Source organism: Amblyraja radiata, chromosome 29 (assembly GCF_010909765.2).
Source record: "Amblyraja radiata isolate CabotCenter1 chromosome 29, sAmbRad1.1.pri, whole genome shotgun sequence".
In the NCBI taxonomy this organism is placed as follows: Eukaryota; Metazoa; Chordata; class Chondrichthyes; order Rajiformes; family Rajidae; genus Amblyraja; species Amblyraja radiata.
This window is the reverse complement of record NC_045984.1, coordinates 26,584,985-26,841,986: the sequence shown is the minus strand read 5'-3', so window position 1 is coordinate 26,841,986 and position 257,002 is coordinate 26,584,985. Positions and strand designations below refer to the sequence as shown.

The 257,002-nt window shown below is 47.7% G+C and overlaps 3 protein-coding genes and 1 long non-coding RNA gene across 6 annotated transcripts; 3 read left to right on the top strand and 1 right to left on the bottom strand.

Annotated features, from left to right (window-relative positions):
- The first annotated feature begins 8,113 nt into the window (after positions 1 to 8,113).
- pex11g (peroxisomal biogenesis factor 11 gamma) lies at positions 8,114 to 18,414 on the top strand. Of its 2 annotated transcripts, none has more exons than XM_033046986.1 (5): positions 8,114 to 8,431; positions 12,000 to 12,178; positions 13,940 to 14,008; positions 16,310 to 16,558; positions 18,059 to 18,414. In XM_033046986.1, exons 1-4 carry the CDS (start codon positions 8,177 to 8,179, stop codon positions 16,530 to 16,532), a joined length of 726 nt encoding a protein of 241 aa, XP_032902877.1. In that variant the 5' UTR covers positions 8,114 to 8,176; the 3' UTR covers positions 16,533 to 16,558; positions 18,059 to 18,414. The 2 variants fall into 2 exon arrangements, with proteins under 2 accessions (XP_032902877.1, XP_032902878.1); XM_033046987.1 differs by lacking the exon at positions 18,059 to 18,414 and adding an exon at positions 17,154 to 17,288.
- An 11,605-nt stretch (positions 18,415 to 30,019) lies between these two features.
- LOC116989518 (ectoderm-neural cortex protein 1-like) lies at positions 30,020 to 47,284 on the top strand. Its single transcript, XM_033046985.1, has 3 exons — positions 30,020 to 30,398; positions 38,606 to 40,405; positions 46,580 to 47,284. Exon 2 carries the CDS (start codon positions 38,607 to 38,609, stop codon positions 40,374 to 40,376), a length of 1,770 nt encoding a protein of 589 aa, XP_032902876.1. The 5' UTR covers positions 30,020 to 30,398; position 38,606; the 3' UTR covers positions 40,377 to 40,405; positions 46,580 to 47,284.
- Positions 47,285 to 57,420: 10,136 nt separating this feature from the next.
- On the top strand, positions 57,421 to 76,264 carry LOC116989517. The gene is made up of 4 exons (XR_004416259.1): positions 57,421 to 57,430; positions 60,706 to 60,710; positions 63,065 to 63,068; positions 76,129 to 76,264. It is a non-coding gene; the product is annotated as an uncharacterized LOC116989517 (long non-coding RNA).
- A 10,631-nt stretch (positions 76,265 to 86,895) lies between these two features.
- Positions 86,896 to 237,673, bottom strand: arhgef18 (Rho/Rac guanine nucleotide exchange factor 18). 2 transcript variants are annotated; one of them, XM_033046983.1, is made up of 31 exons: positions 237,482 to 237,673; positions 195,217 to 195,350; positions 191,245 to 191,714; positions 174,886 to 175,078; positions 164,970 to 165,084; positions 164,307 to 164,364; positions 163,153 to 163,194; positions 159,423 to 159,503; positions 158,464 to 158,566; positions 155,491 to 155,641; positions 125,059 to 125,126; positions 120,386 to 120,440; positions 115,369 to 115,516; positions 114,228 to 114,343; positions 113,066 to 113,206; positions 111,018 to 111,271; positions 110,269 to 110,394; positions 110,043 to 110,160; positions 108,828 to 109,082; positions 107,629 to 107,705; positions 106,775 to 106,953; positions 104,620 to 104,711; positions 103,002 to 103,181; positions 101,480 to 101,620; positions 101,204 to 101,319; positions 99,374 to 99,430; positions 98,274 to 98,321; positions 96,926 to 97,396; positions 92,081 to 92,486; positions 90,872 to 90,994; positions 86,896 to 88,998 (listed from the first exon to the last, which is right to left on the bottom strand). In XM_033046983.1, exons 1-31 carry the CDS (start codon positions 237,555 to 237,557, stop codon positions 88,847 to 88,849), a joined length of 4,746 nt encoding a protein of 1,581 aa, XP_032902874.1. In that variant the 5' UTR covers positions 237,558 to 237,673; the 3' UTR covers positions 86,896 to 88,846. The 2 variants fall into 2 exon arrangements, with proteins under 2 accessions (XP_032902874.1, XP_032902875.1); XM_033046984.1 differs by lacking the exon at positions 163,153 to 163,194.
- Positions 237,674 to 257,002: the final 19,329 nt, after the last annotated feature.

Here is a 257,002-nt window from a genome sequence, read left to right as displayed (position 1 = left end):
CAAGGATAGACACAAAAAAGCTGGAGTAACTCAGCGGGACAAGCAGCATCTCTGCAGGAAAGGAATGGGTGACGTTTTGGGTCGAGACCCTTCTTCAGACAGATAGTCAATAGACAATAGGTGCAGGAGTAGGCCATTTGGCCCGAGCCAGCACCGCCATTCAATGTGATCATGGCTGATCATCCCCAATCAGTACCCCGTTCCTGTCTTCTCCCCTGACTCCGCTATTTTTAAGAGCCCTATCTAGCTCTCTTGAAAGCATCCAAAGAACCTGCCTCCACTGCCCTCTGAGGCGGAGAAATCCACAGACTCACCACTCTCTGTGAGAAAAAATGTTTCCTCGTCTCCGTTCTAAATGGCTTACCCCTTATTCTTGAACTGTGCCCACTGGTTCGGGACTCCCCCCAACATCGGGAACATGTTTCCTGCCTCTAGTGTGTCCAAGCCCTTAACAATCTTGGGTCAGGGGAAAGGGAAACGAAAGATACCAACGGTGATTATAGAGAGATGTAGTTAAATGAATGAAAGATACGCATAAAATAAGTAAATCCTTGAGGTTTTGTTTCCGTTCGTGTTCCTGGCAAAGTGTTGACCAAACTTGCTTTCACAGCCACGTACGTATCTTCACTCAGCCAATGTCTCCAATGAATTCCGGTTGAATGTCCACACTTCATGTTCTCAGATCCGCCAGGATTTACAGGTGTGTTCATGGTATTATTTTTCTCAGCCACCTCGTACTCCCCTGACCGCCCCTCTCCAACATCACTGACGCACTCGGTCTCAAGCGTGCCGTCGTTGACTTCATCCTCTGCCACATTTGATGGTTCAGGCAAAGACTTTTCCTCTGCTCTGGGATCAACGATTGCAAATTTCAACGATTCTTGAATTCTAATACTCCTCTGAATTTACCTCTCTTCACTTTCCTCTGACCCCATCTCATCTCTTCAGTCTTACTCCTAGCTCTGTTTGTGTTATCTCTTCTAATCTTGAACGATCTGTCCTCAGCATAGGTCTCGGCTTAATCCCTCTCACTCTTCATCTCAGTGATTTCCCAGCCCACTGTCTTTAACGCTACGTTCATTTATTTCCCCGAGAATCTTCGTCCCAGACTGCGTGGATTCTACCTCTTCGCTTCAGAATTCCCAATTGCACCTCAACGCCTTCCCTCTGGTCGCTTACCTTTTCTGGATCTATTCATTGCAAGCCATTGGCGCGACGTGGACTTTCATGATTTTCCCCGCTGTCTTTTTTACTTCTGAACGGACAACCCGCCACCTGCTATGGAATAACGCCAACGTTGTCATCAAAGTTGCTGACAATAGTACCATTGAGCCCTGCCTCTCAGAGGCTGAATGGCAGCTCCATGACCTCTCCATATCATCCTCTGGACCAAGACCCACCACTGCGTCTGAAGAAGGGTCTCGGCCCGTAACGGCACCCGTTCCTTCTCTCCAGAGATGCTGCCTGTCCCACTGAGTTACTCCAGCATTTTGTGTCTTCCTTCGAGCTTCAGACCATTGTCTCTTCGGGCGGTCACTTACTTAATTTCCTCTGGAGAACAGCCCTTAGCTTTCTACTTCCCTAATCCTGCAGCGACCTCTTCTACCTCCTTGCAAGATCCACCATTGGGATCATTCTGGTAGACCATTTCCGTCTGTCCTTGTTTGCTTTGTGAATTAACCAGGGAACGAGGAAAAAATACATCTTGCTAGTGAGAGAGTGTAATTCGGTGGAATCAAGGTGATTTCTGACCTTTCATTCACCTGCTCCTGTCTAATCTCCCAAGCAGGGCTGTGGAGGCCAAGTCAATGGATATTTTTATGGCAGAGATAGATAGATTCTTGATTGGTATGGGTGTCGGGGGTTAGGGGAGAAGGCAGGAGAATGGGGTTGAGAGGGGAAGATAGTTGAATGGCGGAGTAGTCTTGACGGGCCGAATGGCCTAATTCTGCTCCTATCACTTATGAAGTGCTGCAGTAACTCAGCGGGTCAGGCAGCATTTTTTGGAGAACATGGACAGGTGACGTTTCGGGTCGGGGCCCTTCTTAAAGAAGACCCGACCTGAAACGTCACCTGTCCATGTTCTCCAGAGATGCTGCCTGACCCACTAAGTTAGTCCATCCGCAGCTCGTTGTTTCTACAAAGTAAAATGAGAGCTAGTAAGTATAAGGTTGGGATTCCCTTGCAGACCGAACAGTGTTCTGCAGTCTGCGTTTGGTCTCCCAAATGAGGTCAGGCTGCGAGTACTAATTTCAGCACACTAAATTGGAAATAGCACAAGGAAATTGCTGCCTTTCCTGGAGGCAGAATTTAATTCCCAGAGGGACAGGAATGAAATGAAAGAGCAGATGTTGCATCATCTTTGTCTTTATATAAAAGAGCTGCAATGTTTGGGGGACTGTTCAAGGGGCAAAGTTAAGCCACACTGTGATATTCAAATCAATATTTTCTTTTGGAATTGAACTTGAAATGTATAATAAAAAACAAAGTGCTGGAAACACTTGGGTTAGTGTTGAAATGTGTAACTTTGTGCAAAACAAAAGTTATTTAGTTTAGATGTACAGCGTGGAAAGAGGCCCTTTGGCCCACTGAATCCGTGCCCACCAGCGACCACCCGTACACTAGTTCTACCCTAAACACCGGAGGAAAGTTACAGAGGCCAATGTGGGAGGAAACCGCAGCACCCGGTGGAACCCCACGGGGAGAACGTGCAAACTCCGTACAGACAGAACCCGTGGTCAGGATCGATGCTGGCAGCAACTTTACCGCTGCGCCACCCTGTTGTTGACATCGCAATTGGTTTGGTACTGAGAGAGAACCCCCTGTCCTCGAGTATGGGACCCGACTATCTTGGGATCTACACGTACTTACAGTATGTATGTCCCAAGTATCTGTCTGTGCTCAGAAGAACGAGGGGAGATCAAAGTTCCCATCATAATGGATGTGAATCACATGTTTTGATGAATAATGCAAATAGTCTCTTTTTTTCCTCTCGCGAATGAAAGGAAAGTGTTATCCTTTGCTGAGGAAACATTTTCAAAGGGAATTTGATTAAAATTTGATGAGTTGCGAATTCTCTGTATAAAACGGGCAATTAAGTGGAAAGATGTGGATGAACTTATTGAACACTGTGTGTGAGGTGGGGAAAAGGGCATTTTGTGAGGGGGTTGACTGGTGTTTGCAACACCTGCCAACCCAATGAAAACTAAAGACTTGAAAACTTGCCAGACAGAAATTAGAAATCACCGCCCACACTGGCAAAAATGTTCCAAGAAAATGATGCTTGCTCATGCAAACGTCACGCTGCACTGGAGAAAATGCAAAATATTAGAAAATGTACAGATGAACTGAAGAAAGCCATAGCGAAACACAAAGAGCTGCAGTAACTCAGCAGGGTTTAGTTGATTATCACGTGTACCGAGGTACAGTGAAAAGCTTTTGTTGCGTGCTAACCAGTCAATGGAAAGACGATGCATTATTACAATCGAGCCATTTACAGATAAGAGAATAATGTTTAGATAGTGCAAGGTAAAGCCAGTAAAGTCCAATCAAAGAGTCTCCAACCAGATAGATGGTAGATCAGGACTGCTCTCTAGTTATGCTAGGATGGTTCAGTTGCCTTGTATCTGCTGGGAAGAAACTGCGCCTGAATCTGGAAGTGTGCATTTTCATACCTCTACCTTTTGCCCGATGGGAGAGGGGAGAAGAGAATGGCCAGGGTGCGACTCATCCTTGACTGTGCTGAGGCAGCACGAGGTGTAATTGGAGTCAGGCAGCATCTGCGGAGAGAATGGACAAGCGATGTATTGGGTCAGCGCCCTTCATCAGTCTGACTTGAACATCACCTGTCCATTCCCTTCACAGATGCTGCCTGACCTGCTGAGTTACTCCAGTGATTCCGGTCTCTGCAGTTCCTTGCGTCTGAAAGAAAGCCACATTTGAGTTGTGTGGGTGCATCCTGGCTCGGTAATGGTGGAAGGCTAAGTCAGACTTTACAATAACAATGATTCAATTATATTTTATTGTCACATGTACCTAGTGAAATTATTTGTTTTTGCATACATTACACAAGTCAAGTCAAGTCACATTTATTTATATAGCACATTTAAAAAACAACTCTCGTTGGCCAAAGTACGCAAAGAACCGTCACGTATCTGGCGGCGGTAACGTTACAGTGGCACAGCGGTGGAGTTGCTGCCTTACAGTGAATGCAGCGCTGGAGTTCCGGGTTCAAGGTCGACTATGGGTGCTGTCTGTACGGAGTTTGTACGTTCTCCCCGTGACCGCATGGGTTTTCTCCGAGTTCTTCGGTTTCCTCCAACATGCCAAAGACGTACTGGAGTTTACATCCCCCCCCCCCCCCCCCCCCCCCCCAAGCCTGTGTACGTGAGGCACAAACGCAACTCACTGACCAGGTAATGAGAGTAGAGAGTGACTTCCCGGATTCCATGGTCATTGTTTAGGGGGATTTTAACAAGCCGAGAGCTTCCAAAATACAGACATCATATTACCTGCCCCACCAGAGGGGAGAGAACACTCGATCATTGTTATAATACAATCAGGAGCGTATATCGCCCTGTTTCCCGTGTGGCTCTGGGACTCTCTGACCATTGTTTGGTTCACCTTATTCTGACCTACAGGCAGAAACTAAAATCTGCTAAGCCTGTGGTCAGAACAATGAAAAAGTGGACAAGCGAGGGCATTGAAAACCTACAGTCCTGCTTTGACTGATTGGAATGTGTTCAGGGAAGCAACCACAAGCCTCGATGAATATACAGGCACTGTGACATATGTCAGCTTTTGTGAGGACAGTTGCAATCCCACTAGGACTCGGATCAGGTTCAACAACGACAAGCCTTGGTCTACAGCAGAACTCAGACAGCTCCGCCAGTCTAAAGATGAGGCCTACAGGAGCGGGGATGCTGACCTCTACAGGCAGGCCAAGTACAAGCTGAGAAGAGGAATCAAAGCTGCCATGGAAAGGTACTCTGAGAAGTTGAGGAGCAGGTACTCAGCTAATGACTCTTCTTCAGTTTGGAAGGGCTTGCAAGAAATCACCAGCTACAAGAGGAAAATCCCCCGCTCCTTGGACACTCGTCAGCTGACCAACGGCGTGAACGAGTTCTACTGCAGGTTCGATGGACAGAAACATAACCCTGGTACCCCATCCCTCCCTCCCCCACCTACTTCTCCCCAATCACCACTTCACACCCACTTACAGCCTGACTCCAGTCTGCAAAGACTGATCCCTCGTCTACTACCCACCCCCTCCTTGCTGCCCAACATCAGTCTGGCCACGTCTGCATCACTAACAATAGCAATTGAGGAGGAGGAAAAGCTATTCAGGAGACAGAAAAGCCGGAAATCTCCAGGACCGGACAATGTTTCCCCCTCTACCCTCAAGCTCTGTGCCGAACAACAGGTACCTGGTCTATAGATATTGTCATTCGGTCCCTGCAAACCTGCACTGTTTCTGTCTGCTTTAAAATCTCTGCTATTGTTCCCGTACCCCAAAACCCAAGGATTACTGGTCTAAATCCCCCGCTCCTTGGACACTGGTCTAATGTGGTAAAGGACATTATTGCCATAGAGGGAGTGCAGAGAAGGTTCACCAGACTGATTCCTGGGATGTCAGGACTGTCTTATGAAGAAAGACTGGATAGACTTGGTTTATACTCTCTAGAATTTAGGAGATTGAGAGGGGATCTTATAGAAACTTACAAAATTCTTAAGGGGTTGGACAGGCTAGATGCAGGAAGATTGCTCCCGATGTTGGGGAAGTCCAGGACAAGGGGTCACAGCTTAAGGATAAGGGGGAAATCCTTTAAAACCGAGATGAGAAGAACTTTTTTCACACAGAGAGTGGTGAATCTCTGGAACTCCCTGCCACAGAGGGTAGTCGAGGCCAGTTCATTGGCTATATTTAAGAGGGAGTTAGATGTGGCCCTTGTGGCTAAGGGGATCAGAGGGTATGGAGAGAAGGCAGGTACGGGATACTGAGTTGGATGATCAGCCATGATCATATTGAATGGCGGTGCAGGCTCGAAGGGCCGAATGGCCTACTCCTGCACCTAATTTCTATGTTTCTATGTTTCTAAATGACTACAGGCCTGTCGCACTGACCTCTGTAGTCATGAAGACCCTTGAAAGACTTGTGCTGGCCCAGCTGAAAAATATCACAAACCCCCTGCAGGACCTCTGCAGTTTGCATACCGGGCAAATAGATCAGTGGATGACGCAGTCAACCCAGGCCTGCACTTCATCCTCCAGTACCTAGACCACCAGGGGACGTATGCAAGGATTTTGTATGTGGATTTTAGCTCTGCATTCATAACACCATTTTGCCAGAGCTACTACACTCTAAACTCTCCCAGTTGACAGTGCCTGAACAGAGGATGTACTTCCTGCGGCAGCTGACGAAATACAATCTGCCTCAGGCAATGATGGTCCAATTCTACACGGCCATCATAGAGTCTGTCCTCATCTTCTCCATCATGGTCTGGTTTAGCTCAGCCACCAAGCACGACATCCGGAGGCTGCAGCGCATCGTTCGATCAACAGAGAAGGTTATTGGCTGCAACCTTCCCCCCATCGACTAACTGTACACTGTAAGGGCCAGGAAGCGAGCGGGCAAGATCATCTCTGACCCCTCTCACCCTGGCCACAAACTCTTTGAATCACTTCCTTCTAGAAGGCGACTCCGGACTGTCAAAGCCGCCACAGCCAGACATAAAAACAGTTGTTTTTTTTCACGAGCAGTAGATTTGAGTATAGGAGCTGGGAGGTTCTACTGCAGTTGTACAGGGTCTTGGTGAGACCACACCTGGAGTATTGCGTACAGTTTTGGTCTCCTAATCTGAGGAAAGACATTCTTGCCATAGAGGGAGTACAGAGAAAGTTCACCAGACTAATTCCTGGGATGTCAGGACTTTCATATGAAGAAAGACTGGATAGACTCGGCTTGTACTCGCTAGAATTTAGAAGATTGAGGGGGGATCTTATAGAAACTTACAACATTCTTAAGGGGTTGGACAGGCTAGATGCAGGAAGATTGTTCCCGATGTTGGGGAAGTCCAGAACAAGGGGTCACAGTTTAAGGATAAGGGGGAAATCTTTTAGGACTGAGATGAGGAAAACATTTTTCACACAGAGAGTGGTGAATCTGTGGAATTCTCTGCCACAGAAGGTAGTTGAGGCCACAGTTCATTGGCTATATTTAAGAGGGAGTTAGATGTGGCCCTTGTGGCTAAAGGGATCAGGGGGTATGGAGAGAAGGCAGGGATGGGATACTGAGTTGGATGATCAGCCATGATCATATTGAATGGCGGTGCAGGCTCGAAGGGCCGAATGGCCTACTCCTGCACCTATTGTCTATGTTTCTACTCAACAACGAAAAGTCTGTGGCCTCCTTTTGTTCTGGTATTTCATTTCATCACATGTTTAAATTATAATGTTTTATTTTTAATTGTCTACTATATAACGTTTTGTTACTTGCGAGCAATGTACCAATGCAAATTCCTTGTATGTTTACATACTTGGCTAATAAAATGTATTCAATTAAATTAAATTAAATTAAATTCAATTGTGACCCCACCTGTTGTTGCTGGGCGGCAGCAGAGAGTTCACGCATGCGTGCGTAGCCTGGGCGGCCGACGGTCCGACGTGTCATGACGTCATTGCCGCTCGCCATTGGCCGGTCGGTGCCGAGGGGGGGCGCCACCGCTCACGTTGGTCGGCGCGGCCATTGATTGGATGCCAGGCTGGTCCCGCCCCCGGACCATCCCTCACCATTGGCTGGCGCACCCGTCACACAGACCCTCCTGTGGCCGTTGATTGGGTACCGGGGCTGGTCCCGCCCCTGAACCTCCGCTTGCCATTGGTCGACGCGACCGTCACACAGACCATTGATTGGGTGCAAGATTCCAGACCCGCCCTCCGGCCGCGTCATTGGTCAGATCAGCACAAGGGGGGGCGGTACTCCCGCACTAGGTCGCTTGCCATTGGTCAGATGTTCAGTCACTCAGAGACCCCCGCGGCTGGTGATTGGGTGCAGTGTTTGGTCCCGCCCTCGGATCCCCCTCGCCATTGGTCGACGCTCCTGTCACATAGGCCGGCTCGGCCGCGGATTGGGTGCCAGCTCCAGTCACCGCCCCGCCCCCCTAGGCCCGGCCCCAACATGGAGGTGGCGGCCGCTGCACTCGAGTCCCACCGCGGCCGCGACCGCTTCCTGCGGGCCCTGGGCTACAGCTCGCGGCTGCTGGGTGGCCTCCTGCAGGCGGCGGGGACAGGCAGTGATGGCGGCGGCGGGCCCGGGCTGCACCACCCGCTGCTGCGGCTCTCGCAGGAACTCGGCAACTGCAGGGCGACGCTGCGCCTCTTGGACGATCTCGCCATGTTCCTGCACTCGCGGGGATACGGCCTGGGCGCCGCGGTGAGAGGGAGCGGGTTATGATGGTGGTGGTGGCGTGTGTGTGTGTGTGGTGGGGGTGTGTGTGTGTGGTGGTGGTGGGGTGTGTGTGTGTGTGGTGGGGTGTGTGTGTGTGTGTGGTGGTGGGGTGTGTGTGTGTGTGTGTGTGGTGTGTGTGTGTGTGTGGTGGTGGGGTGTGTGTGTGTGTGTGGTGGTGGGGTGTGTGTGTGTGTGGTGGTTGGGTGGGAGAGTGTGGGGTTGTGGGTTGTGTGTGTGTGTGGTGGGGGTGTGTGTGTGTGGTGGGGTGTGTGTGTGTGTGTGGTGGTGGGGTGTGTGTGTGTGTGTGGTGGTGGGGTGTGTGTGTGTGGTGGTGGGGTGTGTGTGTGTGTGTGGTGGGGTGTGTGTGTGTGTGGTGGTGGGGTGTGTGTGTGTGTGGTGGGGGTGTGTGTCTGTGTGGTGGGGTGTGTGTGGTGTGTGGTGGTGGGGTGTGTGTGTGTGTGGTGGTGGGAGTGTGTGTGTGTGTGTGTGGTGGGGTGTGTGTGTGTGGTTGGGGTGTGTGTGTGTGGTTGGGGGGTGTGTGTGTGTGTGGGTGGGGTGTGTGTGTGTGGGTGGGGTGTGTGTGTGTGTGTGGTTGGGGGGTGTGTGTGTGTGGTGGTGGGGTGTGTGTGTATGTGTGGTGGGGTGTGTGTGTGTGTGTGGTGGTGGGGTGTGTGTGTGTGGTGGTGGTGGGGTGTGTGTGTTTGTGGGGTGGGGTGTGTGTGTGTGTGTGGGGGGGGGGGGTGTGTGTGTGGGGTGGGGGTGTGGGTGTGTGGTGGTGGTGGGGTGTGTGTGTGGTGGTGGGGTGTGTGTGTGTGTGGTGGTGGGGTGTGTGTGTATGTGTGGTGGGGTGTGTGTGTGTGTGGTGGTGGTGTGTGAGTGGGGTGGTGGTGTGTGTGTGTGTGGTGGGGGTGTGTGTGTGTGGTGGTGGTGGGGGTGTGTGGTGTGGGGGTGTGTGTGTGTGTGGTGGTGGGGTGTGTGTGTGTGTGGTGGGGGTGTGTGTGTGTGTGTGTGGTGTGTGTGTGTGTGTGGTGGGGGTGTGTTGTGTGGCGGGGGGTCTGTGTGTGTGTGTGGGGGGTGTGTGTGTGTGTGGTGGGTGGGTGTGTGTGTGTGTGGTGGTGGTGGGGTGTGTGTGTGTGGTGGTGGTGGGGTGTGTGTGTATGTGTGGTGTATGTGGTGGTGGGTGTGTGTGTGTGTGTGGTGGGGTGTGGGTGTGTGTGTATGTGTGGTGTATGTGGTGGTGGGGGTGTGTGTGTGTGGGTGGTGGTGGGGGGGTGTGTGTGTGTGTGTGGTGGGGGTGTGTGTGTGTGGTGGTGGTGGGGGTGTGGGTGTGGTGGGGGTGTGTGTGTGTGGTGGTGGTGGGGTGTGGTGTGGTGGGGGTGTGTGTGTGTGTGGTGGTGGGGTGTGTGTGTGGGGGTGGGGTGTGTGTGTGTGTGTGTGGTGGTGGGGTGTGTGTGGTGGGGTGTGTGTGTGTGGTGGTGGTGGGGTGTTTGTGGTGGTGTGGGTGTGTGTTTTTGTGTGGTGGTGGGTGTGTGTGTGTGTGTGGTGGTGGGGTGTGTGTGTGTGGTGGTGGTGGGGTGTGTGTGTATGTGTGGTGTTTGTGGTGGTGGGGGTGTGTGTGTGGTGGTGGTGGGGGTGTGTGTGTGTGTGTGTGGTGGGGGGTGGTGTGGTGTGGTGGGGGGGATGTGTGTGGGTGTGTGGTGGTGGGGGTGTGTGTGTGTGGTGGTGGGGGGGGTGTGTGTGTGTGAGTGTGGTGGGGGTGGTGTGTGGTGGTTGGTGGGGGGTGTGTGTGTAGTGTGTGGTGGGGTGTGTGGGTGTGGGGTGGTGGTGGTGGGGTGTGTGCTGTGGGTGGTGGTGGGGCTGTGTGTGTCTGTGTGGTGTCTGATGGATGGCTGGGGGTGTTGTGTAGTGGGTCGGGGGTGTGTGTGGTGTGTGTGGTGGTGGGGGGTGTGTGGTGGTGGAGGTGTTGTGTGTGTGGTGGTGGGGTTGTGTGTGTGTGTGTGTGGTGGGGGTTTGTGTGTGTGGTGGTGGGGTGTGTGTTGTGTGTGTGGTGGTTGGGTGTGTGTTGATGTGGTGGTCAGGGGGTGTGTGGTGGGTGGTGGTGTGGGTGGGGGTGTGTGGTGGTGGTGTGTGGGGGGGGTGGTGTGTGTGGTGGTGTGTGTGGGGTGGGGTGTGTGTGTGGTGTGTGGTGGTGTGTGTGTGTGGGGGGGTGTGTGTGGTGGGGGTGTTGATGTGTGGTGTGGGGGTGTGTGTGTTGGGTGGGGGTGTGCTGTGTGGTGTGTGTAGGGGTGGTGCTCTGTGTGCTGTGGTGGTGGTGGGGGTGTGTGTGTGGTGGTGGCGTGTGTGTGGTGGGGTGTGTGTGTTTGGTGGTGGGGTGTGTGTGTGGTGGTGGGGTGTGTGTGTGTGTGGTGTTGGTTAGGTGGGGTTGTTGTGTGGTGGGTATGTGTTGTGTGTGTTGGGGGTGTGGTGTGTTGTGGGGGTGTGATGTGTGTGGGTGGGGGTGTGTGTGGTGGTGGTGGGGTGTGTGTGTGTGTGTGGTGGTGGGGGGTGTGGGTGGGGTGGTGTGTGTGTGTGTGTGGTGGGGGGTGTGTGTGTGGGTGTGGTGGTGGTGGTGGATGGGGGTGTGTGTGTGGGGTGGGAATGGGGGTGTGTGTGGTGGTGGGGTGAGAGTGAATGGGAGCTGAGAGAGGGGCGAGATAATGCGAATGGGGGAGGAAGGAGTGGGGATGAGAGGGTCTGTGAGGGTGAGGGAGGGTAGAGAGGGTGGGGGAGAGGGTAGGGAAGGGGGCTGTTGGGGAGTGGAGGAGGGGTGGGGGCTGTGGGCTAGGAGGGGAGTGGGGGAGAGCTAAGTGGTGACATTGGGGGAAGGGGCAAAGCAGGAGGGGAGGGGGTGTGCAAAAGAGGGGGGGGGGGCTGATCCCCAAAGTAGAAGGCTGTGTGGGAACGATTGACTTGTTGTGGCGGGACACAGGGAGGTCGGACGGGGTCAGGGAGAAGGAATGAACTGGTGTGGGACAAGTCTTTAATAATAATAATAATAATAATAAATTTTTATTTTTGGGCGCCTTTCAGACATCTCAAGGACACCTGACAAAGATTAACAGGAATAAAAAACATATAATCAGAATTAAAATAAATAATAAAGACATCACAGAAACACAAATTAAAAACAGAATTCAGTCCAAAAACAAAAAATCAAAAACACAATGTGAAGAGAGAGCAGCGGCAGCTAAAGCGCGCCAGCGTCCACTCTCTCTTCACGGCAGCCATCTTGATCATGTTGGCTGCTTTTCCGAGGCAGCGTGAAATGTAGATGGAGTCAGTGGTGGGCAGTCCAGTCTGTATGACGGACTGGGCTATGTCTACAACTCACAAGTCAGGCTGTCCCCAGGATGTGAAAGACCGTTTACGTATCATGTGCTATATTAATTGCAGCATTTTCCTCCTTGCACCTTGTGGGGTGGCGACAGTAGTCGTTTGATTGGACCCGCAGTGCACAGTAAGTAAATGTGACCACTGTAATAATTCTAGCCTTTCTCTTCTTGCCCTGTACTAGGAGGAAGATGCTGTGGTGCGGTGGCTGTCCGTGGTTGCCAACATGGCGGATCAGCTGTACTACCCCTGTGAGCACGTGGCCTGGGCCGCGGATTACAAAATCCTCAACATCCACTCCAGCAAGTGGTGGACTCTTAGTAATGTGCTCTGGAGTGTGTCACTGGCGCTGGGAGTACTACGGTGACTGACGCTACAAAACCCCCTCCCCTCTACTGTCACTTAGAGCATTGCTGTTCTGGAATGAGAATGTGCAGGTGGGGTGGGTGGGGGAAGCAGTCAGTTTGCAGCCACTGTACAATGCCAGTGGGGAGAAGGCAGGAGAATGGGGTTAGGAGGGACAGATAGATCAGCCATGATTGAATGGCGTAGAGGATATTATGGGCCGAATGGCCTAATTCTGCTCCCATCACTTATGAATGTCGATCAACTGCAGCCATTGAGTCATACAGCATGGAGACAGGTCCTGCAGACCAACTTGCCCACGCTGATCAAGATGCCCCATTGATACTAGTCCCACCTGCCTGCGTTTCACCCATACCCTTCAAAATGTTTCCTATCCATGCTCCTGCCCAAATTTATTTTAAATGTTGTTACAGTACCTGCCTCTACTACTTCCTCTAGCAGCTTGTTCCATATACCCACCCCCTTCTGTGTGGAAAACATTGCCCCTCAGTTTACAATTAAACCGTTCACCACTGTCCTTAAAGTTTAAATATATAATTAAACTGGAGATTTGGACCATTCATCCAGAACATGAGTTCAGTTACCAACATGGCAGCTGGAGATGATTAAATTAAACTTAAATTCAATTGACTTAAAATTCTGGCGTGAAAAGGTAGTTCCCGTAATGGTGGCCTTGAAGCTGCCAGATTATCATGAAATCCACTTTATTCACTGATATTCTTTGGGAAGAGAGAATATCAAGGCTGGCCTCTGTGCAATGCAGATCACGAGAGCAGCACAGTGGCTCAGCTTGACGAGCTACTGCCTCACAGCGCCAGAGACCCAAGTTCGATCCTGACCTCGGCTGCTGTCTGTGGAATTTGTACGTTCTCTCTGTGACTGATGGGGAAATTGGGCCGGTGGGCCTGTTTCCGTGCTGTAGAACTCGTAAGGTAATAAGGGATAGGAGTAGATTTAGGCCATTTGGCCCTTCTATTCCACCATTCAATCATGGCTGATCTATCTATCCCTCCCAACCTCATGCTCCTGCCTTCTTCCCATAACCTCTGACACCCGTACTAATCAAGAATCTATCTATCACTGCCTTAAAAATATCCACTGACTTGGCCTCCACAGCCTTCTGTGGCAGAAAATTCCACAGATTCACCACCCTCTGACTAAATAAATTTCTCCTCATCTCCTTCCTTACTCAAGATTTCCCAATCGGTCACAAAGAGAACGTCCTTTAATTCTGAGGCTGTGACCTCTAGTCCTAGACTCTCCCACTATTGGAAACATCTACTCCACATCCACTCTGTCCAAGCCTTTCACTATTCTGTGTTTCAATAAGGCCCCCCCTCATTCTTCTAAACTCCAGTGAGTACAAGCCCAGTGCCGACAAATGCTCGTCATAGGTTAACCTACTCATTCCTGGGATCATTCTTGTAAACCTCCTCTGAACCCTCTCCAGAGCCAGCACATCCTCAGATATGGTGCCCAAAGTAGCTCACAATATTCCAAATGCGGCCTGACCAGCGCCTTATAGAGCCTCATCACTATGACTCTATTCATCTGAGATGGCACTTGAGACCTCTCTAAGCAATTAATTAACTTGCTTCACTTGTCTTTGCAGTTGCATAGTTCTCACCACTCTAAATATTTAGTGGTAAAGAAGAGGGAGCTGTGGGTTCTGGTATTTAAAACTTTTTGTTTGGTAATAGTAAATCACCAGTAAACAGAGACTGAAAGAACTAATTTTCCTCCCTCTTTGACTAACAGGTCCTTAAGAGTTCTGCAACAGCTAAAGAGAAAATTGAAACAAGGTCGAAGGGATCACCTTGGAACAGAGTACGTACGGTGGAAAACGTGGCTCTTTATGTATGATGCTGTTCCCTCCACGGATGCTGCCTGACCTGCCGAGTTGTGATGCTACAAATGAGACCAAAGGGGAAAGTAACGAGCACAAACAGAAAGTGCTGGAAATACTCAGCGGGTCGGGCGGGGAAACGGGGCTAATATTTCACGTTGATGGGCTTCTCTGGCTTCCAATGAAAAGCCAAGACGTGAAACATTAGTTCTGTTTTCCCACTCCATCGATGCCCTGCTGAGTATTTCCATTATTTACTGCTTTTTGTTTCAGATTTTGGAGATGAATCTATATGAGTTTTCAAACGACTGTACCTCTAACCTGAAGGGAGACTGATCCTTGATTATGCTGGTGGCCTTGCGTGAAGTATAGATGGGTTCAGTGGAAAGGAATGGCAATGCAACATAGCAATAGAAGAAGTAGGTGGAGGGACTCGGCAGGTCAGACAACATCTGTGGAGGGAGCAGATAGGTGACATTGGGTTGGGATGCTTCACCATGTGTTTTATGCATGATTCCAGCATCTACAGGTCCTTCTGTCCCCAAGTAGCATCCTGCTTTCCCCCTTCAGTAAAATCATGGTTGAACTTCTACCATTTTCCTGCACTCTCCCCACATCCCTTCATTCACTTTATCCAAAAGACGTATTAGTCTCTCTTCTGTATGAACTTAATGACAGATCCTCTAAGTCTCTCCAGGGTAGACAGTTAAGTAAAGAAATGTCTTCTCATTCCAATCCTAAATGACCTCGCCCTTATCCTTTGCTGGTTACTCTTGGTAAAGGCCTCTTCATGCAGAGGAACCATCCTCCTTCATGACAAGCCCTGTAGGAATTTCATTAGTTTCAGTGAGATCATGTATTTCTCTTGTAAATTCTGACTGGTCTACTCAATCTCTCCTCGTCCATAAATCCCACCATCCCAGACACCAGTCTGATGAACTTCATTGCACTCCTTCTGTGGCGAGCACAATTGTTGCCTCATCCGCATGCTAGCTTTCAGTGACTTATGTGGAAGGACATGTAGGATCCTTCGAACATCGACATTTTGTATTCTGTTTCATACGCTGAAGTGCCTCCCTTCATATTTTTCCATGATATATTCCATCTGTATGTTCTGAATGTTTTTTTGAAGAGATGCAGCGTGGAAACATGTCCTTCAGCCCTCCGACTCTGCACCGATCAGCAGTCACCCCGTACACTAACACTATCCTACACACCAGGGACAATTTCAGAGTCAAGCCTAATTATGGGTGCTGCTTGTACATTTGGTGTTTGTACATTTTCCCCGTACGTGTGGGTTAGGGTTTCTCCCGCACTCCAATGACATGCAGGTTTGTAGGCTATTTGGCTTTGGTAAAAATTATAAATTGTCCCTAGAGTGTTGGATAGCGCTAGTGTACGGGGCGATCGCAGGTCGGCGCGGACTCGGTGAGCTGAAGGGCCTGTTTCCGAGCTGTATCTCTAAAGTCTGAATCTATAGGACTTTTAGCAGTGCATCGACGATCCTCTGAGCCGCACTATCATTGTCTCCCTGGCAGCTTGCCTCGCCTTCCACTGCCCCAAGAACTCCATAAATGCTGGACATGTCTGCATTTGTGACCATTGCCACAAAACTCCGACCAAGTGCAATTTCAGGGCCCCAGGCACTGGAGAGTAGACAATATAAAAATACAAGTGGCGGCAATGAGGCGAGTTTCATTGGTAACCGTCTGACTAGATTATATCATGCTTTGTGGTTTTGGCATCCAGTCTAAACCAAGTGGCCGCGTTGCTGGGAGACTTGGATGGTGTATGAGCTCTATCTCCTCGAGTGTTGCCTGTGCAAGGCTGATAAGTGTCTGAAACCCTCTCTTCCGCTTCCTCTGGGATTATTCAGCATTTCCTGACGTATGAAAGGTGTTGTCAAGTTGGAAAGGTGCAGAGAAGATTTAAGAGAATGTCGTCAGGACTCAAGGGCCTTGGCGAGAGGTTGAGCAGGCAGGGACTCTGCTCCTTGGAGTGCAGGTATATGAGGGGTGATCGTATAGAGATGTACAAAATCATCAGAGGAATAGATTGGGTAGATGCACAGAGTCTCTTGCCCAGAGTATTGGCCTCCACGGCCTTCTGTGGCAATGAGTTCCACAGATTAACTGCCCTCTGACTAAATAAGGTTCTCCTCACTTCCTTTCTAAAAGAGCAGCCTTTAATTCTGCGTACAACAAAAGTTTTTCACTGTACCTCGGCACACCTGACAATAAACCGGACTGAACTATTTATAACTAATGTCTTCCCTGTCCTAGAGAACTGAAGCAGCTGCACTTGGACCAGGTTCGGAAGCGAGCAGAGACCCTCAACCTCATCAGCAACCTGAGCGACCTGGCCAACGCAGTGCATTGGATGCCACGGGGCATACTGTGGGCAGGGCGCTTCCCCGAGTGGCTGGTCGGGTTAATGGGCACCATCTCTTCCCTGATCGGTCTCTATCAGATGTGGTACGTGAGCAGTGCCAACAAGGACCCATGAGAAGATGGCTGCTCAACGTTGACCTGGTAATGTAGCATTTGGGGCAACGAGTTCACTCAATGCCAGCTTGTTTTCATACGTTATAGTGGGATTAAATGCCACAATTCATTTTTAGCCAATGCAGATAGATGCCTTGGGCCGAATGAGTGCAGTAAATGTCTATAAATCTCGTAAGTTCTCGGAGTGGAATTAGACCATTCGGCCCATCAAGTCTACTCTGCCATTCAATCATGGCTGATCCATATTTCTCTCTCAATCCCTTCTCATGCCCTCTCCCCGTAATCAAGAATCTGTCAATCTCCACCTTAAAATATCCATTGACTTGACATCCTCAGCTGTCTGTGGCAATGAATTCCACGGATTCACCACCCTTTGACCAAATAAATTCCTCCTCATCTTCTTCCCAAAGGTACGTCCTTTTATTCTGATGCTGTGGCCTCTGGTCCTAGACTCACCCACTAGTGGAAACATTCTCTCTGCACCCACTCTATCCAGGACAGCATTCACTCTATGATTGTCTTGTTTGGGGGAGGGGGCCTTTGGGCAGGAGGTTGGGTGGGGGAAGAGCGGTAGGTGGAGGCGGGAGCGAGGAGAAGTGCCTTTTGGTCTCCTCGTACTTAGGACGTCCACCTACGACCACACAGGCGACAACCGAAGTCAACCTACGTCCACCTCAAGCTACGACAAGCAATGACCTTGTTGGCGATGACTGAAGACAGTTCAGTCGCCGGTTGGCTTAGGTGGTCCTCAATGGAATTCACCGAAGTCAGCACTGGCAACAACCAATGTCACCTGGCGACTACCTGCGCCATCCTGGCGACAACTTACGACAGGAGAAGACAAGCTACGTCAAGCCCACAGTCGCCGAAAAGTTTTGAAAATGTCAAGATCGAGCCGTGACCAGAAAAACATTACGACTCTTTAGGTGACTTGAGGAGACTACTCACGACCATACAGGCATCACCCTGCGACCGTGTGAAAACAGCCTAGTCACCCGAAAAAATTGCCTCAGTGGAACGGGGGCTTTACTAATCAAGAATCTGTCATCAATCTTTAAAAATACCCAAAATGGTAAAAAGGCTGGTCTGTTGCGGCCATTTTAATTTTGGGTGCTATATTGTATTGTATTGTATTGTATTCAAATTTATTGTCATTGTCTCAATTAGAGACAACGAAATGAATTTCCCTTTACAAGTCAGTATCATAAAAATAAATAAATAATAAATAATATTAAAAATAAAATAGAATTTAAAAAAAAGCACAAACACAGAAAGTCCACGACACAACATAACACAATGGCACCAAGGTGAGGAAGGCACCATAGTCCAGCCAGCCTCCCCTCCGATCTTCCCAGATGTTCACCCGTGGTCGGGGCCTTCCGACCACAGGCAGGCGAATGTACCCCATTCGCCTGCCTTCTCCCCATAAACTATGACACCCTTACTAATCAAATCGTGGCAGTATTTCTCTTCCCTATGTTTTACTGAGCACAAAACAGTCTTCCCCTTCCTTCCTCCAACCTATAGCATTGAGTCTCTCGCCAGGGAAAGGACCATTCCAGGAATCTCTCTCCATGAAGCAATGGGGTTTTATAAACTTTCCTCAGCATCTATTGGGCAAGAGTTTGCATCAAGAAGGCGGCAAATGCCTTGGATCCGACTTCCGGCCGCAATGTAGATCAGTGATCTGCCAGCGACAGGCTTGGATGTACAGGATTTGATTGCATTAGGATTTGGACACAACCATGATGACACAAATCTCAACAGACTCTCGGCGGGTCCGCTTTCCAGGGGAAGAAGAGCAGCCCAGGAATAAAACTCGGCAGCCTGTGATTATAATAGCTGATTCAGTTTTATTTGTCAGTTGGGTGAAGTGCTTTGTTAAAATAAAAAAAAACAGGCACTGAAATAAAATAAAAGATGGCAGAAATGTTTGGAAGGTCAGACAGCATCTGTGGGTAGAGAAACAGTTAACATTTTAGGAGGCTTAAGGAACTGCAGATGCAGTCTTGAGCGAAACACAAGAGTGCTGGAGCAACTCAGCGGGTTAGGCATGGTGACACAGTAGTAGAGCTACTGCCTTACTACGCCAGACCCGGGTTCGATCCTGACTATTGGCGCTGTCTGTACGTAATCCCTGTGACCGCGTGGGTTTTCTCTGGATGCTCCGGTTTCTTTCCACGCTCCAAAGACGTACACTTTTGTAAGTTAATTGGCTTCTGTAAAATTGTACGTCATCCCTGGTGTATGAAGGATATTGCTAGTGTATGGGGCGATCGCTGGTCGTCACTGACTCGGAGGGCCTGTATCTCCAAAGTCCAAAGGGAGTATCTGGAGATAAATGGGACCGGTTGGGACCCGAAACGCCACCTATCCATTCCTTCCACAGATGCTGCCTGACCTGCTGAGTTGCTCCAGCACTCTGTGTTTTGCTCAGTATCTGGTCTTGCATCAGAAAGGCTTGCACTTAAAACAATACATGTGTAGTTTTGATTGTCACCAGAGTCCAGTTTTGTGGTGAAGCTCATTGTTATTGTCTAGAAGACATCCTTCCAGGAACCACATCCTCTGTCGCAATGTACTGAAGTAACACTGAGAAAAACTGGACTATATTACAGCACAGAGTTTGCATTTCAGAGGAACTCAAAAAACAGGAAACTGACAACGGATATAACAGAATGATAAAGCCGAATTCACGAATTAAAGATGTCGGAAGATTTCAAATTCTAAATGCTTTTCTTCTAATTTTCAATAAAAAACCTTATTTTAGATGTAACCATTTTGCCAGAGATAGTTTTTTTCAATTCCCATGCATTTCTAGCATTTGGGTAAAATTTAATGTTGCTCTTTTTTGCACCAGAGAAATATTACTTCACAGGACACGGTTGTTGCTCAACAAAACACAGGCCGGAGCAGAAATAAAACCGAGCCGAAATGGTGACAAGCGGAAGTGGTCAGTTCTGACATCAAAGGTCTCTCGAATACAACTCGAATTACCATACAGCCATGCTTTAAAAAAAAAGCACAAGACACACAACTACATCAACAATACAATAAAAGGAACACACAAAATACATTTTAACATAAAGGAGGAATGTGTGACTCCTCCACATTCCTCACGGTGATGGAAGGCAAAAAAAATAATTCAATCTCTTCCTTTCAAGGTCAGTTTCTTGTTACGTGTACCAATTAAGAAGGTCTAGTGAAATTTGAGTTGCCATAGAGCCATACTAAGTGAAAAGCAACAAGACACACAGCCACATAAAATAAAAGTTAACATAAACATCCACCACAGTGGATTCCCCACATTCCTCACCGTGATGGAAGGCAATAAAGACCAATCTTCTTCCCCTTTAGAGACTGAAGGTAGCCTGAGTTCCCTAAATGTAACCGCAGATGCTGGTCTATAAAAAATGATTTGAGTGCTGGAGTAACTCAGCCACTGTGGCGAACCTGAGTAGGTGACGTTTCAGGTCCCTCCAATTTAATTCTCAAATTTTTTGATTACATTGAATTTAACAATTTTTGGTAACTAAACAAACCCCAACGCTTTTATCACATCTCTTTTCCTTATGCATCACCTGGATGCACACTAATTTCTCCCATTATCCCACCCTCTGTTACCTTCCATCTATATCCCTTCCTTTGACATTTCGTGCCTCTTCTTTCCTTGCCTCACAAGTCTTCTCATCTCTGGCCTTTGTCCATCTACCTGCTATCAACCCCCCCACTACCCCCCCCCCCCCTCACCTGTATCCACCCATCACTCGCTTGGCTTTGCCCCGTCTCCACCTCCCCTCAGGTTTTCTAACCCCTGCTACAATCAGTTTGAGGAATGGTTCTGACCCAAGCATGGCCTGTCCATCCCATCCAGAGATGTTGTCTGAGCCACTGTGTTACTCCAGCACTTTGTTCCGAAGAAAGTTGCAAAATGCTGGAGTAACTCAGTGGGACAGGCAGCATCTGTAGAGGGAATTGATGGGCAATATTTCAGGTCGGGACCCTCCTTGAAAGGCTGAGAAAGGTCCCAACCTGAAACACCGCCTTTCCATGTCCTCCATAGATGCTGCCTGGCCCGCTGAGTTACTCCAGCATTTTGTGTCTCTTTTGAAAACGGTTTCATTAACTGAATTTTGGCACTGTTTGAGACAAGCTAATATCATGAAAGATGCGTGGAATACAAGGGTTTAAGAAAGAACTGCAGATGCTGGGGAAATCGAAGGTAGACAAAATTGCTGGAGAAACTCAGCATCTATGGAGCGAAGGAATAGGCGACGTTTCGGGTCGAGACCCTGAAGGGTCTCGACCCGAAACGTCGCCTATTCCTTCGCTCCATAGATGCTGCCTCACCCGCTGAGTTTCTCCGGCATTTTGGTCTACCTTGATCTACAAGGGGGGTATTTTCCCCTCTCCTTTGACTTATTGAACGTGGGAAATCACCACTGGCATTTGTGCAGGCGGCACAAATCGTTTCTGGAAAATAAAGGGGTTCATGGGTTGCCAGCTGGGTGTTGTGTGTCCAAACACAACCGGCGAAATCCGCCCCATTGCTGAAGTAAGCAGAAAGCCCTGTCGACAAGCCGCCCTGCAAAGCCCCCTCTGATTATGTATTCTTTGCTGTTGCTAAGAGGCCCCTGGAGGTTTTAGTGAGGGTCGGACATAGGCACTTTATTCACGGGACTTTTTGTGTGGCCTTCATCAACTGTACAGGCCTTCCGTGCTGTAATTGTTGTCACGGCAATGGACTAAACCTGACTGAAGTAAAGCCTTGTTCGTCTTCAGTCAAAAGGTCTTGAGAAATAATAAATACCAGTGCTGAGCTTATTGAGATTCTGCGGGCATGGACTGAAGCATGCAAGGCTCTAGTTGTTCAATGGTTATATTACTGGATGGGCAAGGCCAAACTCACCAAAGCAGCCTAGAGGAGGGGAGTGAAAAATAAGAAGCCACTCATCGTAGAGGTAAAGGTACACAAAAGCTTAAAAGCACGCACCACCAGACTCAGGAACAGCTTCCCCCCCCCCCCCCCCCCATCATTATCAGGCTCCTGTACAGTCCTTCCATAAGCTAGGGTGCAGTCCGATTCACCTCCACCCCACTGAGGACATTGGACTTTGTCTGAGGAAGCCAAACGCAGGCTAGTGGGACTAGTGTCGATGGGGCATGCTGGTCGGGGTGGGCAAGCCGGGACGAAGGGCCTATTTCCATACTCTATGAGTAACTGATGCCCTATAATGCTGAGAACCATATTCTGCACTCCATATCTTCCCCTTTGCACTACCTACATTTTGGGAAGGAGATGAGGAGAAATGTATTTAGTCAGAGGGTGGTGAATCTGTGGGATTCTTTGCCGCAGAAGGCAGATATAGATAGATTCTTGTTTAGTACAGGTATCAGAGGTTATGGGGAGAAGGCAGGAGAATGGGGTTAGGAGGGGGAGCTATGATTGAATGGCGGAGTAGACGATGGACCGAATGGCCTAATTCTACTCCTATCACTTTTGACCTATGACCGTAATAATGAACCATTGAGCCAAACATGTGATTGAACAGCTTCTGATTTGGTTTGGTTTACAGATGTGGTCCAATTACGCTCCTCCCCCCCAGTGTACCCCTATGCCCGACATGGTCTCGAGATTCTCAATGCCACCACGCAAGCTTCATTTTGAGAGATCAGGGGCCATGTGTTCTCTGGACTCACAGGGGAAGTTGCAATTCACAAAGAGACCTTTGAAACATCCTTGAATAATTTCCTTTGTCTATTTTCCTTCACAGTTCTTGCTTCACAGAGTCTGCTTGGGAGTCTTGCGTTCCACAGCCAAGCAACAGATCCAAAGCCGATTGAGTGTAATTAGTTATTTAATATTGGGAATAGAGTCATACAGCGCTGAAACAGGCCGTTCAGCCCAACTCATCCATGTTGACCATCTAATCTAGTCCCATTTTCATTTGTTTCATAAATTCTAGAGTTTGTGGCGTTTGTACGTTCCCTCTGTGACCGATGGGAAATTGGGCCAGTGGGCCAGTGGGCCTGTTTCTGTGCTGTACAACTCATAAGGTCATAAGGAATAGGAGCAAAATTAGGCCATTCGGCCCATCAAGTGTACTCCGTCATTCAATCGTGGCTGATCTATCTTCCCCTCTCAACCCCTTAACTCCTGCCTTGGCCCCCATAACCCTTGACACCTGTACTAACCTGTGTTTGACCCCCATATCCCTTGAAATCTTTCCTATCTATGTATCTCTCTAAGTGTCTTATGAATATTAAAGATAGACACAAGATGCAGGTGTAACACAACTATCCTGGTCATTCTCATCACTCCATTCCCAGTATTTTCCTAAGTTCACGAGTTATAGGAGCAGAATTAGGCCATTCGGCCCATCAAGTCTATTCTGCCATTCAATCATGGGTGATCTATCTTTCCCTCTCAACCCCATTCTCTTCCCTTCTCCCCATAACCCCTGACACCCGTACTAATCAAGAATCTATCAATCTTCAACTTAAAAATATCCACTGCCGTCTGTGACAATAATTTCCTCAGATTCACCAACCTCCGACTAACGAAATTCCTCCTCATCTCTTTTCTAAAGGTACGTCCTTTTATGCTACGGTCTCTGGCCCTAGACTCTCCTACTAGTGGAGGCAACCTCTCCACATCCACTCTATCCAGCCCCTTCACTGTCCGGTAAGTTTCAATGAGGTCCCCCCTCCCTCATCCTTCTAAACTCCAGCGAGTGCAGGCCCAGTGCATCAGACGCTCATCATATGTTAACGTGGTCATCCCCGGGATCATTCTCCATAATATTCTCTTGGAAAAGCCAGAAATCTCTTTGCAGATGCTAATTGTGGCAGGGCCTTGTGCACTCCTGCAGTAAATGTAAGGTGTCAGCAGGTGGCAACATCGTCACAGGTTGTATTTAGTTGGTCTGAGCAGCAGAGAGAATCATACTTGTAGGACATTGACAGCTCCCTCCCTCTCTCCCTGCCACACCTGTCCATGTGAGCAACATACTGCCGGGTTTGTCATGATGTGAAGTGCTAGTGCTGTGATTTCCGCTCCTCTCACCTCCTCTGGTCAATTAACCAGTAGATGGTTAACTTTCGAAATGGAACGAGCATAATGGGTGTGGAACCTTAAAGAGAAAGATCAGAGGTGAGCTACTGGGACCCAGTCTCTGTCGAGCTGCGGAAGCCGTTTCATCAACACATGCCTGAACTACGAAGAAAGAAGTGACAATAAATCCAAACAGAAAACAGGTCCTTTCTCTCTCTCTCTGTTCCTCTCTCTCTGTTTCTCTCTCTCTCTCCCACACGCACTCCGGATTAGGCATTGCTAGGTTTAGACAATAGACAATAGGTGCAGGAGTAGGCCATTCGGCCCTTCGAGCCAGCACCGCCATTCAATGTGATCATGGCTGATCATCCCCAATCAGTACCCTGTTCCTACCTTCTCCCCATATCCCCTATTTTTAAGAGCCCTATCTAGCTCTATCTTGAAAGTATCCAGAGAACCTGCCTCCACCGCCCTCTGAGGCAGAGAATTCCACAGACTCACCACTCTCTGTGAGAAAAAAGTGTTTAGTGTAGTCTATTATTGTCACGTGTACCGAGGTACAGCAAAATGCTTTTTGTTGTTGCGTGCCATCCGGTCAGCAAAAAGACGATGCATGATTAACAATGAAGCCGTCCACAGTGTATGAATGAATACGTTTATTGGCCAAGTATGTTCACATACAAGGAATTTGCCTTGGTGCTCCGCAAGTAACAACACGACATACAGTAAACAATTAAGAATAAAACATTATAGTTTAAACATGTGAATGAAAGAAAACACCAGAGCAAAAGGAGGCTACAGACTTTTGGTTATTGAGTAGAGCAGTACTACAGATCCAGGATACAAGGTACAACATTTAGTGCAGGATAAAGTCCGATTATAGATAGTTTGAGTGTCTCCAATGAGGTAGATGTGAACTCAGGGCCGCCCTCTTGTGGGGGTGAAGGGAATGGTTCAATTGCCTGATAACAGCTGGGAAGAAACTGTCCCTGAATCAGTGGGTGTGCGTTTCCAAACTTCTCTTGCCTGATGGGAGCGGAAGTGACTGGGAAGAGACTCATCCTGGGACGATACTGCTGGTGGCCTTGCCGAGGCCAGATTGTCTCGCAGGCAGCCCACTGTGGCAAGATTGTTGGCACAGTTTCAGTTACAGTGCCTCCATGCCCCAGTTGAATAGACCCGTCTGCCCAGTAGCCTGAGCAGCACTTCAGCATCTGGAAGGTGATGCACATACAGCAAACAGTACAGCACAGGGACAGGCCCTTCGGCCCACAATGTCCATGCTGAGCATGACGCCAAGTTAAAGTATCTCCTCTGCCTGCACGTGATTCATTTAGTTTGATTTAGAGATACAGCGTAGAAACAGGCTCATTGTCCCACCGAGACCACGCTGATCAGCGATCACCCATACACTAGTTCCATGTTATCCCAGTTTCTCATCCTACACAGTAAGAGGCAATTTTCCAGAACCAATCAACCTACAAACTTGCACGTCTTTGGGATATGGGGGGAAACCAGAGCACCCGGAGCAAACCCACGCTATCCCAGGGAGAATGTACAAGCACTGTGCAGACTACGACTTGAAGATAGACACATAGAAACATAGAAACAAAGAAATTAGGTGCAGGAGTAGGCCATTCGGCCCTTCGAGCCTGCACCGCCATTCAATATGATCATGGCTGATCATCCAACTCAGTATCCCGTACCTGCCTTCTCTCCATACCCTCTGATCCCCTTAGCCACAAGGGCCACATCTAACTCCCTCTTAAATATAGCCAATGAACTGGCCTCGACTACCCTCTGTGGCAGGGAGTTCCAGAGATTCACCACTCTCTGTGTGAAAAAAGTTCTTCTCATCTCGGTTTTAAAAGATTTTCCCCTTATCCTTAAGCTGTGACCCCTTGTCCTGGACTTCCCCAACATCGGGAGCAATCTTCCTGCATCTAGCCTGTCCAACCCCTTAAGAATTTTGTAAGTTTCTATAAGATCCCCTCTCAATCTCCTAAATTCTAGAGAGTATAAACCAAGTCTATCCAGTCTTTCTTCATAAGACAGTCCTGACATCCCAGGAATCACAAAATGCTGGAGTAGCTCAGCAGGACAGGCAGCATCACTGGAGTGAAGGAATGGGTCGAGGCCCTTTTTCAGACTGGGACAGAGGAGAGGAGAGGAGATGGAGTCTAGAGATATAGACGGGGGGAAAAGTGTGAGAACGAAGCAGAAGATGATGAAGGAAATGTAGAATAGTTCATTGTTAGCTGAGAGGAAGGCGACAAGGAGGCATAGGTTCAATGAAATTCATCAGGGCAGTGAAACTAGTTGGAGAACTAGGGTGGGGGAGGGATGGAGAGAGAGGGAAAGTAAGGGTTACTTGAAGTTAGAGATATCAATAGTCACACCACTGGGTTGTAAGCGGCCTAAGCGAAGTATGAGGTGCAGTTCCTCCAATTTGCGCTGGGCCTCACTCTGTGTGACTATGAGAGCCAGGCTGTATAGGAGGGCAAATATAGAAACATAACAAATAGGTGCAGGAGGAGGCCATTCAGCCCTTCGAGCCTGCACCGCCATTCATTGTGATCATGGCTGATCATTCACAATCAGCAACCCGTGCCTGCCTTCTCCCCATATCCCGTGGTTCCACTCACCCTTAGAGCTCTATCTAACTCAAGTGGCAGTAGCAGAACAGCAAGTGGCAGACTGTTCTCTCCCAGGGTTGGTCATAGAGTGATCCAGCGTGCAAACAGGCCCTTCGGCCCAACCTGCCCACACCGTCCAACATGTCCCAGCTACACTAGTCCCACCTGCCAGCATTTGGCCCATATCCCTCCAAACCTGTCCTATCCGTGTACCTGTCTAACTGCTTCTTAAATGTTGGGATAGTCCCTGCTTCAACTACCTCCTCTGGCAGCTTGTTCCATACACCCACATGCAGGCAGAGGAGATTACTTTAAGTTAGCATCATGTTCGGCATGGACATTGTGGGCCGAAGGGCCTGTTCCTGCGCTGTTGCACGGAGCGATATTCTCCAGATGGAGACGGAAGGCGTTTGGGCGAGTGGGCCCATTGAGCGGGCTGGGTAGCGGAGGCTCAGATACCGATCGACCTTCATCTAACTGAATGGAGCAACAGTCTCGAGGGACTGAAAGGCTTGCTCATGTTGCAATGGGCTGGGTAAGACAAGCATTGCAGAGCGCTGTAAGTGTAGGGGGGTGAACACAATGTGCGGTTTGTGCCCTGGCCATCAGCAGTCTGCCAGCATCGAGGTGAAAGAAGCAAGCAATTGTTCCCTTCATTTTCAAACCACACACTGCCCGTCTCAGTCTGGGTATTGTGTGGAAAAGCTAGTGTGTGTTACTGCTGCTGCCCCATGTAGATCGCCAGCTCCCGGCTAATACACTGCTCCACTCACCGCCCGCAGCCCAATACAGAGACATAGACCCTGTCCTTTAATGGGCAGGTTAGGACGGAACTGCAGATGCTGGTTTATACCGAAGATAGACACAAAATACGGGAGTGGGTCAGGCAGCATCTCTGGAGAGGAGGAATAGGTGTCAATTCCGGCCTGACTCCTTTTTTCCAGATTGGAGTCTGAAGAAGGATTCCGACGCAAAACGTCACCTATTCCTTTTCTCCAGAGATGCTGCCTGACCCACTGAGTTACTCCAGCACTTTGTGTCTACCTTTAATGGTTTAGTTTTCGAGATGCAGCACGGAAACCGGCCCACTGAGTCCACGCCGACCACAATCACCAGTTCCATCCTGCCCCAATTTACAGAAGTCAATTCCCCCACAAACCCGCACCTCTTTAGAATGCGAGAGGAAACCAGAGCACCCGGAGAAAACCCCCCGCGGTCACAGGGAGAACGTGCAAACTCCACATAGAAAAGCACCTGCAGTTAGGATCGAACTAAGGTCTCTGGCGCAGCAAGGCAGCAACTCATCTGCTGTGCCACTGTGCCGCCCATGTTGAGTCAGTTAGTTTGGAATGATAACTTTTAATAGAGAATTAAATGTCACCAATATGAGATGGGGGGGGGGGGGGTGCAAAGAAAAAAATAATTTAAAAAATGTCACCAATAGTACAAAAACACAGTGGTGGAGTTGCTGCCTTACAGCACTTGCAGCGCCAGAGACCTGTGTTCAATCCCGACCACGGGTGCTGTCTGTGCGGAGTCTGTACGTTGTCCCAGTGACCTGCGTGGGTTTTCTCCGAGATCTTCGGTTTCCTCCCACGCTCCAAAGGCGTGCAGGTTAATTGGCTTGGTAAAAAATGTAAGACAATTGTCCATAGTATAGGATAGTGTTAATGTGCGGGGATCGCTGGTCGGCAGGGGACTCGGTGGGCCGAAGGGCTTGTTTTCGCGCTGTATCTCAAAACGAAACTAAAACTAGAACACCAGACTGATTCTTGGGATACAAAAGAAAAAGACAAAGTGCTGGAGTGACTCAGCGGTTCAAACAGCATCTCAATGGAGAAAACGGATAGGTGACGTTTCACACCAGCAACCAGCATTCGCAGTTAGTTCTTGCTTTCTCATTCTTGGGATGGCAGGTCTGTCATCCGAAGAGCAACTAAGCAGACCAGACTTTTACCCTGTAAGGTTTAGAGGAATGAGAGATGACCTTATTCAATTCCATAAAATTCTTATCGGGCTTGACAAGGTTCAGGTTCATTAGCCATGATCACATTGAATGGCTCGAAGGGCCGAATGGCCTAATCCTGCACCTATTGTCTATTGCTGGGTGCTACGGTCAAATGTGATAGTAACAATTGATGGGCCGATGGGCTTCAATTATTTCGCTTGGGCAGCTTAAAAACCCAGCGGTATGAATAGTGATTTCTCTATAACTTCAAGTAACCCTTGCAATCTCTGTCCTTCCCTCACCCTAGTCATCCTATTAGCTTCACTGCAGGCCTGCTGACTTTCACTGCTTATATCCACTCGTTATCACCTTCTCCACAGCCAACAATGGACCATTGTGGGCTCCACCTTTCCGTGATCAACGTTGCTGGCTTTGATTTGTTCTTTTCATACCTTTCATTCATTTGCATTTTGTACCTTTTCATACCTCTAGTTTCCCTCTCTCCCCGACTCTCAGTCTGAGGAAGGGTCTCGACCCGAAACGTCACCTGTTCCTTTTCTCCAGAGATGCTGCCAGACCCTCTGGGTTAATCCAGAATTTTGTGCCCATTGTGTTTTAGGGAAAAGATATCTCCTCGACAGAAGCTGAAACCAAAAAAAGATTGAAGAACAATTATGAGGGACGGCACAGAATTAGGCCATTCGGCCCATCAAGTTTACCACGCCTTTCAATCGTGGCTGATCTATCTCTCCCTCCTAACCCCATAACTCCGGCCTTCTCTCCATAACCTCTGACACTCGTACTAATCAAGAATCTATCTATCTCTGCCTTAAAAATATCCATTGATTTGGCCGGGATTCCCGGGATGGCGGGACTGTCGTATGCTGAGAGAATGGAGCGGCTGGGCTTGTATACTCTGGAGTTTAGAAGGATGAGAGGGTATCTTATTGAAACATATAAGATTGTTAAGGGTTTGGACACACTAGAGGCAGGAAACATGTTCCCGATGTTGGGGGAGTCCAGAACCAGGGGCCACAGTTTAAGAATAAGGGGTAAGCCATTTAGAACGGAGATGAGGGAACACTTTTTCACCCAGAGAGTTGTGAGTCTGTGGAATTCTCTGCCTCAGAGGGCGGTGGAGGCCGGGTCTATGGATACTTTCAAGAGAGAGCTAGATAGGGCTCTTAAAGATAGCGGAGTCAGGGGATATGGGGAGAAGGCAGGAACGGGGTACTGATTGGGGATGGTACACAACATTTTTTGTGTACCTTCGATTTTCCAGCATCTGCAGTTCCTTCTTAAATACTGATTGTGGATGATCAGCCATGATCACAGTGAATGGCGGTGCTGGCTCGAAGGGCCGAATTGTCTACTCCTGCACCTATTGTCTATTGTCCTCCACAGCCTTCTGTGGCAAATAATTCCACAGATTCACCGCCTTTATCTCGCCGGGAGATTAAACAAAAATTATATTGCAGCTCTTCCCTTCCACTGAAAGCGCAGAGACTCACAAAGTCGGGAGGAAATATTTGACCAGCTGGGGCAAGTATCATTTTACAAGAGTCACTCTTGCCAAAAAAAGCTCTTCCCCTCTCGCTACTGATTTGACGACAGCCTTGTCAATATTCTGATGTGTCTACAAAGAAACCTACATCCTGCCTTCTCCATTCGCCAGGACCAGCGTCAGTCAAACAGAGCGCTCCTTTGTGTGTGTGTGTGTGTTTTGTAAAATAAAGTTGTGACTACACATAAATTTTGAAAGAGAAGTTTGTGCGTTTGTTTTCATTGATGTTTTGGAGAGAGATGAAGAGAGAGGGGGGAGGGATGGGGGGAGGAGGAGGTGAGGGGAGGTTTAGCTGAAGGGCTGAGTTTCTGGGGTAAAGATCCTTGATGGGAATTGATCGAGGGTTTGTTTCATTGTGGGTTGTTACCAAGGCGGAGTGGGCACCTCCCACAAGGTGGGTGGGGAGTACCGCTCCATAAATGTACCGAGAGCCAAAGATCTTTGCCGAGAGCTGCAGGGGGATGAGAAGTGAGAGGGAGGACGGTGCGTGGAGCACAGAGACCATGCGTCAGGAGTAGTCCAGTGCTAAGTTTCTTTTTTGCAAAGCGCTGCCACTGAGTGCACCGCCTCTCATCCGCCTGTAGAATCACTGCTCTCTCTCCTTTACACCGCCACCTGGGACGGATCTGTAAAGCCGCGACTCATTCCTTCTTCAAGGCCTCGAGGTAGGTTGTGCAGAGTTTTATTAAAGGGGGGTGGAGGTAGAACAGAAAGTTCTGCAGCCTTTCTGCGGAGAGAACGTTCTGCAACGACTGGTCTGTGTGTGTGTCCTGCTCTGCGTTGCATCTGCAAGCGTTGCAGGAGGAAACAGGTCCGGGCAAGGTCCCACGGGCAAATGGAGGGAGGGAGGAAGGAAGCTGGAAGAAGATGTTCCCATTTTGCACTGTCGTTGAGTTTTCGCTTCTGTGATCAATGTGTTACAGACCAGAGTAGAAGCGAGCAGCGTTCAATTCTCCAAAGCTGGAGCTTTAAAAAAATTTTTTAACACAAAATGCTGGAGTAACTCGGCGGGTCGGGCAGCATCACTGGAGAGAAGGAATAGAAACATAGAAAATAGGTGCAGGGATAGGCGATGCAAAATTAGGTGCAAAATAGGCGATGTTTCGTGCTGAGACCCCTCTTCGGACGCTGCCTGACCCGCTGAGTAACTCCAGCTTTGTGTGTCTTATCTTGGGTGTAAACCAACATCTTGCAGTTCCTTTATAAATTGTGTTTTTTTTTAAATTGTTGGCAGTGGTGGTTTTCCCACCGGTCCAATCTCTCTCTGGTCGTTTCACAATGAACGGGTCGCACCTAGAGAGGATAGAGAATCCTGGCGATTCTCTACCCAAGGCGGCTGAGGGCTCGTTTGCTGATTGTAGCCAAAATCAGGAATAGATTTGGGGAGAAAGACACAGAATGCTGGAGAAATTCAGCGGGTCAGGCAGCATGGCAGATTAGAGTTCCTGCTATCTGACCCGCTGAGTTACTCCAGCTTTTTGGGGCTATCTTCGGTGTAAATCTGCAGTTCCTTCCTACACAATAGATTTGGGGATTTTGTTTAATGAATGAGGTTCTGTGTTTTCTGAATCGCCACCTATCCGTGCTCTCCAGAGATGCTACCTGACCTGCTGAGTTACTCCATCCAGCACTTTGTGTCCTTTTGTCTAAACCAGCATCTGCAGTTCCTTCGTTTCTACTGAAAAAAAATATACCTAGTTTTATTTTAGTTTAGGGTACACAAAATTGCTGGAGGAACTCAGCGGGTGCAGCAGCATCTATGGAGCGAAGGAAATAGGCGACGTTTCGGGCCGAAACCCTTCTTCAGACTCGTGTACTGAGGTACAGCGAAAAGCTTTTTGTTGTTGTGTGCTATCCAGTCAGTGGAAAGACAATACATGATGACAATCGAGCCGTCCACAGTGTATGGATACAGGAGAAAGGAAATAACATTTAGTGCAAGATGAAGTCCAATTAAACATAGAGAGTGGTCCTGAGCTACCATCTACATTATTGGAGACTCTTGGACTAAGTCCAATTAAACATAATCCAAGAGCCTTCAATGAGGTAGATGGTAGCTCAGGACTGCTCTCTAGTTGGTGATAGGATGGTTCAGTTGCCTGATCACCAGTTGGGAAGAAACTATCCTTGAATCTAGAGGTAGATAAAAATGCTGTAGAAACTTAGCTGGTGAGGCAGCATCTATGGAGAGAAGGCATAGACGATGTTTCGGGTCAAGACCCTTCTTGGAGGATGTTGGGGGAGTCCAGAACCAGGGACCACAGTTTAAGAATACAGGGCAAGCCATTTAGAACGGAGACGAGGAAACACTTTTTCTCACAGAGAGTGGTGAGTCTGTGGAATTCTCTGCCTCAGAGGGCGGTGGAGGCAGGTTCTCTTGATGCTTTCAAGAGAGAGCTAGATAGGGCTCTTAAAGATAGTGGAGTCAGGGAATATGGGGAGAAGGCAGGAATGGGGTACTGATTGGGGATGATCAGCCATGATCACATTAAATGGCGGTGCTGGCTCGAAGGGCCAAATGGCCTACTCCTGCGCCTATTGTCTATTCAGACTGATGTTGGGAGGGGGGTGGGGTGGGGAAAGAAAGGAAGAGAACGGAGAGAGCAGTGTGCGTTTTCACACTTCTATACTTCTTGTCAGAGGGGTGAGTGACTGGGTTGAGACTGGTCCTTGATGATGCTGCTGGCCTTGCCGAGGCAGCGTGAAGTGTAGATGGAGTCAATGGGAGGGAAGTTGGTTTGTGTGATGGTCCCCAATTCTCTGCAATTTCTTGTGGTCTTGGATGGAGCTGTTCCCGAACCATGCAATAACGCACCTCGATTAAAATGCTTCCTACGGCGCATCTGTAGAAGTTGGTGAGAGTTGTTGGGGACTTGCCGATCTTTCAGATCAACCATTTTGTGTGAAAACGGTGGGAGTTCAGGGGTTAAATTAGGATCCAGTTCTTGCACTGAGCTGGTATCCATCCACTGGAGTGTGAAAGGTGAAGACTGGATTCATTTGAGGTCTTGTAAGATGTGATTTGAGAAATTGAATGTTCATTTTCTCTGGTGGAGCTCAGAACAAAACACGGAGGGGGGGAGGGGTGTGGGGGCTTAACGTTAGACCCAGGGGTGAAGTCTGCAGGATTTGCCTCGCACTGGTACAAGTTGGGGCCTCTGCCCAGAAGCCTGGGGTGCTGGGCTTGGTTCGAGACTCAGCGGTGAAGCTGATGGGAGATACGAGGGCTGTTTAACTAGAGGGAGTCAAGCGCGGCACGGTGGCACAGCGGTGGAATTGCTGCCTCACAGCGCCAGAGACCCGGGTTCGATCCTGACTACGGGTGCTGGTCTGTATGGAGTTTGTAAGTTCTCGTGTGCAGGGAGGAACTGCAGATGCTGGCTAAAAACCGATGATAGACACAAAACGCTGGAGTAACTCAGCGGGTTAGGCAGCATCTCTGGAGAAAAGGAATAGGTGATGTTTTGGGTAAAGATTCTCTTTTTTCCTTGGTTTACATTCTCCCCGTGACCAGCGTGGGTTTTCTCCGGTTTCCTCCCACACTCTAAAAACGTACAGGTTTGTAGGTTAATTGGCTTGGTTTAATTGTAAATTGTCCCTAGTGTGTAGGGTAGTGTTAGTGTGCCGGGATCGCTGGTCGGCACGGACTCGATGAGCCGAAGGGGCCCGTTTCTGCGCTGTATCTCTAAACTAAATGGACAAAGTAATCGGTGCACCTGCAAAATTGCTTTTGTGGGAGGTTAGCGTGTACAAATTTAGCATTTGTTACAGGGAACCACCTTCCCATTAAGTTTTTGTGTTGTCAATGATAAAATGATTTAAATGCCAAATTTGTACATGTCAACCTCCCACCAAAGCACCACGCTAATGCACAGAGTATCGGTTGCAGTCATTTTTAATTTAGTTGCGGAGATACAGTGTGGAAAAAGGCCATTCGGCCCACAAAGTCCGTGCTGACCATCGATCAGCCGCACACTCGTTTCATGTTGTCCCACTTTCACAGTCCCAGGTTCGATTCTGCTGCCTTTGTGGAGTTTGCACGTTCTCCCTGTGACCATGTAGGTTTCTTCCCGCTTCCCAAACACGTGCGAGGTTGTAGGTTGATCCGTCTCTGTAAACGGACCCTGGGTGTGTAAGGAGTGGGTGAGAATGGAGAGTGGAACCAGTGTGAATGTAACTCAGCGGGTCAGGCAGCCTCTCTGGAGAAAAGGAATTGGTGACGTTTCTGCTCAGAATAGGTGACGTTTCTGGTCGGAAGCCTTCTTCAGACGCGAGCGTGAAAGGGCGATAAGTGCACAGCATGGACTCGTGGGCTGAAGGGCCCATTCCCACGCCGTGTCTCACAACTAAATTAAACTTGTCGCCTGATTCCACCTTTTTCATTGTCATCGATGAGGATAGAACTTGCCACTCGCAGCCCCTGGTGTCCCAATGGCTTTGCGGTTGAGTGTATCTATGTACTGCGCTCTCTTACATACAACAGGGGCCCGGACAGCTGAGTAACCTGCCCAGCCTCTGTTGACAATGCCCGCACCTCTGACCCTCGGCGACCATGGTGTTTCCATTTCCCAATAACCCTGTACGTCTCTGGAGTGTGGGAGGAAACCCGGATAGGCAGCAATTCTACCAAGTTCCACCCGAAGATTTAAGATGCTCCGTCTTAGCCCAAACTCCCCCCCCCCCCCCCCCCCCCCCCCCCCCCCAATGATGCAAGTCTCTGGGCAATGAACGGCGGAAGCTCTTCATGGGCAGAAACCAGCCGCGGATAATTTGCTGAAACTCTTTGAAGCGCACGCCATGTTCCATCTGTGTTTCTATTTATCAGACCCACCAGTATAACGTGTCACGGCGAGGAAGCCAACCAGCCCAAATGGATTAGGACTTCTTTCGCATTTCCTGCACTGATACTGGATGTAAATCTCCTTCTCCCCCCCCACCTCAGTTCCCTCCCTTCCCGTACCATCAGCTCACACTCCCCATGCCCAACCTAAATCGATAGGACAATGGCAGGATTTTTTTTTCGTTTTGGAGTGGCCCTTCGGCCCACTGAGCCCGTGCCGGCCAGCAATCCCCGCGCACTAACACTATCCTACACACTAGGGACCACTTTACCAAGGCCAATTAACCTACAAACCTTCACGTCTTTGGAATGTGGGAGGAAACCGGAGCGCCTGGAGAAACCCCACGTGGTCAGGATGGGACCCGGGTGTCTGGCGCTGTGAGGCAGGGACTCTACCTCTGCGCCACCGTGCTGCCCATATTATATGGATGATCGGAATACGATTATTATTTTTTTGTAAACTTCCATCACCAAGTGTTTGGCCACCTGTTGTCTCACAATGCGACTGCTATCTGTCTCGGGGCACGTGAATGAATGAATGAATGAATAGGTTTATTGGCCAAGTATTCACATACAAGGGATTTGCTTTGGTGCTCCGCCCGCAAGCGACAACATGACATACACAGTGACATCCCCATTGCAGGACCATGTCACTGGGTCCACAAGATTGTGTGTAGGAAGGAACGGCAGATGCTGGTTTAAAGCAAAGATGGGCACCAAATGCTGGAGTAACTCAGCGGGGGCAGGCAGCATCTCTGGAGAGAAGGAACGGGTGACGAATCCCATTGAAATGAAACATCGCCCATTCCTTCTCTCCAGAGAACCTGCCTGTCCCGCTGAGTTACTCCAGCATTCTGTGTCTATCCACAACATTGTGCGCTGAATTTGTACCCCTCTGGTGATTGATGCTGGGGGTGAACAAGAGCCACTGGGAATCTGCTGTGAGTCTTAAACTCTAGCTGTGTGCTGAGGGCCCATTCTCCTGTGCATTACGCTAGCTGTCTTGTCCCTGGTCTGTGAGAGGCAGTCTTTTCCCCCACCCCCACCCTTTGTGTAATTATATATAATTTCAGCCAAGTGCAGGAAGTGACTGTGAACCACCGGCATTCCTCTTCACTTCAGGGCTGCACACATGAAAAGACGTCTTTAAATCTTCAAACGGCCTTGGCTTCTCCCCGCAAAGCCAGGGATAAAAGGATTCTACTGCTCTGAGGAAGCATGCGTGGAATTCTTTTTATTTGGTCAAAGATTAGCTCTCCCCTCCCCCCCCCCCCCCCCCCCCCCCACATACACTCATCTGCCTTCCTGTTACTGTCTACCCTGCGAGGAGGATCTTTATGTTATGGCTGAATCCTTTCATGTCGAGCCCTGCAGTCTTGGTTCAGGGCAAGCATCCAGATTTAGGCGGCCGTGGTTTCAAGTCCCAGTTCCGACCGTGCCAACAATGCCGTCCTGACCTCCCCTCGTCCACCTCACTGGAGACCTTTGAGCTTCCTTTAATTCATTAAACTACCCTTTATCCTGTATCTGTGCACTTTTTTTAAAATTCAAAAAATGTATTCAATTATTAAAAAAATAAAATTACACTACAATAAAACAAACCGGATCCCACCACCATTATAAAATACAAACAAATACCCTTAATGAAATACTGTACAATTATCTTACACTCCTTGTCAATGATACATTCAACACCCTGCGGAGCCCAACGGTCCCCGAACTCCCCCAGGGTGCCCGTGGACAGGGCGTATTCCCTTTCTAACCCCACCCCACCCGGGCACGGACGTAACCCCGGAAAAGGGGCAGGCAGCCGGCTCGGGTACGGCCCTCCACCGCTTGGCGCCGTGACTCGCGGATGGCCAGCTTGGCCAGGCCCAGGAGCAACCCAACCAGTACGCCTTCAGCCCTACCCTCTCTGTCTTTGCACTCTTTGACAGGATAGCACGCAAGCACTAGAGAGCTTTCCACTGTACCTCATGACACGAACCGTAAACTAAACAAACAAAACTTCCACATGATAGACAAAAAGTGTTGGAGTAGGGTTAGGTGGGGGGGAGGGAGAGGGGGGGTGGGAAGGAGAGAGGATGGTGGGAGGGGAATAGGGTGGGAGGAGGGGGGGTGGTGGTGGAAATGAGGAGTGGTAGCGGGAGGAGGGAGAGGGGTGAGTAGATGGAGGGAGAGGGGAGGAGGAAGGGGGGTGGGTGGATGGAGGGAGAGGGGAGGAGGAAGGGGAGAGGGTGAACAAATCTGAGCTGGGTCTTTCATGGATAGAATCTGGAAATGTGTGTGCACTTGGAGGAAGATTTAATATATAGTCGTCTTCTGTTGAGCCCAAGTTGTTGCGTTAGTCATTGATGTTAACTCTACATTAGTCAGTGATCTAGAGGAAGGCGCCATGTTTGATGAGCTGTAGGGCTCTGTCCTAGTAATTGGTGGCCTCCACCCATTCTGGTGAACTAATATCCAGTGTGCAGGCACAGTGGTGCACATTTTTCCACCTTTGTGTTTGAACACAATATTGGGTTGGGCCCAGACTGTGTCCTTCCCAGAGCGATTGCTGGCGGCAATTTGTGTAATGAACCGTAGGCCGGGCGAACGGGAGCTGGTCTCTGCCACATTCCCATGGTCAGGCGCCCTGTTCTGATTCCGAGGTAAGGCTCCGAAGGACAAGAGACTGTGCCATTCCGTTTGCGGGAGGTGTGCAGTTTACCTTAGAGATACAGAGAGGAAACAGGCCCTTCGGCCCACCGTGTCCGTGCCGTCCAGCGATCACCCTCCCTGTGCACTAGCACGATCCTACACACACTAGGGGACAATTTACAATTTTTACTGAAGCCAATTGACAAACAAACCCGTACCTCTTTGGAATTCTGAGTGCAAGTATCTTGGACAACGAAGAGTGTTCAAGGAATTCAAGATACATGTCCAAGATACTTAATCACCAAGTTATCTCTTAGGACCCGCAATGCAAGCCTGTGCTAAACATGATCTAAACTTAGATCATGATCCATCAGTCTGAAGAATGGTCCAAACCCGAAACGTCACCTCTAGACTTTACAGATAGAGCACGGAAACAGGTTGTGATGGGGGATGGGCTGGGTTTGGATCGGGCTGGGTTTGATGGGATTGGGCCGGGGTCTGGAATGGGCTGGGTTCTTGGTTCTTGGTTTCTTGGTCCTCCAAAATATTCCAAATGGAATTTAAACTGGAGGTGGTGAAGGGAGGGCTTAAGCCAGAAAGGGTTATTGGGAAGAAAGACTAACTTTAAATTTAGTTGCATCTGGTTGGGTAACTATAGTAGGGTGGAGATTATTCCATGCTTTAATTGTGCGGGGGAAGAACGAATTGCTGTATATGGGTTTGATGGGGATCGGGCTGGGGTCTGGAATGGGCTGGGTTTGATGGGAATGGGCTGGGTTTGATGGGGAACGGGCTGGGTTTGATGGGAATGGGCTGGGTTTGATGGGGAACGTGCCGGGGTCTGGATCGGGCTGGGTTTGATGGGGATCAGGCTGGGGTCTGGATCGGGCTGGGTTTGATGTGGATCAGGCTGGGGTCTGGATCGTGCTGGGTTTGATGGGAATGGGCTGGGCTTGATGGGGAACGTGCCGGGGTCTGGGTCGTGCTGGGTTTGATGGGGATCGGGCTGGGGTCTGGATCGGGCTGGGTTTGATGGGGATCGGGCTGGGGTCTGGATCGGGCTGGGGTCTGGATCAGGCTGGGTTTGATGGGGATCAGGCTGGGGTCTGGATCGGGCTGGGTTTGATGGGGATCGGGCTGGGTTTGATGGGAATGGGCTGGGGTCTGGGTCGTGCTGGGTTTGATGGGGATCAGGCTGGGGTCTGGATCCGGCTGGGTTTGATGGGGATCGGGCTGGGCTTGATGGGGATCGGGCTGGGCTTGATGGGGATCGGGCTGGGTTTGATGGGGATCGGGCTGGGGTTTGGATCGGGCTGGGTTTGATGGGGATCGGGCTGGGGTTTGGATCGTGCCGGGTGTTGACGTCCTGTTCTCCTTCTCCTCTCTCGGCAGCATGTCGGTGACGGTCCACGAGAATCGCAAGTCTCGCTCCAGCTCGGGCTCGATGAACATCCAGCTGTTCCACAAGCCGTCGCACGCCGACAGCCTGCTGACCCACCTCAACCTGCTGCGCAAGCGCCACCTGTTCACGGACGTGACGCTGTGCGCGGGCGCCCGCACCTTCCAGTGCCACCGGGCGGTGCTGGCCTCCTGCAGCCGCTACTTTGAGGCCATGTTCGCCGGCGGCATGAAGGAGAGCCGGGACGGCACGGTCAACTTCCACGACTCGCTGCACCCCGAGGTGCTGGAGCTGCTGCTGGACTACGCCTACACCGCGCGCGTCCTCATCAACGAGGAGAATGCCGAGTCGCTGCTGGAGGCCAGCGATATGCTGCAGTTCCACGAGATCCGCGACGCATCGGCTGAGTTCTTGCAGAAGAACCTGCACCCCATGAACTGCCTGGGCATGATGCTCCTGTCCGACGCCCACCAGTGCGAGCAGCTCTTCCAGCTCTCCTGGCAGACGTGCCTGGCCTACTTCACCGTCCTGTACCGCACCGACGACTTCCTGGGCCTGCCCGTGGACAAGCTGCTGGAGCTGGTCCTCAGCGAAGACCTGGAGGTGGAGGACGAGAGTTTGGTGTACGAGGCGGTGATGGGTTGGGTGAAGCACGACCTGCAGCGGAGGCTGGAGCACCTGCCCGAACTCCTGCGCTGCGTGCGCCTGGCCCTGCTGCCCCAGTCCTACCTGTACCACAGCGTGCTGGGCGAGGACCTGGTGGCGGGTCACAAACTGGGCCGGGGGGTGGTGGAGGAGGCCATCTCCTGCAAGCTGAGGATCCTGCAGAACGACGGGGTGGTCACCCTGCTGTGCGCCCGACCCCGCAAGGTCAACCACGACATCCTGCTGCTGGGCGGGCAGACCTTCGCCTGCGACAAGATCTACGCCATCGACCAGAAGACCAAGGCGGTCACGCCCAAGGCGGACATCCCCAGCCCGCGCAAGGAGTGCAGCGCTTGCGCCATTGGCTGCAAGGTCTACGTGACGGGGGGCAGGAGCTCGGAGAACGGGGTGTCCCGGGACGTCTGGGTGTACGACACCCTGCACGACGAGTGGGCTAAGGCGGCCCCCATGCTGCTGGCGCGGTACGGACATGGCACGGCGGAGCTGGACCAGTGCCTGTACGCGGTGGGCGGGCACACGGCGGTCAGCGCCATCCTGCCCGCCTCGCCCTCCGTCTCGGTCAAGCAGGTGGAGCAGTTCGACCCGCAGGCCAACAAGTGGACGCTGGTGGCCCCGCTGCGCGAGGGGGTGAGCAACGCCGCCGTGGTGGGCGCCAAGCTCAAGCTCTTCGTCTTCGGCGGCACCAGCGTCAACCGGGAGAAACTGCCGCGGGTGCAGTGCTACTCGCCGGGCGAGAACCGCTGGACGGTGCCCGCCAAGTGCCCGCAGCCCTGGCGCTACACCTCCGCCGCCGTGGTGGGCGATCACATCGTGGTCATCGGCGGCGACACCGAGATCTCGGCAAACTCCGCCTACCGCTTCAACACCGACACCTACCAGTGGTCCAAGTTCGGCGACATGGCGGCCCGGAGAGTCAGCTGCCACTCAGTCGCCTCCGGCAACCGTCTCTACGTGGTTGGCGGCTACTTTGGCGACCAGCGCTGCAAGACCCTGGACTGTTACGATGCCTCCACCGACTCCTGGAGCAACGTTACCACCGTTCCCTACGCCCTCATTCCCACCGCCTTCGTCAGCACCTGGAAGTATCTCTCCGTGTAGGACCATCACCATAACACCAGCGCCCTCAGGTAACCACCACCCCGGCACCACGTACATGCCGCAGTTACTCAGCGGGACAGGCAGAGAGAGGGGATGGGTGACGTTTAGGGTCTTCTTCTTTCGTGTGGCGTGCACAGCCTGAAGTTGTCGGACAACTTGTTCGATTTGATCTTCTGTTTGTGCACGTCGAGTTAATTGCATTAGTCGAAACAGGGCTGACCATGTGAAGGTTGCAATCTCCCACCCCACGTTTCGGGTCGAGACCCTTCTTCAGACTGAGTCGGGGGAGAGCGAGGGAGAGGGACCAGAGATATGGAAGAGGACAAAGAGCATGTAAGGTGTGGAAAGGACAGATCAAAGTGGTCGATGATTAAGGAAATGTACGATGGTTCAATGCTGGCTGAGGGGAAGGTGACCACGAGGCAAACAAACAGTAAAATTATTCAGGAGGGCAGTGAAACTAGTCGGAGGACTAAGGTGGGGAAGTAAATGTCACTTTAGCTCCAGAGTTGCTGCCTGTCCCACTGAGTTGCTCCAGCATTTTTGTCTCCATCTCGCCTCAGTGTTTGGTTTAGTTTAGTTAAGAGATACTGCACAGAAACGGGCCCTTCGGCACATAGTCCGCACCAACCAGCGATCCCCGCACACTAGCACTGTCCCACACACACTGTCCCACACACATTTTACCAAGCCACTTAACGTACAAACCTCTAGCTCCGTCTTTGGAGTGTGGGAGGAAACCGAAGATCTCGGAGAAAACCTACACAGGTCACGGGGGGTAAAACTCTGTACTGACAGCACGTAGATCGAAGTCGGGTCTCTGGCGCTGTGAGGCAGCAACTCTACCGCTGCGCCACCAGTTAGCCAGCAGAAGCCTCGTCCCCTGTAGCTGGAGGTCATGTAAATGACCCAGTAAACCAGTGGGATAGGGCTGAACACATTCAGGTTATTGTCACGTGTACAGAGGTACAGTGCAAAATCTTTTTTTTGCGTGGTAAACAGTCAGCGGAAAGACAAATACATGATTACATTCGAGCCATCCACAGTGTGCAGATACAGGATAAAAGGGAATAACGTTTAGTGCAAGGCAAAGTCTGATTAACGACAGTCCGAAGGTCTCCAATGAGGTAGATGGTAGCTCAGGACCGCTCTCTGGTTGTTGATGAGTGAGGGTAGGGACTTTGTAGGTAATGGTCATAGAGTGATACAGTGTGGAAACAGGCCCTTCGGCCCAACTTGCCCACACTGGCCAACATGTCCCAGCCACACTAGTCCCACCTGCCTGCGCTTGGTCCATATCCGTCCAAACCTGTCCTATCCATGTACCTGTCTAACTGTTTCTTAAACGTTGGGATAGTCCCAGACTCAAACTACCTCCTCTGGCAGCTTGTTCCATATCCCCACCAACCCTTTGTGTGGAAAAAGTTACTCCTCAGATTCCTATTAAACCTTTCCCCCTTCACCTTGAACCTATGTCATCTGGTCCTCGATTCCCCTACTCTGGGCAAGAGACTCAGTGCATTTACCCGATCTATTCCTCTCATGATTTTACACAACTCTAGAATATCACCCCTCATCCTCCTGCGCCCCAAGGAATAGAGACCCAGCCTACTCAACCTCTCCCTATAGCTCATATAATGGTAAGTAATCTTGGCTGAAGTGAGGAGCATAAGGAGTTAACGACAAAACTCAGCCGGGCCAGGTTTTGGGCGTGCCTCGCCTTTGAAGGTGTGCTAGTGTTTTCCAACCCTCTTGAAGGCTGCTATTTCAATCAAATTCTCCGGATGCCGTACTGATTGGAGTGATTCACGCAGGGGCACTGCGACCCTTGGGTTGCCAGAGTCCGCGAGTCTCGCCAGAGTCCTCGCACCTCAGAAAAGGCTTGTGTGTGGGGTCGAGTTCCATGTGGGGTCGAGTTCAATAGACAATTGGTGCAGGAGTAGGCCATTTGGCCCCCTAGAGCCAGCACCGCCATTCAATGTGATCCCGTTCCTGCCTTCTCCCCACCGACATTCAGTACAGACGTGGACAAAGACTTGTCGACACAAGGAAAATGTTGGGGTAACTCAGTGGGTCAGGCATGGATGGGTGACGTTTCGGGTCGGGACCCTTCTTCAGACTCAGTGGGGCGGCACAGCAGCTGTAGAGTTGCTGCCTCACAGCGCCGGAGACCCAGGTTCGATCCTGACTATGGGTGCTGTCTGCACACAGGTTGTACAGTCTCCCAGTAACCGTGTGGGTTTTCTCCGGTTTCCTCCCACACTCCAAAGACGTGGCAGGTTTTTAGGTTAAATAGACACAAAGTGTTGGAGTAAATCAGCTCGACGGCCAACGTCTCTGGAGAAAAGGAAATGGTGATGCTTCTGGTTGGAACCCTTCTTCAGACCCAAAACGTCGCCAATTCCTTCTCTCCAGAGATGCTGCCTGTCCCGCTGAGTTACTCCTGCACTTTGTGTGTGTGTATCTTGGCCACAAACCAGCATCTGCATTTACTTCCTACACAGGTTTTTGTAATTGGTTTCTGTAAAAGTAAAATTGTAAATTGTCCCTCGTGTGCAGGGATGTGTCAGTGCCGGGGTGATCGCTGGTCGGCACCGTCTCGGTGGGCTGATGGGCCCGTTTCCACGCGGCATCTCTAAAGTCTGTAATCTCTTGAGCTGACCTGTATATCGTTCCGCCAACATTCCTTGGAGAGCGGACTTCCCCGGTTCCTGATCGTGCCCTGCTGCTGGTGGTCCATGTGATTCCAGGTCCGATCAGCAAGTACAGGTTCCTGTTTGTCCCTGGGAGGAGAAATTGGGCACTAAGGAACAATTTACATTTACACCAAGCCAAATAACCTACAAACCTCGAAACCGTCTTTGGAGTGTGGGAGGAAGCCGGAGCTCCCGGAGAAAACCCACGCAGGTCACGGGGAGAACGTACATTCTCGGCATCCGTAGTCGGGGTCGAACCTGTGTCTCTGGCGCTGTGAGGCAACAGCTCTACCAGCTGTGCCACCCTCTGTCGCCTTTAAAGCGATCAAGTGACCCAGTTGGAGATCGGGCGACCCAGTGTGGCCCATCCTGCTTGGCCGTTCCCCTCTAGCCAGCTCTGACTGCTTCCCGCAGGCTGCGGATATTCCAAGCAACTCAAGTGGATGTGACAGCGAGCTGCCTTGCTGGGTTATGTAATTATAGCCGGATAATCCTGTTTTAATGCTGGTGAGTGAGTGATTTTTAAATATCAGTCGGGGGATGGCTTTGGCAGGGTTCCCCCTCTTGCCGTTGTGTGGGCTGGGATTGTGTACGAGTAAAACGACTGTTTAAACTAACCTGGGCAAGTCCAGGAATACATTCTGGCAGAAACGGGGTGGAGTTTACTGCCATGCCCCAACGCAGAGAAGCCAGAGAATTCTGTCAGCTGAGCCCTGCAGGTCAAAGGTCGGGGGCAGGGAGGTGTCCGATTACATTGACTTGCTGTTCATAGTAATGGCAGCTAGCAGCGAGGGAGCAGAGCAGAGCAGAGCAGGCACTGTGTGGAGGGTGCTGGTGTTCTGAGTGCGTTTAAACTGTGCCTAGTATTCAGCTGCTGTGCTTGGAGGTGTAGGAACGGCTTCTTCCCTACAACTATCAGGCTATTAAATGCCACAACCTCCAAATTGGTTTCCAACTGCATAGACTTGCGGGGTATTTTTTATACCCCGCAAGTTATATATTTTTTATATCGAAGACAGACACAAATTGCTGGAGTAACTCGGCGGGACTGGCAACATCTCTGGAGAAAAGGAATAGGTGACGTTTCGGGTCGAGACCCTTCTTAGAGATCTTGGGTCCCTTCGGCCCACTGGGACCGTGCCAATTGGCGATCCCCCGCACATTACCACCACCCTACACACGCTAGGGACAATTTTTACATTTACCAAGCCAATTTACCCACATACCTGTACATCCTGTGGAGTGTGGGAGGAAACCTGGAGCTCCCGGAGAAAACCAGCGCAGGTCACGGGGAGAACGTGCAAACTCCGCACAGACAGCACCCGTGGTCTCCAGTGCTGCAAGCGCTGTAAGGCAGCAACTCTACCGCTGTGCCACCGTGGCCGTGACTTTGGCAAGAGCCCTCTATGGTCACTTTCCCCAAACAACAATGACAATCTCAGACAGACACAAAAAGCTGGAGTAACTCAGCGGGTCAGGCAGCATCTCTGGAGAAGTGGAACGGGTGACGTTTCGGGTCGAGACCCTTCTTCAGACTGAGGGTCAGGGGAAAGCAAAACAAGAGATATAGACTGTGCTAGATAAAGGGATATAGATCAAATGAATGAAATAAATTCTTACATGCAGCAGCATAACAGAATATGTAAACATACTAGTATTCTGTAAACAATATCATAAACGGAAAGAAAGTTCTGTCTGCGTGTATATACTTGGGAGCATTAGTTTTGTCTTTTTGCACTATTGCTTGTGTGTGTGTGTGTATACATGTGTGTGTGTACGTGTGTGTGTGTATATATAAATATACGTGTGTATGTACACACAAAGACAAAACCAAATCCCCCAAGTCTATGCAGTTCAGAGCTTATTTGAGATTGTAGTGTTTAATAGCCTAATGGCTGTAGGGAAGAGGCTGTTCCTGAACCTGGACGTTATAGTTTTCAGGCTTCTAAACCTTCTTACTGATGGCAGGAGTGAAACGAGTGCGTGGCCAGGATGGTGTGGGTCTCTGATGATGCTGGCTGCCTTTTTGAGGCAGCGACTCTTGTAAATCCGTTCGATGATGGGGAGGGCAGAACCCGTGATGGACTGTGCAGTGTTTGCCACTTTTTGCAGTCTTCTTCGCTCCTGGGCTATTGTAGTCGATTTATTTGTCTGCTTTTTAGATGTACTGAACTTTGTTTACATATGATATATTTGATATGTTTACATATCTGCTGTGCTGCTGCTAGTAAGAATTCTATTATTCCGTTTCGGGGCGTATGACATTAAAACACTCTTGACTCTTGGTTCGAGAGGCTGTAGAGATGCAAGTTCAGCAGAGAGGGGAATTGCTGGTAATCTTTCTAAAGGGGCCACTCTACTGTGGGCCAGCCAAGCAGAGAGTTTCCATGGCGACAGAGGCTTCACATTGTGCCTTTAGGGGACAATCTGTGGCGAGAACTGCTGACGACTGCATTTCCAAAATGGCCGTGCAACACCAGGTGACCTGCACAAAATGGAGGGCTCCCCTTTCCGGGGGGGTGGGGGGTGGGGGGGGGGAACATGCCGGCTGAAGTGAGCCTTAGACTCCTAGGTAGGACTAAAGATTTAGGTTTATTGTCACGTGTACAGATGTACAGTACAAAGCTTCACTATCCGATCAGGATGCTACCCTGTGTGGAATTCATTGCCACAGATGGCAGGGAAGGCCAAGTCATTGGGTATTTTTACAGTCTGAAATGGGGGGTCTCGAACCGAAACATCACCCATTCCATCTCTCCAGAGATGCTGCCTGTCCCGTTGAGCTACTTCAGTATTTTGTGTCTTCAGGTATTTTTAAGGTGCAGATTGTCGGTTTTGTTCAGTTTGAGATACAGCGCGGAAACGGGCTCTTTGTCCCACCGAGTCCGCACCGACCAGCGATCCCCGCACACTAACACTATCCTACACACACACACACACACTAGGGACAATTTACAATTTTACCAAGCCAATTAACCTACAAACCTGTATGTTTTGATAGTGTGGGGGGGAACTGGAGCTCCTGGAGAAAACTCATGCATGCCACAGGGAGATCATACAAACTCCATATAGACAGCACCAGTAGTCAGGATCTAACCCGGGTCTCTGGCGCTGTAAGGCAGCAACTCTACCGCTGCGCCGCCTTCTTGATTAGTAATGGTGTCGGGGATTATGTGGAGAAGGCGGGAGAGTGGGGTTGCGAGGGGAGGATAGATCAGCCGTGATTGAATGGCGGAATAGACTCCGTGGGCCGAATGGCCTAATTCTGCTGCTGTAACATATGAACTTATCAGGTACAATCAAGTGAAAGGAATTACATTTAAAAAGAGTACAGCAATTGTATTGGAGGATAGGTGATCCTACACAGGGAAGAACAAGCGAAGAGTCGGCAGGATGGGAGTGTAGGTGAGATGTTGACAAGCAAACTCTTCGGTTTTGTCATCACTTGTAGAGGTTCCAGAACCCTCTTGGTGGGATGCTGAATATCTGTTGTTGTTTTTAATCCAGGCCTCGAGGAGCGTGCGATGCTGTTGACCAGTGGAGATGTTTTGGACGAGTCGCGTTGGCGTTGCCGCCTTTGCCGTCATTCCCTCTGCTTGGACCCACGGAGCCTGAGGAAGGATTGAAGCGGGAGGTCCAGCTGAGGACTGGGGCCAGACGCACGGCGGGTTTGAGCAGCACTGCTCCAGAGAGTTACTGGACTCCCACCTCTCTCGCCTACGCCAACCTTTAACACAAGAGACGCTAAAATGACTGCCGTTGTGGTAGGCGGCTGCGACTGACTGATTCAATGGATGGCTGAGCCAGGTTATGGTGCTATTTCCTACCCCGTTTGCTAAGGGTTGGCACCTTGTAATTCTGTGGCCTTCTGCTGCTGTGTGGGACAGAGACAGTGTGTGCATCTGACGTACAGGTATGGAGTGAACATCCTGGGTCAAATACTGTGGTCTCCACCACCTTGACCATATCGGAGCAGGTTTACATGGTTTAGAGACACAGCATGGAAACTGGCCCTTCGGCCCACCAAGGCCATGCTATCCAGCGATGACCCTTGCACACTAGTCCTATGTTATCCCACCTTCCCATCCACTCCCCACACACCGAGGACAGTTTTTCAGAGGCTGATTAACCTCCCAACCCGCACGTCTTTGGATTGTGGAAGGAAAAGGGCGCACCCAGAGTAAAGCCACGCAGGAGAACGTGCAGACTCCACACAGGCTGCTACTGAGGTCAGGGTTGAACATGGGTCTCTGGTGCTGCGAGGGAAGGAACTGCAGATGCTGGTGGACACAAAATGCTGGAGTAACTCAGCGGGACGGGCAGCATCACTGGAGAATCTGATGCTGTGAGGCAATGGAATTGTTCAAGGAAGGGACTTTCCACTGTTGCCTGAAGACCAGTGCTACAGAACTGGCAAAACCTGCCTCCAGGAAGTAACCTTGTTAAAGCTGGAACCTGTTCTTGATCAGAATCTGTGAACTGTGGTCCTGTTTTTTTTTTTGTTTTTTTTACTCCATTCACAAAGGCTACCCACAGAAGGTGGAATTCTTTGCCACAGAAGGCTGTGGGGGCCACAAGTCAGTGGATAGTTTTAAGGCAGAGATAGATAGATTCTTGAATAGTATGGGTGTCAGAGGTTATGGGGAGAATGGGGTTAGGAGGCAGAGATAGATCCGCCATTATTGAATGGTGGAATGGGCTTGATGGGCCGAATGGCCTAATTCTACTATTCTTTATCACCTTTTGTTATTTGGATGTTAATTTTTGCCATGGCTCTTTCATGTTCTCTCACACTGCATTTGGTACAAGCTTCGATGAACCCAAGAGAAAACACGCCTTACTAAAAATCTACCAAGATCGCCCTTCCTTCATCGAGGAGGCATCTGACCCCAGTGTCATAAGCAAGTGTATTTTTTTCACCTTTTTTTAAAATATTTTTTTTTTTTTTTTTTTTTTTTTTTTTTTTTGAAAGCTCTATTTTCGTGTTGGTAGTATGTGTGAAGTCTTTTAAGTTGTACACCACGAGGGAGTAACCCGGTGGGTTTGTGTATCACCTTGCCCCGCTGCCGAGTGCAAACTTGCCGTGTGTTGGGTGATGTTGGGCACTCTTTCCATCCTGGTCCTCCAGGCAAGTAACACCATAAGCCCAACAAAACCACCGCTGGTTTACAGCCAAAACATCAGAGGTGAACCTCCACGTCAGAAACGCTGCTGCGTTCAAAGAGTTTTGCACTTCACCTGCACCATCTTGAGTCTGCTGAGATTTGCCTCTGTATGCCTTAAGCTAACCCGACTAACTCCCCGCCCCTGTCTCTGTGCTTTGGTACATATATCCCACACCATCCATACATGGGGATAATAGGTTGCATTCCTGGTACCATGCGGTTTTCGTGTGTGGGAAAGAACTGCTGATGCTGGTTTAAGTAGAAGATGGACACAAAATGCTGGAGTAATTCTGCGGGACAGGCAGCATCTCTGGGGAGAAGGAATGGGTGACATTTCGGGTCAAGACCCTTCTTCAGTCCCATTCCTTCTCTCCGGAGATGCTGCCTGTCCCGCTGAGTTACTCCCGCTTTTTGAGTCGACCGTCTGGACTTCAGAAGGGGCGGGCTCTCATTTGCAACAATTGGCCTCTGCATCAGGAGGGAAGTGTGAAGGGCAGCTTGTGTGGGGAGGGAAAGAAAGAGAGAATATCAGGGTTGATTGGCTATGGCGGCCATTGTAGTGCGTTCTTCCCCCCAGCTTTACCTTTACGTTTAGAAAGGAGATGAGGAGGAATTTCTTTAGACAGAGGGTGTTGAATCTGTGGAATTAATTGCCGTAGACGGGGGTGGAGGCCAAGTCAATGGATATTTTTAAGGCGGAGAGTGATAGATTCTTGATTAGTAAGGGTGTCGGGGGGGTTACAGGGAGAAGGCAGGAGAATGGGGTTGAGAGGGAAAGATAGTTTGGCCATGATTGAATGGCGGAGTAGACATGAAGGGCCAAATGGCTTAATTCTGCTCCTACGAGCTGCACTCCTGTGTAAAGTCCTTTTTGAGTAATTTCCCTTATCTGTGCTGAATGCTAACCTGGTTCTGGAAGGGCAGATAATGCAATAGATGAAGTAGTTTGCATCAATAGGCCATTGGGATAACCTCAGTGGAAGCTTGCACGTTGGTTGGTGTTTAAATGGGGTCTTTTCACCACATGTTGCTGGACAGTGGAAGCTCTGAGGCCACAATGAAGAACCCTGCCCCTATAGTTTGGGTACAAAGAAGTCTCGGTTGCCATGTTAGCAGCCGCTGATTCCTCTCACGTTCAACCCTGTGAGTTATAAAAGCCGTCTCCAGCACTGAGGAACATTTGAACGCTTCGCCCTCTAAGATGGAGCGGTATTCTCTTTCAAATTTAAATGAAGGAAACGATTTGCATTCTTGTTTATACTGTAGATGTTTTGTGCGTTCCGGGAGAGAGTCTATTTTCTAACAATGTAGGGAATTTGCATTGAGAGCTCTTCTGTAACTTGTCTGACCTGCACAGCTGTCTGTCTGTGTCTGTCTGCTTCCGAGTCTTGTGCTTGAAGCTGTGTGTCACACCTGTCACTTTAATTTTGAAGATTTAAATAAATGGTCTTTGAACAAGGATCGTGGTCTTATTAATTTTTTTTAAAGATTCCGTTTATTTTAGAGATACAGCGCGGGAAAAAGGCCCTTCTGCCCACCGTATCTGCACCGACCAGCGATCCCTGCACATTAACACTATTGTACCCATACTAGGGACTATTTACACTTATACCAAGCCAATTAACCTACAAACCTGTACGCCTTTGGAGTGTGGGATGCAACCGAAGATCTCGTAGAAAACCCACGCAGGTCACGGGGAGAACGTAACAACCTCCGTAGAGCACCCGTAGTCGGGATCTGGTGATGTCAGGCAGCAACAACCGCTGCGCCTCCGTGCCACCCCTTTTTGCTCATTTTTTATTTTCTCTTTCTCCTGCTCCATGTTCTTTTCAGCTGGAGTTTGGTCTTGATTGCAAAATATTTGTTTCCAGAAAAGAGTTTGGTTTAGTTCGGAGACACAGCGCGGAAACCGGAGGCAAAAGTCGGCCATCTTGAAACAGGCCCCAAACTCTCGCCCTCCTCTCCCTGCTTCAACTATTTCCTTTTTACTTGAGAGATAACAGCGCGGAAACGGGCCCTTTGGCCTACCGAATCCGCGCCGACCAGCGATTGCCCATTCACACACTAGTTTAGTTTAGAAATACAACCAAACGCAACCGTGCCAGCCCTTTTTGCTCATTTTTTATTTTCTTCCTCTCCTGCTCCATGTTCTTTTCAGCTGGAGTTTGGCCTTGATTGCAAAATATTTGTTTCCAGAAAAGGCAGGAGTGGGTGCGAGAGAGGAGCTGGCAATTTCAACAGCATTTCTCCCTCAAAATTATGATTTTAAATGTCAGGAGTTTTAAAATCATAATTGGGTTTTAAATGGTTTCCCCCGGGGCCTCCAGTTCCCACCCACACTCCGAAGACGTGCCGGTTGGTCTTTGTGTGTTTAGGATAGTGTAAGTGTACGGGGTGATCGCTGGTTGGCACAGACTTAGTGGGCCGATGGACCTGTTTCCACATTGCATCCCTAAGCTAAATGTTAGCTGGAACATTAGATTGTTATGTCTCTCTTTAAAGAGCCAGCTATTACTCAGGATGTTTTCCAGAAGGCGAAAGGTGGTCTGACATTGCCCGCCTGAATGGGCAACTCTTTGACACAGAGGGTATATGGAACATGACATCAAGTTTCCATAGTCGCAGAGTCGGAGAGCACGGAAACAGGTCATTCGGCTCAGCGTGGCCAGGTGTAGAGAAGGCCGAGATCAGCCATGGATGAATGGCATAGTAGACTCGATGGGCCGAATGGACTAATTCTACTCCTATAACTTGTAAACTTAAGACTGTATTTGCAGCCAATACTAAAACAACACTTAAAAGACATTTGGACAGGTGCCATGTGTATGAAAGGTTTAGAAGAATGGCAGTCTAGAACCAGAGACCACAGCCTCAGAATAAAACGAGGCATGAAAGGAGATGAGGAGGAATTTCTTTAGTCAGAGGGTGGTGAATCTGTGGAATTCATTGCCACAGATGGCTGTGGAGGCCAAGTCAATGGATATTTTTCAGGCAGAGATTGACAAGTTCTTGATTAGTACAGGCATCAGAGGTTATGGGGAGAAGGCAGGAAATTGGGGTTGAGAGGGAAAGATAGATGAGCCGTGATCGAATGGCGGAGTAGACTTGATGGGCCGAATGGCCTCATTCCGCTTCTAGAAGTTATGAGCGTGAATTTGAGCCACATGCTGGCAAATGGGACTAGCGTAGATGAGGCATCTTGGCAGACATGGGCAAGTTGGGTCGAATGGCTTGTCTCCCTATGAAAACTTGATGTCATGTTAGTATTGTAAATATTGGAAACAAATGTAATGATGTGTGTTATGCAGTAAATATCAACATTGCAATGCTATAAAACTATAGATCTATGAATAATGTTTATTTATGGCAACCAAATCTTGTATTGACAGTTGCACCAGTCCACGACACTAACCTAACCGTGGGTTACATACACAGTGTGCAGTGACCACTCACAGACTGGTACCATGTGGAAAGAGGCCATTCGGCCAGTGGTGCCTGTGCTGACCCATTGAACATATCCAGTTGACTGCACCCCCCTCAGAGCTTTCCCAAAGACCTGCCGATTATTTATCCGATTCCATTCAAAAGATTGCTCCTGTAATTTGTGTGTTTGGTCTCAAATCTGTGAGTTAAAGGCCTCATCCAGGAACTCCATACAAAAGTAGCATCAGTTTAGCAGCTTGCTCAAACCCAGCGATGAGATGCCTCGCTGCCAGTTACAGGTAGGTTGTGTTTGAAGAGCAGTCAAAGAGTGGTAGAATGATACAGCGTGGAAACAGGCCCTTCGGCCCAACTCGCCCACACTGACCAACATGTGCCATCTACTCTAGCCCCACCTGCCTGCATTTGGCCCATATCCCTCTGAACCCGTCCTATCCATGTACCATGTTTCTTAAAAGTTGCGATAGTCCCAGCCTCAACTACCTCCTCGTTCCATACACCCAGCACCCATTGTGTGAAAAATCTACCCCTCAAATTCAATAGACAATAGGTGCAGGAGGAGGCCATTCGGCCCTTCGAGCCAGCACCTCCATTCAATGTGATCATGGCTGATCATCCCCAATCAGTACCCCGTTCCTGCCTTCTCCCCATATCCCCTGACTCCGCTATCTTTAAGAACCCTATCTAGCTCTCTTGAAAGCATCCAGAGAACCTGCCTCCACCGCCCTCTGAGGCAGAAAATTCCACACACTCACCAATCTCTGTGAGAAAAAGTGTTTCCTCGTCTCCGTTCTAAATGGCTTACCCCTTATTCTTAAACTGTGGCCCCTGGTTCTGGACTCCCCCAACATCGGGAACATGTTTCCTGCCTCTAGCGTGTCCAAACCCTTAACAATGTTATATGTTTCAATGAGATCCTCTCAGCCTTCCAAACTCCAGAGTGTACAAGCCCAGCTGCTCCATTCTCTCAGCCTGACATCCTGACAGATATTGACACCTGAAGAATATTCCCTCGCCCTCTTTGAAAAGACGTTGTGGGATTTTCACTTGCAGTTAGTTTAGAGACACAGCATAGAAACAGACCCTTCGGCCCACCGGGTCCATGCCGACCAACGATCACCCCGCACACTAGTTCTATCCTACACACTAAGGAAGATTTACAGAAGCCAATTAACCTACAAACCTGCATGTCTTTGGAATGAGGGAGAAAACTGGAACACCAGGAGGAAACACACGCGGTCACAGGGAGAACGTGCAAACTCCACACAGACAGGACCCATAGTCAGGATTGAACCCAGGTCTCTGACGCAGTGAGGAAACAGCTCTACCGCTGCGCCACCGTGCCACCCTAATAATCATCTGTGTAGGAAGGAACTGCAGATGTTGGTTTAAACCGAAGATAGGCACAAAAAGCTGGAGTGACTCAGCGGGATAGGCGGCATCTCTGGAGAGAAGGAAATGGGTGAGGTTTCTAAAGAATAGTCTTGACCCGAAACGTCACCCATTCCTTCTCTCCAGAGATGCTGCCTGTCCCGCTGGGGTTTACTCCAGCTTCTTGTGCCTATATAAGGATGTCATCTGTCAGGTAGGACCTCTGATATTGCAGCTCTAACTCGGAGCTGTATTAGGAGAGCCCGCCTGGATTTTTTCAAGTCCTCAGCAGTGGAATTCTTGCCATAGACGGAGTACAGAGAAGGTTCACCAGGCTGATTCTTGGAATGGCAGGACTTTCATATGAAGAAAGACTGGATAGACTCGGCTTGTACACGCTAGAATTTAGAAGATTGAGGGGGGATCTTATAGAAACTTACAAAATTCTTCAGGGGTTGGACAGGCTAGGTGCAGGAAGATTGTTCCCGATGTTGGGGAAGTCCAGGACAAGGGGTCACAGTTTAAGGATAAGGGGGAAATCTTTTAGGACCGAGATGAGATTTTTTTTTCCACACAGTGAGTGGTGAATCTGTGGAATTCTCTGCCACAGAAAGTAGTTGAGGCCAGTTCATTGGCTATATTTAAGAGGGAGTTAGATGTGGCCCTTGTGGCTATAGGGATCAGGGGGTATGGAGAGAAGGCAGGTACGGCATACTGAGTTGGATGATCAGCCATGATCATATTGAATGGCGGTGCAGGCTCGAAGGGCCGAATGGCCTACTCCTGCACCTATTTCCTATGTTTCTATGAATTCCTTCACGCCGTGCCCTGCGTCAGAGACGAGCAACTTGCCCACTGAGTCACAGTGACACCCGCTCCCACAGCAAGGCGCTGGTACAGCAGCAGCCGGCGTTAATGTCACGTCACGGAGCAATGGCAACAGGAAATAGCTGACAAAAAAGTCAGTCACACCAAGCAGGTTTCAGTGAGAAGCCATCGTGAAGACGTGATACGCTGTGATTATTTCATGAAGAAATCCTATCCCTTCAGAATATGAGCTGGAAATTCAACGTGCCTGTGTCACGAAACTGCCCATCCTTCAATAGGTGCCTAATGGTGTGTCAATGCCCCTGAGGGAGATGAGACAAGACACAGTGCGAGATAATGCGAGCATTGATCTTAATCTGAAATAAAAGGAACTTCCCCAGATTCTACCCGATCTCCCAGTTGCCAAACACTTGAACTCCCCCTCCCATTCCCACACTGGGCCTCCTTCACTGCCAGCGTTAATTGGAGCAACATTACCCCATATTTCCCTTGGGCAGTTTACAACCCAGCTTCAACTTGGGTAGTTTACAAGCCAGATTTCTCTAACTTCAAGTAACCCTTACATTCCCTCTCTCTCTCTCTGTCCCTCTCCCAGCCCTGGCCTAGTGGTTCATTGTACCAGTTTTACAGTCGCCCTGTTGAGTTCCACTGTCCGTATAACTCGTTGTCACCTAACCCTACAGCCAACAATGGACCATTGTGGGCTCCACATTTCCTCGATTATTGTTGATTTCTGGATATCTTCCATTCATTTGTCCTAAGTACCGTCCGTACTCGGTCCCCTCCCCCCTGACTCTCAGTCTGAAGAAGGTTATCCACCCGAAACGTCACCCATCCATTTCCTCCAGAGATGCTGCCTGTCCCGCTGAGTCACTCCAGCATTTTGTGTCTGTTCCCGAGATACACGACAGGCCGGGCAGTGTCCGTGAAGAAAGGAAGTTAATGTTACATTTTATTAATTGTTTTTGCTCCGAAGGAATATTTCACAACAGCTTCTTGCTTTTGACGCCTTTGCCCGGAGGTAATAATCAAAGTGAGCACAGTACGTTCCCTCAACATGGCTTTGATAATGATTAACACAATGCCTGTAGGTTCCTTACAGTGGTGGTGAATAGGAGGGACTGAGTTATCAACGAGACATCAGGTTATGAAGGCTATAAACTCTCAACTGACGCCAGAGGCTCATTGCTGGTAGACAAAAATGCTGGAAAAACTCAGCGGGTGATGCAGCATCTATGGAGCAAAGGAGTAGGTAACGTTTTGGGTCGAGCCACTTCTTCAGACTGGTCGTTGCTGCTCAGTTCTGTCCGCCATGGCCTTGGTTGCTAACCAGTTTAACTCCAATCCCCACACTATATTTTCCTAGATCTTCATCCCCTTCGTCTAGTTTTCACACCTTACATTTCCTTATCTCTGTATCTCCCTATCCCCTGTCAGTCTGAAGAAAAGTCTCAACCCCAAACATCACCCATTCCTTCTCTCCAGAGACACTGCCTGTCCCGCTGAATTACTCCAGCATTTTGTGTCTATCTTCGGTTTAAACCAGCATCTGCAGTTCCTTCCTGCAATACTACCCACACTAACCTTATTGTCCTGGGCCTCCTCCATTGCCAGAGTGAAGCCACACGCAAACTGGAGGAACAGCACCTCCAATTCGACTTAAGACAGACACAATTAGCTTCTCTCTCTCTATCCCTCCCCCACCCAAGTCGCACCAGCTGCTCGTTTTCACCCAACAAACAGCTAACAATGGCCTGTTTCCTTTATCATCATTTTTTGCATATCTTTCATTCATTGTTCTTTATCTCTCTACATCATCACTATATGTTTCCCTTATCCCTAACTAGTTTGAAGGGTCTCGACCAGAAACGTCACCTATTCCTTCTCTCCAGAGATGCTGCCTGTCCCGCTGAGTTACTCCAGCATATTGTGTCATCTTCAGTTTAAACCAGCATCTGCAGTTCCTTCCTACTCATATTCGACTTGATTAGCTCACTTGATTAGATGGTATGAAAATTGCATTCTCCAATTTTAGGTAGCCACTAACACCCCCTTCTACCCTTTCCCTTTCTCCCCCTGCCCCCCTCCCCCCTCCCTCTCCCCCTTGCCCCACCCTTCCTTCCCCCTCCCCCTTCTCCTACATTCCTTCCTCTGGCTTCACAATTCGCAATTCCTCAAACCTGACTCATACCTTCTGCTTTTATCTCTTTTGGCCTTTGTTCCAATCATCTGCCTATCTAAACCCTCCTTGCCTGTGTCCACCTGCCATGCTGTGTCCTGTTTCTCCTCTCTTCCTGCTTTCTTCCCTCCCCCTACCATCAGTCTGAAGACCCATAAATGGCCCTGACCCAAAACGTCACCTATCCATGTTCTCCAGAGATGCTGCCTGACCCGCTGAGTTCCTCAACAGTCCCACTGAATGAACTCTCAATTGCGTTCAATTTGTCTCTGGTGCTGTGAGGCAACAAACTCGACCGCTGCGCCACTGTGCGGTGAATTGTTTATATGTTCACTGGCAGCAGGCATATCTAGGGCAACATACAGTCCCCTCTGTACGAGCTTATCGTGGTCTACTCTCTGAAGCACCAAAATGAGACCATTCAGCCCCTTGAATGTGTGGTCTGTAATTGAAGAAAGTCAGGCCCATCCATATCTCAGCCCAAACCTCAGCTCACACCTCAAGTGGCACGGTGGCGCAGCGCTAGAGTTGCTGTCGTAAGGGCCTGCCCCACTTTCACGACCTAATTCACGACCTCTGCCAAGTTTGCCCTTGACTCATACTCGCTAGTCGTAGGTACTCGTGGCATCAAGTAGGTCGGGCCGTTTTTCTAGCCTGATGAAAAATGTCCACAAGTAAAAAAGATCGTGAATTAGGTCGTGAAAGTGGCGCAGGCCCTTAACAGCGCCAGAGACCCGGGTTCGATCCCGACTACGGGATCCGCGTGGGTTTTCTCCGAGATCTTCGGTTTCCTCCCACTCCAAAGACGTACAGGTTTGTAGGCTAATTGGCTGTGTTTAATTGTAAATTGTCCCTCGTGTGTGTATGTGTGTGTGTGTGTGTGTGTGTGTGTGTGTGTGTGTATGTGTGTGTGTGTGTGTAGGGTAGTGTTAGTGTGCGGGGATCACTGGTCGGTGCGGACTCGGTGGGCCGAAGGGCCTGTTTCAGCGCTGTATCTCTAAACTAAACTAAACTAAACTAAACTAAACTAAATGACTCACCTTTGTTCGGTAATCTTTATCCTGCTACCCAGTAACAATCACCATTCAGCTTTATTTTCCTTTCAAAGGTCTTGCTTACAACTGCTTGAGTCATGTTTCCGGTTAATTCAATTGGCTCTGTTATATTGATATATTATAGTTGGTCTAATTACTTAAGAGATTATTCAACTCTATTTATAGTCTATATCAATGATAAAGTTGAAAGGAATATTCCTTTTGTTGCCGGGTTTACGGATGTAACTGAGTCCGTACCGGGTTTGGGGATGTAACAAAGTGGAGTGCCCGAGTCAGCAGTTCTTGCCCCTCAATAGTTTCCTTCTTACATAAGCTCACAGTTTCTCGGAGGAGAATTAGGCCATTCGGCCCATCAAGTCTACTCCGCCATTCACTCATGGCTGATCTATCTCTCCATCCTAACCCCATTCTCCTGCCTTCTCCCCATAACCCCTGACACCCGTACTAATCAAGAATCTGTCTATCCCTGCCCAATTGTCTTGGCCTCCACAGCCGTCTGTGGCAAAGAATTCCACAGATTCACCACCAGATTCACTGCACATTCTAGAGGATGGCACGGTCGTGAGTTGCTGCATTACAGAGTTTGCAACACCAGAGACCCGGGTTTGATCCTGACTACAGGTGCTGTCCGTAGGGAGTTTGTACGTTCTCCCCGTGACCACGTGCGTTTGCTCTGAGATCTTCAGTTTCACACACACTTCCACACACACACTTTTGTAAGTTAATTGGCTCGGTATAAGCGTAAATTGCCCCGAGCTTGTGTGTACGATAGTGTTAATGTGCAGGGATCGCTGGTCAGCGCAGACTCGGTGGGCCGAAGGGCCTGTTTCTGCGCTGTTTTTCTAAACTAAACTAAACGTTGAGATGAGGACCTTGTGATTCTGCACTGGGATGTTTTCACTGAGTGGAACAGCCAAAGCGTGGCCAATGTGTTTGATACAGGAAAGTGTGGGCTTGTGCGGAAGTCTGCAATACGTTACCGAGCTGTGTGCAAAGAAAATAATTTCACTGTATATAAGGTTATATGGAATAGGAGTAGAATTGATTTGATTTGACTTGACTTGAATTAGGCCATTTGGCCCATTAGGTGTCCTCCGCCATCCAATCATAGCTGATCTATCTCTCCCTCCCCTATTCTCCTGCCTTCTCCCCATAATCTCAAGAACCAAGAATACTAATGAAGAATCTATCCATCTCTGCATTAAAAATATCTACTGACTTGGCCTCCACAGCCATCTGTGGCAAAGAATTCCACAGATTCACCACCCTCCGACTAAGGAAACTAAAGAAATGTCTCCTTCCTAAAAGAATGTCCTTTAAATCCTGAGGCTATGACCTCTAGTCCTAGTCTCCCCCACTAGTGGAAACATCCTCTCCACATCCAATATCCATATATATGTACATGTGACAAAAAAGCACCATTGACTACTGACCATTGAAGAGTCAGGATGATGGATTTACCTCGGAGACTCTGGAGATGGAGTCATTGAATGTATTCAAGGCTGAGATGGATTTTCTGGCTGTACTGGAGGCAGGGTAATGTGGATACAGGGTGCGGGTGCCAGGGGTTATGGGGCGAAAGCAGGAGAATGGGGTTGAGAGGGAAGGATAGATCAGCCGTGATTGAATGGAGGAGGAGACTTGATGGGCTGAGCGGCCTTATTCTGCTCCTGGACCCTATGAACCTATGACACCAGACCCACATCAAACTAAAGTCTTCAGTCAAAGTGAAATCTGTGGAATTCATTGCCACAGACTCATGTGGAGGCCAAGTTATTGGGTATTTTTAAAGCAGAGATTGATAGGTTTTTGATTCGTAAGAGGGTTAGAGGTTACGTGAAGAAGGCAGGAGAATGGGGTTAGACAATAGACAATAGACAATAGGTGCAGGAGTAGACCATTCGGCCCTTCGAGCCAGCACCGCCATTCAATGTGATCATGGCTGATCATCCCCAATCAGTACCCCGTTCCTGCCTTCTCCCCATATCCCCTGACTCTGCTATTTTTAAGAACCCTATCGAGCTCTCTCTTGAAAGCATCCAGAGAACCCGCCTCCACCGCCCTCTGAGGCAGAGAATTCCACGTTGAGAGGGATAGATAGATCAGTCGTAATCGAATGGTGGACCAGACTCGATGGACCGAATGGCCTTATTCTGACTTTTGGTCTCATGTCTCTGGACACTGAAGTTCAACCTTGACTGTAATACCCACATCCCGTGAAAGAACAGCTGGAACCACCAGTATTAGAGGCGGGAGGTAATCACTAGACTTAGTAAACCCATATGATCGAATGTTTCACCGACTGCGAGTTGGTAGTGACTCACTATTTGGCACCTCCTGCTTAAGGGCCTGTCCCACTTAGGTGACTACAGGCGACTAGGCTGTCGCCACATGGTTGCCGGGGTGTCGCCTGTACGGTCGTGAGTCGTCTCCTCAGTCGCCCAAAGGGTCGTAGCGTCTTTCTGGTCATCGCTGGATTTTCAACGTTGAAACATTTTCAGAGACAGTCGGTGACAGTGGGTTTGTCGCCAGGTTAACGTAGGTTGTTGCTGGTGCTGACTTCGGATTTATTTTTGTTAAAGTAATGATTCTATTTCAGATTTTATGTTGAAGGGGGGGGGGGGGGGTCCAGTCACCGGTTTTTCAGCGACCTGCTATGACTATGACAGTCGCCTAAAAATAGCGTAAGTGGGACAGGCCCATTACTCAGCTCTGACTATTCGGTGAACTCAGTTCTGTGTACATGTATCTTGAACATCGAACAACGTTCAAGGAAGTCAAGATACAATGTTCAAGATTCTTATTAGTCACCAAGTTGTCTCATTATAAATAGGGCCAGCAATGCAAGCCTGTGCTGCCATAAACATAGATCATGATCCATCAGCCTGAAGAATGGTCCAAACCCGAAACGTCACCTCTGGTCTTTACAGATACAGCACGGAAACAGGCCCTTTGGCCCACGGTCCAACGCTGACCAGAGACCACTAGCACACTAGCACTATCCTACACATGAGGGACAATTTACAATTAACCCACAAACTTGTACGTCTTCGGATTGTGGGAGAACGTACGAACTCCGTGCAGACAGCGCCTGTAGTCAGGATCAAACCCAGGTCTCTGGTGCTGCAAGGTAGAAAATATACCGCTGGGCCACCCCACTGTGTCACCTCCTCCATGTTCTCCAGCTGCCCGACCTGCTGAGTTACTCCGGCGTTTGTTTAAGAAGGAACTGCAGATGCTAGAAAATCGAAGGTACACAAAAATGCTGGAGAAACTCAGTGGGTGCAGCAGCATCTATGGAGCGAAGGAAATAGGCAACGTTTCGGGACAAAACCCTTCTTCAGACTGATGGGGGTGGGGGGGGGGGGGGGGGAGAAGAAAGGAAAAAGGAGGAGGAGGAGCCCGAGGGCTGAGGGAGAGATAGGAAGGGGAGGAGACAGCAAGGGCTAACAAAATTGGGAGAATTCAATGTTCATGCTCCCAGGATGCAGACTCCCCAAGCGGAATATGAGGTGCTGTTCCTCCAATTTCCGGTGTTGCTCGCTCTGGCCATGGAGGAGACCCAGGACAGAGAGGTCGGATGGGGAATGGGAGGGGGAGTTGAAGTGCTGAGCCACCGGGAGGTCAGGTTGGCTAATGCGGACCGAGCGGATGTGTTCGGCGAAACGATCGCCAAGCCTCCGCTTGGTCTCACCGATGTAGATCAACTGACATCTAGAGCAGCGGATACAATAGATGAGTTTGGAGGAGATGCAGGTGAACCTCTGTCGCACCTGGAACGACTGCTTGGGTCCTTGAATGGAGTCGAGGGGGGAGGTAAAGCGACAAGTGTAGCATCTCTTGCCGGTACTTGTGTGTGTATTTTTAAATAGTGAGAGACTGACAGGTTCGGTGGTCAGAGGGAAAGGTTCGGTGTGGGGGAGGATTGGTTTTGCAGCTGTGAGCAATCTCTTCAGACAATAGCGAAGAAAGGAAGGTCAGACATAAGCTTGTTCCCTGAGTCAACCCTGTGTAACAGCTGAAACTGAATGGCCTTGTTGCCCCAGGGAACAATTATGTGAGTATTATTCAAACAGAACCCTCTCTTGGTGTAATACTTATAAATCTCTGGCATAAGTGAACACAGGTATGCTTCTAATCAAATGGAAAGCAAAGCAATCAGAGTGGGGGAATCGAGGACCAGAGGACATAGGTTCAAGGTGAAGGGGGAAAGATTTAATAGGAATCTGAGGGGGATCTTTTTCACACACAAAAAGGGTGGTGGGTGTATGGAACGAGCTGCCAGAGGAGGTAGTTGAGGCCGGGACTATCCCAATGTTTAACAGGTACATGGATAGGACAAGTTTGGAGCGATATGGACCAAGCGCAGGCAAGTGGGACCAGTGTAGCTGGGACATCTTCTTGCGTTTGAGGCAGCAGAGGTTATGTGACCTCTGCGGCCAGTTCAATGTCCTATTGTCGAGGGCCATGAGGTCCACCCCTCCACCAAGGGGGGCGGAGGGCAGCTCAGTCGGAAATGACGTGCTGCTGCCGCGCTGTTTGCTTGTCCGCTCCACACACACGCAGGCTGCTGATGAACGCAGCCCCCAGCGACCCCTGCACAGAGCCGGTTCAGGGCGACCCATTCTTTGCGGGGCAGGTTTCGAGCCGGGTGGGGCTGAGGTGTTCGGTGCTACAGTGAATTGTGGAGGTCGCAGTATCTATTATCTGAATGGTGGCCGATTAGGAAAAGGAGAGATGCAACGAGACCTGGGTGTCATGGTACACCAGTCATTGAAAGTGGGCATGCAGGTGCAGCAGGCAGTGAAGAAATCGAATGGTATGTTTGCATTCATAGCAAGAGGATTTGAGTATAGGAGCAGGGAGGTTCTACTGCAGTTGTACGGGGTCTTGGTGAGACCACACCTGGAGTATTGCGTACAGTTTTGGTCTCCTAATCTGAGGAAAGACATTCTTGCCATAGAGGGAGTACAGAGAAGATTCACCAGACTGATTCCTGGGATATCAGGACTTTCATATGAAGAAAGACTGGATAGACTCGGCTTGTACTCGCTAGAATTTAGAAGATTGAGGGGGGATCTTATAGAAACGTATAAAATTCTTAAGGGGTTGGACAGGTTAGATGCAGGAAGATTGTTCCCAATGTTGGGTAAGTCCAGAACAAGGGGTCACAGTTTAAGGATAAGGGGGAAGTCTTTTAGGACCGAGATGAGAAAACTTTTTTCACACAGAGAGTAGTGAATCTGTGGAATTCTCTGCCACAGAAAGTAGTTGAGGCCAGTTCATTGGCTATATTTAAGAGGGAGTTAGATGTGGCCCTTGTGGCGAAAGGGATCAGGGGGTATGGAGAGAAGGTAGGTACAGGATACTGAGTTGGATGATCAGCCATGATCATATTGAATGGCGGTGCAGGCTCGAAGGGCCGAATGGCCTACTCCTGCACCTATGTTCTATGTTTCTATATCACTCTATGACTCTAAACAGCCAAATTAATCTTTATTTAGCTTAGTTTATTGCCACATGTACCGAGCGAAGAGATTTTTTGTTGCGTGCTAACCAGTCAGCGGAAAAACTATTTGTTTAGGAAGGAACTGCAGATGCTGGAAAATCGAAGGTAGACAAAAGTACTGGAGAAACTCAGCGGGTGCGGCAGCATCATCTATGGAGCGAAGGAAATAGGCAACGTTTCGGGACGAAACGTTGCCTATTTCCTTCGCTCAATAGATAATAATGTTCAGTGCAAGGTAAAGCCCGATTAAAGATAGTCTGAGGGTCTCCAATGAGATAGATGGGAGGTCGGGACCCCTCTCTGGTTGGTGGTAGGATGGTTCAGTCGCCTGATAACAAACAGCTGGGAAGAAACTGTCCCTGAATCTGGAATCTTTTAAACTGGGCCCAGTGTTATTTGGAGGCGTTTAATTGCCCTGTACATGAAAGACTGGTCACAAACTAGATGTGTGACTGAGCTGTGATTCAACAGGGTGCAAGTTCTTTATCTATACCTCCTGCTATTGTCTCCGACGTGAACAGTCAACTCCAGACTAAACGCTGAAGTGAACTTGTTGCAGTCTCGCTGAAACATCCGTTTGTTCCCCGCTGAGTCATAGGATCAAAGCGATGACACAGCACGTGGGCAACACTCCCTGACCGAGGTCAACTTCACCTGGGTGCCTGCTCAATGTCTGAATGGATTCCTGGCCTCCGCTCTGCATTCCTGCTTGCTCCCCCACTGACTCCCCACAGATCCCTTGGGAGAGAGCGGAGAAGAAGGAGCTATTTCCTTCGCTCCATAGATGATGCTGCCGCACCCGCTGAGTTTCTCCAGCACTTTTGTCTACCTTCGATTTTCCAGCATCTGCAGTTCCTTCTTAAACAAATAGTTTTTCCGCTGACTGGTTAGCACGCAACAAAGAATCTCTTCGCTCAGTACATGTGGCAATAAACTAAGCGAAATAAAGATTAATTTGGCTTTTTAGAGTCATAGAGTGATATAGAAGAGAAGCGGGAGAGTTGCTGCCTTACAACACCAGAGACCTGGGTTCGATCCCGACCATGGGTTCTCTCTGTACGGAGTTTGTACGTCCTCCCCCGTGACCTGCATGGGTTTTCTCCGAGATCTTTGGTTTCCTCCCACACTCCAGAGACGTACAGGTTAATTGGCTCTGTATAATTGTAAATTGTCCCTAGTGTTACTGTGCGGGGATCGCTGGTCAGCATGGACTCGGTGGGCCGAAGGGCCTGTTTCCATGCTGTACCTCTAAACTAAAGTATATAAATTCAAGTTCAAGTTCAAGTTTAGTTTATTCGTCACATACACATACGAGATGTGCAGTGAAATGAAATTATGAGAGGCATAGATTGGGTAGACAGTCAGAACCTTGTTCCCAGGATGAAAATATCAAAGACTAGAAGGCATAGCTTTAAGGTGAGAGGGGCAAGTTTAAAGGAGATGTACGGGACAAGTTTTTTACACAGAGGGTGGTGAGTGCCTGGAATGTTCTACTAGGGGTGGCGGTGGAGACAGATGCAATAGTGAGGCTTCTGGATATGCAGGGTATGGATCTTGTGCCGAAAAGAGTTGGTCTTGGCATCATGTTTAGCACAGACATTGTGGGCTGAAGGGCCTGTTCCTGTGCTGTACCATTCTATGTTCTAGGTACTGGAGCTGCAGAAGTACTGGGGGAGGGTCAAATCAAATCAAGTCGAGAGAGTTTATTGTCATGTGTCCCAGATAGGACAATGAAATTCCTGCTTGCTGCAGCACAACAGAATATTATAAGCATAAATACAGAACAGTTCAGTTCAATATACACATAAATAAACAGATAAAGTGCAATATTCTGTTACAGTTCAGAGTCTGTTTGTTGGCAGGTTTAATAGCCTGATGGCTGTGGGGAAGCAGCTGTTCCTGAACCTGGTTGTAACAGATTTCAGGCACCTGTACCTTCTGCCCGATGGTAGCGGAGGGATGAGTGTGTGGCCAGGATGGTGTGGGTCCTTGATGATGCCGGCTGCCTTTTTGAGGCAGCGACTGCGATAGATCCCCTCGATGGTGGGGAGGTCAGAGCCGATGATGGACTGGGCAGAGGTCACAACTTTCTGCATCCTTTTCCGCTCCTGGGTGAGGGTGGAGATTGTGGAGCCAAATGTTTTTCGCTATTTTTGAACATGGCACGGTGACACAGCAGTAGAGTTGCTGCCTTACAGCGCCAGAGACCCGGGTTCAACCCTGACTACGGGTGCTGTCTGTACGGAGTTTGCACGTTCTCCCCGTGACCTGCGTGGGTTTTCTCCGGGATCTCCGGTTTCCTCCCACACTCCAAAGCCCTACGGGCGTGTGGGCTAATTGGCTTGGTAAAATTGTAAATTGCCCCTAGTGTGTGTGTGTGTGTGTGTAGGATAGTGTGAGTGTGCGGGGATCGCTGGTCGGCACTGACTCGGTGGGCCGAAGGGCCTTTTTCTGCTCAGTATCTCTAAACTAAACCAGTCTGAAGAAGGGTCTCGACCTGAAACGTCACCCATTCCTTCTCTCCTTCTCTCGCCTGTCTCGCTGAATGAGTTTACTCCAACATTTTGTGTCTAGAAGCTAAAGACCGGTCCGGTCACGAGGTGAACCTACAGATACAACACTGTTGGACTGAAGGTGTTTGTGCTTCATTAGAATGACTGGAGGACTGGAGATTAATGGAGGTATCGATGCCGTGTCAACGTTCAGGCATCAGACACAGTGAGTTTCAGTGAGGAGCGAGGTCACTGGGCAATTTACCATCTGTCCTGCACAGGCAACCTGCCAATCGCCACCCCGAATCTCTAATTAACAGCTGCGAAATGCAGTGTGGCCTTCTGGAGATTAATGAGACAGCTTCAAGAGCAACTGTCAGCCACCTGGGGCCTGGGCTGCCTGCCTGCCTGCCTGTGTCCTTCCCAGCTCAACAGCGAGCCACAGAGTTAAAGCCTTGTCCCACTGTACGAGTTCATTCAAGAGTTCTCCCGAGTTTGCCCTGATTCGAACTCGGAGATTTACACTAATGGCCGCTCGACTTTACTCGGGGCTCGAGAGCGGCCATTACCGTAATTCAACACGTTGAAAAATCTTCACGGGTCTTCCCGAGCTTTCCCGAGCACCTGCCGTTAGCGTTACGAGCCGCTAAGAGACGTCCCCGAGCTCCGACGTACCCGCTACGTGCGTTCTAGGCGCTTACCACGAGTCTGATTTTTTATTTTAAACTCGGGAGAGCTCTTGAATGAACTCGTACAGTGGGACAGGGCTGTTACACAGCTCGGGAACAGGCCCTTCGGCCCAACTCATCCATTCCGACCCAATGGCCTAACCAAGCTCGTCCCACTTGTGTCCTCCTGGGACCTTATCTCTCCAAAGGTTTCTTATCTATGTACCACGGAGTCTTTTAAATGTCGTCATTCATTGCACCTGCCTCCAGGGGCAGCTCAGCGGGTAAAACTACTGCCTCGCTACGCCAGAGGCACAGGTTCGATCCCGACCACGGGTGCTGTCTGTACGGAGTTTGCCCTGTGACCGTGTGGGTTTTCTCCGGGTGCTCCGGTTTCCTCCCACACTCCAAACACATGCAGGTTATGAAGGTTATTTGGTTTTGGTTACAAATTGTAAATTGTCCCCAGGGCGTAGGATAGCATTACTGGGTGGGTCAAAGGGCCTGTTTCCGCGCTGTATCTCTAAACTAAACTGAATGAAACTCCACCACTTCCTCTGGTACATTATTCCATGTATGGAGCAGTCTCCATCTGAAAAAGTTGCCCCTCGGGTCACTTTTAAATCTTTCCTCTCTTACCTTAAACCTCTAGTTTGAGGCTCCCTGACTCTGGGAACAGAAATAGGTCAGGTGACTATTCGGCTTCCCTGTGTTCATCCTGGTTTTATAAGGTTACCCCTCAGGCTCCGACACACCAGAGGAATATTCCACAGCCCACCCAGCCTCTGCTTGTGACACAAACCCTCCAGACCTGGTCACTTGAATGGACACAAAGTGCTGGAGTAACTCGGCGGGTCAGACAGCATCCCTGGAGAACATGGATCGGTGGCATTTCGGGTCGGGACCCTTCTTCAAACTTCCTGTCAGAGAGTGAGAGGATTTGCCCCATGAAGGTCAGGCCATTGCTCGAAAGTGAAGGCACTGAAGTCAAACGTCTCATCTTGGGTTGAGTCAGAGTTCAGTGACGGGGGCATGGAGAATTAGGGCCGCACTCCAGCCCTGTGCGGAGGTGAACGCTGCACCCTCTGGCTGTACTCAGTGACGGAGCATGAAGATACATCCTGGAATCCAGCCCTTTGGCCCAAACATGTCCACACCGATCATCGATCACCAGTTCACACTCGTTCTAATGTTACTTCCTCATCCGCTCCCTACACACTAGGGGCAATTTGGAGAGGCAGATTGACCTACAAGCCCGCACGTCTTTGCGATGTGGGATGAAACCGGAGCACCCGGAGAAAACCCACGCAGTCACAGTGAGAATGTACAAACTCCTCACAGACAGCACCAGAGGTCAGGATCGAACTTGGGTCTTAGGTGCTGTGAGGCAGCGAGCTCTACCACTGCGTTACTGAGCCACTGAGTGTATGTCAGTGGAGATATTAATCCTATTCTCTGTCTCTCTCTCCCTCTCTCTCTCCCTCCCTCCCTCCCTCTCTCTCATTCAGATGGACATAAAAGATTGGCCGTAAGTGTTGTAAAGGGTTAAGTGCCTGTCCATGTTCAATGTGATGAATACTCAATCCCTGGGACAGACACACAGTGCTGGAGTAACTCAGTGGGTCAGGCAGCATCTCTGGAGAGAAGGAATAGGTGACGTTTCGGGTCGAGACCCCTCTCCATTCTGAAACGTCACCTGTTCCTTCTCTCCAGAGATGCCGTCTGACCCGCTGAGTTACTCCAGCGTTTTGCCTCTTATCCTCGGTTTCGAACCAGCACCTGCAGTTCCTTCCTACTCTATCCCTGGGAATGTCTCTGTGTCTGTGGCTCTGGGTAAACGCAGCCCATTGCAACGAAGGTAGGAACACAGCGGAAGAGCGGCGTTAATCATTGAGAGGAGCGGTGGTTCACAAAGGTGGCTCACCGCGGTTTCACTCAAGGACTCGGAAAGGGCGATAAACGCTGGCCTTGACAACAAAGCCCACATTCCACAGAGGGAATAAAAAAGCTAGCCGACGTGGATCAAGAGGAATGTTAATGTGCTACTAACTGTACCTGCCCAGTTCCAGGTATTATTTACACAACGCGCTTGAAGTCGGGCCACTTGCATCGTTTGACCTCTTGCGTTGCCCGCACTCTGTATCCCGTGACCCGAGCTTCAAAGGCAGGTCGCTGGCATCCACATCAGGGTGAATGACCCTTAGACCAAATGTCATCAAAACCCCCACCCAGTCAGGTTTTAATCAGGGACAGGCCGATACCATCGAATCCTAAGAATGTACTTGTTCAGTTTTCAGTACATGCGACAGACACCACAACATGGAGCATTGAATGATCGGACCACGACCAGACAGCGGTGCTGAACTACTATCTACCTCATTGGTGACGCTCAGACTATCCTTGATCGAACTTTGCTGGCTTTACTTTACATTGAACGTTATTCCCTTATCATGTATCTAAAGGCAACGTTTCGGGTCGAGACCCTTCTTCTTCATAGAAACATAGACAATAGGTGCAGGAGTAGGCCATTCGGCCCTTCGAGCCTGCACCGCCATTCAATATGATCATGGCTGATCATCCAACTCAGTATCCCGTCCCTGCCTTCTCTCCATACCCCCTGATCCCTTTAGCCACAATGGCCACATCTAACTCCCTCTTAAATATAGCCAATGAACTGGCCTCAACTACCTTCTGTAGCAGAGAATTCCAGAGATTCACCACTCTCTGTGTGAAAAATGTTTTTCTCATCTCAGCCCTAAAAGATTTCCCCTTATCCTTAAACTGTGACCCCTTGTTCTGGACTTCCCCAACATCGGGAACAATCTTCCTGCATCTAGCCTGTCCAAACCTTCATGTATATGTGTATATGAGTATGTGTATATACACACACACACACACACGGTGAGCTTTTTTTCTCGTTTATTATCTTGTTTACAGTGTACTGTGTCCACTTATTCTGCTGTGCTGCTGCAAGTAAAGGATTTCATTGTTCTATCTGGGACATACGACAATAAAACACTCTTGTCTCTTCTGTGTTTCTCCGTTGCGGAGTCATGTCTTGCTTGCCGGGCGGGCAGAGAGAGTGAGCATAGCTGTGAAGGGAACAGCCAGAAGTCTTGCTCAACACACCAGGCGGTGATTCAAGGTAGACAAAATTGCTGGGGAAACTCAGCGGGTGCGGCAGCATCTGTGGAGCGAAGGAAATAGGCAACGTTTCGGGCCGAAACCCTTGGGTTTCGGCCCGAAACGTTACCTATTTCCTCCTGAAGAAGGGTTTCGCCCATTTCCTTCGCTCCATAGATGCTGCCGCACCCTCTGAGTTTCTCCAGCAATTTCGTCTACCTTCGATTTTCCAGCATCTGCAGTTCCTTCTTGAACAGACCTGGTCACGTGGATCTATTCAAAGAGTGAGGAACACTCTAGGTGCCCTGACAACGCCCTTGCCCAGACCAGATCACCGCGGCAGATAAAGCCGCACAATCATTCCAATGCTGTTTGCAGACCAGTCACATCATGTTACGCTGGAAGTCTGAAATGTAATTAAACTCGTTATCTGGGAGAACGCTGAATAAACTCACCAGCCTTTGATGTTCGTGCTTGTCCAAACACTCGAATGTACTGACTGTTCCTGCAGCACATTCGTCGGCCTCAGATCACCAGCAACGGTGGGGGTCAAGGAAAGAGCGTTCACCTCGCGGCCCTGTTTCCACCAATCTTCCCACCACCACGCACAAGAAGCACAGGACAGAGCGTTTAAGAAGGAACTGCAGATGCTGGAAAATCGAAGGTACACAAAAATGCTGGAGAAACTCAGCGGGTGCAGCAGCATCTATGGAGCGAAAGTTATAGGCAACGTTTCGGGCCGAAACCCTTCTGACGACAGATGGCACAATGGGCTAAGTGTTCGGTTGGCAACCGGAAGGTAGCTGGTTCGAATCCCGCTTGGAGTGCATACTGTCGTTGTGTCCTTGGGCAAGACACTTCACCCACCTTTGCCTGTGTGTGTCCTTGGGCAAGACACTTCACCCACCTTTGCCTGTGTGTGTGGATGTAATTATGTGAAGCACTTTGGGGTCAATGCAAGTTGACTAAAAATGTGCTATATAAATAAAGAAATTTAAAATTTTAAAATAGGCAACGTTTCCTTCGCTCCATAGATGCTGCCGCACCCGCTGAGTTTCTCCAGCAATTTTGTCTACCTTTAATCACCCAAAACCCTTCTTCAGAAGGAAATAAGTAACGTTTCGGGCCGAAACATTTCTTCAGAAGGAAATAGGTAACGTTTCTCCGTGCAGAGAGCGCCTGTAGTCAGGATCAAACCCGGGTCTCTGGTACTGCAAGGCAGAAAATATACCGCTGGGCCACCCCACTGTGTCACCTCCTCCATGTTCTCCAGCTGCCCGACCTGCTGAGTTACTCCGGCGTTTGTTTAAGAAGGAACTGCAGATGCTAGAAAATCGAAGGTACACAAAAATGCTGGAGAAACTCAGTAGGTGCAGCAGCATCTATGGAGCGAAGGAAATAGGCAACGTTTCGGGACGAAACCCTTCTTCAGACTGATGGGGGGGGGGGGGGGGGGAGACGAAAGGAAAAAGGAGGAGGAGGAGCCCGAGGGCTGAGGGAGAGATAGGAAGGGGAGGAGACAGCAAGGGCTAACAAAATTGGGAGAATTCAATGTTCATACCCCTAGGATGCAGACTCCCCAAGCGGAATATGAGGTGCTGTTCCTCCAATTTCCAGTGCTGCTCGCTCTGGCCATGGAGGAGACCCAGGACAGAGAGGTTTGTGCAGCTGCTGAGAAGTGCGTTCAGCTCTGGCTGGACAACTTCCGATCTTGTGTGTGGACTCGATATGAAGACCAGTAATGGTGGACATGAACCTTCTCCCCCCCCAAAGACCAGTCCTACTGTCTCCCACCACATTTTATCTCTGTTTGCTTTGTTGTTACCTTCACCCAACTTGCAATGATCTCTCCTCCATTTTCCTTGATCTCCATTCCCTCTGTTCTGTTTTCATAAAAACATAGAAAGATAGAAAATAGGTGCAGGAGTAGGCCATTCAGCCCTTCCAGCCAGCATCGCCATTCAATACGATCACGGCTGATCGTCCAAAATCTGTACCCCATTCTGGCTTTTCCCCACATCCCTTGATTCCCTTAGCACTAAGAGCTAAATTGAAGCCAAGATTGAACTTATGCCGCTGTCCCACTTAGGAAACCTGAACGGAAACCTCTGGAGACTTTGCGCCCCACGCAAGGTTTCCGTGCGGTTCCCGGAGGTTTTTGTCAGTCTCCCTACCTGCTTCCACTACCTGCAACCTCCGGCAACCACCAGCAACCTCCGGGAGCCGCACGGAAACCTTGGGTGGGGCGCAAAGTCTCCAGAGGTTTCCGTTCAGGTTTCCTAAGTGGGACAGGGGCATTACTTTCTTTCTCTCGTTCCTTTTTTTCCTTTTTTTCCTTTTCCGCCTTCCATCACAGGGAGGAATGTGGAGGAGTCACTGTAGTGGATGTTTATGTTAAAATGTATTTTGTGGCTTTTTATTGATATGACTGTATGCCAAATCAAATTCCTTGTATGTTGCAAAACGTACTTGGTAAATAGAGTATGATTATGATTAAATCTAACTCGCTCTTGAAAACATCCAGCGAATTGGCCTCCACTGCCTTCTGTGGCAGAGAATTCCACCGACTCACAACTCTCTGGGTGAAAACGTTTTGAGGCTGCAGGGTGACTGCCGAAGATAGACACAAAACGCCGGAGTAACTCAGCGGGACAGGCAGCGTCTCTGGAGAGAAGGAATGGGTGACGTTGCGGGTCGAGTCGCTCCACAAGTCCAGCAACATCCCCTCTCTGCCCACAGCCCCTGTCCTGCCTACATTATGCACAAGTTTAGAAGGATGAGAGGATGGTTCTCATTGAAACATATAAGATTGTTAAGGGCTTGGACACACTAGAGGCAGGAAACATGTTCCCGATGTTGGGGGAGTCCAGAACCAGGGGGCCACAGTTTAAGAATAAGGAATAAGCCAGTTAGAACGGAGACGAGGAAACACTTTTTCTCACAGAGAGTGGTGAGTCTGTGGAATTCTCTGCCTCAGAGGGCGGTGGAGGCAGGTTCTCTGGATGCCTTCAAGAGAGAGCTAGATATGGCTCTTAAAAGTAGTGGAGTCTGGGGATATGGGGAGAAGGCAGGAACGGGGTACTGATTGGGGATGATCAGCCATGATCACATTGAATGGCGGTGCTGGCTCGAATTGCCGAATGGCCTACTCCAGCACCTATTGTCTATTGTCTAATGTACGTACGTAACAAACATCATGAGTTCATGAGTTCCAGGAACAGAATGAGGCCATTTGGCCCATCAAGTCTACTCTGCCATTCAATCATGGCTGATCTATCTCTCCCTTCCGACCCCATAATCCTGCCTTCTCCCCGTAACCCCGGACACCCGTACTAATCAAGAACTGGTTCTCCATTATCTGTGCAGTTTTTTGATATTCAATTACTGTTTTTTTCCCCTCTAGAACAAAAGTGCCTGGGAGCGGAGGAGATTAACTGAGATGAATAAACTGTGAGGGCTCCCTCCAGGCAGGGTGTAGAGGAAGGATCTAATTGCTTTGGCACAGGTAAATAATTAGAGGGATCTAGGATTAGTTAATTGGTAGGATTAGAAAGAAGGGTAGAATGAATCTATTCATCCAACCAGCGCGGTGTGGAACTCACTGCTGAAGGTGGCAGAAACACTCACCGCATTCATCCGTCTGAAGAAGGGTCTCGACCCGAAACGTCACCCATTCCTTCGCTCCATAGATGCTGCCTCACCCGCTGAGTTTCTCCAGCATTTTTGTCTACCTTCGATAGTTCCAGCATCTGCAGTTCTTTCTTAAACACCATATTTTGTAAAGTTCCTGGATGAGACTTTGAGGGCCAAGGACCAAGCGCAGAGAGGCGAGGTCAACCTCAAGACCATTAGTGGCTAGTAGAGGCAGAATGGGCCACATGGCCTCCACCTGTGCTGTAACTCCCTGTGATTCCCATGAAGTAGATGCATGGAATGAATCGCAGTCAGCTGTTAATGAATGTTCAGACGCCGACCAGAATTGGCTTGAACCGTGAGCGCTGTCAGCTCCAGGAACAATGTAGATGCCTTGGAGAGGGCAAGGTGGAGATTTAGCCCCCCCCGAGTCCAGGCATCGTTCTGGTGAATCTCCAGTTCCAAAGCCTCAACATCCTTCCTGTAATGGGGCAACCATAACTGCACACAAAATGTGGCCTAACCAACGTCCTAAAGTCCTCTAAAGCTGCATCCTTGGATCTCCTAGGATCAGGGATGGTTTTAATCAAAGACCCTATAGCTGAGCAAGATAGACCACTCCTGCTAAATGCAAGGGGGCTGACGTGTAGTACGCAACGGAACGGAACGGAACGTAGGCCTTTTTTTCATCCATTTCCGTAACCGGACCCGAACCGACCCGACCCGACTCGCAGTGGAATCAACGTTGCAGGGGACCAGTTTGTGTTAATAAATTTAAATTCTGAAAATGAGAAGATTTTTACCAAATAACTTTTATTTTTACGAGGATGTTTCCGTAACCGGCTTCCGTCTCCGCACTAGTATCCTACGGGATCTTTGGTGCGGAGACGGAAGCCGGTTACGGAAATGGGGCCATGAATCTGCCCACGACCGTACTACATCTTTTTCGTGGAGTGATATATCTTGCTCGCTATAGGATCTTTGGTTTTAATAGTGAATCTGAAAGGGATGTGACTTCCTTCCCTGCAGCATGACACTGAGCTGAATCACTTCACAGCCACTCCAAGTGTGGACTTACAGGCTGCTCAACCTGTTTAAAATCTGTTGCAGACCTGCTGACTGATGAGAACATCAGAGTTAATTATAAGTTGATAATGGCGTAAATTAAAACCTGTTCTATACTTGATCTCATCAGTAAATGGGATTGAAGTTTCTGTGTGACTGTCTCAACACAGCCTTGAATTCGAGTCCAGAGCATGGTTTGTCACCTGACCTGATCCCTCATGTTGCAATTCTCCTAACGCATTCCCACATGCCTGTGGAGTGAGTGACAAAACCTTGTGTTTAGTTTCGTTTCTCGTCCCGTGTACCGAGGTACAGTGGAAAGCTTTTTGTTGCATGCTAACCAGTCAGCGTAAAGACAATGCATGATTACAATCGATCCGTTTACAGTCATACATGATAAGGGAACGATGTTTAGTGCAAGATAAAGCCAGCAACGTTCAATCAAGGATAGTCCGAGGGTCACCAAAGAGGTGGATAGTAGTTCAGGACCGCTTCCAGGTTGTGGTAAGATGGTCAGAAACATAGAAAATAGGTGCAGGAGTAGGCCATTCGGCCCTTCGAGCCTGCACCTGCATTCAATATGATCATGGCTGATCATCCAACTCAGTATCCTGTACCTGCCTTCTCTCCATACCCCCTGATCCCTTTAGCCACAATGGCCACATCTAACTCCCTCTTAAATATAGCCAATGAACAGGCCTCAACTACCTTCTGTGGCAGAGAGTTCCAGAGATTCACCACTCTCTGTCTGAAAAATGTTTTTCTCATCTCGGTCCTAAAGGATTTCCCTCTTATCCTTAACCTGTGACCCCTTGTCCTGGAGGGGTCTGGGAAAAAACTGTCCCCGAATCTGGAGGTTTGCGTTTTCACACTTCTGTACCTTTTACCCGATGGGAGAGGGGAGAAGAGGGAGTGTCCAGGGTGCGAATCGTCCTCGCCCCTGTGGGTTTGTAGGTTGATTGGCCCTCTGTAAATTGCCCCTAGCGTGTCGCGAGTATACGGGGAAGCGGGCTAACGCGGAATTAGTGCGAACGGGTGATCGATGGTCGGCGTGGACTCGACGTGGACTCGGTGGGTCTGTTTCCATGCTGATTCTTTCAATCCATTCAATCAAATTCAGCTGTACTGCAGAATTGTTTTGCAACAGGTGGAGATGGCAAACAATTGCACAAGTTAATTCATTAATCAAAGTAGTCGAGATAACGATAGCTTGCAGGAGTGATGAGATTGAACTGCACCTGTCTTACCCACACTCTGGCATGGTTACGGTGGGAGTGGTACCCACACCAGTGTGGCTACTGTTCCAACCCTGCCCTGCCTATGTCGAGTTGCCTACATTCATGGTCCTCCTTCACTTCCGATTGGTTAAAGTGCCCCTAGCAACACATCAGAGAACCTTTTTTCTATTTGTGGATAGTTTCTTTACCTGCTCCAATCCTTGCTTGGCGATCGGCTGCCGTTGCCACGGTTGCTGCTTAGTCGCTGGGACAAAGAGGAGGGATGGCTTCACCGGTTCAAGGCTGGGCACTGCCTGATGTCACCCTTGACGTATCGTGGCTGATCTATCTTTCCCTCTCAACCCCATTCTCCTGCCTTCTCCCTGTATTGAATTATCTGTCATTCAAAATAAATTTGAACAAAACGTCGTCACCATACAGCCATAACAATAAAAAGCAAACAAAACTCACAATTACATAATTTAACACAAACATCCATCACAGTGACTCTCCTCCAGGCACCTCCTCACTGTGATGGAAGGTTAAAAATGTCTTATATCTTCCTTGCTCCTTCTCCCGCTGTCAGGCAGTCAAACTGCTACATCGAGGCGATCGAGGCTCCCGATATTGTAACCCCTAACACCCGCACTAATCAAGAATCTGTCAATCTGCGCCTTAAAATAGATCAGAATTGATCAGAATTCCACAGATTCACCACCCTCTGGCTAAACAAATCCCTCCTCATCTCATTTCAGACATTGAAACAGGCCCTTCGGCCCACCGAGCCCACACCAACCATCCATCACCCACCCGTTGATACCAGTTCTAAGTTATCTCACTTTCACATCCATCCCCCTACACGCAAGGGGGCAATTAACCTACAAACCCACACGTCCTTGGGATGTGGGAGGAGACCGGAGCGCCCGGAGGAAACCCACGCGGTCACAGAGAGAACGTGCAAGCTCCACACAGAAAGCAACCGAGGTCAGGTTCAAAACCTGCGCCACTCATGTACTTTGACATAGTTCTGCATTACGGGTGTGGCGGGACTGAGGGAGTTCTGATTACTAGAAGGTTAATGTGGAAATGGTGCAGAGGAGTTTTACCAGACTGATGCCTAGATTAGTGGGTATTAGCCACAGGGAGAGGCTGGACAGGCTTGGATTGTTTTCGCTGGAACGCCGGAGGTTATTGGGAAGCATAAATAGAAACTAGATGAAATTATGAGAAGCATCAACAGTCAGAATGTTTTTCCCAGGGTGCAGAAACCAAATACTAGAGGGCACAGCTTTAAGATGAGAGGGACAAAGTTTAAAAGACAAGTGTGGGGCAGGTGTTTCTACACTGTTGGTGATGGGTGCCCGGAACGTGCTGCCAGCTGTGGTGGTGGAGGCAGATACGATAGTGGCTTTTAAAAGCGTTTTAGATAGGCACGCAGGGAATGGAGGGATACGTGATATGTGTTGCAGGATCGGTGAGGGTCTAGGCTGCCTGGTCAGCACAGACATTGTGGGTCGAAGGGCCTGGTCTTGTGCTGTACTGTTCTATGTCACAGACAGAGGGAGTGCTGCACTGTCTCAAGGGCAGGACTGAGGGCGTTCTACATTACTGTTGACAATAGACAGTAGGTGCAGGAGTAGGCCATTCGGCCCTTCGAGCCAGCACCGCCATTCAAGGTGATCATGGCTGATCATCCCCAATCAGTATCCCCGTTCCTGCCTTCTCCCCATAACCTCGGACACCCGTACTGATCCAAGAATCCTTCCGTCTCTTCCTTAAATACTGACTTGGCCTCCACAGCCTTCTGTGGCAAAGAATTCCACAGATTCACCACCCTCCGACTAAAGAAATTCCTCCTCATCTGCTTCACAAAAGAATGTCCTTTAATTCTGAGGCTATGCCCTCTAGTCCTAGACTCTCCCACTAGTGGAAACATCCGCTCATCATCCAACATTATTGGGTTGCCTGGCTGTAAGTGTTAAAACCACTAGGTTGGGGGAAATGGGTAAAGACCAGTATGGCCCTTTTGGACCGAATGGCCTGTTTGTGCCGTAGGTACTGTGTAATCTTAAACTAATACCAAGGACATTTAGACAGATATATGGATAGGAAGAGTCTGGGCAACGATAGGCCAGGCCTCAGCAAGGTTACCAGCACTATCAAGGACCAGTCTCACCCTGGTCACTCCCTCTTCTCCCCTCTCCCATCGGGCAAGAGGTACAGAAGTGTGAAAACGCACACCTCCCGATTCAGGGACAGTTTCCTCCCAGCTGCTATCAGGCAACGGAACCATCCTACCAACAACTAGAGAGCGGTCCTGAACTACGATCTACCTCATTGGAGACCCTCGGACTCACTTTTATCAGACTTTACTGGACTTTATCTTGCACTAAACGTTATTCCCTTTATCATATATCTGTACACTGTGGACGGCTCGATTGTAATGATGCATAGTCTTTCCGCTGACTGGAGTAGCATGCAACAAAAATCTTTTCACTGTTCATTGGTACACATGACAATAAACCAACCTAAACTAACCGCACTGAAAAAGGAGAAACCCAGTAAGTTTTCCTTCCCGCCCCCACCACCCCCACATCAGTCTGAAGAAGGGTCTCGACCCGAAACGTCACCTTTTCCTTCGCTCCATAGATGCTGCCTCACCCGCTGAGTTTCTCCAACATTTTTATCTACCTTCAATTTTTCCAGCATCTGCAGTTCCTTCTTAAACAGTTATGCCCCTGTCCCACTTAGGAAACCTGAACGGAAACCTCTGGAGACTTTGCGCCCCACCCAAGGTTTCCGTGCGGTTCCCAGAGGTTGCAGGTGGTTGCCGGAGGTTGCAGGTGGTTCCCAGAGGTTGCAGGTGGTTGCCGGAGGTTGCAGGTAGTGGAAGCAGGGAGGGAGACTGACAAAAACCTCTGGGAACCGCACGGAAACCTTGGGTGGGGCGCAAAGTCTCCAGAGGTTTCCGTTCAGGTTTCCTAAGTGGGACAGGGGCATAAGTTGACTTGATCAGCATGGACAAGGTGGGCCGAAGGGCCTGTTTCTGTGCTGCATAGCTGCTCTAAGACTATGACCTATCTGTCGAACCTGAAAGCCCATCACTGCCTGACACAGCAGATGCTGGAAATTCTCAGCAGGTCAGGGTCTGGACTAAGAGAAACATATCACGTACACACCCTTTCTACTGATTAATGTTTCCAATTGTCTGCGTAATCTCTCTATGTTGTTTTTGGAGGTTTGTTGTGCATAGATTACAATGGTGACTACACTTTAAAATAACTTCCAGTGTGGATGAATTTTTACTTAAACCGCCCGAGGCATTTGAAGGCACAATGTGATCAACGTGTTCTGTTTCTGCTTGACACTGTTTGCATTGTTCTTAATCAAAACAATCCAATCAAACAGGGGGGAAAAAAAAGAAATCTCTCCAAAATAGATCAAGGCTAAATATGTGGCACAGTGGCGCAGCGGTAGTGTTACTTTCAGCGCCAGGACCCAACTTCCATCCCCACTATGGGTGCTGTCTATATAGAGTTTGTACCTTCTCCCCGTGACCACGTGGGTTTTCACAGAGAGCTTCTGTTTCTTCCCACACTCCAAAGACATACAGGTTTGTAGGTTGATCGGCTTGGTGTAATTGTAAATTATCCCTCGTGTGTGTAGAACAGTGTTAGAGTACAGGGATCGCTGGTCCGTGCGGACTCAGTGGGCCAAAGGGCCTGTTTCCACATCGTACGTCTAAACTACACTAAACTGAAACATTACCCGCAGGTTCCTCTCCAGTTCACTCACTATCCTGACTTGCAACTGCATGTTCCTCCTCGATGGCCAGGTCTAATTCGTGGTATTTCCAACCCAACTGTATTGCGAGTACCTTCACTGGAACGACTGCAGAGGTTAAACTCAGCAACTGAGCATCACCAATTGAGGATGGTTGATAAACGCTGGCACTGCCAGCGATGCAAAGCAAACATCGTACTGAGGAAACACTAGATTCAGAGGACAGGGGAACAAGAGACGTCTCTCGTTTCCCCTTTCCCCTGACTCTAGTCTGAAGAAGGGTCTCGACCCGAAACGTCACCCATTCCTTCTCTCCATAGATGCTGCCTCGCCCGCTGAGTTACTCCAGCATTTTGTGTCTACCAGGAAAGATACAAAAATGGGAATCCGTTTGGTTCCCCGCTGAGTGAGCAAGGTGATCGTGATCATTACTGCCACCCTCTCCTTGGGAACCAAGCAAAGAGCCCAGTCCGTTTCTAAAGATAGATTGTGTGGGTTGTGGTTTGATGGGGCAGGTCCATGAGCTTGTGTCAGCTTGTTCCCCTGTCATTATATAAAAGCTGTTCACAAGGAACAAAGAGGCACAGATGGATAATGTGACGGGCGTTTCATGCTCTGGGCTAAAAAAAATATTTGGATTTGACTCTCGTTCGACCAGTTCCGCCTCTCGGCTCCTGCAATTAACCACAGGTTGAGTGATTGAGGCTCATGATAAAGCACCAGCATCGTGGGAGCCGAATGTGTCAGAAACTCCTTGTCAGACGCTGAAAAGGAACAGTTTTGTATATTTTGCGCTTGTTCAGAATTGTTTGCCCAACTGCGCCCAAAAACATCCCTCATCTACGAGATAAGATCTGGACCACAGGAAGGCGACTGTTTGTTTGTATTGAATGGTTCCATTATGAAGCTTTGCTCACCTCAAGAGGCCGGTGGTTCCATCGCTCTGCCCTGGGAACTATTTGCAATCAGTCCCCTTGCTGGAGGCTTGTTCTCAACAAAGGACTGCTCAAACAAAGTGTTTGACAGCGCTGGGCCTCTTCATGCTGCAGTTTAGAAGGTTGAGGGAGACACACACACACACACACACCACATTGAAACACAGCATAATGAAAGGCATGGATAAAGTGGATGTGGAAAAGCATGTTTCCACTGGTGGGAGAGTCTAGGGCCAGAGGTCATAGCCTCAGAATTAAAGGGCGCTCTTTTAAGAAAGGAGGTGAGGAGGAACCTCTTTAGTCAGAGGGTGGTGAATCTGTGGAACTCATCGCCAGAGGGCTCGAGGGTAACGGCGCTCCCGTGAGGGTCTGAGACGCTCCCGTGAGGGCGGCCTGGCTCGAGGGTGGAACGGCGCTCACGTGAGGGCGACCCGGCTCGGGGCTGGAACGGTGCTCCGGCGGCTGAGACGGTGTTCTGGCGGCGGCGGCCTGAGTCCGGGTTCGGCCGCGGGCCAGTGGACGACATCGTCAACAGCTGCGTCCTCTGGACTGGAGGGCGGCAGCTTCGACCACCCCCGGGCCGCGGAGTTTGAACCGGCCCGTTCGCGGAGCTCGGTGAGCCGCGGGACTGATCTACCATCGCCCAGTGGGGTATCGCCTCAGCGCAGAGGGAGAAGAGGAGGGAAGAGACAGCAGCCCTAAGATTTTTGCCTCCATCACAGTGAGGAGGTGTTTGGTGGACTCACTGTGGTGGATGTTAATTTGTGTTTACTGTCTGTTCTGTTGTTTATTATTGTATGTATGGCTGCAGGTAACGACATTTCGTTCAGACCGTAAGGTCTGAATGACAAATAAAGGATTTAATTCTAATTCTAAAATTCTGTGGAGGCCGGGCCAGTGGATATTTTTAAGGCAGAGATAGACAAACGGGTGTCAAGGGTGAGAGGGAGAAGGCAGGAAATTGGATCAGGAGGCCGAGATCAGCCATGATCGAATGGCAGAGTAGACTCCATGGCCTAATTCTACTCCTATAACTTGTGAACTTCTTCTGCACACTGGCTGTGCCTCACTGTGCAACGGACTAGCTTCCAAAACAGGAGGTCGAAGAGTAGGTAATCTCCAGAGCTGAGCCCAACTCATGAGTCATACGAGCGGAAGTAGGCCCGAGTCTACATTGCCATTCAATGTAGACATGAGCGATCTTTCCCTCTCAACCCCATTCTCCTGCCTTCTCCTCATAACCCTTGACACCTATACTAATCAAGAATCTGTCAATTCTGCCTTAAAAATACCCAATGACTTGGCCTCCACAGCCGTCTGTGGCAATAAATTCCACAGAGTCACCACCCTCCGACTAAAGAAATTCCTCCTCATCTCCTTTCTAAAGGTGCGTCCTTTTATTCTGAGGCTGTGCCCTCTGGTCCTAGACTCTCCCGCGAGTGGAAACATCCACTCTATGCAGTTGCTCAAAGCTCTCACATGGAGAGTAGTGGATATATACGGAACGACGTGCCAGGGGAGGGGGCCGGCACAGTGACCCAGTGGTAGAGCTGCTGCCGCACAGTGCCAGGGACCCGGGTTTGATCCTTACTAAGGGTGTGTGTCTGCACGGAGTTTGTACGTTCTTCCACGTGGGGTTTTCTCCGGATGCTCCGGTTTCCAGGGGTCTGTATCCAGGCTGTATCTTTCAACCAATCACCCATTCCCAAACTAGGACAATAAATGACAAAACTTTACTAGACAATGGACACTAGCTTCCGCGATCATATGTACAGGTGGATTTCTCAATGTGCAACTTAGCCTTATACCTCTGCAAGTGAAACCTCCAGGATTGCTAGCTCTTGTCCCACTCCGACCCTCACCTCTTTCTCTCAGTTGTCTTGCCTCAACCCTCACCTTGAAGAGTTCTGACACAAATCGTGGTCTGCCCATTTCCCTTCCCAGATGCTGCCTGATCCACCAAGTCCCTGCAGCACCTTGTTTTTGGAAGGCGGATGAAGGCTGCAGCAGAAAAGGGTCCCCGGTCGTCTTGGACTCCATGCCACTGGATCCTGAGCCAGATCTGTCAAGGACCGTGTGTGTGGTGGCTGTCTGTGCGCCAGTCTCCCCACGTTAAACAAAGTCACGCACTGGCCTCCTCCAACCCTGGAGACACCCATGGTCAGCCACGACCGAATGGGGCCTAAGGATATACAAGACATGCAGCTTGTGTTGCATTTGAACCTTCTCCCATTTTGGAAGGGTATGTTTCCATACAATGTCTACTCAGACCAAAATGCCATATCGCCATAGAGGCGTACAGCATGGAAATAGTCTGAGGATAGACACAGTGCTGGAGCAACTCAGCGCATCAGGCAGCATCTCTGGAGAAAAAAGGATGGGTGACGTTTCGGGTCGGAACCAGTCCAACCAGTCTGAACACTATAACGTCACACACCCTTTGCCTGCCCGACCGGCTGAGTTACTCCTGCACTTTGTGTTTATCTTCGGTATGAATCAGCATCCGCAGTTCTTTTTTACCCACTGAATCCCTTCAGTCCAAATCCTCCATGTCAGTGTTTGGCACTCGTACCTCTAAACCTATCCTATCCAAGTACATTTGTTTAAACATGACCTTTGCACCTGGTTTCCACTGGCAGCTTGCTGTGGACACATGAGTTTTCATCCATAGAACTAAATAGATCTTTTGGATATGCTGTCGAATGGTTAAACACTAAATGACAATTGGAGTCCCCTGAATGAAATACAGTGAACCCTTGTTATTTGGGTGTACACAAAAATGCTGGAGGAACTCAGCGGGTGCAGCAGCATCTATGGAGCGAAGGAAATAGGCAACGTTACGGGCCGAAACCCTTCTTGAGACAGGTATGCCTTGTTATTTGGGATCTCTTTATGATGGAGTTTGGTTAAAGTGGACGGGTCTATCGACCTTCAACGCTACTAATGGCACCCCTGGCCCTCACCCCTCACCACTTGCCAGCCGTTCCCAGGCCGTGCCTGCTGCCACCGCCACCAACCCTTATCTGGACTCCCGCAGGCCGTAGCCGATGACTCCGCCGATCCTCGTCTCGTCTCTCCCCCAGTTGCCAGCAGGTTGGGGCTGTCAACTCGCCTGGATTCCCGGCACGGTTCCAGTCAGAGAGTCTGAAGAAGGATCTCGCCAGATTAGAAATAGGACCAGCAATGAACCTTCAAGCCTGCTCAGCCATAAACATAGATCATGGCCAATCAGTCCGATGAAGTGTCCTGACCGGAAACGTCACCTATCCACGTTCTCCAGAGATGCTGCTTGACTTGCTGAGTTACTCCAGCACTTTGGGTCGTTTTTGTGTAATACCAGCATCCACTGCTACTTACACAATGATACTTTATTACTGAGTTGGTTAAAGCAGTAATGGACACCATTCCTCCCCCATGGTCCATTATATTGTATGTGGTTTGTCCTTGAACACAGCTGAGCTTTACAAATGACTGCTCCACCCTCAGAGTCAATGTTTGCTGAGACCTCCATGCATGAGTGACCTTTAAAGACCAGCCCTGGGAAACATATTCAAGGACAAGTTAGAATCTTGTGCACTGGTCACCTGCTGATTTAGTGCACGGCTTGGCTAGTCAGCTGCTAGAGTTATGAATTTAACATGCCGAATTGTTGTTTCTTTGATATATTAACTCTATTAATTACATTTCCCAAACAGATTATTAGTTTAGCCAGGTCCAGAGTCTAGAGCTGGTCGGGAATCGAATCTGCACTGCATGTGAATCACTTCCCATATCTGAACTAAATTTTCATCTGGACATGAATCAAATATTTACAGGTGAGCTACATTCGTACTTTTCTTGTTTAGTTCTAGAGATACAGCGTAGAAACAGGCCCTTCGGCCCACCGAGTCCATGCCGACTAGTGATCCCCACAAACCAGGTCTATCCTACACACTAGGGACAATTTACAATCTTTACCAAAGCTATTTAACCTGCAAACCTGCACGTCTTTGGAGTGTGGGAGGAATCCGGAGCATCCCGGGAAAACCCAGGTGGTCACGAGGAGAACGCACAAACCTTGTACAGAGAGCACCTGTAGTCAGGATCAGACTAAGGTCTCTGACAGTGTAAGGCAGCAACTCTACCACTACGCCACCGTGTCGCATCTCAGTATTTCTTCCTCAATTATCAACACGTTAGTCTAAACTTTGAGTTACTCCTGCTCTATGCTCTGCATTCAATACGTTAAAATCAGAATTCAATAAATGTCTAAGAATTTGTTTAAGAAGGAACTGCAGATGCTGGAAAATCGAAGGTACACAAAAAAGCTGGAGAAACTCAGCAGGTGCAGCAGCATCTATGGAGCGAAGGAAATAGGCAACGTTTCGGGCCGAATCCCCTCGGGTTTGTGCGTTGCCTATTTCCTTCGCTCCATGGATGCTGCTGCACCCGCTGAGTTTCTCCAGCTTTTTTGTGTACCTTCAATAAATGTCTGTCGGATTCAGTTTGAAAAATGGTCACAACCCAAATCATCGCCCATCTATATCCTCCAGATATGCTGCCTGACCTGCTGAGTTGCTCCAGCACTTTGAGTTTTACTTAAATAAATGTATCTTCCTCTCATTCATTTACTCCGTTTCTCAGTTGGGACTTGCTTAGGTCTCTCTTCAAAACTTAACATCGCTTAATTTTTTGTTTAATGTATAAGTGATAGGAGTAGAATTCGGCAATTCGGTCCATCACGTCAACTCCGCCATTCAATCACGGCTGATCTCTCTCTCTCTGCCCCTTAACCCCATTCTCCTGCTCCTTCTCCCCATAACCCCTGACACACACGTACTAATCACAAATCTATCCATCTCTGCCTTAAAAATATCCACTGACTTGGCCAACTTTGGAGAGGTGTTACACTCTTGCCTATGAACATTTCCACCTGAACAGCCATGCGATGCCCTCTTGGCTCCAACCCCATCCATTAAACACACACACACACAGCCAGCACGCAATAGAAACATGGTTTTCTTTATTGCTGAAATCAGATTCATACTAGACAGGTCTTCATTTTACTGTGACATTTAATTAGAATAATAATTCATCATAAAAACAAATTGCTCAACATGCTACAATCTTGTTTACAATTCATTAAAGAAAACAGGTGCACAATTTGACAGAATATCAACAGTTAATTCCTCCTTTAAATTTTACAACATATAACCACAAGAACCTGCTTCACCATTCTGGCAGTAGAGTGACAAGACAGTTCTGAACTATGTACAAACTATACATCCTAATAAGGTATATGATCAAGATCTCTCACCCCCCCCCCCCCCCACCTCCTCATTAAAGCTATAGTCTAAGCATACTATCACACGACTTTACATTATAAACAGCAGTCTGGGACCCGAGTCGCTAAATGTACATTTTATCTGCAGTTTTGGCAGAGGCACAGTTTCCATTCTATTGACAAACATCCCCCCCATCCTTAGTTTTCTAGGAAGGTCTCCTGAAGGCACTAATTTTGTCACAACCGAGTCATTTTTCTTCTGAGCATCCCTAGTATGGACATGTTCTTGGAGTTTCAGGGGAACCTCACTTGGACATGGACACACAGTCAAACAGCCCTGTCCATAGGACAGTGATTATCAACGGCTGGTTTGGTAGTTTCTGCGTAGAACTACATAACAAGCCCAGTGCAGCAGCAGCAGCAGCAGCGGCAGCATTGGTACAAATAGCAACTGAAGTGCACGCAGTGCGAATGCCACATTATCATTTGGTCATGCTTTCGTGAAGGGCCTGTCCCACTTATGCGATTTTTTCAGGCGGCTTGCCGGCATGCGTCATAGTCGCAAGCAGGTCGGCGAAAATGTTCAAAAACGGTGAAAATCCAGCGGCGACCAGAAAAAAGGCACGACTCTTTGGGCGGCTACACACGACCTTACAGGAGTCACCCCGTGACCGCGGCCGTGACCGCGGGGTGACTCCTGTATGGTCATGAGTAGTCGCCCAAAGAGTCGTGCCTTTTTTCTGGTCTGTGACGGTGTCGGCAAGTCGACGAAAAAAACCAAAAAAAAACGTGCAAGTGGGACAGGCCCCTTAAGCGAGTAACATGAGTGGTGCATGGTGATGGACTGGAGGAGGGCAGTGTCTCAGTCAAATCCCAAATCATGTTATTTATTGGAGGGGTTTATGGCACCGGACCTGTTCGCTCATTCAGCACGGTTATTGAGCGCTCACTGTAAATGTCATGGGACCCACTCTGAAGCCTATTAATACCAGTCACCATCGCGATCTTGCCATTTTTCACCCCGAGAGGAACAGGCAGAATCCAGGGACCCTACTTAGAGGGACAAACATTTGCAAGTAAGGCGGGACTCGAGTGCTGATTCGGTATCAGTGCCTGAATCTCTCTCTTCCCCAACTACTTTTCAACCGATCATGTTAGGAGTGAAAGCCCTGGTGTGATTTCTCATCAGCTCTGGCACTCTGAGGCAATTTGAATGGACGTTTAACGCACAACTGACAACGGTAATACCTGATTTATGCAACACCTTTTTAAGAACACTTGCAAGTGGGGGAGGGGAGGTAATAAAACTGGCAGCTTAACTTTTGTTAGATCTTGTACTAGGAGTAAGCAGTTTTTTTTTACTTTGAAGGACCTCATTTATCATGGTGCTCTTTGAAAATTTTTAAAGTACCAAATTTGAAGTAAAGTTTACGAGGGAAGATGGGTTTGAATTTGAATGGATGGTAAATCGAGGGCGCTGGCTGTGCTGCAAGAGTGATGGACAGTGGCCATCTTCCCCCATGCCCAAGGACATCACCCTCCTGCCTGTTCAGAAAAGTTCAGAAACTTGGAAATGCAAACCGGTAAACCAAAAAAAAAGACCTGATTTTATAAACATGCCCTTTCTGTTTTTTTTTCTATCGTTATCTGACACACAACTGTTTATGAAATCCTTTTTGAGGACATTAATAATACATCGCAGGTCCAGCCGTAATCTCACCTCTTCCAAATGGATTCAAACTTGACAAGAGTTAAGGACGTAATCAATGGAGTCCATCCAGAAGCCCCGGAGGTTGTGCTGCATTGAAGTGTCACTCGGGCTCCTGCCTCTCACATTCTGCCCCACGTGACAAGCAGATATAATCTCATGCAAAATTCAACTGGTCTGTGGATGCCCAGGTCCCAATGGGCAGAAGACTTAAGAGGGCCAAAGCCTCATCCTCAGGCAAAATTCAGAATACTGCATATGCTCATCGCATGCGCTAGACTGCGGTAATGGAACACGGTACCACATGACCAAGGAAGTCACATGAACAGGCAGTAGTCACGTGACACCACCTATCTATCGGTGGAATGTTGCTCTCTGATGATCAAAGTACAGTCATTATTTTTAATAGAGTGCATTAAAGTGCTCCACGACTTGAACACTAACTGCTGAAACAATTTACAGAATAACCAGCTATAAACAAATTAAACAAAATTGTCCTTAAGTGCAAATTGGCGAAGAACCCGCTCAAAAATACAAGTGTAAGTTATTCTAGTGGTTAATGCTTTTGATACCTTCAAGTTTCTTTAGTAATTTCCCCCCCCCCCGAATAGAATGCAATGATTCAAATAGGTCAGAGTACGGGGAGATCTGCCCGTGTTCTCCAACTATTCCCAAATTATGATCAACAACAGATTTAGATTATTTACTGATAACTAGATCAGTCGGGTGCTGAGGCAGATGAGAGGGAAGGGTCAGGTTTGCTCAGACCAACCCAGGTTAAATGCTATCACAATAACCTTCAACATTAGACGATGTGCATACTCAGGTTGGAAGCAGCTAACCCCTGATCTCAAAGCTGACGTGATGTTTTCCCCAGCTCTTCTTCAACTCTGCATCCTCTGCAAGATCAGCACGCATTTATGACAAGCACACCCAGGCTACCAGCGCAACCACCTCTTCCCAAACACTGTGGAGACTTGAAACCAGGTTATCAAGAAAGATCCCGTGCTCAATTGCTTTGGTGTAACTTAAACGTATCAGAGGCATGAGACAAGACTCCAACCTGCTCGTGTAGCACATTAGGAGTGCACCCTTCAATCAGTAGAGCAACTCATCAGTGCTGAAGGGAATTTCAAGCCAGCACTGCCATTAGTATCACTATTCACCCAGAGGAAATGATGTGGGTAGTTTGGCAAAACTGCAAGATATAAAAATAAAAGTCTAAAATATAATCAGTCCACTTGTGACCCAGAATGGAATTGTCTTCCCAGTCAAGCAGAGGAATATTGCCGACAACTAATTTATGACTTTTCCCTTTGGTCCTGGGCAGAACGCGAGCCAATTCCACGCATCTTTTCCTCTAGCTTCAGCACCACTGGGTCCTCCCACCCGCACCTCAGAACTCGAGTCCCTACTACCCAAACTACCAGTGATATGAATGGTGCAGCAGAGGATAATTAATAAAATCATTTAATTAATTACCAGGCAAGATCTGGGAACGCCAGGTGAAATAGTTCATTGTCAACAGAATTTTGCTCAGACTGAGAGACAACAACAAACAAAGTTGTTGGGATAGACAACGTGCTGGAGTAACGCAGCGGGTTAGGCAGCGTCTCTGGAGTAAAGGACCATGCGACGCTTTGGGTCGAGACCTCAACCTGAAACGCCCCCCATTCTTTCTCTCCAGAGATGCTGCTGCCTGTTCCCGCTGGGTTACTCCAGCATTTTGTGTCTATCTTTGGTGTAAACCAGCATCTGCAGTTCCTTCCTACATAAACATTGTTGGGGTACTCATCCCACAGTCGAGAATATTAAAAAAAGATAAAACATCAAGGTGACGTTCCTGGATTAAGGGAATTTTAGTGGACACACTGCCACCCCCCCCCCCCCCCCCAAACCCCCCACGCTTATCCCATAACCTCAGCGTCCAACCAGGATTTGCACCGTGACCCAGGAAGGGAGGCTTGGAATTTTAAGCAGCCTTCCAAGTAAACTGTCGATCTCCTGACAATGGGTGCAAGGGCGTGTACAAGTTTATTAACAGCAGGTTGTACAATGGGTCAACCGTGGGCCTGCTGCTAGTCATCACAATGGCAAGTTGTGTCGCAGTGTTCAGCAGGCGGGTGGGTCCTGGAGCCACAGTAATCCCGCGGAGGTTTTGGTCGGGTCAGCTCGGGACACTGTCGGCATGCTTCCGGCAGTGGCTGCTCTTGCGATCGCTGCTGGTATATCTCCTTCCCTTCCCTCCCCCTTCACCCCACAACCCTTGTTTTGGGATTTTCCCGGGTCCTGCTCCATCTCCGGAGACTGCGAGCACTTTCGACTGTGCACCTCACGGTTCAGAAGAAGATGATCTGGTTGCCAGAATCGTCCGTCTGTTTTGTCACGGCGGTGACGGGCGTGCCCTGGAGCTGGGACATTCCACTTGGCATTGGAGTGCTCACTGTGATGGGCTGCGGCTCGGGCTGGATGTCCATCGGAGCCACAGACTCTGTCGCGGCAAAGGAAAGCACCAGTTACAACCAGCAAACTCTCGGGAATAGTTATTCATCACGTCAAGTTAAAAAAAATAATTAATATAAATACACAAAATATCATTGGACTAATTCAAACTGATCCCCAAACTATCTACAGCCTTTTGTAAACACCTTGAAATAGTTCATCAAATGGATTCTTGACGAGAAAAAGAGATCATGAGATTCAGGATAATTAAATATACAGAATAAACATTGTTGAGCAGCCGACATTTGTCAGTCCAATGTCGAGCAAATTCACTCTTAAAACAGTTTCTGTATTGAACCCCGGTAATAATTTCTGGGAATCAAGAGATCTTGCCACACAACCAGTAATAGTAATGAGGTAAGTTGTCGTTTGTAGTTGCTGCTTGAAGGAGCCAGGTCGGGGGGAAGGATTCATCTAATACAGATGTGGCCTTTACCACTCCCGTCACGGACAAACTGTTACATTTAAACCAACTCCTCTCCCTCCCCCCCAATTAAACTTTTACAAGAATAAACATTAAATATGAGCAGCTAATAGCAAAGTCCAAATTAAGGAATCAAGACTGAAGATACAGTTGAGAAGCAGGCAGTTACAAAATGCTGGAGTAACTCAGCGGAACAGGCAGCATCTCTGGAGAGAAGGAATGGTGACGTTTCGGGTCGAGACCCTCCTTGTCTTCTGAAAGTGTCAAAGAGTTTCCAGCGGGAACTGTTATATATAGAGTCCAGTCTAAAGGAGGGCACCGACACGAAACATCACCCATCCTTTTTCTCCTGAGGTCCTGTGGAATGAGCTTCCAGTGGAAGTGGTGGAGGCAGGTTCGATTTTATCATTTAAAAATAAACTGGATAGTTATATGGACGGGAAAGGAATGGAGGGTTATGGTCTGAGTGCAGGTAGATGGGACTAGGGGGAGAATAAGTGTTCGGCACGGACTAGAAGGGCCGAGATGGCCTGTTTCCATGCTGTAATTGTTATATGGTTATATGCTGCCTGACCCACTGAGTTATTCCAGCACTTTGTGTCTATCTTTTGTAATATATAGAGATGCAGTTAGTGGTCAAATAGTGTACTGGAGAATGCACTATGATGTCAGGTGGAAGTCCGGCCATCTGTGGGAAGATGTGCTGGCGTTTGGGACCAACAGGGGCCATTTCCAAGACCGACCAAATCAGGCAATGTATTAATGCAAATCTCAGATCAAATGGTGTAAAAAAACATAAAGAGAAATGAAACCTTAGCACTAAGTATGGAAAGGTACATGACCACAAGGAAAAACTAAACTTCAGTGATTGCAATGCTCTGAAAGGAATGTAAAAGGCATTATGGAACGACTTTCTTCTTTTTGAAAAGTAAGAACCATTATCATTAATAAAAGTGGAGGTCACTGGATGATGGGGCAAAATAAAATAATGAAAAGGTACAACAGAAATAATGGAAAAGATACCTAGGAGCCTTGGTTGACAATGATGAAATCTAGATCAGAGAAGTAACATTTTCTCTTTTTTTTTAATTTGGCAGAGGGCTGGCTGAGGATGCACTGCTGGAGTTAGAGAATGAAGGGGCAAACGAGGCAAAATTAATAAAAGACAAACGGGGGCTGAAGGAGAGGGAAATAAACCTGGTTGGGAACAAAGTGAATGCATGGGATTCTGCTTGTATGATGGCTGATGAGCAACACTGGTAGGTTGAGCCAAAAAGTTTGTTTCAGCAATTAGATGTGTGTATTGCTGAAAGGAACCGAGGTTGGAGAATGGGGAAGACACAATGAAACTGAAGATTGGTAGAGCTCAAAGGCCTGGTTCAACAATATGTCTCTTCGACGGCTGTACGTGCAAGTCCAGGTTGCTGGTTGTCCTCACCTTGATGGGAGAGACTTTGGATGCTTGCTATCACCGGGCTTGAAGACCTCCGGCCTCTCAGCACCCCATCATCTTTTCCGAAAAACCTTGCCGGGTTTTGTCTCAAGTCCGCAGCGACTGATCCTTGAAGCAAAGTGAACAGTTACTCAGGTGATAAGTTAAATAGTTGAAAGACAACATTGAATTATATAAAATGATAAATGTCACAAAGCTGGAAATTAAAATGATGTGAAATATTTACAAAAGGCAGCCAGGTTCCTGAGTGAAAATAGGGTAGTGGACGATTGGGCTTCAGTAGAGAGAAAAGGAAATAGATTTAGCTTTGATGGGGCTGAGAGCTGCTGCCTCACAGCACCAGAGACCCAGGTTCGATCTTGACCTAGGTGCTGTCTGTGTGGAGTTTGCATGTACTCTGTGACCTCGTGAGTTTCCTCCCACATCTCAAAGATGCCTGGGTTTGTAGGTTAATTGACCTCTGTTAATTGCCCCTAGTGGGTAGGGAACGGATGCAAAAATGGGATAACATAGAACTAGCGCAAACAGGTAATCGATGGTCAGCATGGTCTCTGTGGGCCGAAGGGCCCGTTTCCACACAGTATCTTTCAATCGATTCAACCAAATGACCATTTGCTGCCTTCAAAATTATTTTGCTTTTAGAATTTAGTTGAACGTGTCCATGCCAAGATAGGAAGAGAGGTTGGCTTTCAAGTCAAACACAGGCATGTAATAGCAAGGTACACAAAAAAGCTGGAGAAACTCAGCAGGTGCAGCAGCATCTATGGAGCGAAGGAAATAGGCAACGTTTCGGGCCGAAACCCAAGGGTTAGAAGGAACTGCAGATGCTGGAAAATCGAAGGTACACAAAAAAGCTGGAGAAACTCAGCGGGTGCAGCAGCATCTATGGAGCGAAGGAAATAGGCAACGTTTCGGGCCGATAAATGTTGGCCAAGGGTTTCGGCCCGAAACGTTGCCTATTTCCTTCGCTCCATAGATGCTGCTGCACCCGCTGAGTTTCTCCAGCATTTTTGTGTACACCCAAATAACTCTCCAGCTTTTTTGTGTACCTTCGATTTTCCAGCATCTGCAGTTCCTTCTTAAACAGCATAGTAAGGATCGGTGGTTGGCCTTGGACAGGGTCTTGGCATTTGCATGCTTGCACGCTTGCACACTGGAATGGCCAGAGCTGATAAATGAAGGAATTAGGTTTACCTGATGAGGATAGCACCGATGAAGAGGGCATTCCAGCAATGGATTGTCGGTCCTTGGCTTTTCCACCCTTCTCTTTCCCCCCTTTTAAGGTGGCAAGTTTAGTCGGGATCTTCTGTTGTACTCCAGTGTGCTTCAGACTTTCATTGGTGGTGCTCACGAGATGAATGGGCACATGGGGTTTCGTAATGAGGGATTGCCGGATATCAGGCGAGCGAGTAAACATGGAGGTGTTGCTGTTCTCCCTCTGAAGATGGACTTCAGCAGCTCGCTCGGAGTGCTCCATCAACGTGCTTGACTGCCCGAGGTCCTTGGTGCCATGCTGGGCCAGTCCTGGCTCGCTCTGCGGTAGAAGGCTCATTTCAGCTCTCTCTCCATCAAGGCTGTGGGGATGAATGAAGCCTGGAATCTAAAGGTTCAACAATAAATGATGAGTCCACGGCATGTTGGATATCATCAACAAACCTTGACTGACAAGGAAAAGACACATCAAGACATCAGTATTGTAAAGACTGTACAGGTGAAGTAATAGTGCTACATGGTGCCCCAATATTCAATAAGAGCAGGGCTGATCTTCACTTTTATGCCATATTCTTTCTGATACTGATATCACCACATGGATCAAGTAAATAGAGTCGCTGCCTTACAGCGCCAGAGACCCAGGGTTCAATCCTGACTACGCGTGCTGCCTGTACGGAGTTTGTACTTTCTGCCCGTGACCGGGTGGGTTTGCTCCATGTGCTTCGGTTTCCTCCCTCATTCCAAAGACTTACAGGTTTGCAGGTTAATTGGCTTCGGTAAAAATAGTAAATTGGCCCTAGTGTGCAGGCGAGTGCTAGTGTATGGGAATCGCTGGTCAGCACGGACGCGTTGGGCTGAAGGGCCTGTTTCCGCGCTGTATCTTTAAACTAAACTCTCTTATTTTTTCAGCACATAAAATGTCTGGCGGGATCTTATGTAATTTAAGTAGAATTTATATTTTTGTGCCTGTTGGGGAGATGGCGCCCGCATAGCGGACAAAAACAGACTGGACAAGCTGATCAGGAAGGCCGGCTCAGTGGTCGGGGCTGAGCAACGAACGGTCCAGCAGGTGGCAGAGGCCAGAACTCTGAACAAACTGGGTTCAATTATGACCAACCCCACTCACCCACTCCATGCCCTGAAGGTGATCAAGAGCAGCATCTTCAGTCAGAGACTGATTGCACCAATGTGCAAAACTGAGAGACATAGGAAGTCCTGTTTACCAGCTGCTATAAGGTTATATAATGCGCATAAATAACTGCACTTTTTTAAATTAATTGTATTTTAACTTGTATTTTAACTTGTTAAGTATGGAAGCTATTTGAGGAAATGTGTGGTGTTATGTCTGTCTTGAAGCTGTCGTGGCACTGTAATTTCCTGTAAAGGATTATTAAAGGTATAATCACAAAAGCATTTGTCAGAGTCTACGTGTCTACAATGCTGCTGCCAGCAGTATTCTCATGTACTTGTACACTGCTGCAGTTGTGCACATGGGGATAATCTCGACTTGACTATTGCTCTTTCTCTAAATATAACGCAAGCCTCATCTGAAGCCAAAATATCGTTCCATTAAAAGCCACAAAGTGCTGGAGCAACTCAGTGCGTCAGGCACCATCTCTGGAGAATACAGATCGGTGATGTTTTGGGTGGGGACCTCTTCAGACTCAAAGCGTCACCCATCCACGTTCACCACAGATGCTGCCAGATCCGTTAGTTACTCCAGCACGTTGTGTCTTTTTTTGTAAACCATGATCTGCAGTTCTTTGTGCCTAATATTCTTCCATTGCTAGTTTGTAAATGAGCCACAACAAATTAGCACTTCCTCCACCGAGTAACCACTTAACTGATGCTGCTTTACACTGCGTCCTCACTGGACTAGCAGTATTAACAAAGCCTCGCTGCTCAGGAGGTTTTCCATAATTCTACTGTAAGAACGGCTCTACTGCCCTCCAGTGGATCGCTACCTTTACCCCAGAGAAGAAGTTTTGAATCCATCGTGCACTGACAGTTACAATAGTTTCTTCTTTAAACCGACAATACTGAGGTTTAGTGGCAGCTAACTAATTAGAGTGAGGCTGGTGAGTGTTGTCTGTCAGTGTCTGTTCTTTACCAGGTAATCCATTCAGCCCAATAATGAATCCACAAGCCATTTCCACCCACGCTGTAGTTCTGGTACCAGTGGATCATTAGTAATGCTATTCCTATCGTTATTTCAATTGTTTCAGACTAAAACTTTGTACGGTTTCAGTTAAAACTCGTTCTCTTTTCACCAACAATGAAAATACTAGGGGAATTGCCACTTGGCTAATCTACACACCAATGGCGCGGCAGGTAATATTCATCCCTCAAACCGTAGTGTAGGTAGCAATGTTACAAAATTTTGAGATTTAAAAAATCAAGTTGTAATTTATCCCATCAGATAAAGCATAAAAAGAAGTTTAATTTGACACCTAATTCACTTTCATATCTCAAGTATTTAAAAAGTTATGGCCATTTTCATACTCGGAAATTAGCATCTTGTTCCCTATTGATTTTCTATGGACATAACAAAAAAGCTGTGATCGTGAACAGTCAAAAGCCCACAACCTTCTTAAAAATTAAGAGAACTGAATGAAATTTTCAGTTATCGTAGATTGAACCATTCTGAAACAAATATAAAATAATCTTACTTGGATGACCTGAAATTAAAACATATAATTAGTTAGTTACCCAAGTGTAGCTAATTTCAAACTTCAATTACTAGATCTAAACATCTATCCATTTCTTAATAAATGATTAACATTTTTAAATAGCCTAAGTGTCCAAATAATATTCATAAATAATTCACAATAAAACATGATTTTTAAATCTCATTTACATTAATTTATAGGCCAAATGGAAGGAATTTAGTGTTCAATTGCTGTAAATTAAAGTCCATTTTAAATCAGCTTTCTAGTGGGATCCTGTGAACGCGCTGGTTTGGAACGTTCACATTGCGGTAGATTTGTGCCCTCAAATGCCCAGAAAAATACTGCGGAGATAATGGGCCCAAAATGAGCTACTCGCAATATTAAACTTTGTATAAAGGGATCTTAAGAAGCCCTTTTTAATGTAAAAATAAGCAGCATACCTTCTGTGGTTTGCTCTATGCGACCCTGACAGCTGCCGGTGGTCGAGGGTTTAGAGATTGATTTTTAAACTACTATAACTATTATACGAGGCCTTTAAAACTAATAATAGCTTTTGCGACGGGGTCTTCCAGTGATTTTTCGTTAATAATTAACTAGGCTGAACATCTTCGATTTGAACAGCCTAGAGAAAATCGCGTTTTAAACCCGCCCCCCTCTAAACGGCGCCAAAATCGCGCACACCCGCAGCGACAGATTTTCAGCGACGCTTCAGGTAGGCTTTGCAACATACCTAGTGTAGGTGTTTATCTGATCATTACACAAACACAGAATACTCTCCATGCTGTAAAGCGGTCTCTCTGGTGGCTGAGTCCATATTGGCTTCAAGCAAGAACCCGACTCACCCCACCCTTTACCCTCAATCCAGAAAATTCTTGCTTTTCCGATACTAATGTTGTTTCCTTTTGATCAAATTGAATTTGCCCACGGGGCAGCATTGTGGCGCAGCGGTAGAGTTGCTGCCTTATAGCGCCAGAGACTCGGGTTCAAACCTGACTACGGGCGCTGTCTGAACGGAGTTCGCAAGCTGTGACCGCGTGGGTTTTCTCCGGGTGTTCCGGTTTCCCCCCACACTCCAATGGCGTACAGGTCTGTAGGTTAATTGGCTGCGATGATAAATTGTAAATTGTCCCCAATGTGTTGGATAGTTTTAGTGTAGGGGGTGATCGCTGGTGGGTGCGGACTCGGGTGGGCCTGGAAGGCAGTTTCTGCGCTGTATCTGTAACTCTAAAGTCACACCACAACATCGGGAGTGCATGTATTCCACACCCCAATCACCTCCCATGCTCAATAAATTCCACCGTCACCTTTGGTTCTTTTACTTAAGAAAGAACTGCAGATGTTGGAAAAATAGAAGGCAGACAAAAATGCTGGAGGAACTCAGCGGGTGAGGCAGCATCTATGGAGAGAAGGAAAAGGCGACGTTTCGGGTATAGATGCATTAAAACCATCCTGGCTCGAAGAGCTGAATGGCCTACTCCTGCACCTATGGTCTATTGTCTAATATATAGTGCGCAACATTTTCAGAGTGGAGGCATCAGCACAAGGTTGAAGGATGAGTAGATTCAACAGCACTGCCCGAACGAGATTCATTTCAACCTGGAAATTCTCTGTAGACGACTGGCACCGGCCTCCTAGGATTGTGTACAAAGGTGGATGGAGAAAGGAAATGTCTCTGGCCATGGTAGAACTGGACCCTGACAGTAGAGAACCATCACTGTTGTAATTTAGGAAGGGTAAGAATATGGTCCCTGAAGCAGCACTGTGACATTAGTGTAAAATCTGCTTTGGTGATGTTAATAAAAGGATCAACATTGGCCAGGACACTGGGGATAACAGAGTATTGTGGAATCCTTTGACAGGATAGACTGGACTTTGGTTCAATACCTCAGAGTTTGCACTCGAGTAATTCTTTTTTATGTTCGGTGGATGTTGTAAAGTGTAAAATGTACATCTGGCAGTGCTGAAAATTTGGTTAATGCCGAACTAATCAAACAATTGCAACACTCGACACATATTAAAACGTTACTTTCTATCATCACCAACAGAGCAGGGCTGGAATAAAGTGGCAGCCTAGATTTTTCCACAAGTGCCTGCAGTGGACATTGGACCTTCTCAATGAACAATCACACTGAGCCATTACTGCTCTGCCATTCATTACCTGTGCAGCTTCAGATGAAAACACGACTGAGCTCTGCTTCAGATGTTTGCGCTGTTGCTGTTCCAGGCGCTCCCTCTCTCTCTCGACCGTTCGCTGGGACTCTCGCAGACGCTCCAGATCCTGCTGGTAATTGCGCCGTTGGGACTCCAGCTCCTCCTTCTCCTGAGCCAGCTGCTTCATCTGCTTCTGGAGCTCGTCCTCGCAGCCGAGGAGCCGAGAGTTCTGGAGGTCCAGCTCCCGCTGATGCCGATCACGGTCCCGCTCCCACTTCTGCTGCTCCAGCCGCACCTGGTTCTGCAGCTTCTGAACGTTTGCCCGCTCCTCGCGCTGCTTCTCGAAGTTCCGCTGCTTCTCTTGCTCCAGAAGCTGGCCGCCCCGCGAGCCTGCGGGTCGATACTGCCTGTCCCGCTCCCAGCTCGCGCCCATATTCCGCTGCATCTCAATGTAGCTGTCCTGTTGGGCAATCATTACCTGAGGGAAACAAACAACCAGAGCACTTCAATACAGGTACACAGCACACTGCAGAAGGCTGGGGTATGGGTAGTGTGGTGGGATCATTGTTCCACTTGAACTATCTACTCAGTATCTTCACATCCGTTGTCCAGTACCCAACACCGCAAGTTAAGCAGTGACTTACATGAACTACTTTTCAATTCAATTCAATTACTGTATTCACTGCTCAATGATCATCACAGTAGACAAAAATGCTGGAGAAACTCAGCGGGTGCAGCAGCATCTATGGAGCGAAGGAAATAGGCAACGTTTCGGGCCGAAACGTTGCCTATTTCCTTCGCTCCATAGATGATGCTGCACCCGCTGAGTTTCTCCAGCATTTTTGTCTACCTTCAATGATCATCACTACAAATTGGGTGACAATTTTGCAGAATATCTTTGTTCCATTTCAAGCAGTTGTCTGTCACTTGAATTATTTGTCTCATCCTCTCAAGGGTCTGTCCCACTAACGTGACATGTCGCGGGGTGACACCTGTTTGGTGGTGAGTAGTGGCCCAAAGAGTCGTACCTTTTTTCTGGATTTTCAACATGTTGAACATTTTCGGCGACCTGCTGCGACTATGACGGGTGCCGGCAAGTCGCCGGAAAAAAAAAATCACGTAAGTGGGACAGGTCCTTCACTCCGTCACCTCAGCCTCCTTCACTCCGTCACCTCAGCCTCCCTAGTTTAGACGCCTATCTTGGTTGGCAAGATAAGTTGGACTGAAGGGGCTGTTACCGCACTTTATGACTAAGGGTGCAAGGATGAGGGGAAAGGTACCTTTAACCCTTGTCTTCTGCATTGTAGATCAATTTACTCATTTTTGGTCTGTTAGAATTATTTTAAAATACTCACCTTCAGCTTGTAAAGCAGATGTGTCAGTCTCTGCACACTCTGGACCAGCTAAAGATAATCAGACATCTATTAGACACGAGTCAAGAGATGCAAGTGTTAAATTGTCATATGTGCCAAAAGCAGAACAAAGGGACACTCACTTAAGGCAGCACAACAGGTGGGTTAACAAAACACTCACAAATAACACAACAACAAATATGAATTAAAAATCCCAATATTAGTGCAAAAAGCCCAAGTCCTTAATGCAACCAAGCCAGTTCAGTTTGGTACTTGTAATCTTCAAGGCCACATGGTTGTTGGGAAGGATATATTCTTAAATGAGATGGTTACTGTTTTCGGACTCTAATACCTTCTTCCTGAAGGCAGAGGTGAAATGAGAGTGTGGCCCCTTGATGATGCTGGCTGCCTTTATGAGGCAGTGCCTCCTATAGATCCCTTCAATGGAAATTATACATACAAGCAACCTAAAGATAAACCTTTTGTTTTGATTTTAATCTGCCAAGAATATCACTTTCCTAAAACTCTGATGTTTAATAAGTAGTGTATAAGTATTCTGTTATCGTTCCCTTTAAGTAAAAGCAGTGTGATGTTCAGCCATCCCAATTTTGTTTTTTGAGTTTCACTTCACCCAATCCCTCAGGCTTTCATAACAAGTTTCATATTATCTCATCATCACTACTTCAGTTATCTCATCTTCTCTTTGTGAGGCTGTGGGCTGTCTAAATACCCACTATGCTTATTTCATGACGGTGTGAACAAAACGCCTACTTTAGCCATGCTAACCCATAGTATTGGTGGTCCAGGGACACTGTTCAAGAGGGATTTTCACTCAGTGAAGAAAATGGTACACTTGGATTGTGAGGAGCTTGGATTGTGAGGAGCTTGGATGTTCCGACCTGCTGCCTGACTATTCTGGGGGACTGGAGGATTGAGAAGTGCTGTGAAACAGGCCCTGTTAAGTTGCTGCCATGCACTTGCAGATAACAGATACTGGCAATGATGGAGACTTAAGCCTGCACACTGCTGTGCTGGAAACCGAGCGATTCTTGTTCTAAAATTATGTCAATGATGAAAATAAGTCTACTCAAAGCAGAACTGACCTCTGCATCACACATCAAACTGATGTTACTACTGCTACACCACCAAGCTAGATCACTCTGAAAGACAGCAAATGGAAACACCATGTTAGACACAATGATCGATGTTTACCAAATGGGAGTTCTGGTACACAGAAACAGCCTGAAAGCTATTTAACCACAGCTTCAATAAATATGTGTGGTTATTGCAACAACAAAACAGTTGATAGTGAAAGGTTAGTTTTATTTTCATGTAGAGATGCTCTTTCTTCCATTCACTAATGCCCCGTGAGCTTCTCCACAATAAATACAGATCAACTATATTGAACCGACATGAACTAATGAAAAGTTTGACGGTGGGGTGGGCCGCTGGAAGCCTTGCAGCAGCCTGGGGCTCGGCTGGACGGGGGGGGGGGGGGGGGGCCGCCCCAAGAGGCCTATAACGTGGACTGGACGTGGCCTGCAGGGGCACAGAGCGGAGGAGGACAACAACGACCATGCTTGGCCAGGCCCACGCTGCAACACCGCCAGGGCAACGGCATTCATGGTCACGTCAAGAACTCTACACCTATCACAATTGGGACTTGAAAATGGTGCCAAATCTAGCGACTGTATATTGTTTCAGTATACTACTACAATACACTTGTACTGTATACGAGGTGCTTATCTAAGATGGATCTAAGTGCTTATGTATAGTGACAAGTACTGAACTGTATACAATATACATGACCAATAAAAGTACCGTTGAACTACCCTGTTCTTCTATGTGTCACCCTGGCAGATATAATGACCATTATGGTGAGCAACTAATTTTGATCAGTGCCAAGCAATTATGAAAACAATATTTGCCCCTTATCGCCCCATCACCTTGATCTTAATCAGCATAGTCCTGGTGTTAAAATCTCTACCAGTTGGAACTACAGTTTACTCTGATCATATAGAAGAACCCTGAATTGAACAGTTTATTTTATGCACTGTTTGCTGATCTAAGTTGGATAGTGGAAGGGTTGCTACAACAACTGGGCAGGAAGGACGGAAAAGCAACCAAGGCCTGTGATAAAAATAGCAGAACTAATATTTGTTAGCACACTGTGTATGAGAGTTTGGTTTTACAAGGTGATTCGCTGGGGACGTTTTAAAGAATGAAAGGATGCAGAGTAACAGACTCCCCAGTGATCGAGGGACTGTCTCGAACAAAGCAGACCAGAAATGTAGGTGGGGAAGCTGTCAGACAGGGTTACAGCTCATAAGAGAACAGAACACGAAACGTTAACATTTTAGAGCTGTTTAGATTGATGCTTGAATTTTCAGAAGGGCTTTGATAAGGTGACACACACGAGGCTGCTAAAAACAAGATAGGAGATCAAGGCATTAGAGGTGGCAAATCTGTGGGATCCATTGCCACAGATGGCTATGGAGGCCAGGTCATCGGGTATTTTTAAAGTAGAGATCGATACATTCCTGAGTAGTAAGGGTGTCTAAGATTATTGGGAGAAGGCTGAATGAGGTTGAGACGGAAAAATAGATCAGCCACGATAAAATGACGGTGGACTCGATGGGCTGAATGGTCTAATCCTGCTCCTATGTCTTATGGTCTTATTAGGAAAAAAATATTAAAAGGACATGAAACATGACAAATGCATGGGATCGGGTACAAGGATCATCTGGAAATGTATGCAAGATGGACTGTGTGAGCTGAATGGTTTGTACGCTGTCATTTCTATACTTGAAGATTATTAATCCATTAATGGAATGTTGAAGCTTTATATAATAAGTGAGTGGGGATGTGGAAGGGAATTTCATCAATGCACGGGATGAAGATCGTACATTAGGGGTTCATCAGAGGTACTGTACCATTTGTCCACTCTCATACTCCTGCAGCTGGGGATCCGAACTTGCCCGAGATCCAGGTTTCTCCTTCAGCTCACTGCTGGAAGACAACGTGTTCGACTTTTTCTTGATGGAGCCCTCTGAATATAGGAAAGGAAAATTAGGAGCAGAGAAAAACAAAAAATCGTGACAACTTTCACAGGACCCCTTGCCCAGCCTAGATTCAGATTCAGATTCAATCTTTATTGTCATTGTGCAGTGTACAGTACAGAGACAACGAAATGCAGTTACCACAATTACCTTTGATTAGATTAGCTGAGCTGCTGTCGTAGCCTCCAAAAGTCTCTGCTCTGCGTGGCAACCCCGAGGACCCCAGGCTGTCTTCTAACTGCCAGTGTATGTTGTAGGGTTGACAGGCAATAAAGCTCTGAAGCTTTTCAACTGGAAGGATAAAAAGTCATGTTATTTATACAAGACTTGGAAAAGGTTAGGTAGTCTGCATTCCCTCATGGGACATATTTAGTTTAGTGATACAGCAGGGAAACAGGCCCTTCAGTCCACTGAGTCCATGCCAACCATCGATCACCCGTTCACAATAGTTCTATGTTATTCCACTTTCACATCCACTCCCTACACACTAGGGGCAAGTTACAGAGGCCAATCAACCTACAAACACGCATGTGGGAGGAAACCAACATGGTCACCGGCAGAACGTGCAAACTCCACACAGACAGCACTCAGGGTCAGGATCGAACCGGAGTATCTGGCACTGTGAGGCAGCAACTCTACCAGCTTCGCCACTGTGCCGACCCTCTGCGTATGAAAATAATTAAAAGATTCATCCAAAATTGCCTTTTCTTGACTTTCTTGGTTATATTTGGAGACAAGAATATTAGCGTTTGGGAAAGGGATATAGTGTACAAGGTTGCACTACCTACTGGAAAGATGAGTTGGCTGGAGCAGTGGAGGATGGGGAAAGGGAAGAGCTTAATCACTGTTGGTCATTGAGATCAAGGCTGATCACTAATCTGCAACACAACCTTAGACAGGCCATCGCAAGGTCACTTGAGAGTGCTGTGGCTGAGAGCCAGAATACAGAGATAACATTCCCTATATCCATCTCTGCAAGTTGGAATCAACACACTGCACTAGAAATGGGGCTCTAAACTTTGGTTGCTATATCCTTATAGATGAGTGTGCTGACAATTACTATCATTTGAAGAATGACTTTAAATGATGTGCTCAAGAATAGCGATGGTCCAGTGTCAGAATGTTTCTGACAGAAATAGCAAAGGGAGGAGCACTGTTTGAGAGTGGATGCAAGATTCCATTTGACCGTTGTCATTTATTATCCCAGAGGTTCTCAGCGAGACACTAGCAGGCACTTGCTTGCAACCACATTACCTAAAGGACAGATTTCCAACGATCATAGCGTCAGAAGAAACAGGCCCTTTGGCCCAACTTACCCATGCCAACCCAGATGCCCCATCTACGCTGGTCCCTCCTCCCCTGTAAACCTTTCCTATCCATGTACCTGTCGAAATGTCTTTTAAAAGTTGCTACAGTACCTGCCTCAACTACCTTCTCTGGCAAATCTTTCCATATACCCACCGTCCTCTGTGTGAAAAGGTTGCCCCTCAGATTCCTATTAAATCTTTTCTCTCTCAACTTGAACTTGTGTCCTGTGGTTCCTCATGATTCCCTTACTCTGGGTAGAAGCCATTGTATATTCACCCCTTCTATTCCCCTCAGACAGGCTGCAGTCTTAAAACACTCCGATCCGTGTCTCATGACTAGTTCAGGGCTCCTGGCTCTAACTCACCTTCTTTCAACACCTCGGTGAACACAATATCTCCCCGCTGGGACTCCACAGTGTCAGATCGAAGCAGTGCACGTTGCCTTCCCGTGTCCAGGTAACCATTGACTTCCGCTATTTCATTGTAAATGTCCAGCTTCTCGGTCAGGGTCCTCCTGAGCACATCGTCCTTCGTGCTCAGATGCTCTGGAAGTGGAAGAAAGAAATACTCAGTGAGGCAGCTCTATATGATGCCACTGGCCACAGATCCACAGCAGCACAATTAAAACTATCCTGCTGAGCTGGGCTCCGAGGCCACACCTGGTGCAGTGCCTTGTCACATAAAAGGATCAGTAGAAGCAAAGCCATCAGTCCCACAATCTTCCACCTCAACACTAGGATGCCACAGTCACCATGGAATCCTGAAATATGGCGATGGGAGAAAGGCTCAACTCCAAACTGTTAAAGTCTAGAGAAAAGTGCAGGCGGTTACAGACTTCCAAATTAATGTATTTTCAGTCAAAATCTCAGAACGTGATATATTCGAGTTTTGAGGTTAGTTTATTGTCACGTGTACCGAGGTATAGTGAAACGCTTTTGTTGCGTGCTAACCAGTCAACGGAAAGACAATACATGATTGTAATAGTTATCCACAGAGGACAGGTTTAAAAGAGACGAGTGATTGTAGTACGTGATTGCAGATCCTTCTGTGACCAGCACACACAGAGTCGCCTGGGTTGGGCGCCATCTACCTGAGATGACTTTCCAAGTCAAGATGGCCTGCTGCTTGGAGGAGAACCTACAGATGGTAGGTTACCTCCAGAGATGCTGCCGGACCCACTGAGTTCCTCCAGCATTTTGTGTCCTTTGCTGTAAACCAACATCTACAGTTCCTTGTTTCTACAGATGGTGTCGTTCCTTAGTACTTGTCGCAGGGCTAATGGTTGCTAGCTTACTGGGGGCGACTGGGAAGCTTTGTGAACGCCAGCAGTTATTTTCTAGATGTTGCAAGATGCAACCACAGTAAACAAGCAATGAAGGCAGAAAATATTTGTCATGGAGAATTGGTGACCATCAGATGGGCTGCGTTGTCTTGGATGATGTCAAACTTCAAGAGCTTGAGTTGCACTCACAGGTTGATGCGACTCTGACACACATCTACTGGTGCCTCATGGATGGTAGATTAGCATACACATACACATTTAGACATGTGCGATACACAGACACCACTCGTCTGGACTCACCGACAAGGTGCTGATGCCTGGACTTCTCGAGCAAGCACCAGCAACCTGCTTGGATAGATGAAGCAATAAATATGATCTACATGAATCGTTAAAGGCAGCCAGCATCAGAGACCCACGCTCCTGTCATCGGGAAGAAGGTATAGCAGCCTGGAAACTATAATTTCCAGCTTCCTCTCTACAACCATCAGGCTATTAAACACGACAACCTCCAAATAGACTCCAAACCACACAGACGTGAGGACATTATTACCTATCCGTTGTGCCGCTGCAAGGATGAATTTCACTGTTCCGTTTCGAGACGTATGACAATAAAACACTCTTGACTATCAAGGGGAAAAAAAGCAATCAGGAAAACAAAAAAGCCACCTTAAAGACACTACTTTCCAGCAATATCCTCTTACGTTGAAGTTCTTTGATTCGAGCAGCTCGTCCCTCATCCTGTCGCCATTCCTCCTCTTGCTCACCAAGGTTTGCGGCCTCTTCAATTGGGTACCTGAGTAGAACCAAACAAATTAGCCACTGGCCGAGGCAGTAACTCATCACATTCTTAGGTTCATCTAATAGACGATGAGAAAAGATCACCAACTGAAGAGGTCCTGAGCATGCAAATATTTGAAGATGGTCAGCATCAAGACGGACACTGAGAGATAGTCCCTGGTGGTCTGGCCACTGGAGGGTGGCTGTTCCGACAGATATTGCATGAGGGGAAGAGATTTAAAAAGCTCAAATGGCTGCAAGGAGAGCCCAGAGACAAGCTCTTTGGCCCAGTGCATTCATCTGCAGCAGAGACGGCCTAAAAATGGGCTCCTGATGCACGCAAACGTTCACCACGGAACTGACCGCTAACGGGCACACCATCGTCCTACAGAAAACTATTATCTCAAGATCATGCCTGCATGATACCCTGGTTTGGCTGCATGCGGGCATGGATTACCTCAATTGCGTTTGTGAATGGAATTTATTACAATGTATTATATATTATGAACAACCCGACACAATGCAGGGGAAGTTATTGATGTAGCAGTGGTATTCATTGCCACAGAAGGCGGTGGGGGCCAAGTCAATGGATATTTTTAAGGCAGAGATAGATAGTTTCTTGATTGGTACGGGTGTCAGGGGAGAAGGCAGGAGAATGGGGTTGAGAGAGGAAGATAGATCAGCCATGATTGAATGGCGGAGTAGACGATGGGCAGAAAGGCCTAATTTTGCTCCTATCACTTATGAACATATTGGGCCTTCAAAAACGCAGAGAAACTCCTGCAACAACGTACTGGGGTCAGGATTAGACTCCAGCTAATGTAATGGCCTTCCCTTGTGCTAGATGACAGCATAGCAGTGTCAGTACTACACTGGAATGTTTAGATTATGGCCTCGTGCCTCTCGAGTTGAACTGGATCCCATGACTTTGACTCGGGGATGAAGGTGCTGACAACTGTTGATATTCTTTAGTCAGGAATCCAAAGCAGTCAAATTCCTAAGAGTAAGCTCTGTCAAATTATTTCTGAAACGGACTTTGTTAAACTAAAGCGTTAGATGATCTCAAAGATGGCTGCATTGTGCCGTTTCATCACAGGCTCCTTTTAAATAGTTCTTTTTGCTCATTTTTACATTAGTCAGGTTAGAGTTTACACATCAAGGTGGAATTCATAAAAACATAAACCATGATCAAAGTACAGATAATGTACTGCTTTGTCTCTCAGTAATGGATTACTGCTGGACCTAGCCAATGGAGCACTCGTGATCAACATAGACTCAGAAACAGCTCTTTCCTCTGTTATCAGGCTTCTGAACGATCCTTCCATAAGCTTGGGCACTGCCCAATTCATCTCTACCCATGTGTAAGAAAGAACCGCAGATGCTGGTAAAATCGAAGGTAGACACAAAATGCTGGAGTAACTCAGCGGGTGAGGCAGCATCTATGGAGAGCAGGGATGGGCGACGTTTCGGGTCGAGACCCGAAACGTCGCCCATTCCTTCTCTCCATAGATGCTGCCTCACTCGCTGACTTACTCCAGCATTTTGTGTCTACCTTCATCTCTACCCATTGTGGACATTGGGTTTCTAAGGAACTGATGTGCTACAATACTGCGAACTGCAGTAGATGCTACACTCTGTATCTTTTCCTTTGCTCTATCTATAGTACTTGACTTGATTGTTTTTGTGTAGAGTATCATCTGATCTAATTGGATAAATTGTAAAACAAAGTTTTTCACTGTACCTCAGTATGCATGACAATACTAAACCTAAACATAGACCCAGGATCAAAGTGGTGGGATAACTGTTCAGAGTCGGTAGCCCGGCAGGTCAAAAGTGCACTGGTAAAACTAGATAATGGTCGCTGTTTATAGGAAACATCATACCGTATGAGTGGGTAGACACAAAAACCTGGAGTAACTCAACAGGTCGGGCAGCGTCTTTGGAGAAAAGGGAATAGGTGACGTTTCGGGTCGAGACCCTTCTTCAGACTCGACAGGCTCACATGAGTGGGTACAGGTCCCAAATTATGGTTCAGTACTGTAGGTGAGAGGCCACTCACTGTCTGTTGTGCTACACTACCTGCATATAGCATCACGAATAACGGCCATCCAAGTATTTCGCTCCTCCTTGGAATTTGTGTGGATTTCGTACATCTCGGGGCCCTCGTCTGAAGCACTGATGAGGAACATTCCCTTCTCCTCGTTGGCCACTTCCCTGACGATCAGCTTGTGCAGCGAGATGCCAGCTGGCTTCTGGTCCTGAGGATTTGGGATTGAGCAAGAGCATAATGACTTAAAGCAGAACGATAGCAGCTTGCAACAGTACCTTTATTAACAAATTATAAAAATAACAACAACAACAACAACAACAACAACAAAAAGAAAAAGTACTGAAAAATTGCTGTAGCTGAGCGGGTCAAGCAGCAGCTCTGGAGGACATGGATAGGCAACGTTTCGTGGTCGGGACTTCTACAGGCTCCATCACTTTGTGTCACATCGCCTATCCAGTTTCATCAAGGATGCTGCCGAACCTGCTGAGTTAATTTGTGTCTGCCGTCAGAAACCAGCATCTTGCGTCTATAAAAATAACTTTTCCCCCTTTCCCGTCGACTTGCTGCTGCTAGATTGTGGAGCAAGTCATTCCCTCTTTCTGCAGTGTTACCAAATCGCTTGAACAATTAGACGCGACAGGTCTGCCTTTTCATTTTTACCACCCACCGTTGGCTCTGAGCGGGCAGGGTTATGCGTTGGCACCGTACATCAAGCAGGTTGCGGGACAAGTACGAGACCATAAGCAGAAAGTATGACCCACCCCGCAGCTTTCTGGAGGAAAGGAAACGGAGAGCACTGTTCATATCCTGCACCGACAGTCTGCAAAGAAATGAGTCGAGTGTGAGGAACAGGCTGCCCTCTCCTCCACCCCGACAGACTTACCACAGTAGCAAACAAATACTTCTGGTCCTTTTCTTGAAGTAGCAGAATCACATCTGATAAAAGGAGAGCCAGAATATCTGTGAGAGAGAGAGAGAGAGGTGGGATAGAAATACAATAAATAAATCATTGCTATCTCCTATTCCTGCTCACCATCTCCCAACATGGCCCCCCCCCCCCCCCCACCCACATCTTTCAGGCAAGCTGGTTCTACGTTCCAAATTTAGGATAGAAATTACACTGTGGAATTTTTAAGTTATTGAGATTTCAAAAATGCTGAAATGCGCCACGGTGGCACAGCGGTAGAGTTGCTGCCTTACAGCGCCTGGGACCCGGGTTCCGTCTTGACTACGAGTGTTGTATGGAGTGTGCACGTTCTCCCCGTGACCTGCGTGGGTTTTCTCCGGGTGCTCCAGTTTCCTCCCACACTCCCAAGGACGTACAGGTTTGTAGGCTAATTAGCTTTGGTAAAATTGTAAATTGTCCCTAGTGTGTGTCAGATAGTGTTAGGGATTACTGGTTGACGCTGACTTGGTGGGTCGAAGGGCTTGTTTCTGCGCTGTATCTCTTAATCTACTACAAACCTACTGACTCCAATAGCTATCTTGACCACACTGCTTCCCACTCTGCTTCCTGTAAAGACTCTATCCCCTCCTCCTAATTCCTTCGTCTATGCCGCATCTGTGCCCAGGATGAGGTAGGTGTTCCATGCCAGGACATAGGAGATGTCTTCATTCTTTAAGAAACGGGGGTTCCCCTCTTCCATATAGGTGAGGCTCTCACTAGGGTCTCCTCGATATCCCACAGCTCTGCTCTTGCTCCTCCTCCCGCCATTCGCAACAAGGACAGAGTCCCCCTTGTCCTCAACTTCCATCCCATCAGTTGTCGCATACACCATGTAATCCTGCAACATTTTCGCCACCTCCAACGGGATCCCACTGCTGGCCACATCTTCCACCCCATTCTGCTTTCCGCAGAGACTGTTAACTCCCTGGTCAACTCGTCCCTTCCCACCCAAACCATCCCCTCCCCAGGTACTTTCCCCTGCAACCGCAGGAGATGCAACACCTGCTGCCTGATTTGCTGAGTTACTCCAGCAATTTGATTCATCTCTTGTCCATCTTGAAATTAACACTTTAAACAGGCAATCTTTGAGCGCTGTCCTAGAGGCACAAAACAAAAATTCCAAATTGGACTTGTACCTTTTAGCCGCCCAGACGCAGCCTTCCAGCACACGACACCTTCGTACAGGAGTTTCCTCTTTGCTCGCAGCATGTTCATTTTATGGAACGTGCTTCCATTCTTCAGCTTGGCCGTCGACTTGATATCCATCCTATTGACAATCTCCTTCCAGCGCCGAGCTTTCTCACACAAGCTCACTCTGTCGTCCACGTCTGTTATTGTGTCCTTTATTAGCACCAATGAATTCGGCAGCTCTTCGTGATCCTCTGAGCCAGCTTGGGAAAGACAAAGGGACAACTCAGTAGTTTTACCGGAGTTCCGAGTCGACCTAGAAACTCATAATGCTTTAAGGGCCTGTCCCACCTACGCAATTTTTTCAGCGAGTTGCCGGCACCCGGCATAGCCGCAGACATGTCGCGAGGTGACGCCTGTACGGTCGTGAGTAGTCGCCCAAAGAGTCGTACCCTTTTCTGGTTGCCGCTGGATTTTCAACATGTTGAAAATTTTCGGAGACCTGCTGCGATTAATGACGGGTGCCGGCAAGTCGCTGAAATAAATCGCATAAGCAGGACAGGCCCTTAACTTTTCCCAGTGCTGCTCCATAGTTCTTTAGTTTAAGGTCACCGATTCTTAAAGGAGGCACCCTCTGTGGAACAGTGTACAGAGAGCGCTGCAATGGGCTCGACGTCTACCAATTCCTGCTTCTGGCTTCAAATCATGGGACAATGACCCCAGGTAGAAACATGGCCCTTTCTCCTTAATATGTCGAGGCATTATAAAATCCATCATTCTCTCTCAAAATAATTTCTATGATAATTTTCACACAGCCAGCAGGAACTGGGATAACTTTGCCTCCTACTGCCACTCTTGAGGCTAACACAATAGGAATATTGAATAAATGTCTCACAGCTGGGCAGACGGAGGATAAAGTGTATACACGCAGAGAGGCAAGAGAATGAGCGAAGGAAAACATAGTAGTGTCTTGAGGGGAACACAGGTTCAAAATGGATAATGCCTAACTGGAAGAACCAGTGAACCATCTTGGAGCCTATACAACAGAGTGGGGGTGGGGGGGTATAGAGAGGGGGTTTAAATTATTAAGGCGCAAGGCATTAAGCATGAAACTCAGTTGACACCTAACTTTGAGCAGAAATTGGTCAGTCTTTTAAAAATTCAGTGGAACCATCCAGTTTCATCAACAAGTTAAATGATTGCTTCCATTTAATAGATCATACCTTCAGTATTCTGAATAATCCTCTCCACTAAGACAGGGTATTTTGTAATGCGCTGAGTGACCAGTAAAATGCACTCCTGCACTCCGAGGCGCCTCACCACAGAATAGTTACTTAATTTCTGTAACAAAAAAAGACACGTGGGCTACAGTGAGACTGAGCTCAGAGTTTCCAGGGTGGACGGTGTGATTGGATAAACCCTCCACCTTTGTCCCTTCCGAGCACGCACCTTGATCAGGTTCTGAAACTTCTTGTTCTGCTGGTACATCAATTTGTAATAGGTCACCGCCTCATGGTGGTGGCCACAGAAGTCCCCGTACTGCACCTTCATTTCATCTCCACATTCACCTGAGAACTGAGGCAAAATAGATTTGATCACTCCACTCATTCACATTATAATTGATTCCGGTACAACCTGATCTTACACTCACAATTGTAAACTTTGACAAGAATAGTAGATGTACAAAATATTTTCTCTCCTTTATGAACTGAATGCACCCGAAATATCACCAATGCATGTTCCCCAGAGATGCTGCCTGACACACTGAGTTACTCCAGCACTTTATGTCCTTTAATACAACAGCATGCTTGTAGACAGAGTAAAGCACTTTCTAAGGGCCCCAATTATGCATGATCTACTTTTCCCTCTCCACCCCATTTTCCTGACATCTCCCCGTAACTTTAACCTTATTAAGCAAGAATCTATCAATCTCTGCTTTAAAAATACCCAATGAATTGGCCTCCATAGCCACTGTGGCAATGAATTCCAGATTCACCACAAATTCCTCATCTCCATTCTGAAGGTACATTCTTTTGTGTTGAGGTTATGTTGTCAAGTTCTAGGGCTCTCCCATTATTGGAAACATCATTTCCACGTCTACTCTATCTTGCCCTTTCATTAGGTTTCGGTGAGATTTCCCCCCATCCTTCCAAGTCTTCCTCAGCCAACAATGAACCGTGATCACACCAACTTCCTACCTGTTGTGTGAGGACATCTCCAATTTTCTGGATGAGGTAATTCCGTTCACTCCCTTCCTCCAAGCAACTTTTCCGCCGTTCCTTCAAGCGGGAGAAGAAGGTTTTGTGGATTTCAAGTAACCGGCGCAAGCAGGGAAAGATTCTGTTCACAGTGTGCTGGTCACTTAACTGAAGCTCCTCCTCCATCCCCCGGCAATATACATGCAGCATAATTTTCAGCGTTCTGACATGATGCATCTCGGTTTGCATGAGCTCTACGGACAAATGTGAGTGAGAGTCAGAGATTTACAAACATTTACTGCACTCATTTTGTTCAAAGAGTATGTATTGGCTAAAAATGAACAGTGAAGTTTAATCCCACTTTGCAGTCACTCATCAGCTTTGACAAACAAAGTACATCATGTGCTCTCCTGGGTATTTTTTAAATAAACGTTTCTTCCACAATGACATGTTTGGACCCCAAGAGATTTCCATTAACAGGTCAGCTTCCCTGTTATAGAGGTGGGGGGGGGGGGGGTGATCCAACGTATCATTCGCTCCAACACAAAGCCATGTCATCTACATTTGTGTCAAAAAATGCAAGTTAAAAAAACCGTGTTGAAATATTTACACTTTTCCCCCCATTAGATTTTGTGAGATTGAATTTTATTCCACGGCTCAATTTTCCGAGTAGTGATTTGTGAAATCTGTAAGGGTGAAATGTCTTTACCCAAATGGGTGTAATATGAGGGTCGCCTATATACAGCATATTTTCTCTCTTTCGAGACTTTGTATAGTTAAGAAAATTGTGTATATCAATAGAAGATCATTTGGTATTAGCCTGCAAAAGGTAACCTGTAATCCAATCAGTTATTCCTCATTTCAGTCCCAAAGGAATAACTCTTTAATTTGATACTTAGCTTAGAGAAACAGCGTGGAAACAGGCCCTTCGGCCCACCCTGTCCATGCCAACCAGCAATCACTGGTTCCATCATAGGGACAATTTCTAGAAGCCAATTAACCTACAAACCTGCGCAGCTTTGGAATGCATGAGAAAAACCCACGTGGTAACAGGGAGGACGTGCAAACTCCGTACAGACAGCATCAATGATCAGGATTGTACCTGGGTCTCCGGCGTCGTAAGGCAGCAACACTACCGCTGCGGCACTGTGCTGCCTAAAACATATTCTAGACACCCCAACTCACACTGTAAACCTTTGTTCGAGACATCCCAGCAAGGCGGAAGATTGTGTGTGCATTTACCCTATCAAGCATTGTAAGAATTTTGCATGTTTAAATGAAATCACTCCTGTTCTGTTGGAGTGGCATGAAAAGAGCAGGAAAGGACTGAATCCAACTGTGAAAATATTGGTTAATAAAAAAAAAATGCTGGTCATGTCTTCCAAGCTCACGAAGGATGATGATCAAGTATTTGAAGGCAAGTTATTTAATTATCATGGAACTGTACTGCTACAAGAGCCAACAATCTCACGTCAGAAAATTGATCCAATACTGTTGGGGCGGCACAGTGGTTCAGCAATAGTGTTTCTGCCTCACAGAGCCAGTGGACTGACTTTGGTGCCTTCCCACACAGTGACAGAGCCAGTGGACTGCCTTTGGTGCCTTCCGTCACAGTGGGAAACTTTGATTCTGCTGTGTGGGGATGTTTTATCTTGGACTCTATCGTGTGTTGTGTACTTTATTTTAATTGCATGGCTGTATGGTGAACACACATTTCACTGTGCCAACTGGCACATGTGACAAATAAATGTATCTAGTATCTAGTATCTTGGTCATCTACACCCAGCGTTTGTGATCAGAGGGTGAAATCTGCCAAATCCAATTATAAAAGGACATACATGAAAATTTCCACACATGCCCTCAGGGATCTCAGGGACAGAGAGTGATCGTATAAAAAGTGCTTACTGGTTAAGTAAAATACTCAACCAATAAGTCACTGTGATCTATGGGAACATGGCATGTTGTCTCCACGATGGATTCTGAGCATAATCTCAAATTCACTGACATTCACAGAGAGATGAATAGATGGTGACTTTTGCCTTACTTACCGTATATAACATCCTGCCTTTTGATGACTTCCTTGGTCTGTTTCTTTGCGTAAGCCTGGTCCACTGCAAGACTCCATGATTCAGCCTCAAACTCCTGGCCATCTACCTCCAACTCTGCCTTCAGTGAAGCGTAAATGGTGTCTGAACAAAAACATGGGAAGATTGATTAGACATGATTAGATTTATTCACCCCTTCCCCTCAGTACTTCATGAAGCACGCGATCCTTTTTGTTCTCAGGTGTAGCTCTGGTGTGGGCTCCATCTGATCCCCCCACCTCTGAGCTGGAAGTCCCTGCCCCAGACCCTACCAATCCACAAAGTTTCCTGTCACCATCCAACTACATGACACCCACTACCCCTAGCTGTTAGAACCTTCCCACACACGGGTATCAACTATGGTCCATAGATTCAACAGGGACTTCAGTCAACCAGAATAATGTTTGCAGGGCTTTATTCCAAATGGAATCTCAAGCAATGGAAGATGATTTCATACAATGTTATAACTCTTTTTTCCAGCCCATACTCTCTCTATCCAACATCCTTGATCCAAGATGGTGGCCAACCCAGGCGACTCTGTGTGCTGGTCACAGAAGTGGATCTGCAATCACTGCACTACAATCGCTCCACTCTTTTAAATCTCTACTCCGACAATAACATTTCTTACTTTATTCACATTATCCCCATTATTATGTATTTGTACACTGTGGATGGATCGATTGTAATCATGTATTGTCTTTCCGCTGCCTGGCTAGCACGCAACAAAAGCTTCTCACTGTACCTTGGTACATGTGACAATAAACTAATGTGTAAGAAAGAACTGCAGATGCTGGTTTAAATCGAAGGTAGATACAAAATGCTGGAGTAACTCTGCGGGTGAGGCAGCATCTCTGGAGAGAAGGAATGGGTGACGTTTCGGGTCGAGTCCCTTCTTCAGGCTGATGTCGGGGGAGGGGGCGGAACAAAGATAGAATGTAGGCGGGGACAGTAAGACTAGTGGGAGAACTGGGAAGGGGATGGAGAGAAAGCAAGGGCTACCTGAAGTTATCTGACAATAAACTGAACTACAGTGGGAGCAGATGTATACTGTGTTTATTGTGCTGCATAGCCTGGATACCTCCCAACTCTCTCCTCCTTCAGCCCAGTACTCAGCACACTGTCCTACCTTCTGCCACAAGCGATTCAGCAGATGATGAAACCAGGCTTGGAGTTTCCTCAGCCCATGGTTTTCCTCTTGGGATTCCATTCTCCACCTCCTGCTCCATCTCCCCTGCAGTTACTCTAAACCATTAAATATGCGTGCATTAGAACTCAACAGAATAAGCCAGTAAACACAGTACAAAGTTGGAATGCAATCAGGCCTGAAGGTTTGTCGGTCCGTTGGTGCAAAGTGTCTTGCCACAGGGTAGACAGATTCTGATCTGCTCCTGCAGCTAGTATTCTGATTCAATTAATTTAAAGTGCGGCAACTCAGTTCCCACTAAAAAAAAACATTTGTGGTGACAGTGTCTTACAGCACCAGAGACACGGGTTTGATGTTGACTACGGGTGCCGTCTGTACGGAGTTTGTACGTTCTCCGTATGGGATTTCCCTGGTGTTCCGGTTTCCTCCCACACTCTAAAGACGTACAGGTTTGGAGGTTAATTTGGCTTTGGTAAAAATTGTGCACGGTTCCTAGTGTGTAGGATAGTGTTGGTGTACGGAGATCGCTGGTCGGTGCGGACTCGGTGGGCCGAAGGGCCTGTTTCCACGCTGTACCTCTGAACTAAACTATAAAACATTTCTGATGCACGTTAGGGTGTAATATCCCATGATATTTTGGTTAATTTACCAGGCAATTGTTTAGCCAAAATCAATCACATTAGTTTAGATTCCAATTTATAATTCACATTCAGGTATTCAATATTCTAGGCCATGTGCATTTGAGAAGTTTATCAGGTTGCTACTCTATGACTTTCACCTTTAGGATACAGTTATAATAAGGGACAGGTAAAATGGTGCAAGATTTGGTGCCAAAGCTATTAAAAGTGCCAGAATTTTAACTGTAGGATATTATTGATCCAGGTTTTAGGAGCATCTTCATCCATCAGTCACAACGTCAGTCAGTTAGCAAAAAAAAGTTGCTGGAGAAACTCAGTGGGTCAGTCAGTATCTATGGAGGGAAATGGATAGTCAACATTTCGGGTTGAGACCCTTCATGTTGAGTCTCTCTACAGATTCCACCATCTGTAGTCCTGCCTACATTTGCAAACACTTGGAACGCGAGGAAATGATGTGTTTTTTACATTTATCAAGTTGTACAAACCCGTCTTTGCTGACGCTGTTGACACTAAACGAAGAAGGTTGGGAAGGTCGTCTTGGTGGAATGGTCATGCCGATATTCCGCACTCCACCGGGCGTGCCATCCGCAACCAGTTGTGCACACCGTGGTGGTTGCTCCCTCGCTGAAGATGCTGCACCAAGAAAAGGTCCACAGGTCAGAAACCACCCCTGGCACTGCCTCTTCCACCCCGAGCCTAATCTTTCCACTCCTACCCTCCTCCCTTCCACACACCTCCACCCTTTACACTCGCACCACCACCTAACCCCAAAATTAACCTGGTACATTTTGTCTCAATTGTGCAAAAGTGTCTCAATCCTTTTTTTTTTTAATGTTTGGAATTTTAAAAAGCACATTTCTGAAAGATTTCTATTGTGTTCCTTTACGTTTTGGCTTTGGCTCCTTAAAATGGCTAATCTCGAGTCATTATTAGATAAATCTAATTAGTTTCTTGTCTATAATTTACTTTCAAGTGCTGACAATTCTACAAAATGTGGATCTGAGGAGCTTGGCAGGAATCTACTCTGCGGCTAGGAAGCAAAGAACTACAAATGCTGGATGTTTAACAATGGAAAATGGTGGAAATACTCAGGTCAGATAGCACTGGTGGAGAGAGCAGGAGTTAATGTTTGACATCAATGGCTTTACTACACTTTGGCCCTACGGTGTTTAGGCACAAATGCTCCTTCCGTGCCACCATTTCCCAATCACCCACTTGTGGACTTCTCCATGGCTTTGTTCCTGGCCCTCCTGTGCTTCAACCTCTGACCTCCTTCACCATGCAACAGGCACAATTCGTCCCGATGACACTGGATTCTTGAACATCTATCCCTGAATCAGGCCATTGCTCATCCTCTTCATTGGAAAGTAATTACTCTTCCAAGTGTTTTTTGACAAAATAGAGGAAGAATTATATCGAATGTGATTTTAAATCCCTCAAATATACTAAATTAGTTCACACACAAGGCTAATGTATTCGGGGATGACTTTCCAGTTCAATGATGAAAACAAGTTAGAAATGTCATGCTTAGCCATTAGCAATTGAATTGAGGGTCCTATTTCAAGTTCAAGTTCACATTTATTGCCACATGCACCAATTGGGATACAGTGGAAGTTGACTTGCCATGCAGCCATACAAACAAAACAGCACAATACACAATAGAATACAACATGAACATCTACCACATTGGAATCAACATTCTTTACTGTGGTGGAAGGCAAGAATGTTCTCAGTCCCCCTCCTTTCAGTGATGTTGGTGTGCATTAAAGGTTGAAAGGCAATAATCAAAGAGCAACAAGGTTAGGGCAAAGATAACATCAAAACACCTTTCCCATGGGATCAAACTTTATTTCTGATGGTGAGATAGTCCAAAGACATAATATGAATGATGACTTAAGTGGGAGAGTTGAAAATAAAATATATTAATGAAAATGCAATGCAGCAAGTGAGTTGGTTGTGCCTAACGATGCTGTGATAGGAACCCTCGCAGACCGTTTTACATTTAAAGTACCGGAATCTGGAACAAAAAACAGAACACTGGAAGAACCCAAAGGGTCAAGCAGCATCTGTGGAAGCAGAAGGTATAAGTTAATAATGCCAGTTGAGACCGTGGATCGGGACTGAGAGGGAAGAGCAGATTTCCTGATATCGCAACATGAGCGGGTGTGGGATTGAGGCTGATAGGTAATAGGTAGAATCAGATGTGGAGGGGACAATTGGTAAGTGGATCCAGGTTGGGGGGGGGGGGGGGGGGGGGGGGAGAATGGAACAAAGGGAGAGAAAAAAACTAGGTGGACAGGCGAGTGTGTATTGGAGGAGGATACCGGAGGCATGGGGTTCTTGAAATTGGAAGATTCATTGTGCGTTGGAAGTTGTCCAAGCGGAATACGAGATTTTGTTCTTCCAATTTGCATTTGGCCTCTATGTAGCAATGCAGAAAGCCATGGACAGACAGGTCAGTGGGAGCGAGGCGTTAAAATGACTCGCAAACAGAAGGTTACGATGCCGGTTGTGGACAAGGTCCAGGTGCTCCGCAAAATGCTCACGTTACCTATGCTTGGTTTCACCAATGTGGCAGAGGCCACGGCGTGGGCACTGAATGCGGTCGAGGCGGATCAATGGCATTAAGCTGGAACCGGCAGACAAGAGACGGAGAGGCCAGGGGGTGGCCATCGTAGAAAAGGTTAAAAGATCACGCCGTTACAATTTGGGTGTACTCCATATCTTGGCGGCGCATTGTTAGGATCTACCAGTCAGCTTTATCCTGCAGCTAAGCCCACACCTGTACCCGAACCATGCGTGAAGGCTGCCTCTAAGTGCCTGAAATCGGACAGTACAAATCCTTATCTTGATGAGCAAAAAGAAAACTTTAATTGTTTGGCCCATTTGTAACAAAGGGCAGCACAACCCAAGGCTGTCTTGGATAAAAATGCAATGTGCTCCTTTAATCAAGCAAGGCCTGACAGCTGTTAGGCTTCAGCCCCAGTTCAATTAATACTGATTTAAAGATCAGAGTGACCTGGATATTGCAAGTTAAACTCAGGAACCGCAGCCAGTGGGACACTCCCCTATGTGGAGACATCAGCAATATCTACAAGTCGCCCTGTGGGCGTAGGGTTGGATTACGAGATTACCGCAAGATCTAAAACTATCAAAGAGCCCAAAGACATTACAGGTGTGCAGATGTCTCTCCGCTCCAGAAACCCAAGCTAATTTCTGGCTTCTGCTGCTGCACGTGTGGAGTTTGTAGATTCTCAATTATGATGTTTCCCTCAGGCTCCCTAGTTTTGCCCCACATCCCAAATCCATGCAGCGTTGGGTTAATTAGTGACTGTAAATTTGTGTAGGTGGCTGAAGGAAAAGAAGTGAGTGAGCTAATGGACTAAGTGAGAGAATAATTTACGGGGAAGTATGTGAGGGAAAGGGGGATTGATGGAATAACTCAAGAGCTCTCGGATAGACCTGGTGGGCCGAATGACCTTCTGCAGATGAGCCATAGAATGCATTTTATCGGAATGCATCACCGCAAGAAATTGCAGAGAGGTGAGGGTGTAGCCCAGGCCATCACTCCAACCAACCTCCCTTCTATTGACTCCATCGACACTTCACGCTGCCTCTGAATCAAGGCTATCAGCAGAATCAAGGACAAATCTCACCCTGGTCACTCCCTCTTCTCCCCTCTCCCATCAGGCAAGAGGTACAGAAGTGTGAAAATGCACACCTCCAGATTCAGGGACTGTTTCTTCCCAGCTCAGGCAATTTGAGGAAGGACATTCTTGCTATTGAGGGAGTGCAGCGTAGGTTCACAAGGTTAATTCCCGGGATGGCGGGACTGTTATATGATGAAAGAATGGAACGACTGGGCTTGTATACTCTGGAATTTAGAAGGATGAGAGGGCATCTTATTGAAACAGCAGATGGAAGTATAGGAGTACCTTCCCCTTAAGAGCTGTGGCAGTTCAAGATGACAGCTCGACATTAACTACTCAGATGAACAATAAATGCTGGCCTTGCTAGCAACTCCCAAATCTTGCCCCACCCCCCCAATTTTTTTTTTTAATGATCTGATCAATTCTGGCAGAGGATCTGACCGAACTCTCAAGCGTGATACCAAAAGATTAGCCCTGGTGGAAAGACATTAGCCAAAGTGTAGTTTGTCGGCAGTTGTCAGCACTCACTGCATCCAGGCAACTTATTCTAGAGTTGAAATGGAAATTGGCTTGGCTTTTAATATAGGTAAATATTGAGTTGTGTTGGGGAAACTAAGCGCATATTCATTTTACACGTAAAAATCATTCAAGAAACACAAGATGTTTTTGATATAGTCAATGCAGTTAAATTACGACTAGAATAAGAAGCCCACCAATAACATCGAATACAGTTCCCCAGCCATTGTCAACTACAATAATGTGGGGCTGAAGCCATATATCAGGCAGAATGGATAGGATTTAATTTCCTGAAGGACCTGAATACCAGTAGCAATCACTAATTTAATTGTCATCATTACTGGTAATGGCTTCTCATCCCAGTAGTTAAGTGAATTTTGTGTCCTCAATGAATATCCACTCAATCTACATATCTGGACTGTCATGATTAGCGCTGCAATTTATAGTAAAATTGAAATCCATGATACATTTCTAGTTTATTAACAGCAAAACAAACTGTTTTGTGCTAGGTGTTCTCAGGTACATTTGCAACAATTGGAGGGAGAGGATACCAGGGAGGCAATTGATTTGATAATTCAAGGGTCCCCAGTTACCAGAATGGACATTTGAGCCTTGGAACCATTGTTCTAAAGCACAGATTTAAAAAATATGATTTGTGAAATGACTAAACTAGCCTTGACTGGATAAGACTATCAAGCGAGCAGTTTACAGGTAGCATAATTGTTGCTGAGATTAAATGCCAGAAACCTACTTCTTCTAAAAGGTGCTCTGTAGAATAAGTTGCCTGGATGCAGTGAGTGCTGACTAGTTCCGAAGAGGGGTCCTTCCAAGTGCGTATAGCAAGTGGTTAGGCACAAGGGATGTGTAGACTGGAACTTGTCTGATTCCCTTTGATGTCCAAAAATAATTTCTGGGAGATTTTCTTGCGTCTCTCTCTTTCAAACAAAGAAACAACGGCAGAAAAATGTGACTTTATAAACGCAGGAATGATTAAAATATGGAAGTTATCAATAATAGTTGTGATGGGGGCAACTGTACGAATCGTGGAAGAACTGCAAGGAGATTAAAACAACCATGCACTTAATTATATCAACAGTATAAAGGCCCAGCTGTGATATAAATAGAAATGCTGTAAAAATTAAACAGCTATACTAGCGGGAACAGAAACAATTAACAGTAAAACTGAAAAGAGCTCTGATCAGAACATCAGGTCATGACCTGAAACATCAATTCTCTTTCTTCACAAGTGCTATCCAGCTTGCTAAATTCATCCCACAATTTGTTTCTGTTTCATGTTTCTGGCATCCCCATAACTTTGTTCTTGTGAAGAACTTACCTTGTTGGGTTGTGCTCTGTGGATTTCCTGTAAGTTTCTGCTGGGAGTCCTTTAGCTGTGAAAATAAAGTTACACGTAATATTAATCTTCACACTGGACCCGAAGACTTTACTCTGTTGGGTTAATAGATTACTGTATTTATTAACTATTCTGAAACGTCATCCCTGATAATGCAGAGTGGTAAATGTCCTTTGCAAGAACATGCTATTTATTGCAGGGAAATCGGACATGGTTTTGAAAGTTAGGTAGGTTTATGGGCATTAATCAATATTTACTGAAAATCTGAGTGTCGTTGAGATCTCCAGAAGTAGATCACTATTGCCCTGTAGCATATAAATTTTACTTGGGGTATGTGTCAATATTTGCAGGTGCATGTCTCATAGGGAAGCTTGAAAGCATGATCACATTTTTAAAGGTGTGAAGGTTTTTAGTTTAGTTTGGTTTAGAGATACAGCACGGAAACAGGCCCTTCGGCCAACCAGGTCTGCGCAGACCAGCGATTCCCATACACTGGCACTATGCTACACACTACAGAGAATTTACAATCCTTACCGAATCCATTAACCTATAAACCTGTGCTTCTTTGAAGTGTGCGAGGAAACTGGAGCACCCGGGGAAACCCCACCCAGTCACGGGGAGAAGGTACAAACTCCGTACAGACAGCACCCGTAGTAAGGATCGAACCCGGGACTCTGGCGCTGCGCCACCATGCCAGCCCTTTAATAGAGTGATTAATGAAAAAGATGGCTTTCTGTTGTTAGGAATGAAAGGTTATTAATTTTAAAGTATTCATGCTGCATGAAGTGTTGCATAGTGACGGAGCATGAAATGCTTTGCTTCTGGCAATAATCGAAGGGGAGATCACTGCATATTTTAAAGTAAATATCTGAACCACAAACCACAAGTACAAGGAGAGCAAAGGTAGACAAAAAATGCTGGAGAAACTCAGCGGGTGAGGCAGCATCTATGGAGAGAAGGAAATAGGCGCCATTTCGGATCTGTACTCGTGTTTGTTAGAACCAAACAAGGCAAGAGTTTTGAAGAGGGGAGAGGGATTACTAGATTGTTTAAAAGCCTTCTGGCCTCAGCAAGGAAGACAGTGAGAGTGAAAAGAATCTCCCAAAGATCATACAACAGAACATTTCAATAGTGGGAAATGATGATGGTGTGATGCATAATATACGAATACCGAACTTACCAAATAGTGAAAGGCCTGGGTGGAGTGGATGTGGAGAGGATGTTTTCATTTTCACTAGTGGGAGAATCTAGGAATAGAGCCATAGCCTCAGAATAAAGTGACATACCTTTAGAAAGGAGATGAGGAGGAATTTCTTGATGAGAGTGGTGAATCTGTGGAATTAATTGCCACAGAAGGCTGTGGAGACCAAGTCAATGTATATTTTTAAGGGGGAGATCACCGCACTAATCAATTCTTGATTAGTATGGGTGTCAGGGGTTATGAGGAGAAGGCAGGAGAATGGGGTTGAGAGGGAAAGATAGATCAGCTATGGTTGAATGGTGGAGGTGACTTGATGGGCTGAATGGTCTAATCTTGCTCCTGTAACGTATGAACTTATGAACAACTGAGAGTGCTAGGTTGTTGTTTGAAGTCTACTCAATAACGGAACTGTGGGCCTTGCTCATATTCACCGTCCCAGTGCGGCGGCAACAAACTGTGATACATTTCTCTGTAAAATACTTGTTCAATCTGACCGTGAGAACATCTGAACTTTGCACAGTTTTTCTTTGCGGATTCTCTCCGGATAATCACTAGGCTCTCAAGTGAGCTCATGTATGACCAAGGGGATTAAAATCACCACTTCCTGTCTACTTTGGCGAGTCCATAACAAAAAAAAAAAATGAACAGTTCTACAAGTTTTCATTTCACACTGCAAGGCCCACAATAAATCTGGTGCGAGACAAGAAAGATAGGACTCCGCTGGAAGTGCAGGTGAGGAACAAGCTGTGTAAATGGGAGCTTAACTCTGCATTAAAGCCCACAGCAGAGTCCGATTTAGAAATGACGGCTGCTATGTTGATAAGGATAACAAAACTGATCCAGCTGATTTGGCTCGAGCTGGGCGGGAACGTCCGCTGCTCTGAGCAGTTAATCATTTGAATATTAACAGACTTAGACCTACAGCACCAGCTGTGTGTGTGTCTGTGGGTGTGTATATTTATCTGTGTATTTGAGTGACTGAAGTTAAAAGAGCAGGAAACAGTCAGATAATGATTCCAATCAAAGGACTTTGTATGCATTTTAATCTATAACCTGTTTTCTGAGCCACTCCTGCAGCTCTGTAGCAATTCTTACATTTTTAAGCATTGATGGTCAATCTGAATTATGGAAGTGTAATGCTGATAAGATATTTTTTCTTGAAGCTAATATGTTATTAACACTGGTATTTATCATTCATCTTGACTAGCAAGGCACGACCAAAAGCCTGCCACTACTGTGGCAAACATTGCGATCAAGCTGCAACTGATTTACAATGATGCCATATGTGTCAATCCTCACAATTCCAATGAAGTGGTTGCACTAGAATGATGTAGAGACCATTAATATTCAACCACTGCTGCTGATTTATATTCAATTCAAGGTGTGGGTAGGAGGGACAGCCCCGTTAATGACATTAAGGCTCTAGTATCATGTCCTGGAGAGATGTCTGTAGGAAGGAACGGCAGATGCTGGTTTAAACCAAAGAAAGACACACAAATCTGGAGTAACTCAGCAGGACAGGCAGCATCTCTGGAGAGAAGGAATGGGTGACATTTTGGGTTGAGACCCTTCTTCAGCATGGAACAGTCTGAGGAAGACCAGGAACGTTACCCATTCCTTCTCTCCAGAGATGCTGCCTGTCCCACTGAGTTACTCCAGTTTTTTGTGTCTATCTACAGAGATGTGTGGACACTATCACCAACCACCATCCTATTTTAGTGTCATCTGCAAATTTACCCATCATGCTGCATATATTTCATCCAAATCGTTTAAATAAATGTTAAATAACGAGTCCAGCATCAATCCCCGTGGCATACCACTGGCCACAAACCTCCAGTACGAAAAACACCTTTCCATCATCATCCTCTGCTTCATGCCATCAAGCTATCCCATGCAAGCTAACCTTCGAGGCTAGCCTATCATTGGAACACTGTTAAAGGCCTTATGAATTCCATGGACAATGTCTACTACATAGAAACATAGAAAATAGGTGCAGGAGGAGGCCATTCGGCCCTTCGAGCCAGCACCGCCATTCATTGTGATCATGGCTGATCGTCCCCAACACTACAGTAGTGTTGAACCCCAAGATGTTGGTGGTGGGGACTAGCAATGCCATTAAGCATCAAGGGGAGGTGGTTAGACTTTCTCGTATTGGGGATGGTCATTGAGGCATTTTTAGCGGTGCAGCTGTTACTTGCCACTTCTCGGCCCATGTCAGAATATTATCTGGGATTTGCTGCAAGCAGGTATGGATTGTTTCATTTGCTGATGAGCTGCAAATGGTATAGAATATGGTGCAATCCATATCGAGCTCTCCATATTCTCATCAATTCCACCCAGATCCCAACAGTGGCCTGGGGCAATTTACAGCAGCCAATTAGCATACCGACCGCACATCTTTGGGTGTGGGAGGAAGCTGGAGAACAAAGGTAAAACTTCCCTGATCACCAGCATTCCTTGATGTCACACGTGGTAAGATGCTGCCGTGATGTCAAGGGCAGTCACTCTCAAACCATAGTCATGTGAAATACAAAAGTGCTGGAGAAACTCAGCGGGTGCAGCAGCAACTATGGAGCGAAGGAAATAGGTAACGTTTCGTCCCAAAACGTTGCCTATTTCCTTCGCTCCATAGATGCTGCTGCACCCGCTGAGTGCACTTTTGTCTACAGTACCTTCGATTTCCCAGCATCTGCAGTTCCTTCTTAAACAAAACGTCATGTGAAATACAGTTGTGTTCATATTTACTTGAATTTTATCAAAATACAACCTGTTGTTCTATTAGGGTCACAGTGAAGATGAGGCCATGAATGTGTTCAATTCTACCTTTCCTTCTTTCAACTGGTAGAATATAGGCTTATCACTGGATAACATTGAGTTGCAGTAATGACACATGTGGGTCAGTCAAACCGCTGTGCTGGTCATTGATTGTTGCAGAGGTAATTTAAAGGAGGGAAACATACAGAATATGACCCAGATTATTAAGATATACACTTCAATAAGGCATTCCTTGTGGAGTGCGGGCACTATTTTTAAATTGGCCCGTGATCAAGGTCTACTGTGCATGACACAAAAACTGAGAGGCAACAGGTAAACCCGAAATAAACTCAAGAGGATCAATCTTAGGTTTGAAAGTACAGAGGGGGGCAAAACAAGGGAGACGCAGAGAGAGGGATGGAGGTTCAGGAAGAGGGAGGCGATAATTGTGCAGAAAGAAAATGGGAAGAAGAAGAGCTTCATAATTTCAAGGCCTGGGGGAAGAATAGGCAGTGCTACAAGCAACAATGCAAACCGATTCATGACATGAATCAAGTATAACCATGCTGGCAAACCCCAGGCGAAACCTTGAAATGAGCTCAGCATGAAAAATATTCCCTCCCCAAAAGAGAGAAATTATTAAAAATATGACAAGCAAATAGATCACAATAAAAAGATAAACACAGGGATACAGACTAACCTTGCTCTTGGAAGTACTGCATTCAGCTAGAAGGTTCCTGCAGTTTTTGTGTACATTCACAGCACAGTCTACAAAGAAACATACAGCTATTAGAAAAATTGAAATAAAAACAGAAGCTGCTGAAAGTGAGAGGGCGGGCAGGGAGGGAGGGTGGAGAGATGGAGCGAGGGAGGGGGAGTGAGGGCGGGGGTGGGGGGCGGGCGAGAGTGAGGGCGGGGGGGGGGATTGAGGGAGTGAGGGGAGAGTGATGGAGTGAGGGGAGAGTGATGGAGTGAGGGGAGAGTGAGTGAGGGCAAGCAGGGAGTGAGGGCACGGGGGTGGGGGGGGATGAATGCAACGGCATGCAAGGAAGACTGGAGTTACCCAATCTACAATCAACATATTACACTGTCCTTCATTAGTTACTGGATAATCATTAATTGGAACCTTTGTCTCCTTACTTCAACCCTATTTATTAGCCCACTCTGTCTGTCATATTAACAGGAAAGGTTATTGGATAAAACCAATCACCTTTTTGAACCATTTCCCCACAGCAACTCTTCCAATGAAAGTATTGACTTCATGGATGGATTTTAAAGATAAAAACTGTTTTACACAAGTAATAAGATATCAGCACAAATGGATTCTTCATTTAAACAGCAGTAAGCAGCAGGTATGTGCCCCAAGCAAGCCTGACCTTGTTTGATACACTCCTTATTACAAAGGTTGCAGACAAAGAAGAAACTTGGATGGCACATCATCAAAGAATGTGCAGCTGGTGCTCAGTTCAGCCAGATTTGCTTATAAATTTCCAACAGATGAAGTAACACAAAGATCAAAGACACCAGGAATTAAAGCTTTCTGCAGCCTTGATGGTGCAGTTACATTGAATATATCACCTCTTGAAAGCAGGTGAGGAACATCTCTGAGGGCTGGTCATATCGTTTATGAGGAAATAATCACCTTGTCCACCTCACCGCATCCTTTTGGACGGTTGGCAATTTATACCCTGGATTTCACTCGAACCAATTCTAACAAACAGAACCTGAAAGTTGTCATAAAGATTGAACCTCATCTCCAAGGAGACCTAATAAAATCTCAATCGTTTTATCTAAGAACAACTGGCAATAAAGCATATTCTGGGATCTGGAGAACATCGACATTCAATTACTGTAGTAACCTTACCGCAATTGTGAGCTCGGTTACAGAGTTAAGCAGTTGCTCCAGCAACTAAACTTGCCTGGCGACCCAGCGCAGGATGGAATAAGTGCAACATTGTTGGAGACAATGCCGTTTCCATAACGCAAGGCTCTGGCATGCCTGCACAGGTGGATGCTAGAGACCTCGAGGTGTAAATCAAAGAGGAGGTTGCTTTCACAATCTCCTGTCCAAAATTCATCTTCAAACACTAATATTAATTTCAGTTATTGAGAGGTTTTGTGAGCCAGAATCAATTCATAGAATGTTACGGGTGCAGGTGGACCCTTTATTACAGCCATCCTTGCTCTGGAAATTCACCCTCACAAATCACTACCCAAAAATCTGAGGTACGGAAAGCAATTGAGTCTCACAGAATTTATGTGAGAAAGTAAATTAATCAACACAAAATATTTTTTCACTCGTATAAACCCCTCTTGCTCAAAGTCAGCACAATGCACATTCTGAAGAAGGGTCTCGACCCAAAACGTCATCCATTCCGTCTCTCCAAAGATGCTGCCGATCCCGCTGAGTTACTCCAGCATTTTGTCTCATCTTTGGTGCAATCCAGCATCTGCACAATGCACAGGCTCCAGTTGTTGGTAAAATACAGGGTTCCCAACATCAACACTCGAGATAACAGAGGTATATGATAGACGATAGACACAAAATGCTGGAGTAACTCAGCGGGATCGGCAGCATCTCCGGAGAGGAAGAATGGGTGACGTTTCGGGTCGGGATGCTTCTTCAGACCGATAGACTGAATTTACTCATAGGTACCCAAATGATTTAAACTTGACAGAAGTATGTGCAGACATTTACAGATTTGGGCCACTGGGAACATCAATCTAACTGGCTCCACGTCACCCTGTTCTCTGCTCCCTCTTGTGGTACGGGCAGCTTTCGAAATGAGAGCAGCCACAAAATAAATGAGTACGTCAAGAAAAAGATTGAGTACAGGAGTATTGTGGCTCGATAATCCAGTCAGATGGGACTTAATTCAAATCTCACCATTGCAGGCGAGGAAGTTAATTTTAATGAAATATATATTCACATAAAATGCAGCATAACCTAGCGGTAAACGTTTCACTGATTACCTTGCCTCAGTATTTCTCCAGATTCAATATCAACTACAAGAATCATTGCTGGATGATTACACGAGTCATAATGCTGGATGATTTCAATGCTCATAAATAGTAATTTTTGCACACCACAAGAGCCTGAGTTGACAAGTTCTGAAGAATACATCTGCTAATTTAAATCTTTGACACGTGGCAACAGAATCAATGATGGAGATTTTAATTTGTCATCGGAGCAGATTCCAGCACTGCTTACTCAAATCAAACATGAATCAACAGAATTACTTCAGACTGGCTCCTCATTATTTGTTACTCCCTCAAAACAAACAAGCAGAGTGCAATCCCAAAGACGGCTCATCTGTAGACAAATCTATTCCTCCTTGTAAATATAATATTGGGGTACAATCTCATTTATCATGTTACATTACTTGCATTCGCTTGTAAGTATTTGAAATGGCAAAGATATTAAGTTTAATAGCTCAAGCCGATCGTGTAACAATGACTCTATTCAAAACCCTAAATAAATAAACCCGAATCAGAGTACTTTGTTTAGTGTTGGGCTTTGTACAGTGCTATAGGACACAGAGGAAATTGACTGATGTAGTGCAAGGCTATGCAAAAAGAAAACTGAAGTCTAAAAAATTCAGAGACAGGAGAAGATGACATGCAGGGATGTGCATGTGACACAAATACACACGCATGCACGCCTGGACTTCACAAATGGAAGATGATTTTATCCACGAGTAGTTGCTCTACTCAACAGCCAAAAATCTGTAGCCTCCCTTTGATCTGGTATTTTGTTGGTTCGCATGCTTGATCAATGGTGTTTTATCATTAATGCTTTATTATTATTAATGTTTAGTGTTTTCTGAGTCATTCGTAACTGTCACTCACTGTATGTCATGTTGTTACTTGTGGGCGGAGCACCAAGGCAAATTCCTTGTATGTGAATACTTGGCCAATAAGCTTACTTACTTACTTACTTCTTCCCCTCACCATAGAACAATGCAGATCACGGGAAGATTTGATGGAAGTGTTTATAATTAAGAAAGGACAGGGAAAAGTGAAACAGATGTAAAATATGCAGATGGTGGGATGTCAACAGCATTAGAGGTCACGCCAAAACTATAAAACACTGGCCTACTATGTTCAACATTGGTCACCACATTACAGAAGGGATCGGAGAGCACACTGCTTCAGCCAGCAAAGGAAAATCTTTGATTAAAAGATTGAATTGACTAGGGATGTTCTTTCAAAAATAGGGGTATTTTAATTATCAATTTTCTCAGAAAACCGTTCAATAATTAGTACGGCAGGATTTAAATGACATGAATTTAAAGTAAAATGTTGGATTAGAAGGGAGTTCAAAAAATAATGTTCTCATTCAAATAGTGGGATTCTAAAACTCATTACCTGTTAAGGTGTAGAGTTAGATAAGCTCACATTTATGAAGTAGCTGGATGAGCATTTGAAGTTACCCAATTAATAAATTCACAGATCACAGCTGGATAAAGCCAGATTATGCCAGCCATGGACAAGGGCTTGATCCTGTGACATCTTTGAATTTCTATTCTGCAAAGTATATCAGTTGTCAGGTAAAATATTAAATGTGAAAATTCAGAGACAGGAGAAGATTGCATGCAGGGATGTGAATGTGACACAAATACACACGCATGCTCGCCTTGGACTTCACAAATGGAAGACGAGGCAGAAACCTGAATATTCAAGATTAGATTGGAAAAGTAGATAAAGGATGACGTTGGGTAAATGGGATCTTCGTCTTCTTCTAGCATATGGCGTGCACAGCCTAAAGTTGTAGGACAATTTGTTCTATTTGATCTTATTTGATTGTGCACGCCGGTTGGCAGGTGCTATAGACTTGCACGGGAAGGTAGACGCTCCCGCCCCCACGAGTCTCGGGGAGATGGGGCTCGTCAGCCTGGGAAGGCAGTCCATCTAGGAGAGGGAAAACTCTGATTTAAAATCTCCACTGCCTTGTGGCCATATCCAGTCAGGGAAAAGGCTCCAGGAGTAAACCTCAAGGAAATCCAGAGTCGGAGCCCCTAAGGCAGTTCGTCGTTGTCTACAACCTCGCTCTGGCAGCTCCTGCGACGGCACTGGTGCCAAACTGTAACGGCCCCGCTGTTGCTTTGGATCGATCAGCGACGTGGAGGACTGGCTGCATGGGCAACAGCCTGTCCTCCATATGACATGGCCCAGGCTTGCATCCGACCAAGATGCATCACCCATGGTCAGTCATGACTGAGACGGGCCCTACACGCCGGGTGGATTGCATTCGTCGAAACAGGACGGACCACATGATGGTTGCAATCTTCCACCCTGGTAAATGGGATGAAAGCCGTTTACTGGAATGAAGGATAAATGTCCACAAAGCCTAGTTGGACCAAATAGCTCTCTTCCACACTTTGGTTCTTTAGTTGTACAGAGGAGTCGTGGGTCAGTTTCTCCATGAGTTATAACAGGATAAAAGATGACCGTGGTGAGCAGATGGGACAATTAGATTTAGAGCCAGGGTAATGCTAAATAGCTCCGGCGCATGTGGCTGGACTAGATTCAGCAACTTTGGCGTAAGAAGGGAAAGATCTTGTGAAAAGGAGTAGGCAAGAAAGCAATATTTTACCTTGAAAGGAAATGTTACTTCTTAAAATGTAACTCACCTCCTTCATAAAGTCCATGATTCATGCCGGGGTAATCTTTCAAGGATATGAGATAAATAAACAAATATGAAGCAAGATCTGACAAGAGCACAGTTCTTTTAATGACTTTTGCAAAAAGAACGAGATGTACAACTGACCTTATGCCAGCTGCGAGTCCAGACTAAACCTCAATGAGAATATTTATTCCAGACAAGTCTCTATGGCTGTGCATTATACTGCTGACTCCAATAACGCTCTATATTTTCCTTAATAAATGCATGCTCCACTCTGCCCTAAGGAAACCATTGACATGCAAAGAGCACTATGACCAAACTGTAAACTGAGCAAGTAGTCAGTGTGGAGGGAGTTTAGAAAGATGGGAGGAGGTCTACAGGAAGGTCTTTTTTTTTAATTACTTACCAAGGTCTCATTCCACTACATCCAAGCCTAGTCTTTTAAGGTTGCAATGCTGACATTAATCTGGGTGGAGCAGGTTGCGCAAAGCTTTGGTGCCACACAGGAGGCAGGAACCCATGCCAAATGTTTCAGAACTCTCCCTCGATATGCTGCCACTGGCCTAACCTCAGCTAAAAACAATATCACATTAATCCTTCGCTCCATAGATGCTGCCTCACCCGCTGAGTTTCTCCGGCATTTTCGTCTGCCTTCACATTAATCCTTGATATTTCTTGTTTATTGTTCTTAATTGATTTACTCACCCAGCACTCGCCCGTTTTAAACATTGACAATTACAAAAACCCAAGACACGAACCCTGGACCCAAAGTCATGCAAATTCAGATCCATTCTCACCAGCATTAGATTCCAGTGTTAATGCATTTTACCTCCGTGTTAAACAGTCTAATGCTGCATTCCATCATATGATTACATAACTACCACAAATGTGGTGGCCCAGTGTTTTAACTGTGACAATTATAGATTCAGAATCACATAGCAGGCAAACAGGCGCTCTGGCCCAATTTGTCCCTGTCAATCAAGATGCCCATCTATTCTTGACACATTTGTCAGTGTTTATCCAATATCCTTCTCAACATTTCCTATCAAGTATCCATCATGTAAATGTATTTTAAATGTTGTTATTGTACCTACCTCAACCACTTCTCCTCACAGCTTATATGTACCAGAGCTCAGGTCTGCTATCTATACGCAACTTTCATACACTGAACAACACTGGCCATAAGATGACAACATTGTGATGATGGCCTGTAAATGCTGACACATACCAGGAACCTTCAGTGCACATTGAGATAGAAAATGATGACATGTACAAAGCACCCTTCAACAAAATGACACTCCTGGGGTCACCTTAAATATCCAAACAAATCCTGAGGGGTTTCAACAGAAAGCCCCCATGGAATCTACAATAGGCTAGCCAACTAGATTAATAGGGGATTCAGCTTGATCGCCATGACGTGGAGGGCTCGACCATGGGGGCCAAGATCGCCCCGTCAACGGAAGGTTAGAGGCCCCCGACCACTGGAGGACAAAGAAGGGAAGAGATTGAACATTTTTTTCACCTTCAATCACAGTGAGGAATGTGGAGGAGTCACTGTAGTGGATGTTTATGTTAAAATGTATTTTGTGTGTTATGTTGCTTTTTATTGGTATGACTGTACGGCAAATCAAATTCCTCGTCTGTTGCAAAACATACTTGGCTAATAAGGTATGATTATGATGATTGGCCTGGAGGGAGTTGTGGAGGGTCGTTTTTTCTGATTGGTGGTGTGTGACCAGTGGAGTGCTGGGTCCACTGTTGTTTGTTATCTACATTAACAATGTAGTTAACATTGTTTGTAAATCTGTGGGTGCAACTAAAATTGGGGATTTAGTGGACAGTGATGAAGAATGTCTAAGTTTACAACAGGACCTAGATCAGATGGACGTTGGCAAATGGAATTTAATTCTGACAAGTGTGAGGTAATGTACTTTGGTGTGTCAAACCAGGACAGGACTTTAAGAGGGGCCTCAGTGGCAACTTTTCAATTGAGAGGAAAGTTCTTATCGGGAATGAGCTGCCAGAGGAAGTTCATAGGTCATGTGATTGGAGCACAATTAGGCCATTCGGCCTATCATCTACTGCACCATTCAATCACAGCTAATCTATCTTTCCCCCTCAACCCCATTGAAACATAGAAGCTATAGAAACAAATACAATTATGACTTTCAAAAGACGTCTGGACAGATATGGATAGAAAGGCTTTATAGGGAGATAGGCCAAATGCAGGCAAATGAGACTAGCCCAATATGCCAAGGTGGGCTGTTTCTGTGTTGTCTCGTTCTGTGATTCTATAACTAGAAACTCCTTATAAACTGAGACAGCCTAAGGACTCTACCAAACTCCAATACAATAGCAGAATCGTGGAAACACTTAACAAGTCAGGCAACATCAGAGAAGAGAAAAATAACATTATTATTTCAGGTCGATTGCCTGAAAACATTAACTGCGTTTTTCTGTTTCCATTTCAGATTACCCAGCAGCCAGCTCTTGCCACTGTATTTACTGACACTGTCCCAGGAAGCGCCTGAATATACTGACAGGTTTCTGCAATGTCCTCAGGCAACATGTCAGCATTTCTAAATGGTTTCTGAGAGTCATCCTGCCAAATTAAAACTGAGCCGATTAAAAATAAAATCCCTTTCTTTTGTAAAATATCAGAAATAACATGCCGAAAAAGGATTAATAATATTTAAAAGAGGATTCCAGACACCACATGGCCCAGTAATTAGATCTCTGCTTGATGCAGGAACAATATTACAATGGAGAGGACAGGGTGAAGTTAAAAAGCTGAGACTGGAATAGAAATTAGCTTCTCCGAGCAGTCCATTTAGTAGAGGAATAAACAAAAAGTTGCTCTGCTTTTGACAACAGTACAATCCACAAGTTAAACAGCCTTCCTTCCAAATTAAGCATCAGTTTCAATTAAAGCTGCTGTCAAATCACTGGCGATGCCTGGGACTCCATATAAATTCCTTAGCCCTGATCTTAGTCATTTGTTGATGGAATTGGGAGTGAAGGAAGATGGAATTTGATAGCAAGAGACAAGCTTTCATCCTCAATATCTGCCAACTGGCCAATTTTTTGTACCATGTGCAAACTTAATGGAAGCTCCTTCTTTCAAGTCAATAATAATCTACTTTGCAAAGCATGGGACATAGAAATGAGACCCGCGGAATTACAATGCAAATGGTTTTCCTGTCATTAAACAGCTAAACATTGTACCCTGTTTCCTGCACAAAGACGATTTCTGACCCAACTTGCCACTCCCCTTTACATGTTGCTCGTGATGAGGGGTTACTTCTATGGTCTTTGTAGAATGAATGTAGACTACCTCATCGACCATGCTTTTTACGATTGCAAAGAAATATAACACAAATTATTAAGATATGACAAAGATAGACACGAAATGCTGGAGTTACTCAGCGGGACAAGCAGCTGCTCTGGAGATAAGGAACGGGTGACGTTTCAGGTCGAGATCCTTCTTCTGCCTGAAGAAGGGTCTCGACCCGCTCCGTCACTCATTCCTTCCCTCCAGTGAAGCTGATTGTCCCGCTGAGTTACTCCAGCATTTTGTATATATCTTCGGTGTAAATCAGTATCTGCAGTTCCTTCCTACATATTAAGATATGACCGTCCCTTATCAAATCCATGCAGACTGTCACCGATTAACCAGTATCTTTCCAAATTATGATTTACATTGTCGTTCAAATGTTTTCCAAAAATCTGCTCCAGGTTAATGTTAAGCTGCTTGATGTGTGATTATTCACTGTAACCATTTCTCCCTTTATATGCAAGATTGACAGCCTTTCACATCTGTGCTACCATATCTTACGATGATTGAAAATATACTATCCTTACTTAGCTTAAGTTCCACCTCTAATCTGCAATTATTTCCAGCTTTTCCAGTGCTTTTTGGTAAACTTTATTCAGGCCTGATGATTTATTTATGTTACAAATTGCTCGGCAAAGGCAAAGCTCTTTCATAATATTGAATATTCATAATATTTCCTCTACGAATAGGGACAGAGAGGGTTTTACCCAGGCCAGAGAAAACAAGAAACAAGAGGATATCGATTTTAAGATGAGAGGGGCAAGATTTAATAGGAACATAAGGGGCATCATCTTCACTCAGAGTGTGGTGGGTATATGGAATGATCTGCCAGAGGTAGTTGAAGCAGGTAATATAAAAGCATTGAAAATACACTTGGGAAGATACATGGATAGGAAAGGGTTAGAGGGATATGGACCAAACACGGACTAACTTAACTGAGTACCCTGGTCGGCATGAACGAGTTGTGCCAAAGGACCTGTTTCCGTGCTGAATGACTCTAGGACGGGTTTGGATAGCAACGCTCTTGAAAGATATGCAGAATATTCATTTAAGCGCCTGTCACACTTATGCGATTTTTACGTCGACTTGTGATGACGCCTGTTTGGTGGTGAGTAGTCGCCCAAAGAGTCGTACATTTTCCTGGTCACCGCTGGATTTTCAACATTTCGAAACTTTTCGGCGACCTGCTGCGACGATGACGGGTGCTGGCAAGTCGCAGGAAAAAAATCGCAGTAAGTAGGACAGGCCCTTTTACCCTATCTGTATCTTAACTCTTCATCTTTTGAGTTTATCTTTTACATAAAATATACTTTATGTTAGTTGGCAATATCTTTTCACCTTCTCCTTATTTTCCTAATCCCCTTTTCCATTTCACCCCCATACTCTCAGAGCTTCCTGCATATAGAAAACTCGGTGATTTAGATAAAAAACACTTTCCTGCTGCACGATTTATTTTTGTCATGCTCTGCTTTTCCACAGGCAAGCTTCTGCATAAACAAAACCCAACAATTGTTTATACCAACAGCTGTAATGTAAATGGACAGATTTTATGGGACCTTTACAGCAAGAGGTTGCTATTTTGCTGACCCTCTGTGCCAATTGTGTTTAACAAAATGTGGCAGCAGTGCAGATATATTTTAGTTGCTCGATTGTCCTGTTGGGAGGCAGAATCCGAGCACAAGGCAATCAATTAAGAGCGTGAGATTGCTTAGGTGGGGTAATGTGGGAGGCTAAATCAGGTGTGTGTGTGTGTGTGTGTGTGTGTCTGTGTGTGTGTGTGTGTGTGTGTGTGTGTGTGTGTGTGTGTGTGTGTGTGTGTGTGTGTGTGTGTGTGTGTGTGTGTGTGTGTCTGTGTCTGTGTGTCTGTCTGTATGTGTGTCTGTGTGTGTGTCTACGTGTGTGTATGTATGTGTGTGCGCGCACACACACACACACACACACACACACACACACACACACACACACACACACACACACACACACACACACACACACACACACACACACACACACACACACACACACACACACACACACGTACACACACACACACACAACAAGCAAAACATAGTCTCCTGCAAAGGCATCAAAACCAGAACATTGGCCGTATCTGTCGCACCAAATGCTATTTACATTCCAGAAGTATCTCCCACAACAAAGGAGAGGCTGGTCAGGCCAAACACCAGCCTTTTTCCAGGCATTTGCTTACCAACCAAGAGCTGATTTACGGGAATTGGCAAGGAAACCTTTATTTCAGTCAGGCTGCTCGCTGCTTGCGTCCCAATAATGACTCTGCTAATTTGCTCACTCACCCTTTCCTTCCACCAAATAGTAAGTGGGCTTCGACCAGTTTTTAAGATGGAGACGTGTCTGAACATGTCCACCATAGGTGTGTGATGGGCGGTAACTGCATGTACACACCTCAATTTTTGTGTTCATTTAAACTGTTAAAAATTTGCCAAATTGATCCATTCATCAAGCAGTAAAACTGGTTTTCAGCAAAGAAGTTTAACACTTATTTATAGTCAGCTGTATGAAACAAGCAGGCTGTTCCTTTTCTAATCTATTTTCTTCGCACACACCGTCAACAGTCCAGAGTTCTGTCTGAGACATCAGCCATGATTGAAGGCGATCTTTGCTGACTCAGTGGCTCTCTATTCAAACACTGCATCTCAGAGCTCATCAGTAAGACCACCTCTACCACACAGTCTGCCTTATATTCCTCATACCCACACCTCGGTACCGAAGGTCACCAACTTTCTCACTCCCAAATAAGGGACAAAAGTTCAAAATAAGGAACAAATTCCCGACGGCAATTCGTTGACCGACTTGGCCGTGGCTGGGTGAACGATGAGGAATTCTACCAAATGGAAAGATGCAATTTATACAAGGTGATTTCAGGGCAGATGTAGAAAGGCCTTAAAACAGGGGTTCACAACCTTTTTCATCCCGTTTACTCCTGGCAACTTTAATAGCACATAACACTGTTATTTCACTTATTTATGAACAACTAATGATGAACAGAACTAGACCCAAACACAGTCAGTCAATGCGAAAAAAGTATGTACAAATCCAGAATCAACAAATTTACCCCCTGGGTAGGCAAATTATACCGCCTGGAGGTAAATTTACCCCAGGTTGGGAACCCTTGCCTTAACAAACAAAAATCATTTCAAGAGATGTGGGCTTCACAGGCAGAGCCAGCATTTAATTGTCCATCACTGATTGCTCTTGAGAAGGTGATGATGAGCTACCTCCTTAAACTGCTGCAGTTCTTGGGGTGTGGGTATAGCCACAATGCTGTTTGGGAGAGAGCGTGAGGATTTTGACCTAGCATCAGTGAAGGAATGTCAATATACTTCCACATCGGGATGGCTTGTCATTTGAGGGCAACAGTTTTGCCTCTGAATTGAAGGATAGTGGATCCAACCCCCGGTCCAGAAACTCGAGTACAAAATTGAGGCTGCAGCATCAAGACAGTGTAGCAGGGTGAGGTTATCTAACCCCAACTTCATTGGTGCGAGACACTTGAACGACAACACTTTCTCGTTTGGAAGCTTGTTTTGGGAACTGAACTGAAAAATCATTGCCATCACTCTGATGCAATGCTGTGGAAATGCAGTCATGTTACAAGAAATCTAGCTGCATGTTTATGACCTATGCAATCAGTGCAAAGTTCATGTTCATAAGTTATAGGAGCAGAATTAGGCCATTCGGCCCATCAAGTCTACTCCACCATTCAATCATGGCTGATCTATCTTTCCCTCTCTACCCCATGCCTTCTCCCCATAACCCATGACACCCGTACTCAAGTATTCCACTATCGATGGCATCGCAGCCAAAACCCAGTCCCTAATATCTTCAACTATGTTCTCACAATGTAAAGCTAATAAAGCCCAGTCAGACTGTTGGCCGCACAAGTGTGAGAACCACAAATCCTTGTAAAGCATGCAGAAATAAAATTCATGCCTCGTGAAAGAAGAAAGACAATAAGTAAAACATTAAGCAATGGAAACTTTCAGAATGGAAGAAATTGGAAAGTTCTTGTAGGAATTCAGCTAAATTCACAATAACAGCTTTTTTTTTTGGCAGAGTAACGTACTGAGGATGTCAGTTAAACTCTGAACAATAACAGCCTATTGCACTTTATCTGTTTATTTATTGTGTATATATATGGTCTATGGTATAAAGACACACTGAACTTTTATCTCCTGTTCTGTATTATGTTTACATATTCAGTTGTGCTGCAGCAAGCAAGAATTTAATTGTCCTATCAGGGACACATGACAATAAACTCTCTTGACTTGACGAGTTATGACTCAGTTGATAACTCTCCTATTTCTGAATCTGAAAGTTGGTGACTTAAGTCTCACTTCAGAGGGCAGGACGTGAACAATTAGACACACGGTGCATCATCAAAGATTGGGATGAATTGAAACTCCACTCCATCTGCTCTTCCAGATGAATATAAAAAGTCCTAAAGTAATAAAAGTAATTGCTGACTCTCCGTAATGATTTTTTAACCTTTGTAATAGATTTTATCTGAACTGCATTATTTTCGAGACAGAATGTCGCCAAAGATTCTCACTAATTTCTGCAGATGCACTACAGAAAGTACCCTATCGGGATGCATCACAGGCTGGCATGACAACTGCACTGCCCGAGGTCGCAAGGAATGGTAGAATTATGAGCACAGCCCATTCCACCTGGCAAACCTGCCGCCCTAATCAATTTCATCTATACCTCACCCTGCCCTGGGAAAACATCCAACATACAAGGACCACCCACACCTCGGTCATCCTTTCTTCTCCCCTCTCCCATCGGGCAGAAGATACAAAAGCTTGAAAAGCACATACTAGCAGATACAAGAACATCTTCTTTCCCTCTGTTATCCGACAACTTCTTGCAAGCTAAAGCTGAACTAATCTTCCCATCTACCTCGTTATAGCCCTTACATTTTTTTTAAATTGCACTTTCTCTGTGAATGTAACACTACTTTCTGCCTTCCATTTCTTTTTCTCCCTTGCACTGCCTTGATATGTGTGGTATGGTTTGCCTGAATAGCACCCAAAATAATGATTTTCACCGGGCAAGGATATACCAAGATCAAAACCAAAATAAGTGTTTCTAGAAATGTTCAAAGTTTATGCAGCCAAAAGTGGATTTAATGTTAATCACACATCTGATGTTCCATAAACAATGGTTCTTCAAGTGCTCATCTATGTACTTACAAAATGTTGAGGGTTTCTGCTTCCCCCTCCCTTTTAGGCAGAATTCCAAACACTTAAGAGTGAAAACATTTTTCAACTTGACCTTCAACTAATTAAAATAAATCTATGCCTGGTAGTTATTTTTCTAACTAAGGGTAATAGTTCCTCCTTGTTCACCTTGTCCCGGCCTTTTCTTAATACATTTCAATTAAATATTCACCATTATCCTTTACTCAAAGGAAAATCAATTTGGCCTATTGTCCAAATATCCCTCCAGTTTAACTCTGCACTCAAGTTTGGTGTAATAAACAGAACAACAGATTCCAGCTGTAGCTGAGCATTAATTGCCTTCAACCTTCTTGCCACTGGACCAAGATGTCACTCTGTCAAGACCATGTGCTGTGGATATGTAGCAACCACTTCATGTTAAATGATATATCAGCCATAGACATTGTCAATTCCTCAGGGCTGGAGTAAAAGCAAATCATCCCTGTCCCTATGGGAATGCCGATGAAGTGTTCTGGATTGACCTCCCTACTCCTACATTCTAGTAAGCATCCAAGAAGCCAACGGGAATCCCTTATTAATCTATTTGTCGTGTTCTTTTCAGGAAATCTTCAGATATGCAAACCTGATCCCTCCATTCTTCTACACTTCGTTGTACATTCGTTTAAGCGCCTTGAGTATTAGAAAGGCGCTATATAAATCCCATCCATTATTATTATTATTATTACATTGCCACCCAGGCATTCCCTTGCTTCACCTCCCCTCCTCAAAAGCATGCACATTACATCAGTGAGGCTCACAATCATTTCACTCCCTTTCCCTGAAGATACCCAATTATTTCTGCCTTTGTGTGTTTCTCACTTTACAGCTGATCTTCAGTACAACTTCATCGTCTGTTTTCTCACAGACAATCAAATTAAGGCAAAATGCATTAAAGAATTGTTTTAAGATTCTTACAGATGTCACATGGACTGATAAGACCAAGTACAATGCAATTCCCATGAGCAAGTGGTTTGGGCACGGAGGGGTTGGAAAGATTTTGCTACAGGGGGTTACCCGATTTTACTGAGGGGAAGTTTTACTGTATGGGGAGGATTATAATAATAATAATAATAATAATAATATCTTTTATTGTCATTGCACGTCAGTGCAACGAGATTTAGTATGCAGCTTCCAACCGATGTAAAAGAAAAGTAAAATAAATAAATAAGCTGTGTGACGTGACCATCCGAGGGAGACAGTCCAGGGGGGGTGGGGGGCACTCAGCAGGGCCGGTTCAGAGCCGCTATAGCTCTGGGGATAAAGCTGTTTCTGAGTCTGGAGGTTCGGGCGTAGAAGGCCTTGTAACGTCTGCCGGAGGGAAGTAGTTCGAATAGTCCGTTACAAGGGTGTGAGGAGTCAGTGGGGTAGGGGTAGGGGTAAATTATGAGGTGGGGTAGGGGTAAATTATAGGTTTATTGGCAGCTCTGAAGTTTATAAAGGTATGAGTTTATTGGCAGCAATAAGATTAATGGGGTGAGCTTAACACTGGACTGAAGCTTACTTTAGTTTAGAGGTACAGTGTGGAAGCAGGCCCATCAAGTCCATGCCTAGGAACGATCACTAGTTTGACCCTATACACTGGAGATAACTTACATAAGACATTTAACTGAGAGCATTACATGTCTTTTGAATGTAGGAGGAAACCAGAGCACTTGGGAGAAAACTCAGTCACAGGAAGACCGTACAAGTTCGTACAGACAGCACCCGTAGTTAGGATTCGAACCTGAGTCTCTGATGCTATAAGGCCAGAGGACATAAGTTTGTTTGAGATTGGTAGATTTATTGTGGTCAGTGAGGTTTATTGGAGTGAGGAGATAGAGGTTTATTGTTGTTACGAGGCTTAGAGAGGGGTTGGTTCATTGGAGGTGCTGAGGTTTAATGCTGAACTGTAGGGGTCTGAGATTAACTGGGAGCTCTGAAGAACATGTAAAGGGTAGGTTTATTGGAGGTGCTGAGGTTTAATGTTGGAGTGAAGTGAATGGAGCTTAGATTGGGAGTACTGAAGTACACAAAGGGGGTACATTTATTGGATGTGGTGGTGAGCATTACCGGGGAGTGAAATGAAAGGATCAGTGATTGATTGGGGCCACTGAGGCACATGGAAAGGATTAGATATTATGGGCCACAACTTCTGAAGCTACCTCTTTCAGCACTCTAGGGTTTATTGTAGGCGAAGAGGTTTATGTGGTGATGTTTATGGGGCAGGGTTACTGCTGGAGTCTTTGGACTGATTGAGAGCAGGAGGAACACAAAAGGGGCAAGTTTATTCGGCGAGTGAGGTTTACAGAGGAGTGAAGTATATGGGTCTTTGCTTGATTATAATTATGGAGTTTATAACGCGAGTAAGCAGGTGGTGATGTTTGTAGAGTGTGAAGTGACTGGATCAGAGATTGGGAGCAGAGTCACAGGAATGGGGTAGATATTATTATGGGCTCAAGGGCCTGTTCCACAATTTCTAAAGCTGCCTCTTTCTAAACCCTGGAGTTTTTATTGGAGGTGGTGAGGTTAATGGGGCAAGGTTAATGCTGGTGTGAAGTGAAGGTGTTTTAGACTGATTGAGAGCACAGGGGTACACGGAAGGGGTAAGTCTATTAAGGTAGTGAGGTTTACAGAGGAATTAAGTGCATGGGTCTGAATGATGATGATTATGGAGGGGGTAAGTGTATTGGAGATGGTGATGTTTAACTTAAGGGGTGTGAAGTGGCTGGACCTGAGATTGGGGGGACTGACTGAGGCACACGAAGGAAGGGGGCAGGTTTATAGGAGACGGCAGTGGCTGGACTGGGGAGAGGCGAGGTTTGGCTTTGAGTTTATGTGGGGGGGGGGAGGCAGCTGAGAGTTTCGTGGGCGGGTAAGGAGGATATTTGAGGAAGGGGGGGCCCGGCCTCGCTTCTCTTCAGCTCCAAAGGGGCCTAGACGGCCGGCTCTCCTTACCTGCTGCAGCGGCTCCGGGGCGGCTCGGCGGGTGCGTGGGGCGGCTCCGGGGCGGCTCGGCGGGTGCGTGGGGCGGCTCGGCCACACTCGGGGCGGCTCGGCCACACTCGGGGCGGCTCGGCCACACTCGGGGCGGCTCGGCCACACTCGGGTCCAGTCGGGTCGGAGGAGCGACGCGACGCGACGCGACTTCGGGAACCTTCGGCGCCCCCCCCCCCCGCGGAACTCTGGGAGCGACGGGCCGATTTGCATATTATCTGCATATCACAACATTCCACCGGCGGGCCTTAAAGGGGCCGTCCACCAGGAAGTGGCACAAACCACCCACATGGGCACAGGAGTTAGGAGCAAAGATCCCTACAGCGGAGCCTGCTATCGGATGTGTTTAAGAAGGAATTGCAGATTGCTGGAAAATCGAAGGTACACAAAAAAGCATGGAGAAACTCAGCGGGTGCAGCAGCATCTATGGAGCGAAGGAAAAAGGCTGAAGAAGGGTTTCGGCCCGAAACGTTGCCTTTTTCCTTCGCTCCATGGATGCTGCTGCACCCGCTGAGTTTCTCCAGCTTTTTTGTGTACCTTGCTATAGGATCTTTGGTTAGGAGGTTATGTTTGCAGCTGCTCGTATCAGAGGTTGGTGAAGCCGCGTTTTATTGGGCAGGAGGGAACTGCAGATGCTGGTTTACACAATATAGACATATTTGATAGACACAAAATACTGGAGTAACTCAGCGGGACGGGCAGCATCTCAGCGGGACGGGCAGCAAGGGTTTCGGCCCGAAACGTCACCTATTTCCTTCGCTCCATAGATGCTGCTGCACCCGCTGAGTTTCTCCAGCATTTTTGTGTACCTTCGATTTTCCAGCATCTGCAGTTCCTTCTTGAACAGCATCTCTCCAGAGTTACGTCCAATCCAAGTTTTTCTTTCCCCAAAATAAAGAATAAAACCTGTATACAGAACAAAAACTGTGCAAAAGCTCTTCATACATTCATGGAATTCAGCTTTCACCATGGAAAAGTGAAAGCTGCAGAGAAGATTTACCAGGATGTTCCCTGGACTTGAGAGCCTGAGCAATAGGGAGAGCTTGAGCAGGCTAGGGGGTGACCATATTGAGGTGTACAAATTCATGAGAGGCTAGATCGGGGTAGATACAGATTCTCTTGCTCAGAGTAGGGGAATTGAGAACTAGAGGGCATTGGCGTAAGGTGAGGGGGAATGATTTAAAGGAACCTGAGCCGAGGGGTAACTTTTTCACACAAAGGGTGGTGGGTGTGTGGAATGAGCAGCCGAAGGAGATAGTTGTGGCAGGCACTATCGCAATGTTTATGAAACATTTAGACAGGTACATGGATAAGACAGGTTTAGAAAGATACGGGCCAAATGCGGGTAGGTTGGACTGGAGTAGATGGGACATGTTGGCCGTTGTTGGCAAGTATGGCCGAAGGGCCTGTTTCCAGGCTGTAAGACTTTGTTTCTATAGGAGCTAAAAGGAGAGGGTGGACAGTCTTGGGTTCTTCCCCTGCTGGACATTGAGGACACCCCTCAAACAATGAAGGGATACCACCACACATGCCGTCTGCGCAGGAAGTAGCTGCTATTTGTATACATTGGGTATGCAAGCAAAGAATGTCACTGTGCCTAGTCACATGTGATAATAAAGTATTCCATTCCAATCCCCCAGAGGGCCACAAGCAGTGGCGGACTATCCAGGGTGTCAGCTTGCCAGATGGCAAATGGGCCCCTGATGAAGTGGGCCCCCTAAATCAAGTGGGCCCCTGATGACGTGGGCCCCCTTTGTCTCCTGGCAACCAATATTTTTAGACCCAGTCCGCCACTGGCCACAAGAGGAGCAAAGACGTTTTCTTACTGCTGAACATGACTGAGTATAACACTATTGAATGTGTAGAACTGAGAATGTATGAAAAGCTTTTGCACACTTTTTGTTCTGTATAGATATTTTATCCTGAATAGATATGCTTTTGCTATTCTGAATAAATATGCTTTAATATGTCCACTCTATTGTAGCTATCTATCTCATCATTTCATTTACTTTGATCAGGCCTCCCCGTAACCTCCAGTGTTTCAGAGATATCAATCTAAACTTACATTGATATCTCTGGGGTCAACGTGGACTCGGTGGGCCAAAGGGTCTGTTTCCACGCTGTTTCTCTAAACGAAACAATTATTCTGATTATTGATATGGTTGCCAATTTCTACCTCTGCTACCTGCTGCAGGAAAATCCCTGCCCCAGCTCACCTGCTACTGAAACCCTGCTCAGCATCAGGCTGGGCTACACAATCAACTTTGGCACTGGCTCTGTAATCTCACTGTGCCAAAATCTTCCCAAACTCTATTATTCATGTCACACTTTCAGAACCATAAATTGAAACTCAACTTCAAAATGAAAAAAAGGAGAGAAACACCTATGACCTTTCTGTGAAAGCTGCCAGTTGGAGCAAATTTTAAAGAGATGTGCCAAATTCTGGCTTCAGTGACAATCCCAGCAGGGAGAGACACAATACGTGTGACAGAGGCACAAGCAGTGTGGCAGACACAAGCAGTGTGACAGAGACACAAGCAGTGTGATGGACACATGCAGTGTCTCAGAGACACACACTGTGTGACGGAGATCCAGTGTGCCAGAGACACAATCCACGTATCAGAGACACAATCAGTGCAACAGACACACAATTGGTGTGACAGAGATAAAATCAGTGTGACAGACACACAACCAGTGCCTCCATGCCTCTCAGCTGGAAACACACACCTGCCAGCACAAAGCAGTTGGGCATCAACACAAAACACCAGCTAAAGTACCGATCGCTATCAAGAGCCAAAAGCATCATATGTACTGAATATCTACTTTGTTTCTACAATGAAATTCTTACTTGCACAGCAGTGCAGGTCTGTAAACACAGTAGTCATAGATAACAAAACAAATAAAATTCAATAAATTGGAAAAAAAAATCCAATATTAATATCTGAGGATTTGTAGATACCCAATATTCTCCTGGAACCTCGATTACTGTCATCGACTATTACTATAGTTCTCAATAATTCTCAATGACCAACTATCATACATTAGAGACATTCATTTTTTCCACACAACAAACACAATTGCACAGATGTGTAGGAAAGAACTGCAGATACTGGTTTAAATCCAAGGTAGACACAAAATGCTGGAGTAACTCAGCGGGATAGGCAGCATCTCTGGAGAGAAGGAATGGGTGACGTTTCGGGTCGAGACCCTTCGTCAGGGGAGTGGGCGGGAAACCCGGTTAGAATGTAGTTGGAGACAGTAAGACTGGTGGGAGAACTGGGAAGGGGAGGGGATGGAGAGAGAGGGAAAGCAAGGGCTATTTGATGTTGGAGAAATCAATGTTCATACAGCTGGGGTGGAAGCTACCCAAGCAAAACTATCCCACCCAAACCACCCCCTCCCCAGGTACTGTCCCCTGCAACCACAGGAGATGCAAGACCTGTCCCCCCACGACTCCATCCAGGAACCCCGACTGTCTTTTCAGGTGAGGCAGAGGTTCACTTGCACCTCCTCCAACCTCATCTAGTGTGTCCGATGTTCCAGGTGTCAACTCCTGTACATCGGCAAGACCAAGCGCAGGCTCAGCGATCTTTTCGCTGAACACCTCCGCTCAGTCCGCCTTAACCTACGTGATCTCCCGGTTGCTCAGCACTTTAACTCCCATTCCCAATCTGACGTTTCTGTCCTGGGCCTCCTCCATTGTCAGAGTGGGGCCCAGTGCAAATTGGAGGAACAGCACCTCATATTTCGCTTGGGTAGTTTACACCCCAGCGATATGAACATTGACTTCTCTAACTTCAAATAGCCCTTGCTTTCCCTCTCTCCATCCCTTCCCCTTTCCCAGTTCTCCCACCAGTCTTACTGTCTCCGACTACATTCTATCTCTGTCCCACCCACTCCCCCGACATCAATCTGAAGAAGGGTCTCGACCCGAAACATTCCTTCTCTCCAGAGATGCTGCCTGTCCCACTGAGTTACAATTGTATAGATTGCACTTTTGACAGTTATGAAAGTGAAAGAAGCAGCTCATCACATCTGTAGCACAAATTAGTACTTGTCCGAGTGTTTCCCCTGCAGCGATATCTCGAATCAGTCTAAAATTAAGGGGTTAGCCATTCAGAAGAAATTTCTGCAGCCAGAGTACGGTGAATCTCTGGAATTCTCCACCCAAGAGACTGCGAAGGCTCACTCACTATATTCAAGACAATGGAAAAGATTTTAGATATTGAGGAAATCAAGGATATGGGGATAGTGCCGGAAAATGGATATAAGGTAAACAATCAGTTATGACACTGTTTACCCCATTGTGGACATTGGACTTTGTCTTTGGAACTGATGCGCGATAACGCTGAGAACTAGATTCTGCAATCTGTATCTTTCCCTAGGCACTACCTATTATGCTTGAGTTTAGCTTGATTGTATTTATATACAATAGACAATAGACAATAGGAGCCGGAGTAGGCAATTCGGCCCTTCGAGCCAGCACCGCCATACACTGTGATCATGGCTGATCATCCACACTCAGTACCCCGTTCCTGCCTTTTCCCCATATCCCCCAACTCTCTCTTGAAAGCATACAGAGAATTGGCCTCCACGGACTTCTGAGGCAGAGAATTCCACAGATTCACAACGCCCTGTGTGAAAAAGGTTTTCCTCATCTCCGTTCTAAATGGCCTACCCCTTATTCTTAAACTGTGGCCCCTGGTTCTGGACTCCCCCAACATCGGGAACATGTTTCCTGCATCTAGCGTGTCCAAACCATTAATAATCTTATGTTTCAATAAGATGTCCTCTCATCCTTCTAAATTCCTGAGTATACAAGCCCAGCCGCTCCATTCTATCAACATATGACAGTCCTGCCATCCCGGGAATTAACCTTGTATTATCTGATATGATTATTTTCATGCACAAGGAAGCTTTTCAGTGTACAGTACCTCGTTACACGTGACATTAATAAACCTAAACCTGACCTGAACCCGTCCAGATCCAAATTGTTTGTGTTGGGTTTATAAAATATAATTACTTCTCCAGTCCCAGTCACTTCAGATTCACTCTGATAGGGTCCAGCTCAGAGCGAGTTTTAATATTATACTGGAAAGGTCTTAAATTCAGTCAGTAATTCAGTGCGGTTTTAAAGTAAAAATGTATGTTTATTTATAGTTTTGCCCTGAAAATAATAAAAACTTCCAAAGAGTCAAAACCAGACACTGAGCATTGACAGAACTGGAGACAGGATCCAACTGCACAGAAAGCCGTTCAAACCACCATGCCTGCACCCTGAATAAATGTCCTTTTAAGTATTTAGTTTAGCTTAGTTTAGAGATACAGCGTGGAAACAGGCCCTTCGGCCTACCGAGTGTGCGCCGACATGAGCGATCTGCGCACACTAACACTATCCCACACACTCGGGACAATTTACAATCTTCTAAGCCAATTAACCTACATACCTGCATGTCTTTGGAGTGTGGGAGGAAAACAGAGCACCCGGGGAAAACCCACGCAGGTCTCGGGGAGAACGTACAAACTCCGTACAGACAGCACCCGTAGTCAGGATCGAACCCGGGTCAATGGCGATGTAAGGCAGCAACTACCGCTGCGCCATCATATTTATCCAACTCCTTTCAAAGTTACAGTGCAATATTCTTCCCCTCTCTTTTTAGATGGCGCATAACAGCAGCTGGTATTAAAAACTTTCCCTCGTCTACTCTTTTTCTTATTATTTGAATTGTGTTCTCAGGTCAAAGACCCTTCTAGAATCAAAGGGTCACATGGTTGATGTTTGAGGGGCCTTGTGAAGGAGGAGGAAAGATGGTGAATTGTCAAAGCAAGGAGCAAAGGCTGGGTGTGGAGTAATAAAATGCAGTTACAGACAGACAGACAGACAGACAGACAGACAGACAGACAGACAGACAGACAGACAGACAGACAGACAGACAGACAGACAGAGACTGTGTGAGAGGAAAGTAGAGAGAAAAAGAGAGGGAAGAACAGAGGAAGAGATAAATGGGCAAACAGACAGATATAATGAGAGGACATAGGTTTAAGGTGAGAGGGGAAAGATTAAATAGGAATCTGAGGGGCAACTTTTTCACACAGAGGGTTGTGAGTATATAGAATGAGCTGCCGGAGGAGGTAGTTGAGGCAGAACAGTTAATGTGGTGCTGTTCAATGAGGAAAGGAATGGATCATAGTTAGTTTTACATCAGCATTGGAGAAACTATGAGAAATATTGCTGAGAGATAGCATCTTCGTTTGTGGTACAACCAGAACTGCACCCAGCATTTAGAGAATGCAAAGGAACTTCATATCTGTCTGTCGAGTCATAGAATCAGAGCGTGTACAAACAGGCCATTCGGCCCACAATGTCTATGCTGCTCATCAAGCATCCATTGATATTAATCCCATTTTCATCACCTTGTAGTCTTCTATGCCTTGCCAATTCGTACACTCACCTAGATGTTAAACATCGTGGGAGTCTCTGCTTCCACCACTTAGTCTTCCATGTTTCAACCTCCCACGGATGGAAAACAAATCTTCCTCAGATCCCCTCTCAACACCTTAAACCTACACTCTCTTATTTTTAGACACCCGTTATAAGTAAAGGTTTTGTAATATGTACCAAATCAATGCCCCTCGTAATTCTGTATACCCCCCTCACAGTTCTGAGAAAAAACAAACACAGCTTTTCCAATCTTCCCTTACAATTGAAACTATCCATCCAGGGTGGAACTGCCCTGTTGTACCAGCCCAGTGCAAACACATTCTTCCTTTAGTGTTGTACACAGACTACTCTTCTAATGATTGAAGGTTTTGAGGAGGCGACAAGGATACGGCATTTGATGCTCTAAGAAGACCCTTCTAATACACGTAGACAAAGACTCAGATGGCAGATAGATTGGGCAAGTAAAAGCCTGGGATCCAAGGAATAGTGGCAAGTTGTCAATTGGAAAAGTAATGAATGACGGTGAATTGGAGATTTAGTGACTGACGGCTAGTGTGTGTCGGGTGGTTCCACTGAGCTCGTCGCCTGGTTCCTTCCTTATTATGATCTCCATTAACGCCTTGACTTAAATGTCGGGGCCAAGACGAGAACGTTTATTAACAATGTCAAGATGTGCAGTGTGGTTGATAGAAAGGACGAAAGTTCTGGCCTGCAGGGAAATATCAATGTACTGGTTGGGTGGGTAAATGGAAGACAAGTGTGAAGTAAACTGCTTGGTAAAGGTTACCAACCAAGGCAAAGGAAGTACACAATAAGTGGTAAGGCACCGATACCGCACAAACCCTCGCCCTTGAACAAGTGCGGTGAAACAAGTGCAGTTGTACAGGGCCTTAGTCCAGAACCAGGGGGAGTTCGTGGAGCATAGGGAAGTGAGGGGGGGGGGGGGGGGGGGGGGGCAAAATAAAGTGAGAGGGAAGAAGGGGAGAGGTATTTGGTCAGTGACTAAAATTGGAGAATTCAATGTTCATACCATGGTGTTGTGAGCTATCCATGTGGAATCTGAGGCACTGTTCCTCCAGTTTGCGTATGGTCTTACTTTGGCAATGATGGAGGCCCAGGACAGAAATATTACTATGGCAATGGGAAGGGGAGTTAATATGGTTAGCAACTGGGAGATGTAGTAGGCCTTGGCAGACCTAGTACCAGTGTGGACTTGCTCCCATTCCTCCCTCTAGCTTCACAATCCTTATCTTACATCTTTTGTCTTTTCACCTCTGGCCTTTGACCAACCATCTGCCTACAAAAACCCCCACCTATTTACAAAGATGTTGCCAGGACTAGAGGGTCTGAGCAATAGGGAGAGGTTGAGTAGGCTGAGACTCTATTTCTCGGAGCGCAGGAGGATGAAGGGTGATCTTATAGAGGTGTATAAAATCATGAGAGGAATAGATTGGCTTGTTACGCAGATTGGTGATTCAAGGACTAGAGGACATAGGTTTAAGGCAAAGGGGAAAAGATTTAATAGGAATCTGAGGGGTAAGTTTTTCACGCAATGGGTGGTGGGTGTATGGAACAAGCTGCCAGAAGAGGTATTTGAGGCAGGGGTCATCCTAACGTCCTTTCATCCTAGTGAGACCAAACCTGAAGTATTGTGTGCAGTTTTGGTCCCCTAATTCGAGGAAGGACATTCTTGCTATTGAGGGAGTGCAGCGTAGGTTTACAAGGTTAATCCCCGGGATGGCGGGACTGTCATATGCTGAGAGAATGGAGTGGCTGGGCTTGTACACTCTGGAGTTTAGAAGGATGAGAGGGCATCTTATTGAAACATATAAGATTGTTAAGGGTTTGGACACGCTAGAGGCAGGAAACATGTTCCCGATGTTGGGGGAGTCCAGTACCAGGGGCCACAGTTTAAGAATAAGGGGTACGAGGATAGTTTTTCTCACAGAGAGTGGTGGGTCTGTGGAATTCTCTGCCTCAGAGGGCGATGGAGGCCGGTTCTCTGGATACTTTCAAGAGAGAGCTAGATAGGGCTCTTAAAGATAGCGGAGTCAGGGGATATGGGGAGAAGGCAGGAACCGGGTACTGATTGTGGGATGATCAGCCATAATCACATTGAATGGCGGTGCTGGCTCGAAGGGCCGAATGGCCTACTCCTGCACCTATTGTTTATTGCCTATTGTTTAAGAAATAGTTAGACAGGTACATGGATAGGACAGGTTTGGAAGGATATGGGCCAAACGCAGGCAGGTGAACAAGTTGGGCCTGTATCCACGCTGTATCACCAAATGACTGCCCCTCCTCTCTTCCAGCTTTCTTTCCCGCCCATAACAATCAATCTGAGGAAGGGTCCCAACCCGAAACATCACCTATCTACGTTCTCCAGGGATACTGCCCGACCCGCTGAGTTACTCCAGCATTTTGTAAACCAGCATCCGCAGTTCCCAGTTTCTCCAGATCCTCCGTTCGAGGACGTCACAGCCACATTTCCTTGAATCTGAAGGATGTAGCCCAGTTCCTCGATGCTCGAGGACAGGCTCAGCCTGAGTGTTCAATGTGGTTGATACGTCAGCAGGTTCCTCGCAGGAACGAGAGTCGTGTATCAGAGGCAAGTTGTTTAACGGGATGTCACATGCCAAAGGGAGATGTAAATATTTCTCACACGGTTCTCTGCTCAATGATAGATGCTGAGTCTGGATTCTGTCTCTTCATGAGCCGTCTAATGAAATCCTGTGTCGTGAAGCAACCACTTTTAGATCGGAGGGGGAGGGGGTGGGGGGGGGGGGGGGAGTGTTCTTCGTGGGTGAGGGGCGGAAGTGTTGGTAAGATGGGAACAAAATGTACAAAGGAGTCATGCTGCAGCGGTAACTAAGTGACTCAGCGGGCAGCGAGTCAGCGGGTTGCAGGTTCAGTCACACTTCAGAGACCCGAACAGCAATTGTTCAGCCAGGACCCAGTGAAGCAGGGAGGGCGAGCTGCACCACCGGATGGAGGGAGCTGCCATTTATGAATGAAACGTTACGCCAGTGCCCTAGTGAAAGGCCTGGATAGAGTGGGATGTGGAGAGGATGTTTCCACTCGTGGGAGAGTCTGGGACCAGAGGCCGTAGCCTCAGAATAAAAGGACGTACCTTCAGAAAGGAGATAAGTAGGAATATCTTTCGGTACACAAAAATGCTGGAGAAACTCAGCAGGTGCAGCAGCATCTACGAGCGAAGGAAATAGGCCCGAAAAGTTGCCTTTTTCCTTCGCTCCATAGATGCTGCTGCACCCACTGAGTTTCTCCAGCATTTTTGTATACCTTCGATTTTCCAGCATCTGCAGTTCCTTCTTAAACACATAGGAATATCTTTAGTCAGAGGGTGATGGATCTGTGGGATTCATTGCCACAGACGGCTGTGGAGGCCAAGTCCATGCATATTTTTAAGGCGGAAATTGACAGATTCTTGATCAGTATGGGTGACGTGTTATGGGGAGAAGGGGGTTGAGAGGGAAAGATAGATCAGCCATGACTGAATGATGGAGTCGTCTTGATGGGCCGAATGGCCTAATTCCGCTCCAAAACCTATGAGCCTACCAGAGGTACATCAAAGACCACATAGCAACCAGTTCCACTCCTCCACCCTAACCGTCCGACCAGTTCCACTGTCCGCATCCTTGTCATCACACCTACCCCAGCCAGCAATGGGCCATTCTGGGCTCCATCCTTCCTGAGCTCATCTCTTGTCAGTCCTGATTTGTTCTGGCGTTTCCTTGCCTTCAATTTATTTCACTCCAGTCACCCCCCCCCCCCCCCCCCCCCCCCCCCCCCTCACACACACGCACACCTCTACTTTCAGTCTGAAGAAGACTTTCCGACCCAAAACGTCACCTATTCTTTTTCTCCAGTGATGCTGCCTGAAGCGCCGAGTTACTCCAGCATTTTGTCTCTACCTCCCGTAGCAACTATTTTGAAGGGAGACAAGTTCTCCTGAGTGTCCTTGGGCCAATACTTATCCCCCAAGCAGGGTCACTGAAATGGTTTATTACCTACAGTATCTGTTTATATGAGTTTACTGTGCTAAATTGGCTGCCACACTTTCTACATGCAATAGCAACTAAACTCTGCAAATTATTTAATTGGCAGTAAAGTGTATTAGAACATCCAGAGATCACGAAAGGCACTTTGAAATGTTTTATTTCCTTTTGGAGAGGATAAAGTCTGCTTTTATTGTGCAGGGATTGCAGTCTAGGGATTGGAACCCTTGGTTTTGAAGTGCGGGGCTGGCGTCCAAAGTCTCTGCAGAGGTTCAGAACCCTAGATCACGCTGTGACAGAATGCCCAGTTTAAAAGGCGGATGCAGACTGGATCCGTGTGCAGAGCTGGGAGAGCGTTTATTGCATTCAGCTATAAAGTATCTGTCATCGTTACACCACAGTGGCACGGTGGCGCTGCGGTAGAGTTGCTGCCGAACAGCGCCAGAGACCCAGGTTCGGTCTTGACTATGGGTGCTGTCTGTACGGAGTTTGTACGTTCTCCCTGTGACTGAGCGGGTTTTCTCCGGGTGATACATAGAAACGTGGAAAATAGGTGCAAGATTAGGCCATTTGGGCCTTCGGGCCAGCACCGCCATTCAATATGATCATCATCCAAAATCAGTACCCCGTTCCTGCTTTCTCCCCATATTCTTTGAGTCCGTTGGCCCTAAGAGCAATATCTAACTCTCTCTTGAATACTCAGTTACTCCAGCATTTTGTGTCCACATGTTATTACATTGTTCTATGTTCACATATCTGTTGTGCTGCTGCAAGTGAGAATTTCATTGTCCTGTTTCAGGCCATATGACAATAAAACACTCTTGACTTTTGACTATTCCTTGCCATCTCTCACGCCCAACTAGTAATGAGCGAAGTGCCTCTTCACCAATCCCTACTCACTCCAAATCACCGCTGGATTCAAGTTGATCCCATGTAGGTTCGACTTCAAAAAAAAAAAAAAAAAAAGACACAAAGTGCTGGAGTAACTCAGCAGGTCGGACAGCATCTGCGGTGGACATGGATGGCACAAAGTGCTGGAATCAGCAATCACCTCCTCTTTATCTCAAGATACGCACTTGAGCATACTCCACAAAAATATCATTCTTTCTTCATTGTTATCCCTTACAGCCAGGTGGCCAATTTCCCTTGTGAGCTTTCTCCTGTACTCATATATATCAATGATACCATTCTTACATCAAGCAATCAAGATCCAGAGACTCAGAGAATGAACCTGCAAGGTCCCAATCAGTGGCAACATTGCTGCCCCTGTCAGATAGGGGAAGAACACTACAGGTGGCTGTCTACTGAATAACAAAAGAAACAGCCAGAGTTTATAGACAATAGACAGTAGGTGCAGGAGTAGGCCCATTTGGCCCTTCGAGCCAGCACCGCCATTCAATATGATCATGGCTGATCATCCCCAATCAGTACCCCGTTCCTGCCTTCTCCCCATATCCCCTGACTCCGCTATTTTTAAGAGCCCTATCTAGCTCTCTCTTGAAAGCATCCAGAGAACCTGCCTCCACCGCCCTCTGAGGCAGAGAATTCCACAGAGTTTAAGAATAAGGGATAGGCCATTTAGCACTGAGATGAAGAAAAACGTTTTCACACAAAGAGTTGTGAATTTGTTGAATCCTCTGCCACAGAAGGCAGTGGAGGCCGATTCACTGGATGCATTCAAAAGAGAGTTAGACAGAGCTCTTAGGGCTAGTGGAATCTAGGGATATGGGGAGAAGGCTTGTAGCCACGGCCCTCTTACTTGCACTATTTACAGAGATAATAAGAAATAAACAAATTAATTATGTTCAAGCGATTGCATTCATTTAAAACGTGAAACAAGCTACAGAGCAACAAGACTTAACCTTGCAGGTGGCATTCATTCACAGAAAGTCAGGAGAACCTTTCAAAGCCCGAGACAGTATTATCAAGTACACTTAATACAAGATAACTATGAAAACAGAAAACAGACGTTCTCATCCAAAACACAAAACCGTCATCAACACACGTGGTGGGAACGGCAAATTAATACCCATCTCAGATCAGCATCTTATATGTTAACACATTGCCATGAAAACTCTTTGCAAATGATATTATCGAGTCATGAAGCATGTTTGCAGCAGCCCAGGGTATACGGTGAGATGGGGGTCACTGTGAATGAACACTGATGTAGTCAGGTTGGGGGTGGGGTACGTGGTGCTGAGGCCAGCTCTCTCTCTTGTTGGGAACGTGCTGGCATCTTCAGCATGGCAGCAGCAAGCTCAGCCAAACATGCACTGGCTACCGAATGAAAATTACACTTCATGCAATGTAAAGACCCAGCTCCAATTTACGCCCACATTATTCACAAGGTAACAGAGAAAGCTTTTTTCATACAAAATGGTGGAGTAACTTAGTGGGACAGGCAGCATCTCTGGAGAGGAGGAATGGGTCACGTTCCGGTTCGAGACCCTTCTTCAGACTGAAGGGTCTCGACCCGAAACGTCCACCGCTCCCCACCAGCCTGGCTCAGGGTGGGCTAAATAAACGGTGACAAGCCAGAGCTGTTCCAGTGTTAATGGAAATGTGATATTGGTATTATTGTTAAGGTTGCAGCACAGAAACTGGCCCTTCAGCCCAACAGGTTCAATACTCTCCCACATTGGCTCAACCAAACCAGTGGTTTTCCCACTCTCCGTCGGCCAACCCACTTTAATCAAATGGTTCACCTAAACATCCCAGCGATTACTAAAGCACCGTAAATCTAACACCAGGCGCAGTCAAACCATCGATATAAGCACAGACCAGCCGCCAAACTACATCCATTGAATGCATTGATGCAAAGAGGAACTGGGATTGAAATGACTAAGGGTGCAGCAGTATTAAAATATCAGTTGTATGTTAGACAGTGGGCAGCCACTCTCCATCTATGCACGGCCAAGCTGTGGATAACCAAATTTGGTGACCTATTTATTTTAATACCCTGTGATTCATCTGAAGGTTGCGATCTCTACTTAGAAAACCATCCGTCCAACTGTCCTTTTCACCTTCATCTGCTGATCCACTTCCTCTCACACATGATGTGTAGGAAGGAACTGCAGATGCTGGTTTATACCGAAGATAGACACAAAAAGCTTGGGTAACTCAGCGGGGCAGGCAAGCAGGCAGCACCTCTAGGAGGGAAGGAATTTGGGTGACGTAAAGAGGGGCCTCGGCCCAAAACGGCACCTATTCCAATCTCTCCGGAGGCGCTGTCTGACCCTGCCGAGTTACTCCAGCTTTTGGTGTCTATCTTCCCCTTCAACGCACCCGTGGGAGCTCACAGTGGCTCAGGAAGTCGCCCATCAGCCTAGATACCTCCAGTCAGGAAGCACCTGGATGCCGCTGGCGCTGCCTCAATGCAAATACTATGTACGGGGACAGCTGCGGTTTGGCTGGCCCGCTGCGCCAGAGTGTGAGCAGTGCAAAGCAAGGCAGGCGTGGAAGCGGCGTGGTCCCGATACTCACTCACACACTGATAACCGGTTTTACTGCTCAGCGCTTTACTGCACAGTGTGCAGTTGGTGAAGCTGGAAAAGGTTCCAGGCACTAACTCGTGGCCATTGTTACACTTTCTCTTTTCTTTTGGACTTTCCTTTTCTTTCTCTTTGGTCTTACCCTAAAAAAGGCAAAGGAACACAAAAAAAAACATTCACTTCAAAGAGTCAAAGCAACAGGAGGAAGCCATTCAGTCCCGTCATGAGCCTGTCCTGCCACTGAATTAGATGCAGCTGGCCTGCACTTTAATGCCCCTGTCCCACTTAGGAAACCTGAACGGAAACCTCTGGAGACTTTGCGCCCCACCCAAGGTTTCCGTGCGGTTCCCGGAGGTTTTTGTCAGTCTCCCTACCTGCTCCCACTACCTGCAACCTCCTGCAACCTCCGGGAACCGCACGGAAACCTTGGGTGGGGCGCAAAGTCTCCAGAAGTTTCCGTACAGGTTTCCTAAGTGGGACAGGGGCATTAAGTCCGTGTACCTGCATTGACTACTTAATCCCCCTGCATCTTTTAGTTTTACAGATACAGTGTGGAAACAGGCCCTTCGGCCCACCCACCGAGTCCGCGCCGACCAGCGATCCCCGCACACACACAATAGGGGACAATTTATATTTATACCAAGCCAATTAGCCTACAAACCTGTACGTCTTTGGAGTGTGGGAGGAAACCAAGGATGTCGGAGAAAACCCACGCAGGTCCCAGGGAGAACGTGCAAACTCCGTACAGACAAGCACCCGTGGTCAGGATCGAATCCGGGTCTCTGGCGCAGTAAGGCAGCAACTCTACCGCTGCGCCAGCGTGTTGCCCTTATCTCAGTGTCAATATTTTCAATGGATTGTTCCCCCCTCACCCTCGCAATAGATTACCGAGTGCGTGGGCCATACTTTATACTTCTTGACATTAGGGGCGGCACAGTGGCGCAGCAGTAGAGTTACTGCCGTACAGCGCCAGAGACTCCGGGTTCGAACCCGACTACGGCTGCTGTCTGTACGGAGTTTGGTGACCAAGTGGGTTTTCTCCGAGATCTTCGGTTTCCTCCCAAACTCCCAAACACTCTAAATTGCTTTGGTATAAATGTAAATTGTCCCTAGTGTGTGTCGGATAGTGTGGGGATCGCTGGTCGGTGCGGACTCGGTGGGCCGAAGGGCCTGTTTCCATACTATATCTCTAAAACCAAAACTAAACTGTGCAGCACAGAAACAGGCCCTCCGGCCGACAATGTCCAAACTGAACATGATGCCGAGATAAACTAATCTCACCTGCCCACATGTAATCTATACCCTTCCATTCCTTGCATGTCCATGTGCCTATCTAGAAGTCTCTTAAACACTATCATTCTTGCTATTGAGGTAGTGCAGCGTAGGTTCACGAGGCTAATTCTTGGGATGGCGGGACTGTCATATGCTGAGCGACTGGGGCTTGTATACTCTGGAATTTAGAAGATTGAGAGGATATCTTATTGAAACAAAAAGATTATTAAGGGATTGGATATGATAGAGGCAGGAAACATGTTCCCGATGTTGGGGGAGTCCAGAACCAGGGGGCCACAGTTTAAGAATAAGGGGTAGGCCATTTAGAACGGAGATGAGGAAAATCTTTTTTACCCACAGAGTTGTGAATCTGTGGAATTCTCTGCCTCAGATATGGGGATGTGGTGAGAAGGCAGGAACGGGGTACTGAATGTGATTGATCAGCCATGATCACAATAAATGGCGCTGCTAGCTCGAAGGGCCGAATAGCCTACTCCTGCTCCAATTGTCTATCATCTTATCTGCCACCACCACCACCCCTGGAAGCGCATTACAGGCACCCGCCACCATTTGCCACGCAGATATCCATTAAACCTACGCCCTCTAGTGTTGGACATTTTCACCACACAATCTCCTTTACACTTTTCCCCTCTAATCTTTGACTTCTCCTCCAAGGGACAAAGGTTGTTGCTGTCTACCCGATGTGTGCCTCTCCTAATTTTATACACTTCTATCAGGTATAATCCCGCTCCGTATCCTTCCCCTTACTCTGCCCTTTGTGCTTGTATTTGTGTTGATTGTATTTATTCAAGAATCAGAAGGCGGTGGAGGCTAATTCACTGGATGTTCTCAAGAGAGAGTTAGATTTAGCTCTTAGAGCTAACGGAATCAACGGATAGGGGGCAAAAGCAGGGACGGGGTACTGATTTTGGATGATCAGCCATGGTTATATTGAATGGCGGTGCTGTCTCGAAGGGCCGAATGGCCTACTCCTGCACCTATTTTCTATGTCTATTTATAGTATTACTGTATCTGATTTAATTGGATAGTGTGCAAAAACCTCAGTGCATATGATAATAATGAACCTAATCTTAAACCTAGATTTTTATTTTTAGAATAAGCTTGTTTCACTGAAGAAGGGTTTCAGCCCGAAACGTTGCCTATTTCCTTCGCTCCATAGATGCTGCCGCACCCGCTGAGTTTCTCCAGCATTTTTGTCTACCTTCACTGGCACTATCACTGAGAATAGAGATTTATTTCATTTTACGCAGTAAAATTTGAATAGACGTCTCTGGATCAAAAGTCTAGGCAACTAATTGCTTGCCCAGTACATTTATGATTCCACCACCACATCCTTTATGTAGCAAATGAAGAGCTCAATCTATCCATCTGATACTTCTCTCCTGGAGGAAAGGTGAGGCATTGTCTATTGTACGAGGAAGGGCCTGAGTCTGAAGAAGGGTTTCCACCCAAAACGTTGCCTATTTCCTTCGCTCCATAGATGCTGCCTCACCCGCTGAGTTTCTCCAGCATTTTTCTCTACCTGAATCCAGATAATTCATTTTTCAATGAGGTAAGAGAGCACACAGCCTTCTAACATCGAATGATTTCGGGGGCAAGATGGAAAACCCCCCCACAATATTTACACATCACACAGGCACATTTGAAAGCAAATCCCTGCAACTATTCTCACCTTATCTTTGAAGGAGCCAGTCACCCTGCTCTTGAGAGAACTTAATGTTCTTTTCACTTTTGTTCCTTTCTCGGGTCGATCGGTTTTGTCACCGTCCTCTTTTCTTTAAAGAGGGGGAGAGAAAGTTGTGAACGGTCATAGCCAGATTTAATGGACAATTGTGCTTGGCCTCATTTAGCTTCACGATACAGTGTAGAAGCAGGCCATTCGGCCCACCGAGTACATGCCGACCATGCCAATTGACCTACAAACCCGCACGTCTTTGGAACGTGGGAGGAACCCTGTGCATTCCCGTTTTTCCCACCATCTCCCACCACCTTCGTCCATTCCCCTCCTTCGTACACACATCCCATCCCGTTTCCCCGTTTTCGCCCCTCTTTACCCCCTTCCCCGTCCTCTTCCACTCCATCCATCCCTCTAGCTTTACATTTCGCTCCTCCTCTCCCCTCCTTAAACGTTTTGGTCTCCTTGTCACCTGTTGTCACTTATTCCACCACCCATCCCCTCACCTGTATCCACCTATCACTTGCCAAACCGGGGTCAGGGAAAGAGCGTTCACGTCGCGGCCCTGTTTCCACCAATCTTTCCACCACCACGCACAAGAAGCGACAAGACAGCCACCATTGTGTGCAGATGCTGAGAAGTGTGTTCAGCTCTGGCTGAACAACTTCTAATCTTGTGCATAGACTCGATAAGAAGACTTGCCCCACGCCCATCCCACTTTTCCAGCTTTCTCCCCCATTCTCCAATCGGTCTGAAGAAGGGCCCCCACCCAGAATATCGTCTTTCCATTCCCTCTTTAGATGCTGCCTGACCCCCCCCCCCCTCCCCCCCCCCTGAGTTCCTCCAGCACTTTGTGCATTGCTCACGACTCCATCACCTGCAGTTTCTTGTGCCTACATACTTTGATGGGTTCCCTCTGGAATTTTGACCAACAACCAAAGATTCTTTAAACTTACTCGGCAAGGAATTCCATCCAAGTGAGATCGTGTGAGGAGGCAGGGGGGCGCATCTGTGCAGATCCCGCCGATGTTCTTGCACTGCAGAGAAAATAGGACCAGTCAGAACTAGATAAGCACCTTAGGCACGAGTAAAGAAGCCTTCACCACTGCTCCATGTTAGGATGCTGAGGTGAGGGGAAGGGTGACACATTGGACGCAAGCCCAACAACTGACAACAGACACACAATGCTGGAGTAACTCAGCGGGACAGGCAGCATCTCTGCAGGGAACCCATTCCCTCTCTCCAGAGAAGCTGCCTGTCCCGCTGAGTTACTCCAGCATTTTGTGTCCAACTTCGGTTTAGCCCAGCAGCTGCAGTTACCAATTAACCAACAAACACACACGTTTGGATGTGGCAGGGAATCAGAGCGCCTGGAGATAACCCACACGGTCACAGGGTAAACGTGCAAACTCCGTACAGGCAGCAGCGCCACCGTGCCACTCTCTGTTCTTTACACTGCCTCAATAATTCACCCCAAATTTAATATAGGTTCCACTGTGTCAGAATGTCACTCCAACGCTCTGATTTCTTGGGGTGAAGCCCTTGATGCCATGTTAACTGTGATTATCTGCCACTATTGGATAGATTCAAGGACATTTGTCTTTAACATTCACTTAAATTTGTCTAAGATTCAAAATAATGGAGCCCTGGTTGAATGAAGTATCCTTTCATTGCTTCCAAATGCCACACATCTGAGGGTACTTTGATGTGAGACAACCTCTTCCCTTTTTATAACAGACTAAAGGACCTTTCACCACCTAATTCACAACCTTTTTTACTCGTGGACATTTTTCATCAGGCTAGAAAAAACGGCCCGACCTACTTGATGCCACGAGTACCTACGACTAGCATCACGGCCTGCTACGACCCACCTACGACCTACCTACGACTTTGTGACGACCATGCTGCGAGGAGTATGAGTCAAGGGCAAACTCGGCAGAGGTCGTGAATTAGGTCGTGAAAGTGGGACAGGCCCTTAAACAATGAACCAGGCTTACTTGCAGATAAAGCTTGCTGCACATAGCAATGGGAAAAGCAAGATAGTCAGTTCAAACCCAGCAATCTGAGGCCAGTTCGCTAATAATTATCGGATAAAGTGGAAAACCTTCGGTTGAACTTGGGATAAAACAAATATTTTTGGGGAAAAATATGTGAGAGAAATGTAAGTTCTGGAGGCACATTATAGTGATGACTGATGTCCTCACAGTCCATTCTTTAGCAGAGGTCTGTGGATAGCAACCAGGAGCAGGAATTCTCTCTATTCACCTCCCATCCCAGGGAACGTAGGTCTCAGCCAGATGCAGGGTCCGTGGGCAGGTGTCAACAGCAAAGCGAACACGGAACTTTATTCTGAGCAGGCCGATTGTGAATAATTTGCTAAAAAATAAATGGCAGCCTGACTTCTGAAACTGGGTAGGAGGCAGCAGAGTGGAGAAGAGAGTGCGGCCTACACAGCGTTGCCGGGGGACTTGGGTGGCAAAGCAGCACATGAAGCACGTTACAGGGACGCACACAGGTAGCTGCTCACCTGCTGACTGCATTGCTGCACTTTCTGAGGGGAGGTAGAAAATGAGACAGAATGAGCGATCGGCAGAAGCATTGAAACGCAGTCGTATGCTCCCGCCAGGGGATTTACAGAGATAACCTCTCCACATATCTTCCTCTTCGTTATATCTATTGTACTTGAGTTTGAACTGACTGTATCTATGTTTGGTATATCTGATGTGTTGGATAGCATGCAAAACAAAGCGTTGTACTGTGCCTCTGTAGATGTGACAATATTAGTTTAGTTTAGTTTATTATTGTCACGTGTACCGAGGTACAGTGAAAAGCTTTCTTGTTGCGTGCTATCCAGTCAGCGATAAGACTATACATGATTATAATTAAACCGTATACAGTATACAGATACAGAATAAAGGGTATAATGTTTAGTGCAAGATAAAGTCCGATTAAACATAGAAACATTGAAAATAGGTGCAGGAGTAGGCCATTCGGCCATTCGAGCCAGCACCGTCATTCAATATGATCATGGCTGATCATCCAAAATCAGTATCCCGTTCCGGCTATTTCCCCATATCCCTTGATTCCCTTGGCCCCAAGAGCTAAATCCAGCTCTCTCTTGAGAAAATAGCTTGAAGGTCTCCAATGTGGCAGATGGGGGGGTCAGGATCGCTCTCTAGCTGGTGAGGGTTCAGTTCATAAGTGATAGGAGCAGAATTAGGCCATTCAGCCCGTCAAGTCTACTCCACCATTCAATCATGGCTGATCTAGCTCTCCCTCCTAACCCCATTCTCCTGCCTTCTCCCCATAACACCTGACACCCGTACTAATCAAGAATCTATCTATCACTGCCTTAAAAATATCCATTGATATTGCCTGATAACAGCTGGGAAGAAACTGTTCTTGAACCTGGAGGTGTGCGTTCTCAAACCTCTGTACCCCTCACCTGATGTGAGGAGGGGGGGAAGAGGGACTGATGAGGGTGAGTGGTCCTTGACTATGCTGGTGGCCTTCAACCCAAGTATCTAAGGGGCCAATTAATTCATTCATCAAAGCCATTTAAAAGGAATTTCAAGATTAACAAAGGCCTGAACTCAAACAGTTTAAGGTGAAGGGGAAAATATTTAATTTAAGGTGAAGGGGAACAGATTTAATAGGAATCTGAAGGATAATATTTTCACACAGTGGGTGTATGGAACAAGCTGCCAGAGGAGGTAGTTGAGGCTGGAACTAACCCAAAGTTTAAGAAACAGTTAGACAGGATAGGATACCTTTGGAAGGATATGGACCAAACACAGGCAGGTGGGACTAGTGTAGCTGGGACATGTTGGCCGGTGTGGGCAAGTTGGGCTGAAGGGCCTGATTCCACACTGTATCACTCGATGACTCTATAACAGTTCACCTCCAAATATAATGGAGGCGTGAGCAATCGATCTCCACCAGTGGGTCCGCAGCACGTCCATACAAGACGGGAGAGTGTGGGGCCCAGAGGTCAAGGTTAACGCTTCCTCTGCTCCAGTGCAGAGTCATCGGGCCTGATGGGTGGTGCCAGTTGTTGAGTTTATTAACAAGTTTCTTTGATGACTTAAAGCTCCTTGAAGCTTGCAAGCCTGGCCCTTGATCCTTGCATGGGTGAGGGTGTTGAGGGAGAGCGGACAAGAATGAGTTGAGGGGAAACCAGGAGTCGGGTGGAAGCATTCTTGATAGGATGATTCAGCTGTCTGTGGAAGATGTATCGGTTGGCAAAGACCAATCGCTTTGGGGAGAAATGCAGCCAACGTCCCTGGTGATCGGTGGAACTCAGTGTCGTTGGAGAGGATTACTGCATTCCCCTGTTAGCACGTTAGTACCTGCACTGATGTAAAGCACTTTGGTCAATGAAAGTTGTTTTTAAATGTGCTATAGAAATAAAATTGACTTGACTTGACATGACTGTTGCCCACTCACAGGTAGTGTTCCTCCCTTTGCTCCATTTCTGTTCGAAAGCATTTAAAAGACACGTGGACACATGGATAGGAAAGGGTTAGAAGGATATGGGCCAAACGCAGGCAATTGGGACTGGCTTAGACGGGACACCCTAGGCGGCAAGGATGGACTATGACGAAGGGCCTGTTTCCGTGCTGTATGACTTTGGTCACTCAACATCTTGTTGTCAGTTATTGAAATGATAAATGGGGTGTGACTAACCCATGATAGGCCTTCAGTTCTTGCAGCACTTCTTGAACCAACCTGGAAGGCAAGGAGAAAGAAACGATGTCAACTGACATATCCATCACCTTCCGGGTGATATTTGGCTTCATTGACTTTGATGTCAAGCTCCCTGAATAAGTTACGTTCCCAGGTTACAGGAGTAGAATGAGGCCATTCAGCCCATCGAGTCTACTCCGCCATTCAATCGTGACTGATCTCTGCCTCCCCATCCCATTTTCCTGCCTTCTCCCCATAACCCTTGACACCCGTTCTAATCAAGAATTTGTCTATCTCTGCCTTAAAAATATCCTCTGACTTGGCCCCCACAGCCCTCTGTGGCAATGAGTTCCGCAGATTAAAGAAGATCCTCCTCACCTCCTTTCTAAAAGAGCGCCCTTTAATTCTGAGGCTATGATCTCTGGTCCTGGACTCTCCCACCAGTGGAAACATCGTAATAGCTCCCCCTGGAGGATCAGCTGTCATGCAGACCATGAGGGTGACAGGTTTCTCCTGCCTCCAATGTCATGGGTTTCATCCCCAGTAAATGGCCTGTGGATGTGGTTAAACTCCATGCATGCACCACATACTTATCTCCAGGATGATCCTGTGTTTCTTTACCAACCTACTTTGCCCTGTACTTTCTTCCTTTTCTCCGTTTAGTTTAGTTTAGTTTAGTTTAGTTTAGTTTAGTTTAGTTTAGAGATACAGCATGGAAACAGCCCCTTTGGTTCACCGAGTCCGCGCTGACCATCAATCACCCTTTCACACTAATTCTGTGTTATCCCACTTTCTCATTCATTCCCCACACACTAGGGGCAATTTTGCAGATGCCAATGAACCTACGTCCTTGGGATGTGGGAGGAAACCGAGGCACCTGGAGAAAAGCCATGCAGTGTTAGCGGGAATGTGCAAACTCCGCACAGACAGCACCCGAGGTCAGTATCAAGCTGGCGTCTCCGGTGCTCTAAGGCAGCAGCTCCACCATTGTGGCACCCAGGGAGGGGTAGAGGAAGTGCGTGAAGTGAGAAAAGGACCAAGTGAAAAATAATCTGGATCATCCTGCTGATAAAAGACTCATTTGCAGTCGGCTATTGACAGATTAGTGCGAGAAACAGTGATGCAGGCTCCCGAGGGACGGCATTTATACGTACAAGTGGTCAGGCTTCAGATTTTCTTTCTCCTCTTGATTCTCTGGGGACGTTTCGGATTCTGGGATGAAGGAAAAGAGAAAAGCTAAAGCGATTCCACGCTGACTCAGAGAAACACAGAATTAAGCCTTCATTTCAAAACAATTAATTCAGAAAGAATATAATAATAATCCGAGTGTCAAACTGTGGGACCTGTTGCAGAATAATGTTCTTCATTTGAGAATGAGAGTCTTGTTCCAAAGTGGGGGTTTAATCCCAAAGGAAGGGTCTGAGGGTCTCAGGTGTAGAGTAAGGGCCTGTCCCAGAATGAGGGTCCCACTCCCTGAGTGAGGGTCCTGGTCTCATAGTGAGCATTATGGCATTTATTTTTACCGAATTGACCTACCAACCCGCACGTGTTTGGGATTTGTGAAGAAACCAGAGCACCCAGAGTAAACCCACACGGTCACAGGGAGAATGCGCAAACACCACACAGGCAGTACCCGAGGTCAGGTTCGAACCCGCGTCTCTGGCGCTGTGAGGCAGCAGCTCCACCCGCTGCACCACTATAGTGCGAAGGCTGGGATGAGTCGAGAGCTCAGCGTGTCTCAAGGGGGGGCTCTGGCCGACGGAGGAAGCAGCGATCGCAGAAATGTTGCTGGGGACCTGGTTGAGCGCTTCACCAACCTGGTTCTCTACACTGGGGTGCAGCCATGTTCCGGGAAGAGCGATGTTGAATCCCCATGAAGGAATAGGAAGCGCTGGCGTTCAGTCGTGGCCTCATATCTGTTCTCTGCATCTCCTGGGGACAACAAGCAAAGGCATCACGACCACAATCACTGGAATCCACCTTCATGGAATTATAAGTGTAGATGGAGGACATTTGGCCCATCGTGTTTGTACTGTCCAGGCCGAACAATCCCATCAGTCCCATTCATTTGCCGTTCCCTAAACCTTTAGAAATTATTCTTTCACGAGGAATCGAGAACCAGAGGACGTAGGTTTAAGGTGAGGGGGGAAAGATTTAATAGGAACATGAGGGGTAACGTTTTTACACAAAGGGTGGTGGGTCTATGGAACGAGCTGCCGGAGGAGGTAGCTGAGGCAACATTTAATAAACATTTAAACAGGTACATGGATAGGACAGGTTTAGAGGGCTATGGGCCAAACGCGGGCAGGTGGGACTAGTGTAGATGGGGGCATGTTGGTGGGTGTGGGCAAGTTGGACCGAAGGGCCTGTTTCCACACTGTATACAGGGCCGTCTTAACAGCATTATAGGCCCCCGGGCAAAGCAGTGCACTGGGGGCCCTACACTTCCAGTTTCTTTGTGCCGAATCAAATAGTCATGCACTTGCGATGTTCTTCTCCGTTTTCATGTTCTACAATAATATTCCACAAATACATAGATTAGCATGGGGCCCCTATGCTCGTGGGCCCCGGGCAACTGCCCATGCGTTAAGATGGCTCTGACTGTATGGCTCTATGCCAATCCCATTCCTTGGTTGGTTTATCATTATTGTCACGTGTAGTCGGGTACAGTGTAAAGCTCGATTGATAATACAACATGGAAACAAGCCCTTGCCCCACTGAGTCCATGTGCACATCCTTCACACGCTAGTTCTACATTATCCCACTTTCTCATCCATAACGGGGGGCTATTGTAGAGAGGCCGAATTAACCTACAAACCTGCACCTCTTTGGAATGTGGGAAGAAACCGGAGCACCCAGAGGAAACCCACGCGGTCACGGGGAGAAGGTACAAACTCCGTACAGACACAGTCAGGATCGAACGCGGGTCTCTGGGGCTGTGAGGCAGCAACTCTACCACTGCGCCACCGTGCTTCTGTCTCAGTTGCAGCCCCTTCGGGTGGTGAAACTGAATTCAACATTCACCAGTCCTCCCAACAACTCCACTGCACCTTCTCCACAGATGGGACTGTATCTCTTTCTTGCAATTTGTTTCTTTTTTGCTGCCTCCAACTGCCAGATTTTAAACTAGTTATTACCTTAGCAACTGTGATCTCCATCCAATCACAGATTCCCCCCTCTCTTCGCTCCACCCTCTCCCACTCTGCAACTTAACAACAGACAATAGGTGCAGGAGGAGGCCACTCGGCCCTTTGAGCCAGCTCCGCCATTCACTGTGATCATGGCTGATCATCCCCAATCAGTACCCCAAGCTTGTCCTCTCGCTCCTGCCGTTCTTATGAATGGCCTTCGATCCGAAAAACATTCACCCTGTTTCTCTCTCCACAGCCGCTGCTTGCACCTTAATGCTCTTCAAGAGGCCCAACACCTCCTTCTTCCTAATGTCAAACTGCCATTGCATGTTAGCATTCTCCACATTCATCTCTCTGTCCTTCCCCTTGGTAAAAAAAAAAACAGATTGAGAGTACCCGCTGAGTTTCCCCAGCAATTTTGTGTCGGCATTAACATTGAATTCTCCCAATTTGGCTAGCCCGTGCTGTCTCCTCCCCTTCCTTAACCCTCTAGCTGTCTCCTCCCACCCTCCCATCCGCCCGCCCTCGGGCTCCTCCTCCTCCTCCCCTTTTCCTTCTTTCTTTCCCCACCCCCCATCAGTCTGAAGAAGGGTTTCGGCCCGAAACGTCGCCTATTTCCTTCGCTCCATAGATGCTGCTGCACCCGCTGAGTTTCCCCAGCAATTTTGTGTACCTTGAGAGTACTCGTTTGGTACCTCGCCTACATCTCCAGAATCCGAGCACAAATTCCCTCCATTATCCTTGAGCCGTCCTACCTTCTCCCTGCTTACCCTCTTGTTTTTAATATAAGTACTAAAAGCTTTGGGATGTTCTTTAATCCGACTTGTCAAAGCCATTTTGTGGCCCCTACAACCACCCACTTGAGTTTTTTCCTCCAATCTTTATATTCCTCAAAGGCCATGTCTGATTCCAACCTCTTAAACCTTGCACACACTTCCTTTATATTTTTGACCAAATTTCCAACCTCTTTGGTCATCCACGGTTCCCTTACTTTGCCACCCTGATCCCTCCTCCTTACTGGAACCTGGCGGTTCTCAACTTCGATCAACTGGCGTTTGAACAAGGCGTGTTGATTAACATGGGTTTCAGGGGCTATGGGGGGAAAGCAGGAACAATGGGAGAGATAGACCAGCCATGATTGAATGGCGGACTAGACGTGAGGCGAATGGCTAATTCTGCTCCTATCATTACGAACTTCTGAACAACTCCCACATGGCCAGATGTGACCCCCACGTGTCAGTTCTAAACCCCGATCACACAAATCCACCCTTAAGCCAAGTAAGAATTTTAAATAGGCAACACTGCTCACGAGTTACCAGGGAGATCTCAGATCCACAAGCTGCAGATTAATGCAAGATGTTATATTTTGGAAGGTAAAATGAAGAGAGGTGCAGCTCTAATATAAGTGCAGAACCAAGTTATCTGGCACCTGTGTGCACAAGACTTTAGAGATACAGCGCGGAAACAGGCCCTTCTGCCCACCGAGTCCGTGCTGACCAACGATCAGTAACACGAACACTATCCTACACACTAGGGCCAATTTTTTTTTACAACTTACCAAAGCCAATTAACCTCTGGCACTGCGGTAGAGTTGCTGCATTACAGCGCCAGAGACGCGGGTTCGATCCTGACTATGGGTGCTTGGCAGTACGGAGTTTGTTCGTTCTCCCCGTGACCACGTGGGTTTTCTCCGGGTGCTCCGGTTTCACTGTACTCGGTACGCGTGACAATAAACTAAACTAAACTGAACATTGCTCTGGTCTATGGCAAATGCAAACTTTGTCTATCCAACATTTCCCATAAGATAACCCTCCTATTCCAAGAATTAGTTGAATCAATCTCCCCTGAACAGCATCTGGTGTATTAACATCCATCATTGAGTAAGGAGAGCAATGCTGTACTACACATTGCAAGTGTGGTCTCAGCAATGTCCCATATTACTGCAGCATAATGTGTAAGAAGGAACTGCAGATGCTGGTTTAAACCGAAGATAGACACAAAATGCCAGAGTAACTCAGTGGGACAGGCAACATCTCTGGAGAGATGGAATGGGTGACATTTCGGGTCGAGACCCTTCGAGACACAAGGTTAATTCCCGGGATGGCGGGACTGTCATATGCTGATAGAATGGAGCGGCTGGGCTTGTATACTCTGGAATTTAGAAGGATGAGAGGGTATCTTATTGAAACGTACAAGATTATAAAGGGTTTGGACACGCTAGAGGCAGGAAACATGTTCCCGATGTTGGGGGAATCCAGAAGCAGGGGCCACAGTTTAAGAATTAGGGGTAAGACATTTAGAACGGAGATGAGGAAACACTTTTTCACACAGAGAGTTGTGAGTCTGTGAAATTCTCTGCCTCAGAGGGCAGTGGAGGCCTGTTCTCTGGATGCTTTCAAGAGAGAGCTAGATAGGGCTCTTACAGATAGTGGAGTCAGGGGATATGGGGAGAAGGCAGGAACGGGGATACTGATTGTGTGATCAGCCATGATCACATTGAATGGCGGTGCTGGTTCGAAGGACCGAATGGCCTACTCCTGCACCTATTGTCTATTGTCTATTCAAACCCGAAATGTCACCCATTCCTTTTATCCAGAGATGCTGCCTGTCCTGCTGAGTTACTCCAACATTTTGTGTCTATCTGCAGAATAAGCTTGTGGAATCAAATTCAAATTCGAATTCAAATACATACACCTCTTGTATTCATTTCTTCTTGCTAGAATCATCAACATTCCCAATTACTTACGGTACCTGCATCCTAATCTTAAGCAACAAACCTGTACGGCTTTGGAGTGTGGGAGGAAACCGAAGATCTCGGAGTAAACCCACGCAGTCACGGAGAGAACGTACAAACTGTGTACAGACAGCACCCGTAGTCAGGATGGAACCCTGGGCTGCAAGCGCTGTAAGGCAGCAACTCTACCGCTGCGCCACCGTGCCACCAAAGGTTGTTGGCATGGATCTAAAGCCTTTGGCTTACACAGGAGTGTCAGGAGCCATAGCCGGCTGCGAATCTGTGGAATTCTCCGCCACAGAAGGCAGTGGAGGCCAATGCACTGGATGTTTTCAAGAGAGAGTTAGATTTAGCTCTTAGGGCTAAAGGAATCAAGAGATATGGGGGAAAAGCAAGAACAGGGTACCGATTTTAGATGATCAGCCATGGTCATATTGAATGGCGGTGCTGGCTCGAAGGGCCGAATGTCCTACTCCTGCACCTATTTTTCTATGTTTCTGTTTTTTCTATGTCTAGAGGTGATTTCGGTGCTGACCAGGATTTGCCTCTTGTTTTCATTTAGAACAATGTGCTCTTTAACGTTGGAACAAATTGCTACCAGCCTCTTGACACTGCACCTGAAGGGCCAAAATCAGCTGAAAACAGGCACTTTCATGAGCTTCCCACACTCTTTGAACGCACAATTAATAACAGATGTGGGAGGGAGGTTCGATGGTCTGAAATCTGTTTTAGGTATGAAATAGATGCCACGCATTAAATATGTTTCTAGTGACCGCTGGTTGATTTCCACAAGATAGTATCAAAAGAAAATATTACAAATGCTGGAAATACTGAATAAAAACAGATAATGCTAAAACAGGTCAAGCAATATCTGAGGCGTGGGGAGAGAAACATAATTGGCACTTCAGGTCAACAAAGTTACATCAGAACTGCCAGAGGAAGTGGTTGAGGCAGGAACAATAACAACATCTACAGGACATTTGGACAGGTACATGGTCTGTCCTGTCTGACAGGCTATGAAGAAGGGTTTCGGCCCGAAACGTTGCCTATTTCCTTTGCTCCATAGATGCTGCTGCACCCGCTGAGTTTCTCCAGCATTTTTGTGTGCCCTGGACAGGTACATGGACAGGAAAGGTTTGGAGGGATATGGGTCAAATGCGGGCAGGTGGGATTAGCTGAGGTGGGGCATCTTAGTCAGCAGGGACAAATTGGGCCAAAGAGCCAGTTTCCGTGCTGTATGACTCCATGATATTTTTACACAAGGTAGTGCAGATGCTGGTTTACAATCATTTGTGGAAGGACATTCTTGCCATTGAGGGAGTGCAGCGTAGGTTCACCAGGTCAATTCCCGGGATGGCGGGACTGTCATATGATGAAAGAATGGAGCGACTGGGTTTGTATTCACTGGAATTTAGAAGGATGAGAGGGATTCTTATTGAAACATATAAAATTATTAAGGGATTGGACACGCTAGATGCAGGAAACATGTTTCCGATGTTGGGACCAGGGGTCACAGTTTAAGAATAAAGGGTAGGCCATTTAGGACTGAGATGAGGAACAACTTTTTCACACGGAGAGTTGTGCATTTGTGGAATTCTCTGACTCAGAAGGCAGTGGAGGCTGATTCACCGGATGCATTCAAAAGAGAGTTGATAGAGCTCCTAGGGCTAATGGAATCAAGGGATATGGGGAGAAGGCAGGAACGGGGTACTGATTGTGGATGATCAGCCATGATCACGTTGAATGGCGGTGCTGGCTCGAAGGGCCGAATGGCCTACTCCTGCACCTATTGTCTATGTATCTATGTATCCATGTAAAAGACACAATGTGCCAGTCACCCAGCGGGTCAGGCAGCATCTCTGGAGAACATGGATGGGTGACGTTTGACCTGAATAAGAATCCCGACCCGAAATGTCACCTATCCAGGCTCTCCAGAGATGCTGCTTGACCTGCTGAGTTACTCCAGCACTTTGTGTAAATTTTGATTTTATGACATTAGGGTCTTGAGAATTCAAGACTGTATTGGAAAATGTATCTGATTTTGCTCTTTTGATGGCGGCAGGTTGGAAATTAAGGGGGATGGGAGGGTGGGGGGTACAGATTCTGTCGTGTTCTGAAAACTCTTCTAACTGTGTACCCTATCTATGCCTCTCATAATTTTATAAACTTCTATCGAGTCTCATCTCAACCTCCGATGTTCCAGTGAAAACAACCCAAGTTTATCCAACACTGTAGCTGACATCTTCTAATCCATGCTGCATTCTGGTGAACCACCTCTACAAAGCCTCCACATCCTCCCTGTGAAGGGGTGAGCAGAAGTGCATGCGATACTACAAATGCGGCCTAACCAAAGTCCTATGGAGCTGCATCATGAATGATCAACTCCTATTACATAGACAATAGTGGCGGCACAGTGACCCAGCGGGTAGAGTTGCTGCCCTACAGCGCCAGAGACCCGGGTTCGATTCTGACTACCGATTCTGTCTGTATGGAGTTCGTACGTTCTCCCCGTGACCATGAGAGTTTTCTCCGGGTACAGCAGGCAGTGAAGAAAGCAAATGGCATGTTGGCCTTTATTACAAGAGGAATCAAAAATAGGAGCAAGGAGGTCCTTCTGCAGTTGTACAGAGCCCTAGTGAGACCACACCTGGAGTATTGTGTGCAGTTTTGGTCCCCTAATTTGAGGAAGGACATTATTGCTATTGAGGGAGTGCAGCGTAGGTTTACAAAGTCAATTCCCGGGATGGAGGGACTGTCATATGCTGAGAGAATGGAGCAGCTGGGCTTGTACACTCTGGAGTTTAGAAGGATGAGAGGGTATCTCATTGAAACATATAAGATTGTTAAGGGTTTGGACACGCTAGACGCAGTGGTTCCCAACCTTTTTTTGGCCATGCCCCACCTAATCACCTCTAAAATCCTGATGCCCCCCCCCCATATTTTAGCATGAGCAGACAAAGAAATAATTCTCAGAAAATGGAATTTACTCAAAATAACATCTGAAACATAAACTACATATGTTTAACTGATGTCCCCCTTAAAATCAAATTGCCCCCCTGTGGGTCGTACGCCCCACGTTGGGAACCACTGCGCTAGAGGCAGGAAACATGTTCCTGATGTTGGGGGAGTCCAGAACCAGGGGCCACAGCTTAAGAATAAGGAGTAAGCCATTTAGAACGGAGACGAGGAAACACTTTTTCTCACAGCGAGTGGTGAGTCTGTGGAATTCTCTGCCTCAGAGGGTAGTGGAGGCGGGTTCTCTGGATGCTTCCAAGAGAGAGCTAGATAGGGCTCTTAAAAATAGTGGAGTCAGGGGATATGGGGAGAAGGCAGGAACGGGGATACTGATTGGGGATGATCAGCCATGATCACATTGAATGGCGGTGCTGGCTTGAAGGGCCGAATGGCCTACTCCTGCACCTATTGTCTATTGTCTACTCTGGTTTCCTCCCACATTGGAAAGTCTTGCAGGTTTGTAGGTTAATTGGCTTCTGTAAGTTGTCCCTAGTGTGTGCAGGATAGAGCTAGTGTGAACGGGTGATCGATGCTCGGCACGGACTCGGTGGGCCGAAGGGCCTGTTTCCACGCTGTATCACAAATCTAAACGACACATCAAAAGCTTACAATAACAATTCCAGGCTGCGGCCCTCAACCCGATCCAACCCAGGCAGAGAGTGTGAGTTACCAGAGACGGACAGGAGCCGCTGTTCTCCGCTCCCTCCGGCCACAAGTCGCCGCTGCCGACGGGCAGATGTGAGGCACATCTGGCCCAAGAGATGCCATCGCCGCTCCACAACAAATTCCTACTCGCTGCCTCTGCTGGCCAGGAGGGGTTCCTGACACCTGCCCTTCTCCTTTGTCACCCGGTGCATCACAGCGAGGTATTCTATTGTCTGAGAGGGAGTTAGATGTGGCCCTTGTGGCTAAAGGGATCAGGGGGTATGGAGAGAAGGCAGGTACGGGATACTGAGTTGGATGATCAGCCATGATCATATTGAATGGCGGTGCAGGCTCGAAGGGCCGAATGGCCTACTCCTGCACCTATTTTCTATGTTTCTATAACCATATAACCATATAACAATTACAGCACGGAAACAGGCCATCTCGGCCCTACAAGTCCGTGCCGAACAACTTTTTTCCCTTAGTCCCACCTGCCTGCACTCATACCATAACCCTCCATTCCCTTCTCATCCATATGCCTATCCAATTTATTTTTAAATGATACCAACGAACCTGCCGCCACCACTTCCACTGGAAGCTCATTCCACACCCCTACCACTCTCTGAGTAAAGAAGTTGTCTATGTCTATGAATATTGCACAGTGCCTGTGTTTCATACATTGCTTCTCAATTTAACTGATTTACCCGAGAGATTTTCACACAAAGGGTGATGGGTGTATGGAATGAGCTGCCCGAGGAGGTCGTTGAGGCAAGGACTATCCTAGCCTCAGCACCAATGCAGGCTGCTGCTGATCCTTGCTGCAACTCTTGACGCGGCCTCCAGCCCAATGCAGTTCAACCAAGCCTCACGCTTGATGACTGAGAACTTCATGTGAAGGAAAGTGAACTGCAGATGCTGGTTTACACCGAAGATAGACACAATATGCTGGGGTAACTGAGCAGGACCGGCAACATCTCTGGGGAGAAGGAATGGGTGATGTTTCGGGTCGAGACTCTTCTTCAGGTCCAAAACGTCACCTATTCCTTCACTCCAGAGATGCTGCCTGTCTCGCTGAGTTACTCCAGCATTTTGTGTCTATCATCGACTGAGAATTTCACCTCCCTTTCCTTCAGCGCAGAAGCAGGGACATAAGGGTGGTGAATCTGTGGAATTCTTTGCCACAGAAGGCTATGGAGGCAAAGCCAGTGGATATATTTAAGGCAGAGATAGATAGATTCTTGATTAGTACAGGGGTCGGGGTTATGGGGAGAAGACATGAGAATGGGGTTAGGAAGGAGAGATAGAATGGCGAAGTAGACTTGATGGGCTGAATGACCTAATTCTGCTCCTATCATTTATGATCTTTGTGATCTCCCATCCTTGTGTTTGTCCGGATCCCAGATTCCTTGGGAACATTCTCCTGCCCGCTCCCAAAATGTCAGCACCCACTCATGCAGTACTAACACTTGGCAGTAGCTGGGAGAATACAGCTTGTACTGTGGTGTCTTCCTGTAGGAACTGGCTGCTCAGATTGCACCTGCTGGGCTAAATGTCTGGCAGCTGCGAGAACAAGCTATACGTCAATGGGGATGACTGTGCCAAAACTGACAATACCATTACAAAGGAAACAAGACAATGATGTTCAATGTTTGTCATAATGAAAGCTCTCAATATTTCTGCAACCTTCACAAACAGCTTTAGGGTGAATCACAATATTCTTTTAGTTTCGTTTTTGTTTTGGAGACACAGGATGGAAACCGGCCCTTCGGCCCACTGAGTCCACACCGACATCAAATCACCCGTTCACACTAGTTCTATGCTATCCCACTTTCTCATCCACTCCCAACAAGTTACGGGTCATTTACAGAGGCCAATTAAACTACAGACCCGCACGTCTTTTGAGATGTGGGAGAAAACCGGAGCACCCGGAGGAAATCCACGCAGTCGCGGGGAGAACGTGCAAACTCCACACACAGACAGTATCCAAGGTCAGGATTGAACCTGGGTCTCTGGCGCTGTGAGGCAGCGACTATAGCAGCTGCAACACTGTGCTGCCCGACACCATTAAAACCATTTAACATACCGTTACATATCGATAATGCAATTTACAGACCCAGAGATGTGGAGTTATAGCAGAATAATTGAATGCTCGCTGCTAATCAGGTCTGCAACAAGTGACTGGGTCTGTGGTAATCCACTGGGAGTTACCTGCTCAGGCAAGGTGAAGCTGGTCCCCGCTTGAATTCCAGTCGCCTGCCTGGTGTCCTCTCTGCCGTTGGTCCCGGCGATGTGGGATGGCACCAAGTCGTAGGCGGACGCGTCCTGGGAGGTCTCCAGCTGATCTTCCTCCTCTCTGTCACCCTCGCCGTCGCTGTCGGTCCCCAGCAGATCGAGGCTGAGCCTGCGGGATCAAAGAGCCGGGATGAGGACGGGGACACAAGAAACTGCAGCCGCAAGATGAGGACTCAGGAACAGCTTCATCCCCAGAGCTATCGCTGCTCTGAACCGGCCCTGCTGAGTGCCCCCACCCCCATGAACTATTTTCACGCACATCGACCCGGCAGACATATTTGCACTTTAGACTGTTTTACTGTTTTTTTTAATATAAATCAAATTTCTCGGGGTATCTAAATTTTATTAGTTATTTAAGTTATGACTATCGGATGGAAGCCGCATACCAAATCTCATTGCACTTATGTGCAATGATAATAAAATATATTATTATTATTATTATTATTATTATTATGTTGATGGTGACTTCATGCGATCGGAATGGTTGCTTGGAACCTGGCGGAAGAGACTCAAAGAAATTTTCAAAGGGGAACGGAAATAACATCTGAAGAAAAGAATCTGTGGGACTGTGGGGAAAGAACAGGGGAAGTGTGTATGTCAATACAGATCACCAGATGGGCTGCAATATCGTAGAGTTATTTGACTCATTATGAAACGGTAGTTACCGTAATTGTTAGAATACATTGTCATCCAAGACACACGATGAGTTAGTCAGGCAAATAGGAAGTTAAGGACTGAAGAAATAGAAGCAGAATGCTCCATTCACTGTCCCTTCCCAGTGTCTCTTACTCCAGCATTTTGTGTCTATCTTTGGGGTGAACCAGCTTCTGCACTTCCTTCCTACTGGTGGTCTATTGAAGTGTCACCCTGGTGGTCTATTGAACAGCAAAGAAGGTTGCCCAAGGTGGCCACAGGATCTAAACGTACTGGGGAAGTGGGCCAAGGAATGGCAGATGGAATTGAACTCGGACAAGTGTGAGGTGTCGCACTTTGGTAAGTCAAGCTAGGACAGGGCTTCCACAGTAAATGGTTGAGCCCTGGAGAGCGTGGCAGAAGAGAGAGAGACCCAAGGGTTCATTGTCCCTGAAAGTGGAGACTCGGGTAAACAGTGCTGTGTAGAATGTGTGCGGCATGCTTGCCTTCATCTGTCAGGGCATTGAGTTGGGATGTCATGGAGTTGGGATGTCATGTTGCAACCACACAAGTCATTGGTGAGACCATACTTGGAGTATAGTCCATAGGTCTGCTCACCTGGCTCAAGGAACATTGTTATTTAGTTGGAAAAGATGCAGAAAAGGTTCACAAGGATGTTAAGGGACTGGAGGGATTCCACAACCAGAGGTTGGATTGTCTTGGACGTTTCCCCCCCTGGAGTGCAGGATATTGAGGGATATCCGAAACAAGGTGAATGGCATAGTCTTTTTCCTACAGCAGGAGGTTCTAAAATTAAGGGACACGCATTTAAAGTGAGAGGAGAAAGATTTAATCTGAGGGATAACTATGTCACACTGAGGGTGGTGGGTATATGGAATGAGTTGCCGGGGGAAGCAGTAGAGGCAAGCACACTTCCAGTACAGTGCGTAAAATACATTTGTACAAGTACATGGATAGGAAAGATTTAGAGGGATTTGGGACAAATGCAGTCAAACGGGATGCGCTTGGATAGACAACTTGGTCGGCATGGACAAATTGGGCCAAATGGACTGTGTCTATGGTGTGTAACTCTATGAATCGATGAATACAAGTGATTGATTTTCTCTTTTTCATAGCAGTTGGATGTTTACATTGTTTCTCATGTAAAAGAGGCCAGATATCATCAATCTTCCACTCAAGTCCATGGACAGAGTGTGGAAAAGATTAGTCAACCGGGGTCAAAGAAACACATGGGGAAAAATCCTTGGGAAGAAGTTGGTCTTTGCTTCAGTAGGAATAAACGTGCAATGTCTTGGTGAGACCACACCTGGAGTATTGCGTACAGTTTTGGTCTCCTAATCTGAGGAAAGACATTCTTGCCATAGAGGGAGTACAGAGAAGGTTCACCAGACTGATTCCTGGGATGTCAGGACTTTCATATGAAGAAAGACTGGATAGACTCGGCTTGTACTCGCTAGAATTTTGAAGATTGAGGGGGAATCTTATAGAAACTTACAAAATTCTTAAGGGGTTGGACAGGCTAGATGCAGGAAGATTGTTCCCGATGTTGGGGAAGTCCAGAACAAGGGGTCACAGTTTAAGGATAAGGGTGAAATCTTTTAGGACCAAGATGAGAAAAACATTTTTCACACAGAGAGTGGTGAATCTCTGGAATTCTCTGCCACAGAAGGTAGTTGAGGCCAGTTCATTGGCTATATTTAAGAGGGAGTTAGATGTGGCCCTTGTGGCTAAAGGGATCAGGGGGTATGGAGAGAAGGCAGGTACGGGATACTGAGTTGGATGATCAGCCATGATCATATTGAATGGCGGTGCAGGCTCGAAGGGCCGAATGGCCTACTCCTGCACCTATTTTCTATGTTTCCATGTAACAGTCACATTCCATCACCTTCAATGGAAGCAACGTTTGGAAATGGATCACAATACACGGAGCTACCATGTTACATATATTTCACTTCCAATTAAAGGACAAATTATCCAGGTACTTGTATTCTTAAAAAAATTAAAAATAAATATTGACAATGGAGCACACACATCGTCACTTCATCCAAGTTGCGACCATTGTGAAAAAGACCAGCATTTGCTCCTGACACAGTGTCATTGTATCTGCACACCCAAATCCTTTGATCTTCCACAGCTTCTCTCTTGCTATTCAGAAAATATTCCAGCTTTGAGTCCTACACCATGGAAACAGGCCCTTCAGCCCAACTTGCCCACCCCGACCAACACGTCCCGTCTACACTAGACCCACTTGCCTGCGTTTGGCCCAAATCCCTCTAAACTTGTCCTACCCATGTAGGACTTTTCTGGATTCAAAGCAGAGAGCTTGACCCAATATCAAACTTCATCTACCACAGCCTTGTCTGCTCATAGACTATAATGTTCCTTCATAACTCCCCACTCCCCTTCACATAATTCACTCCATCAAGATTACCCTTAAGGGGCTGTCCCACTGTACGAGGTAATTCAAGAGCTCCCCCGAGTTAAAAAAAAAATCAAACTCGTGGTAAGCACGTAGAATGTACGTAGCGGGTACTTCAGAGCTCGGGACATATCTTAGCGGCTCGTAACGCTAACGGCAGGTACTCGGGAAATGCGGTAAGCTCGTGAAGACTCGTGAAGATTTTCCAACATGTTGAAAAATGTCCACGAGAGCCCCGAGTACCTACGAGCGGCTATTACCGTAATTCTCCGAGTTCGAATCAGGGGAAACTCGGGAGAACTCTTGAATCAGCTCGTACAGTGGGACAGCCCCATTAGTATCGTTAAGAGTGCTTAATTGTCATATGTACTGACAGAAATGAAAGTCTTACTTGCAACAGAGTAACTGGCCTGTAAACACAATACACATAGATAATATATAACAAAATCAATAAATTAATAACCCCAATATTATCGTCTACAAATTACTGGTAGAGAATCATCCTTTGTTCTACACACAAAATGTAAATTGTACAATAGTTCTCATCCAACTTCTTTGAAAATTGTAATAAGGAGGAACTGAAGATGTTTACACCAAGGACAGACACAAATTGCTGAAGTAACTCAGTGACACAAAGTGAGTCACTCCAGCACTTTGTGTCTATCTTTGAAAATTGGTTTGACTGTTCTCAATGGAACAGAACTTCTAAAGATTAAGTTAACAAGTGTACGTTACAAAATCATCAGCTGAGTAAAACAACATCCAAGTCATTGATAAAACAGAAAAGCTGAGGCCTCGTGACAAATTCCTCTGCTGCACCAGATCGCTGGCAATCTTCCTACATCCTCCTCACCATTAAATGCTCAGATACACCAGTGTACAACGAGAGACTTGTCCGTTTTCCAGTTCCAAGACTGGGAATGGAGGATATGGATCATGTGCAGGGAGATAAGAGTGGGTCTTGGCATCATGTTCGGCACAGACATTGTGGGCTGAAGGGCCTGTTCCTGTGCTGTACTGTTCCATGTCATGAGGTCATAGACCCATAGGGTTATACAGCGTGGAAACAGGCCCATCTAAACTTGCCCACACCGACCAACATGCCCCATCTACAGTAGTCCCACCTGTCTACGTTTGGCCCTTATCCCTCTAAACCTGTCCCTTCCATGTACAGTACCTGCCTAATGGATTCTTAAACGTTATGATAGCACCTGCCTCCACTATCTCCTGCGGCATCTCGTTCCATTCACCTATCACCCTTTGTGTGAAAAAGTTACCCTACAGATTCCTATTAAATATTTCCCCCCCTCACCTTAAACCTATGTCCTCTGGTTCTTGATTCCCCGACTCTGGGCAAGAGACTCTGTGCATCTACCCGATCTATTCCTCTCACGATTTTGTACACCTCAATATGATTGTAAATTGCCTCTAGTGTGTGTTGGGCAATGTTAGTGCGCAGGGTTGGCTGGTTGGCACGGTGGGCCGAAGGGCCTGTTTCAGCGCTCTATCTCTAAACTAAACTAAAATATCACCCCTCATCCTCCTGCGCTCCAAGGAATAGAGTCCCATCCTGCTCAACCTCATTCTATAGCTATATGTATATTCCAAAGCAATTTCTAGTGAACAGAGCAAGGTTTGAGGTGCTGTTTGTGTGGTAATGGATAGGAAAAGCATGAGACAATTTGCACGACATCTATTTCCCATGATTGCCTGCCCACATCCCCCCCCGCCCACATTGTTGGGGTGAGTGGCTGCAATTTCCTGCCAACTCTGCCAGTCAGACTGATGTTACAATCCACGTTGCCACAGCGAGCGTGGTAACCATTCTGACTAGTTCCGGCCCCGCTATATCACTCTTCCACTTGCAATGCTCACACCGAGCCCATTAACCTGCCTCCACACAGCCCCCGAACCCCATGCTATCTGAATCACGGCGGTAAATCCGAACCTTTGCAGCTGGTGGAATCAGTCCCAGACCTCAATCAGTCTTGACAGAGGCAAGATGGATGGATGGATGGCTGGATGGATAGACTCCTTCTTCTCAATGACCAAACCTATCGCCTAGAATCTTACAGCGAGAAATCATAGAATAATAATGCAATGAAAATGTTCACTTCAGTTTAGTTTATTGTCACGTGTACTGAGGTACAGTGAAAATCTTTTGTAGCATGCTATCCAGTCAGCGGAAAGACAACACATGATTACAATCAGGCCATTTACAGTGTACAGATACATGATAAGGGAATAACGTTTAGTGCAAGGTAAAGCCAGCAAAGGCCGAATAAGGATAGTCCGAGGGTCACCAAAGGGGGAGATACTAGCTGTAGAGGTAAATGGTATATGGTAGTAAATGAAGAATTATTATGGGATTGAACGAGGGCCATTAAACCTGTGCTAACTGTAAAAGAGTCTAATCCCACCTTCCGATCTTTGCTCGTTAGTCCCGTAAATCACTAATCTTCAATTGTACAAAACGGTTGATTAAAGGATTAATGCTAAGGATTTCTGTATCCATTCCGGCAATGAATACCAGACCCCTACCACCACCTTCTAGCTGCTGACCTTTTTTAAATCTCTTTCAAATTATGCCAATTAATTTTAAATATTTGACCCTGGTGTCAGACCCCTCTGGTGATGGGTTATAAGACCTTCTTATTTACCATGTTTAGTTTTGTTTAATTTTGTTTGTTTGTTTAGCATTGTTTAGTTTTAGAAACATAGAAACATAGAACATCCTCCACTGCCCTGCTCCTGTTAATCCTCTTTGTCACCTGTTCAAAATTATCTATCAAACTCGTGAGGCACCTATTCTCACGCACGAAGCCATGCTGACTAGTCCTATTTTGGGATGACAGATGGCACAATGGGCTAAGTGTTCGGCTGGCGACCGGAAGGTGGCCGGTTCGAATCCCGCTTGGAGTGCATACTGTCGTTGTGTCCTTGGGCAAGACACTTCACCCACCTTTGCCTGTGTGTGAATGTGTGTGAATGTGTGTGAGTGATTGGTGGTGGTCGGAGGGGCCGTAGGCGCAGAATGGCAGCCACGCTTCCATCAGTCTGCCCCAGGGCAGCTGTGGCTACAGAAGTAGCTTACCACCACCGAGTGTGACTGAGGAGTGAATGAATAATGCGATGTAAAGCGCCTTGAGTATTAGAAAGGCGCTATATAAATCCCATCCATTATTATTATTATTATTCAGCTCTTGCCTGTCCAAATGCTGATAGATTTAGTTTAGTTTAGAGATACAGCGCGGAAACAGGCCCTTAGGCCCACCGAGTCAGCGCCAACCAACAATCCCCATACACCAGCACTATCCTACACACGGTGGACAATTTACACTTTTTATACTGAAGCCAATTAACCTACAAACCTGCACGTCTTTGGAGTGCAGGAAGAAACCACGCTGTCACGGGGAGAACGCACCAACTCCATACAGACAGCACCCGTAGTCAGGATCGAACCTGGGTCTCTGGCGCAGTAAGGCAGCAACTCTACCGCTGCGCCACCCTCCGAATCCCCTCAGAATACTCACCAGTGATGTCAGCAGTTTGTCGTTCCCTTGCTTGTCCTTGTTGCCCTTCTAAAATATTAATCTTCTTTCCTTTTTAAATAATCACGACTACTGTCTGCCTTCACTACTTCAGCAGTTGTTCTTCAAATAACTAAATGCAATGACCTGACTGAAGATAGACACACAAAGTGCTGGAGTAACTCAGCGGATCAGTCAGCATCTCTGGAGAAAAGGAAAAGGTGACGTTTTGGGTCGAGACCCTTCTTCAGTCTGACCTTACTGAAAGTCGTTGTAACTCTGACTACATCACAGCCTTTAATTTTTTCTTTTTTTATCTTCAGTGGACCGCATGAAACTGAAAGAATTAAAAAAAAAAAAGGGAAGCAGAGAGAGAAAGAGAAAGGATGTCCTTGTACAACCCGTGAAGGGATTCCTGGTGTTGGTGTGTTGTAATGTAGGAAAGCTGGTGGCTACAGAACCACAGCAAGTTCCCACAACACAATGTGATCATGAGCGGAGTTATTGGGATGATTTCATCTGGGGGGTTAAATTCAGGCTGAGACTCAAGTGAGAACACCCCTGTCTTCCATGAAAAATGACCCGGGTTCAATCCCGACTACCTGACCGCGATGGGTTTCTCCGAGATCTTCGGTTTCCTCCCACACTCCAAAGACGTACAGGTATGTAGGTTAATTGGCTTGGCGTATGCATAAATTGTCCCTAGTGTGTGTAGGATAGTGTTAATGTGCGGGGATCGTTGGTCAGCGCGGACTCGGTGGGCCAAAGGGCCTGTTTCCAAGCCGTATCTCTAAACTAAACTAAACTAATGGAAGATAGGTACAAAGAGCTGGACTAACGTATGCCCCTGTCCCACTTAGGAAACCTGAACGGAAACCTCTGGAGACTTTGCGCCCCACCCAAGGTTTCCGTGCGGTTCCCGGAGGTTTTTGTCAGTCTCCCTACCTGCTTCCACTACCTGCAACCTCCGGCAACCACCTGCAACCTCCGGGAACCGCACGGAAACCTTGGGTGGGGCGCAAAGTCTCCAGAGGTTTCCGTTCAGGTTTTCTAAGTGGGACAGGGGCATCATCAGGCAGCAACTCTACCGCTGCGCCACCATGCCTCCCACTGTGCTGATCCATCAGGCTCCAGCTGCACTTGAATGGGAGCAGTCTCCAACTATATCCTCTGGTGTTCACTTGGTGGTGGGGGGTGATTGAAGGATTCGGGAGGGATCACACAAAATGCAAGCATGGCTTCCGTTTATTGTGGGCCACCCCAGGAGAGGTATACGGCCCCAACAGAGGAATTCAATGCGAATTCACCAGCGATACACAGACACGCACCTTTTCAATGAGCAGTGTTGTGTTCTCTTGGGTTGAGAAGATTATAAGGTGATCTAATGAAGCTTTGTTTTTATCTGATTAAGAGCATTTGTTTGGATAAATGAAGAGACAACATTTCCGTCGGTGCTGATGTAGATGGAGGGGAGGGTGGATGAGACAGAGAGCTAAATAATCAAATGAAATAATTTGGAATTAAATAAACAGTAATTTAGCTTTTGTTTAGTTTAATTTAGTTCAGAGATACAGCGTGGAAACAGGCCCTTCGGCCCATCGAGTCCGTACTGGCCAGTGATCTGACACTAAGATCGTTGTGCAGAGGTGAAACTTTAAGGTATAACTGAGGATAGACACAAAATGTTGGAGCAACTCAGCGGGACAGGCAGCATCTCTGGAGCGAAGGAATGGGTGACGTTTCGGGTGGAGACCCTTCTTCAGACTGAAGTGCCACCCATTCCTTCGCTCCAGAGACGCTGCCTGTCCCGCTGAGTTACTCCAGCATTCTGCGTCTATCTTCGGCTTAAACCAGCATCTGCAGTTCCTTCCTGCACATTTAAGGCACAACTCTTTGTTGACATATTTGTGTTACTGTGGCCATCCTGATCCAGATCTCTGGGGGGTCAGCGTCTGTATTCTGATGTAGGACACGAGAACAAATGGTTCGGGAATGGAACAAAACGGCGAGAAGAAGCAATGAATCCATCAGAAAGCAGTTTAACATCAGTTTATATGGAGATAATCCCAGTGTATAATATAGAGAACAGTCGAACCTGTGTTTATCTTACATGGTAATTGGAGAACCTGTGAATGTTGTAGTTTGATGCTTTGTATACACGAGAACAGAATAGGAGATGCTATATAATACAATGGAGAGATCAAACACTGTATATTTCAGGTGACATAGTGGTAGATTTGCTGCCTCATAGCGCCAGAGACCCGGCATCGACCCCGACCTTGGATGCTGTCTGTGTGGAGTTTGCACATGGGAACAATTGGGCTTTCTCCGGGTGCTCCGGTTTCCTCCCACATCCCAAAGTCGCGCGGGTTTGTAGGCTAATTGGCTGCTGTCAATTGCTCTCTGGTGCATAGGATGCGAAACTGAGATAACATAGAATTAGTTTCGTTTTTTTAGTTGCGAGATACAGCATGGAAACAGACCATTCGGCCCATCGAGTCCGTACCGACCAGCGATCCCCGCACATTAACACACGCCTACACTCACTGGGGACAATTTACACTTATTCCACGTATACAAACCCAAGCCAATTAACCTCCAAACCTGTACGCCTTTTGAGTGTGGGAGGAAACCGAAGATTAGTGTGCAGGTGATCGTTGGTCAGTACTGATTACGTGGGCTGAAGGGCCTGTTTCCATGCTGTAGCTCTAAACTAAACTAAACTGAGAATGTCACACCATATATATTATAGAATGGCAGACCATATATACTATTATATGTCATTTTGTGGATATTTTGGGGAATATATTATATTGGTATCAGAAGTAATAATCCCGGAACGATATAGCAAACAGCAATCCCTGTGAATGTTACAATGGGTAACGAATGATGGATTTGCCAATGTCCATAATATGCAGATACAGGATCAAGGAAATAACGTTTAGTGCAAGGTAAAGTCCGATTAAAGATGGTTAGAGGGTCTTCAATGAGGTAGATGGGAGGTCAGGACCGCTCTCTAGTTGGTGATAGGATGGTTTAGTTGCCCGATCACAGCTGGGGAGAAACTGTCCGTGAATTTAGAGGTTTGCATTCTCAACCCTCTGTACCTCTTGCCTGATGGGTGAGAGGAGAAGACGCAGCAACCGGGATGAGACTGGTCTCTGATGATGCCGGTGGTCTTGCTGAGCCAGCGTGAAGTGCAGATGGAGTCAATAGAAGGGAGACACAAAATGCTGGAGAAACTCAGCGGGTAGAGGCAGTATCAATGGAGAGAAGGAATTGGCAACGTTTTTGGTCGAGACCCTTCTTCAGTAGAAGGGAGGTTGGTTTGCGCGATGATCTGGGCTACGTCCACAACTCTCCGCGATTTCTTGCGGTCTTGGATGGAGCTGTTCCCAAACCGATTTATTTGTTTAGTAGCCTAGTGGATGCATGGCATGAAGGGCGGAATCCTAGTTCTGACAGTTCTGTTCTGTGTCACAAACATTGCCAGAAAGAACACATCCAATTTCTTAAACCAGGCAACTGAATTGAAATTGTTTTTTCCTTCAACCTCTCCAACCCAAATTATTTACTCCCTTCTCTCTTGTAGGTCGGGTCTACAATGAGATAGAGTCTCACCACAATGCCTGCCCAGCCATTCTGTTGCAGGGTGTCCCACTGTACACCTCAGTCATCTCTCAGCCATGATCACATTGAATGGCGGTGCTGGCTCAAGGGGCCGAATGGCCTACTCCTGCACCTATTGTCTATTGTCTATTGTCAGCACAACGCCCTGACATTCCCATCTTCCGACATTGGTCTCACGAAGGTGGCTTGCTGTCCGTCTACACTTCTCTCCCTCCCTCTCCCTCCCCCCCTCTCTTCAGACTCTCTTTTGACTTCAGAGACACAGCGTGGAAACAGGCCCTTCGGCCCGCCATTACTCGCCAACCAGCAATCACCTTGGCACTATCCCACACATTAGTGACAATTTTTACAACTTACCGAATTAACCTACAAACCTGTAGTATGTCTTTGGAGTGTGGGAGGAGCACCTGGAGAAAACCCACGTGGTCACAGGGAGAACGTACAAACTCTGTACAGACAGCACCCGTAGTCAGCATCGAACCTGGGTCTCTAGCGCTGTAAGGTAGCAACTCTACTGTTGTGCCATCCTCTCTCCCTCCCCCCCCCCCCCTAACATCTAAGGTACAGTCTAATATATACAGGGCAGACCTGGACAGGTTTCTGAAGAAGGGTCTCGACCCGAAACGTCACCTATTCCCTCTCTCCAGAGATGCTGCCTGTCCCGCTGAATTACTCCAGCATTTTGTGTCTATCTTCCCTTTTTTTTTTTAAGTAAGTAAGATTATTGGCCAAGTATTCACATACAAGGAATTTGCCTTGGTGCTCCGCCCACAAGTAACAACATGACATCCAGTGACTCAGAAAATACTAAACATTAATAATAATAAAACATTCATGATAAAACATCATTGATCAAGCATGCGAACCAACAAAATACCAGACCAAAGGGAGGCTACAGATTTTTGGCTGTTGAGTAGAGCAACTACTCGTGGATAAAAACTGTTTTTATGTCTGGCTGTGGCAGCTTTGACAATCCGGGGTCGCCTTCCAGAGGGAACCAACATCTGCAGTTCCTTCCTGAACATAAAGACTGAGTTTTCTTTTGAACACCACATCAATAGAAGGAGGAGACTTTACACCTTTGAGAACATTATTGGCCAGGCTTGGCCTGCAATTTCATTCGCTGCACTCAGTGTGCAGTCTGGCAAAAGACAAAAACCCTCAGAATTAATCCCCCCCCCCCCTCCTTCCATAAACAACTGTCTCTGTTGGCTTCATCCACTCTGATTACTTTTCATCCCAATATATATTTGGTTGTGCTATTTAGAAGTTGGCAATGTTTAATGCACTTCTACCGGTTGTTTATAGTTTCCCCATTAGACTGGCTAATGTTGCAAGGGAGTCTTTTTTTTTAGTTGTTTCTCCTGCACTTGTGGAAAAGAGAAGTAAGTGGTCCCAGGTGGCGGATTTAAAATGCACGACTTGGTCAGTGAGAAAGATAGACACAAAGTGCTGGAGGAACTCAGCGGGTCAGGCAGCATCTCTGGAGGACATAGACAGGTGATGTTTCGGGTTGCGACCTTTCTTCAGACTGGCCGGTGACAGGACTGGGAGAGACACGGAGCTTCTGACACCCGGATCAAATCCTCAAGAGGAGGCAATTGCACTTTTCACCATTTGCCCGCGTAAACACGATAACCAAATGCAAACACGGAGACACAAGGAACTGCAGATGCTGGAATCGTATGCAAACACACAAAGTGCTGGAGGAACTCAGCGGGTCAGGCAGCACCTGTGGAGGGAGTGGACAGGTGATGTTTCGGGTCGGGACCTTTCTTCGGGCGAGGTTGTCCCGATCCAAGACGTGTTTTGTCCATTCCCTCCACGGATGCTGCCTGACCCACTTGAGTTCCTTCAGCACTTTGTGTTCTGGTCCTTCATCGGGTCAGGACCCTTCTTCAGAAGAAGAATCCTGACCCGAAATGTTACCTGTCCATTCTCTCCACAGACGCTGCCTGACCTGCTGAGTTCCTCCAGCACTTTGCCTTATAATTAAATGCAAACTCGTCGATCTGTGACATCAGACAGGGCAGGAACTCGGGAAATGGTCACCCAGCCAAAGTTCAGGAGAGGGCAATAGGAATGAATTAACCCTGGTCTATTACCCTTTTACTGCCAGCCTCTCCAAACACAACAGCTAACAAGGACAAACAGGGGCAGGTATTAAATGCTAGCTGCCCACACCAGTATACTGAAAGAAGAAAAAAAAAATCACACCTCGTCTGACCTGAGATAAATTAAATAGGCAGATTGCAATGTGTATAGAAAACTGAGCAACACACGAAGTGCTGAAGGAACTCAGCAGGTCGGGCAGCATCTGTGGAGGGAATGAACGGGTGACATTTTGGGTCGGGACTGTTCTTCGGTCTGATTGTAAAAGGGGGAGGAGAAAGAAGGAAAAGAGAAGTGTGGGCGGGACAAGCTTGGCAAGTGATAGGTGGATACAGGTAAGGGGATATAGGTTGGTGGAGGGGGCCTTGCGTGAGAAATGAAGGGTGGGGGATAAAGAGGAATGAGGGTCCCGTGGATGGGAGACGTGCAGGGTGACTGGGGTGGGGGGTGGTGGGAACGGGTGTGCATGGGGGGTGTAAAAAGAGAAAGGCAAAGGAAAGAGAGGTGCAGATAGATGGCACAATGGGCTAAGTGTTCGGCTGGCAACCGGAAGGTAGCCGGTTCGAATCCCGCTTGGAGTGCATACTGTCGTTGTGTGCTTGGGCAAGACACTTCACCCACCTTTGCCTGTGTGTGAATGTGTGTGAATGTGTGTGAGTGATTGGTGGTGGTCGGAGGGGCCGTAGGCGCAGATTGGCAGCCACGCTTCCGTCAGTCTGCCCCAGGGCAGCTGTGGCTACAGAAGTAGCTTACCACCACCAAGTGTGACTGAGGAGTGAATGAATAATGCGGTGTAAAGCGCCTTGAGTATTAGAAAGGCGCTATATAAATCCCATCCATTATTATTATTATTATTATTAGATATGACAGATTTATAATTACCAACTTATAATTTTAGAATTGCCATGCATTCCCAAGAATGTTACTTCACAGTGGGAAGGAAGGAACTGCAGATGCTGGTTTACACCAAAGATGGAGTAACTTCAGCCTGACGAAGGGGCCCGACCCGAAATGTCACCCGTTTCACCTCTCCAGAGATGCAGCCTGCCCCGGCAATGTTACTTCACACCCAGTTATGTGACATATAAGATCAGAAGATCATGCCCTTGGACAAGAAAGTCAATATTGATGAATATGCTACAGGAGCAGTGGGAGATAAGGAGACAGTGAGGCTTTGACAGGAAATTAACCATGGCTGCCGGAACTCACGACCACCCACAGCAGTGCCATTGCATCTAGTTTGGTGTAGAGATGCAGTGTGGAAGTGTGCCCTTCGGCTCAGCGAGTCTGCATCGACCAGTGAGCATCCCTACACTAGTTCTGCCCAACATACTTGCGACAATTTACAGAAGACAGTTTACCCTGCACGTCTTTGGACCGTGGGGAAGAAATGCAATCCATCTCCAGTCAGAGGGTGGTGAATCTGTGGAATTCATTGCCACAGACGGCTGCGGAGGTCAAGCCAATGGTTATTTTTAAGGCAGAGATTGACAGGCTCTTGGTTAGTATGGGCGTCAGGGGTCATGGGGAGAAGGGGTTGAGAGGGAAAGATAGATCAGCCACGATTGAATGGGGGAGTAGACTTGCTGGGCCGAATGGCCTTCACCTGCTCGAAGAACTAATGAAAACCAGAGCAAACACGGAGAAAACCTCATGGGAGCTCCGTACAGACCGCACCCACAGTCAGGATCGAACCCGGGTCTCTGGCCCTGCCAGGCAGCAACTCTACCGATCCGTCACCATGCCGCCCTTAACCAGAAGGGTGCGAGTTCGAATCCCGCTCCAAGGCAGCAATTCTACCGCTGCGCCACTGTGCCACCCTTATAAATGTGCAACGGGATGACCATTTGTGAAAGTGCAAGGGTTTAAAATTGCAGTCGTGCAGAGCTGGAGGCGATCACAGGGATAGGGATAATATTTTTACGGATAAGGATTCCAGTTATTTTTGGACTCGTGCCAATGTTGGTCAGTGAGTGGTGGGTGAGCAGAGAACCTGGTGTTGGACAAGACACTGGGAGCAGTGTTGTCGATGACCTCCAGTTGCTGGGGGGTGGATGAAACATCAGCATTCCAAACCCAACCGCGGTACAGGGCAACTGCTGTAAATAGTGCTCAATAATAAACACTCATAGATTAAATAAATAGGAACCCGAGGGGTAAATTTTTCACGCAGAGGGTGGCAGGCACATGGAACGAGCTGCCGGAGGAGGTAGTTGAGGCTGGGACTACCGCAACGTTTAAGAAACATTTAGACAGGCACATGGATAGGACGGGTTTAGATGCGGCAGGTGGGACTAATGTAGATGGAACACGTTGGCCGGAATGAGCAAATTGGGCCTGTTTCCACATGAGGGACTTTATGAGTCTAAAAGTGAGCAGATGAATGATGCTGTGAGGATCCTGACTGCAGTCCTGGCTGAGGCTGAAGAGATTTGGCAAATGGGTGTGCGGGTCGAACGAGGTCCAGTTGTGAGTCACTAAGTGACGGATGAGCGAGCCAGAGGTCCACGCAGGACCTGCTCTCGGTTAAACGTCCACGAAGCTGTGATGACGAGGGTAGAGCAGCAGCAACAATCTTACTTTAACTTCAGTTTAGTTTAGAGATACAGTGCGGAAACAGGCCCTTCGGACCACCGCACCGACCAGCGACACTGACACTAACCTACACTCTTTAGGGACAATTTATACCAAGTTAACTAACCAACAAACCTGTACGTCTTTGGAGTGTGGGATGAAACCGAAGGTCTCGGAGAAAACCCACGCGGCCAAGGGGAGAAGGTATAGACAGCACACGCAGTCGGGATCGAACCTGGGTCTCTGCTGCTGTAAGCGCTACACTCTTCAACACCGTGCCACCCCTGAATCTTCTCCCATGTTAACAGTACAAGCTATGAACGGCTGCTCCCTGTCCATCTTCAGCTGGGCCTGGCCTGGTTTATGGTGGGTTGGGCAGTTTGTAGACTGCACCTGGGGGGCCTTGCGCACGGTATGATCTCACGGACGTTAGACTCTGCTCGACTGAAATGTCTGATGTCAGCAGGTTTCCGACGTTGGTGGAAACGTTCACAAGCCGCGGAGCAGCTTGCCAAACCACCGTAGTCAAAGAGGCAAACATAAATACCCACTGGGAATAAATACAGAGTTGGCAAACCTGGTGAGGTAGACATTCGACACCCTCGTGCTCACGCTCACACCCACACGGACAAAGGCAAAAGCACAGTGTAAGGTCTGGATAGAGTGGACATGTGGAGGATGTTTCCACTAGTGGGAGAGTCTAGGACCAGAGGCCGTAGGGTGAACTCTAATATTCTTTAATCAAGTATTGGGAAGACGTATAAAAATATATAAAAATATGAGAGGCAGAGATAAGGTAGACATTCAGAGCCTTTTCCCCAGGATGGAAATATCAAATACTAAAGGGCGTAGCTATAAGGTGAGAGGTGGAACAAGTGAGGGGCAAGTTTGTTTTGTACGCGCAGTGTGGTTGGTGCCTGGAATGCTCTGCCAGGTGTGGTGGTAAAGGCACATATAATAGAGGCATTTAAGAGGCTTTTGGATAGGCATATTGGGATTGACAGATTCTTGATTGGTCATGGTGTCAAAGGTTGTGGGGAAAACAGCAGGAGAATAGGGTTGAGAGGGAAAGATAGATCAGCCGTGACTGAATGAATGGCGGAGGAGACTCGATGGGCCGAATGGCTTAATTCTGCTCCTATGACTTATGAACATGGATATGCAGGGAATAGACAGATATGGACTAAGTGCAGGCAAGATAAGGGTTGTATTGTGGGCCAGAAGCACTGTTCAATGTTCTGTGATCATACATACTTGCCCATCCCAACCCTCACAGGCAACACCAACCGCTGAAGAAAGAGAATATGCAGAAGGCCCCCTTATCATCACAATTGCTGCATCATTGGATGGATTTACCTTCTCCTTGCATCTCCGGGCAGCGACGGAGATAAAGGTCCCTCCCAGCTGTGCCTCCTGGAGGTGGACATGGACCTGATGAGCAAAGGGAACGAATCGAGATCTTCGCTGTCCATCGCATTCTCGGTGTCGGACGCGTTGTTCTGCTCATCCTCCCCGTGCCCGTGGCTGGGCGTGCATCCGCCGCGCTCCTGGCCCAGCGAGCGATCGTTCGTAGCTGCCGCTTGTCGCGAAGGCCCGGCAACTGCTGCTAGTCGGGGTAACGTCTTACTCTTCTTACCGGTGCTGACGGGTGGCGAGAGGCAGGCCGAGCTCCTCTCCGCTCCGGCGATGTCCTCCGAACTGCTGGCCACCGGGTAGGGGGAAAGGCGAAGCTCTCCAAAGGAGGCTGATGACTCCAGACAGAGAATGTCCTCAGTGCTGCTGGTGGCGTCTGTTGCTGAGTCATCGTAATCCAGGTAGGCATCATCCTGCAGCAACAGTATCAAAACAAACAGACTGGGATTTAAGACCGTCTCTATACTTTAGTTTAGTTTAGAGATACAGTGCGGAAATAGGCTCTATGGCCCACCCAGTCCACATCGACCAGTGATCCCCGCACATTAACACTATCCTACACACACTCGGGACAATTTTACATTTGTACCAGGCCAATTAACCTACAAACCTGCACGTCTCTGGAGTGTGGGAGGAAACCGAAGATCTCGGAGGAAACCCACGCAGGTCGTGGCGAGAACTGGCAAACTCCGTACAGACAGCACCTGTAGTTGGGATCGAACCCGGCTCTCTGGCGCTGTAAGGCGGTAGCTCTACCTGCTGCGCCACCGTGCCACCTTTAACCAGAAGGTTATGAGTTCAAATCCAATTCCGTGCTTCATGGCCTGTGAGGCTGGTGGGAACCAACCAGTGCCTTCAAAACAAGTACCAAACGTAACTCGGGTTTTCTCTCCATAGATGCAGCCTGGCCTGCTGAGTGTTTCTCATAAAGTCATAACGAATAGGAGTAGAATTAAGAATCAGGGTTCGATCCTGATCCATGGATGCTGTCTGTACGGAGTTTGTACGTTCTCCCTGTGACCGTATGGGTTTTTAAGGTCATAAGTGATTGGAGCAGAATGAGGCCATTCGGCCCATCAAGTCTACTCCGCCATTCAATCATTTCTGATATATCTCTCCCTCCCATCCCCATTCTCCTGCCTTCTCCGCGTGACCTCTGACTCCCGTATTAATCAAGAATTCAATGGAGCAATGCTACTTTATGATCACATGTATCGAAGTATTATTAGATTCCCCTTTCTTGCGTACGGTCCAGTAAAAATCTTATTCTAATCGGCACAACCATAATTAAGTACAAGAGTGTATGAATAGTAGGCAGTTGTGAGTCTGTGGAATTCTCTGCCTCAGAGGGCGATGGAGGCCGATTCTCTGGATACTTTAAAGAGAGAGCTAGATATGGGGAGAAGGCAGGAACGGGGTACTGATTGTGTATGATCAGCCATGATCACATCGAATGGTGGTGCTGGCTTGAAGGGCCGAATGGCCTACTCCTGCACCTATTGTCTATTACTCAGACAGTGCACAATAGTCGCCATGTTTCCAGCCATTTTATCTGATTCAAGCCCAAAGTTGTTTAAAAATGTGGCCTCTGGGCCATAAAGGCCAGTTGTCTTGATCTATCTGTTCTATCTTGGATTTGCAGAATCAAGAGTTTTTGGATTCTAATTTTTGCTTTTATAAAGAAAATAGATAGGCATTGAAGAGAGAGATGGGTACAAGGGGGTATATAGAAGGGTATAAAGGTGTATAGAGAGACAGAGAGACAGACAGATGGATCGATGGATTGTTGGATAGATAGATAGATAGATAGATAGATAGATAGATAGATAGATAGATAGATAGATAGATAGATAGATAGATAGATAGATAGATAGATAGAGAAAAGAGACAGACAGACAGACAGACAGACAGACAGACAGACAGAGACAGACAGACAGACATAGATAGACAATAGACAGAGAGATGGATGGATAAATAGTTGAGTTCTCCAATGGTGGAGTTCTCCAATAGTGTGATCTGAACGACTTGAATTGGAAAGCTTAACATTTTCATCAACACATTACGATTTAAACGAATGGACAAACTGCGTTCCCTTCCCCCAAAACGCCGTCAATCTCTGAATGTTCCACAATTTAATCCTTGTGTAACATGTGCAGCCCATGTGTCGGGGAAAGAACATCTGCCCTTAATTTGTTGTCAGTCTTCAACCTCAGCCGTGAGCGATGATGGAAACTATCCCGGGTGAGGGGAAGACGTTGCTCTCATTTCTTTATATTTATATTAAGCGGGATATGTAAATAAATCTCACTCCTCTGTCGCAAAAGACCTTTTTATGCAGAATTATAAAATAAAAAAACCTGGAAGCATAACCAAATAACCGCTGCAGATCTGTTCCTGTTCTGGCACGGGTCCCACCCGGGGCCGTGGCTGTGTTTCTGAACACACCGTCTGTTTTGGCAGCTCCTGCAGTATTTTCCTTTCCATAACATCTCTCCCCAGCAAATATGGATAGTTCCTTGGACAGCGGCCCAGGGAGTGCAACATCAGGCTGAGCTCTCGTCCAAAGCCACATGTGCTGGAGACCCAAACTCCGACAAGTCGGAAAATTTGTATCATGAGGGCAGAGGAAGGTCATCGACCGCCTCCAGCATCATCCGCCATATCAGTCAGATCATGTCTGATCTGTAGATAGACGCAAAAAAGCTGGAGTAACTCAGCGGCTCAGACAGCATCTCTGGAGAGAAGGAATAGGTGACGTTTTGGGTCAGATCCATTCCTACTGCCATTCGGTTCCACCACTGTGTTTGAACCCCGGCCTCACTATGAGTGTGTTTGATTGAGTTGATTGATACAGCATGGAAACAGGCCCCTTCATCCCACAGAGTCCACGCCGACCATTGATCAACCTTTCTACACTAGTTCTATGCTATCCCACTTTGGAATCCACCCCCCATCGAATCCAATCCCCGCACACTAACACTATCTTGCACACATTAGGGACAATTTACAATTTTTCCCAAGCAAATTAACCTTCAAACCCGAGCATCTTTGGAGTGTGGGAGGAAACCGGAGATCCCGGAGAAAATCCACATGGTCACAGGGAGAACGTGCAAACTTCACACAGACAGCACCCATCCCTTTTCTCCAGAGATGCTGCCTGACCCACTGGGTTACTCCAGCACTTGGTGTCTATCTGATCTGTATCTTGATTCAACTTACCTCACCAGAAATCATTACTCCCCCGTGTTTTAGACTTGTCAGAGCACATAGTTCCTCTGCCCTATCAACTGTTTAATAATTTGGGCGGCCCGTGGCGCAGCTGGTAGAGTCGCGGGCCTCACGGCGCCAGAGATCTTGGGTTCAATCCCGACCTCGGGTGCTATCTGTGTGGAGTTTGCATGTTCTCCCTGTGACTGCATGGGGTTCCCTCCGGGTGCTCCGGTTTCCTCCCACATCCCAAAGACGGGCGGGGTTTGTAGGTTAATTCACCTCCGCAAATTGCCCTCAGTATGTTGGGAGTAGATTTGAAAGTGGGCTAACCTAGAACTAGTGCCGAACTGTTGATCAATGGGTCAGCATGGACTCGGCGGGACGAAGGGCCTCTTTCCATACTGCATCTTTTTAATCAACCCAATCCAAAAACATCTCAATATGATTGTGTAGGAAGGAACTGCAGATGCTGGTTTACACCAAAGATAGATACTAAATACTGGAGTAATTCAACGGGTCAAGCAGCATTTCTGGAGAAAAGACATAGGTGACGCTTCGGGTCGAGACTGAAGAAGGGTCACCTATTCCCTCTCCCCAGAGGTGCTGCCTGACCCGCTGAGTTACTCCAGCACTCTGTGATTTACACAAGGTTCCAGCGCCTGCAGTTCCTTGTGTCTGCACTGTATCAACTCAGGTCACACTTGCCTTGTCCTCTGCCATCCTGTGGAAGTACATCTCCTCCACCTCATTCAGCGAGTTTGACCGCGATTCGGATTTTGTCCGAGCCAGGGGCGAGCTCTCCGGAACCTGGGGGAACGAGTGGGGGAACTGCTTGCATTCTGTGGAACGAGAGCAAATTAGACATCAACAAAGCGAATATAAAAACATGTAGGTTTAACATAGGAACATAGAAAATAGGTGCAGGAGGAGGCCATTCGGCCCTTCGAGCCAGCACCGCCATTCATTGTGATCATGGCTGATCGTCCCCAATCAATTACCCTTGCCTGCTTTCTCCCCATATCCCTTGATACCACTAGCCCCTAGAGCTCTATCTAACTCTTTCTTAAATCCATCCAGTGACTTGGCCTCCACTGCCCTCTGTGGCAGTGAATTCCATAAATTCACAACTCTCTGGGTGAAAAAGTTTTTTCTCACCTCAGTCTTAAATGACCTTCCCTTTATTCTAAGACTGTGGCCCCTGGTTCTGGACTCGCCCAACATTGGGAACATTTTTCCTGCATCTAGCTTGTCCAGGCAATTTTATAATTTTACATGTTTCTATAAGAACCCCCCTCATCCTTCTAAACTCCAGTGAATACAAGCCTAGTCTTTTCAATCTTTCCTCATATGACAGTCCCGCCATCCCAGGGATCTATCTCGTGAACCTACGCTGCACTGCCTCAATCACAAGGATGTCCTTCCTCAAATTAAGAGACCAAAACTGTACACAGGACGCCAGATGTGGTCTCACCAGAGCCCGATACAACTGCAGAAGAACCTCTTTACTCCTTTACTGAAATCCTCTTGTTATGAAGGCCAACATTCCCTTTGTTTTCTTCACTGCCTGCTGTACGTGCAAGCCAACTTTCAGTGACCGGTGTACAAGGACACCCAGGTCTCGCTGCACCTCCACCTTACCTAACCTAACCCCATTGAGATAATAATCTGCCCCCTTGTTTTTGCCGCCAAAGTGGATAACCTCACATTTATCTATATTATACTGCAGGGTTTGCAGGAGATGAGGAGACATTATTCAGACCTAGTACAGCAGCAATTTGTAAACAGAAAGAGGGGAGAAGCAGATTTTACTGCCAATTTCAGAAGGGCGGCATGTTGGTGCAGCGGTAGAGTTACTGCCTTACAGCGCCAGAGACCCGAGTTCGATCCTGACTACGGGTGCTGTCTGCACGGAATTTGTACGTTCTCCCCATGATCTGCGTGGGTTTCCTCCGGGTGCTCCGGTTTCCTCCCACTTCCCAAAGTGTACGTTCTCTCCGTGACCGCGTTGATCTGCCTGGGAGAGCCCTGTCCCAGGTCACTGTCCTTCCTTGAAATGGTGCCGTAGCAAGGTTCATATCGGCCTAAATGCGTAGTCAATGGCCCTGGATATAATGTCTCATTGAATGGTGCTCCTGTAATTAGGGATGAACATTAATATTGACTTTGTCAGCATGTCCACAATCTGGGGGTGTCAGGGGTTCTGGGGGAGCAGGCAGGAGAATGGGGTTAGGTGGGAAAGGTAAATCAGCTATGGCGTAGTGGACGTGATGGGCCGAATGGCCTAATTCTGCTCCTATCACTAATGGCCCTTATGGCACGAGTGATCAAACGGCTCACAAAGGCTACAAAAGGATTTCAATCACTTTGAGTTTAAAAGCTTTGAGTTTAGGGCGACACGGTGGCACAGCAGTAAATTTGCTGCCTTACAGCGCAGGGACCCGGGTTCGATCCCGACTACAAGTGCTGTCAGTACAGAGTTTGCACCTTTTCCCTGTGACTGCGTGGGTTTCCCCCGGGTGCACCGGTTTCCTCCCACACTCCAATGACGTACAGGGTTGTAGGTTAGTTGGCTTTGGTCAAAATTGTACATTATCCCTAGAGTGTGGGATAGTGCTAGTATACGGGGTGATCGTTGGTTGGCCGAAGGGCCTGTTTCCACGCTGTATGTCTAAAGTCTAATGCCTAAAAGCTAGATACGGCACAGTGACACACCCTTTAGTACTGTGAGAATCATTGTGCACACAGCTCTTTAAAGATTCTCCTTCCACATTTAGATGTTCTGCAAATAGCAAATTCATTGCACGTGAAAAACATTGACAAACTCGTGGGATGGACAGCTGCCGGTGTGGTTTGTGGCATGTGTGAGATTCTATGAGGGGACGGTGTGTAGAGTCCGTGACTGTGCATGTGTGTGGCCGTGCGTGACTGTGTGTGTGTGTGTGTGCGTTTGTATGTACATGTGACTGTGTGCGTGCGTTTGTATGTACATGTGACTGTGTGTGTGTGTGTAAACGTTCGCATGTCTCTGTGTTTATACATGTGACTGTGTGTGTGTGTGTGTCTCTAGTTAAGAGGTCTGTCCCCCCCCCCCCCACTACAATCAGTCTGAAGAAGGGTTCCAAACCAAAACGTCACCCATCCATGTTCTCCAGAGATGCTGCCTGACCCGCTGAGTTACTCCAGCATTTTGTGTCTTTCATTATTCGACTTCCCGCTCCAATGATATCACTCGATATATTTCAGATGTCCATCATCTGCAATGTTTTTGTTGTGAGGATGTTAGTTTAGTTTAGTTTAGTTTAGTTTAATTTAGAGATACAACATGGAGACAGGCTAGTTGGTCCACTGGGTGGATTGAATCTGTGGGTGTCTACTGCTGACCAAACAGCCAGCACAGTACAAAGGGTGTCCTCAATCACTTTGAAGCTCGCTTCAATTCTTTCATGTGTACACAGAATGATCAAAATTACCAGAGGACAGTCTGTGTATTAAATATCTTTGGTGCCAAGACTTTAGCTTTGAAGCTGATGTACTGAGCTGTGCAATAAAATGTTATTTGCAAGACACTGCCTCAAGCTACCTTAGAGGAAGAGACTTCAAACTGGAGCCAACTCCAAACGCGGTTCCCACTGGTGTGTGGGTTGCAGGATTATGTTCGGACAAGACAGTTCACCCTCCAAGCATAGAGTTCAGAAATTCTGCACCAGGCAGCCCCTCGTTTTAAATTGAAAGTTATCCATAAAAGCCTTTTCCCTGCTTTGAATTCTCTCTGAATCACTTGTATTTCCCCGCAAGCTTCTCACAATCCCAGGACCTCTCAAAGAAGCATGTTTCAAGAGAGCCATGGCACGATTCTACTCGAGATTCGAGAGGGATGCGGACCAAAGAAACCGCAGATGCTGGAATGTTTAAGAAGGAACTGCAGATGCTGGAAAATGGAAGGTAGGCAAAAGTGCTGGAGAAACTCAGCGGGTGCAGCAGCATCTATGGAGCGAAGGAAATAGGCAAAGTTTCGGGCTGAAACCCTTCTTCAGAACAAACAATGTCCTGGCGTAACACAGCAGGACAGGCAGCATCTCTGGAGGACATGGACAGGCGATGTTTTGGGTCCAGACCCTTCTTCAGGCCGATTGGAGAAGGGGGGTGGGGGGTGAAAGCTAGAGCAGAGGTGGAGGCCGGGCAAAGCCTGGCAAGTGAGAGATGCATGTAATGGGCAGCACAGTGGCGCAGCGCTAGAGTCCCTGCCTCACAACGCCAGAGATCCGGGTTCGATCCTGACTACTGTGTTGTCTGTACATTCTCCTTGCGACCACGTGGGTTTTCTCCAGGTGCTCCTGTTTCCTCCCACATTCCAAAGACGTAAGAGGTTTGTAGGTTAATTGGCTTCAGTAAAATTGTAATAAGTTAAGTTTAGTTTTAAAAATACAGCATGGAAACGGGATCATCGGCCCTCTGACCATGCCGATCATCGATCACCCATTCACACTAGTTCCATGTTATCCCACTTTCCCATCCACTCCCCACATACAGGGGGCAATTTACAGAGGCCAAATTAACCTACAATACAATTAATAATAAAGCTCTTTCTAGTTACTGAACGCCTTAACTTAATCCAAGATTGCATCAATACACAGCATCCACGGATTCGTGATTAGTACAGGTATCAGAGGTTACTACTGATTAGTACAGGTATCAGAGGTTATGGGGAGAAGGCAGGAGAATGGGGTTGGGAGGGAGAGATAGATCAGCGATGATTGAATGGCAGAGTAGACTTGATAGAAACATAGAAATTAGGTGCAGGAGTAGGCCATTCAGCCCTTCGAGCCTGCACCGCCATTCAATATGATCATGGCTGATCATCCAACTCAGTATCCCGTACCTGCCTTCTCTCCATACCCTCTGATCCCCTTAGCCACAAGGGCCACATCTAACTCCCTCTTAAATATAGCCAATGAACTGATGGGCCGAATGGCCTAATTCTACTCCCTTATGACCTTACAATGGGAATTGACCTATTAGCCTACAAACCCGCAGGTCTTTGGGATGCGGGAGGAAACCGGAGTACCCGGAGGATGCCCACGCAGTCACGAGGAGAACGTGCAAACTCCACACAGACAGCACCCGAGGCCAGGATCGAAAATGGGTAGATGGACACAAAATGCTGGAGTAACTCAACAGGTCAGGCAGCCATCTCTGGCGAAAGGGAATAGGTGACGTTTCGGGTGGGGACCCCGTCATCAGAACCCTGGTGTCTGGCGCTGTGAGGCAGTGGCTCCACCAGCTGCGCAACGGTGCCGCGCACACCCCGAACCTCTCCTCACCTCGGTACACGTGACAATAAACTAAAGCTGGGAGCAAGTTAACCTGACTGGGCTAAATGTGCCGTAAGACAAAACAGAGATAAGGCGAGCAGGCTTGTTCTTTCCCACCACAGATGTGACTGAGCTTCAAACTCAAATTATCGTTCCCTTTTCTTTTCATGCTGAGGAGAAATTCTGCTCGATCACCGAGCCAAGGGGAAAGACTCCAGCCAGAAATCTCCGTGAAAACTGACTCCAAGCCCCAATTTAAAAAAAAAAAAATTTTTGTCGAGGTGATGATTTGCAGAGTTGAATTTTTTTTCGGTGACAGTTTTGTGCTCAGTTATAAAAAAACCCAGATGGTCTGTAAATCTCCTCGCAAAATAAAATGTAGTATTTAAATACCTTGTGACAGGTTGCGCCATGGACGGAGATGACAACCGATAACTATCTTTCTTGCGCTGGGACAAAAGTTCTGGCTTTGTTAATCTTGGCTTTGCAAAGAAACCCCATCTATATAAGAAAAAATCACTATTGGCAACCACCTTCTCCATTACTCACTGTGATGACCTACGTTTGGTTTTGTTCACACTGAATCACATCATTGACTCCAAAAGCTCACCCCTTGGTCATTTCTGTTGTGTCTCCGAAGAAAAGGATAACCCATTCCTTCTCTCCAGAGGTGCTGCCTGAACTGCTGTGTGTTACTCCAGCTTTTTGTGTCTACCTTCGGTGTAAACCAGCATCTGCAGTTCCTGCCTACACTTCTTGTCTGCTCCATGGCAAAATCTCCTCAAGGTTTGCCTACTTTGAAGAAGTTCTTGACCCGAAACATCACCTATTCCGTTTCCCCACAGATGCTGCCTGACCCGCTGTGTTACTCCAGTTTTTAGTGTCTATCTTCAGTGTCTCCTCGCGATGTGGGCTCAACTTTGAGCAGAAGGCCAAGGACTCACGGAGCATAGAACAGGTGCGCACAGGAAGAGGCCCTTCAGCCCACAATGTCTGTGCTCAACATGTTGTAACATTAAACTAATCCCCTCTGCCTGCACTTGCTCCATATCCCTCTGTTCAATATATACCCATGTGTTCATCAGTTCATACGTTATAGGAGCCGAATTAAGCAATTGGTCCATTATAAGGATAGTTCAGGTTTAGAGGGATATGGGCCAAACCCAGGCAGGTGGGACTAGTATAGATGGGACATGTTGGTCAGTGTGGTCAAGTTGGGCCGCAGGGCCCGTTTCCATGCTGTAAGGCTTTACATGACTAGGACTACTCCGCCATTTAATCATGGCTGATCTATCTTTCCCTCTCAACCCCATTCGCCTGCCTTCTCCCCTTAACCCCTGACACGCTTACTAATCAAGAATCTGTCAATCTCCGCCTTAAAATCATCCATTGACTTGGCCTCCACAGCCGTCTGTGGCAATTAATTCCACAGATTCACCAACCCTCTGACAAAATAAATTCCTCCTCATCTCCTTTCTAAAGGTACGTCCTTTTATTCTGTGGCCTCTGGTCCTCGACTCTCGCACGAGTGGAAACATCTTCTCCACATCCACCTAATCCAATCCTTTCACCATTCGGTAAGTTTCAATGAGTTGTGGGTGTCACCAGCAGTGTCAGCATTTATCAAACATCACCAATCTGCACTGAACTGAGGAAACAGTCAAAGCGTCAACTGCATTAGTATCTCCGCAGTCACATATACTTAGGTTGGACACTGGAATTGACAGATTGTTCCCCATGCAGAACATTGGTTTAGTTTAAAGATACAGCGCAGAAACAGGCCCTTCGGCCCACTGAGTCCGTGCCGACCAGCAATCCCCACACACTAACACTATCCTACACACACTCGGGACAATTTTGCATTTATACCAAGCCAATTAACCTACCACCTGCACGTCTTTGGAGTGTGGGAGGAAATTGAAGATCTCGGAGAAAACCCACGCAGGTCACGGGGAGTACGTACAAACTCCCTACAGACAGCACCCGTAGTCAGGCTCGAACCTGGGTCCCTGGCGCTGTAAGGCAGCAATACTTCTTGGTTTAAAAAAAAATGCAAATCCTGTAGTTTTACAGTTTTCATTACTGAGACCAGCTTCCTTTGAAATTCAAGATTAATTTAACGACTTTAATCTAATTTCCACAACTACCATAGTGGGATTTGAACTCACGGAGCAATGGTCCAGATCCTTGGCTGGTGGTTCAGTATCCACCGCTGTACAACCATACCCAACATGGTCTGCATTTGCAGTGAGATGTAAAATAAAAGCTTCAATAGCTTCCAAGGTATACATGGAATAAATCTTCATTCAAAGGCCAATTAATTATTGTGTTTCTGGCCAAGATGCATCCATCAGCAAACGTTACTAAACCGAGTCTGGTCATGAGGTCCCTGCTTTATCCCTAAAAAAAAATCTAACGGGAACTCAATGTTGAAAGGATTTCACTAGCTGTGAGGTGTCTCTGGAAGTCCCTTGGTAGTGAAATGCAATAAGGACTTGCAGACGAGATGTGCAGGAAGGAACTGCAGCTGATGGTTTAAACCGAAGATGAGCACAAAACAGCTGCAGTAACTCAGCGGGTCAGACAGCAACACTGGAGAAAAGGAATAGGTGACGTTTTGGGTTGAGACCACTTCTTCAGATGCTGGTTTATACCAAAGATAGACACAAAATGCTTGAGTAACTCAGCTTGTCAGGCAGCAAAAGTGCTGGAGAAACTCAGCGGGTGCAGCAGCATCTATGGAGCGAAGGAAATAGGCAACGTTTCGGGCCGAAACTCTTCTTCAGACAGGCAGCATCTCTGTAGAAAATGGATAGGTGACGAACTGGTGGGGACCCAAGAAAGTATCCTCTTTTATAGACTATGTGGTTGCAATTAGGATTTGTATTTGTTTGGAGAGTGGAGATAGCTTTTACTGGGCCATCTAAAGGGCCTGTCCCACTTTCATGAGGTAATTCATGAATTCTCCCGAGTTTTCCCCTTGATTCAAACTCGCAGAATGTTCGTAACGACTCCGTAGGAGGTCGTAGGAGTTCGTAGATATATCGTAGCAGCTCGTTATGCTAGCCGTAGGTACTCGTGGCATCAGGTAAGTAGGGACGTTTTTTCCACCCCGGTAAAAAATGTCCACGAGTAAGAAAATGGTCGGATGAAAAAAATTGCAACTTTTTACTCGTAAGGAGGGCACAAAATAGTCGTGGGAATTCGTAGGCATACTCGTAGGAGTTTGTGAACATAGTCGTGGAAGGTCATAGGAGTCAGTAGATTACTACAATCTTGATTTTTTTTTTTAAGGTCCTTTAAACTCGGCAGAAGTTTTGAATTAAGTTGTGAAAGTGGGACAGGCCCTTAAGTTTAGTTTCGTTCAGCTAAGAGATGCAGCACAGAAACAGGCCCTTCGGCCCACCGAGTCAGCGCCAACCAACGATCCCTGTACACCAGCACTATCCTGCATACTCGGGATGGAATAGAATTTTTACCAAAGCCAATTAACCTACAAACCTGCACGTCTTTGGAGTGTGGGAGGAAACTGGAGCGCCCGGAGAAAACCCACGTGGTCACAGGCAGAACGTGCAAACTCCGTCCAGACAGCACCCGTAGTCAGGATTGAACCCGGGCCTCTGGCGCTGTGAGGCAGCAACTCTACCGCTGCGCCACCTGAGGGAGAATCATATCCCACGAGATCAAGCGGGGTTTTTTCTCGGAGGGTGTGGATAGGACACTTCCTCTTGTGAGGTTACAGCTTAAAAATAAGTCATTTTTGACAGAGATGAGGCAGAAGTAATTTTCTTGGACGATTGCAAGAATGAGAAAATCTATTCTTCAGAGGTTGGTGGTAGAAGAGGTCATAGGTTCAAAACAAGGTTGGGAGTTAACCCGAAACGTCGCCCATTCCTTCGCTCCAGAGATGTTGCCTGAGTTACTCCAGCATATTGTGTCTACCTTCATAAGTTCATAAGTTCCTGGGATGTCAGGACATTCATATGAAGAAAGACTGGATAGACTCGGTTTGTACTCGCTAGAATTTAGAAGATTGAGGGGGGATCTTGTAGAAACTTACAAAATTCTTAAGGGGTTGGACAGGCTAGATGCAGGAAGATTGTTCCCGATGTTGGGGAAGTCCAGAACAAGGGGTCACAGTTTAAGGATAAGGGGGAAATCTTTTAGGACCGAGATGAGAAAAACATTTATCACACAGAGAGTGGTGAATCTCTGGAATTCTCTGCCGCAGAAGGTAGTTGAGGCCAGTTCATTGGCTATATTTAAGAGGGAGTTAAATGTGGCCCTTGTGGCTAAAGGGATCAGGGGGTATGGAGAGAAGGCAGGTACAGGATACTGAGTTGGATGATCAGGCATGGTCATATTGAATGGCGGTGCAGGCTCGAAGGGCCGAATGGCCTACTCCTGCACCTACTTTCTGTGTTTCTATGTTTCTATGTTTCTAGGATCAGAATGAGGCTGTTTGGCCCATCAAGTCTACTCCTCCACATGGCCGATCTCTCTTTCCTTCTCAACCCCATTCTCTTGCCTTCTCCCCATCAACCCTGACGCACTTGCTGATCAAGAATCTACCGTTTTTATGCCAGAGGTAGATAGAATCTTGATATGCAAAGATGGTGAAGGATTACTGAGGTAAACTGCAATGCAAAGTTGTGGTTGCAATCGGATCTTATTAAGTTGCAGAGAAGGCTGAATGGGCCTCCTCCTGCTAATTCCTACGGCCTGATGCACTGGTGTGATGTGCCTATTATTTATTTTTCTATTTTTCTTCCATTTTATTTGCCCAACTTTGGATCGCACCACAATCTTGCACCATTCTGCAGACTTGCACTCATCATTGTATTTACAGTATTGGTCTATTTATCACTACTGTAGGTACCCTGTTTATTCTGTGAGCTTCACGTCGACAAGGAATCTCACTGCACCCTGGGGTTTAGTTTAGTTTATTGTCACGTGTGTCGAGGTACAGTGAAAAGCTTTTTGTTGCGTACTCTCCAGTCACTGGAAAGACTATATACATGGTTACAACCGAGCTGTCCACAGTGTATACATACAGGATGGTAGACAAAATTGCTGGAGAAACTCAGCGGGTGCGGCAGCATCTATGGAGCGAAGGAAATAGGCAACGTTTCGTCCCGAAACGTTGCCTATTTCCTTCGCTCCATAGATGCTGCTGCACCCGCTGAGTTTCTCCAGCAATTTTGTCTACCTTCGATTTTCCAGCATCTGCAGTTCCTTCTTGAACATTGTATAGATACAGGATAAGGGGAATAATGTTTAGTGCAAGATAAAGTCTGGTAAAGTCCAGTGTATATAACGATAAACTCATCCAACTGTCTTTAGTTAAGCTTAGAGATACATAGAAAATAGGTGCAGGAGTAGGCCATTCAGCCCTTCGAGCCTGCACCGCCATTCAATATGATCATGGCTGATCATCCAACTCAGTATCCCGTACCTGCCTTCGCTCCATACCCCCTGATCCCCCTAGACACATCTAACTCCCTCTTAAATATAGCCAATGAACTGGCCTCAACTACCCTCTGTGGCAGAGGGTTCCAGAAATTCACCACTCTCTGTGTTTTATTTTTATGATACTGCCTGTAAGGGAAATTCATTTCGTTGTCTCTAACTGAGACAATGACAATAAATTTGAATACAATACAATACAATACAAAAAATGTTTTCCTCATCTCGGTCCTAAAGGATTTCCCCTCTATCCTTAAGCTGTGACCCCTTGTCCTGGACTTCCCCAACATCGGGAATAATCTTCCTGCATCTAGCCTGTCCAACCCCTTAAGAATTTTGTAAGTTTCTATAAGATCCCCCCTCAATCTCCTAAATTCTAGCGAGTACAAGCCGAGTCTATCTCCAACATGGAAGCAGGAGCCTCGGGCCACAGAGTCCACGTCGACCAGCGATCCTGCACTCGCACCAGTTCTATGTTATCCTACTTTCTCACCCATCCTGTTGATGATACTAGGGGCAATTTACAGAGGGCCAATTAACCTACAAACCTGCATGTCTTTGGGATGTGGGAGGAGGCCAGAGAACCCGCAGGAAACCCACGTAGGTCACAGGGATAACGTGCAAAGTTTACACAGCCAGCATACGGGATCAGGATGGAACCCGGGTCTCTGGCTGCTGTGATGTTGCTGCTTGATGGAGGAGCAACTGAACGAGGCCCTTGTGTTTGAAGTGAGCGTGCGCTCTGCCAGTCTGATCGTGCTTTTCCAGTCAGTGACCTTACTTGCCCATTCCCCTCCCCTACGCCTCCCTGCTCCAGGGGGGGGGGGGGATACCCTCACACCAGTGTCTGTGTTTGTAACATCAAGCTGCCACCGTGAGGCACTGCTGGGCACATTTTGTACATGCAGACTCTTGCAATGTATTTAAAGCTCAGGGGCTTTGGTAGCAGGCAAATTGGATTAGCTTAGAAAGGGCATTTTGGTTGGCATGGGCAAGTTGGGCAGAAGGGTGCTGCATGACTATATGACCTGGGTGACACAGTGGCACAGCTGCTAGAGCTGCTATCCCACAGTTCCAGTGACCGAGGTTCGATCCCGACCGCCGGTGCTGTTCATGTGGAGTATGCACGTTCTCACTGTGACGCTCGAGTTTCCTCTCACAACCCATAGACCCATGGACTGGTAGATTAACTGGTTAATGTGCATTACCCTGAGCGTGTGAGTGAGTGGTAGAATCAAGAGGAATTGATGGGAATGAGGGGAGAATATAAAAAGTAAGATTAGTGGTCAAAGGTTGACACATGAGCTTGTGGCTTTGCCTGTACAACTCTTTTAGCTCTACCACTGTTCCCTAAAGTAGCACAAGACTACGGGCAGAGTGGTCTCAGGGTCAGCTAAAAGCCAACGTTGCCAGGTTGGTGCCAGTTATTCGCAAGGTCACCTGTGGGATCATTAGCAAATTAATACAGGGATGAGCGTAGCCCAGACCATCACGCAAACCAACCTCCCCTCGTTTGACTCATCTACACTTCAAGTTGTCTAGGCGAGACCACCAGCATAATCAAGGTTCAGTCTCACCTCCTCCCTTTTCTCCCCTCTCCCGCCAGGCAAGAAGTGCTGTGTGTGAAAGCGCACACACCTCCGGATTCAGGGATAGTTTCTTCCCAGCTATTGTCAGGCAACTGAACCATCCTATCACTGGGGAGAGAGTGTGGTCCTGACCTCCCATCTACCTCGTTGAACTATCTTTAACCGTATCGTATCTTGCACTAAACGCTGTATGCTTCATCTGTACGCTGTGGGTGGCTTGATTGCAATCGCGTAGGAAGGAACTGTAGATGCTGGTTTACATCGAAGATAGACACAAAATGTTGGAGTGACTCAACGGGCCAGGTGGCATCTGTGGAGAAAAGCAATAGGTGACACCTGAAGAAGGGTCCCGACCCGCAACGTCACCCATGCCTTTTCTCCAGGGATGCTGCCTGACCTGTTGAGTTACTCTGGCATTTTGTGTAATCGGGGGGTATAGATTTTTCTTCGACTGGATCGCACGCGAAAAAAACCTTTTCACCGTGTCTTGGTCCACGTGACAACGATAAACTAAACTCAACTAAAACTAACAACATTTACGTCCCTCTTCTGTCACACAGTCTGCAATAGAGAAACAACTTAAACGGGCGCTGATCAAATATCACAGGGGGACATGCTTGGACATTTCGCCCTTTAACCTTTATCTTCTCAGCTGTCATCAGGCAACTGAATGGTCCTCTCACCAAGTGGAGTGTGGTCCTGACCTCCCGTCTACCTCATTGGAGGCCTCCGGACTCTCTTTAACCGGACTTTATCTTGCATTAAATGTTGTTCCCTTTATCCTTTACCAAGTGATGTTTGGGGTCGAGACCCTTGTTCAGGCTGAATCAGTCTGAAGAAAGGTCTCGACCCGAAGATCAGTCTGAAGAAAGGTCTCGACCCGAAGATCAGTCTGAAGAAGGGTCTCGACCTGAAACATCATCCATCCCTTCTCTCCAGAGACGCTGCCTGTCCCGCTGAGTTACTCCAGCATTCAGTGTCTATCTTTGGTTTAAACCAGCATCTGCAGTTCCTTCATACACACACAACCTTTCTTGAGCACTTTGCTCAGAAGTGTGAGAGAGCCTTCCTGTTAAAGAGGAAAATGAAATCACTTCTAATTGTAATTACTGGGGTAACTGAGCAGTTGTAGCAGGACAGAGTTCATGCACCCCTGCCAAAGTGACTCTCAACTGGGAATAGGCACCAAATGCTGGAGTAACTCAGCGGGACAGGCAGCATCTCTGGAGAGAAGGTATATGTGAAGTAACGGGTCGAGACCCTTCTCCAGACTGATGTCAGGGGAGAGGGAGACATAGATAAGGAAGTGCAAGGTGTAAAAACAGGACAAAGGGAATGGAGATCATTGTTAGCTGGGAAAATGTAACAACAACAAAGCAACAGAGATAAAATGTAGCCGGAGACAGTAAGACTGGTCGGTGAACTGGGAAGGGGGAGGGATGGAGAGAGAGGGAAAGCAAGGGTTACTTGAAGTTAGAGATGTCAATGCTCACTGTCAATGACTCAACGGGGCCCATCGTGGCCCTGGGCCAACGTGCTGCGTTTAGTGCGGTGCAGGAGACACATTCCTACACGTGACATGTTTATAGTGCCCCCCTCAAGCACCAGACGAGGCAGGCACGCGGTCCCGGACAAGAAATGATCCCTCAAATGGAAACATCTCGAGCCCAATTCATTCCTGCTTTATTATTGCGCTGTGACACGGAGATAGGAACAGCGCTCGCAGCGAAGAACTCTCGGAAACCGCGTTACAGAATCCAGAGCTATCGAAAAGACTCAGACAAACTCAGCTCTCTAATCCAAGAACGCAGTGTGCTGGGCATACATAGCTTGAGCATTGGTACATATAAGGAGAGAGAGGCTTGCTGTACAGGGGTGGCACAGCGGTAGAGTTGCTGCCTTACAGCGCCAGTTCCGGACTACGGGAGCTGTCTGTACGGAGTTTGTACGGTCTCCCCGTGACCCCCGCAGTAGATTGTTAAGGGCTTGGACAGGCTAGAGGCAAGAAACATGTTCCCGAAGTTGGGGGAGTCCAGAACCAGGGGCCACAGTTTAAGAATAAGGGGTAAGCCATTTAGAACGGAGACGAGGAAACACTTTTTTCTCACAGAGAGTGGTGAGTCTGTGGAATTCTCTGCCTCAGAGGGCGGTGGAGGCAGGTTCTCTGGATGCTTTCAAGAGAGAGCTAGATGGGGCTCTTAAAAATAGCGGAGTCAGGGGATATGGGGAGAAGGCAAGAATGGGGTACTGATTGGGGATGATCAGCCATGATCACATTGAATGGCGGTGCCGGCTCGAAGGGCCGAATGGCCTACTCCTGCACCTATTGTCTATTGTCTATTGACCTACGGGGGTTTCTCCGGATGCTCTGGTTCCTCTCACATTCCAAAGGCGTGCGGGTTTGTGGGTGGATTGGCTGCGATAAAAATTGTCAATTGTTGTTAGTGTGTGGGATAGTGCTAGTGTCTACGTCTATGTCTACAAAGCCCTCAATGGGCTTGCCCCCACCTACATTAACAGTCTTCTCACCCAACACTCCACCTCCAGGTCCCTCAGATCGGCCGACTTGGGGCTGCTGAATATCCCGCGGTCTAGGCATAAGCTCAGGGGCGACCAAGCCTTTGCGGTTGCAGCTCCTAGACTGTGGAGCAGAATTTCCCCTTCCCATCAGAACTGCCCCCTCCATCGACTCCTTTAAGTCAAGACTAAAAACTTATCTATACTCCCAAGCGAGGGCTATATGTACTGTATATATGTATGTAGTTTGTTTGTTTACACTATTCTTATAACAAATGTAAAGCACTTGGGCCAACGAGAGTTGTTTTTTAAATGTGCTATATAAATAAAAGTGACTCGACTTGACTTGACTTGACTAGTGTATGGGGATGGCTGGGTGGCATGGACCTGGTTGCCAAAGGGTTTGTTTCTACGCTGTACCATTCAACTAAACTTAACTTAGACTACAATACTAGACACTGAGCTTCTGCCACTGCTGCAAAGGGGCTCATCCTTTAATGTCTACAATGCAAAGTAACTGGTTGGAAAATCTAAACATGGCGAGGAGTGCGGTCTTTCGGCTACAGAATGACGTTGATCAGACAAGGTAGACTGCCTTCCGCCCCACCAGCCGTCATATACAACAAATAGTCCTTCATCATTTTCGCCACCTCCAACGTGACCCCACCACTCGCCACATCTCCCCATCTCCCCTCCCCCCCCACCCCCCCGTCTGATTTCAGCAAAGACAGCTCCCTCCGTAACTCCCTGGTCAATTCTTCCCTTCCCACCCGCACCACCCCCTCCCCAGGGCACTTTCCCTTGCAACCGCAAGAGATGCTACACGTGTCACTTTACCTCCCCCCTCGACTCCATTCAAGGACCCAAGCAGCCGTTCCAGGTGCGACAGAGGTTCACCTGCATCTCCTACAAGGACCTCGCTTTGATCAGACAAGGTTAGGTAAGGCAATGGAAGACGTACTTTAATCCTGTTAGGTCAAAGATGATTCATTTTGGGCTGGCGTTGTCAGGGTGGGTCACAAACATGAATGTCAGAGCGTTTTGGGGAACAGAAACCTTTGTGTGTGCTCCCCATCAGGCAAGGATACTGAAGTTTGAAAACGCACGCCTCTAGATTCAGGGACACTTTCTTCCCAGCTATTATCAGATAACTGAACTGTCCTCTCACCATCTAGAGCGTGGTCCTGACCACCCGCCTACCACATTGGAGACCTTGGAACCATCTTTAATCAGATTTTATCTTGCACTGAATGTTTTATCCTTTATCTGTATACTGTGGCTAGCTTGATTGTTATCATGTCGAGCTTTCTCCTTGTCTGGATAGCGTTTCACTGTACCTTGGTAGAGGTAACCAAACTAAACCAAACTAGACTAGACTAAACCAAAGATAGACACAAAAAGCTGGAGTAACTCAGCGGGACAGGCAGCAACTCTGGAGAGAAGGAATGGGTGACGTTTCGGGTCGAGACCCTTCTCCTGACTAAGTCAGGGCAGAGATAAGGAAGTGTAAGGTGTGAAACCGAGGCAAAGGGGATGGAGATCAAGGAAAATGTAAAATAGATCATTGTTCGCTAGGAGAAGTTAACAACAAAGTAAACAGGGATAAAACGTAAATGAGGACAGTCAGATCAGTCCGAGAACTGGGAAGGGGGAGAAATGGAAAGAGAGGGAAGGCAAGGGTTACTTGAAGTTAGAGAAGTTAATGTTTATACTGCTGGGGTGTAAGGTGCCCAAGTGAGGTGTTGTCCCTCCAATTTGCGCTGGGCCTCACTCTGACAATGGAGGAGGCCCAGGACAGGAAGGTCAGTGTGGGAATGGGTGGGGGGGTTAAAGTGTTGAGCAACCGGGAGATCGGGTAGGTTTAGGCGGACTGAGTGGGAGGCGTTCAGCGAAGCGATCGCCGAGCCTGCGCTTGGTCTCCTCAAACTTCGCTTGAGCAGCTAATAGGAATCCGACATATAGGATTCTACACCTGGAGCAGCGGATACAGTAGATGAGGTTGGAGGAGGTACAAGCGGACATCAGCATCAGCTGAAAAAAAAACAAACCAAACCCAGAGGTCCTTGAAGGAGGCAGCACAGAGAGGGAAGTTAGTGTGGAGAGCGCGTGGGATATTGGTTCACTGGGGCACAGAGTACAAGAACACGGTGGTCTTTGTACAACAGTTAACATTTTGGTTGGGGGGGGCCACGGCTGGAGTATGGTGTAGAGTTCTGGTCACATGCTACGGGAAGGAAATGATGGCATTTTAGAAGATACAAGGAGGATTCACCGGGACATTGTCTGGGATGAAATGCTTCAGTTATGAGGAGGGACTGGCCAGGCTGGGTTAGATTTCCTTGGATCAGATTGAGGGGGCACGTGACTGTATCATATTATGTAAGACATAGATGGGGCAGATTCTGATAATTAGAGAATGCAACTTGCACTGAAAATAAAACTTAACTAAACATTCTTAACGGGGTGAAGGAATTGGCGACGTTTGGCGTTTCAGTCTGAAGAAGGGTCTCGACCCGAAACGTCGCCCATTCCTTCTCTCCATAGATGCTGCCTCACCCGCTGAGTTACTCCAGCGTTTTGTATCTACCTCTGATTTTACCGGCATCTGCAGTTCTTTCTTAAATATTCTCAACAATGGCTCCAGCCCTCTTCAAAACGATCATTTTAAAACAAATTACGTAACTATTCCTATAGATTTTGCCAATGAAATATGCTTTAAACTTAATTTAAGTCGAATGAGCCTATTGAGCAATGTTCCAGAAAATGATATTATTGCAGAAAAGCAGATGTAATTGCTATCGGAGCGATGGCCATGTTACTGGGTTCCTCTAGTATTTCCTGTCACATGGTGATTTGTAGCAACAGGTTGCGCCATTTCACAGCTACCCCCACATCCTGTTAGACGGTAGATGGGTGTTCCATCACAGGAGGTGGCACACAGCTTAGAAACAGCTTGCTGCATCTTCCGGCCAACCCCCTCCCCAGTCCAGCACATCCATGCACCGTCAGGCAACGAAACAGGTCATCTGCTGTTGCTGGCACCCCTCTCTCTCACTCTCACTCACTCTCTCTCACTCTCACTCTCACTCTCACTCTCACTCTCACTCTCACTCTCACTCACACTCTCTCCCTCTCACTCTCCCTCTCTCCAGGATCGTCACGGTCCTCCAGACTTCAGATAGAGACACGGCCGTTGGGAAGGTTTGCCGCTACCACCGGCACTTGGGCATGCAACCAACCCATCTTCCACTACCGTTCAACTGTGGGGGTCCTGCTCTTGAGATGTCAAGTTCGCACAAAGGTTCATCGGCCGTCTCAGGTGGATGTGAACGCTTGCAGGTCACTGCCTCAAAAACAAAGGGTGTCATCTCCATTGACATAGAAACATAAAAAGATAGGTGCAGGAGTAGGCCATTCGGCCCTTCGAGCCAGCACCGCCATTCAATATGATCATGGTTGATCATCTGAAATCAGTACTCTGTTCCTGCCCTCTCCCCATATCCCTTGATTCCGTTAGCCCCAAGAGCTAAATCTACCTCTCTCTTGAAAACATCCAGTGAATTGGCCTCCATTGCCTTCTGTGGCAGAGAATTCCACAGATTGACACCTCTCTGGGTAAAAATGTTTTTCCTCTTCTCAGTCTTAAATGACCTACTCCTTAGTCTTAAACTGTGACTAAGAGTTTAAGAAGGAACTGCAGATGCTGGAAAATCGAAGGTACACAAAAATGCTGGAGAATCTCAGCCGCTGAGTCTATGGAGCGAAGGAGATAGGCAACGTTTCGGGCCGAAACCCTTCTCCAGACCCCTGTAAACTGTGACCCCTGGTTCTGGACTCCCCCAACATCGGGAACATTTTTCCTGCATCTAGCCTGTCCAATCCTTTAAGAATTTTATATGTTTCTATGAGATTACCTCTCATCCTTCAGAATTCCAGTGAATACAAGCCCAGTCGACCCATTCTTTCATCATATGACATTCCCGCCATCCCGGGAATGAACCTGGTGAACCTATACTGCACTTCCTCAACCATGCTCGACACGGCTGCAGCCAATAGTCCCCTGGTCAGGTGAGGCACCTCTCGTTTCACACATGCCTGACTTACGCATTTTTAGAATAAAGAACTTGGCTAATTACTACCGAAGATAGACACAAAGAGCTGGAGTAACTCAACAGGTCAGGCAGCATCTCTGGAGAGAAGGAATGGGTGACACTTCGGGTCAAGACCCTTCTTTAGACTGAGAGTCAGGGGTGAAGGGAACGAGAGACAGGGAAGGGTACAATGTGAATTTAAGGTGTGAAATGATCAAGGAAGTGTAGAATGTAGACAAAAATGCTGGAGAAACTCAGCGGGTGAGGCAGCATCTATGGAGCAAAGGAATAGGTGACGTTTCGGGTCGAGACCCTTCTTCAGACTGTCGTGGGGGCGGGGGGGGGGGAAGAAGAAAGGAAGTGGCGGAGACAGTGGGCTGTGGGAGAGCTGGGAAGGGGAGGGGAAAGAGGGAGAAAGCAGGGACTACCTGAAATTGGAGAAGTCAATGTTCATACCGCTGGGGTGTAAACTACCCAAGCGAAATATGAGGTGCTGCTCCTCCAATTTGCGGTGGGACTCACTCTGGCCATGGAGGAGGCCCAGGACAGAAAGGTCAGATTCGGAATGGGAGGGGGAGTTGAAGTGCTGAGCCACCGGGAGATCAGGTTGGTTATTGTGAACTGAGCGGAGGTGTTGGGCGAAGCGATCGCCGAGCCTGTGCTTGGTCTCACCGATGTAGAGAGGTTGACACCTAGAACAGTGGATGCAATAGATGAGGTTGGAGGAGGTGCAGGTGAACCTCCGCCCCACCTGGAAAGACTGCTTGGGTCCTTGGATGGAGTCAAGGGGGGAGTTAAAGCGACAAGTGTAGCATTTCCTGCGGTTGCAAGGGAAAGTGCCAGGGGAGGGGGTGGTTTGGGTGGGAAGGGACGAATTAACCAGGGAGTTACGGAGGGAGCGGTCTCTGGGGAAAATTGTTGTCTGAAGGGAAGGTGACAATGAGGCATACAAATGGTAAAATGAATCAGGAGGACAGTGAAACTAGTCGGAGAACTCGGCTGAGGGAGGGAGGGAGATAGAGGGTTACTTGAAGTTAGAGAAATCAATATTCATACCGCTGGAGTGTTAGCTACTCAAGCGAAATTTGAGGTGCTGTTTTTCCAATTTGCGCTGGGCCTCACTCTGACAATGGAGGAGGCCCAGGACAGAACGGTCAGCGTGGGAATGGGAGGAGAAGTTGAAGTCTTCCGCAACCGGGAGATCGTGAACTACCGAAGTTTAATTTACGTAATCTTACTTTTCGAGCAACACACACTAATTTATGCCTGGCGCCCGTGTGGCAGTGTAGTTGTGTACGGTGCCTGGCAAATGTTTGATTTACAGAAACAAAGAACTGCAGATGCTAGTTTATACCAAAGATAGACACAAACTGCTGGAGTAATTCAGCGGGTCAGGCGGCATCTGTGGAGAAAAAGGGTTGGTGACGCTTCGGGTCGGGTCCGGACTCCTCTTCTGACTATATGTTTGATTTACACAGCGTCTTGATTTCTGCGCTTCTTTTCAAGCGCGTAGCCCCAGCAATATACACGAGGTGCCTGAATACAACCCACGGACATGATGTCAAATTAAACTAATCTTCTCTGCCTGCACCTGATACATATACCCTTCCATTCCCTGTCTAAAAGCATCTTACAGTAAACGTCACTGTGGTTCCTGCCACAAATTACGTTCCTACAAATGACTGCTTCATTGCCAGTATGGACTCAATGGACCGAAGGGCCTGTTTCCATGCTGTACAGCCCCCTGACTCCATAGAATGTCCACTAATATGTGGTGCTAATGTGACATACCACTTGTCAGGCCGTGTCGGAATGTTACATGGGTCTGGCTACGTACTTAATAAGCAGTTGCAAATAGAGTGATCCAGATCGAGTCATAGAGTGATCCAGCGTGGAAATAGGCCCTTCGGCCCAACTTGCCCACAAGGTCGCTGAGGCAGGGACTATCCCAACGTTTAAGAGACGGTCAGACAGGTTTGGTAGGATACGGACCAATCTTGGGCAGGTGGGACTAGTGTAGCTGGGACATGTTGGTCGGTGTGGGCAAGATGGGCCGAAGGGCCTGTTTCCATGCTGTGTCACTCAATGACTCCCTAACCTTGTCCAGAGTCCCTTTGATGTACATTAGGTCAACTTGAGCTCTTTTTAAGATTCCAATGTTCTGGTCAAAGGCAATGGTTTGTTTCCCCTTCTCCATGCTCACAAAACCCCTCCCTCGTCTCTCTTCATTAATTAAACAAGCTTCACAAAATAATAAGGACGATGGGCTTTGCCAAGTAGTGACTTCAGTTTCAAAACATTTTTCCAAGCCTCGATCACCAACTTGCCAGAATACAGAGCAGTTACTGCTCAGCGGTTGATTCAGAATTGGCCTTGGGGGATATCACCAGTTAATGTACGGGGGCCAGAAGACAATCATGTTACCAACATGGATGTGGGTGCCACAGGGCTGATGCTGAGCTTTGTATCACCTGCTCGGTGTAACATATGATGAGCGTTTGACAGCACTGGGCTGGAGTTTAGAAGAATGTGGGGGAGACCTCAGTGCTTGGATAGAGTGGATGTGGAGAGGATGTCTCCACAAGTGGGAGAGTCTAGGACCAGAGGTCATATTCTCAGAATTAAAGGACATTCCTTTACGAGAGATATGAGGAGGAATTTCTTTAGTCAGAGGGCGGTGAATCTGTGGAATTCTTTACCACGGAAGGCTGTGGAGGCAAAGTCAACGGCTATTTCTAAGGCGGAGGTAGATAGATTCTTGATTGGTACGGGTGTCAGGGGTTATGGGGAGAAGGCAGGAGAATGGGGTTCGGAGAGAGAGATAGATCCTGGATGGTGGAGAAGACTTGATGGGCCGAATGGCCTAATCCTGCTCCTATAACTTTTGACCTTATGACATACAGTGCGTGTGGATCCAGGGAAAAGGAGGACAAAGGTCGATACGTCTCCAAGAATCTCGGTCAATATTCAGCCCTCACCTTTAACACTGGGAGGAGGTGGGGACAAGGGGCTTGTCGATTATCCCCAGCTACTGAAGTCAATGGAACTGAATGCCAGAAGAGATGTGCAACACTTGCACACATGTTCACCACTAATCACCATCGGCCCGTCACTTGGAATGAGAATGACCCCGTCATATAATGAAAAGGAAAAAAAACTCTCCAAATAGATAAGCATTCGCTGTTTGCGAACAGTGCTAGTCACATAATAGATTGGCTTCAAAACACAAAATGCTGAAGGTACTCAGTGGGTCAGGCAGCATCTGGGGGGGGGGGGGGGAGGGGGGGGAAGGGAGAACAGGTGACATTTTGGGTCAAACTGAAGAAGAGTCCCAACGCAAAAGAAGGGCCACAGTTTAAGAATAAGGAGTAAGCCATTTAGAACGGAGACGAGGAAACACTTTTTCACACAGAGAGTGGCGAGTCTGTGGAATTCTCTGCCTCAGAGGGCGGTGGAGGCAGGTTCTCTGGATGCTTTCAACAGAGAGCTTGACAGGGCTCTTAAAAATAGCGGAGTCAGGGGATATGGGGAGAAGGCAGGAACGGGGTACTGATTGGGGATGATCAGCCATGATCACATTGAATGGCGGTGCTGGCTCGAAGGGCCGAATGGCCTACTCCTGCACCTATTGTCTATTGACCCAAAACATCACCTGTCCTTTTCCCTCCCCAGATGCTGCCTGAGCCGCCGAATTCCTCCGGGAACATTTGAGTCGCTCAACATTTCAGCATCTGCAGTTCCTTGGGTCTCCGAATAGATTGGAAATTTGTCTGGATCTGGCTCTGGGTGTAGGAGTCAGTGCATGTGTTGATCTTTTAGACATCACTGATGCTGGCTGGTAGGGTATTCCAATCCCTTGCTGTCTTGAACGAAGACCAGTTAGAAAGTGCTGCTGAAGTGCCGTGCGGAATGATATAATTTTCACTATCCAATATTTGTCAACTCTCTGGTGACACATGAGCATTTTATACGATGCAGGAAGGCAAGGGTCTGCGAGCTGCCCCGAGGCTGCGGACTGACTGTTGCCTGCCGCTAAATTTCGTTTGGTCATTAGAGAAAAAATGTAGTCCTGGAATCACTCAGCCTGGGACTAAAATATAGTTACGTTTCCAGGTGGCTCAATGACACCGGGGCAGAGTTGCTGCCTTACAGGGCCAGAGACCCAGGTTCAATCGTGACAACAGATGCTGTCGGGATAGAGTTTGCACGTTCTCCCTGCAACCGCGTGGGGTTTCTCCGGGTGCTCCGGTTTCCTCCCACACTCCAAAGACATGCACGGTTGTAGGTTCATTGGCTTCTGTAAATTGCCTCTGGTGTGTGCGATGCAAAACTGGGATAACATCATAGAAACATAGAAAATAGGTGCAGGAGTAGGCCATTCGGCCCTTCGAGCCTGCACCGCCATTCATTGTGATCACGGCTGATCATCCAACTCAGTATCCCATGCCTGCCTTCTCTCCATACCCCCTGATCCCTTTAGCCACAAGGGCTACATCTAACTCCCTCTTAAATATAGCCAATGAACTGGCCTCAACCGCCTTCTGTGGCAGAGAATTCCACAGATTCACCAGTCTCTGTGTAAAACTAGTGTCTGGGTAGACACTAAATGCTGGAGTAACTCAGCGGGACAGGCAACATCTCTGGATCGAAGGAATGGGTGACGTTTCGGGTTGAGACCCTTCTTCACACCGAGTTTAAACCGGCAACCGCAGTTTAGTGTCTGGGTGACCGTTGGTCAGTGTGGACCATGTGGGCCGAAGGGCCAGTTTCCATGCTGTATCTCGGAAACCAAACTACATTTTTGGAATTATCCTACAGAATCAGGGACAGTTCGTCACTCAGAATCTGTGGCACTCTGCAACACATAAAACAGTAGCCGCGCTTGGTTCAAAAACACCGTATAAAACAGTGACTATGAAGTAAATAGCAGCAAGGGACATCAAGGGATATCCTGTGGCACATCCACAGAAGCCACCCAAATGCAAGTTTCACTATTCCTAAACAGAGAACAGCTGGAGACTTGGTACAATGCACATGTTTCCAAGCACTTTGCTCCAATTGGCACTGCTATGCCTTGTGATAAATCACTGGCCTAACTTGCCTTTTATGGTTCTTCTGTCCTCCCGACTCAATGAAGGATCCCGCGTCTGTTCCGACGCTCAACATTCAGCAGCCCAGCCGGACTTGTTTGAAACGTTGCCTGTCCCGAACAGCTGGAAGAGAGAGCCCTCTCGCAGACTACACCTCCATCCCAATCTTGCCAGCTGCTGTACATCCCGCGCGTTTAATCTCCGTGTGTCTGCAGGCAGATTGCAGCTCCTGACAGTTTCACGCATTGAAGAGGGGCAGCTGTGAATAAAGTCCCTGTCGGAGTTTTCCCAACTCAACCTTCCCCCTCAGCCAGCAGTGAACCATGGCACGTTGCCTTGATCATCGTCTGTCTTGACCTGTCATTAGGTCATAAGGAATAGGAGTAGAATTGGGCCATTCGACCCATCAAGTCTGCTCCGCCATTCAATCATGGCTGATCTATTTCTCCCTCTTAACCCCATTCTCCCCAAAACCTTTGACACCCGTACTAATCAAGAATCTATCTACCTCTGCCTTCAAAATATCCACTGACTTGGCCTCCACAGCCTTCTGTGGCAAAGAATTCCACACATTCACCACGCTCTGACTAAAGAAATTTCTCCTCATCTCCTTCCTAAAAGAACGTCTTTTAATTCTGAGTACCCGTCCATATCCCTAGTTTCCCTCTCCCCTGACTCTCTGTCTGAAGAAGGGTCTCGACCCGAAACGTCACCCACTCCTTCTCTCCAGAGATGCTGCCTGTCCCGCTGAGCTACTCCGGCATTTTGTGCCTATCTTCGGTGTAAACCAGCATAGAACATAGAACATAGAAAATAGGTGCAGGAGGAGGCCATTCGGCCCTTCGAGCCAGCACCGCCATTCATTGTGATCATGGCTGATCGTCCCCTATCAATAACCTGTGCCTGCCTTCTCCCCATATCCCTCGACTCCACTAGCCTCTGGAGCTCTATCTAACTCTCTCTTAAATCCATCCAGTGACTTGGCCTCCACTGCCCTCTGTGGCAGGGAATTCCATAAATTCACAACTCTCTGGGTGAAAACGTTTTTTCTCACCTCAGTCTTAAATGGCCTCCCCTTTATTCTAAGACTGTGGCCCCTGGGTCTGGACTTGCCCAATATTGGGAACATTTTTCCTGCATCTAGCTTGTCCAGTCCTTTTATAATTTTATATGTTTCTATAAGACCCCCCCCCCCTCATCCTTCTAAACTCCAGTGAATACAAGCCTAGTCTTTTCAATGCATCTGCAGTTTGTTCCTACACACTCACCCCGATCACCGTTGTCAATGTGTTCACTGCTTCTGAGGATGGTAAACTCACCGGTGCCATCTTTCTTGATTTAACCAAGGCCTTTGATGTTATTGACCACTACCTACTGCTTGATAAACTTTACTCTATTGGTCTTTCTCAAAACAATCTACTGTGGTTTAACTCATACCTTCATAACAGATGCCAATGTGTCACCTTTAATGGAAGTCAATCCAATTCCTTAATTGTTGAGAAGGGGGTCCCGCAAGGTTCGTCTTTGGGACCACTCCTTTTCTCTATTTTCATAAACGACCTCCCTAATATCTGTTCTGACTGTCAAACACAACTATATGCCGATGATGCAGTGCTATATACATCTAGTACTAACAAGTCTGAAATTGAAAGATCCCTTCAATCAGATCTTACTTCTGTTCAGAAATGGCTATTATTTAACAAATTAATTTTAAATAAAAATAAGTCATGCAGTATGTTATTTGGTACCAGACAAGGCCTTGGTAATTCTGTAGATCTGACTATATCATTTAATGAAGGATCACCATTAGAACAAGTATTGAACTTCAAATATCTTGGTGTTTGGCTCGACCCAACGCTTTCATTTACGCAGCATAGTGAGACGATTACTAAAAAACTCAGCTGTAATCTAGCTATTCTTTACCGCCATATAAATTGTTTCACCTTTCAGATGAGAAAAAGAATTGTCTCTCAACTACTACTACCAACACTGGATTATGCTGATATTGTCTATCAGAGTACATTTGATACACATCTTCAACCCCTCAATGTAGTTTATAATAGTCTTTGCAGATTTATTTTAAGGTGTCCATATATAACTCACCACAGTTCTATGTACGAAACTCTAAACTGGTTATCCCCCCACGCTCGAAGATGCTATCACTGGTTCCAGTTCATCTTTAAATGCATCCATCTCAATTACCCCTCTTATTTAAAACAAGGCCTATTACCATACACACCCTCATATTCACTAAGACATATTCAGCAACCCTTCTTTTTTATTCCAAGAACTAACAAAGAAATTGGGAGACGTGCATTTAAATTCAAAGCTTCTTCTGACTGGAACACTCTGCCTAGTACCAGAAGAACTATTAGCTCATTTCGTCTATTTAAAAATACACTTTTACCCTTCCTTATAAAACCATGTGCCTGTTTCTAGTATTAGAGTCTTCGAGCTCCTTTAACTAGCTTGCTCTGTGTGTGATCATTTGGCATAACTATTGTATATGCATTGCCATTACACTTATGTATTATTGTATTGCATAGTGTAACAAGGTCTTATATTGTATTATGTCACAATATCATGAAATAATATATCATGTAATAATGTTGAAAGTATGTATTAATGTACGATGTATGATAGGTGGTATATGGTATTATGCATCAACATTATGCTGTAACACATAACTATTATTATTATTGGATATGTAAAGCCAATTAACAATTGTTATAAACTATAACAAGTGGGGATGGAGGGGTTTTGGGATTGGTGTGTGGGTAGGTGGGTCAATGAGAGCCTCTATGTATGTTATGTCTTGTGCTGTATGTTCTATGTTGGACCCCCTCGAAAACGAGATGACTGTCCATCTCAAGGGGTTATCCGTGAATAAACTTGTTTCAAACTCCCGAGGAGCGCCCAGAAATTAGGGACCAATGTCCCCGACTCTGCAGCCAAGCAACTTTACAAGCTGTGTTTATCTGCACCATTTTAAAAACCTTTGGCTTTTAATGGGTGTGTGTAGGATGTGGCTTGAGAGGGGCGGTGGCTGGGAAACTCATCACCGTTTGCCCAGAACTAGTCGTGACCACCTCCCTGCACCTTACTGAATACAACTGAAAGGTTTGCGAAGCTGTTTCAGAGGGCGTTTTGAATCAGCTGAGTTATGGTGTCTAAAGCCGAGTTCCACTGCGTAAGGCTGGCAGATTTTCCCTCTGTCCGTAACGTTAATAAACCAAATAGTGAAAAGCCTGGATAGAATGGATGCGGAGAGGACGCTTCCACTAGTGGGAGAGTCTAGGACCAGAGGGCACAGCCTCAGAATAAAAGGACGTACCTTTAGAAAAGAAATGAGGAGGGATTTTTTAAAATCAGAGTGTGGTGAATCTGTGGAATTCATTGGCACAAACGGCTATCGGGGCCAAGTCACTAGATATTTCATGGCGGAGATTGACAGATTCTTGATTAGTAAAAGCCCTGTCCTACGGTACGAGTTCATTCCAAGAGCTCTCCCGAGTTTAAAAAAATCAAACTCGTGGTAATGAACAGAGAATGAACGTAGCGGGTACGTCGGAGCTCGAGGACGTCTCTTAGCGGCTCGTGACGCTAACGGCAGGTACTCGGGAAGACTCGCTAACGGCAGGTAAGCACGGGAAGACTCGTGAAGATTTTTCAACATGTCGAAAAATGTCCACGAGAGCCCCGAGTACCGACGAGTGGCCATTACTGTAAATCTCCGAGTTCGAATCGGGGCCAAACTCGGGAGAGCTCTTGGAATGAACTCGTACCGTGTTATGGTGAGGAGGCAGGAGAATGGGGTTGAGAGGGAAAGATTGATCAGCCATGATTGAACGGCAGATGACTTGATGGGCCGAATGGCCTAATTCTGCTCCTGTGGCTTCTGAACCTATGAACCAGATGGACTTTAATGACAATCTGCTAATGATACAGAAAGATGTTACCATATGATGTCATTTTTCTTGCCATATTATTATTTAATTGCCTGCATTTATCTAATCATTTGAATTTATCTCCCACTGGTGCCTTAGTGATGATTGAACTCGTGTCATTGAACTCGGCTCATTAGTCCAGACTTCAGGAAGTTTTTCCAGTAACTTTGCGATTTCCCCTTGACCATAACCTCGCTGTAATGGGGGGGGGCTCACGGCTTCCAATGATCTGCAGAGAGGCGCTGCGCGGGGAGTATATTCCTTCAGCACGGAAACAGGCCCTTCAGTCAGTGCCGACCAGAGTTCCGATCACTGACATTGTCCTTTTCACACTGGGGACAATTTACAATTTTACCCAAGCCAATTAACCTATAAAAACCTGCATGTCTTTGGAGTGTGGGAGGAAACGGGAGCAACCGGAGAAAACCCACGCGGTCACGGGGAGAACGCACAAACTCCGTACAGGTGGCACCCGTAGTCAGGATCGAACCGGGGTCTCTGGCGCTGTAAGGCTGCGAATCCACTGTGGTGCCACCATGCTGCCCCTGACACCTATATACCAGTCCACTTTCTGGATATAGCTGCTGGAGTTATTGAAGCCCCGTTGTAGGGTAGGGAGGGAGAAGTGATATCTGCGCCGTCCTACATAGAAACATAGAAAATAGGCGCAGAAGGAGGCCATTCAGCCCTTCGAGCCAGCACCGCCATTCATTGTGATCAGGGCTGATCGTCCCCTATCAATAACCCGTGCCTGCCTTCTCCCCATATCCCTTGACTCCACTAGCCCCTAGAGCTCTATCTAACTCTCTCTTAAATCCATCCAGTGACTTGGCCTCCACTGCCCTCTGTGGCAGGGAATTCCATAAATTCACAACTCTCTGGGTGAACAAGTTTTTTCTCACCTCTGCCTTAAATGACCTCCCCTTTGTTATAAGACTGTGGCCCCTGGTTCTGGACTCGCCCCACATGGGGAACATTTTTCCTGCATCTAGCTTGTCCAGTCATTTTATAATTTTATATGTTTCTATAAGATACCCCCCTCATCCTTCTAACCTCCAGTGAATACAAGCCTAGTCTTTTCAATCTTTCCTCATATGACAGTCCCGCCATCCCAGGGATCAATCTCGTGAACCTACGCTGCACTGCCTCAATCACAAGGATGTCCTTCCTCAAATTAGGAGACCAAAACTGTACACAGTACGCCAGATGTGGTCTCACCAGAGCCCTATAGTCCTGAAGCATTAATTCCATGGCTCACTTCCCCGCACTCAGCACTGATGTGATGTGGTAACCCCAGCTGTGTGCATCTCCCAAGCCACAGGAAATTTACCCCAAATCTTCTGGCCTTCACCCCTACTGAGCGTTATCTAATGAAAGAGAAATCCCTTCCTTTACAAGGCATGTTTCTCAATCTCTGAACCCCCGACCGAGTCGAAAGAAGGGGAAATCCCTCATTTATAAATCATGTTTCACCATCTCAGAACCAAACGAGATACATTAGAATTGAAGGTAGACAAAAATGCTGGAGAAACTCCGCGGGTGAGGCAGCATCTATGGAGCGAAGGAATAGGCCGAAACGCCACCTATTCCTTCGCTCCATAGATGCTGCCTCACCCGCTGAGTTTCTCCAGCATTTTTGTCTACCTTCGATTTTTCCAGCATCTGCAGTTCCATCTTATACATTGGAATTGAAGTCATCAGATTATTAGACCATGAAAAGTCTGGAGACCACACAGGTAGTCTGGAACCCTGTGCAGGGATGAACTGCAGATGCTAGTTTACACTGAAGATAGACACAAAATGCTGGAGTAACTCAGCGGGTCAGGCAGCATCTCTAACCTCTCATGCTGCCTGACCCGCTGAGTTACTCCAGCATTTTGTGTCTTTCTCCCCAAATCTATTCCTGATTTTGGTCGCTAGGTGCGACCCGTTCATTGTGAAACGACCAGAGATTGGACCAGTGGGAAAACCAGCACTACCAACAACAACAACAACAAAAAAGCATTTAGGATGGAACTGCAAGATGCTGGTTTACACCGATGATGGACACAAAAAAGACTGGATAGACTCGGTTTGTACTCGCTAGAATTTAGAAGATTGAGGGGGGATCTTATAGAAACTTACAAAATTCTTAAGGGGTTGGACAGGCTAGATGCAGGAAGATTGTTCCCGATGTTGGGGAAGTCCAGAACAAGGGGTCACAGTTTAAGGATAAGGGGGAAGTCTTTTAGGACCGAGATGAGAAAAAAGAATTTCACACAGGTAGTGGTGAATCTGTGGAATTCTCTGCCACAGAAAGTAGTTGAGGCCAATTCATTGGCTATATTTAAGAGGGAGTTAGGTGTGGCCCTTGTGGGATCAGGGGGTATGGAGAGAAGGCAGGTACAGGATACTGAGTTGGATGATCAGCCATGATCATATTGAATGGCGGTGCAGGCTCGAAGGGCCGAATGGCCTACTCCTGCACCTATTTTCTATGTTTCTATGTTTCTAAAAGCTGGAGTCACTCAGCGGGACAGGCAGCGTGCGAAGATGAGTCTCGGCCCATTCATTTTTTTTCTCCAGAGTTGCTGTCTGACCCGCTGAGTTACTCCAGCTTTTTGTGTCTATCTTTGGTCTGCAACCCTAACTGATAACGCTGTTATCTCCAGGAGATAATCTTGTTCACGTTCTCGTGAGCATTGTCAGTGGAGCCATTGTCGATACTTTCCACATCCTCGAGAGGCTCGGTGACGTGTCGCTGAATTTCTCTTCCTAAGTAAACAAGTCTAACTCCCCTCGTGCTTTAGATTCCTCGGGCACGGAGTCACCTGCGCCGCTCCCCCCCCCCCCCCCCGCTCCAGATCAGAAATAACTTCATAAGTTCATAAAGTCATAGGAGAAGTAACAGGCCATTCGGCCTATCGAGTCAACTCCGCCATTCAATCATGGCTGATCTATCTTTCCCACAGGTTGAACGTGCAAACTCCACACAGGCAACGCCGGAGGTCAGGAACGAACCCGGCTCTCGGGTGCTGCGAGGCAGCAACTCCACCAGCTGCGCCACTTTGCCGTCCATAATAATGGAGTCATTTGATCGGATATTGGCCTTTACAAAATGTCATCGCCTGCTATTTTAACACTGGTAATACCCCAGATGTTTCATAGAGCTAATTTCATTTTCTAACCCACAGAATTACTGTATCTTGTTATTTAAACGGTAGTATTAATAGTTATAGCGTCTGTGACAAAAACTATGAATAGTTATTAGGGAGGACCCAGAGGGGGGGGGGCAGTGAGAATGAAGGGAGACTGGGAGGTGGGGGGGGGGGGGGGGGGGGGGGGGGGTTACTGAGGGAAGGACGGGGGTCCGGGTATGGTGGGGTGGGGGTCTGCTGCCTCGTGCTGCCCACCCTGGCTGTGCTGCTTCCCCAGGCCGTCTCAATCCCCCCGCCCTTCTTCATTATCTTCATGTATTCATCCAATTCCTTACCGAATCGCCTCGGAGCAGAAGAGGAGAATAACCCCAGGGTCTCCCCAGCCACGATCTGTTGTCCTTCATCCCCTGATAAATCATGACCGTAAGACATAGGAGCAGAATCAGGCCATTCGGCCCATCTTGTCTCCTCCTTCATGGCCATCCAATCATGGCTGGTCTATCTTTCCCACTCAACCCCATTCTCCTGCCTTCTCCACGTGACCTTTGACTCCCTTACTGATCACGAACCTATCAACCTCCGCTTTAAAAATACCCAATGGCTCAGCCTCCACCACCGTCAGTGGCAATGAATTCCACAGATTCACCACCCTCTGGCTGAAGAAATTCCTCCACATCTTCTTTCTAAAGGTCTGGTCAATCTCGTTGCAGCGTGTAGTGCTAACGCTCTTCACTGGAATGAGCACAAAATTCATGGGAAAGAGAATCCAGGCTGGGACTGACAGCACAGGTTCAATGGGATGAATGGCAGCTCTCTCTGTTTACCGTGTGGAAACAGGCCCTTCGGCCCACTGAGTCAGTGCTGACCAGCGATCCCCGTACACCAGCGCTATTCTACATACTAGGGACAATTTTCCGAAGCAAATTAACCTATAATCTTTTTTTTATTAAACAGGGACAATGGATATTGATGAACATGTAAATATGCAAGATTATAGCCAGTAGCTCATTTCCATCTTTAGTCCCTCATCTGTACATCTTTGGAGTTTGGGAGGAAGCCTGAGCACCCGGAGAAAACCCACGCAGTCACAGGGAGAACGTACAAACTCCGTATAGACAAGAATCGGACCCGGGTCTCTGGCGCTGTAAGGCAGCAACTCTACCGCTGCGCCACCGTGCCGTGTTGTGTCGTGCTGTAGTTCTCCGAATGCTTTGGCCTACACTGCGATTATATAAACCACTCTTGGCTCGTTCCGCCTTTGGTACAGACTGTGTACTTTTAATGATTTATTTGTCAGCTGCAACTTTACGAAGAAAGAAAATCAGCCTCTTTCAAAGGAGAAGCGAGGAGCAAGTTGAGTAAATCTTTCCAAAACATTAAACATGGCTCGGGAGAAGTACAGAAACACTTTGTGAGATATAATTAGAGGTTTGGCCCAGCACTGTGTAATGCCCGAATAAATAATTACATTAGAATATCTGTAAGGATTAAGAGTGTACGAGGGAGAGCGGTCGTTGTTTAGTCCACTGGGTCAAGGCATGCTGCAGGAGCAAGTTCATCAAAGTGTGTGTAAGAAGGAACTGCAGAGGCTGGGTTAAAGCAGAGATAAACACAAAAAGCCGGAGTAACTCAGCGGGTCTCTGGAGAGAAGGAATAGGTCTCAAAGAACGGGCTGGACCCGAAATGTCACCTCTTCCTTTTCTCCAGATGTGTCGGCTTACTCGCAGAGTTAAGGGCCTGTCCCACTTCGGTGTTATTTGCGTGTAATTTACGCTACATCATTTACGCGGCACGTGATGGTGCGTGGTGACGTGCGGTCGCGCGTGACGCCCCAGGATTTTGTGATGTACAAAATCTTCGCGCGCCATCTGCGTGACACGCAAATGACACCCGAGTGGGACAGGCCCCTAACTCCAGCTTTCTGTGTCTAAAGTTAATCAAAATCAATAAAAGGCCAACAACTTGCTTTTAAATGGTACACTACCTCCAACATAGCGATGGGACACGAACGCTAGTTAAACAGAAAAGATAATTAGGATCATAAACATGATCAAATGCTTGTTCGCGGATTTTATTTGAAGAATGCAGACACAAGGAACTGCGGGGTCCGCTTTACGACGGGTTTCCGATGACCAGCTTGTACACAACAAAAGCTTTTCTCTGTACCTCGGTACACGGGACAATAAGCTAAACTCAACTACACAAAGTGCTGGAGTAACACAGCAGGTCAGGCAGCATCTGTGGAGGATATGTATTGGCGGTGAGACCCTTCTTTAGACTGATATGCATCAACTCCCCCCCCCACCCCCCCCACCCCCCACCTCACCTGTATCCACCTCTTCCGCCCCCACCTCCCTTTCTCCTATCTCCACTCCCCACCAACACAATCAGTCTGAAGGGGGGTCCCAACCTAAAACGTTATCTATCCATGTTCTCCAGAGGTGCTGCCTGACCCACTGAGTTACTCCAGCACTTTGTGTCTTCCCAACCACTTTACAATAGAGGCCAAAATGCCGTGTATCTCATTAACCATTTGCTGCACCAGTCAGCTGCCTTTCTGTGATTGAGGCACCAAGATCCCTTTCAACTCCAATCATTAGTAGTGTCTCTGCACTTTGATGCCTCTTACCAAAACGCATGGCCTCACTCTGCATAAGCTCAAAAGTCATAGGAGACAGAATTAGGCCATTCGGCCCATCAAATCTACTCCACCATTCAACCATGGTGGATTTATCTTTCCCTCTCACCCCCATTCTCCTGCCTTCGCCCCCTAACCCCCGACACGCGCACTAATGGAGAATCTGCCAATGTTCCACTTGCCCACTACCTATATCCTGTTCCAGTCACAATATCCCCGTCACATCTTATATTATTTGAAGGTTATTTGAAGAAGCTTTCTAAAGGAGGACGAGAGGGAGGTGGCGAGGTTTAGGGGGGGAATTTCAGAGCGTGGGGTTTGAAGGCACAGTCACCAAGAAGCCTGAACACAACCCTGAACATAATTTAGACACAAAAAGCTGGAGTAACTCAGCGGGCCAGGCAGCATCTCTGGAGAGAAGGAATGGGTGACGTTTCAGGTGCAGATCCGTCTTCAAATTCGACCTGAAACATCACCCGTTCCTTCTCTCCAGAGACGCTGCCTGTCCCGCTGAGTTACTCCAGCTTTTTGTGTCTATCTTCAGTTAAAACCAGCGTCTACAGTTCCTTCCTACACCTGATGGTTATTTACTGGTGGCTGTCTAGAAGTGTGGGCTTTGGACGAACATTGATCATAGTTTTGGCCAGAGGGGGACCCTTGTGATTCATGTCCAGCTGACGAACAATTATGGCAACCTCCAGATGAGGAGTGGCTGTTGGAACCAAGCATCAGAAGGCTCGGGGAAGCAAGTCCTGAGAAGATGCCAGACAAGGGGGAGTGGAGCGCTGGCTTCCCAGCTGTGAGATCAGAGCTGGAGCTGGGCCCAGCTTACTCAGTGTCCTCTCCCTGCTCCCCAACCACCAGGGAATCCACGTGAAACAACTCCGGAGCCTCCCAACCCCATCTCACAGGCCACTATTAGCCTGCTAGCCGCAGATGCAGATCTACAATCTCCAATCTCTACTCCTACGGCAACATTTATTACTTTAACCACGATCTTCTTAAACCCTTCACCCTCAGACTATCCTCGATCGGACTTTGCTGGCTTTACCTTGCACTGAACGTTATTCCCTATAAACTGTAAACGGCTCGATTGTAATCATGTGTTGTCTTTCTGCTGACTGGCCAGCACGCAACACAAAGCTTTCCACTGTGCCTCGGCACACGTGACCATAAACTAAACTGGTTTGGATCTCTGTCAAGAGCCCCATAAGTGTGACATAAACGGCTTGTCCCACTTTCACAACCTAATTCATGACCTTTTTAACTCATGGACATTGTTCATCAGGCTCGAAAATACGCCCCGACCTACTTGGTGCCACGAGTACCTACGACTAGCATCTAGTCATGGCATCAAGTAGGTCGGGGCGTTTTTCTACGACCTACCTACGACCTACCTACGACCTCATGACGACCATGCTGCGAGTATGAGTCAAAGGCAAACTCGACAGAGGTCGTGAATTAGGTCGTGAAAGTGGGACAGGCCCTTAACTCAGCAACGCGAATTAGAGCGACCTCAAACAAAGGCGCGAGGTGGGACACGTGGCTGTTGCCGTGACCTTGGAGAGGAGGTGTGGTGGATGGGAGAGGGGCAGAGGGGAAGGGGAGGGAGAGGGAGAGGGGGAGGGGGAGGGGGAGGGGGGAGAGAGAGGGGAGGGAGAGGGGGAGAGAGGGGGAGAGAAGGGGAGAGAGGGGAGAAAGGGGGGAGGGGAGGGGAGGGAGAGGGAGGGGGGGAGAGGGGAGAGAGGGGAGAGGGGATGAGAGGGGATAGAGGGGAGAGAAGGGAGAGAGGGGGAGAGAGGGGCGAGAGGGGAGAGAGGGGAGAGAGGGGAGAGGGGTGAGAGAGAGGGGAGAGAGGGGAGATAGAGGGGGAGACGGGGGGAGAGGGGAGAGAGGGGAGAGAGGGGAGAGAGAGGGGAGACAGGGGGAGAGACGGGGGAGAGGGGAGAGAGGGGAGAGAGGGAGGGGGAGAGGGAGGGGGAGAGGGGAGAGGGGGAGGGAGAGTGAGAGAGAGAGAGAGGGAGCTGGACTTCAACACTGGCCCGCCCGCACATCACACATTCCAGGCACTTGGGGACATGCAGAAGAGGAATCCGTCATTCAGCAAGCATCCCCCCCCTGTCCGAGTTATAAACTATCTCGGTTGCAAAAGCTCCTTTCGCCCACCAGCGCCGTTTGCCAAAGTCACATCAAACTATGTGCAGCACACAAATCTCCGCCCTGCTTCCCTTCCCATTTGCGAAACTCTCGTTTAAGTTTATCGTGCGGATTCCCAACAGAATAAAACAGCCTCCCTGCACCGACTCTGCCAAAAATCAATTTCCACCACTTCAGGGCTGTTATCTAATCACCTTCCAGAGGAGGCCACGAGAGTCAACGGAGGAGAAACAACTATTTCTGAAGAGAGGTCTCGACCCGTAAATGTCATCCAGAGATGCTGCCTGTCCTGCTGAGTTACTCCAGCGTTTTGTGTCCATCAGCTATTGAAACAGTGGTGGGAACTATCCCAGTTCATTCCAATTAGGTCTTGCTCAGAATTCTTAATACCAGAATAAATGGGAAAAACATAAGGAACCACAGGGATCATGGTGTGAAAGGGGAACTTTGACATTGTTTTCGGATGACGGCAAGTTAAATACTTTGGTCCCTAATATTTTGGCAGCACAGCTTCCAATTAGTGTTGCTAATCAGTATTGAAGGAGATGGGATCAGGGCTGACATTGAGTCATGCATCGAGTACAGCAAATGAAATTGTTTCGGAGCTGGATAACAATATGAGGGATGGAGAACGTTTTGGGCTCCCAGTAAGAAACCTGCTCTTTCCAGAAGCTGTAGGAGCAGAATTAGACCATTCGGCCCATCAAGTCTACTCTGCCATTCAATCGTGGCTGATCTATCTCCCCCTCGCAACCCCATTCTCCTGCCTTCTCCCCATAACCCGTCACCCGTACTATCAATCTCCGCCTTAAAAATATCCACTGACTATGCCTCCACCAGCCTATTGTGGCAATGAATTCCACAGATTCACCCCCTCATCTCCTTCCCAAAGGTGCGTCATTTTATTCTGAGGCTGTGCCCTCTAGTCCTAGACTCTCCCACTAGTGGAAACATCCTCTCCGCTTCCATTCTATCCAGGCCTATTCCAGTTGACTCCAGGCATATCCTTGAAGACTTTTCACAACCTCAGCCCCAAATAACTTTGGTGCCAATAACATTGATGTCGAGGTGACAATGCGGGAAAGGCAGCTGCCAGTTTGTGCACAGCAAGCTCTCACAAGCAGCGACGTGCAGGGATAAACACCCACAAACCACTGCTGAGCTCCCCGCCCTGCTGTCAGGCTGAAGAAGAGTCCCGACCCAAAACGTCACCCATCCTTTTTCTCCAGAGATGCTGCCTGTCCTGCTGAGTTACTCCAGTAATGTGTGTCTATCTTTGGTATCAACCAGCATCTGATAAATGCCCTGGGGTCATCTGCATGGAGTACTGTGTACAGTTTTGGTCTCCTAATTTGAGGAAGGACATCCTTGTGATTGAGGCAGTGCAGCGTAGGTTCACGAGATTGATCCCTGGGATGGCGGGACTGTCATATGTGGAAAGATTGAAAAGACTAGGCTTGCATTCACTGGAGTTTAGAAGGATGAGGGGGATCTTATAGAAACATATAAAATTATAAAAGGACTGGACAAGCTAGATGCAGGAAAAATGTTCCCAATGTTGGGCGAGACCAGAACCAGGAGCCACGGTCTTAGAATAAAGGGGAGGTCATTTAAGACTGAGGTGAGAAAAAAACTTTTCACCCAGAGAGTTGTGAATTTGTGGAATTCCCTGCCACAGAGGGCAGTGGAGGCCAAATCACTGGATGAATTTAAGAGAGAGTTAGATAGAGCTCTAGGGGCTAGTGGAGTCAAGGGATATGGGGAGAAGGCAGGCACGGGTTATTGATAGGGGACGATCAGCCATGATCACAATGAATGGCGGTGCTGGCTCGAAGGGCCGAATGGCCTCCTCCTGCACCTATTTTCTATGTCTATGTCTACGTCTATGAATCTAGCAGTAAAGACAAGGCTGTGTAGTCTGATCCAAAACTTCAGCCTTCCCTTTGCACTGGGCTGGAGTGGGACTCGAACCCACTGCCTTGTCACGGGTTGAGGAGACTATGCAACCGGTGTGGATGTAGACGTGGCCCGTGCATGACCCTTAGAAGGATTGATGGACAGATCGGTCGTGGGCTCCAAGTCCATAACTCAATGTAGAAAGTAGAACAGTACAGCACAGGGAACAGGCCCTTCGGCCCACAATGCCCAGGCTGTACACAACACCAAGTCCAAGTCCTATCCGCCTGCACATAATCGATATCACCCTCCATATCTATATAGAACATATAGAATAGGTGCAGGAGTGGGCCATTCGGTCCTTGAGCCAGCACCGCCATTCAATATGATCATGGCTGATCATCCAAAATCAGTTCCCAGTTCCGGCTGTTTCCCCTATATCCCTTGATTCCATTAGCCCGAAGAGCTAAATCTAACTCCCTCTTGAAAACGTTCAGTCAATTTCCCTCTACTGCCTTCTGTGGCAAAGAATTCCACAGATTCACAACTCTCCGGGTGAAAAGGTATTTCCTCATCTCAGTCCTAAATGGCCTACCCCTTATTCTTATACTGTGACCCCTGGTTCTGGACTCCCCCAACATGGGGGACATTTTTTCTGCATGTACCCTGTCCTTCTTATGCCCCCTTCGGTCATGTCTGACCATGGGTGTCTCCAGGGTGCTATTCCCTGTATGGAGGACGCCTGTGTGCGTGACTTTGTTTAACGTGGGGAGACTGGTGCACAGACAGCCTCCACACGGTCCTTGACAGATCTGGGTCAGGATCCAGTGGCATGGAGTCCAAGACGACCAGAGACCCTTTTCTGCTGCAGCCTTCATCCGCCTTCCCAGCCGTTGTGACGTTAGCTCCACTAAGGTCAGCCATCGTCCTCCGCCTGTTCCATCGTTGAGGTCTTGGTTGGATTGGCTCTTTGTCAGAGATCTCCCCCTCAACCTTACCGCCATGGGTGACCCTACCAGGAGCATCGCTCCAGACGGCATCGCTCTCAGGATCTCAGGTCCACACAAGCTTCTCCACCACGACAAGGTGACAATCCACCCTGTCCAATCCTCTAAGAATTGTATGTGTTTCTATAAGATCTCCTCTCATCCTAAATTCCAGCGAATACAAGCCCAGTCGATCTATTGTTTCATCATACGTCAGTCCCACCATCCCAGGAATTAACCTGGTGAACCTACGCTGCACTCCCTCAATAGCAATAATGTCCTTCCTCAAATTAGGAGACCAAAATTGCACACAATACTCCAGGAGCGGTCTCACCAGGGCCCTGTACAACTGCAGTAAGACTTCCTTGCTCCTAATCTCAAATCCTCTCGCAATGAAGGCCAACATGCCATTGGCTTTCTTCACTGCCTGCTGTACCTGCATGCTCACTTTCAGTGACTGATGTACAAGCACACCCAGGTCTCGTTGCACCTCCCCTTTTCCTAATCTGACACCATTCAGATACTAATCTGCCTTCCTGTTCTTGCCACCAAAGTGGATAACCTCTCAATTATCCACATTATACTGCATCTGCCATGCATCTGCCCACTCACCCAACCTAACTAAGTCACCCTGCAGCCTCATAGCATCCTCCTCGCAGCTCACACTGCCACCTAGCTTTGCGTCATCCACAAACTTAGATATGTTACATTTAATTCCCTTGTCTAAATCGTTAATATATACTGTAGACAACTGGGGTCCCAGCACCGAGCCTTGCGGCACCCCACTAGTCACTGCCTGCCATTCTGAAAAGGACCCGTTAATTCCTACTTATTGCTTCCTGTCAGCCAACCAGTTCTCTATCCATGTCAATACCCTACCCCCAATAAAATGTGCTCTAATTTTGCACACAGATCTCTTGTTAGGGACCTTGTCAAAGACTTTTTGAATGTCCAGATACACCACACCCACTGGCTCTCCCTTATCCATTCTACTTGTTACATCCTCAAAAATATTCCAGAAGATCAGTCAAGCATGATTTCCCCTTCATAAATCCATGCTGACTTTGACCGATCCCATCACTGCTTTCCAAATGAGCTGCTATAACATCTTCAATAATCGACTCAAGCATCGTCCCCACTACCGACGTAACTGGTCCATACTTCCCCGTTTTCTCCCTTCCTCCCTCCTTTCTTAAAAAGTGGGGTTACATTGGCTACCCTCCAGTCTACAGGAACTGATTGAGAGTCGAGAGAACATTGGAAAATGATCCCCAATGCATCCAATATTCTAGGGCGACCTCCTTGAGTACTCTGGGATTCAGACCATCAGGCCCTGGGGATTTATCTGCCTTCAGTCCCAACAGTTTACCCAACACCATTTTTTGACTAATGTGGATTCCCTTCAGTTCCTCCCTCCCACTAGATCCTCAGTCCCCTAGTGACTTTGGTCCTATCTTCACTAAGGAAGACAGAACCAAAGTACTCGTTTAACTGTTCTGCCATTTCCTCGTTTCCCAACATAAATTCACCCGTCTCTGACTAAGGGACCTACATTCATCTTCACTAATCTTTTCCTTTTACGTACCTATAGAGACTTTTACAGTCAGTTTTTATATTTCCCGCAAACTTTCTTTCATGCCTGTCCACAATTCTCCTAAAGCCAGAGAGGGGAGAGGGGGGAGAGAGGGGGAGAGGGGGGAGAGAGGGGGAGAGAGGGGATGGGGGGGATGGGGATATTGCAGTAGGATATCTCTGCCTTCATGGACATTGGGACATCATTCGTGTTTACACACTCCAGCCAACTGATGAAGCTTCAAGATCACTGCCACATTGTGAGAATCAGATCCACCGGATTGAAAGTAGTTTATATCCCCACAGTCACATCTGTGATGTAATCAAACAGCAGGCCATGTTTAACACAGTAGGGTCCAACAAACACTAATAACTGCCTCATATCCCAGGGTGGGGCAGGTCTGAAGAAGGGTCCCGACCCGAAACATGGCCTATCCATGTCCTCCACAGATGCTGCCTGACCCGCTGAGCTACTCCAGCCCTCTGTGTTTTCCTCACATCCCATCCCAGACTGACGACCCAAGTGGTTTGGAGTTGCTGTCTTTGTGTAACATTGCTAACCATCCCCAAGTTAACTCCACCGATGAGTTCCCAACACCGTGCCAGCGTGCACTCGGTTTAATGCCTGGTGTAAACGGCAGGACCCGTGGATGTTACCTGGCCTCTCCCAGTCTGTGCTGTGAGGGACAGCATGGACTACGGGGGCTGGAGAGTGGCCCCGACCATCCGGGCCCAAGATAGAGCCGGCAGCCTGAATCTCAGCAGCTCGCGGCCAATCCCCACATAGGGCCCCAGGCCCACAACACCCAGGACCCACTACACCCAGGGCCCACTACACCCAGGGCCCACTACACCCAGGGCCCACTACACCCAGGGCCCACTACACCCAGGGCCCACAACACCCAGGGCCCAGGCCCACAACACCCAGGGCCCACAACACCCAGGGCCCACTACACCCAGGGCCCACAACACCCAGGGCCCACAACACCCAGGGCCCACTACACCCAGGGCCCACAACACCCAGGGCCCAGGCCCACAACACCCAGGGCCCACAACACCCAGGGCCCAGGCCCACAACACCCAGGGCCCACTACACCCAGGGCCCACTACACCCAGGGCCCACTACACCCAGGGCCCACAACACCCAGGGCCCACTACACCCAGGGCCCACAACACCCAGGGCCCACAACACCCAGGGCCCACTACACCCAGGGCCCAGGGCCCACTACACCCAGGGCCCACTACACCCAGGGCCCACTACACCCAGGGCCCACTACACCCAGGGCCCACTACACCCAGGGCCCACTACACCCAGGGCCCACAACACCCAGGGCCCACAACACCCAGGGCCCACTACACCCAGGGCCCGGGCCCACTACACCCAGGGCCCACTACACCCAGGGCCCACAACACCCAGGGCCCAGGGCCCACTACACCCAGGGCCCAGGGCCCACTACACCCAGGGCCCACAACACCCAGGGCCCACTACACCCAGGGCCCACTACACCCAGGGCCCACTACACCCAGGGCCCACTACACCCAGGGCCCACTACACCCAGGGCCAGGAACTGTCAGCATGGCCAATACTGCTGCTTGCCCACTCCATACAGAGACTGGAATGAAAGGATAGAGAATGTGATCACGGAAACCAGATTACAGTTTCATTCTGAAAGTCCGACTCGGTTAAGAAACAGCTAAATGACATTATATGGGCTCTTGTGAGACACACCCATGCACCCACACACGCATACACCCACATGCACACACCGTGACACACGCGTGTGTGCACACACACACCCCTGCATGCACAAGCTCACACATACGCAGACAGAGATACACGCACACTGACTCGCAAGACACACACACTCACGTCCAGGGTTGGAGACCCACACAGCCACACATGTGCACACATAGTTATACAGGCAGACACAGGCACACAGATACGCATTGTGCACAGACAAGTAGACCACACACACACACACACACACACACACACACACACACGCACACACACACGCACACACACACAGGCAGAGAGACAGAATAGTGCGTACATCCATACACACACCAGCAGTAAATCGATGCCAGCATGCCATGACACCTTGTATGCACATGAGCCAAGCCCCAGACTAGAGTATAGAACCAGCCAGGCGACAGACAGCCTGTGCTGTTGCACGCACCTTCAGCCCTGACTACCAGACACAAAACCACCAAGGAACATCTCGACCCGAGAAGGTCGGGCTGTGGAGCTGGACGTACAGAGGCCCAGCGGACGTGAGCAGATCTAGAAGCTAGTTCAAAGTACCGGTGTCTCAGCTCAACCCCAGGCTGTCACACCAGCAGAAACCGCAGCTCAGAACCCAGGCACAGTTTCACTCAGAGACACGTCGCTCGTGAAGATAGACAGGCATCAGGTAGCAGGTTCTGACTCAAACTTTCGGACAGAAAGTTTCACAAATAACAAGTCGAAAGAAGCAAAGCCCATAACCATTAACCGAAACGGTACAGGAATGAGAGCGACAGAGAGAGAGAGAGAGAGAGAGAGAGAGAGACAGAGAGAGAGAAGCAGTACCTTTCTTAAATGACCATCTCTTCATCCAGAACTTAGAAAAGGACGGCCAGGAGTTGTTCAGGGGGGAGTCAGCCATTTAAAAGGTTTCGAGTTACTTTCAAACAAGCCCCAGGAACGGCGTAGATTCAGGCGGAGAGTGGAGCAGAGAGTGGAGCTCGATATCCGAACAGCTTAGAGGGCAGAGAGTTGTGAGTGGGAGGAGAGAGAGAGAGAGAGTGTGCTGTCACATTCGAGCAGGGAGCCAGCAGCTGAGGCCAGAGGAAAAAAGCTGCGGTTTTACAGTCGTTCAAAACAGGACTGGGGCTGGTGGATGGAGGGGGAGAGGGGGAGAGGGGGGAGGAGAGGGGGAGAGAGGAGAGGGGAGAGGGGGAGAGGGGGGGGAAGATTTGGAGAGAGGGGGTAGAGGGGGGAGAGGGGGAGAGGGGAGAGAGGGTAGAAGGGGGAGAGGGGGAGAGGGGGAGAGGGGGAGAGGGGGGAGGGTGGGAGAGAGGGGGAGAGGGTAGAGGGGGGGAGGGGGAGAGGGGGGAGAGGTGGGAGAGGGAGAGGGGGGAGAGGGGAGGAGGGGAGAGGGGAGCGAGAGGGGGGATGAGGGGGGAGAGGGAGGAGAGAGAGGAGGGGGCGAGGGGAGAGGGAGGAGGGGGAGAGGGGGGAGAGAGGGGAGAGAGAGGGGCGAGAGGGGGGAGGGGAGGGAGAGGGGGACGAGGGGGGAGGGGAGGAGAGAGGAGGGAGAGGAGGAGAGGAGGGCGAGAGAGGGGGGGAGAGGGGCGGACAGAGAGGGGGGAGAGGGGGATGAGGGGGAAGAGGGGGAGATTGGGGAGAGGAGGGGAGAGGGGAGAGGCGGGGGAGAGAGGGTGAAGCAGGGTGGAGAGAGAGGTCGGGAGAGGAGGGGGAGAGGGGGAGAGGAGGAGGGGGAGACGAGAGGGGGGAGAGAGGGGGCGACGCCAGGGGGAGAGGGGGAGAGGGGGAGAGGGGGGGGGAGGAGGAGGGGAGAGGAGGCAGGGGGAGGGGCGAGGGGCAAACCAGGGGGGGGGGGGGAGAGATTGGGGGGGAGAGCGGGGGAGAGGGGGGGGAGGACGGGGGGAGAGGGGGGAGAGAGGGGGAGGAGGAGGAGCAGGGGGGCGAGGGGGCAGAGAGGGGGGGGAGAGGGGCGGGGGGAGAGGAGGAGGGGATGAGGGAGGAGGGGTGAGGAGGGAGAGGGGAGAGGGGGGAGAGGGGGGGAGGGGGGAGAGGGGGGGGAGGGGGGAGAGGAGGAGGGGGGAGAGGGGGAGAGAGGGAGAGGAGAGAGAGGGTGGGAGAGAGAGTGAGAGTGAGTGAGAGAGAAAGAGAGCGATGGGGAGTGCGGCAGCAAAGATATCAGAGACAGAACACAGGGAGAGAAATGGAAAGGGAAGAGGAGGGAGGTGAGGAGAAATTAGAGAAGGGTAAGGAAAGTGGTAAAGGAAAGGGTAAGAGGCATCTGGAGAAAGTGGAAAGAAAAGAGAGAGGAAGTGGGAGATGGGGTAAAGTAAATAATGGAAACTTTTTTCTGTGAGATGGGGTCAAGACAGGAAGTGTAAATGAAAGACAGAAGGCAGAGAGAGGGAAAGAAATAGGAAGGGGGAGAGAGGGAGAGAGGGAGAGAGGGAGAGAGGGAGAGAGGGAGAGAGGGGGAGAGAGGGAGAGTGAGAGGGAGAGAGGGGGAGCGGGTGGAGAGGGGGAGAGGGGGAGAGGGGGGAGAGAGGGGGGTGAGAGGGGGAGAGGGGAGAGAGGGGGTGAGAGGGGGAGAGGGGGAGAGGGGGGAGAGGGGGGGGAGAGGGGGAGGGGGGAGGGGAGAGGAGAGGGAGAGGGAGAGAGGGAGAGGGAGAGGGAGAGGGCAGAGAGGGAGAGGGAGAGGGAGAGGAGAGGGAAGAGGGAGAGGGAGAGGGAGAGGGATGAGGGAGAGGGAGAGGGAGAGGGAGAGGGAGAGGGAGAGGGAGAGGGAGAGGGAGAGGGAGAGGGAGAGGGAGAGGGAGAGGGAGAGGGAGAGGGAGAGGAGAGGGGAGGGAGAGGGAGAGGGAGAGGGAGAGGAGAGGGAGGAGGGAGAGGGAGAGGGAGAGGGAGAGGGAGAGGGAGAGGGAGATGGAGAGGGAGAGGGAGAGGGAGAGGGAGAGAGAGGGAGAGGGAGAGGGAGAGGTAGAGGGAGAGGGAGAGAGAGAAAGAGAGAGAGAGAGAGAGAGAGAGAGAGAGAGAGAGAGAGAGAGAGTGAGAGGGAGAGGGGATGGTAGAGGCTACATTTGTGCCCATGGAGGAATCCAATGGTGCCCACTGTTGCATTTGAGGCGTTCTGCGAGCAGTGAGCAGGTGAGGGACTGGAATGCCCCTTGGACACAACAGACTAAACTTAATTTGTTCCTTTGCTGTTTTTAATAAAGTTAGCTTAAAGTCTCCCCACAAAAGGAGCAAGATTCCCTTCATACTGTCCTATCAAATACACCCATGGCAGAGACAGCACAGATTAAGAACAGATGACAGCTCCTACAACAAGATTCCATTATTCACGCCCAGGGCTATTTATAAAACCGAAACACTCAGAGAGATTTATTCCAGCACACGCTGCCCGACCTACTGGACATTTTCGGTTTCTATTTCAGATTTGTTGCAGTTGTACAAGACGTTGGTGAGGCCACATTTAGAGTATTGTGTTCGGTTCTGGGCACCATGTCATAAGAAAGATGTTGTCAAGCTGGAAAGGGTGCAGAGATTTACACGGATGTTGCCAGGACTCGAGGGCGCGAGCTATAGGGAGAGGTTGCGCATGCTGGGTCTCTCTACTCCTTAGAGTGCAGATGAATGGGGGGTGATCGTAGAGAGGTGATATATCAGAAATAGATCAGGTAGATGCATAGAGTCACTTACCCAGAGTAGGGGAAACGAGGACCAGAGGACAGAGGTTTAAAGTGAGGGGTAGCGGAAAGATTTAATAGGAACCTAAGGGGTAGCTTTTGTTTGACACAGAGGGGTGGTGGGTGTACGGAACGAGCTGTCAGAGGAGGTAGTTGAGGCCGGTACTATGGCAACGTTTAAGAAACATTTAAGAAACCATTGGGTCCCAGTCAGAGGGGAAGGGGGAAGAGGAGGTTGTGGGGGGGGGGGGGGGGGTGTGTGTGGGGGGAGGGACTCCGGCTTTATCCTCCAGCGGGTGCCGGAAAGGCCGTTACCTTCATGGTGACTGACAGGCGAGAAGACCAATCTGCTGATCTCACAATTTTTTAAACCTTCGTAACTTTTCTGATATTTCACCGATCGGAACAAAACCTGGCGTCTAGGAGTAGAGGAGAACGGTGAGTAAGGTGGTGAAAAAATCCTAGCGATATACAGTAACGTTTTTGTGCAAATTTAATTACAACGCAGATCCGGAAGTGGCGCCGCTGTCTTGCAGTTGCAGGTCGCCTGCAGTCCGTTTGTCTTTTCTGTTTTTTGTTTTCTCTTGTCCCGTTTTTACAGTTTATTTTGGTTTATTTAGTTGTGTATGTGTGGGGGGGGGGTGGGTGTAACATGTTTTTCCACTCTTCCTTCGGGGGGGATGCGACCTTTCCTGCCGTATCCCCCGTCTCCGTGTCCTTTGCGCTGAGGCCTATCGCGGAGCTGGCGGCCTCCAACTGTGACCGACCTCGAGGCTGAGGAGTCAGAGCCAGGACTTACCAACGCGAGGCTGGCCGACTTCGGGGCTGTGGTTGCGGTGCGACCCAACTTCCGACCCGACTTTGGAGCCTCGGAGGCTCGGCCGCGGGCCAGTGGACGACATCATCGGGAGCTCACAGGTCACAGGTTGGTGACCTGTTTTTCTGGAGCTCCCGCAACTACAGCTGCGTCCGCTGGACTGGAGGGCGGCAGCTTCGGCAGCTTCGACCGCCCCGGGCCGCGGAGTTTGACCCGGCCGGTTTGCGGAGCACGGATTCAGCCGCGGGACTTACCTACCATCACCCGGTGGGGTCACAACATCGGAGGCTTGGATTGCCTCAGTGCAGAGGGAGAGCAAGGAGGGAAGAGACAATGACTTTGGGACTTTAAACTGTGTTGAGTGTTTGTTATTTATTCTATGTTATGACTGCAGGCTAAACCATTTTGTTGCACTGAAAAGTGCAATGACAATAAATTGAATCAAATCAAATCAAATCAAATCAAATGTGCTGAAGTGGTTAAAATGAGAGTTTTAGTAATAGGATAGATAGATAGATAGATAGATAGATAGATAGATAGATAGATAGATAGATAGATAGATAGATAGATAGATAGATAGATCGATCGATCATACGTGAGCAGGTGGGACTAGTGTAGATGGGGCATATTGGACGTTATGAGCAAGTTGGGCTGAAGTGGCTGTTCACACACTGTGTGACCAGGGCCGGTGCTAGGAATTGCGGGGCCCAATTAGAAAACTGATGGCGGGGCCCCTACTCTACAAAAGTAAAAATTTATGTATGTTTATATTTCGTGTAGTATGCTCGTCAGGGCCGGCCTTAGGGGGTGCGGGGCCCAATTGGGAACAATTTTGGTGAACTCCAGATTCCCAGCCAAGGTCTGTCAGCATAGTTATTTAGTATATATTATGAAATTGTACATTAAGTGCTATGGATTATACACTGTGTGAACCACTCCTGCTCCCTCCCGTTTGACTGTCAGTAGCTCCGCTGGCTTCCAACATTTACCGTAGCTGCTAATTATGTGATTGGACACAATGCCCTTGGAGACAGCGGCTGATTGGACGAGAGGAGACTACATTCAGCTCAACTACATTCTGTGGCAGAGAATTCCAGAGATTCACCACTCTCTGTGTAAAAAACATGTTTCTCAACTCAGTCCTAAAAGATTTCCCCTTTATCCTTAAACTGTGACCCCTTGTTCTGGACTTCCCCAACATCGGGAACAATCTTCCTGCATCTAGCCTGTCCAACCCCTTAAGAATGTTGTAAGTTTCTACGAGATCCCCCCTCAATCTTCTAAATTCTAGTGAGTACAAGCCAAGTCCATCATTTCTTCATATGAAAGTCCTGACATCCCAGGAACCAGTCTGGTGAACCTTCTCTGTACTCCCTCTACGTCCCAAAACTGTACGCAATATTCCAGGTGTGGTCTCACCAAGATCCTGTACAACTGCAGTAGAACCTCCCTGCTCCTATACTCAAATTCTTTTGCTATGTGTCATGTGTCAGGGTTATGGGGAGAAAACATGTAGATGGGTTTAAGAGAGGAAGATAGATCAGCCAACGATTCATAGCAAAAGGATTTGAGTTTTATAAGTTTCTATAAGATTACCCCCCTCAATCTTCTAAATTCTAGAGTGTACAAGCCGAGTCTATCCAGTCTTTCTTCATATAAAATTCCTGATATCCCAGGAATCAGTCTGGTGAACCTTCTCTGTACTCCCTCTAAGGCAAGAATGTCCTTCCTCAGATTAGGAGACCAAAACTGTACGCAATACTCCAGGTGTGGTCTCACCAAGACCCTGTACAACTGCAGTAGAACCTCCCTGCTCCTATACTCAAATCCTTTTGTTATGAATGCTAACATACCATTTGCTTTCTTCACTGCCTGCTGCACCTGCATGCCTACTTTCAATGACTGGTGTACCATGACACCCAGGTCTTGTTGCATCTCCCCTTTTCCTAATCGGCCACAATTCAGATAATAGTCTACTTTCCTGTTTTTGCCACCAAAGTGGATAACCTCACATTTATCCACATTATACTGCATCTGCCATGCATTTGCCCACTCACCCAGCCTATCCAAGTCACCTTGAAGCCCTCCTGGTTTAGAGGGGTTTAAACGATTTAGAGATGTTTAGAGGGCTTCAGATGGGTTCAGGTGTGTTTAGAAGTGTTTAGAGGGGGTATAGAGGTGTTCAGAGGGGTTTAGAGATATTATAAGCCCCGTGTGAGAAATTGTATTTCTCTGAAATTGAAGATAGACATAAAGCTGGAGTAACTCAGCAGGACAGGCAGCGCAGCGACTTTAGAGAGAAGACCCTTCTTCAGACTAAACTGAACTCTCGTCGGTGAGATTAGTTGTGATTGTCTGAAGAAAGGTCTCGACCAGAAATGCAATCCTCTCCCCAGAGCCCTTGCCCGCCCCGTTGAGCCACCTTCAACTTCAGAGCCAAACAAAAAACACAGAGTGCTGGAGGAACTCAGCGGGCCAGGCGGCTGCCTCACCCGCTGGGTTTCTCCAGCATTTTTGTCTACCGCAAAACGTCAATGATTCCGGGAATGCCGAGGCGACAGTGTGAGAGAGCTAGAGAGAGACGAGATGGGGAGAGGGAGAGAGGGAGGGGGAGAGCAAAACACAAAGAGACACAACGTGGGTCGGTAGGTGAATGACTAACCTGCACACCAGGAAGAAGCCCCTTCTCGCGGTCCGGGGCCCTCACTCATGATGGTGAGTTTAAAGAAATTCTCAACGTGTCATCGATCTACATTACAGCTACATGTAATTGTGTTTTAAACAAGTATTAATGACGCCGCGTGAATTTTATTCAAAGGAACACGACGTCATTAATACTTGTTCAAAACACAATAACATTTACTGAGGAAAGCGGATGGATGCATTGATGACATTGTATAACAACGTGTTAAGTACTTGCTGATAAGAAGTGCTAACAGCAATAACCTACCTGACCTCCCGGTGGCTCAGCACTTCAACTCCCCCTCCCATTCCCAATCCGACCTCTCTGTCCTGGGTCTCCTCCATTGCCAGAGTGAGCAACAGCGGAAATTGGAGGAACAGCACCTCATATTCCGTCTGGGGACCTTAAGTCCTTATGGCATTAACATAGAATTCTCCCAATTTGGCTAGCCCTTGCTGTCTCCTCCCCTTCCTTAACCCTCTAGCTGTCTCCTCCCACCCTCCCATCCGCCCGCCCTCGGGCTCCTCCTCCTCCTCCCCTTTTCCTTCTTTCTTTCCCCCACCCCCCATCAGTCTGAAGAAGGGTTTCGGCCCGAAACGTCGCCTATTTCCTTTGCTCCATAGATGCTGCTGCACCCGCTGAGTTTCCCCAGCAATTTTGTGTACCTTCGATATTCCAGCATCTGCAGTCCCCTTTTGAACAGTACTAGTTAACACATCGTTTGTGTCTGATGGCCGTGCAGCGGTTGTTATACACAAAGATCCTATAGTGGAGCTCTGCTAGAAGATCTTTGGTTATACATGTTCGTTTAAAAAAAAAATCCGGATGGCGAATAAAAAAAAAACAAAGAGAATTCGTATTTCCGTACGAAATACGGAACATTAGTGCGGGGCCCCCCTTAGGCGCGGGGCCCAATTGGGAGCAATCGGTCAAATCGGCTTAAAGCCGGCCCTGTGTGTGACTATACAGTAACTCTACTGTGTACATAAACCTGTTGCGCTGTTGCAGGTAAGAATTACATTGTTCCGGTATGATGCACCCTACCACAACTAGAGACCAGTGCTGAACTGCTACCTACCTCATTGGTGACCCTCGGACAACCTTTGATCGGACTTTGTACTGGCTTTACCTTGTACTAAACGTGATTCCCTTATCATGCATCTATACGCTGTAAATAGCCCGATTGTAATCATGTGTGGTCTTTCCACTGAATAGTTAGCATGCAGCAAAAGCTTGTCACTGTCCCTCGGTACACGTGAACAGGTTGTGTTGCTGCAGGTAAGAATTTCATTGTTCTGTTTTGATACATATAACAATGAAACACTCTTGAGATCCCATTGAGCAATAGAGTCATCGAGTGATACAGCCTTCGGCCCAACTTTCCCACACCGGCCAACAATGTCCCAGCTACACTAGTCCCACCTGCCTGCGCTTGGTCCATATCCCTCCAAACCTGTCCTATCCATGTACCTGTCTAACTGTTTCTTAAACATTGGGATAGTCCCAGCCTCAACTACCTCACCTGGCAGCTTGTTCCACCACCCTTTGTGTGAAAAAGTTACCCCTCAGATTCCAATTAAATCTTTTCCCCTTCACCTTGAACCTATGTCCTCGATTCCCCTACTCTGGGCCAGAGACTCTGTGCATCCACCCGATCTATTCCTCTCATGATTATGTGCACAAAACAGCAGAAGATGGCAGTAGGCGAGGACACAATACTAACCTTTCTGCTCCCAGGGAAGGAATATAAAGTGTGTTCAGGACCTCTAACAGTTACTTTAGAGTAATGACACCGGCATCACACATTACTGGTGTGAAAATTACCGCCGTATAATTAATGGTTGCCACCGGCGACGCTTCTTGGAATAACCGAGTAACAAAGAGCCTGAAGATGAAGGGTGTGGATGTACGAAGCCACATCCCCTTCCTGTCGAAAACCCATGTGGATGGGAACGGCAGGAAAGGACTTTGCAGAGTCACGGCCCAACGTCCTCAGGTGCCGACTGTGGTTTTGAACTGTGGCCGGCTAGTTCCCATCCACTGTGGTTCGAGGGTTGAAGGCACGAGACTCCACACCAGTCGCCTGAACACAAACATCCGGGTGGAGGCGTGTGTGTGTGAAACTGTCCGGGAGCACCAGTATCTTGAATGAATGGAAGGTACAGCCCTTCGACCCGCCAAGCCCGTGCTGACCAGTGATCAACCCGTACACTGGCACTATCCCACACTCTAGGGGACAAATTACAATGATACCAAACTAGATGTCAGCTGATTTACATCGGTGAGACCAAGCGTAGGTTGGGCGATCGTTTCGCCGAACACCTCCGCTCAGTCCGCAATAACCTACCTGACCTCCCGCACTTCAACTCCCCCTCCCATTCCCAATCCGACCTCTCTGTCCTGGGTCTCCTCCATTGCCAGAGTGAGCAACAGCGGAAATTGGAGGAACAGCACCTCATATTCCGTCTGGGGACCTTGCGTCCTTATGGCATTAACATAGAATTCTCCCAATTTGGCTAGCCCTTGCTGTCTCCTCCCCTTCCTTAACCCTCTAGCTGTCTCCTCCCACCCTCCCATCCGCCCGCCCTCGGGCTCCTCCTCCTCCTCCCCTTTTCCTTCTTTCTTTCCCCCACCCCCCATCAGTCTGAAGAAGGGTTTCGGCCCGAAACGTCGCCTATTTCCTTCGCTCCATAGATGCTGCTGCACCCGCTGAGTTTCCCCAGCAATTTTGTGTACCTTCGATATTCCAGCATCTGCAGTTCCCTTTTGAACACAACCTACAAACCCGCACGTCTTTGGGATGTGGGGGAAACCAGGACACCCGGAGGAAACCCACGTGGTCACAGGGAGAACGTACAAACTCTGCACAGACAGCGCCTGAGGTCAGGTTTGAACCAGGGTCTCTGACACTACGAGGCAGCAGCTCTACCCACTGCACCACTGTGCCGCCCGACATAATTAGCTTTGACAATAGACAATAGGTGCAGGAGTAGGCCATTTGGCCCTTCGAGCCAGCACCGCCATTCAATGTCATCATGGCTGATCATCCCCAATCAGTACCCCGTTCCTGCCTTCTCCCCATATCCCCTGACTGCTATTTTTAAGAGCCCTATCTAGCTCTCTCTTGAAAGCATCCAGAGAACCCGCCTCCGCCGCCCTCTGAGGCAGAGAATTCCACAGACTCACCACTCTCTGTCGAAAACCCATGTGGTTTCCGTTCTAGTGTTTCCTCGTCTCCGTTCAAGGGTCCTTAGGGTACACTATCTACCAATAATCGATAGGATGTTGTATAGAGGTCTCAACATATTGCCAATTATGTTAACCTTCCGCGGTTAAATATCTGTTATTTCACGTACAGATAAACTAATTTCAAAGGAAATACACCTTACTGTTGAGTTGCAGCCAACAATATCCTGGAAATCAGTTGTAGTTTAGAGGTACCATGCAGAAACAGGCCCTTCGGCCCACTGAGTCCATGCTGACCAGCGATCCCCGTACACTAGCATTATCCCACACACTGGGGACAATTTGCAATCTTTACCGAAGCCAATTAACCGACAAACCTGCATGGGTTGGGAGTGTGGGAGGAAACCGGAGCACCCGGAGAAAACAGGGCGGGTCACAGGGCGAACGTGCAAACTCCGTACAGACAGCACCCGTAGTCATGATCGAACCCGGGCCCGTGGCGCTGTAAGGTGGCAACTCTACCGCTGCGCCACCGTGCTGCTTAATTCCGTGTAGCCCAGTTCTTTCATTCCTGGTGGATCTGGGAGTCATGGGGTGCGGTCCCGGTTTGTCAGGTCGAGGGGAACATTACACATCGGACGGAGATCCCAGTCAGCTGGTTCCTGGTCTCAGCCCGTGCCACAGTCGCAAGTAAATTGGTCGCGACTGTGAGAGGCAGCGCATCTCAGTGGGACAGGAGCAATGAGCTTTGTCATTTCTAGTTTATTTAATTTGATTTAGTTTAGATAAGATTTGTTTAGTGTAGTTTAGTTTATGGTTACGTGTGAAAAGCTTTTTTGTTGCCCGCTATCCTGTCTATGAAAAATCTATACATGATTACAATCCAGCCATCCACAGTGTACATGTGCAGTATGAAGGGAATAACATTTAGTGATGTGTTCTAAGACCACTTCAACACCCACTCAGGGGCCTATACATGGCTGGTGTTGGTCTGCAGGAAAACCAGGTGAAATTCCCTTTCAAACTCACATTGGATAAGGAAGACAGAGCCTTACTTTGCACCTGACATGGATAGATGCGTCTCTGGTCAATGGAATAGATGCTGTGGGACATTGGCTAACTCTGAGAGAAACACCAATGGTGTGGGTGCAGGAAGGAACTGCAGATGCTGGTTTACACCAAAGATAGACACAAAATGCTGGAGTAAGTCAACGGGACAGGCAGCATCTCTGGAGGGAAGGAATGGGTGACACACATTTTGGGTCGAGACCCTTCTTCTGACTGAGAACATTAGTTTCACACAGAGACAGACACACACACACACACTCTGACATGCTCCAAGGTACTTTGCACAAAGCTGCATTGAAGGGCGGCGTGTCAACTCATAAGGCAGCCGTGGCCATCGATCTTCACACAGCAAGATCCCACAGACATCAAGATGAGTTGTGAACGATGCGGTCTGACTGCCGCAGGGAGGATTTAAGACATTGATGTGTAGACCCACGACAAAGAGGGTGGCCAGCTTCTCAAATATAACAAGAGCCAGGGCTGTTTCATGTACGGCAGTGACATGCAATGGCCATGCACCAGTACTGCATCAATAGATGGCATGACCATCGCTAACAACAACAGCTTCCATTTTGTGCAGCCAACCCTCCTTCCAAGATGCTTCATGAGGGTGCAAGCAGATAAAGACTGGACCGTAACGGACACAAAGTGCTGGAGTAACTCAGCCACTCGTGCGGCACCTGTGGAGAACATGTGTAAGGAGGAACTGCAGATGCTGGTTTAAACCGAATACAGACACAGAAAGCTGGAGTTACTCTGCGGGTCAGGCAGCATCACTGGAGAAAAGGAACGGGTGACTCTTCGGGTCGAGACCCTCATTCAGTTCCGCGTTTCCACAATGCTGAACAGAATTTGATGCTGCAATCAGCGGAGCAAAGTTTGGCCAGTAGTAGTTGTATTGAAGGGTCTCCGTAAATGATGAGACAAGGATAATAGAGGAGGAACTTCAGCCCTATGTCAGTCTCTGAGGAGGAGCTTAGGCCCCAATGCACAGAGGATCAGGAAGATCAGAGGTATTTACACCACTGGAGTTTCCACTGCTGAGTCCCCTCCAGCTGCAAAACCCCTGGCCTCTCTCCAGTCTCTGGGAGGGATCCACAGCAGGAACTAGCCCTCCCCTGCCAGGGACATCAAAGTCCTGGTTGTCTTCGAGACCCGTTACAATGAACCTAGAGACAAAAGGCCTGGGGCAGCAAGGCCGACAAGGGTGGATGGTGCTGAATCGGGATTTAACCAAAGGGAAGTGACAGTGGCACAGCTGGTAGTGCCACTGCCTCACTGCTCCAGAGACCCAGGTTCGATCCTGACCTCGGGTGCTGCCTGTGTGGAGTTTGCAGGTTCTCCCTGTGGGTGGTTTCCATAGGTGGGTTTACATTTGTCCACTTGTCGTATTTTTGATTTCCGTTTACTCAACTCTTCTTGATGCACAACAAACCCAAAGAGAGATGGACGCAACACGCTGGATTAACTCAGCGGGACAGGCCACGCCTCTGGTGAAGTTCCGGGTCACCTCGCCCATTCCTTCTCTCCAGAGACGCTGCCTGTTCCCGCTGAGTTACTCCAGCATTTTGTGTCTATCTTCGGTGTAAACCGGCATCTGCAGTTCCTTCCTACACAAACCCACAGCGTAGTTGGAGAAGGAGAATGAACAAAGTCCCACACTGTCAGAGAGGCAACACCAAGGCAGCGCAGTCCTGATAAACAACTGGACTGAGGAAGTCCAGAATTAGGCCAATCGGCCCATCAAGTCTCCGCCATTCAATCATGTCTGATCTATCTTTCCCTCTCAACCCCATTCTCCTGCCTTCTCCCCGTAACCCCTGGCAACATTACTAATCTAGAATCTGTCAATCTCCACCTTAAAAATATCCATCGACTTGGCCTCCACAGCCGTCTGTGGCAATGAATTCCACAGATTCACCACCTTCTGACGAAAGAAATTCCTCCTCATCTCCATTCTAAAGGTATGTCCTTTTATTCTGATGCTGCGCCCTCTGGTCTTAGACTCTCCCACTAGTGGAAACATCCTCCCCACGTCCACATCCTATCCAGGCCTTTCTATTCGGAAAGTTTCAATTTCCACCCCCCCCCTCAACCTTCTAAACTCCAGCGAGTGCCTTCAAGAGCTCTTCATTTGTTAACCCGATCATTCCTGGGATCATTCTAGTCAACCTTCTCTAGACCCCTCTCCTGCACCAGCACGTCTGTCCTCATTGTCCAAACATTGAGGGACAAGACTGAGGAAAGGTGCGGGAAGGATCTGCAGATGCTGTAGATAGACACAGAATGCTGGAGTAACTCAGCGGGACAGGCAGCATCTCTGGAGAGAAGGAATGGGGGATGTTTCGGGCTGTGACCCTTCTTGGGTCTCGACCTAAAACATCACGCATTCCTTACCTCCAGAGATCGACCAAGAAGGGTCTCGACCCAAAACATCGTCCGTTCCTTCTCTCCAGAGATGCCGCCTGTCCCGCTGAGTTACTCTGGCATTTTGTGTCACTCTATGGACCATCGTGGGCTCCACCTCTCCTTCATCATCGCTACTTTTTTTAAATATGTTTAATTCATCTGTTCTATATCTCTCTGTGTCTCTCGTTTCCCTCTCCCCCGACTCTCAGTCTGTAGAAGGGTCTCGACCTGAAACGTCGCCCATTCCCTTTCTCCAGAGATGCTGCCTGACCCGCTGAGTAATTGATGCTAAGCCACAAAACATAGGGCCGGTTTGGTCAGCTCTCGGTAGGACCTTGGTTTCGGTAGACAAAAAATTCCAGGGTAAGTCTTTGAAACAGCTGCTCTGTATATAACCGTGCTGTAAATAATGCATTAAAACAAATAAACAGTGTGAGTTATTCTTCCTTTTACTGAACCTTTCCTGGAAATGACCCATTTCTCCTCACTCACATTGACAGTAGTCAGAGTCAGAGTGGCCAGGCTGCCATTACTGGTCGTCACAGGACATGCAGAGTAATATTGCTGCTAAACCACATGAACGACAGGCCGTGTACTGCTGGCTCCCACACACACACACACACTCTCTGTTGCCGCCACCTCTTGTTCAGCCACCCTGTCAATTTCCGTTCCGTGGGCTTGTTAGTAATTCTCAGCTTGGATATTCAATGGGTGGAAGGTAACTTAAGCTCACCCCTTCCCATCCAGGGACCTGGGATGATGAGTTTTATCCGCGTCGCCCCCTTCTTCAGAGTCCCGACCAGAGGGTGGTGAATCTGTGGGATTCACTGCCACACACGGCAGTGGTGGCCAAGGCAACGGATATCGTTAAGGCGGAGATTGACAAATTCTCTATTAATACGGGTGCCAGGGATTATGGGGAGTAGGCAGGAGAATGGGGTTGAGAGGGAGAGATAGATCAGACATGATTGATAGCAGAGTAGACTTGATGGGCCGAATGGCTTAATTCCGCTCCTAGAACTTATGGCATGAAAGGTTGTTCTCCAGAGATGCTGCCTGACCCGCTGAGTTACTCCAGCACTTTATGGGGTTTTTTTTTTGTGAACCAGCATCTGCAGTTCCTCTAATCTGCCAATTAGATTTTAGAGATACAGTGCGGAAACAGGCCCTTCGGCCCATGCCGACCCACGATCATACTATACACCAGCACTATTCTACACGGCCAATTTACAATTTTTACAGAAGCCAAATTAGCCGACAAACCTGTACCGTATCTTTGGAGCGTGCGAGGAAACTGAAGCAGCGGGGGGAAACTCAGGCAGTCACGGGGAGAATGTGCAAACTCCGTACAGACAGCATCCATGGTCATGGTGGAACCTGGGCTACCGGTGCTGTGAGGCAGCAACTCTACCGCTGTGCCACCCTGTTAAGATCATGTGTATCAGATCATGAGAGGAATAGATAGGGTGACCGCTCAGAATCCTTTACCCAGAGAAGGGGAATCAAGAACCAGAGGACATATAGGCTTAAGACGAGGGGGGAAAGATTTAATAGAAAGCTGAATGGCGATTTTTATCATGCAAAGGGTGGTGGGTGTATGGAACGAGCTGCCGGAGGAGGTATTTGTGGAAGGTACTAACGCAACGTTTAAGAAACATTTGGACAGGTACACGGATAGGACAGGTTTAGAGGGATACGGGCCAAATGCAGGCAGGTGGTACTAGTGCAGATGGGACATGTTGGTCGGTGTGGGCAAGTTGGGCTGAAGGGCCTGTTCCCACGGTGTGCGACTCAGTTACTATCACTGGATCTAAATCCTGGAACACCCTCTCCGACACCACGAGGAGTATCTTAGAAAAAAATAGGTGCAGGAGTAGGCCATTCGGCCCTTCGAGCCCAATCTCCGCGGGAAGATAGACAAAAGTGCTGGAGAAACTCAGCGGGTGCAGCAGCATCTATGGCGAGGCCTATTTCCTTCGCTCCATAGATGCTGCTGCACCCGCTGAGTTTCTCCAGCACTTTTGTCTACCTTCGATTTTCCAGCATCTGCAGTTCCTTCTTAAACGCTCTCCTCCGCGGGAACTGGGAGAAAGGCGACTCTCTTCTTCCCCTGAGGAATGAGGACTGAGCAACTGAGGGTGGACAATGTACGCAGCAGTGCCAACATCCAAAGGTTTGGGCAAATAAAAAGGGGCCCGCTACTCGGGTAGAGACCAAGTGTGTGGCCACCGGCCCCGGATGCAAGCACTCCTCCGACGCTTGGTCCAGCAGCATTGATCATTGACATGGTCAACCCTCCCCCCCCCCCCCCCCCCAGGGTAATGAACAGGGAGGGTGACCACAAGAACGAGATCTCTCAAGATGGCGCCTGCCTGTGGCGACTTTTGCGGAACTCCGGAACATAAAAGGCTCAATTACAACTTCCAACAACTTACCTGGATCAGCTAATGGTACATGGACACACTGATCTGTTTTGTAGTCAATGCCTATTATGTCCTCTTGTGCAAAGCAAGAATTTCATTGGCCTGCCAGGGACACATGACAATAAACTCTCTTGACTTGACTTACTTCAACCCAGCCGTGTACCTGTGGCCTTGTTCCAATTACGATCGCTCAAACTCGAGCCCAGAGGGCGGAGGTGAAGACAGTCCCCCCGCACCTGGGCTGTACCTCATCTTCCCGCTGTTGGCAACGTCACCACCCACAGTGGATCACAGAGCAGGCACAGCACAGAGGAGGCCATTGAGCCCATCACTCTCTGCTGCCCCCCTCTGGTCTTGAAGTCTTTCCTTTCTCAGGAGCAGAGTGGGTGGGAGAGGAGGGTTGGGGTGGGTGGGAGAGGAGGGTTGGGGTGGTGGGAGAGGAGCAGTATGGGTGGAGGGGAGGAAAGGGATATGGACGGAGGGGTTTGGGTGGGAGAGGGAGGGAGAGGGAGGGAGGGGGAGGGGGAGGGTGAGGGGAGGCTGGGGATTTGGGAGATGACGGGAATGATGAGGATGAGGTGGGAGGAGAGAGAAGGCGTAATGTTTTAGCACCCCGCTACCCCTCCCTCCCTCCCCAGCACCAAACTGATGCAGTACAACAATGAAACACAGAAGCAAAACACAAAGTGCAGGAGGAACCCTGCGGGTCGGGCAGCATCTGTGGAAGGAAACGGGCAGACGACATTTCAGCTGGGGACCCTTCTCCATACTGCTTGAAGAAACAAGTTCAGAGTCTGAAGAAGGGTGGTCTTCTCTCCATTTCCCTCCACAGCCGCTGCCTGACCCGCTGGGTTCCTCCAGCACTTTGCACAGGATTGCAGTTTGCACCTGCAGTCTGTTGGTCTGTTGCATCTCCGATGAAATGCACAGAGCACATTCCCTGCTAGTGCCTCTCTCCACCTCTGGGCAGGGCTGGGCTGGAGTGGAGTGAGTGGGCTTTAGTCCCGGCTGCCGTGCTGCGCTGTTGCAACGAGTTTACTGGTAGGATTCAACATAGTGGGCACATGCCAGTCGCCAGCCCCTCACCCCCCACCCCACACACACACACACACACTGGACCCTAAGACCAGGGTAACTTACTGCAGGCAGTGAAGTCCCGACCCCGGGCAGCGGGCGGCTGCAAAGTGTCTCTGCTCCTTCACCCACCCGCGGCGATGTGACACATCTGATGAAACAGAGCGAGAGGAAGCTCTGTGGTCGCCGGGGCTGTTGCTGCTGCTGCTGCTGCTGCTGCTGCTGCTGTTGTTGATGGCCTTTCTGTTCACAGGGCTGGCTGTGGAGAACAGCGAGCGCCCAGCCAGCTGACATTCGGCCCGGGCACCCCCGTCTATCTCTGGAACCCCTGGCGATATGGCATGGACTGGGACTGGGACCTGGAGCAAAACAATTCTCCTCCCCCCCTACTCTTCCTGGTGCCCCACCTGGAGCGTTTGACGGCTCTGGGCCTCCACTCACTGGAGTTTAGAAGGACGAGAGGGTGCTTCATTGAAACACAGAAAATAGGTGCAGGAGTAGGCCATTCGGCCCTTCGAGCCTGCACCGCCATTCAATATGATCATGGCTGATCATCCAACTCAGTATCCTGTACCTGCCTTCTCTCCATACCCCCTGATCCCTTTAGCCACAAGGGCCACATCTAACTCCCTCTTAAATATAGCTGACTTACTGAATACTGAAAGGCCTGGATAAAGTGGATGTGGAGAGGATGTTTCCACCAGAGGCCAGAGCCTCCGAATAGAAGGACTTACCTTTACAAAGGAGATGAGGGGAAATTTCTTTAATCAGATGGTGGTGAATCTGTGGAATTCACTGCCACAGACGGGGGTGGAGGCCAAGTCAATGGATATTTTTAAGGCGGAGATTGACAGATTCTTGATTAGTACGGGCGTCAGGGGGTTATGGGGAGGGGGCTGGAGAATGAGGTTGGGAGGGAAAGATAGATCAGCCATGATTGAACGGCTGCAAGGCAGCAACTCTACCGCTGCGCCACGATGCCACCCTTTGCAACCCTCCCAGAGGGAAATGTCCCAGCTCCATCTTAAATGGGTAATCTATTAAAAAATAAATCAGTGACCCCTGGTTCTAGATTCTCCCGCAAGATTATATCCTCTCCTCACCCATCCGGTCGAAATCGCTCACAATGTCATTTGTTTCAATCCATCCCTCTCTCGCTTTCAAACCCCAACAGATGTAAGCCAACCTGCTCATCCCAAGTATGAATGAATACTTTATTGTCACAGACTGGAGACCCGGGTTCGATCCCGACTACAGGTACAGAGTTTGTACGTTCCCCCCGTGTGTTTTCACCGAAATCTTCGGTTTCCTCCCACACTCCAAAGACGTACAGGTTTGTAGGTTAATTGGCTTGGTGTACGTGTAAATTGTAGGATAGTGTTAGTGTGCGGGGATCGCTGGTTGGTGCGGACTCGGTGGGCCGAAAGGCCTGTTTCCGCGCTGTATCTCTAAACTAAACACGTGACAAGTCACAGTGAAATTATTTGCTTGAACGCCCAAGGTATGCAATAGTCGCTACATAAAGGCGCCGACAAGCGCGCAGGTATAGTTTAGATTATTATTGTTGGGTGCAGTGGAAGCTTTTTTGCTGCGCGCTAACCAGTCAGCAAAAAGACTTACAATCGAACCGTCCACAGTGTAGAGATATAGGATAAATGTGAGGTTATCCATTTTGGTGGCAAAAACAGGAAAGTAGACTATTATCTAAATGGTGGCCGATTAGGAAAAGGGGAGATGCAGCGAGACCTGGGTGTCATGGTACACCAGTCATTGAAAGTAGGCATGCAGGTGCAGCAGGCAGTGAAGAAAGCGAATGGTATGTTAGCTTTCATAGCAAAAGGATTTGAGTATAGGAGCAGGGAGGTTCTACTGCAGTTGTACAGGGTCTCGGTGAGACCACACCTGGAGTATTGCGTACAGTTTTGGTCTCCAAATCTGAGGAAGGACATTATTGCCATAGAGGGAGTGCAGAGAAGGTTCACCAGACTGATTCCTGGGATTTCAGGGCTGTCTTATGAAGAAAGACTGGATAGACTTGGTTTATACTCTCTAGAATTTAGGAAATTGAGAGGGGATCTTATAGAAACTTACAAAATTCTTAAGGGGTTGGACAGGTTAGATGCAGGAAGATTATTCCCGATGTTGGGGAAGTTCAGGACAAGGGGTCACAGCTTAAGGATAAGGGGGAAATCCTTTAAAACCGAGATGAGAAAAACTTTTTTCACACAGAGAGTGGTGAATCTCTGGAACTCTCTGCCACAGAGGGTAGTTGAGGCCAGTTCATTGGCTATATTTAAGAGGGAGTTAGATGTGGCCCTTGTGGCTAAGGGGATCAGAGGGTATGGAGAGAAGGCAGGTACGGGATACTGAGTTGGATGATCAGCCATGATCATATTGAATGGTGGTGCAGGCTCGAAGGGCCGAATGGCCTACTCCTGCACCTAATTTCTATGTTTCTATAAAGGGAATAACGTTTAGTCCAAGATAAAGTCTATTAAACATAGTCCAGGGTCTCTACTGAGGTAGGTGGTAGGTCAGGAATCGTTCTAGTTGGTGATAGGATGGTTCAGTTGCCTGGGAAGAAACCGTATTGAGTTTCTCTGGTAAAAAAAGTGCAAGTTTACACAGGGCACTGCAGATGTTGCTTCACCTGCGCCCTACTTAGCAGCTGAAGCACGATCGCCTTGTGATTGTTTAAGAAGGAACTGTAGAGACTGAGAAAGATGTTTCACGGTGACCTTTGCACGTCACCTGCAGCCACGTGATGGATTTTGGTGCTATAATGTCTTATGGCATGTGGTATTCGATGCATGCAGCCTGTACCAGGGGTGGAAGATTGCAACCTTCACGTGGTCCGCCCTGTTTTGACTAATGCAATCAACTCGACGTGCACAAACAGAAGATCAAATAGAATAAGTTGTCGAACAACTTTAGGCTGTGCACGCCACACGAAAGAGGCCTGTACCAGGGAACCCGAGTCTCATCCCCCTGAACCTGCTG

Bases quoted from the DNA above. Each gene is read 5' to 3' on its own strand.
- pex11g (XM_033046986.1), top strand. From the start codon at position 8,177: ATGGAGGTGGCGGCCGCTGCACTCGAGTCCCACCGCGGCCGCGACCGC. The intron at 8,432-11,999 runs GTGAGAGGGAGC...GCCCTGTACTAG, and splicing joins GATACGGCCTGGGCGCCGCG to GAGGAAGATGCTGTGGTGCG. The intron at 12,179-13,939 runs GTGACTGACGCT...TTTGACTAACAG, and splicing joins CTGGCGCTGGGAGTACTACG to GTCCTTAAGAGTTCTGCAAC.
- LOC116989518 (XM_033046985.1), top strand. From the start codon at position 38,607: ATGTCGGTGACGGTCCACGAGAATCGCAAGTCTCGCTCCAGCTCGGGC.
- arhgef18 (XM_033046983.1), bottom strand. From the start codon at position 237,557: ATGGCTGACTCCCCCCTGAACAACTCCTGGCCGTCCTTTTCTAAGTTC. The intron at 165,085-174,885 runs GTAACTCCCAGT...TGTTGTCCCCAG, and splicing joins GCTTCACCTTGCCTGAGCAG to GAGATGCAGAGAACAGATAT. The intron at 107,706-108,827 runs GTACAAGTCCAA...TCTCTCTCACAG, and splicing joins TGCGTCTGGGCGGCTAAAAG to ATATTCTGGCTCTCCTTTTA.